The 259,362-nt window shown below is 37.4% G+C and overlaps 3 protein-coding genes and 1 long non-coding RNA gene across 9 annotated transcripts; 2 read left to right on the plus strand and 2 right to left on the minus strand.

Annotated features, from left to right (window-relative positions):
- Positions 1 to 923: 923 nt before the first annotated feature.
- On the minus strand, positions 924 to 15,931 carry LOC117394190 (transmembrane protein 200A-like). 2 transcript variants are annotated; one of them, XM_033992258.3, is made up of 3 exons: positions 15,633 to 15,931; positions 14,638 to 14,767; positions 924 to 4,549 (listed from the first exon to the last, which is right to left on the minus strand). In XM_033992258.3, the coding sequence occupies exon 3, from the start codon at positions 4,514 to 4,516 to the stop codon at positions 2,852 to 2,854; it is 1,665 nt and encodes a 554-aa protein (XP_033848149.3). In that variant the 5' UTR covers positions 4,517 to 4,549; positions 14,638 to 14,767; positions 15,633 to 15,931; the 3' UTR covers positions 924 to 2,851. The 2 variants fall into 2 exon arrangements, with proteins under 2 accessions (XP_033848149.3, XP_033848148.3); XM_033992257.3 differs by having other exon boundaries at positions 14,638 to 15,192.
- LOC131721997 (uncharacterized) lies at positions 4,827 to 16,621 on the plus strand. The gene is made up of 3 exons (XR_009319983.1): positions 4,827 to 4,881; positions 15,150 to 15,295; positions 16,295 to 16,621. It is a non-coding gene; the product is annotated as an uncharacterized LOC131721997 (long non-coding RNA).
- Positions 16,622 to 19,410: 2,789 nt separating this feature from the next.
- Positions 19,411 to 135,029, minus strand: LOC117435279 (lethal(3)malignant brain tumor-like protein 3). Of its 2 annotated transcripts, XM_034058321.3 has the most exons (20): positions 134,928 to 135,029; positions 116,063 to 116,181; positions 114,250 to 114,365; positions 112,233 to 112,287; positions 112,025 to 112,110; positions 110,633 to 110,737; positions 110,334 to 110,469; positions 109,993 to 110,084; positions 108,097 to 108,242; positions 107,168 to 107,244; positions 97,059 to 97,144; positions 96,543 to 96,653; positions 84,463 to 84,577; positions 82,961 to 83,063; positions 61,951 to 62,124; positions 59,321 to 59,509; positions 56,205 to 56,284; positions 32,602 to 32,771; positions 21,797 to 21,859; positions 19,411 to 21,169 (listed from the first exon to the last, which is right to left on the minus strand). In XM_034058321.3, exons 3-20 carry the CDS (start codon positions 114,352 to 114,354, stop codon positions 21,002 to 21,004), a joined length of 2,061 nt encoding a protein of 686 aa, XP_033914212.1. In that variant the 5' UTR covers positions 114,355 to 114,365; positions 116,063 to 116,181; positions 134,928 to 135,029; the 3' UTR covers positions 19,411 to 21,001. The 2 variants fall into 2 exon arrangements, with proteins under 2 accessions (XP_033914212.1, XP_033914213.1); XM_034058322.3 differs by lacking the exon at positions 114,250 to 114,365.
- Positions 135,030 to 189,237: 54,208 nt separating this feature from the next.
- Positions 189,238 to 257,988, plus strand: LOC117435534 (rho GTPase-activating protein 28-like). Of its 4 annotated transcripts, none has more exons than XM_059015533.1 (15): positions 189,238 to 189,564; positions 233,540 to 233,736; positions 234,569 to 234,786; positions 240,392 to 240,470; positions 241,615 to 241,763; positions 242,247 to 242,412; positions 242,505 to 242,596; positions 246,027 to 246,104; positions 247,322 to 247,481; positions 250,298 to 250,380; positions 251,647 to 251,844; positions 252,086 to 252,226; positions 252,675 to 252,802; positions 253,467 to 253,528; positions 254,812 to 257,988. In XM_059015533.1, the coding sequence occupies exons 1-15, from the start codon at positions 189,437 to 189,439 to the stop codon at positions 254,901 to 254,903; spliced, it is 1,971 nt and encodes a 656-aa protein (XP_058871516.1). In that variant the 5' UTR covers positions 189,238 to 189,436; the 3' UTR covers positions 254,904 to 257,988. The 4 variants fall into 4 exon arrangements, with proteins under 4 accessions (XP_058871516.1, XP_058871509.1, XP_058871502.1 ...); XM_059015526.1 differs by having other exon boundaries at positions 242,250 to 242,412; positions 253,464 to 253,528; XM_059015519.1 differs by having other exon boundaries at positions 189,239 to 189,564; positions 253,464 to 253,528.
- The last annotated feature ends 1,374 nt before the right edge of the window (positions 257,989 to 259,362 follow it).

The raw sequence follows: 259,362 nt of genomic DNA on the forward strand, positions 1-259,362 counted from the left end.
TCTAGTTTCCAGAGAGCTGTTTCTTCTGGGGTCAGAGAGCAACCAGATGGGGGTAATGTTGCATCCTATGTGCTGGTTATTCTAAGCAGTGTGTCCATTAAGGTCCCTCCTCCTCCAAGACGTTCAGGTCAGTGACTTGGTGTACGGGGTGGACTTCTCCATCGTGTCCCTCCAGTACCTGCTAGTACTTCCTGCGACGTCTCTCCACTGCCCACACCATCTCCCTTTCAGCTGCCAGTTGCACTGCCTCGCGGAGTGTGGCAGAATGGCTCAGATGGTCCTCAGCATGGAGTTCCCCTGGCAAGCTCGTCCTGCGAGGTGTAGGGCAGGTCTGCATATGCCCGATGGCTCAGCTTCTCTATGTCAACAGCCAGTTCTGTTAGCATCTGCCCTCACCGACATGCTTTATTTTTTACGATCCAGCACTAAAATGGCTAAACGTTTTGCATCACATAGAAAATTAGGATTGAGACATAATTGAAAAAACAAACAATTTGAACATAATTTAGATCTTTTATTTAACATCATGTACTCAAAGAAACTACAAAATTATATTGCAACAGTCTACCGGAAGCCATAACAGTAGTACAGTATTTAATGTTAGATTTCAAAATGTCACATTTTTCCACTTTTGTCAGTTTTTCGTCAAGTATATGGAATGTAATTCAATATGTTAACATAACATTATTCAGCAGGTTTCATTCAACTTAATGAAGCAAAATTAGTTCATTCTATAGGGTGATGCTAAACTTTTTGCCCTATCCGTGTACATATATCTATCTATCTATCTATCTATCTATATATATATACACACACACACACAGGGTGATTAGAAAGTAAGTTTACCACATCAGTGATATGGTGCGTTGATGTGGTAAACTTACTTTCTAATCACCCTGTATATGTATGTGTATATATATATATATATATATATATATATATATATATATATATATATATATATATATATATATAGCACGATACAGCAAGATATAGGCAAGTAGCTTCAAATGTATGTTGCCCCAGTGTACTGTAGAATAGTAATAACTTTTCTCTGTATCAGCATCCACCTGGTATTATTTGAGCCTTATTTGAATCCTAGTTTTTACAATACAATACAAATGTATTTTATATAGCGCCCTTCACGTCATTGCATCCCAGAGACCTGTACACAGTTAAACACAAAACAAGATAGCTCATATATGCAGTATATATACACAATACACTCCAGTTACAACAGATTACATAAAGTCACATTAAAAAAGGTATGTTTTCAATTTAGGCTTAAAAGAATCCAATGTTCAACCTGTCTTACGGTAACTGGAATAGAGTTCCACCACCACTGCAGTAATATGTTGAGAATGCCGAGTATGAGAAAGCAGTCAGCCTTCTAAGTTTAGTCACAGGTATATCAACAAACAAAGAATTGCAATAATCAAGACAAGAAATTTTAAATGCATGTATCAGCATCTCTGCATTCCTCATATCTGGCACAGACCTTTTGGCTCCTTTTGAGTACTTCCTGATTCCAAGAAAATCACAAAGGTTATCGAATGATGTGATTTAAAATAATATTTAAAGCTACTTCATAGATTTGTCACAAAGTATAATAACACAAGTTTCCAATATCACTATACTCAGTACTTTCTTTATTTTAAATTCAAGTTTAATTTAATGAATGATAGTATCTATTACTAACATCGACAAAAAGAAAAAAAAGAAAACATGTTTTTACAGCACCATATGGCAGGTCACAGGGTGGAGGTAAAGTTTGGCAACACGGGAACTGAGTTGGCAATTTCAAAAGAGTTTTGAAAATATCAGTAAAACTATTAGAATTTGAGAAATGGCCTCCTCTCGTTAGTACATTTTCTTATGTTCTTACATCTGCATCCACTGCCACCAGCAGCATGTAAAGATCAACTGTTCTGCTCAATCCTCTACAGTGGTGTTTTAGCACTTTCAGACTTGTTGCTCATTTTGAAATCTAATAAGTGTTATTTTTATTCATGACCAATTCTGGTCATGCAGATTGTGTGTTCTTGGGAGCTGAACCCTTCCATATTAAGTGCTGGCCTTTTCAAATTCAGCCTAATCTTATATGATACATATTCTGACCAGATATCTGGTTTTCTGTGACGTTTCACACAGGCTCCTAATTTATATAATATCAACAACGCTTTAGACATGTTTAGTGGTAGCCATGGAGATAGTCTTGTGCACCCCTACTGTAACAGTCAATTCTTTACAGTGATTCCACACACCGTAAACAGCTAAGAGGTAAATAAATAAATACATACATGAATAAATAAATATATCATTTGAAGCTACTTGCTCTTGAAAACTAAAAGGACATGGAAGTATACAGTTTAAAGAATCAAAAAACTCTTGTTATATTTTTAATAAGACAAAAATACAAACAACATATTTTTTTAGCTAGCAGTCGGATAATATTGCTGAGTTTGGTAGCAAACTTTAAACAATGATGCATCTGGCAGAATAAAATAAAACCCCATAGCTTACACTGAAATAAACTTAAAAACATGTTTTGTAAGGAATGCAGTCCCTAAATTGACTACCTTCTTAAAAAGACAAACTAAATCATTACATGGAACAACCATAGTTGTGTAATGAATTGTTACGCTTATATACACTGTTCATTTTGTAAGAAATGTACCATCACAACTAAACATTACAACATTAGTTTTTTTGTTTGCGTGGTGTCATCTATAATAAATGGTAAACATAAAAGCAACATTCTTTGATTCTTTGGATAATGACTTATCTGCTAGTTAATCGACTGTCAATTTCATTAAAAAATAACTAGAGATTGTTTTAGTTATTTAATACTTTAAATACCAGTGCTTTCAAGTTCTTCATCTTCAATCATTACAGTTGAATTAGATTTGGAAATCATAAGAAGTTTTTCCCTATTTGTATATTGCCTCTGAATCCCTATTTCTGTTTTGTCAGTGCTTTCCTGTGCATCTTGGACAATGCAGTCCTCCATATCCTCCACTGAAGTTTCTTTACAGTCTTCACGTCTTGCTACTGTCATCTCAGAAGACTCAAAGGATTCCACTCCTACAAGTTTTAAGTAGCCCTTGCTGTTTGAACATTCCAAGAGAGGGCAGCTGGGGTGTCTACTCGTATCCCCTTCTATATCAGCTGTTGATGGACAGTCACCAAGATCTATAGTTTTTGAGTAAGTGGAGAGGGCACCAAGGGAAATATTTGAACCCATTTCTCTCTTACTTGGACTTGGAGGAAGCAACTGGACCTGTGATCCTAGTGGAGATGACGGTGATGCTCCCTGCAAGCTGCTTGTGCTCTGATGAACTGGTGATATATCTTTGCAGGTGAACAGGCCTGTTTTTGAAGTCTCCTCTTTTGTTTCAATGTGGTCACTCTTGATTGGATCAGGGCTCGCCATTTCTAAGTCACATGGAACCGTTTTGCTTTTAGATGCTGGGGCCTCTTTGACACCACTCTCCGCTTGTTTAGCACTGTTTTCGTCAAGAACACAGTTATTTAGTTTGATTACTGGAAGAGTAAAAGCATTGATGGAAGAAGTGACAATAGATTTAGTCTCCCACTTTTTTGGTATGGGAACCCTTTCGGGAGCCTTGGACTGGTCTCTGTAAATGCTGTAGACTGTGTCTGTAAAACTTTGCCTTTCTTTAGAAAGACTCTGTTGTCTGGCTAAGGATTGATGCCTCATTGCTTCAATACTACCTCCCTGCTCTTGTGGTTTGACTGTCCCTCCAGCAGTTGAAGGCCATGAACTTGTGACTAACATGGCAGCGCTGTAAGACCCACTGGATTTCATATCCAAATTCCTTGACTGCACATAATTGACAAAACCATTGAGAGGTGTGCAGTCTTTGGACCTTAAACTGTGAATATCTATTACTGTTGAATAAATGTCTCTTAGATTGATAATCTTTGTCTTTTTGTCTCTGTTTTCATGAAGCACTGCATTGGCACAAATAAAGAGGAATATCCCAATGCCCATTATCAACGGTCCAAATACTTTTAATTTGTCTGAATGTAAGTAGCTAGCAAGAAATTCAGAGAAGAAACTTAGGGAGGGGGAGAATGAGGTCTGCATTTCGGTGCTATTACTGTGATTGTTTTTTGACCAATCTAGATCAATTTGGTAGACAACATGGCTGTTCCTTGTCCAATTGGTCGACGCAAACAATTTGTTATCATAGATCCTTCTGTTGTTTGGCAAACGTTTAGATTCTATAAAGTTGTCTTGGTAGATCGGATTGTTTTCAGGCCAGTATCCCATGACAGCCATGGTTATTCCCACAAGCAGCACTAATATTCCAAATGCAGCTATCAATCCAGAGATTGAGCACAGCTTCAATTTGCCTTTTACAACCACGACATCACTCTTTCTTTTCTTTTTGGCTTTCCTTTTGCGTTGCTTGTTTTGCGTTCGGCTTTTGGATCGCAGGGAATCTTGTCGTCTAGATGAAATCCGAAGCAGCCCTCCAGTTGCTATCATGATCAGTGTTTGATGGGAAACCAATTACTCATCCTGGTTGGAGGAAAAAGAAAAGTATTAATATATGTAATTATTAAAAAAAAAAATGAAACCACTATTTTCATTGTCAAGTCTATACCTTATCTAAATCTTGTACAGGCATTTTAATGATACAACAAAAAATTAGTAATAAAAATAAGCAATAGTGTGTACACACTTTTGAAACACAAGAAACGTAAGAAGCGCTATGAATGAGTAGTAACTGATTGATCTCAAAACTTTGTTAATTTATGTCTTAAAGGATCCCAGTGATTCAGCATAACAACATGATGGAACCCATTCCATGCCCTCTCACTTTCTTTGTGAAGACGTACCTCCTACCTTCTGTAAGTATATCTTCACTTAATTTCCAACAGTGCTATTGCCCATTACTCTAATACAAATTGTGCATGATTCTTTTTAACCATCTGACATCATAATAAGTGATTGCAATGCCATTTTGCCAAAAATAGCTTAAAATCATTAAAATATTGTCTCTATTGACTAAATATTACATTTGAACAATTGGTTATCTTTTTCAATGTCTTTACACAATGTGCACCATTTTAGTGAAACCTTTTGTAGTGATATAGGAAGGTGGCTATGTCTGTAGATCTATTTATGTCCACATTTTGTAAATCAGTCATTTTACTATACTTCTCATTTGCTTACTAACATCTCATTTGCATACTTAATGACATCTATGTCTTTAATACCACGTAATCATTTCTCATTAAACTATTAATTGCCATTTCTGAGTCTATACAATTCTGTACTATACATACTTGCTGCTGTACATCTAGGTCATCAACCTTTTCATCATATTGCTAGCTCTAATTTAGAATTTCCAGCTGTGGCGGGTGTTTGTAGTTACTGATATACTTGTCAGCAGCACTAGCAATAATATCACTGCATTTTTCTGTTCCTGTAATCTGTAGAATGGTTTCCAATTTACAGTGTAGACTGAGATGCAGTTCTTGAACCTGGCAAGCAGACAACCATTGTGTAAGGGATGGGAAAAAAAGTGGATTATCTTATCATATTGATCAGCATCGCTTTTCAACTAGAGCAGAAGTTTTCAACCGGGGATATGCACACACCTGGGGTACTTCTAAGGGTCATAGGGGTACACAGGATGACTCAGAAATACACAAATAAAAATGAAAGTAAAAAAAAAAAGATCTTGAATTGATTTTTAACGGTATTATACATTATCTGTAAACCGCTGTGCATAAATATTTCCTTTTTATTTAGCAGCTCAATGATAGGTATATCGGATGCGTGATATCGATTGAGCGGATTGTCACTCTGATTAGGGTGGGTGGAGCAGGCCGATGGAGAGCACGCTGTGCTGATCATTAACTTTCAAGTTTCCAACTAATCGTATAGTTGAATAATCAGTGAATCACAATATTTCAGCATTTTTTAGACGTATAAGTGCTCCGGTAATAATCACAACACTCATACTTTGACGGTTTTTGTTTTATTTATTAGGTGCGACTGCATTTTAGTAACATTAATAGCACTGGTTGAATTTGTTTTCGGTGTTTGGTAGATTACATCCAGATTATCCTGAGTATAATTTCTCGAGTCAAAAATTCATACATTTCTTGCTTACAAAGAGACAGAAAGATATACCGAGTCCCTTTGGGTCATTTTTATATTATATTATATTTTTAGATTTAATGGCTTTAATAAAAAAAAGTTTAGCATTGTTAGTAATTATAGTTTTATCTTGAGGTTAATGTTTTTGATATTGTAAACATAATTATGCTGAGGGGGGAAGTAAATGCTCATGTGACAAACATTTATAGTGCAGACTAGATTATTAAACTTTGCCGAATAGAAAGCAAATATCTTTGTTTCTGAAGAGGTTCCCAAATACGGTCTTTTGATTCTCCAAAGGCCTGTAATTAAACATTTTAAGAATTAAGCCTATGTTTGGTATTCTGGCCTAAACTATTGTAACAAATTATATATTAAATAAACAGGAAACAATTAATTTGTTAATCAGTTATTCTGCCTTTTATTGCAACTGTGGAACGAAAATTGTAAAGGGCTACTTGAGCTGAAACTCCCAGACAGAAGGGGTACAGTTTAAAAAAAGTTTGAAAACCATTGGACTACAGCATGAACATGTCTGCTGTAATGTTTTTTCTTTCTTGTAGATTCTAATAAAATTATTACAAAACAGGATCGATTTGTGAGAACACAAAGGATAAGGGTTATTCCATGAAAATAGTATGCTTGATTTACTAATAGGTCATCAATACCAGATGACCAATGAAAAGGCTTTGGGCTTGACAAGTAGTCTGATATTAAAGACTAATCCAATCTAACAAATGTTACATTTTCATAGCAAGGGCCACAAGCAGAACGTACAAACCTCAGGCCTAGATTGCTCCAGTAAAAACCCAACTGTATAAATGGGTAATTGTATGTAAAAATAACGTGGTATCTTGTAACAATTGTAAGTGGCCCTAGATAGGGGCATCGGCTAAGAAATAAATAAATAAATAATAATAATAATAATAATAATAATAATAATAATAATAATAATAATAATAATAATAATGCCTGTTCAGTTTGCAACTGCTAATAGTTCTGGGACCAAGACTCGAGATGTTTAATGCGTTTAAAAAAAAGAGACGATTGCTTGCATTTTATGTTTTTTTTTTTTTTCCTGCTGCTGCCAGTCAGACAATTACAAACTATTGCTATTAGTAAATAACTTTATTTTTTTTTTTAAACGGAATATTGATCCTGCAAATGTTGTGTATGTCTTAGAATTAACTTGATATTGTTCTTGGAATAAAGCCAATTTGGTGTGAACATAACTAGTTATTGTCTCTTTTATATACAGTAATATTTTATATTAGCGATTTGGATTTTAGCACTGTTAGAATAATTAGTAATAATGCAATTAATGCTCGCCCTCTAATCAAAACAGACCATTATCTTACCCCTGATGCTATTACCTTTTCATATTGCTTCACTGTTTTTATACATTTATTTATATATAGGGCTTATGATTTTCAGTGTCTTAACACGACTTTTAGACTCTCCTTTAAAAATTCAACTGATTAAGCCATTCATGTCTCAATCACAACTGATAAACGTGTTGATAGTAAAATTGATTTCATTTACTTTTTTTTCAGTGAAACAACTTAATGGGCTTTAAAGCCTTCATTTTTCATTTACAAGCAGAACGTACAAACAAGATCGCAACATGTTAATAAGTGACTAATCTTTATTAAAGCTATAATAAAAAATAAAGTATTGCAGCGTTGCATGGAAATGAAACAGGCTCACACAGGTTTTGCAGGTTTTAGAATACAGTGGCTTATTAAGCCATGACTCTACACTTGACAGCCAGTGGTACAGCTACAGCTGAGCAGCTTAGTGCTACTCAGACTGTGATAAAATAATAAAAGAAAAGAAAATCCAAACCACACTGTTTTGGCTATGTGCTACAGGCAACTAAATGCAGTCTCTGGTTTTCCTTGGTTGTTTCTCTCCAATCTTACTAAAGCAGCAGCCTGTTCATCTCAGCAGCCTGGTACTTATCCCCGTATCCAGGCCACACCCCCCGGTGCACCAGCCACAAATCCCAAGCATGCACATTTTCTCGCTCTTGATCCCGTGATTGTTGAAATATCTTGTCTCCTTATTTGTGACAACAATGTTGCAATCGGGTCCTGCTCACGTGGCAAGCCGAGGCCTCTGATTGGTGGCGATTCTCCCGTCTCTGATGTCCCTGAACTCCTGCTGCCACTGACCCTCTGACCCTGGATCACAGATTCCCACTGTGAAGTGCCCCCCTCGTGCCCTGGTGTCATGGTTTCTCTTCTGCCGGCAGCCCACAGCCTGTAACTGGTTCCTGGTGAAACAGTGGGCCAACTCCAGGCGGTCCTGCAGCAGCCTGGCATACTCCGGTCCGGGTGGTTCAGCAGAGGGGTCCGGCGGCTGGCCAAACAACATCTCAGCAGGGGTGCGAAGTTCCCAGCCCAACATCAAGAGCGCGGGGGTGCAGAAAGTGAAGTCCTGTACTGCGGAGCAGCAGGTAAGGAGGATGAGGGGCAGTTGGGCGTCACAGTTGCATTGGTGAGTGGCAGTGGGGATTGGCCAGCTGGACTGCGTGCGTGTGGTTAAACTGCTCGACCAAGCCATCATTCTGCAGGTGAAGGGGGGTCGTCCGTGTCTTGCAGATGCCTAGCCGTCGGCACATCTCTGCGAACACCCTTGATTCGAAGTGTCTCCCCTGGTTGCTGTGGAGCTCCTGGGAGACCCGAAATCGGCTGAAGAACCCCTCCAGCAGTGTTTCAGCCACTGTCTCCGCCTCTTGTTTGGGCAGCGCATAGGCTTCAGGCCACTTTGTAAAGTAGTCGAGGGCTATCAGGATGTATTGGTTCCCCTTGTCTGAGTGGGGAAACAGGCCCAAGATGTCAAAGAGGTCTCCAAGGGTCCGCCAACGGAAAACTGGAGGGGGGTGTGTGACCGATCCGTGGGTCTTTTGCGGGCAATGCAGCTGTCGCAGTGGTGGCAGTAGTCCTCGCCTGCACTGTCCCCAGTAGAACCCTTGTCGTTTTAATGACCCCGAAGTGCCCAGTGCCATAGTGGGGCTTCAGCACATCCTCCCACATTGCCTGGGGTACTACCACCTGTAACATTACCTCTCCTGTACTTGGCTCCTTCTATCCCCTCACCTCCGACCCGGTGGCCCAGCAAGGGGGCCTCCCTCCTAATGAAGCATCACTTGCCCAGGTGTAGCTTTAGTCCAGCCGCGGTGACTTGCTGAAACACTTCCCGCAGAGCATCGAGGGTGACCTTGAAAGATGCTCCGTGCACCAGCAGGTCGTCAAGGTAGACAAGGCATTCTTGGGAGGGGGACGCTGACCAGACCCTTCTCCATGAGGCGTTCGAACGGCATCACGCGGAACTGCCAGAGTCCCCTGCCCATCAAAAAGGCGGTCTTGGGTCTTACTGCTGGTGTAAGGGCTACGTGCTAGTAGACACTCTTGAGGACCAGCGACGAAAACCACGTAGACCCTGCTACCAGGTCCAGGGACTCATCGATGAGGGAGAGAGGGTAGAAGTCCTTTTTGGCCACTTTGTTTAGCTGTCTGTAGTTGACGCAGAAGTGTCACTCTCCGTCCTTCTTGGGAAACATCACAACTGGCAACATCCAGGGGCTGTCTGACAGCTCAGTCAGTACCTTCTTGGCAGCCTTTTTATACCGGACACACTTTATTACAATCGTTATGTGTAACTATTTACATTAATACAGATGAGTTGCTTCTGATTTTAAATGAAAAAGTAAGACTAAAGATTTTAAAGCAGCATTTAGTTGTTTCACAGTTGTGATTGAGATACCTGAATGGCTTAACAGGTATCAATTGCATTTTTAAAGCAGAGTAGAAAAGTCAGGGTAAGACACTGAAAATCAAAAGCCTTATTTATTGACATATATGAGGTCATTTATAAAAAGCCATTTGTTTAAAAATAAGTAATAGCACTTTCTCATAATGTTTGCCATTATATTTTTTAAACGTTTAAGCAGTAAAACGGGGAGGAGAGTTTGCTGCCAGATAACGTCACTCTAGACTACTTTCTCACTAAATATCTAAGTATCCCTGAATAGATAATCGTTTAAAAAATATGCTAAGGATTTTAAGTTTCGTGGTACGCTAAATGTGATCAATTTACTACTGCTATGCTGAATGACTAGATGGAGTATTTCTTCTCTATTTTATCCAAAAAAATGACTTTCCTGAGTTGTGTCACCAAGACTAGTATAATATGCAATGTAGTGTTGTCCTTTGCCAGATCTATTTTTGAGGGTAAAATGGAAAATTTCATAACCAGTCATTGGTAGTAAATGGATCATATTTGGCGTACCGCTGAACTTGTGAGACCGACTACTCATTACAAACTTCAGCAGATTTTTAAATAGATCTATTCAGGGATACCAATATATTTAGTGTGCAAGTAGTCAACAGTGAGGTTATCTGGCAACAAACACCCCATCTCCAATTGCACTGCTTTCCTAGAAAAAGGAGAACATTTTGGGGTACCATTAGACTTGTGAGATGAATTGCTCATTACAATCTTGTGAATATGGAAAGGATTATCTATTCAGAGACACCAAGGTATTACATTTAGTGATAACTGAGTGGGAAGGAATGAGCAATTCAATCCCCATCCCTAGATTGCTGTATCAATTTCTACATTTCTGTTAAGACTAGCCTGCATATTGTTCTGCATATATCTTCTAAGTTTCACATGGGTTGGTCCGTACTACTAAATTACTATATTACTAAATTACAATGTTAACTGTGCACATGTCTTCTTTAATGGCAAGTTTCAGACCCTGCTCTTGGACTACATAATGTTATTTTGGGTAAAGCACTCCAAGATTGGTGCTAATCTGGGTCTGTGAAACCAGGCATAATTGATCTGTGTTTCAGTGTAAAGGGCCTTAGGATAGCCAATTGCGGTTTCAGCACATGCTATGGCTTTTGATGGTAGTGTTGCATTCAGTAATTTATGGTGACATGTTTACCTTCTTTGAGGTAACGCATGTAGAAAAAATAACACCAAGTCAAATGCCCTTGAAAGGTTGGAAATTATTTCCTGAATGGGGTTATATTTTCCAAAGCAATATAAAAAAGCATGTTATGGGCAATGTTGAGGTATCTGTGCTTCAATCATAATGTTGAAGAAACTCTTTTCTGAAAGAATTAGCATTTTAAATTCTGTAGTCAGGATTTTCTTTCAAATATGTACTACTTTCAGTTTCCATACTTTATTTACAGTATGCTGTTAATAGTGGGAGAGTTTGGTACAATTAATCATATTGTATTTGAAGTTTGAAGGTCTAACTGGACCACATTGTTTTATTAATAAAATGCAGTCATAAATATTGACTTGTATTCCCATTGTATCCAAATGTGAAAAAAATAAAATAAAAAATGCTGTCTGTATTTACAGAGATGGACTAGTTCAGTGGAAATCTGCCTCTTGGATGATTAGTTACGGAATCATAGACAGTTACTGTATGCTATCCTCATACTGTAGAGCTGAAGCAGTATGTTTCAGACAGTGAACATTCTAGCCAAGTTTTTACTGGAAATGTAATATATTTTACAAATAAAAACTATTTGCATGATTATTAAAGTCATGAACCATAGTCATATAGTCATAAAACAACAGCAGAAGTAAAAAGCAATCATGTGTTTTCAATGCACGTTGATTTTGCATTTATTAGGAACAGTTACTCATCTGGAGTGTTACATTATCTGGAGTGGAATGGCTGCAGCTCCTTCCCTGTGCTCGAGGGCAGGGGTAATAAACCCTGGCAATTACATCCACACAGCACCTCTCCTGAGAAATAATATCAGAATTCATACCCATACACAATAAAAAAACACACACTCACATCCTTGCAAGGGATTAGTTAAGCATGTGATCGAGTCTTAAATTAACTGAATTTTAATTATAATTTCAGTACCGTGGAAACAATTATTATGATTCAAAAACTCGTTTTCAGAAATCCATTGACATGGTACACAATAAATGATCCATTTATAACATCAATTCCATTTCCAATATTTGCTTTTACATTTCGGGCAGTAGATATCAATTTCCCCAGGAACCAGTACCCCTTTATATACATGTTGATGCTCCAGGACGGAACTCTTAAAATCCCTCCTGGTTTTTAGCTTTTATGTCACTAATACAAACAAGAATGAATATTTATCAGTGCTGTTGTACACTGGGAATTCCAGAGATTCTTAGGATGCATACAGTCATGTCACTGCAATATTAATTTTTGAAATTATTCAGATTTAGTATGGTGTAAACCATGTCTTTATAAAAACATTTTAAACATAACAAATTAAAGAATATGAATCTCCAATGAGTTTATTGGGGGTAAAAAATAAAGTATAAATATACTTGTAAAAGAAAGAAAGAAAGAAAGAAAGAATGAATGTGTCTTCATATGGGACCATATACCAGAATTTGTTACTCAAGATTAGTCATTAGATTTCAGTACAAGTACCAAGAAAATCAACATTTAAAAATATGAATATGGTATGATGTCACGTACATGTACCAAATCCAGACTGATACTCATCTGATATCAGAATTTATATTCATATTTGATCCATGTACCCAATTCTGATATGTGTTTTTAACCCTAACCTACCTTTTAAATGTAATCCTCAACATAGCCCGAAACCTTAAGGAGCCAGTATCACATTTTAACCTCTGAAATACTACACAACCTTTTTTTTGTTTTAAATTACGGACACCTTTACTTGTTTGAACATACCAAAGTGAAGTCATCACAGGTTTTTCTCACTAGGTGGCACTTCTAGGGTTTTTTGTAGATGAAATATATTGATATTGATTGACAAGCTTTGGAATTGAAAGAGTATGCAACTTTTGGGACAGAACATCCCAAGTAAAAGCTGCTGCACCAGATTTGGGAAAATGTTTTATTTTTTGTGATCCGAAATGAGGTCTACCTCTTCAATTGAGCTTTATGTTTTCTCAGCTGTTGACTATCCCTGTAGTCACAGCAATAAAACTGGATCTGTGTCTTTGCTACTATAGCACAGTGTGTCCTGTCCTATCTGTACTATTGATGAAGAAATAAAAGTAATTAACTGAAGGTTAAAAGCTGCCCATAACAGCACCAAACACTACACTCACTCAATTGCCTTGTTCATGGGTTATTTTGTGCCAAGAAAAGCTTTAGTTGGACAAAAAACGTAATGTCTCATCCTTGTAGGGTGTCAGCGATTCAGACTGGGCAGGTGCAGTGCAGGAATGTACTGAGAAAAATGAGCCTCAGACAGGTTCCACTTATGCGTTAGTCTGGAGGAATTGCCTTTTGTGAATGTTATTTTTTACCTACTGCAATTAATAAATATAGCACCTATTAAACAGGTACCTAATCACAGCCAAACCCTCTTAAGATCACTCATGATTATGTCACCCTCTGCTTATTGTCACCACAGGGCAATGGAGACAAACTCTTTAAAATATCACATATTGGCCACACTCACAATCTCCTATAAATCATATTTACCAGTCTTACAATTGATTCCCATCTGGCTTAATAGCACTTCAAAATGAATGCAGACGGTTATAAGATTAACATGTAAGTTGCTGTACAGTGTTGAAATATTCCGAATATAATGTTTGGTAGCATAAAATTGTATACAGAACAACACAAAGTGTTCGTTTCCAGCGTTCTTAAGTTTTTAAGTATTACAATGTATTTCACATTTACTGTCAAATAGACTGCAGACTCCGACTCCAAGGTCAGACCCAAATGACATAAAGGGGTAAATACACTAAACACAATCCTACCCGCCTGATTCTATTTGGGAAATGGTTTTAAACATTGCAGTAATACAAATGAAAGCCTATTGTTCTTCATATGTGTGTGTGTGTGTGTGTGTGTGTGTGTGTGTGTGTGTGTACGATTTTGCAAGCAAATAAAGAACAAGAAATACTGTATTTGTGAGCACTGCAATATTTCAACGTGACTATTTAATAAATATTAAATATCAGCACAGTAGTAAGTATAGTTGTTTATATCCAATAACATAATACCATTGCAGTACTTAAACATTACTCAAAAAGAAGAGCAATGTGCCAGGTTTTGAACACCATACCGATTATCTCTTGGTCTGCCTCTATTTACTTGTGCATCTGCATCCCCTTCTGTTAAATAATTTATGATGCTAATTATTGTATTATGTAAAACATATATTGCTTAGTCTTTTGCCATCACAACAGTTGCCTAACATATAGCTTATTCTTGAATAAGACATGCTGAACTTTAGACACATCAGCATTGTTGCTATAAGATGGAAGTTTTTTTTTTTTTTACGGGAAACAATATATATATATATATATATATATATATATATATATATATATATATATATATATATATATATATAGATTGTTTAGTTTAAACCTGAAACCTACTGGTTTTCAGAAGGAGGAATGCTCTTACTGTTGTCAATCATAATTATCATTCAAAATGGCAGCACTCGTAAAACAATACAGCGCTTTAAACTTACCAAGAAAGACTCGAGAAACTCCACGTTGCGAGAAAACAAGGTATTCCATATTCGTTATTGGGAGAAAGTTTTTTTCTTCCAACGTGGGCATCTCAAGCTAACGAAAACTCTTTGGTCTGCTTGGCACCCCCTGTAATTCCAATGACAAAGGGTTTAGGCTTGGGCTAATAACACAACGGGTATCCAATATATGGCCAAGAACCTGCGCTACAAGTAGTTTTCCTTTAAAGACTTGCATTTCCCAGATTCTTGGTTCGTCCGTACAGAAGATGCCTTGGCTTTTTTTTTTTTTTTTTTTTGGCGTGCTCGCGCTGTTTCTCCCGGAGCTGCTGTCAAGAGGTCTGTGTGTTGAGTTTGTAATGGTTTGAATGGTGCTGGAAGGCAAGGGTGACGGTAATAACTGATATTGCTGATGTTACCCTGAATCGATGCTGTTGCTAGGATACCACAGCCGTGAAAAGCTGAAATTGCTGCAGGGTGTGAATAATTTCCTTCTTAACTCTCCTTTTTAGTAACGAACCCCCTTCTCTCCATATCTGGATGTGCATTGCAACCCTGTGTGAGAAAGCAGCGCTGTGTGAGACGGAGGGAGCAGGTGTGGGAATCAGAAAAAGACAACCCTACAATATGCAGTGCGAGCTGTATCTGAGAGAAGATGGTAAAAACAATAAAACTACGTATCATTTTTGAATCGATATCCCTGCATCATCTGAAGTAATTCTACTCCTGCAGGCTTGTTTACCCACACAGTCATATTGGAAATAAGATTACAGAAATCAATATGATCTTACTTTTTTTTTTATCCAAACGTAGTGAAACTAAAAAATAAACTTACAATATACAGAACTTGGATTTCGTTTCGTTAGATCTGACATGCGACGAAAGAAATGAAGTGGTGCCTATTTGCATGTTATGATTATACAGTATGCACAAAACCCAAATGAACCAAGTGTGAAGAATATAGATTTAAAAAAAAAAAAAATAGTGTTTCTTACCCGAAATTGCTTCATGATCAGTCTTCTTCCAAAACGCAATCAACACTACAATTACATCCACAAGATCTGAAGCAGGGGCTGAAAATAAACACGCCAGCTGCGTGGGATTTGACAGTATTCCACTGGGGGTGGGGAGTTCTACGCTTCCCTTTGAAGAGCAATTTTGCCTGTTTCGTCTGTTATTATGTAAAACATTCCATCATTTAAAAGCTGTTGCTAAACTACATTGCGCAGGATAGATATCATTCAATATAAGTGTGATACATAAAAGCAAAATGTTTTAATCATATTTTGGAACATGCATCTGTCAACATCTGGTACATGAGGATGTTCTTATGTGCGTGTGTGTACGATTTTGCAAGCAAATAATAAATAACAAGTATTACTTTATTTGTGAGCAATGCAATATTTCAACTTGACTGCATTTAAAAAAATATTAAGATCTATCAGCACAGTAATAAGTATAGTTGCACCTCTTATATGTTGCATATTAAATGCATTGGTAGGAAATCACAAAAAAATGGAGCAGTGGTACGCAACATGCAAACTGCATACATAAATAAAAAAGTGTTTTATACATATTGAACATAAGAACATAAAAACATAAGAACATAAGAACATAATCTCCATTTGTGACCCCTGGTCCTTGTTTCTTTTTTCAGGTCAAAGAAGTCCCCTGGGTTGACACTGTCTATACCTTTTAGGATTTTGAATGTTTGAATCAGATCGCCGCGTAGTCTTCTTTGTTCAAGACTGAATAGATTCAATTCTTTTAGCCTGTCTGCATATCCATATGACATTGTAACGTTGCTGAGTTCCAGCATGAATGGAGTCAGACAAGGTAGGCATTTTAAAGGCTTGAGCCTGTATTTATTTAAACAACAAAAATAAATATATGCAAGCTAAGGGTACTGGGAGCAAATACAAAATAAAGTGGTGTTTCGATGTCTCTTTCTTTTCGTTCTTCCTTTCCTTTTCCTCTTTACTCTCACTCTCTATCCCGTCACTTCTACCGTTCGCGCCATGAACGGGGGTCGACGGCAATGCGGCCACTATTTATGCCCTCGCTCGACCACTGTTCCCCTCCAATCACTCGCATCCCTTCCTCCCTACACCCCGCCCCCACTCCTAGCAACCGTTCAAGTCAGTCACCCCCAACCGCGTTTCCTCTACCACTCAACCGCTCACCCCCTCACACAAGTTAAACCCTGAGGGACCCCCACCCTCACACAAGTTAACCCCTCGAGGGACCCCCACCCTCACACAAGTTAACCCCTGAGGGACCCCCACCAGGGATCGTCACAGTATTCCCCAAGTCGTTATAGAGAGCATATATATAAATGGCAAATATTTTGTTGATTAAAAAATGTTATAAAGAATATAGTTTAGAGACTTCGATATGTGTGCATTTTCAGTCCTTGATTCTTTGTACAGGCAGATGTAGACTGATAACCCTGTATCTTCCAAATATAATTTAATTACTTCGGGCCCTGCCTCAAATAGCCCGCACACACCTCTTTTTATACATTTCTATATTCCTAATTTTTAAACTCTTTCAACTTTTATGTCAATACGTTATTAATTTCTTTCCCCTAAGTGTTCAATATTAAAACTCTCAGCTATTATCTTCACTGAAACCGTGATACATTTAGGAAGTATGGTGACCACCCGTCCCTAATTGAGCGGGACCGTCCCGAAATATAAAGATCAAGTCCCGGTCCCGGGCTTAATGCCTCCGGGACGGCGTTTCTCCCGAATTCGTAGACACAGTGCAATCTTGCAGTTTAGCGCCACAGTCAAACCATAGCATATCTGTTTATAGCGCATCATAGCACCGCCACTGCCGCATTGTTTTGCAATGCCTTTCACTCGCTCGCTCGCCAGTTTAAACAATAAAAAAATGTGTATATATCCAGGCGTGCCCCCAGAAACCTTTCACATAGTACACACAACTGAACCACACCGACATCTCATCTCATGTCGATAACGACTCTGCATTAACATGCTGTAAAGTGTTTCAGTCAGTGCTGCTTTCCTGAGTTTCCCTTTTTAAAAATGAATAAACACAGCGCGCTGCCATCGAGACAGAACAGCAACTACAGTGACAGCCAAATAGTCTACAACAATAAAAGCTACAAATAAACCTATTTGAAATACAGACTTAAGACAGACAGACTTAAAGGAAAAACTAGCTCACAAATATTTTATGCTGATTCCATTTCTAATCATTTTACTCTACAAATAATTATTAACCCCCGCGCTCTACGGGGAAACAGTAAAAAAAAAAGTTTAAAAAAAAAATGTAAATATACCCCAGCATAAGAAATGTCAGGTGTCCCGTTTTTACATTTTGAAAAGGTGGTCACCCTCTTAGGAAGTGTTATTCATCTGTTCAGCGGTATTTGCTGGTCGATTAAAAGAAGAGTGCCCATGCTTTACGTGTGTCGTGCTTTATTAAAATCCCACACTGTGTCGGTTTTTGAAATTATAGTATTTGATATTAAGTTATAGACTTCATTAATATAAATAAACGTCATCAAAGGGTATATTAAGCAAATAACAAAACATATATTGGATAGTTTATACTGTATCATGGTGCCAAAGCAAATTTAATAGGGAAGTGAAATGTCTGACATATTTTACCATACAGAACTGAAATTCCATCATATATAATTAACTGTATAGCCTATAAATAAAACAAAAATTACACGAATATACTGTATTACAGATATTGTTCAGACATTCCTTGTCCTTCCATTATCATTGTGTTAATTATGTTTGATCTCTTCTACATTTAGTGAAGTGAACAAATATTGTCTTACAGTAGGCCTACCTACCTCACACAACTCCTATGGGATGCAACATTTCAACAAAAAAAAGGAACAAAATCAAAACTTGGAGTAAGCCATTTATGGACTGTTACATACTGCAAACAGCTCAGAGAAGGCTCCATGAGTTAAGAGCCACTGCTAGAAAAAGTTATTCTTTACAGAGAAGAGGGCTGCTCTAGCATTGTACCTTCAGGGATGTTTGACTCGGGTAAAGACATTTTCTTTCAGCCCCAGCATTAAGATTTTCCTGTGTTACAGGTTACAGGTTACACAACCCTACCTGAGCGTTACACATTACATGCACATTCTACTAGGGTCTCAAAAGCCACGTATCATAAGCATAATTGTTAATATCGGTGGTGTCTCTGTTTCTTTCAGGTGTGAAATGTCTTCAGGGAATGCCAAAGAATTCAGATTATTTTAATGTGTGGTTTGGATAATCAATAGGACATGGCTGTCTGATTTAACATAATTATTATTATTATTATTTATTTCTTAGCAGACACCCTTATCCAGGGCGACTTACAATTGTTACAAGATATCACATTATTGTTACATAATATAGGACATTACCATTACCTATGATGCAAGACTTAAGCCAATTGGAAATATATATATATATATATATATAAATACAAGAATTCTGCATTTAATTAAAGGCACAATAGATGTCAAACCTCAGTAATTAACCCTTTAAAAGCAAACAATGTGAAGAGTAATGTACTTTAAGAATACAGTACAACTAAAATATAAATAGGCATAATTACATAGAGTGTGGCTATCTTTGTGATCACAGGGAATACCTAATAAATAGAATGTCTATGTTGTTTCTTAAATGCACTTGAACAGTAACCCAGGACTGAACACATTGAGACAAGCCCGTTGATAAGCTTTCCTTTTTTTAATACTGTACCCATTTCTTGAATAAGCACAGAAAAACCAACAAGTAATTTGAAGTTTTTTTTATTTTTTTTCCCCACTGATAATACAAAAAATAACAACACTCCTTCATCAATATGTATTTTCATTACTTCATCGTTACAATAAATAAAGACTAAATGATAATCCAACTGTGCCAACTACTGTATGCAAGTTATTTCAAGGGATATTAAAATAAAAGTGTAAACCATCATGTGAATGAACATTAGCTTTCTAAATAAATGTTGTTTTTTTGCTGTTTATTCTGGCTATTCCATACATTAAGTGTAATTAAATGTTAAGTAAAAGGTGCAGTTTACAAATATGTACAATATATTTTATCTACTGAATATGTTTAAAGAAATCTGTTCTAGTTTATAACATGCCCTGTATTGTTAACCTACATTGCACATTATTTAAACTGCATATGATTTAAAATTAAGTATCCTCATATTATTTCTATGTATTACTACATTTACTTGCTTTTAATACGCCCCCATTAAGGAATACAGTAACTCAAAATAACAGGTAGTGTGCTATACAGCTGTTCAAATATATTAAACAAAAGTTACCTTTTAGAATTTTGACAGTATTGTTTTACAGATTTCACCATCTGAGATGTAAACGTATTTGTATTGCAAAGTCTAAGAAATACAGATCTTTATTTGTTTTATCGTGTATAATAAATGCACAGTAATGAACCTTAGCTTAGTAGAAAACCAAAATCACTGTTAATGAAAATTGTATTTCAGCACAAGGAGCAATGATTGACAGTTCTTTCAGCTGCAAGAGATTTTGTAAAGATACTGGCAATTTCCTTTTTTTGTGTAAATTACAGTACTTCGTAATTATGTGTAATGACAATCAGGATTAAACTGAAGTTCATACAAATGCAAACCTTTGAAAAAGCAGGTAAAAAAGTCAATGTCACACCTTGGAACAACTGTAAAATTGTAAAAGTAGAGTGGCACTGGTCTGAACTGCTTTAATGAACTCATAGCAATATAAATGCAATTTCCCAGAGCAAAACTACATTTTGCACCTATTCAAAATAAATACTCTTCTAGCTGCTTGTATGTAATATTAAAGATACTATAAATTGCTTACAATAAATACAACAAATCCTTAACTATACTAAAATCATATGTGTATTTATTTCACAAAATAGCAAAAATGAACCTACAATGGATTTAAATGAACTTTTGAATGATTTTTGTTTAGCTGTTGTTGTTTCTTTATATGGTTAACACCTGTATGGTGCTACAATGCAATGCTTTAGGTTTGTTGATTGTCAGTTCTTGTAACTCTGTAAAAAAAAAAATCATGTAAGCAAATACAATCTATAAATAATGCATGTTCTGTGCAGTTTAGTAAGCCATTACATCCCAGTAGCATTAAAGGCAACCAACAACAGGAGGCTGTGTCCAGTGTCTTTAGTAGTGTGAATTACACTACACAAGAAATATAAATAGTAGAATCCATGATTATCCTTTGCCAATGACAGCTAATCCAGTCATTGCAAAAACATATGTATCCTTGGTCCCTTTAATAGTACTAATACATCAAAGCCGAATGCACAGAATACAGTTTGGCTGCTTGGTAGCTGAGTGATGATTTACTTCATGTATCCAGCTCAGTATTTCCTGATTCTGTGTCTTTGCTCATGTCTTCAGCATTCTTGAACATTAGAATGGAATTGTAGATCTTCAGAGCCGGGCCCAATTTGACGCTCATTATCTTTACGATGTCCACTTGACTGAGCAGTAAGAATGCTTTTCCGTCAATTTGCTGTAAAATAATATGGAAGGTCATTACTATTTTCTGAAGATTCATTTGTACAGCTGCAAAATGCCAGTGAAAAACAATACCAAGCTCAGCAATATTTGATGTTATAACATAATTGCTTTCTCCTTATTACAATACAGTTTGCTAAAGTTATTTTCATTAATCATGATTCAACACATTAACAGAATTGGGATTAAAGTATTTTTTTTTTTAAAAGCTAAAGGTTTCCTGTATTAAGAGGGCACTTTGAGAGTTTTAGCTGCATGTTGAGTTTTTTGACCAGAACTGTATGTTTTTGCAGATTTGCTAATCTACTACAAATATTTTGTACTACAACTCCATGTTCTCTCACTGTGGCTGTGTGCCATACATCAAAAGAAACACAATCTGGAAATCTTCCACAACATATTGACGCTTAATTGGTTTTTAAGCTTTTGTGGAGTGTACCGCATTCCCTAAAGTTGTAGTGTTTGACACTTACAAATTAATTCTCCAGTCTGTACTGAAAGCTATATGGCACCTGTTCCACTAAATTAACTACACATTTATAGAAGGGACATAAAACTCATGACTTCACTTTGTGGACCCTGCAACATTTGGGAGTCTCCTGGCAATGTTTACTCTGCTTACCTCTTCCTTAAATTGCTTAGCTTGCTCCTCACATCCAGGGAGAGAATGCACAAAGCTAGCCACCTAGATAAAATGATAGCATCTCATTATTATTTATATAAAAAGCAACAGTATAATTGTGCACATCCTTTACACTGTGTGGTCTCAATGCAAATATTAAAAAAAATAAAATAAATTAAAATCCACACAGTTACAATGACACACCTCAGGGACATAAAATATGTAAGCAATTAATATGGTAAACTACCGTCTACTATATAATTAACTCAATCAGCAACATTTTGATGCAGTGCTGTATCTGTAGCTAGAGGGGAATGAAAAACAAAAATACCCAATTGGGATACTGTTATACTGTATACGTCAAATATGCTTTACCAAGTGCCATGGTTGGTCTTTCTTTTTGGAAACAGCACCAGAGGACTAAAGAGGGGTTGCTGATCAAGTATGCATTCCCAACTCAAACCAGCAGTGGTGCTACAGAGCTTACCTATGATATTTCAGTGTGGAATGAGAAGTGAAGTGGACCAGCAAAAGAGCTTGCGGGTGTTTGAAAACAAAATAAGTTATTATTGCCAATTTACAAATACAAGTAGCCATGCAGTGAACCACCACTTTTATGATATTTTTATATTAAATGGTAACTGGTCTACTCATGATTAAGACTTTGTCGAAACGCGTTGAAATTTTGTGAGATTTTGTTTGTGCTTTTTTGTTTTCTAAAAATAAAAAATAAGAATAATGGAAATAATTTGTTCAAATAAATTATTTTTGTGAAGAATTGGTTGTTGGCAACCAATACAAGCGGCCTCTATCTTCTCAACTGGTAAATATCAACACTATATTTAAACAAATTGCTTTCTAATAGAAATCTATCAAACCAAACAAAAGCACCCTAATGAATTATACTTGGAATTTCATAAAATGTGCAATGAACTTTTATAGAAGGGACATAAAACTCTTGAAGCAAACAAAATATAATAATACATTTAAGTGCCATTAGTTCAGCAAAACCTTGTCTGTTCCGTGGTAGGAAACACTTTTTGTATTGGCTCAGGTGCCATAGCCAATACAAAAAAAAAGCTACATAAAAGAGTACACTAAGGGCTTCAAACATAAACAGATTGTCAAATAAACAGTTTTATTTATTTATTTTTTTAATAGTTTTTTTAGGCTGCGAAAGGCACCTGTTAGATTAAATTCACGTTACTTATGCAATTTCTGAATGTGCATGTGACAGAAATACAGTGATTCTTGGTGGTAAATCTCCCTCCCGACCTGTGAGGGCGGTAAGTAGTGAGAACAGAGTACCTTGGACAGGTTGGTCCGACTGTTCTTTCCCAGGGTTCAAGGGAAGTTGGCCAGCCAGAAAGGGGGTGGAACTCAGGTGCATTAACTCATCGACCTGGAAAGGAAACGATGTGGCAGTCGCGGATTGGAGGGGTGGCTGCACTCGTTTACCAAGGGGCATGTTTGATGGCATAAAAGGGGACGGAGAAACGCAATCTGTTCCTTCGCTTTGGTTTACAAATAGAACCCGGAAAGACCTGTGAGAGAACCTGCAATAACGTATTGTGAGTGTTTGTTTGTTTTTGTCACTAATTATTATTATTGTTATTAGTAGACGGCTAAACGCGTTCCGGAGCTGTCGCCAAGGGCCAGCACCAAAACCCGGAACAACACTGCACTATTGTCATGAATAAACTTGTATCACCCACCACGAGCACTACTGCACGCACCAGGACTGGTGACCGTGTAAGTACATTGTGGGGACGGATACGCTGTTTATTATTTGAGACTGGAACCCCGTTATTATTTAATCCGTGCACTTCATATTGTTGTGTATTGCCGGGGATTATTATTTGGTCACCAGACCTAGATTATAAAATAAACCATTTCCCAACTGGATTATAAACCTCTCTGTTGATTACGCACTGCATCACTCCTGCACCTGTACACAATAAACCTCTTTTCCCACAGTGCACCACAAACTTTCAAAACTGCAGTGGCTTTCTTACCAGCTTACAAGAAAATGGTGACTTGCAGGAGCTAAAAGCTGAAAGCTAAACCTCTACATCCTTCCCAATTACCCGAAAGGGTTCCCTGCTTTTAACAAGCCTCTTCTATACACCATTTACATGGGCCAGTTTTATGCTAGCTTTGAGATGGCTTAGCTCTAAGGACAGTTTTTTTTTTTTCGTAGCGTAAACCCAGCCATCCTAGTCATCAAAAGTAGTTACAAAAGAACTGTATCAAAGTGAATGACTTGAACATGAAGATATAGTTTTTATATATTACAAATACATGCAAGACAATCCATTTACATAACCGAATAATCGGTGAGGAACTGATGTTGGAAAATAGAGATTCTCCATACAAGTGGATTTTCTTTTAAATGTGTAAATAAAATTAGGAAGAATAAATCATCTAAATTGGTATCTGTGGCAGGCTGGAAGCACGCCATGTAGTGTGTCTGTGTGTGGCATTGTTTCAATATTGAATTTGTTTGGCAGGTATGAGATTAATTCCATCTCTGCCGGAATCCACGTGAGGAATATGACTGGGGAACTGATTGAATAATATGATGACCAATCAAACCCCAGCCATATGCTATATAAAGGGAGCCAAATCCTTTGTTGAGCTGGAGGAGTTTGAGGAGAGTTTAGGAGGTGTGCCCATGATAGCCTGGACAATAAGGATTTGTTTTGTTTAACCATTTTATTTTGGTTCCAATGTTTTTGCTTGTTTTTGTAAAATAAATGTGTGCATTTGTGCTTTAAATGCAGCTCTCCGTCTCCGAGTCTCATTCGTGCCAGTAACAGCTTGGGCCAAACTGCAAAGTGCAGGTCAAATGAACTAGGTAGAAAGCTTTAAGCCCAATGACATTCCAAAGAAACATTGATTGGTAAAATACATCACTGTTTTCTGACAGGTTTATTGACCCGGACAGAACAATTATGTGCACCATTTTCTAAATGTATTCTCTGGTGTGGTTTGCAGAGCACTTATTGTCATTGTACAGTACAATATATTGTGGTTTTGTAATACTCTGGGGCATCTAGTAGTAATTACTTTAGATTCCAAAACATTAAATCTGCTCCTGCAGATGCACAGTAAGCAATTACTTTGTTGGTGAATCTGGTGAGTCCAGACCTGACTTCCCATTTGATGCACTGCTCGATGAAACTGAGATACATAATTGGGCGCAGAGGACCCCGTTAGAAATAAACATTCTACTACCGAGCAATGTGAGGAGAAAAAAACAAGGGACGTTTTTTTTTTTTTTTTAAACATTCACCTTTTATACATATTTACTGATAATGCTGAACAAAAAAGGCGATTTTTTTTTTTTTTTAAACAAAACTGAGTAGAGCCAAGTTTTATATACTGACCCTTTTAAATACATGTCAACACCCACGCTGTTTTAGCCATACAAAGTCAAATGTGGAACACAGCTGTTCTGAAGGGTTCTTGTTTAAGAGTGTTTTGGTATAAGCGTTTACATTGCGCCTGGCTCGATCAGTATTTGGCTCATGGTCTTTCTATTATGTTAACTAGATAATTCTTGGATTGCCAAGGGTGATCTTTTCTGTAAATACATGTTTTATCGATTCCCTCTATACCCGTGTCTCCCTTGAGGTTAGCAACCTCTTTTGAATACTAGATGGTATTTTTCAGCTACAGTACCTGCTATCATTGTCCAACCAGGCAAAATGTATGTACGTTTTCCCTTTTAAAAGGGTATATAATATATCTGAAACCAAAACATATTGGAAATGTGAAAAAATGGCAAGTTAGCAAAAGTGCCCAGCCATTTAAAGTGGAGCTATCAAAAACATAAGCCAAGTTCCAAGAAACCATTGGGGCTTGTGTTTTTGATGCAAGTTCAATCCGCTTTCATTGTGCCTGAAAAAACAAGCCAAGTTAGTAGAAACAATTGGGGCAACCTTGACCCCTACCGCTTTTACAGTTCCTATTTGCTTTGTGCCCCAATGGTATATATTGTGACAAAGTGCATGGCACTGTCATCGAAGGAAGATATATGGGGCCGCGTATAAGACACAGCCTGTATCCTATGTAAAAAAAAATTGTGGAAGGAAAATGTAGTCCTGACGGTCTAAGCTGGCCAGCCGAACTTCGTTTCCCAGAATACCTGGACTAGAATGGGCCAGTCTGCAATTACCCAGGGTTGAGTAATTGGGTGCTACAGAGCCTTGCAGAAGTATTCACCCCCCTTGGACTTTTCCACATTTTGTAGTGTTACAACCTGGAATTAAAATGGATTTAATTAGGATTTTTTGTCACTGATCTACACAAAATAATAATGTCGAAGTGGGGAAAAAAATCTACATAGCCCAGACCTCAATCCGATTGAGTATCTGTGGCAAGACTTGAAAATTGCTGTTCACCAACGGTCCCCATCCAACTTGACAGAGCTTGAGTAATTTTGCCAAGAAGAATGGGCAAAAATTGCAGGATCCAGACGTGCAAATAATTTGTTTTGTTTTTGAAGAAGCCGGTAAGCAGCTTAGCTGCCCGGTTGTTAGATAGTGAACCATCACAGTTTAGTTAGTAACTCCAAGATGGAGCTAGGCTTTTGTTTTGTTTTGTTTGCTGTTTTTTTAAACTTTTTGTGAATAAAGATACATGCACCGACCTGTTTAAACGACTACTACGATTGACATCTTCTTTTACACTAGAGGACCGGGCTAAAAGTCCCGAATAAGACTGACACTATATATATATATATATATATATATATATATATATATAGAGCAGCTTGCTCTTTGAGCTAATTATATACATATATTGCAGTAGTGGCCGGTGAATTTTGGGGCGATAATCTAAAAACTAAAAATATATATTTTGAGAAGGACCGGTTTTGGCAGAGTATGTTTTCAATGTTATGCGCATACAGTGACTACTGACTGAGAAAAAAAAAGTCACGAAAAAAAGTTATCTTTCACACATTAGGTATCACAATTTACAGTACACAATCAGGGGCTTTAATAGAGCACCATTTGTAACTGACTGTATTTCTTAAGTCAAACTGTACTCGCCTACTTAGAGGAACTTTGCTCGGCGATCCTTGAGGGCAGCAAATTTCTCAATGGTTCACTTGTTGAATTCCAGTATCTCCTCGATCAGCAATTTCTCAATCAACAGCATGGACAACGCATTGTCGATCCTGCGACATTGTGTTCCTTAAGAAAGTTTTAATTCTCTTCAGCGGGGAAAAACATCTTTCGGATTCTGCAGTTGTCATTGGTGTTGTAATAAGTATACGCAGCAATGTCAAGTCTCAGAAAATGTGTCCTGTAGGTTGTTTTCAGTAAATAAACTGAAGAGTGCCACAGCCCCACTAGCCAAACAAAATTCTGGTTTCTCATAAATGACATCAAGTTCTGTTTGCAGCTTTCCTCTGTCCAGCATTGTTCTGTTTGCAGCTTTCCTCTGTCCAGCATTGGATATGCCTGTACTGGAGATCACAAGTTCGAATCCAGGCTATGTCACAGCCGACCGTGACCGGGAGTTCCTAGGGGGCGCCGCACAATTGGCTGAGCACTGCCCGGGTAGGGAGGGCTTAGGTCGGCAGGGGAATCCACGGCTCACCGCGCATCAGTGACCCCTGTGGCTGATAGGGCGCCTGTGGTTCTGCAGTGGAGCCGCCAGATCTGTGTTGTCCTCCGGCACTATAGGTCTGGTGGCATCGTTATGGATCTGCAGTGCAAAAAATGACGGCTTGGCAGGAGCACATTTCGGAGGATGCGTGTTCCAGCCTCCGTTTCCCAAGTCGGCGGGGGGGTTGCGAGCGGTGAGCCGAGGATACAGATAATAATAATTGGGCATGCTAAATTGGGGAGAAAAACCGGGGTAAAAAAATTGGCGACGACTAAATTTAAAAAAAAAAAAAAAAAAAAAAAAAAATCAGACTCTTGCATGACTCTTGCACTTTGCCAATGCTGCTGACAAACGTGGTGGTAACTTTTTCAACATACACTGTGTCAATATCTCGCTTCTGGAGCTGGCTGTACAACATGTCAATATGGGTCATGATTTCATGAAAAAGAAAAAGAAAGAAAAGAAACTCCCTGTCTTCCAGCATTCTTGTGAATCCTCAGGCTTTGCGAATAGCAATGGACTCAAAATCCCCAGAAGTCTCGATCGTTTTAAAACACTCAACTAGGTCTTCTCTGTGCTTGTATATTACATTCACAGTGCGAGTGTTAAAATTCCACCGTGTCGGTGCCCCTCTTGGGAGCCTCCTTCCCACTATGGCATCCAGAACTTTAGTACGTTTGGGGGAATGTGAGAAGAAAGCGGGTAAACCAGACAAATCAGAAAAGAAAATCCTCACCCGAAAGATTTGATACAGCTTGCTGCATAATTAGATCGAATTGATGCGCATAGCAGTGGACGTAGTGCGCATTTCTGTATCTGTCCTGCACTTTTCTTCAGACCCCCCCCAGTTTCACCCCGCATTACATTGGCGCCATCGTAGAGTTGAGCTATTACCTTTTCCTTGTCTGACTGTTCCGTTTCCTTGACTGACCATGTCCAGTTGTTCAACCACTGCACTGGCAATTGAGTCTGCACAGGAATCGTGTAGCTGACAAACTATAAAACCTTTCCACGACTTTGCCGCTTCCATCAATATACCGGTACACCAGCACTGACTGGCACTTTGTTGACAGATCAGTGGTATCGTCAGCTTGTATAGCAACAAATTCAGTGCTTCTTAACTGCTGCACAATGAACTCCCTGGTCACGTCAAGCATACAGTCCAACAGCTCGTTTTGCACTGTTTTAGATGTGCCTTTAAACACAGCTGCCATTTTTAAATGCTCCTCCATTGCATTATCTATATTCAACACAAAATCCACCAGACCACGAAACACTCCCGGGTTCAAAGATGATTCGGTTTCATCGTGTCCACGTAATGCCAGTTCAAAAGCACCACAAAACCCCACACAATCAATCAGCTTCGACAGGATGTATCTGTTTTTATCAACTTCTGCATTGTGCTTTTTTATTCCTAAACGGAATTGTCGTGTAACTGTGTAGCTATATTTACACTCCCTAACATGGCAAGTTTAAATCGCACTGTCCAAGTGAGATTTACATGATTCGTGCTTTTTACTTATTAATTATTTATTGACCTTACTTATTAATTATTTTTCACTTTTACTCATTATATACTGTGGGAAGAGGGACAGGATTTTTGTTTCTATCCTAGTATGTGCTGACCGTGATTTACACTTACAGTCGCTTCCAGATATGCTTCAAGTTCTTAGTTATCTGCTTGTGCCGGGTCCGGGGTTTCGTGCCTAGTAATTGTTGGTAGCTGCATGCAGATCTTTGCCTAGCCATGTTATACAAACTTCAATTTTGAACAATACCAGTTTTTTTTTTTTTAATTCAGTAAAAAACGTTTTATGTTGTATGAAGAGATAAGACAGTTAAAATAATAAATGTGAATTTATTGATAAGAAACGTAAAATTACATGTGGGAACCCTAGTTAGACAAGCTGTTAAGAAAGAGGGGATACTATATTATCGCTTATTTAATTTCAAACATCATAAAATACGTTCATTGTTGTTTTGGGGGAAATATCCACACAAATTTAAGCGTAAAGCTCCAGGACCAACAGCACTATGGAATACTTGTTTTCAGTACTATATTCAGTTTATAGTTTTTCCTTTTTTTTAACATTTAAAAAAAAATGTGAAAGCAATGAACTGATATGTATGTGCATACAAATATAAAACAGTGCTTCACTTGTTTGAATCAGTTTTACATTTAATGTACTTGTATATAATGCTTCAGTACCGCTGTCACATGTGCTTTGCAGAGTGACGTTATATACAGTGTAACACTCAGGTATGGGCCTATCAGAAAAATACTCATTTTTAAATAAACCTTTAGAGTGCAATATATGTACGTGTACTGCTGTTTTGTAAACATCTGAATGCTCATTAATACAATGTTCCCCATTGCAATGTTCCTCAGTTGTTCAGATGAACAGGCTTCTACTGTATGTTATTCTTAGTTAATTTTTAACTGTGTTGAAATGATATAGTGCGTTCAACTAGTAAAACAACATCAACTAGTATATCGAAAGGAACCGTGCTTCCTTGCGGCAATAGGGACTTGTGACAGAAATATAATGAGTTTTGGTTGTAAATCTCCCTCCTGACCTGTGAGGGCGCTAAGCAGCGAAAGTGAAAGGCTTTGGATGGGTTGGCCTGACAGTTCTTTCCCTGGTACGGGATGTCGGTCAGCCTGGAAGAAGACGAGACTCCGTTGCAGGAACATTTTGACCCGGAAGGGAAACGAGGTAGCAGCTGCAGACAGTAAAGGCAGCTACAATCGTTTACCAAGGGGTCATGCGGAATGGCATAAAGGGGCCGGAGAATCATAGATCTTTTCCTTCGCTTGGGTCAGAGAAGCACGGACTGGAAGGACCGGGAGAGTTCCCAAAAATAATTTAGAAATATTTTGTGAGTGTTTTGTTTGTTTGTAGCACTGTTAGTAATTGTCTTTTGTTTGTAAATTCACTAGACGGCTAACACATCTCCTGAGCTGTCGCCTTGAGCCAGCACTACCCAGAACAACAACACTGTAACTGTTACTGTGATTTGTTATCACCCACCTTGAGCACTACTGCACGCACCCGGACTGGTGATTCGTGTTAGTAGTATTGTGGGAGCGGATAACGCATTATTTGTTTTGTTTACAAATCATTATTATCGTTTTCCTGCTGAGCTTTACATCAGGGGTGTATTGCCGGAGGATTGTTGTGTTAACAATAAAAATAACATTTCCAAATTGGATTACAGTTTTCACTTGTGATTATTTCTGCACTGCATCACCTCTGCATCTGTTCATCTCAGCATCCACTTTGCCACAGGACCACAGTGTGCGTTACACTGACAGGAAACCAACATTTTTCAGAGATCAAGATCAGATGATGATGAAGATAAAGATGAATGATGACTCGAAAAATCTAATTGTGTAGCACTGACCTATAACACAACACGCTTGCAAACTGAAGGTTATAGTTTCAAATCCCACGCATGCCAGACCTTTTTTTACCTTACTTTGGTGACTTCTTTCTCGTACTGTATGACAGGTTGTGACAGAGACAGAATGATTCTTGGTGATAAATCTCCCTCCTGACCTGTGAGGGCACTGTGTAAAGCGAACAGGAGTGCCCTGGACTGGATGGACAGACAATTGATTCCCAGGGTTAGGCGGAAGTTGGCCATCTGGAAAGGGGGCAGAGCTACAGTACACTAAATCATCAACCCGGAAGGGAAATCACGTGGCAGCCGTGGATTGGAGGAGCGGCTGAAATCGTTAACCAAGGGGTCATGATTGACGGTACAAAAGAGGACGTAGCGAAGTGATCTGTTCCTTTATTATGGTTTGTTTGTTGTTATTAGATGGCTAACACGATCCGGAGCTGTCGCTAAAGGCCAGCACCAAACCCAGACAACATTGCACTTGTGTCACAATTAACTGTATTTGCACCAAGAGCACTATAGCACTCACTGTGGACTTGTGATCATGTTTGTGTTAAGTGTGGGTGTTTAAATTTCGGGACTATTATTTCGGGGCCAACCCGTGGATTACAACAGATCAATACGCTAACCATTGTGTATTGTCTGTTATCATTATTGCTTACTGTTTTGTCATCAGATTTTGGATTATAAAAATAAACCTCCATTTCACCGGTACTTTGTTGTCTGTCATTGTCTTGAGCACTGCATCACCCCTACACCTGCGCACTGCAAACCACTTTGCCACACAGGTATTTAATTATTTTTCTACATTTCACCTAAGAGTGTTGGGAGCTACACATTAAAAGTGAAATGGTGCTTTTGGCTGATTTACTCTTGCTTTGCCAATACCCTGAAACCACGTAAAGTATCCTTGCTGTATAGAGAGTCTGGCAGTTCTCGCGCTTTGCTGATAACTTGGCACGGGGAACTACCGTTCTTCTCAATACAGCTATTCAATTGAACCTTTAGCAGGATTGGTCCATGTAAAAGTATTGTAGAATAAATCAGACAGAAAATAAATAAATAGAGGATACACGATGGTTCTAAGTGGGTAAAGCAACAACAATCAAAGAGTGAATGAAGACATTAGCAGTGAGGGATGTCTTTATCCCAGGAACTGACTGTATTTTCTGTTTAGCAAAGTAATGAACCATTTCTGAAACTGTTGAACCTGGTTGTCGGTATCAAAGAAACATTTAGGAGGTGCACTTGGTCAGTGTTCTGTTTCCTATAACGGGTGAAAGGCAGCTTGGCTGGATAATTATTCTGAAATGCGTTTTCACACACAAGAGCTGGCCATTGAAATATGGCCAATAAACACCCATTTGCTTAAGATAAAAATAAAAATAAACCTTTGTTATTAAAAGTCCTTGGAGGGGTGGAATATAAGAGATTTTGCAGAGATGGTAAAATACCAAGGACAGAGGTGAATGCAGAGACGAGAGCGTGCTCATTGAGTTTAATGACACAGAAAGATGGCTCAGGGGATTATTTCACTAGAACATGAAGCCTTTCACATCACTGATTTGGCTGCAGCCCAGTTCAGAGATTAAATGACTGTTGAGAGTCCTTAGCGAGATGAGATTTTGTCGTTTCTGCTTTTTTCCTAAGGTACAGGTTTCTACATTCTGTATGAAACGGGGACACCCAGTACACAGCTTATATTTTATAAAAAATGTTAACATTTAAAATTATTATTAAGTCTGCCTGTCATACACAACACTGCAATTCAAAAGTCTTACCTCATCGGCAGTCCAGTGTGCAACGCGGCTGGCTTGTACCCCTGCCACTCCAGGCAGCAGTTTGCAGTGCTGCTCCCAGCAAAGCGGAAGGTCACGATTGGGTTGAGCAGACATGGCTGACAGGAAGACAGACTGGTGAAGAGCCTGCTGCATGTTGTCAACACTGTAGTCTGCAAGAGAAAATAATGGCTACTGGTTAACTGAATGAAATGACAACTGGTAATAGTTACCTATAATGTCAAGAGTACAAAAATCAGAAAATGCAGATGCTCCCAAACTCAGCTGCAACATGAATGTAAAAATGGCTGAAATTTAGACCATAAAAGGCAACAGATATATTTGAGGACCCTACAGAGTTACAGTAAAACCAGTATAATCCAGCCCACATACTGGCATTTTGTATAATTCAGCATGATTTTTGGGTCCCGAACAAATCCCTATTGAAATGAATGGTGTAACACCCTATACACAAAACACAAACAAAAGCAAGATGTTGCATGTCACATGTCCCACTGCATCATTCTGAATCGTGCAGTTCTTATCATAAAAACTTTTACCAAAATCAGCATAAAAAGAGCTGTGTGAAAAATTTAAAAGTACACCTACAAGTGTACAAATCTGCGGCCAGGAGTGTGTCATTTAAATAAATAAGTGAGTGACACAGGACTTGAGAGCACCTGACCCAGCCTGGTCCAAGAGGAATTAAAGAGCTTCTCTGAACTCTCAGCAGCACAGCCACCAAGGGAATTCTTTAGACCTTTTTATTGGCTAAATAAAAATGGTAAACCACCTCAATTAAGCAATGCAAATTCAAACATAAGCGAAAAATCATTCAAGGAAACCCTGTTAGCTATATGTGAAATAAAGATCTACTGTAGCTGCAGACAGCATGTTCTAGTATTAATTTCGAAGCAGCTGAAGATTACTGCGCCCCTTATTTTATATAACTGACTTCATTGACAAGCACACTCTTAATAATCAGCAGCACTTACAATCTAAATACGGAAGCTTAATGATCTACCCTCCTTTCAACACCTAATTTAAAATGCCAGAACAGTATACTTCCATGAACTGTACATATGAATGCACGATTGAAAAGAAAATAGTAAGTTACTGTTCAGGTTTATATTTTTCAATTTATTTTTTAACGGTCAACTTACTAGAGAATTGTAATCATATTTGCTTGGGTTGTGGTCTTGAAAAATGCTGCGTCTCTATTTCCCAAAGTGGCCGACATGCCCTCAATCAGGTTTTTATTGCTAAAATTATACAGTGGAACCCTCCTACTAGGGCCACCAGTGTTCACTATTCACTCACTGACCTATGACCCTGAATGACAAGTTAAGGTACAGCCATGTGCGACAGTCATCTTTTGATGGTAATACGCTAGGAATGTCAATGCGTCATTTGCTTAGCAACAGGCTTAATAACCACAAACCTGGTTCTAAACAAACCAGCAACAAGTGGTCGCCAGTTCGTTTTTATGGCTATATGGTTTTATTCAGTGAAGTACCGAAAAAGTCACTATAAATATAAAAATGCTGTGCAGTTATGCTTCTACTAATGCATATTAAAGTTTTTTTCTATTGTACAACGACTGCCTTAGTATTATTATTATGATTAACATTATTATTATCGTTACATACATATCAAACCTTAATTACAGAACTATGATGAAAGTTTAATTTTAGGAACAAATTTAAATAATTTGTGGTATGCTGAGTTTAATTACTACAGTACGCTATAGTCATACGGCAGTGAAAAGATCAGGTTTGTGTAGAACCACAGGCCTCGTTGCCTTGGGAACATGACGCCACATTTTCCTAGCACATTCCTTTAAGGGAATGGTAAAGGTGTAAATTAGAACATATTATTGCAAATCACTAACATAATGAGTGGTAAGTAGGATTTTAAAAATAGAAATATGGTTCTTTGTTAAGGATAGATCAGGTATGCATGACTCTCATGCCACATGTACGTACAGTATACCTACTGCTTGTAGCTACTTAATGCACTCACAAATCAAAAACCTACAGATAGTATGTATAGTACACCATTTCAGTACTATTTGTCAGCACTAGAATCATCACTTTTTTTGTAAATCAGCACCTTTTTTTGTAAACTGTAGAAATCTACAGGAGAACCTGTTTCACTGTCAATAATTAGAAGGAACAAGACGGTTAAACCACACTGACATTCACACATTTCTCAAGCAATTCTGGGCCAGTCAGATATCAATCGGCACCTTATCAATCTTTTCTTTCTCGTGCAGTGGAATTGGCCTTTACCTCATGGCACATCAGCAATTTTCAGTTAGTTAAAATAATAGGCCTATTTCTTCAGGGGAAAGAATAAAACATTCCTCTCGCTTGTAGTGAACTTGCATATTTTTTAAACCCCTAGCTTTGTCATTGATAAAATACGAAAATACGTATACAATAAAAGACACACATGGCACAATGTATTGTTATCTTTGTTTAAAAAAAAATCATCAGCCTTCCTGTAATTTATTTTCATTAGTTCTAAGATATTCACATTAAAATAAATGAAAATATAAAACTGTATTTTCTATGGCAGTCCTGGGAAACATTGCCTGTTGCTCTAGTACATCTCCGTAGAGGCCTATTACTTCAGGGGGAAGAAGAGTTTGAAAATATTCCTACAGTATATATTTATTTTCAGCATGGGTCAACTGAGACGAATGACTTCTAGGGAGGACAGACTTATATCCAATTTTACAGCTGGGAGGACTGCCAGTCGCAGCGCAAACATACTTAGCAAAGTAAACATTTTGTCATATGTACGAAGAGAAAATATGTTAATGAAGAGAGCTGCAATATACTAATTTAAATATCTGTTGCGTCTTCTTAGCGAGATCTCTAGCATAATCAAAATTCCTTTTTGTGAATTTATGCAGGAACACACATAATTACATATTCATCTAAGCTTGAACCACATAGAAAATAGCACTGCGTTTGTTTATTCCATTTCACCCAAGACTTCCAACTTGTTTGCAACTGATTTGCCACTATTGCGACAGCCGCAACACTTCTATACATCTAGTCCTTAAGCGTTAGAGAATAATCCCAGCCAAGACATTCTGAATTCAGCTACTGTACCTGAAATAAATACGCAGTTAAAAGTGTTGCTTTGGTAAAAAAAAATATTTTCTGTAGACTACTGATATATAACACTATTTCCAGTTGCAACATACTTGGCAATGGTAACACAAAAAAAAGGTTCAATTATATAAACTGCTGGATAGCCAAAAGCATTTATCCTTTGGGATAAAAAAGGGAATTATTTGTGTCCACCTAACCAAAGCAATAATATCAAATAATTTGTAGAGGAAAACATTTGGCTACAAACCCCACTTAATGTCACCTCCATTTATTCCTGATATTTTATACATGTGTTATGTATCCTAAAAATAAATAATTTCTATCCAAAAATCATTTATCCTCAACAGTTTTTTTTTTTTAATAATTTGTCATTGTAACACAAAGAATGTTGAACTTCAACTCGGGTTGTAAATGATAATGCAGGCATTATGCATAATACATATTGTGAGACAGCAGGGAGGGGGTTAAAACCTCCCTGCAGAAAAAACATGTGCGGAAGGCACACTTTTGTTTTGTTAATGGTTTAATTGCTTTTGTTTAATTGTTTTATTGTTTAATCAGTACCTGCACCTGGCTATTATTGAAAATTAGAGCCAGGTGCAGGGTTTAAAAGGAAAGCAGTCAGTCCGCTCAAGGCGGCTGCTGAAGAGGGCAGAAGCCCGACTGTGCTGGTGTGGGTACAGCTGTTTTTAAAAGAAAAAGGTAGTGTGAAGCCTTTTTTGTGTGTTTTGTTTTGTTTGTTTTGTTTTGTACAGGTAAACAGCTTAGCTGTCCTGTTTTAGTTTAGGTTCCTGTTTTGTTTTAGTTAGTGCTCAAAGAGAGCTAGGTGTTTGTTTTGTTTATTTTTGTTTCTGTGTTTATTAAAAAATTGCGCAACCGCGCTTTAAAAATCCATTTGTGTGTGTTGGGTCGGTGTTTTTAAAGGGGCAACGAACGGTGGTGAGTGTGATTAGCTCACATATGGTGGCAGCGAGTGTGGGCGCCCCTGGAGACCCAAAAATGGATTTTAAAGAATTAATAGAGAGATTTAATAAAAACACCGCTGCTCAGGAGGAGCAGACAAGGAAGATGGAGAGGCAGACACAAGAGCTGGGGTTGGCCCCGTGGATAATACCGGAGCGGGAGCCAACCGAACTGGAGCTGCTGCTACAAAAGTGGGAGCTATCGTCCCGAGAGCCAGAGGGGGTGGAGCTGCCGTCCCGAGAGCCAGAGGGGGTGGAGCTGCTGTCCCGAGAGCCAGAGGGGGTGGAGCTGCTGTCCCGAGAGCCAGAGGGGGTGGAGCTGCCGTTACCAGAGCCCAGAGGGGAGGAGCCGCCTCTCCCAGAACCATCATCCATGCAAGTGAGTCCGGCGTTGCCGAGAGAGGTCCCCAGTCCCGTCATCGTGGACACCTGGCCGGAATGCCCAGACCTCCCTGCGCTGGACCTTGCTCCCAGGTCGCAGCACTGCCAGGCACAGTCGCTTACCTGGTCCCTTACTCCACTCCCCCTGGAATCCCAGACGTCGCTGCGCAAGAGGCAGACGTCGCTACGCAAGGGGCAGAGGTCACTAGCGTTCCCCCTGCTGATTGCTCCGCTCCCCTTGCCTAGTGCTACACTCCACCTGGGATTCCATAGGTCGCTGCGCAGGTCCACAGGCGCACGCCTCTGCCTGTCAGTCCTGGCTCCCGGTCACCGGTCCGCGCTATGGTCGCCCTGGACAAGCCGTCTGGGTCCGTCCTCGCCGGTCCTGGGTCCCTCCCTGGAAACGCCGGAGGGACCAACCCACCCTCAAGCCCGCCCGTGGAAGAGGGCGAAAATTGACATTTGTGGACTTGAGGGTGGGTGGTCTTTTAAGGGTGGAGGGAGGTGGCCGTTGTATGGCCGGTGTCTTGAAAAGACATGGGGGAGGATGTGTGAGACAGCAGGGAGGGGGTTAAAACCTCCCTGCAGAAAAAACATGTGCGGAAGGCACACTTTTGTTTTGTTAATGGTTTAATTGCTTTTGTTTAATTGTTTTATTGTTTAATCAGTACCTGCACCTGGCTATTATTGAAAATTAGAGCCAGGTGCAGGGTTTAAAAGGAAAGCAGTCAGTCTGCTCAAGGCAGCTGCTGAAGAGGGCAGAAGCCCGACTGTGCTGGTGTGGGTACAGCTGTTTTTAAAAGAAAAAGATAGTGTGAAGCCTTTTTTGTGTGTTTTGTTTTGTTTGTTTTGTTTTGTACAGGTAAACAGCTTAGCTGTCCTGTTTTAGTTTAGGTTCCTGTTTTGTTTTAGTTAGTGCTCAAAGAGAGCTAGGTGTTTGTTTTGTTTATTTTTGTTTCTGTGTTTATTAAAAAATTGCGCAACCGCTCTTTAAAAATCCATTTGTGTGTGTTGGGTCGGTGTTTTTAAAGGGGCAACGAACGGTGGTGAGTGTGATTCTTTCACAATATCCAATCTGTCACCTGTGACAGTTTTATAAAGCAAGGTCACTTCCCTCAGGGCTTGCTTTGTATACTGATTTCAGTTACTTTTAGGGAAGGCTTTTTTCTTGTTGTACCCATTTTTGTTGCAAGGTGGCTCTCCCCAAAAATGGTGAGCTGTTACATGCAGAAAAAAAAAAAATCTGTTTTACAGACAGACAAATGCTACTTTGTACAAGTATAATCATTATTTTTACTTGGCTCATGATAAACAAATACTGCATTCAATTCCAATTTTGTGTGGAACACCTTCGTTTTCAGTGAATGCACGGTTGTCTAATAATGAACCATGCTTTCGGTGTAATACTGGCAATTCTCTTTAAAATAAAACAGTGGATTTTCATTATAATTAATTAATTTGTCATGTAAACTGTACGGGTTAATTCAGTTCTATTTTTTATTTTTTTTTAAAGATAATGAAATGAAAATCAAACCAATATTTGTAGTGAATCTTCACTAGATTTAATTCCTTTAAGAAAAATTTAAAATGTATTAATAGGCATTGTGGTTACAATCTGGGCCACTCCTAATAGGATTTTACAACAAATGTCGTGAGAAAGCAACATAAGATAAATAAATGAGCTAAGCCTTGATTGGTGGTTGTGAAAATCTCCCTGAAATATTATTTTGTAATCTTTATGCAATTAACCCCAATCAAACAAATTACTTCAAACCAGTTCATTGACCTTTTGCTCCAACTCCATGTGCAATCCTGGGCTGGGATCAAATAAAAATGTATGGTGCTGCACTCCCTGTATAATGGCTATGACACCACCCTAATTTTGATTTAAGCCAGGCCATAGTCATACCTTAAAGACATGATTCCATTTGGGTTATTCCACACCAAATGAACCAATGGTCCCAATCTGATCGTCTCAGATTCTTTTGATATAGAATATTCTTTTGATATAGAATAACACAGAATGCCCTATTGCCTATTGGTGACCATGGATGCAATGCAATGACGGCAATAAAAACACCATATAGTACTTGTGAGAACTTCTGAACCAGTGTAGTTACCACCTTCTCTATAGGCCCGGTGGTAGAGGGTGCGCTAAGGGGGATACAAAGTTGTTTTGGGGGGAGGCACATTATGGAAAAGGCCAAGTCAAATAACTTGTATTCACCACTATTATGTGTTACACTTCACTATGGCCACAGATAAATAATATTACCGCATGATGCTATGAAACACCCACATATCACTAATTACTCTAAGTGCCACACTATACTGAACGTATTAGCAACCCTTACTTCTGAGCTACAACTTGAAATGAATACAATGAACACAGTGTGCAGGCCCAAAAGGATTGCAATATACAAATATCGACACACACCCCAAACTACTGTAAAGTAACAAATATACACATAATCCTTACTTTTAACTGACAGGACAATCATATATAAATGTATAAGCTCTCGTAAATAAGTCAGATTCCCTTAGACACATTTTTTTTCTTTCTATTAGTTATCAAGTCAGCTGCAAATTACCAGCTGCATTTACTGCATAAATAAATAAATAAATGAATAAATAAATAAAGTGACCTGTAGGGGAAATGACACTAAGCAATTTGTGCTGCAATATGACTCTGCCCTTGAAATGCGCAGATTAGGAGACGTCACATACTGTGAGATAATGGGACCCTACAAAGGGGGTTACTCATGGCGGGTATTACTGGTACTAATTAAAAAAAATATGTAACCTTTTAATGTTCCATAAATAATGCATATTATAGTTTTGTCTACATTATTTGACACAGTTTGGCAAAATTGTATTTGTATCCATCTTTTGAATAGATTGGTCCTCTGGCAATACAGAAAGGTCTTTCTACGACTGAGATGGTGATTTGAGTTTTGAAAATATATATTTTAAATCATGTGCCAGCAATGCGAGCATCAAGTTCATGCTAAACATGCTGTGAACTGCTTAAAGAAAACTGCTTTTCCTTTAACAGTTATTTCAATTCAAGACCTGCAGACAGGCAAGACTGATTTCTGGTTGGATAACCTACAATATAATCAGTCTGATCAGTTAAGAGCAGATTTAACAGGAGTCTGATTACTCACATTGCTGGCAATATATATATATATATATATATATATATATATATATATATAAAATCTAAAATGAATTACTTAAACTGTTTAAGAAAGACCTTTCTATAATACCATAGGAACCTGTCTCCTCAAGAGATGGACACAAATACAATTCTGCCAAACTGCATACAACACTGTAGATACTGTGCATAGTTTAGCTGGTAATAATTTATTTAGAAGCCAGTTTGCTGTTCCATAAATTATTTGCTGTCTAGATGCAGGTAAACCTTGCTAAATTGATTAATTCTAACAAAATGCCATTAGTGAGTGTGCAAGATATGTGCCAATTAAGGATAAAACGCACCTATTTAAGCATAGGGATACATTTTACAATTCTAGCTGTTTAACCAGGCATATTAAAAGGAACATAAAATTAAATAATTATACAGAAATGAAGGTAGTAGCCAAAACATTTTCCTGCTTGACTGAAGTTTCTTACATGTTTTACTATTTCACCTTAGTTTTGAGGTAGGTTTGAGGTTATGGATGATTAACATAGTAGCCTGAGGAATTATTTGCATTTAAAAGATACGTTGATGACGTCATCATCACAAGTAATGGCAGAAATAGACAAAGAAAATATTAGAAACCTAAAAAACTACTTGAATACAGACCATCAAACTCCACAACAAATCTGATTTCCGATATCTTGAACCAGTTGACAGGCAGCAACTGGGTACTCAAACAGTCTGGTCATGTAGTTCTAGCTTGCAAATGCAAGCGATGCAAATGAAGTGCTAATCTGATTTTTATGTTGACAGTGAGGACAGCAATAAGGAGGCAGAAAAAACCACGGCATACAAACAGGAAATTCACAGGTTAAAAGGTATGAATCATATTCCCCATATGGGTTTGGCTCTTGTGTGGAGACTCAGAACACCTGCCAACTAAGGAATCAATTATATACATACCAATTAGAAAATGGAAAAATGTACCTGATGGCAATGGAAGGGAGACAAATCTGTGAAGCTTATTTTGTGGTAACAGCTCTGTTTATCTAGTGGAAAATGTATTGTCTCATGGTATAGCTATTAGCTACCACAAACTTTAAACAAACAATACACAATACACTTTCTTCTAGGTAAACAGAGCTGTAACCACAAAATAAGCTTTACAGATTTGTCAGATTTTACAGAGGGTACATTTTTTAATCTTCTAATGTAGCCCTGTAAGCTTGAAGTTTCTCCTATTGATATAAAACAATGGTCATTTTGTAGTCGATATATCTTAAATTACTGTTATCACAATGTTGGCCTTCTGTCTTTAAGACAGCCACAATAAACAGATTGCATTCCTGCAAATTATTTTGAACAAAAGTGTCCAGAGGGCAAGGCAGTTGGAGATATAATACAGTGACAACATGCCAGTTGCTAAGCTGACTCAGCCTGACAACAGGCCCCTCAGGAGGAAACCCTGTCATTCCTAATATTGAACATCTCTTGGGCAACGAGCTTGATGTAATGGAGGATTTCATCCACCTCGGAAAAGAAATGGTACCAATGCCAAGTGCTGTCAACAAGCTACAAATCAGCCAGGGCAACAGAGCTACATAGCACAAGGTTAGGCTACAACTAGCAGTCAAACTATATTAGCTGGAAGCCCAGCAGCTATAATAGAAGTCAACGCTTCAGACAGGACTTCAGTTTTTTTTTTTTCCCCCAACAAATGTCAACATTTACAGGGAGCTTATTAGTTCTGCCATGCTGCTCTTCAGATGGTGTAAGCTATATGTTCTTGGGAGTGATAATGCTATTTAGAGTTTGAGAGCAAAGTTAGCTGGCATTATACACAAAGAGGCTGCATTTTTACCTGAATTTTTATGAATAGGCCAGATTTTTCACAAACCAACTGACTTACAATTTAGTTACCCTGTTGTCCTTATAACCAACTAAGGACTCCAATTAAACTAAAGAACACTTAAGTCTAGCTAATGGCTAGTATAAACCTTTTCCTAAATAGAAGAAATAATTATGGCAATAGAAATCGAGGCGAGTTAAAGATAAAGCGTACAAATTAAGGCGTGCAAAAAAGATTACTTACAGTTGACCTGCAGGCTGTAAGCACTGACATTTTTTTTTTTCAATTGCATAGGACATATATTTACTAAAGTTGTTATCAGGGTAATACAACAAGTGTGGAGAGATCAAGCGTTGAATAACTCTCTCTCTATATATATTTTCTTTTTACTGAATCTCATTTTGGAATTGATCTTGCATTAGAAATAATGTTGCATTGTTTAATTTAGGTTTAAATGTGACTTGATCGTTTTTATTATATTTAAACATTTTAAGCATAAAAAAAAAAAGATTTTGATTTTTTTCAGTGTTTAATGAGGCCTACAATGGTAACCTATTTTCACAAACTTGTGCAATGCATTTACATTTTCACAGATATGTCAATTTAAAGCATTAGATGTTTAAGTGCCCAGTGACCTTTAAAACATGCAAATCAATCATGTTATTCTGTATACGTTTGCTAATAATCTGGGTTTATAGTTTATTTATCCTCAATTATATAGCCTAGACTGAATCTAAACTGACCTCTGTTGGCTGTAGGTCTAAATTATAGATTATCTGAAAAAATGCTGCGAAATTGTATAATTGAAAATATTTTATTAATATATAAATCAGATTTCATACCTTTAAAGACTTTTAAAATGTAATAAAAATGCAATGCTTTGGAGACTTGTTCACAAAACAGGAGGCTGTGTGGTCCAGTTGTTAAAGAAAAGGGCTTGTAACCAGGAGATCCCCGGTTCAAATCCCACCTCAGCCACTGACTCATTGTGTGACCCTGAGCAAGTCACTTAACCTCCTTGTGCTCCATCTTTCGGGTGAGAAGTAATTGTAAGTGACTCTGCAGCTGATGCACAGTTCACACACTGTAGTCTCTGTAAGTCGCCTTGGATAAATAGTTTGCTAAATAGTTTCTTCATAATAATTGGTGTTTTAAGTACAGTCTTGGCGTAGGTATTGAGGCATGCTAGAAGTCATTGGTACAAGCCCACATGATGTTAGTTTAACACAATCAGCCAGCTACATGCAGCTGTAAATCAAAACCCTTTATTATACTGTACCATCTAATCAAGCTTTCACTTCCCTTGCTAACTCCAAATTTGCACTCAAACTGAGATAATGATTTTAAAATGTACATTTATTAAGGGATAAAGAATTAAAATAGTTTTATTCCCCCTTATAACATTTCTACATTGATCAACAAATGGTTGTTTAACACAAAAAATTAAGATTTTGTAATTAACAGAATCTAATTTTAAAAACTTGCAACTAATCTTTTGGCAACTGCTGATTTTGTTTACTGTGGTTTCATAGACAAATCTAGATTTTAGTTGAATAGAATTTCATCTGAAAAAATTGACATAGCAACTGGCATTATCAACCATTTAAGTAATGATTTCCTAAATACAATAAGGTCTTTATAATGTTATAATTGCAATACTAAGCAAGATATTTCAGTTTTTTATTTTTCTTAAAAATATTTCCCAACATAAAACCAATGTCACCTTACAATAATTGATTTTGAGTTTCAGTGTTTTAAAATAAAATATCAAACAGAATTAAATTTCAATGTACCATTTGTAATTCAGTAATATGGGGTCTGAATACTTTTGCAAGGCACTGTATATATATATATATATATATATATATATATATATATATATATATATATATATATATATATTATATTGTGAACCGGAGCTTCCTCTCTGTGGTTTGTTGCTCCTTTAAAAGCAGACCCAGTTTTCAAAAGCGCTGACGCGCTAGTTTTAATAACAAATAAACAAAAACAAAAATAAATACCTAGCTCTTTTCAAGCACTAACTAAACATTAACAGGAACTCTAAAACTAATCACTAGACAACTAGGCTGTTTACAGGCTGAAAACAAAACACACAGGTTTACAAACAGTATTTACAAAAAGGCTATACGCTGTACCTTTTTTCCATACGCTTCAGCACACTATCAAGCAGGCTTCTTCACACAGCAGCCCCGAAGAGACTGGCTGCTTTCTTTAAATACCCTGCACCTGGCTCTAATTTACAATGATAGCCAGGTGCAGTGGATCATTAGTAATAAAACAATGAATATATGTTTTTATGCAGGGAGGAGAACCCCCTACCTGCTGTGTTACAATATATATTTATATTTAGTCAACTTTAACCATTTTCCAATGAAACAAAAAGCTAAATACACAGCTTCTAGTAATTTAACAAACAATCTTTATCAAAAAACAAACAAACACATTTCATTTAAAGTGTTTGTTCATGACAAAATTACTGGCACCCCTGGTTTAGAATTTCATGTGTCAAAAGAATTTCCTTTTGCTTTTATTACGACTTTCAGATATCATTCTTAACGAGTATGTTACATGTTGGTGAAATCTGGGCCCATTCTGTCTTACATATTTCCGTCAGCTCAGACAGACTGGATACATTTCAAATCAGTCCAAAGCATTCCTATTGGATTGAGATCTGGTGATTACAAAGGACATTCCAGAACTTTTATCTTTGTTTTCTTCAAGAATTCCAGAGATTACGTAACTGTATGCTTTGGGTCGTTGTTGTGTTGAAAGATAAACTATCTGCCAATCAACCTACAAGCAGATGGTATCAATGCACTTTGTATAATGTTTTGATACATGGCTGCATTCATTTGATCTTAAATAACACAAATGTTTCCAGTCTCTGAACTGCTAACCCCCCGTATCATGATCAAACCACCTCCAAGTTTTTATTCATTGAAGGCTTTTCCTTTTTGTTTCTCCAAACATACTGTGGTGAATTTTGGGGGAAAAGTTATATTTCAGTCTCAATTGACCAGATACTTTTGTTGAAAAATGCTTCAGATTCCTGTTAATATTTCTTGGCACTGTTTAGTTTTATGAATTTTCCTTAAAAGTGGTTTGCAGCAAAGGTCTACATGCATACAACTCTTCTGTGTTCAGGTGTCTTTGTACAGTTCTTCCGTGCACTATTACTGTATGCCTGATGCTTCTAAATTATTCTTTTAGTCCTTGGCTGTTAATCTTGGTTGATTCTCCACTTCTTCCAAGTTTTTCAGTTGAATTTGTGGTGTTTCTTGATTATTGCAGCGGTTGTGGATTTTGGTATTCCATATTTCTTTGATACTGTTCTGTAGCCATTTCCTTTGTTGTAGTTTGCTACGTCCTTTGTCGTGACCATCATCTGCTGTGTTGCCAAAACTTTCTTCTTCAACAGATGTTGGAAATAATTACCTATTTTCCTGGCTATTGACTTTATAATGCATCTTAATTACTGTTGTGGCAAGCTGGCTTGAGCGGTGACGTCAGACCCTGAACAAACACACAGCACTGTGAGTGAAATGAAAGGAATCCACAGCAGATTGGGGTAATGAATGCGCTGCTTGCATTTTTATTATTGTAAATAATAAATGAACAAATAAAAAGTGTGAACAAAACAGCACACCGCACTTTGGGCCAAAATAAACAGACAAACAAAACAAACAGACACTAACACTGCGCCCAGGGAGGTTGGCTACAGTTCCATGGACCTTAAACTTCTTAATAATATTTGCAACTGTTGTCACAGGAACATCAAGCTGCTTGGCGATGGTCTTGTAGCCTTTACCTTTACCATGCTTGTCTATTATTTTCTTTCTGATCTCCTCAGACAACTCTCTCCTTTGCTTTCTCTGGTCCATGTTCAGTGTGATGCACACAATGACACCAAACAGCACAGTGACTACTTTTCTCCATTTAAATAGGCTGAATGACTGATTACAAGATTGGAGACATGTGTGATACTAATTAAAGAAACTAATTAGTTTGAAATATCACTATAATCCAATTATTTATTATCTTTTCTAAGGGGTACCAACAAATGTGTCCAGGCCATTTTAGAATATCTTTGTAGAATCAGCAATAATTCATCTCTTTTCATAGCTTCTTTGCTTTATTCTATGACATACCAAAGGCATGCAAGTAGACATGATAAAATAGCTTTTAATTTCATCACTTTTCAGGAGGAATGAAGCATTATTTCAGTGAGCTGTAAGAGTACCAACAAATTTGAGCACGTCTGTATATATGTTGTGGTTAAAACCCCATCCCTGGAAAACATGGGCAGTATGTGGTCTGGCAGTATAAAACATTGAAACTGTTTAAAAAGTTGTCTGTAAATTATCAATGAAAATGATCGCTATGCCAATACATGAGACCATGAAACAGCAGTATGTGCACAAAACCAGCTGCCCTAATGTTTTTATGCATCTTTCTGTGTGGCTGTCAATCAGAAATTGTCTATGGGAATGTATTAGTAATGAATGACATGTCATCTTATAACATTTTATTATTTTATTCACACTAACTGTACAACTAGTTATACAATATGCTACTATATGATACTATAAAATATGCATATATCTACTTGCAAATCCTTTGCCATGAATTAAACAAAGCAGCACTCAAGATAAGATTTTGGGTCATTGAGTGATTTCCTCTCCAATTTAGACACTATGGGGTCTATTCATAAAGGTTTTTTAGGGGAAAACAGGAGTACATGTTCAGATTTCGACCATAGGTGCTTATTTAATGACCATTGCTACTCATAAGGGACAACTGACATGTGTTGTTAAGCCCCACGGACATTCGTTCCTAAAGGAATATTTTAAACAAATTGAGATAAGGGTTAACGAGTAACTCATTAGCATAACGTTTTCATCGATTCTGAACATCAGCCTACTAATCACAAACCTGAACGACAGCAAAATGCTGTCGACAACTAGGTTTTACTGAACGCTTGGTGCAGTCAACTAACACAGTCTCATTTAAAAATGTAAAGTGATCACCTTTGTAAAAACAAGTAATATGAACATTTAAAAAGATTCTCCCATCCCTTTTTTAAAAAATAAACTATACGAAAAAAAAATATTTTATTATACTGCTATGCACTGTTATACAATTTGCTGTCCACGAGATTAACACTACATAATTTGTCACACTGCATGTGTTTTATGCCAACTTGGAACAACTTGTTGTTGCCTGGATAGGTCAGGATGTGCACTTCAGTACAATTCTGACAAGGTGTGCTGCATCACGACTGCATGTTGTATCTTGCACAACATTGTAGTCAAAAGAAGGGGACCAAGATGTGCCTTACCCCACAGAACAGGACACTGCAGCAGCACCTGTTCCAGCAGATGCGAGCAGACAAGGTAACACAGAAAAACATGCACACAAGGTAGCACAGAAAGACATGCTTTACATAGTTTTAAAGAAAAATCAACCAAGTATATTTTTATATATATATCTGTTTATTTATTTAAATATCCTGGATAACCTAACAGCATTTCTTTCTTATTTTAATATTTTTTAGTGGTAACCTAAAAAAATTGTAATCATAAATGCCTTTAAAATCACACACATGCCCTCCTCTAAAACAAACAAACCAAAAAAAATCTAGACATGGCTTTTGGACCATATAGTTTATGTTAATTTTTCAAAACATTTTCTATCAGTCAGGAATTTTCATGTTTGCCTCTTTGGCGTGCTTGCATGTATCTCTGTTGGAAGATTCCTTTAGACTATGTTTTCAACATCTATTGAGCGCCCTCAGGGAACATTTATAGGGCTGGTGATATCATCAAAAAAGAGACGGATTTCATTCTTGAACGACTAAATGCAGAGTCATAGATTGCTTAGCGACAGTCGCCTGTCTGCACATATCATTTTATAATATCCATATGGATGACTTTCAGTAGTTTTAAACAAAATTTGATTAAATTAGCACAATCGGCAAGTACTTTTATGAATAAACCCCTATGTGCGTAAAATGTATTTTGGGTGAGTAAAATGCAACATTTCCTTAAAGTCATGAGTACTTTCAATAAATACTGTACATACTTTAATGCTAACACATGGGGCATGCATTAACCACAGCCTTATATTTTAATGGTAATGTTACTTTGAACTATTGTACAAATACAGTACCTGGTCTTGCAATTAAAACAAAAACATACATTATTGTTATTTGCTTTATTGACCACAAATGATGTGGCTGTGCAGCAAATAAATGCAGAAACAGGGCTTTTTTTTTAATTCCAACGCTGCAGATGGAATATACTTAACAAAAGGCCTGCATACACATACTGTATATTTCCAATAATTCTAAAAAACTGTAACGATACTGCACTAATGCAAGTAAAGAAATGATAATACTGTATTCCTTACTGATCGCCTTGCTATAGCAATATAAACATCCCGACTCTCTCCAAACAAAGAATATTGTATTTATTATATAAATTTACCTTCCAAACATTCGGTTGACAGAGAGGTAAATTAGTAGGTTAGGTTAAGGGAAACTACAATAGTGGCGAGAGATCCTAAGGACCAAGAATCCAGTCGCTTATTCACCGCTACAGCATGGTTGAATCCACTGCAAGTAAGTGGATTCAACCATGCTTTTTTTTTTTTTTTAATAAAAACCTGAACTTATTGTTCACGTGTTTCCACAATTAGCTGTCCTGGCATTTCAATCATCCATTCTCTCGCTACTGCATGCGTATATTCACAATGACCACTGAGATGCCAAGAACCAATGAAGTACAAGAAGCTTGAACTCAAGCTATGTAGCAAAATTGCTATGCATATTCTTCACGCATGAAATTTAAATATCATACATAATTCATATTTTTTAAATGCGTAAAACACCCAGTATGCAGCTTATCTGCAGCGCTAACGACAAGATTTATTTATTGTTACAAGATTAGATCTAATTATCTATAGTACAATCACCAAAATATTACATACATTATATCTACTGCAGATTTGGTGTCAGGAGAATTGGATCACTTCTGGTCTACTGCTGAGGTGACAGTGGCCCGAGCTCTGGTATCCATGGAGTTTCAATATGCTTGTAATTAAACTCTGGCTCCATCCATACCATCCCTTGAGTTTTTTCAAAATGGACCTCAACAGATGTTGGTATTTAACAGATTATGTTTTTATTACTTGTAAACTGTTGAGTAACTAATGCTGTCTTAAAAAAAAATCTGCACTTCAGTATTAGTCAAATGCAAGCTGGCCCCGATCTAGGTGGAGAATGAAGCCCCTGGGAGGGTTTATCCCAAGCAATATTATCATTTCCTCTGGTTTTCTTGTCAATTTGATTTATTGAAGGGCACATGTATTATTTTAATGTATACAGACCTTTATATATCTATTTACTGGTTATTTTATAAAATGACTGACTGCAATGACTGAAAACAATTGATTACATCTAATTTAGTTAGATTAATCAACTAATATTTGGTAGATTAAAAACCCCTGGTTTTAAAACTGTAATACACATTTTGGTGACAGGGCCTCAGTTGCTGTGCCTCTCATCTGTGGAACCATAGTCATAAACATGTGCTAGAGTGTATGTGTATGGTACTACACTACAAACCCAGCAGTCGCGTGGAATAAATATGGACACAATTGTATGTTATTATTTTAAAAGGAGAAACAATGTTACACCATAGTTCTGCAAAATTGCTGGGGTCAGTGTCTGGCAATTGCTTGTCATTAATTATTATTTAATCTTAATTTATCTGTCTAAAGTATAGACATTATTGTTTTCCTTTTGGGTAATGCAAACGCTAATGCGTCCATACACCTCTAATGTGCTGCCATGGCAACAGGTGAAATCATGCTGCTGCCACAGTACAGAAAGGACAGCATTATATGTTTTGCCCTAGTTACAGGCTGACTCATGTTGCTGCAGTACTGAAGACAAAGCTCTAATTTGCTACTATGGTAACAAGACAAAATCAAGACGGACAGAAGGGCTATGGTACTTAGACCCCCCAAAACCACTGTAATATTAGAACTAAATATTAATAAAATGTTGGTCCTAAGAAACAGTTAGGTTCAAATAATTCTAACTGTTTATGCATCATTGAGGATTTACATCATTACAGTACAATGGTGACCGTTATAACAAGTATGTTAATAACATACATCGCTCCCAATAGCTGTAAATTCAAAATATGATAATACTGATGACCATGATATAATGTATAACGACAGTATGTACAGAACAGTAGAGAATAAGAATTTGCAATAAAATGTTTATCACAATTTCATAAGCGATTCTCCAGATATGCATAAATGTAAGTGGTACCGACAGCCACCCCCATATATCTCCAGAATCTAATAGCCTCAATACTTTATACTAAATAATAGAAGTACCAAGTTTCCAGACAATCTGGTAAGAATATATACAGATATATGGATAAAGTGTGACATATAGTACATATTGCATGTTTGTCTGCCACCATTATATCCCCATCGCAGGGGAATAACTATGCTCATTTTAACAGATTTATCATTTAGACAGAATATACAGAAGATGATGTATTCTTTCTATGTATTTGAACCCTTCATGTAATAGATCAAGATATGGTTGACTCTGCACAGTGCAGCAGTTGCAATGTAATGTCCGTCTCCAGCTTTGTTTTGGTATTTATTTTAAAGATGTTGCTCCTACGTCGATTAACATACAGCTCTGGAAAAAATTAAGAGACCACTGCAAAATTATCAGTTTCTCTGGTTTTACTATTTATAGGCATGTGTTTGGGTAAAATGAACATTTTTGTTTTATTCTATAAACTACTGACAACATTTCTCCCAAATTCCAAATAAAAATATTGTCATTTAGAGCATTTATTTGCAGAAAATGACAACTGGTCAAAATAACAAAAAAGATGCAGTGTTGTCAGACCTCGAATAATGCAAAGAAAATAAGTTCATATTCATTTTTAAACAACACAATACTAACGTTTTAACTTAGGAAGAGTTCAGAAATAAATATTTGGTGGAATAACCCTGATCTTCAAGCACAGCTTTCATGTGTCTTGGCATGCTCTCCACCAGTCTTTCACATTGATGTTGGGTGACTTTATGCCACTCCTGGCGCAAAAATTCAAGCAGCTCGGCTTTGTTTGATGGCTTGTGACCATCCATCTTCCTCTTGATCACATTCCAGAGGTTTTCAATGGGGTTCAGGTCTGGAGATTGGGCTGGCCATGACAGGGTCTTGATCTGGTGGTCCTCCATCCACACCTTGATTGACCTGGCTGTGTGGCATGGAGCATTGTCCTGCTGGAAAAACCAATCCTCAGAGTTGGGGAACATTGTCAGAGCAGAAGGAAGCAAGTTTTCTTCCAGGACAACCTTGTACTTGGCTTGATTCATGCGTCCTTCACAAAGACAAATCTGCCCGATTCCAGCCTTGCTGAAGCACCCCCAGATGAGTCCAATTTTTAGCTTTGCCCAACACCTGGTCGTCTAATGGTTAGACGGAGACCTGGAGAGGTCTACCACAGTGTCTCGCACCCACTTTGAAATGTGGTGGAGGATCGGTGATGATCTGGGGATGCATCTTTGTAAATGCATCTATTTTATTTTTTTTTCTTCAAGTTGAGGATGGGAAATTTGGGCTGCGTCTTAAATTCAAGGGTGACGCCGCACCACGGCAGAAAAAATAAAACATGTATTTTTACATACAAGCCGTTCACAATGCCACTGAAGTGATGCGAAAAAAATAGAATTGATATCTATTTTTGCAATTTTCTCGCGCAGCAGCTACGGAACTGACCAATCAGAGAACTGCTTCAATGCACGTGATCCAGGGTGAAGTAGTATTGAAAATGATGGAGGAAAAAATACTTGCTGTGGAAAAATACCCAGAGTTTTATGACAAAGGTCATCACAATTATAAAGACACAGATTTGAAAGTCAATTTCGAAGGCCTGGTATGTATGTTTTATTGCCATATATGTTGAAATACAGTCAGAGAAGGTAGTCATAATTACAATCATGTTGACGAATATATACTAGTCTTGATCATAGTTCTGTCTATCAGAATTTTTGATAGTTTAATTTATCTGGCAGTTTTCCAATCGGTTGCATCGTCTCTGTGTCGCTTCAGGTGTGTATGGTCATGTTGCTGCGAAAGTATCTTGTCGCCCAATGAAAATTCTTTACTCTTCCACCCACCAGTCTCCCACCTCAGCTCTTTAAAAAATACAGCATGCTGTATCTATCATTAGCAACTTCAGATACTGTGCTGTACTATGAACTAAAAAGCACACAAGCCACTCACAGTAAACACATAACACACTTATGATATGGCCGCATGACTAGAAGAAAACTCTAAACGGCTTCCTTCATTATTTTATTTATGAGGAAATAAAGATAATGAAAAAAACATGTATATTCTCTCTATAATAATCAGAACAAACGCATGCTCTTCAACTGTAATGATACATTATCCTAACTGACGTCAATCATCCCTAGGGGATCAACCCTTTAACTTTATTGGAGTGCTTAGATTTGTAAATCATCAAAGATTGATTATGTATTATCTGTTCTTGCAGCACTAGTAGGAATGATTGGTGAAAGAAAGAACTACCTCATAGTTTTTTTATTTGTTTATTTATTTTTTTTAACAGTATGCAACTTTAAAAGATGCTTTCATGCAAAAAGAGGTGTAAAGTAACTTCCCAGTGTCAAATATTGAGTAAGCTTAGCAGGGATGATGTTTCATGATTCTTCAGACTCTAAGTCCTTTAAAAAAAAAAAAAAAAAACTCATAGCAGTATAAAAAATAAAAAACAGTAAGCATGAAAAGATGTCCTTTTGAATGTTTCAACATTTTGAGGGTCACATTGCGTGTCCAGCCCCTTCACTTATTAATTAAGGGAGCGGTGTTGCCAATGTATTGCAAAAAACAAAAATACGATCTCCATCATCCAGAAATACAATGCAATTATTAAAGTATATTAAAAAATGGTGTCTGAGATATGAGTTGATTAAATGACACTGGAGGTTAAAATAAAAGTGGCAGTGAAAAGACTGACCTCAATAGGTCAATTTCCAAGGCATGTTTAAAAATCTTATTTCCAATTATCTTGTAACAATTGTAAGTCACCCGGGATAAGGGTGTCTGCTAAGAAATAAATAATAATATTAATAATAATAATTGCTCACAACCTAAAAGTGCAAAAAGTGTATTTAACCACTTTACCACCAAAATTCTACTACATTTTAAATTGACCAAATTGATCCCCACAGCTTGAAGATAATTACAACTAGCTCAGATAATACTATAAACCTTTGGACCTGGAATAAGAAAAGCTGGGACAATGGGAAACAAATGTAAAGTGGAATGGCTTTGTGGGTTTGTGACAGGGTAGCATCACTGGCAAGGCTGTTTCTACCAGGAAGGGAGACTCAGAGACATGAAAGCTGCAGTGAAGCCCTATCACACTAGTTTAATAAACAAACAGTGGACCAAACAAAATACATTAACAAAACAAAAGGCTCAAAGGCCAAAACAAAAGGTCTATACAAAAACTCACGAACATAAGCACAGCAACACAACAACACAGCAACACGAACATCCACCACCGACATTAACAAATGTGATCACCCTTTTTATACACCTGTGGCTGTACAATTAATCATTAATCATATATTCAATTTACGGTTCCAGCCACTTTCCCACATGTTTAGACAGGGAGGAATTTAACCCTCTCCCTGCCAACCCAATATTCTGCACACACACCTGTGCTCTGGCAGGGCTTGCACCCTGCCACAGGGTTTATGAAACCACATATGTTATTAATGACTCCAGTCAGAAAGTCAGCATTGTGCTTTGTCAAACCACTTTACTCCAACATCATCAGCCATGATAGTTTGAGGCAAGGGCTAATATTTATTTTTCACACACATGGATGAATCAATACCAAAGTGTCACATTTGAAAAGTATTATACTGTTTTTATGTGTATGCTTAAAATATAATGTTACAGTTAAAGATACATTCTAATTAAAGAAATTACTCCAGGCCTGTGTTTACTGGAAGTACCACTGGCATGACTCTGAAGTAGTCAAAACAAATAGTTTAAAATGTTCCCTTTACAGAAACGAACATATCCAATTCACAAAAACAATTTGATGTCCACATATGCCAGCAAATATTCACAAATATTTCCATTTGAGAAAAATATATATTCAGAAATATCATTTGCGTCTAAATTGCCACGTTAAGACACACTGAAATCCCTGACAAATGACCATAATGATGGTTTGGCAGGGCTGAGGCCTGCCCCAGTAAATAATGTATTGTTGATGGTGTTTTGTAATGAAAATTATTTCGTTTGGCTTAAAAAATAAAAATCTTTAATTTCACAAACACGTGTGCTAGATATGACAGGGCTGGGAGGTTAGAGTACCTAATTGAACCTTAATCTGCAGCATGTAGCCAGTTGTTAATTGAATAATTGCTTATCAATTAACTTTGGCCACATGCCTTTAAAAAGCGGTTTCTTTGTTCTGTTCTTTGTGTACCAGCGTAGAGACTCATGGCTGAGTGGATAGCCATGAAAGTGAACCAAGACTGAAAACCCCCGCGTGTTTAACCCAGATCCTTAGGAGAGGGATTAATTTAGGGGATTTTAATCCCTCCTAAATTTATTTAGTTTGTGCAGGGAGAAGGTTCCTGAAGCGGGACCTCTCTTTCAGTGGGAGCAGTGCACAGCCTGAGTTTGGCCACCTTTGTTTCTTTGTTGTTTTTCCCCCACTGTGTTTTGTTTTGCATTTTTGTAATTATGTACAAAATTAATGTCGTTTCTCGTTTCTCAGCGGATACCCACACAGTAAGTAACAGAACACTCATGTCAGCGGGCCAAAAACAAGAGACAATACAGATGTACAGTAGATGTCAATTTACAAAAATTTTGCTATGTACCAACAATGCTATGCAGGGCAGTCTATTTATAAAATAGTACGGTACCTATATTGTTTTATTAACCAGTTACAGTAGAGACCATCAAATCACAACAGATTCAACTGCTTGTAAAACAGTAATGAATAGCAATTTTTAATTTTTTTTTTAACTTTTTACACCCACCAAGGTAAATTCCAACATTAATGTGGTATCAGTAGTTTAATCTAAAATTCTGTAAATCCATTTTCATTTTGCAGGTACCTGTATATACAAACCTCTACAGTTGTTAAGAAAAAAAACAAAAACACGTATTTTGTTGAAATGTAACACAAGTTTAAATTACACAGCAGGCTTGTTTATTCAGTTTGAAAGTTAAAATATAATAGAATTGTATTTTTTGTTTGAAATCCCAGAAAACTAGCAACACTTAGCTACCATTATTTAATATTAATGCATGGAATAAATTAGTGATAACAACTTACAGGAAAATTGTGAGCTCTGATGGGCTGAATAGTTTATTCCCGTTATAAAATGTCTTAAGATCTTGTAGCTTTATATTATTCTTTTTTGTTGTAGTACATTTACTTTTATTAGTTTTTTTTTTTTTTTGGTAACAGAAAAAGCTATGGAAATGGTGGTGTAACGCATTTTGAAAAGATTTTGCTTGGAGTATCACTGTCAAAGTAAACACATTTTAAAACATTCTTCTGTTTTTGTAATATATTGTATTGCATACATCTTCAGTAAACGCTAATTTGGTTTACATTACTATTTTCTGTATTTTATTCATGCATTCTAGTCACACGCAATGACACCTCATTTATCTGCGGATTTCACACATCCTATGGCCCCCCAAGCGCATGGATAACCGGAGTTCCACTGTATTCCCCTTTGGGGAATGTACTTTGTATTTGTTGTCAGTATGTTTCAATTAAGTGTCTGTGTGGTTGGTGATTAAAGCTCTGCACTTTACAACATGAAAACACAACCCTTTATGGTTGTGTTGTCATGTTTGTTGATGTGATCTTTATATTTAAATGCTGTGTCTCTAAGGGTTGAATGAGCTGTTTAGTACTCATTTCTTTATGATTTTTTATTTTTTTTTTAAATTCTAAAAATAATTCCTCTTGAAATTCAAAAAAATATATATTTATGAAGACATAAATAATTACCTCTAAATTGACTGTGCAAGTCATTATCATCTTCTTCGTCGTCTTCTTTGATTTTCAGATACGTCGCTGACTGAGCAAGCCTGGGCAGAGAAGAGAAAAAAGATCCAGCCTGATTATCCTGTGAGGTGGAACTAAATCACTAAAGCAGCAGTAATTTGACTGAACAGCATGGAATAAACAACACTCAAGCGGAAGGCAATTGGTGGCATTATTTAGTTGCTTGCACAACACACAATCTTAATCCCAATCTGTGCTACAAATTACAGTTCAGGATAGGTTATTGGATTTTTTTGATGTGAACAATTTATGGCTTTTTTGTTTTTTAAATTGTATACATTGCATTAAATATATATTTTAAGATGTCACTTTTCATTTCTTTGAGTTTTATACAAATGATTTTCAAGTTTTATCCTATTTATTTTTTTAATTGTGTGGTTCTGGTTAGCTAACTTTTCCTTTAGTATGTGTACATACTAATAAAAATGCAATAGCTATGTATATATTTTTTTAACATGTATTTTTACTGGGATTTTAACAGCTCTCCAATAAACCAGGTAAACAGATTAAATCTTACCAACCATTGTTTTATACACATTTGATACTTTATTGTGAGGTTTTAGGTGGAGGAAGCACATTGAGTGAAAATTGATCAGAAAGGCATCAGTCAACAGAATCATATTTAGGTTTGCAAAATCTGTATGTTGTGCATGTATTTGAAGAACGAATCAGAATCAATTCGTGGATACCAAGATTGAGTGGGATAAATGAGCAACAATTACAAAACGCATATCATTTATCTATTAACAGAAACCCAGATAGCATGGTGTCAGATAAAAGAGGAAAACAATGCACTTTGTATTCTTTATTTTTCTTGACAGGGTCCATGTCTAGTTTTTATTGCTGTGCATGTTAATTCTATTCCATTGTTTGTTTTATCAAATGATGCTTTTCCATTGATTCTACTCTGCACAGATCTGAAACAAGCCTGGGAAGTGTGCTACCAGGCATATTCAAATTGGCTCATACAAGGTGGAACGGTGCCCTGTGCAACTCAGAATGTGGCATTCTAAAATAACTGTCATCATGGCTCTGCGTCAACAACAACAAAAAAAAAGAGCTGCAATTGTTTTTAACCCTATGTAAACATGGTAGTTTTTAAGATAACAGTAGCTCCAAATACACTTCCCACTGCATTACTTTATTATTATTTTTTTTTTTATAAGCGATCCTTAAACCTATCTGGATCAGTAAGCGTTCATCAATTTTAAAACCAAATGAAAGAGGAATATCCTAGGGGCGTTTTAAAAGCTTGTGTTCAACATTTTCTTGTCTACAGTGCCTGCATGGTTAGAGATCAAAGTTGTAAACGTAGCCAGCAGAGAGAGAAACAGCTTCCTTGTGAGTGAAATAGGTCAATGGCTTGCCTCTTGAGGTTTTCAAAGGGAACAGTGGCAACTATATGCAAAACAGAAGTGGGTCAACAACCTTATTGAGGCACATAAAACGTGTCAATACGAGTACTAACATCACAAGAAACAAGAAAGTGGTCTGGTTTTTAATTCAATATTAGGTCCTCTGCTCTTCCTAATCTACATTAATGGCTTAGATTCTGGTATAGTAAGCAAACTTGTTAAATTTGCAGACAACACAAAAATAGGAGGAGTGGCAATGATCATTCAAAATGATCTAGACAGCATTCAGAACTGGGCAGATACATGGCAAATTACATTTAATATAGAAAAGTATAAGGTACTGCACGCAGGCAATAAAAATGTGTATTATAAATACCATATGGGAGATACTGAAATTGAAGAAGGAATCTATGAAAAATATCTAGGAGTTTATGTTGACTCAGAAATATCTTCATTTAGACAATGTGGAGAAGTTATAAAAAAGGCCAACAAAATGCTCGGAAATATAGTGAAAAGTAAGAACATAAGAACATAAGAAAGTTTACAAACGAGAGGAGGCCATTCAGCCCATCTTGCTCGTTTGGTTGTTAGAAGCTTATTGATCCCAGAATCTCATCAAGCAGCTTCTTGAAGGATACCAGGGTGTCAGCTTCAACAACATTACTGGGGAGTTGGTTCCAGACCCTCACAATTCTCCGAGTAAAAAAGTGCCTCCTATTTTCTGTTCTGAATGCCCCTTTATCTAATCTCCATTTGTGACCCCTGGTCCTTGTTTCTTTTCTCAGGTCAAAGAAGTCCCCTTGGTTGACATTGTCTATACCTTTAAGGATTTTGAATGTTTGAATCAGATTGAATTTAAATCAAGGGAAGTAATGTTAAAACTTTACAATGCATTAGTTAGACCTCAGCTAGAATATTGTGTTCAGTTCTGGTCAGCTCGCTACAAAAAGGATATTGCTGCTCTAGAAAGAGTGCAAAAAAGAGCGACCAGAATTATCCTGGGTTTAAAAGACATGTCATATGCAGACAGGCTTAAAGAATTTAATCTATTCAGTCCTGAACAATGAAGACTACACGATGATCTGATTCAAGTATTCAAAATTCTAAAAGGTATTGACAATTGTGACCCAGGGGACTTTTTCGACCTGAAAAAAGAAACAAGGACCAGGGGTAACAAATGGAGATTAGATAAAGGGGCTTTCAGAACAGAAAATAGGAGGCACTTTTTTACACAGAGAATTGTGGAAGACTGGAACTCCCCAGTAATGGTGTTGAAGCTGACACCCTGGGATTCTTCAAGAAGCTGCTTGATGAGATTCTGGGATCAATAAGCTACTAACAACCAAACAAGCAAGATGGGCCGAATGGCATCCTCTCGTTTGTAAACGTTCTTATGTTCTTATGTATTAGGATCTTGTTAAGAAGAATGACTCAAAAACAGACAGGCTATCACAAAAATAAGGCAAATAAGGACCGCATGAAAGCTGAGAGCCTACTCGCTATACTCTACAATGTTTTTCAGTAGCAAAATCCTGATGCATCTGGTGGCTCCTAGTGTTGACTAATTAGAAAACAATTTCTGCTGTGGGGCACTGGGCTAACTTCCTTTAGTATCCAAGGAACAACCCAGAGGACAGTCGCAGAGGGGGCTGAGTCAGAAGCCTTAACTTAACTGATAAAAAAAAAGTTTGGTCTGTTGCCTACCTGCTTTGTAACTTAGATTTTTTAACAGCAGGAGTGAATAGTTTATTTCCCTGAGCTTGATGATGACTGTTGTGTTCTGTCTTGACCTTGAGGTCTTGTTTCTCAGCCAGTGGATATCCAGACAGACGCTGGTGTGCCGTGTACCTTCCTCTGAGACGACCTGCTCCATTGTACCCTGACACTGGGCTCCTGTAATGAAAAGTATTTAAAATAAAATAGTTTTTAAATTCAATTTCAGAGATTATTTCTCATTCTTGCTTTCACTTCCTTATTGGATACAGTTTACTGTAGCAATGTATTTCTGGTAGAATATTTGCTAATTAATTTAGCCCAGAAAGTTCCAGTACTTTGCCTACAACTATATTACACTATGTAACACAATTTTTGTTCCTGTGTAGTAAGTGTTATTTCCTAATTGCTTATGCCTCAAAAGTATAGAAAATGGCTATTATTCCCCACAAACTTTGCTTTTGTGACCAGGACAGTGATATTTTGAAATTTACCTATTTCCAATGAGAAAACGGGCGAATTTGTGTCTTTTCGTTCACATAAAGTCAGAAAAAAACAACATATGAATCCAAATTAACATGTATTTATACTAAAGTAATACAAAAATGACTACAAAAGATTTAGAAGTGAGTAGCTTTTCGAGATTTACGATTATACTGTAAATCACTTTCACGAATCAGCCCCCAAATGTAGTCTCCTATCATGTTCTCGTTATACTGTCCTTGGTAGCGGCGTTCAAAGTCCAGTATATCCTGGTGGAAGCGCTCGCCTTGCTCCTCCGAGTACGCTCCCATGTTCTCCTTGAATTTATCAAGATGAGCATCAAGGATATGGACTTTGAGGGACATCCTACAGCCCATTGTGCCGTAGTTCTTCACCAGAGTCTCAACCAGCTCCACATAGTTTTCGGCCTTGTGATTGCCTAGGAAGCCCCGAACCACTACGACAAAGCTGTTCCAAGCCGCTTTCTCCTTACTAGTGAGCTTCTTGGGGAATTCATTGCACTCCAGGATCTTCTTTATCTGTGGTCCGACGAAGACACCGGCTTTGACCTTTGCCTCAGACAGCTTAGGGAAGAAGTCTTGAAGGTACTTGAAGGCTGTCGACTCCTTATCTAGAGCTCTGACAAATTGTTTCATAAGGCCCAATTTAATGTGCAGTGGTGGCATCAGCACCTTCCGGGGGTCCACCAGTGGCTCCCACTTGACGTTGTTCCTCCCCACAGAGAACTCGGTCCGCTGTGGCCAGTCCCGCCTGTGGTAGTGCGCCTTGGTGTCCCTGTTGTCCCAAAGGCAAAGATAGCAGGGAAACTTGGTAAAACCGCCTTGGAGACCCATCAGAAATGCCACCATTGCAGCCTCTTGATGCCATCTCAGAAAAATGCAGATATGTATCCACTTAGGCAGCTGGAACTAAACTGAACTGGTGGGCTTAAGGCCCCTGTATATATACTACTATTTATATCACTGGAAAGTTCTAGAAGTTACTCCAAGTTTACTCAGCACTGAATCTATCTGGAATGTTCTGGAAAATAGGTAAATTTCAAAATATCACTGTCCTGGTCACAAAAGCAAAGTTTGTGGGGAATAATAGCCATTTTCTATACTTTTGAGGCATAAGCAATTAGGAAATAACACTTACTACCCAGGAACCAAAAAAAAAAAAAAATTTGTTACACAGTGTTATTATTATTATTATTATTATTATTATTATTATTATTATTATTATTATTATTATTATTATGCAGATGCTTTTATACAAAGCTACTTACTGAAATTAAACTAAATATAAATATGCATACATACAACATTCATCAAATAGATTGTATTATGCATTTCTTCACCCAAACCAAATCATTCTCATTGATCTTCAATGATAATGCAACAACTGATATTCAGCTGTTAGAAAACCTCAAGTGGAGATCTCTCATCCCAAATACAATACAAGAACAAATATCATAATTACATTTGCATTTAAAACCGACAGTCTACTACTAAAAAAAAAAAATTACACAGCTGAATAAACGATCCACTAAAAAATGGGAAACCTGGTATTGTACTGTTTTAAGCACAGGTGGGTGGGGAAGAGGAAAAGGAGGAAACTTCCTAGGGGCAAAGTTATAAATGCTTTTCCCCACTACTAAAAAGTAAGAAGTCACTTTAAGAACATCAACTCAGGTAAAACCATGTATTTTAGCTGAATCCCCACATCCGGTTGCTAATTTTGTAATACATCAGTTGAAATAAGCAAGCCTTAAACCAGCTACAGTTTGCGACAATAAGGGGTGCAACTGTTCATCACTGTAACTGACAACTTTATGGCTTGCTGGGAAAACACCCTGCTTTATCTTGAGCCTTATGCACCACATCCCCAGAGCTGTGGTAAAACGACTTAAGCTCAATTTACATGTAATCTGTTTCTGGATCACAACAAGCTTTTCTGTTAGTTCTAGCAGGAACTGCATTCGAAACCAAGCCCCGAGAAACATAAGTAATCCAAAGAATACTTAACTCTATTTAGAAAACACTTTCCTCTTCTGACATGAAGGATATTGTACATTGTTTTTACCCATAATATGGTGTATGATATTTAGTAGAAGAAAAAGAGAAGAGCAAACTTACCTAGAATACATATTATATTCCTCAGGCTTTTCATCTGCATCAATACAATAAAGCTGCTTGGTTTTTGGTGCCAAATGTACAGGGATGAAGGTCATTTGTTTCTCTCCTCCGAGACGATCCTGAAGTATCACCTCCTTTTTCATGTTAATCTCTGAGTAAGGGCAGCCGAAGGCACTGTTTCATTAAAGAACAGAGATTATTACATAATCAGTCTCAGTTCTTAGAAAATAAAACCTGAAGGCGGTCTTAGCGTCGATAAAATCAAAGAACAGTACAGTCAGTGTAAAATTAGTACACCTTTAAATTAATTTATTGGCATTTGGGCTGCTTACTCAAGGTTCCTCCCTTCAATAAAATCTGATCTGGGGTTAACTGTGTGGTAAGAGCAGGTGACAACTTACAAAAACTCAGATGGGTGTTAATAAAGGTTTTACTGTATTTGTTACACTGAAACCATGGCTCATAATTCTGAGAGAACTGTGTCACCCAAGCATAAGGGAGAACTACTTTTGCATTGACAGGCAGATAATAGATGTCAAGGGAAAACAGTTGCAAATGGAATGGTATGATGAGCCTGTCTTGCATATACATTTTATCAGTCTGTGGGACATATTCCCTGAATATGATAATAACACATGAACGTGTATTGGAAATGTAACTGGATTCATTAATGAAACTGTGCCTTGAGAAACAGGGCAAACTGCTGTGTCTTGAGAAGAGGGCCTCTTGTTTGCAGACATACTGAACTTTGTGACCTAATGAACGAGGTGACCGGGGCTAGATGGCACCTGAACTGAATTAGGCTGAGCAGACAGTGAATTATGTACAGATAATTCACACTTGCAACAACAATCGTTTTGACGCAAGGAAGACATAAATTAGTGATGTCCCAGTGGAAAAGGACATTAAAACATCAAAGGACTGGGAGTTTAAAAAAAGGCAAGATACATAAATGATCTCATGAAAGTGGCTACTCAGCAGAGTGAAACGACCATAAATATCCAAGCAAAACTAAACATTTTGCGCTCCGCGTCGAATGCTAAACAAGGTGCTGTCACTAAGCAAAGCTACAACTCCGGGCCCAAGACTGGACTCTGCCTTAAAACGGACCCAAGAAGAGGATGCAAGCTGCAAGTGAGTCAATGACCACAAGCAACGAGACTGAGGCCCGGTTGGAGGACTGCCGTAAAACTTACAGCGACTGTTATCAGACAAACCAGTCTGGGTCTGTTGTACACCTAAAATCACAGTATCCAAAAGAAACTATGCCCTGCTATCTGCATAGCTAAAAGATTCAGCGAAGAGGACAGAGCAGATGGGCGCTGTTGTGGATCCTATACCGAGGACTGAAGACTTTTTTTGCAGCTGTTGTTGATTCTACCTAGAATTTAAAGCTTTGTTGCCAAGTTTGATCCAATGTAAGACTGAGGACTTTGCTGCTGAGAGGAGAGCCTATTGTACTGGACACTTCAACAAATTGAGTTTCCAAACCAGCGGACCAAAAGTCTAAGCTTAATTGTAACACACTCACATAGAATTTAACTGTTAATTATTTAGTTTGCACACTGTGTGTGAAATAACTTTTATTAAAACTTGATGAAGTAACTATAAGTAATTTACCTCATATTGTTGTATGAAGAATTTATTTAAAAGTAAACTTTCCATATCCTTAATCCATATACCATTTATAAGCTTAATGTGATATATTCTAAGATTGTCTGCATCATTTCAGTTGAGGTTGTGCTTGTATGTGGGTGTGTGTGTGTGTGTGTGTGAGCAATTTACTAGCTACGTCACAGCTTGCTTGAGCTGCTGCAGTAGCTGCGTTGTTTGTGAGGAGACAGGCGGTGTCATATTTCAATTGCTTACTAGCCAGCATGAGTGCAGTGAGAGTTTCTGACTTGTGTTTGGTGCTTAGAGACTAAGATTTACTTTCTGACTTATCTGATTTCTGTTTAATATTTGTGTACTTAATAAAATACTACTATTGATTAAACATTCCTTGTGTCTAGCGTGTATGTGTGTTCATAGTAAATCCTCGATCCTCAATTAAATATTATTAATAAGAGAACTAATCAACCCAGATAAACATTAAATTATCAATTATTGAATTGTTCCTACAGTTCCTCTTTGATGCAGTGCAGAATCTAAACCCAACACATGCTTGCTAATGTGAATACACAGCACTGCGACTAGGAACACCAAGGATATTATACATAGCAGATTACAAGTATTAAAAAAAAAACATCAAGTAAATTGTAAAGCTGTTGTTTGATTCATGCACATTGTTTATACTGCGTCTGTTTATCAATTACTAATCCTCTTTCCAGATTTGCCTCCTATTATTATATTCACACCTTAGTAAGCTGTATAATGGACAGTATAAAGGAAATCAATACATCAATATGCAGACTAAATCACCAAAACAACTGTAAAACATTAAAAAAAGACAACTAAAAAGATACATCACCCAACCTAGGAAACCTAGTAGCAGTATAGAAAATGTGCTATGAATCGGATGTTCAGTGACATGAAATAAGCTTTTATGTCTAAAGAACGTCTGATGCTTTGCAAAATATGTGTCTGCACTATTGTTATTCTGTATTTGTTGATGAGCCAAAATCAATACAAAATAGGTTGTACACATAGGTGGCAAGAAGACAGTTTAGCTGATAACTAAAAACATTTACCATAAATGACATGATAATTCTATATATTTAAAATAAAAAACTCTACACAGTTTTAAAGTATTTAAAAAGTGTACATTTAAAATATTTTTTCTATAATTGCAACATAAATGTATACTCAAAATAATGTAATCATTAACATTACATCCTGTAGTTTAACTTAAACTATTAAAATACAATTTTAAATTTTAAAACACACATCTCCAACATATTTTATCTGTCTGCTGTACTGTGCCAAGAGTATTCATTTCTCTTGGTTGCTGAAAGTGCCTGTCGATATCACAAAGCAAAACAGGGCTAAAAGACCTGAGCTATTCCTGCTGGAGAAAAAAAAAACACCTTTCTTTGTAGTCCTTACAATTAAATATGAGATGATAAAACATATGTTTACAACAATATGTTTTAGCTCATGGAGCTCTTCAAAAAACATAAAAAAATACTTCTGACACTTCGGCTCTTCCTACCTTTTGTATGCTGTATTACACCTTTCTAAATAGCTGAAGATTATTAAGAGAATAACATTTTCACTCTATGATGAAATACACCCTATGATTACCTAGTTTGAATGTAAAAAAAAGTTTTAAAATGTACTCAAATTCATTTTTCTTCAGAAATGTCTCCATAAGTGTAATTTAGTGATCTCCTACCTAAAGTTCTGACGTAGTTAGAGTCTTTTTAGTTTAATTATTTTTGTTTGTGTCATGCACAAAAATTAAATGGGCTCAGTTTTGTTTGGACTGAATTACATTTTCTTTATTTGATTTTCTGAAGCAAAAATTATTATTAATCACTAACTGATTGTGTTCATTCTTTAATAAAAGCAAAATCTTAAAAGTGATATTCTATTTGTGTGTGTATGCTTTGTGGGGCAGTGAGGGGGCAAGTAGATTTTTAAGAAGGACAAGTAGATTCTTCGAGCATTTTGTCCCTTGGACAAGAATTTTTTTTTTTTATTATTATTGCACACTCCTGATATATGAGACATAAAACCGAGGTCCTATTGAAGTGACTCTGCAGCAGCAGCTGTTGATGCATAGTTCATCCCCTAGTCTCTAAGTCGCTTTGGATAAAAGTGTCTGCTAAATGACTAAATAATAATAATTACATACACCAGATTCTGCCAAGTCAATGCCAAGGGGTAAAGGTGTGGGTCTGGGTGTGGGTAATTGACAGGCAGGGGTGAAATTACAGGCATTATTGCAGAGGGAGTATTTTTAACATTAGGGAGATAGAGTATGTTTACAATTAGGCATGCTTTAAATTCAAAGGTAGAGCACAACACACAGTCACGATAAAGAAGTGCTGTTAACATATCTTAATGACTGGTGAAATACAATTAAAGCTTCTGCAGTATGTCCACTGTTTTGTCATTTCATATCTTTTCACAAAACAAACATTAAACCTTAAAGCTACAGTCTCCAGTGCAAACCCACATCATGAAAAACCACATTTGAAGGTGAAAACCGCTAAAATAAAAAAGTAGCTACATTTAAAAAATATATAAACACATTAAATTTTCGGTACACTAAAATAAAGGGCTTTACACAAAATTAATAAATTAACATCCAAAGTAGCACTATAGCATTAAAATGTTCAATACAAAAAAATGGTGCCTGAGTTACAAGCTCTTGCTCCAAAATATGGATTGTAGTGTAACAACAGGAAAGCGTAATCTGCGGAGTCTGTATCATCTGATCCGAAACTGCAGAACTCCACATCTTCGTTATCCCTTCGATAACCCGAACCCTAACCCTGAATCATTAATGAATCATTAATAAATATCATAAAACTACTTCTAAGCAGTTTTTTCTAGTCACATGAGCTGCGATATTTACCCTCAGGCATTATTTGCGCATGGTTATTAAAAACCGGAAACCAATGGTGAAAATGTGACTTTCAGCTAAAAGTTGGTGTGGGGCGATATTCATGTACTGAAAACAACTAAAGTACAACCGATGTACATATGGGAGCCTGCACTACTGTATAGTGAGGTTTCTAATATGCATATGCATCAATGGATCATTCAAATTTCAAGAAATCTACTCTTCCCTTTAATGTAAAAATCAATAAAATACTGTTTAAAATACAGTACAAGAATTAAGAAGTATCATGTTTTACTCTCATAATCCTTTAAATCCCTTTTGTCTTTCAAAGGCAAAACAAATATATATATTTTTGCATAATCTATCAAATATGACCATCAAAGGGAGTGAAATGATCTGAATACAGAACTGGTGTAACAGAGGGAGATTTTCAGAATATTATACAATGATTTTATATTTGTATACATTTTTGTTTTTAATTCGAGGTTAAGAGATATGTAACTAGTCATATTGTTCTATACAGAATTTAATAACCACCTTGCTATGCAGAACTACAGATAAATCAGAAATGGGGAGATTTTCTGAACAGAAACAAAGAATTTCCACCAGACAGCAACATACAGGGAATGTTATATTGAATAGTTTGTAAACGAGTTTCCAAAGCAATGAAAATATAAAGCTACCATGTGTATTGTTTTGTAAGAATTAGCAATAGAAGTTGTGGCAGCAGAGGATTTTCAACAACAAAAAAGTATATCAGTAACATACATACAGCTTTAAAGTCTAATTTAAAGCCACCAGTATGATGATAAAGTTGATAAACATGAAATATATTAAGCGTATATACAGAATAGTTTAGAATAAGAAATGGCAATTCAATATTTAATCACAATTTGATAAACTGTTCCCCAGGTTTTGGTTCTACTCTCAATAAATTATGCTAAAGCATGTTAATCCCAAATTTCATGACACTTGGATAAGATGTTCTCCAGATTTATGTGACATTCAGACAGATATGACCATACAACCCCCCCCCCCCCCCCCCCATATCTCCAGCATCTGATAATGTCAATAATTTATGCTTAATAATATTAATATAAAGTTTCATGACAACTGGATAACCAACCATTTTAAATACGACCACCTCCTCTATATCACCTCCGCAAGGGGGTTTCATCCCCAGCTGGAGATAATTACACCAATAACAATGACGATAATTAGCAAAATTATATTAAAAAAAGACTGGTTGATTAACTATCTCTGGCCATAATTTGTTTTTCTTTTACACGGACCTTTTATGTAACCATACTGTATACTGACCCATAATAGAAATGTATTGGAGAAATAGCTTTTTCCAGTCTGGCAAATATTGATTCAATCTGCTTAACACCTCCCACTGGTCTCAGAACATAAACCTTTTCCTGCCCCTGCTAATCAGCAAACTCAAATCACTTCCTTTTCCTAAGAAAGCGTCTCTGATCTTGCACAATGGCATTTGGAAGTTTTTGAAATCGATGTTTAGTTCAATACACGTTTTGAAAACTGTTGTTTTCTTCCTCAGCAGATTAGAACACTTATTGTAATAAAAAGACTCTTACGTCAAATGTCGAACATAATAATGAGCTCAGATGTTGTTACCAAAGACACGTCATAGCCAAATACTGTATAACTGTTAATTTCTTTGGAGTCTCTAGGGATGAAAATAAGACTCCCATTGCACAGCACTTTGATCCATTCCTGGTTTTACTATGAGTTTAATAAGACACACCTGAGCTTGTTACCTGTAAACTGTGGCTAATCAAGCTCGTAGTGAAACACTGAATGGGTGACTATGCAATAGAAGTCTTATTTATCTCTGTAGACTCCCATCACAAAAAAAACATTAATCTTTTGAACTGAAAATAAGAATTCAACAAAACAAATCCCTGCATTCCTAAAAAAAAAAAAAAAAAAAAAAAAAAAATCCCTGTATTCCTATACAATTGCTTCTCATAACATTAAGTTGCATCTAGCCTGTAGCATCATGCCAGCACATTCTGTCACAGCAATACGTTTTTTTTTTTTTTTTAAAGAATTCAATGGGGTTGGTCAAGCTACAGAAATAGATCTTGAACTTAATGTGAAATATTAACTGTAAATGCATTATATAGCCATTGTAGAAGCATGTAAAAATTGCAAAATTACTGTGGTATACTTTTATAAGGGCAGTGGGACAGGTTTATAGATAACAATATATTTTGATTCTTGTGTGCTTAACAGTAGATATTGATGTTGTGTAGCCTTGTAATACAAACTGTAATTAAACAAATATTTTAAAACTGAATTTACAGTGTGTTCCAGAAAACTGACTTGAAGGTACAGCCTGTTTTCTAAATCATCTGTTTATTGACAGCTCTGCGCTTTAAACCTAGAGTGCTGGAGAAGTGCAGAAACTTCAAATGTCTGTTTGTGATTGTTCAGTGACGTTACATTTTCCAATTTAACTTAAAGAAAAAGCTTGCGTCAGTATGCATATTTACTTCTAATAAAGAGTATTTTGTGCAGTTTGATGACAGACATTTATTACGAATTCATATGCAGTCATGCATATACAAAAAAAGGATAAGAGAAAGTCCTTGTTTTAATTTATTAATTAAAATATACATTTTAAACGAAGCCTGCAAATGCCAAGCTTAATCATACAACTTTTACAGAACATGACACTTCACACACTGCCCCCCACCCCCCCCAACTGCGCATGACATTAAAAGGAAAAGTAGGAAACGTAGTGATTAAGCTTGACAGCCGCTGTGTGTGGGAGGGTGAATGCCAGGTAACAAAGCATAACAGAAAGGAAAAAATGTAAAATATCAATTTGATGTCTCTTTAAGCTTCTGAAAAATGTTCAAGTTCCATTAGTAGGGTAACTAACCTTGACAAATCTAACCTCTATCAGTCTTGAAGCTGTAACATTATCCACAAAAAAGGTTTCTTGTTTGCATGACGCAGGTTAAATAGTTGTTTTTGGTACTGGGATTTGAAAATCATGTTTTGATTGTTTATTTGAAATAGATTCAGTATATGAAACAAGTAGCCATCACATGGGGGAAAGTAACATAACAAATTACTATATTACTTAACTAAAGTGCAATATTAATGCTAAATCACTACATTATCACGTTCTTTACAAAAAAGAAACAAAAATTGTCTTTGAAAAAAGCAAACACTGAACCCACAGGATATTGGTGCTTTCACCTTACTCTGTATTTTCCATTTTAGGGTCCTCGTTCAAAAAATGGGGACCCTTATGCACAAGGTGACCATATGGCTCTGTGTTCACTGGGACAGTTCAGGTGTTTCAACTCACAACCCAATGCATTCTGGTACGTTTTACCTGTCTCATGTACCATTCTTTCCTTTAAGACTGAGCCATATGGTCACCTTACTTCTACAGGGTTAGAAAATCCCGCTTGCCTGAGGCGAATTAAATCTGAAGAGGACTAGTTAAATGTTTGCGTAGTCCTCTGAGCGAGTGCTTAAAACAAATGTACAGATATACTCTCACGTTCACAGTCTTGAGTTAAGAAATGCAGGAAAAGTCCATTGTAGCAGTGGAGAATAAGCAATCATAAAGCTTACAAAACAAATCACTCGGAACTGAAACCTCCCTTCATCTCCCCTGCAATGCCAACCCCACTTAATGACGTTACGTTTGTGTTCTCCGTCTGCGCGGGATGCAAAGTTTATTGGACGTTTGATTTTACTGAAACACGTTGCATCTTTGAATTAAATGTAAGGTAATTTTACAAAAAAATTGGAGATTTATAAACAGATAAAAAAAAAATAAAAAAAGACACGATAGAAAAATAGGCCACGTTTCTAAACATTTTAAATGCTGGCTGGTGAGCGGTTAAATAACTATGAATTGCTACCTACAATAATTAATGTACTCACACGGTCTAAGAGTCTGAATTTAAAGACAGTACGTTTCACTGTAGCCCTCAGGATTAAATTGTTAGCTAGGTGGCTAACTTTTTTTTTTTTTTTTTAAATTATCAGTGCGAGAAAAACAGTTTAGCAAGCACAGTAGAATCTGCCAGAACTGAAGGACGCTGAATCTACTAGTTTGGATACTAAACACCTTCCGGTTTGTCAGAGCCGCCAGTCAATGCTTTTTACTTTTTAAATGCTGCAATAATAGTTCTGATTGTGATAGTTCTAATTGTGTGCCCTTTGTAAATTAGGGCCTTTATCTCTGAACGCAACAGCGAGTGTGGCATAATGTAGATTTAATGGGAGATAGAAGAATAGCCCTTAAAATACATTTCTGCAAACCCCACAATTTAAATACCGGTATGTAAGATAAGCACGATAAAAACAATTGATGCCTAATATGTTAGGGACCCCAACTGTTGTTGTTGATTCCAACTTAGACACTTCACAATTCTCGATTTTATACAAATATTTTAAACCTCTTTCATGTTTCACATTCTTCCCTGCAGTCCAAAAGCATTACATCATGACTAAGTCCTATGTGTGTAATGTGGATGCACAAAACATTAATACGTACAGCTGTCTGAAGTTTCCAAAGTTACATATGGGTTCACAGCTACGGCCAAACGTTTTGCATCACCCTATGGAATTAATACATTTTGCTTCATAAAGTCGAATGAAAACCTGCTGAATAATGTTACCTTAACATATTTAATTATATACTGCTTTGTAGTTTGCTATTTGCTTAACAAAAAACTGAAAAATTGAAAAATGTGACATTTCAAAATCCAACATTATTATTTTTATTATTATTTATTTCTTAGCAGACGCCCTTATCCAGGGCGACTTACAATCGTAAGCAAAAACATTTCAAGCGTTACAATACAAGTAATACAATAAGAGCAAGAAATACAATAACTTTTGTTCAAGCAAAGTACAAGTTTGACAAACCACACATCCCACACACACACGTCCCACATGAAATACAGTATTTCATGTGGGTCCTCATTCAAAAAATGGGGACCCTTATGCACAAGGTGACCATATGGCTCTGTGTTCAGTGGGACAGTTCAGGCTTTTCAACTCACAACCCAATGCATTCTGGTACGTTTTACCTGTCTCATGTACCATTCTTTCCTTTAAGACACACACACACGTCCCACATGAAATACTGTACTACTATTATGGCTTCTGGTAGACTTTTGGGGTATCATGCAGTAGTTTTTGTGATTAAATAGCAATCTTTATTATTTAGCAGGGAATTAGCCAGATTGCTAATAGCATAAATCACCCTTGCTAGGTTGAAGTTGGCAAAAGACGAAACTCTGTAGCTTATATTATTAAAACAGTATAATTTCTGTTTTCTATTATTTGGTGTCTTCAGTATCATCGAAACAGCATAGTCTGCATTACCGCTAACTGACATTCTACAGAATGACAACGGAAAAAATAATGATGCGAGATTCTAAGTGAAACATACATACAGTGCAATCCTGTTTGACTGAAATCTGTGTATTGTCTGTGAGATTGCAGAATATGTCAATACATGGTATTGTTAAGTCTTTAACTGACATGTTTCCTTCAACATCTAATTTCTACTTTTTTATTTGCAACAATATGACTGATGTGACTGTTAATGAGACCTGAGTTATTTTTATTATACAAAACAGGGGAACACTTATGTGCTGACTGTGTCCGTGCCTGGCTATCTATCTGTCACACTGTACATGGTGAACAAGATAAAAGGCTTGATAAATAATATATTAGAACAACATAGCAGTTATAAACTGTCAGGTACTGTTTGACTACGACAACCTTCTTAAATGTGGCTTCACTGGTTATCTTGGATGTCCTACTTTTAGCTAATAAACTGTCCTGAGACATTTGCCTCTCGTGAAACTATTTCGTCATCACTGCCATTACTTTATTTCCAATCAAAAGCCTGTATTGATTAAAGCACTTCAAGTAATTCAATCCTGTTGCAAGGGCCAGAAATCCTCCACTAATCAGTTAGTATTGATTAACTGATTATACCTAGACGCTATGGGCTTTATTTCCTTTCAAATGCGATGCATAAATATGTCCTGCAAGGTATAATTCAGGTTTCAGTAAGTTACCATGAACTTGTATGACATCCACAGCACGTAGAATAGATTCTCATCATTTATTTTTTCGCATCACTCCTTCAAAACTTAGCATTATTGTTAATAACCCTGATGCTGTGTTCTGCAGCACAGTGGATAGATGCATTTATCTCCACTGGTTTTAGCAGCGTTGCAAAAGAGCCTCCAGAAACGTAGTCAAGCAGTTCCAAAGACATAGCCTTTAGCCTATTATAACAACCACTGAAAGAGAGATTCATACTTTGTCACCTTGACATACATTCTCAGGAATGTATGCCAAGGAATGTCCACATCATGTTTCACTGCAACTGGATGAGCGGCTCTCAAGACATATAAAAAAGAAATGTAAGTGTGATATATAGTACTGCATATACGAATGGACAAATGGACATATTTATCAATTTAATGAGCCTATATTATCTATATCCTACATGGTTTCCCATTCCTCTAGATAATTGCAAAAATGTAATCCAAAAGGAGTATCCATTGACTGCCCTATTTTGAAAAATTGCTTTCAGTTCAAACTAACCCTGTCAGGGAAGAGAAGACCATCCTTTTAGATGTCATCTCACTAAACTCCTTTTCCAGAACTTCACACACAGGTCTGTCACGATGTGGCATTGTGAGCAAGCTAGATATACAGTACAGTATGTTTGGAATGAAGATAAGGATAAATGCACTACAGATGAATTTATAGGTTTACTTTCCAGGGCAGACTTTCATTTTTCATCCAAACCATTGTCAATCCTGCTTGCAACCTTAAAGCATTTTAATCAAACTTTTTCCAGACATAACACAGCTACACCGATACAGCGCTACATAGGTAGATGAAGCTACAGTAAACACAATGTGAATTTGTAGGTGTGGTTCACGTGTGTATGCTTGATTACTGAGGACTGAATTGGAGAACAGAGATAAATACAGTGCCCCCCTTCTTTAAGTTGCAGTACAGGAGTTCCAAGAAAATCCTAGCACATATTATCTGATGGGGATTCAGGACAATTACAGTACACAATGATAATGCAACTGCTTCTACCTAAACACACAGTGTTTACTGCTAGTTGTATACCATTTAAATAGTTTTTTTCTCCTTTGCACTGGAACAAACCGAATAGAAATCAGGCCAAATGTCATTGTAAACACTTTGTTTGTGTGCCTTAGGGAATGTGTGTGTGTGTGTATGTAGGGGTATGTGTGGTAAAGGTGATGATGGGGGTTAACAGGATTAAGCATTTTACATACAACACTGATTTGTAGATTTGACCGTCAGAATTCTTACTCTTTCATGTTCAGATTTTTTTTTTTTTACCTGCTAATTAGACCAAATGCCCTGTCTATGTTTCCACCAGATGAACACCTTAAACTGATAGGATTAGATCATTTCCAGCTGAGCTGTATAGGTCAAATATTGGTTGCTATTCAACCACATGAAAAAAACACAAGCCGAGTTCTGCCAAGAAATACATTATTTGATAATGCAGGATTTATAACACAAATTAGCCGGCACGTCAGAAAAAAATATATAAATGGAATAATCAATTAATAGCATCTATTAATAATGGTTTGGTTTACATGCAGTTTAGAAAATCTAAATATCTCTCCATTGTAATAAGAATAAGAAGTAGGATGGACATACCTTACACATTCCTCACGCTATAGGAAATGCACTGCCAAAATATAATACTGTGGGTAAATCGCCTTCTCACGCCAATATAAGTCATGCAACTTGACTAAAAACAAGTTTGAAAGCTGTGCCTTATGTTCACAAGACTTCAGCAGTGAAGATCCCTGCACAACTTTGTACTGTAACTAGTGCTGCAATCCTGGCAGTTTTCCAGCCAAATCTGGCTTGTTTTGAAAGCATCCAGCGGGTAAATATTATCTTTGGTGGTTTGGCTATATGCAATTGCCTGGGGTTCTTTTTTGATTGTGAAATAAGGAGAAATAAAAAGTAATTTTGTATTTGTCACCAATCTAAGAACTGTAGCAGTACAATTAGAATTTCTTTTTGTTTTTAAATGTATTTTTAAAGGAGTGCACCTGCCGACAATTCTGGACAATTTAATTTTATACTACACTCTGAACAATATTTTTTTTTCCCGGAACTACTGCATTTGATCTCAAAAGACAAGTAACAGCGATGCTTGTACTGTAAACTGACAAAAAAAACATGCAAAGCAGATATTTATGTTTTAAATGTAAGTGTTGGTTGTTGGCTGTTTTTGGCAGGTTTAAAAAAAAACAAAAAAAAAACAGACAGCGCTGACTATAACTACAGGTCGTAACAAGCAATTCTTTATTAAAATCTGAGATCTGTTGAAAGTAGCCCTGGCAAGCTTACTTGACCAAATAAGACTAAATAAGGATGCGAAAGGAGCTTCATTTTTTTCTATTCATGCGATACCATTTATATAACAGTGATATAAATAATTGTCTGCCAGTGAGTATGGAGAGACCTTGAGGGCACCCTATGTTCCTCAAGAAATAGTGTTTTTTTACACATCCAGTTCGGTTTCAAATAAAAGAGAATGGTTGCGTGGACTACTACAATGAAGACAGACAGACTTCTTTTACATTGCAAAAACATGTAATAAAGATGTGTTTTAAAATCTTTCAGTCACATTGTCACAATCAATAAATAACAAGAAAAATAAAGGCTTCTTCTGCAAGTGAGTCAGGCCATGATTCAGTAATAATATAAGGTTTCTATTTCTGTGGTATGTCAGGCGATTATAGTCCTTGTTGTGGTCAGCATTTACTTTATTTATTTTCATGAGACATAGGTAGACTTAAAAAACTCAGATCAGGATAAAAACAGAAGAGGACTGCTTACAAATCTGCTGAAGAACAGAGTTTTGGAGAAAAGCCATCTTGTTAAGAATACCTTGCTGGTTAGGTTGCCAACTAAGTCATTGGAGAAAATGTATTTGTCTAATTAAACAAACAGCCCTAGTGAATGTAAATTGATCCTAAGCAAATGCATTAGGTTGTAACTTGCTTAAGTTTAGTATCCTGGAATTAGGTTGTCTTATTTCAATATATTCAGAACTCTGAAACATTAGTTAACTTAGTAAGATGTCTATAGCCTGGGACTATATAAAAGTATACCACATATGTGAAACAGTTGTATTTGTGCAAATGAGAAAACCCTGGTTGTTCAGCTTTATTATCAGGGGATGAGAAGAACATATTCTGTATTTTGATTGCCAATGTTTTTAAATCAGCCTCTCAGTCTGGCGCTAAATGAGTGTACCACTGCGCAGATACTTCAATAGCACACTGTATCACATCACAGATATGACATGAATGTTCATTAGGAAATCAGTGTGCCAGGTGGCTCTGATAGTAATCTGCTGTGGTTGTCCATCAATGCAATCTCTGTCTTGTGTCCTACACATTTAAAACAAAGCCATGATTAAAACTGAGGCAAACTCCTGCTTGAGGAATGGTTGTATATATAATTAATAAATGTGACCACATTTTTACTAGCCAAACAATCATGGTTTCATAGACCCTGACTACATTAGGTAGTCCAAGATTAGTGCTAATCTTGGTCAAGATCAAGTTTTCACTCTGTATAGTTTACATTAGTACTCAACCATGAGCACCAAGGCACTTTCAAAAGAACTCCGGGACAAAGTTGTTGAAAGGCACAGATCAGGGGATGGGTATAAAAAAATATCAAAGGCCTTGAATAGCCCTTGGAGCACGGTCAAGACGATTATTAAGAAGTGGAAGGTGTATGGTACCACCAAGACCCTGCCTAGATCAAGCCGTCCCTCCAAACTGGATGGCCGAGCAAGAAGGAGACTGATCAGAGAGGCTACCAAGAGGCCAATGGCAACTTTGCAAGAGCTACAGGCTTTCATGGCCAAGACTAGTCAAAGTGTGCATGTGACAACAATATCCCAAGCACTCCACTAATCTGGCCTGTATGGTAGGGTGGCAAGAAGGAAGCCATTACTCAAGAAAGCCCACCTTGAATCCCGTTTGAAGTATGCAGAAAAACACTGAGGAGATTCTGTAGCCATGTGGCAAAAAGTTTTGTGGTCTGACGAAAATAAAATTGAACTTTTTGGCCTAAATGCAAAGTGTTATGTTTGGATGCAAAGTGTTATGTTTGGGTGCAAACCCAACACAACGCATCACCCAAACAGCACCATCCCTACTGTGAAGCATGGTGGTGGCAGTATCATGTTATGGGGATGTTTCTCATCGGCAGGGACTGGGGCACTTGTCAGGATAGAAGGGAAGGTGAATGGAGCAAAGTACAAAGAAGTTATTGAGGAAAACCTGCTGCCCTCTGCAAAAAAGCTGAAACTGGGACAGAAGTTCACCCTTCAGCATGACAACGACCCAAAGCACACAGCCAAAGCTACACTGGAGTGGCTAAGGAACAAAAAGGTAAATGTCCTTGAGAGGCCCAGTCAGAGCCCCAACCTAAATCCAGAGCCCCAACCTAAATGGTGTGTAGATAAGTGGAAAAAAGTGATCTGGCTTTTCTGTGCCGTAATACATCACAGATGCCAGTAATGGGTACCAGGACTTATTTTATCTGCTTTTATAATATTTTAGTTTGGCAAAACTATCTGAATATGTGAACAAACATTACGCATTTAAATGCATGAAACTCTGAGGCACTGACACAACAAAATGTGAAGAAAGTTCAAAGGGGGTGTAGACTTTCTATAGGCACTGTATATTGGCTGTTAAAAGGTTGTCTGTTATTATCTCCAAACCTATGTAGTCGATCTCTGTCAAAGCATCTCTCAAGTGAACAACCAGGGTAATGTCTAGTCAAACCAATCTCATTTATACTTGAAGACAGCTTGCCAAAAACCTATTGTTCAAATAATTGTTTATGCACTGCTGCCAACCCAGACTCATGAATGAGGCATAGAATACTGGTATTGCGTAAATGAAACACACAAGACTAGTATGTATGTAAAATAATGCATTTTTGACCTTCTGTATGTTATCTTATGCACTGCTTATGGTGTCATGATTGTGCCCAACCAGCAAGAGATGTATGTATTCATTTTTTAACCAGGAATACACCCATTGAGACAGAGGCCTCATTTACAAGTGTGTCCTGGCAAGCTTATCAGAAACAGACAGCAGTCATTTCACATCAGATTACACGGGGTGTTTGTTTGTTTTCTCTTATAAAAGTTTACTATGATAATTTAGCAGTTTCCCCATGTTTTTTTCTATGGTTATACTATTCATTTATCATAGTTTGCCATACTTTTTTATATGCTTTACTATATTTCTGTAGGCTTTACAATGCTTACCTATGTTTTACCATGCTTTTACTATACTTTATTGCACACATTTTTAGAAAGGTAAACTTTTTTTTTTTCTTCTGGATGTTCTTAAATGTCAATGAAAATATATTAATTATTTTTTAAACAAAACTGCTGCCAAAAATATAGACGTTGCTGAAAAAAACACATTTTCAATTTAAATTCGAGAACATGTTAAAGGATCACAAACTAGTATAACAGTAAAAAGCAGAAACTAGAGTAATGATACAGTATATTCATCATATAGTATAACAGGTTGATAAACTAGTGTTTCACCAGAGAAGAATCACAAACAACATATTATTAGTATGATTTACTGTGAGTTTTTTTTTTTTTTTATTTAAACAGTTTTTGATATTTTCAAGAACTTGATTAAGATCAGCATAGTTACTTTGCTTTCTTGAGTGGTGTACTGAACGCATTCTAGTTTACAATAGGTGAGGATACTAAAAAGCTTCAAGATCTAACGGGAGCAAGAGATATATTTTAATCGAACACAGAATCTGTAGTTCTCGCCCAAAAGCATGAAACATTATTGTGTGGGGCTGCTTCTGCGCCAAGTTCAATTGAAACAGCTGAAAGTCTATTTTATAATTAGTCTAATCAGTGCTTTAATAATGGTTTATGTTGCTCGGTTATCTGTGACAGGTTTAGCTTCTGAAGTGTTCTTTAGCAATCTTACAATTAGACAAGGGCCATTAAAGTGTACAAGCATACGTGTTTCAATAAATTTATTTCTTAGCATATTAATAAAATGCATATTAATATCCAAAAAGCTGTTTAAAAAACTATGCTTTTCAAGCTACAGGAAGAAAACACTCGAGGTTAAAACTAAACACATGTAAACCTATGCAAATTGAATGGAAATTATGTGATAATTAAGTGAAGGATGTCATATTTCTAAGCGCACAAGAATCACTGCACTGCCATAATAACAGCTATCCTACATCTATTTTCCTCTTGCTTCCTTATGAATACCACTCAAATGATGAATATAACTGCATGAAAAAAGCCCCCCCCCCCAACAAATTAATTAAAAAAGAAAAAAAAACTGTTGGGGAATTAAAGTTAAGCAAGCAGAAAGTAATGAGAGCTAAAGTTTAAATCATGGAGCAGAGCAAGCTAAATTAATTTGTTTATGTTCTCCAGAGAAACTGTACTGCTGTCTGACATAATTGTTGATCATTATAAATCTTTTGGTTGAGGTACCTGAAAGTCTGTTATAATGACTAATGTTAAATACTAAATAGATCCAATATGCATTAAAAAGACTGATCCTTGCAGATGTATACCCCTATACCCTTAACAAAATGAAATGATTCTGTAATTATTCAGTGGCAATTCTAACATATTTTCATAATTTGATATACACTTCATCATAAAGGGCTACACCAAATATACATTGGTACTCAACTGCAGTACCATGTAAATGTATGCAAATTTAACGTACCTGTGCTAGCATATCAGGAAGGCTATGCACTATTTGTTCCAAGTAACCCAGTGGTACTCCTAATGCACTGGTATTGCAGTATAATGGTTTCCAATGGTATTTTAAAACACTTATTTAAAGGTGATAGGCAAACGATTCAGAAATGTTACTGACATTAGAACAGATGTTACAAATAAACAAACAAACAAACAAACAAACAAACAAACAAACAACAGAGATATTGTTTTTATTTCTGAGCTTTGTGGTAACCGTCAACAGAAATTTTAGACTTAGGAAGAGTTCTGAATTTTCCGGTGTGTGACGTCAACTTTGCCGTTCAGGGCAAGCAAGTATATTGTAAACATATGAAACATCGTTGTTGAGCTGAGATTTTACAAAGAAAAATGGTTTATTGCGAAGTAAGAAGTAAATTGTTTGTGAACATAGGCATTGTGAAATTCTCAAAATATGAAAAATAATTTCCTTGAGCAGACCCGGTATTTGTTTTCGTGGCAACAACGTTTCCCTGTACATTGCTATAAACACAGAGTACACAGACACACTTGTTTCAAATAAAGGGAATTTAATTTAACTACACTATTTATTTCTTCAACAGTTTTGTAATAGCTTTCCACTATGAATGTACAAATATGTATAGTTGTAAAAAAAATTTTTTTTTGATGATGATGATGCTGTGCCTGTGCGTCTCATGATTGCAGCACAGTTTGATGTGGGTGTAATTTGATGTTTGTGTTACAATCCTTATAAACTGTTTTGTATGCCCACTGCTGATTATTTGTAAGAAACGGGATATAAATAAATGACATACCAGTCCCAATTTTCTCGGGAAAGTCCCCTTTTTAGGGAGTACATCAAAAGTAAAATTTTACTTTTGTCCCGCTTTTGGGTAGTTGTCCCATCTGTTACATCCAGGAGGCCTACTCTGCCTCTTCCAGTAAGCACCAACAAAATCAACAACATTTCAGTTTTGTTTTAATTGCAAATGTTAATTTAATTATTTAATTCTTGTTGTTTTTTTTTTTTTAAATGGTTGCATTACAGAAGCTGTACGAGCCAACATCAACATCAGTTTCGTGACACTTCCGTCTCAGCGCGTATGTATCACACTGATTTTTAAAAATCAGTATAGTACGTGTTGTATTTGGGATCCAGGGACCAGCTTTGTTATAACCGAAGGTTCCTAATAATTGGGATTTATAGCGAGAGTGTACTGTATTTCATCGGACTACATTGTGCTAATCTGCTTTCTGAACCACAGCAGCAAAGATGATGTCACAGGCCTTGGCTCGTGGCCAAGGGGAAAATTGCAGTTTGTTTTCTGAACTTTGGGTGATTCCATTTCTCGGCTAAAAAACAGGTTGAAGGTAGTACATATACTTTTTTTTTTAAAGAAAGGAAACAATACCCGCAAGTATCATTATGTAAAACTGTGAAAATGACAGGATATGTTCAAATTCCTTTGCCTGTCACCTTTAAAGGTACAACATTTGTTATGGGGATTATTGAAAGAACAGGCATATAACTGGTAAATGTTTGTCTGGCTGTCGATTTCTCATCTTCAGTTTAACCCTCTCTCTGCTGGTGGAATCTTGCACTCGTCTGTGTTGTTCACCTGGGATTTATTTGCAGTCTTTAACATTTTTACCCCTTTACTTTTTTTAGATTTTTTTTTAAACCAATATTGCTCAGTTAGAAAAAGTGTTTTATTGCTTCCAATAATCTCCTAGGCCCAGTAGTTAGAGCAGGTAATTAATCATTTGCATCTGTCTTGATAGCACAGCACACAGTGCCAGTGGTGATAAAATATTGAAATCACAAGTCTGGTTCTACTCAATCTGGCTAACTTCTTTTTTTAAAAAAGTGGCTGTTAGCCACTACTTACAATGGGCTCTCAGATGTAAAGCTGTGACGTTCAGAGGCAGCAGCTTTATAATAATTTGAGTTAACCACGATTGAACCTAACCTAGAGAGTGGTAGAAAGCAGTTGTGCAGCAAATATCTCCAAGTATCACCCGGAAACCAAAATAATCACAGAATAGGGCATCCTTATTTGGCCATTGGACAAAGTGATGGGTACCACTTTTGTCCAGGAGTGTAACCATACACTTACGTCACCATCCGATTGTCACAAAGACGGCCGGAGTGGGTGGCGTCAGACCAGAAGCAGGAAGTAAACAGACAGACACTTGGAGTTTGGTGGAGCTGAGCGAATGGTTTCGCTCAGCATTTAATAAAACGGCACAGAAAATAAAAGGTTTGAAACACAAAAAACACTGGACACGGCACTACACGCCAAAATAAAGAGACAAACAAAACGGACTACACAGACAAAACACGGTGAGTGAAAACACTTAACTATTCTTCTTCTTCTTATTATTATTATTACCTCCGTCTCCAATCCCGTTCTCCACTCACTGAACACCTAACCCTGACTGAATGAAACGTGCATCTATATATACTGTTGTGCTGGGATTCAATTACTAATTAATTATTCACTTGAATCCCAGCACGTGAATTAATTCTGTGCAACCCCGTGCTCACATATTACATTTAACCAGCACGTGAAGTGATTTGTGCTCTCCTCGTGCCTAAATACAAATCTACACTTTTTAAATACACGTGAAACACAGACCCGTTTACATCCCGTGTACCAATGACTATACACCGACATTAACACACGCACGCAACATACAACACATAACACACTATTGCACACAGGGGCGGGGCACATTGCCACACCGATACACATTGCAATATGCAATATCATACATGTTATGGTCCTGAGGGGCTACTTGTCTGATGCATAATAAGATTAAATTATAATTTCAAAAGAGATACTATTTTGTTAAAAGTAACACATGAAATGAGATAGGAAGAGTATGCATGCTAACAACTATAACTTGCACTTATTCTTTATTCAAGAACCATATGGTGACTACAATGGGTTATGTTGTGCTTTTGGTCTTATATGCAAATGTATCATTTGAATGAATTGCCACGACTCATTGATATAACCCAAATAACAGGGAAGCATAACTAGAAAAAAAAGCAGACAAAACAGACCTAATAACTCAGCAGCACTGTAAGCTACACAGAAATCACTGCCTGACATGATCCAAACGTCTGCAAGTCATCTGCAAATTAACAATGTTTGCAATAAGGGGATTCAAAATACAGCTTAACAACATAATAACCCCTAAGGTTCAAAAATTCGGGTTACATTCTTAAAGAAAAACATGAAAAAGCAAAAGAGGAAAGAAACTCCCACAAAACAAACCAAACACGTTACCAATCTGTTTAAGTGAATGCATAAATAAAATGAAGTGGTCTGACTCATTCCACCAGACAGACTTTTAATAGAAGGCGGCAGTTGTTAAACCTGAGTATGGTAAACAATGTTCCTGTGTCAAAACCCTTGCCTGCATAAGCATCATAACACAAAATAACGTCTGACTAGCAGGACTGCTGTCAGAAGAGGCTGTACGTAGGGAAGGATGCATTCGTGGGTGTCAAATAAAAAAAACAAAAAGGATAGGCAAACGATTTGATAACAGGAATTTAAAATTTTAATACCTATCTGTTGACAGTAATTTAGTAATTGTGATGATTTAGTAAATGTGGTGATTATGGGGAATGGTTCAACACTCACCTATGGTGTCCTGTGTATCTTGCCCCTTTGATGTGGCCAACTCCTCTGCATCCAGGTGTCGGGCACACTCCCTGGCTTGTTGTGGTCTTAAGGTCAGCTGGTCCTAAAAAGTAGGCATAACGGCAACTGAAAAAATATCTAATTGCACCCTATTGCTGCTAATGAAGGGTTCTGTCACAGAGACTTAATTAACCCTTGATCACAAACATTGCTCAAATCCAGCAATTAATAACTACTTTCTCGAAAAAGTTGGAAAAAAAATAAAAATCCATACACCAGCCCATGCTGGTTGCATAGAATTTCATTGTATAATATAAGGGTTATTGTATGCCATATTACATGAGTAATATGGAGCTGTGACAAAGATCTACATTCATTGATATGTTCAGAGGTTAATTACAATGTGGCAGTGAAAAGGTTAATTTCTACTGGACACCACCTGTAATGGATTTTTTAAAGAGAATCATAGAATACAACTGTATGCCAACTGTATAGTCAAAGCATGTTGGCTGTATCACTGATATGGCCACAGGTTGAACTATGAAGCTTAAGTAAGAAAATAATGCAGCTGTGTATCAAACATTAAGACAGGAACTCAGTGTTCTATCTCTATGACCCCAAAATGGCAGCCATATTAGGTTAGAGGTCAATGTCAAGGTCATCAACACATTAAGCATGCAGGGTTTATATATCACTGTGGCAGAAAAGGTCACACTATGTCACAAAAGGGTTAATTCTTCTTGCATGACACCGACGATAAAACTTGACCAAAGGGATCACAGAATATATATCACAGAATATATAAGAGTATGATACTCATTTCTCAGAGTGTTCGGTCTTGAGCATCCAGAAACCAAAACGTCACATGTCCCAAATATGGTGGCCATCTTAGGTCACAGGTCAAAAAGAAGGGTGCTGTTAGATTTTGCCAGAGGAGCTATAATAACACTGACAATTTGAAGTAGGGTTTGCAAAATCATACACGCCTTCTACACTGATTGCTTTATCTCATGTGTTCAAGAATGCAAAAAGGTTTTTAGTGATTTTTTTTAACTTCTCTTGGGGTAGGGTAGGCTGATTCCAGTAGATGCTAAAATAGAGACATTCTACTATGAAGGGAAGTTATGCTTCAATTTAAAGAGCACCATAATTTGTACAAAACCTTAATGCACATACCCAAGAAACCAGGAGCAAAGTTAATAGTCAAAAGTGATCAACAGTCAGTCTCAGCCCAGAACAAAAATGTTTTGGCAGTTGTTTGGTTATTTGTCAGCGTATAAGAACACATGAATACTGTACAAGAACAGCTACTGTACAAGAATAAACCCATTATTAATTAACTTTATTTGTGCCTAGAGTAGCTTTCTTAAAAAGCATATAGCTATAAAATCAATATAGGTGAGAAAAAAACTCAGGTCAGGTTTTGTTCTATTTTTTCAGCAATATTGACTTGAGCTTTTAATAGAGAAGGTACACACAAGAACTAAAGAGTATTTACTTACTGAGGGGTAATTCTAGAGGGTGTCCTGTCCTTGCACACCATCCTACTGGGTGAATATCGGGTGTGTCTGAATCGATCCAGAAATCAAACTTGCGACTCCAGCCATCAAAATGGACCTGTTTGAGTGAGACAGACAGATGCTGCATACATGATTAAAACCAAATACTGCATAAGCAACCAGCATTCATATTTGTTGTGAAGGATATAAATGATATCTTCAAAATGGTCATCAATGCTTGGTATAAAAGAACAACCACCTATTTTTTTATGTACTTCTGATGGACTGAGCATGCAGGTTATTTCTTGGAAACTACTTGTCTTGATTTGATGAAACCAAACAGACATATGCGATGAGATGCTATTTGGATACTGCAGAAATATGTCATACTAAACAAGTTTTTCGTGATATTGATACCTTTAATTTGTCATTATATTCTAATTTGTGGGGCAATATATGTTACATATTACTAATAACCCTTTTATTATATAAAATCTTTAAACAGCTTAATTTCTTTAGCAGACGCCTTTATCCAAGGTGACTTACAGAGACTAGGGTGTGTGAACTATGCATCAGCTGCAGAGTCACTTACAATTACATCTCACCCGAAAGACGGAGCACAAGGAGGTTAAGTGACTTGCTCAGGGTCACACAATGAGTTAGTGGCTGAGGTGGGATTTGAACCGGGAACCAGGGACCTTCTGGTTACAAGCCCTTTTCTTTAACCACTGGACCACACAGCCTCCTTAATATTATACATAATTACAAGAAATAATTATCCTACACATTTTGTGCATAAAATGTATATACAAATGTGTGTTTATTATTGTGTGTACAAATTTGGGTATCAGTAATTCCATGAAGTACAGACATAACAAAATTCTGTTACAATCTTCTTGTTCATATTTTTTTATCTGGCTGTCAAATGCATAATTCAGTTTAGACACACGATAAAGAAAGTCAAGGCCCGGCACTCAATAATTATATGGTGTGTGGAGGGAGGGGAGGGAGCAGGTCACATCATTTTAATTTATAATTTAGATGCTTTGTAAACACATTTCCAGTGGGATGGTACTACGTCAAATAGCATGACCGCAGTGACTTTCATTTTCCAGCCGAGTGATCCATAGAGCTTTTATGGATTTACTAGCTGTTCACTGTTGTTAAATAGATTTGTATTATACCCCCCCCCCCCCCACTAATACTATATTAACAAATACTTCCCCATTCAATTTTCACACTGTATTTTTAAAATGAACTTGTTGATTGACATCGAGACTATTAAAGCAAAAAATATATATTAACATTTTCTTGGCGTCATCAATTAGCACAAGGTGACACGGTGAATAACTATAAATGCTACTTCATACCATTTATTAAATTTTGTATCTTTAAGAAGAATTTGTTAAATGTAGGCTTTACATTTTGTTTACTCCCTTGGCTTTCCTTAATGGAAAATCATGATTTATTTATTATATATATATATATATATATATATATATATATATATATATATATATATATATATATATATACACACACACACACACACATACACATACACATACACATACACTGAGTGTACAAAACATTAGGAACACCTTCCCAATATTGATTTGCACCCCCTTTTGCCCTCAGAACAGCCTCAATTCGTCGAGGCATGGACTCTACAAGGTGTCGAAAGCATTCCACAGGGATGCTGGCCCATGTTGACTCCAATGCTTCCCACAGTTGTGTCAAGTTGGCTGGTAGTGGATCTCTACTCCGAATAGCTTGTTCTATCTCATCCCACAGATGCTCAATTGGACTGAGATCTGGTGACTGGGCAGGCCACTGCAGTAAGCTGAATTCACTGTCATGTTTGTGGAACCATTCCTGGACAATCCTAGCCTTGTGGCATGGGGCATTATCCTGCTGAAAAAATCCATTAGCAGATGGATACATTGCTGCCATGAAGGGATGCACCTGATTGGCAATGATGTTCAGATATCCTGTGACATTCAAACGTTGCTCCACTTTTATCAAGGGGCCCAATGTGTGCCATGAAAACACACCCCACACCATCACACCACCAGCCTGCAATGTTGACACACGGCATGATGGATGCATGTACTCATGTGGTTTTCTCCATACCCTAGTCCCCCCATCAGCGTGAAACAGCAGGAACCAGGATTCATCAGACCAGGCAATGTTTTTCCAATCCTCCAGTGTCCAGTGTTTTCGTTCCTTAGCCCACTACAACTGCAGTTTCTTGTGTTTTGCTGAAAGAAGTGGAACTCTGTTAGGTCGTCGGCCGCCATATCCCATTCGTGTCAAGGTACAACGAGTTGTGCATTCTTTTATGGGTCTTTTGGCACCAATGTTGTACTGGACTGTCAGTTGACTAACTGTAGCCCGTCTGTTGCTCTGCACAATTCGTGTCAGCCTCCTTTGGCCTCTTTCATCAATGAGCCGTTTTCGACCACTGGCCTGCCGTTGGCTGGAAGTCCTTTGGGTGGTGGACCATCCTTGATACACACGGGAAACTGTTGAGCGTGAAAAACCCAGCAGCGTTGCTGTTCTTGACACACTCAAACCGGCGTGCCTGACACCTACTACCATACCCCGTTCAAAGGCACTTAAATCTTTTGTCTTGCCCATTTACCCTCTGAATGGCACACATACACAATCCATGTCTCAATTGTGTCAAGGCTTAAAAATCCTTCCTTAACCTGTCTCCCCTTCATCTACACTGATTGAAGTGGATTTAACAGGTTACATCAATAAGGGATCATTGCTTTCAACTGGATTCACCTCGTCAGTCTATTTCATGGAAAGAGCAGGTGTTCATAATGTTTTATACACTCAGTGTATATATACAGTTGTATGCAAAAGTTTGGGTACCCCTGGAAAAAATGTATGTTACAATGAATCTTTCAGTGAACAGAAGTTGACCTGACCCCTACATGGTACAAAGTTAAACATGACACCTTTCTGCAAATTTTAATACAGGATTACTATTTATTTGCATTTATTACAGATTCAAAATAATAAACAAAAGTGAAAATGGCGCATGCAAAAGTTTGGGCACCCTTTTGGACCATTCTTAATTACTTCTTAAAAAGATGATTACTAAGGTCCAGAAAGGTTAATTCACTCATTGGGCTTCAATTAGTCAGGTGAAGTCAATTCCAGTGTTGAACTATTACTCTGAAGTAACTTCATACCTTCTAATCTGTCAGACTGTGATGGTTGTTCTGCCTGGTTTCCAAAACCATGGGCTCCTCTAAGCAGATGTCTGAGGACTTGAAAATGAAGATAATTGACTTTCACAAAACAGGAGAAGGCTGTAAAAAAACTCTCTCAACGCTTCCAGCTAGCAATTTCAACTGTCAGAAACATTGTCAAGAAATGGAAGTTAAATGGAACGGTTAAATTCAAGGCAAGATCTGGAAGACCAAGAAAAATATCACATAGACTTGCCCGAAAACTGGTCAGATCTGCACAACAGAACCCACAGGTCACTGCAAAGGACCTTCAGAACAGTTTAGCTGACACTGGAGTAGTTGTTCACAGGTCCACAGTACAGCGTACCTTACACACAAGGATATGCATGGGAGAGTTGTCAGAAGGAAGCCTTTTCTACGACCTCATCACAAAAGTCAGCGTCTAAAGTATGCAAAAGAAAACCTTGACAAGCCTGAAGCTTTTTGGAACAATGTGCTTTGGACCAATGAAACGAAAAATGAACTGTTTGGCCACAACCAAAGGAGGTAGTTTTGGAGAAAAAAGGGTGAAGCATTTCAAGAAAAGAACACCTTGCCAACTGTTAAGCACGGGGGTGGCTCTATTATGCTTTGGGGTTGTGTGACAGCCAGTGGAACCGGAAATATTGTGTGGGTGGAAAGAAGAATGGATTCAACTAAATATCAACAAATCCTAGAAGCTAATGTTCTAAAGTCAGTCAGGACACTGAAGCTGAAAAGAGGTTGGATATTTCAGCAAGACAATGATCCAAAACATACCTCAAAATCAAACATTAAATATTTACAAGAAAGAAGGAGAAAGGTTTTGGAATGGCCATCACAGTCCCCAGACTTGAATATTATTGAAAATCTGTGGGGCGATCTCAAACATGCAGTGCATGCAAGGAGACCTAAGAATTTTTCTGAGCTGGAAGAGTTCTGCAAGGAAGAGTGGGGAAAAATTCCAAACGCAAGATTAGAAAGACTCTTAGCTGGCTACAGGAAACGTTTGGAAGCAGTTATATCTGCCAAAGGAGGTGTTACCAAGTACTAAGTGACAGGGTGCCCAAACTTTTGCACGCGCCATGTTCACTTTTGTTTATTATTTTGAATCTATAATAAATGCAAACAGTAATCCTGTATTAAAATTTGCAGAAAGGTGTCATGTTTAACTTTGTACCATGTAGAGGTCAGGTCAACTTCTGTTCACTGAAAGATTCACTGTAACATACATTTTTTCCAGGGGTGCCCAAACTTTTGCATACAACTGTATATTGTAAGTATTAATATTGGTCTTACACTGAGAAACTGTTTTCATAAAATGTTGTTGATGCAGAAAAATAGTTACCCCGGTAACTGAACAGTACCTCATAGTGCACTGCAGTAGCAGTTACCATGCCTACTGCATTACCGGGGTCCATCCCTACAAAATGTACTGGTATTCAATATCACAGTGCAGACTGAGTGTTTTTATTTATTTATTAATTTTAATTGTTTATATAGCTTGGACTTTCAAATGCCTTCCTGAAATACAACTACAGCCACCAGATGTTACTTTTGTCAGAGTTCATGATATGTTACTTCTGGTTGAGAAAAAGGATCTGTTAGCACATGTTTCATTCACACAGGGCAATGGGGTGTAAATCATTTCAAAAGGCAATGGAGAGTCAACAAGCTCCAGTTATTTTATTCAGTGTATATTAGGAATGTAAGTCGGTTCTGATCAGTTTGATTTTTCAGATGTTTATGACGTCCCATCGTTTTTGGTTTAAAATGGCATAATTTCTGCAGCAGTGTGTGCTCAAGGACAATGTTATTGACGCGATGAGGTTTCGTCTGTGGAGAAAAAGCACCAAAAAAAACAAACAAACAAACAAAAAAAAACATTTTAACATTTAACTGCTCTGTGTGAATTCTGACCTTTTTACTAGAATACTTTTTCTATTGATATGCATGGGATGCTTTGGCCTATTTTAATAAATGAGATACCCAACTTGCCAACTTGCCTATTCGGCATGGCAGAAAAAAAGAAAGCATAATGATGTTGTTTTTCCAGTAAATGATTAATGTAATTTATGCTCCAAGAATAGATGCTAGCTTTATGAAAAACAGATAAAGTTTATGCACCATTGACTAAACTGATGAAAACGTCAATAATATCAACCAGCATTCAGCATGAGCATGAACACATCTGATGCAGATCATAATACAAAAACACCAATTAAGAATCCAAAGGCCCCCCCCCCCCCAACACTTTCATGCATTGCACTGTACTAACACAGCACTTCACTGTATACCACAATGGTCCTAATAATAACAAATACCAAGAGAAACAGTAACCTAATAGGAGCTAAAAGGTAGTAATCAAGTTTTCTCTGATACACATTTTACAATTAAAATGAGAATAGCATAATATTTGCTATTTTAAATCAACCGGACACTGATCTCTGATCATTTTCTAGAGAAGACAGTCATTCTGTTATTACTCAACAACGGAACGGCAAATAGAGCAGGTCTGGGAGCTGACACTAATTAATGACACCTGTTATAAAACCACTGCTTACTGATTAAACACATAACACTGAAGCTAGGGCCCTGTTCTCAAAAAGTTAAGCCTTTCAGTGAACTGCAATGAAAATGTCAGATAAACACATGTAAATAAATAAATAATAAAGTATAAATAAATAAAGTTACAGTGTGACCATTGGTATTGCTGTGGCATGTAATAATGGAACTCAAAAAACTTGCAAGTTTTATTATTACCTCGTAATTCAGGAGTGCCATTATCCCTTAACCCTTTAAGGACAAAGCGTTTTTCAGTGGGATGCTCCCTCAGGACCAGGTTTTTTTTTGGCTGTATTTTACTCTCTCCCTATAAAAATTCACTAAAAATCTATTCAGTAGATAGCACCGTGTAAAAGTATGGGAAGTGGCCCACACCCAGGATGAATGGACCTCAAAAAGAAAGTCCGGGTGCACAGGGGGTGACACCTGAGAGGGAGCAGGATCATCCTCAAAAATGTAGTGCTTCCGCGTCTCATCTACAGGCCATGGAACCTGTAAGGCCTCAGCGGCATAAGCTCTGCTGACAACGAAAGATGCGCTACTGGTATTGCCCTATCTGAGTCTCCTTCATCAGAGGGGAACTCTTGTTCGCCCATTCCTCAGAGGCGGTAATAGACAGCAGATCTTCTTGCTGCCATTCTGCGTTTGTTACTCCCTGCTGCTCCAAAGGCACAGAGGGAGTAGGTGGAGCAGTGCGCTCACGCAGTAGCTTGGCTAACAAGGTGCCCTGCTGGCTCTTTCTCCTCCTCTTCTTTGGAGGAGGAGAGCTAGAGGAAGATGAGGAAGACCGCGAAGGCATTCTCTTACGTGAAGCTCTCCTGTTCTCCCTTGGCACAGAGCCATCAGGGGAGGATGCAGCCCTCTCTTTTTGAGATTACGATGTAGGGGGGTGATGTCCAGGTAGAATGGATGAAGATCACTCAACAGAGCTGCGAGACACTCGCTTCTCCAGCGTGCGCTTCGGAAAAGATGCACAGAACCCACAGGAGTTACGGTTAATGAGTGCCTCTTTCACATGCGCTGGACCCAAACAGGCAGCACATCTGCCGTGCTTGTCCTCCACCAGTCTTGGACACATCGCAAGAATGAAAACCCGGCATAGTGTAACAGCAGTGGTGTACAAAATGAACAGTATTCGTAACCAAAAATTAGCTGTGTCAGACAGCGCAAACAGCAATGCCACTTATGTGACAGGCAATAGCACCGTAATAAAGTTAAACCAGGCGAGTCACCCTGACTAAGTCCGCTGGTACTGGTACAGGGATGGTACTGTTTAACGTTGGTTACTTTTTTAAAACCCGAGGTATAGTAACCTAAGAGGGTGACCTGAACATGGGTGAACCGCTCGTCTTAAGTACCTGCACTAGTACAGTACTGCACAGTCTTGAACAAATAAGACTACACTCTGATCTGATTCAAGTATTCAAAATTCTAAAAGGTATTGACAATGGTGACTTTTTCGACCTGAAAAAAGAAACAAGGACCAGGGGTCACAAATGGAGATTAGATAAAGGGGCATTCAGAACAGAAAATAGGAGGCACTTTTTTTACACAGAGAATTGTGAGGGTCTGGAACCAACTCCCCAGTAATGTTGTTGAAGCTGACACCCTGGGATCCTTCAAGAAGCTGCTTGATAAGATTCTGGGATCAATAAGCTACTAACAACCAAACAAGCAAGATGGGCCAAATGGCGTCCTCTCGTTTGTAAACTTTCTTATGTTCTTAAGGTTGTTCAATCCTCAGGAAGGGGCGACGGAGCCGCCAGCTTCACATGGGGCACAAGGCCGCTGTGGTACTAACGAAAACCACGGCTGAGTGCACAATATGTGCAAGTAGTAATTACTATAAGCACATAATAATAAATCACATTAATTAGTGTAATTACACAAGCGAATAAGCAGATATAAGTAACTTGATACTTATCTGTTCGTAGTTTCTCCTACTTTCAGGTTGGATGAAAGGAAAAATGATGATGATGTCTGTGTCTGCAGTCCTTGTATGCCCTTGGGGATGGGCACGACTGTGTCACAGGCACCAACGTGCAGCTTTGATATATCTTATTCAGGTTATCAGGGTCTTTGGGTAATGATTACATTTTGTACTTGATAGGGAATCAACAGTTAAACAGTTATTATTTTTATTTTTGCTGAGTGTTTTAAAAAAATGAAGCAACTTCAGTATGGAGTGGATGTTTTTTTCAAATTTAAAAGGACAGTTCCAAATTTCTAGGCTTTTCCAGTCATCTAACATAGAATTATGACCGCTCTTCTGTGAACCTAATTGGCTGAGACATACCAGAAGGTTTATACTGTAACTGAGATCAATGTATTTTTGGCTCTGCGAGAGCGGGGGCGGAAGATGACTCAACGTTGGACAACACGGTTAACGACTTAGGAACGGAAACGGATATGAGTATGGAGAGTACTTCACAAAAGACTAGTTCAAGATCTGCAGTTAACAAAGACATGGAACTCCAGGTTTGTGTCTGCGGCTGGAGCAAGGCGACAACGGTCAGGGGTTTGAAGATTCATCAAGGGAGAATGAAATGCTTGAGGGAGAAGGGACAAGGGCCTCGCATTGATCAGTACTTCTTACGAAGTCAGTCAAGTCAGTCGAATGAAATCCAGCGACAGGAAGCAAACCACAGTTCGCAGGATATCAGCACCCCTGTCATAGATGTGAGGAGGACTTGCATGGACACAGTTAGTGATGAACCTAATGATCCTTGTGAACCCGGTCAGACAAACCAGCATAAGAGAGAAAAGAACCTCAACGGGCACAAGCCTGGAGTTAAATGGCCAAGAGCTTGTGAGAAAACTGCATGGGACACAGTAAACACAGATCTCTGCGTTGCATTGGAAAGATTAAGTGGAACAGTTGAAAAGAAGCTGGATAAATTTGGGGACATCATCTACGCATATGGAAGTGAGAGGTTTGGAGTTGAAAAAAGGAAGGAAAAAGTACAAACTATTCCTGGAAAGTCTAGACGGCAGCAGGAGATTGAACGCTTAGTTAGAGAAAGGAGACAGCTGAGGAACCAATGGAGAAGAGCAGAACAAAGTCAGAAGGAGGGACTCAATCTCTTACAAAGGGTCATAAAAGATAAGCTTGCAACATTGCGCAGAGCTGAGCGCCTACGGAAACGCTACAAAAAGAAGGAGCGTGCGAGAGCTAACTTTTATAAAGACCCATTCAAATTTGTAAAGAAGTTATTCACCAGTGAGAAGAATGGCACACTAAAAGCATCTAAGGGTGAGCTGGAGAGATATTTGGAGGAAACACATACAGATTCAAAAAGGCAGGAGCCTATGTCAATTCCGTCAGACATCCCACCTATCAATCCACCAGAATACCAAATGGAGGACTGTGCACCTAAGTGGAAAGAAATAGAGCAAGCTGTGAAAAAAGCAAGGGCTTCATCATCTCCAGGGCCTAATGGAGTTCCGTACAGAGTGTACAAGAGTGCTTCAGGAGTTCTACGAATTCTGTGGAAATTGATGAAAGTGGCATGGGAAAAACAGGTTGTACCAAGAGCATGGCGCCGAGCAGGTGGAGTCTTTATACCTAAAGAAAAAGATTCTACAAGCATCAGTCAGTTTCGTCCCATTTCCCTATTAAATGTAGAAGGCAAGATTTTCTTCAGCATTATTGCTCAGAGATTGTCAGCTTACCTATTAAAGAACTGCTTCATTGACACTTCAATACAAAAAGCGGGCATTCCAGGTTTCCCAGGTTGCTTAGAACACATCAATGTGATCTGGCAACAAATTCAATCAGCTAAAAAGGAGAGGAAGGAGCTCCATGTGACATTCCTGGATTTGGCTAATGCATATGGTTCAGTGCCACATGAACTACTTTGGGCAGCATTTGATTTTTTCAGTGTACCGATGACAATAACAAATTTAGTGAAAGCCTATTTTGGAGATTTGCAATTCAGTTTTTCAACTTCAGAATTCAGCACTACATGGCAATGCCTAGAGGTTGGAATAATGGCAGGATGCACCATTTCTCCACTGGCTTTTACCATGGCAATGGAAGTAATCATTAGGGCATCAAAATGGGTAGTAGGAGGAGAGCGCTTGGCTTCTGGAATGCGACTACCACCAATTCGAGCATACATGGATGACATGACAACCATGACTACAACAGTAGCCTGCACTAATCGATTATTGGGCAAATTAACCAATAACATTGAATGGGCACGAATGCAATTCAAGCCCACTAAATCAAGGAGCATCTCTATAATTAAAGGCAAAGTAGTAGATAAAACATTCTTCATTAATGGTGAGGCAATACCAACAGTGTCTGAGAAGCCAGTGAAGAGTCTTGGGAGATGGTACGACGGGGATCTAAAGGACACAGTTCGTGTGGGAGAAGTTAGACAACAAGCAGTGGAAGGGTTGAAGAGCATAGACAGCTGCGCTCTACCAGGTAAACTAAAACTCTGGTGCTTTCAGTTTGGTCTACTGCCGAGGTTGCTGTGGCCACTGACTGTGTACGAGGTTTCTTTGACAACAGTAGAGAAGCTGGAAGCTTTAATCAGTTCATACATCAGGAAATGGTTGGGAGTTCCACGCTGCCTCAGCAGAGTGGGACTTTATGGTAAAGGAATACTGCAGCTACCAGTCTCTGCTCTAACCGAGGAGTTTAAGTGCGCCAAGGTCAGACTGGAAATGACATTAGTAGAGTCACACGATAAATGCGTAAGGGAGGCAGCACCTGTGTTGAAAACTGGAAGAAAGTGGGCGGCAAAGAAAGCTGTGGAAGATGCAAAGGCTGCCCTTCGAATTGGTGATATCATGGGGCAAGTTCAGCATGGAAGAGGGGGTCTTGGTTTCAGTTCAACTCCTCCAACATGGCACAAGGCGGCCCCAGCTCAAAGAAGGAAGCTGGTAGTCAACGAGGTGCAAAAGCAGGAGGAGAGGATGAGGTGTATAAAGGCCATTTCCCAGGCCAAACAGGGAGAATGGATGAGATGGGAGAGTGTGGAACAACGCAAGATTGGCTGGCAAGACCTATGGTCAATGGAACAGAGCAGGATCAGTTTCCTCATCAGGTCAACATATGATGTTCTCCCATCACCACAGAACCTAAACCTCTGGGTAGGAGAGGATCCCTCATGTCCTTTGTGTTCATCACCTGCAACATTAAGGCACATTTTGACAGGATGTAAGGTGGCTCTTAGCCAAGGACGGTTTACTTGGCGCCATGACCAGGTGCTGCGATGTTTGGCCTTAGCATTGGAAGACAAGCGTAACATGACCAATAAGTTGCCACCTGTTCCATCAAAACATTACACACAAAAGACAACATTCCTCCGCCCAGGAGAGCAACCACCAAGAAAAGGTGTTAAAACCAATCCTCGCCCAGGACAACTGGAAGCTGCTAGAGACTGGAATATGCTGGCAGATGTTGGTCAACGGCTTATTTTTCCACCTGAGATTGCCACCACTAACCTTCGACCAGATATTGTCTTGTGGTCTGGATCAGCACGCCTTGTTCACCTGGTAGAGTTAACAGTGCCATGGGAGGACGCTGTAGATGAGGCGTATGAGAGGAAGAAACTGCGGTATGCTCAACTAGCCACTGAAGCGGAACAGCGAGGATGGAGAGTTCGGGTTTACCCAGTGGAAGTGGGTTGTCGAGGATTTGTGGCACACTCTACAACCCGGTTTCTCAGAGACGTCGGATTCAGTGGCCAAGAGTTGCGTCGCACAGTGAAGAACTTATCTGAAGCAGCAGAGAGGAGCAGCAACTGGCTGTGGTTGAGACGGAAAGATTCTGGCTGGGGACAGGTAAGTAAGCTGGGCTGAGTTGAGTGGGGGACGGAGGGGGGTGATGCTGGGACGCCAGAATCACCGTCGAGCCCTCTTGAGGTGTCGTGGGCTAGTCGACGAAACACTGAGGATGGAAGGTGCCCACTTGAAAACCCCAGAGATGTACCCTACTTAGCTCAATCCAGACGGTTGTCATGCTGATGCGCTGGGGAGGCCGCACTTTGGTTGATCCCCGGAGCCAGCATCGCAGCCGTTGTGTGTGCTGATGCGCCAGGGAGGCAAAATAAGCTGATCCCTGGAGCCAGCATTACACTTCAGCCATTAACACCAGACAGAAGGATATCTACATCATCATATGGAAGGAAACGTAAATGGATGGAGACGCATATGGATCACATTAGTTTACTGTAAAGCTACGTCTTAGTTGGTGCTTATCTTGGCGAGAGCCGAGTTCAAATCAGCATGAAGTTTTAATATCTACTCTCGTGTAATGGAAATCTAATAAAATATCCTTACCTTTATTCTGTAATCCTCAGCATCTACCACAGTGGCAACACGTAACAACATAGGGTTGCGTTTATCCACAGCCTCAAGCTTCATATTGACCAGGAAACCATGAGCTGGTCTCTGCAACAAAAATTGCTTGTGTTATTATGTCTTCATTGTTATATGTCTTGCCTTTTATTCAGCTGCACTATCCAATTTAAACAGTTTCTGAAAATAGCCACTGGATACAAAATGGTACACTAAATGTCTAACATGGGCAACTGGTTCTACGTTATAATTTATATAGATATGAAATATGAATGCAATAAGGTAAAAAAAAAAAAACAACTCTGCATTTATTGAGCTAATTTCTTAGGATTGCTCACTGAAATGGAATGATATTCTTTGATGCAACAAAACCAGAATCCAGGTAAAATTTATAAGAAACTGATGAACTTGCCTTTTCTTCTGAAAAAGATTCAACACCAAGTACACCTGCTGTAGGGTTGGTTTGTAAAAAGGTGGAGTCTAATCAAGAATGCTTACCACTTTAAAAGATGTAACTGTAACTGCTGAAGTGCCTGTTTCTTCTAAATATTTTTCCCAAGAGAAGTTTTCTGGATTGGGGTATCCTAAGGAAAAATAAAAAGAGGTTTCCTCAAATGAACTTCAAAACAGTCAGCATTTAGCACATTAATTTATTTGTACAGCATCTGCCATATAATAAAAATAATATGTACACCCTATCTTATAATACTTGAGAAACAGTACTGAAAATGTTTTTCCTAGGATAGTATTCTGAAGCATACCAAAAGATAACAGAAGAGCTTGTCTGAGTTTGTATCTGTATCAGGGAAGCCTTGGCTATCTGTATCAGGGGAGTCGTATCTTGTTTCTTAACTGTGTGTCCCTTTGTTATTAGCATTATTAATGAATCATTGAGATCTGGAATTGTTCCTTCACCCCTTAAACTTTCTGCTATTGCTTTATTTAAAAAAATAAAATAAACAAATTTGGACTCTGAGGTGCTGTGCAACAACAGGCCAGTTTCAAATTTACCTTTTCCGGCAAACATTTTAGAATGGGTGGTAGCATCACAACTTCAGTCACATCTAACGTCTAATGAGCGCTATGAACCTTTACACAGCACGGAAACAGCCTTAGTTAAAGTGGTATAATGACTAATTAATGGCTGCAGAGTCAGTCTCTCCATCTATTCTTGTTCTTTTGGACCTCAGTGCAGCCTTTGACACTGTTAATCATGATATTCTTTGACATCTAGAGAACTATATTGGTGTTTTGGTGTATGCTGGTGTCCCTCAGGGCTCTGTCCTGGGACCTTTTTATTCAGTATCTATATGCTCCCTCTAGGTCAAATAATTCTTGGTCATGGCATTAGTTTTCATTGCTATGCTGACGACATGCAAATCTACTTGCAGATACTGCTTTGGCGGTTTCTGTACTTAATATCTGCCTGACTTAAATTAAAACCTGGATGCAGCAGAATTTTCTGAAAAATCTTAGCAAGACAGAGGGCATGCTATTGGGTTCTCTGCACCAAATGCGTAAAGTTAGTAGCTTTAGTTTGGTCATTGGTTGGCTTGAGATTAGTCCTATGTCTGAAGTTAAAAATCTAGGTGTTAAATTCAACTGTACGTTGTCTTTTAAGGTCCAAGTTAGAAATATCGGTAGAGTATCTTTTTTTCATCTATGAAATATCGGTCGCCTTAGATCATCTTTGGCAATGTTTGATGCAGAGAAACTGATACATGCCTTCATTTCATCGAGAATTGACTACTGTTATGCCTTGTTTGCAGGTGTTTCCACTAATGTTCTTAATAGGTTGCAATACATTCAAAATTCTGCTGCTCGAGTTTTAACAAAAAAAACGAAAGCATGACCATATAATGTTGTTGAAGCTGACTATGTTGTTGAAGCTGACACCCTGGGATCCTTCAAGAAGCTGCTTGATGAGATTCTGGGATCAATAAGCTACTAACAAACCAAACGAGCAAGATGTACTGAATGGCCTCCTCTCGTTTGTAAACTTTCTTATGTTCTTAAGTTCTTAACACCAGTTTTATCATCTCTCCACTGGTTACCAGTTAGATATAGAATTGACTTGCTGCTGACTTTCTGACATACTTTTAAACAGCTTTATATTTTAGTTTTTGCATACAGTAAGATACAATATATACAGTGCCTATAGAAAGTCTACACTCCATTTCAAAATGTTCACCTTTTGCTGCCTTATAGCCTGGAATTAAAATGCATTAAAATAGTTTTTTTTTTCATTTATCTACACCTCCTACCCCACAACTTCCAAGTGAAAAAAATATTCTAGAAATGTGTAGAAAATTAGGATAAGTGTCCGCCCCCCTTGTAATAGCAATCCTAAATTAGCTCAGGTGTAACCAATCGCCTTCAAAATCACACACCAAGTTAAGTGGCCTCCATCTGTGTTAAATTGTAGTGATTCACATGATTTCAGGATAAATTCAGCAGTTCTTGTAGGTTCCCTCTGCTGGGTAGTGCATTTCAAAGCAAAGACTCAACCATGAGCACCAAGGCGCTTTCAAAAGAACTCCGGGACAAATTTGTTGAAAGGCACAGATCAGGGGATGGGTATAAAAAAATATCAAAGTCTTTGAATATCCCTTGGATCACGGTCAAGACGATTATTAAGAAGTGGAAGGTGTATGGTACCACCAAGACCCTGCCTAGATCAGGCTGACCTGTTGTCAGAGGAATAATAATAATCATTAAAAAAAGAAACTCAAGCAGAACACCTGATTTTTGTCCCAGATTATTATTAGGGCCTGGGAATTAAGATCCAGTAGAGAGCTGATAGGGGCTGCTATATTTTTAAATGAGAAACACTTTGATTTTATTCTAGAAATAAATGACAAAATATAGAAGTGCATGTCTATATTTTCTTTATTTTTCATATGATATACAAAAAAATTAGCACTGAGTCTGCCAAAATGTATTGTTGGACAACCACTAGTCTATAGCTATATTAAAAGCATATCTTACTAGATTGAACACATCTGAAAATAGCATTATAAAAACTGGAACTTTCAGTATAAATAATTTGCCGTATTTGCTGTGCTGACTAGCAAATCTGTTTTAAAAGAATTTCCTGAAAATACTTCTCAAAGCTGATTTCCAGAAAATGTGTGGGGGAAGAAAATCACGGTATGATGACAAATCAATTTAAGAAGTTGTACAGTATGTGTAACACTGACATAATTCAATCACATTTCCTCTTATTCAGCTTTGAGAAGCCTTTTCATAAACATATTCTTTTATTTTTTTCTGGAATAGTTAACGGTAATTCATCTAAACAGAACACAACAGAAAAGCACACAGAACATAGTATTGCAGATAAGTAATAACAGGGATATATGTTCTCATCCAAGGCTAACAATGTGTCATGGCCAGGTCCTGTTGAAGGGGAGTACCCAGTCTGGAAATATGGGGATGATTTCAGCGAATAATATGGACATTAAAATAGTCAAGTACATGATTTACATTAAAAAATAGAGGGGTATTTCAGCCCTATTGTGCATTATTTAACTTGTATAATTTGTTCATAGCAGTGTTGTTTTTCATACCCCTTTTTATGATATGGTGAAACAAAATATGCCTCGTTTGAGTTTTATTTTCATTAAATATTTATACTAATTTAGGGAAAAGTGTATTCTTTTTTTTAATGTTATTTTTAAATCTTAGTTAGCATTAGTAATGTAGCACGCACACACACACACACACGCACAGTCGAAAAAACAGTATCGGGGGGACTGAAAGTAAATATGACGTCAAATACAATGATAACATTATTTATAAGTTTGAAATGGAGCGGAGGAGTACAAACGGGAGGTATAAAGCATTTAACCAAATACCCACGATCCTGATAATAGTAAATATGGCCCTAAGTCTCTTAGCAGTGTTTTGTAAAGAAATTGATTAGAGCTAATAAAATTTTTAAAAAGTGAAAACACTGTAAATCCGATGTATTTTACTTATAATTATTCCATTATTGCTTATAAAGACCCTGAGAATAAACATTTATTATGACATTGCAATCACTCAGGTGAAACAATGTCTTGTAATTTGCCCAAACATCAATATTATTTCAACAAAACTTTCAGGAAGTATTGTAAAGTCCATGTATCTCTAAGCAGAACACATAATAATGTTCCCCAGAGTGTAAAGAAAAAAAACGACATCATGTTTTATGTTATCATGTTTATGTAAATACATCCCAAGCAGAGCAGAGCATGATAATTAAAGTGCAAAGTGAAAAGTGCATTTGTTTTTGAGGGACAATGTGGATACTATGCCATGAGCACTAATGCTTTTAATCAGTTGACTAGTGATAAATAAATCAGAAGAAAAAAATTCAGCCAATTTCAAGGTTTATAACGCAGAAGGTGGTCAACTGTAGTTTAGATTATATAAATGGGTATTTTAAATTGGTTCAGTGATATTTTACACTGTATTATTAGACTGAGTGTTGTGTGCTTATATATCTCTGCTTCACAAATACAGCACTTTGATTGGCTTGTGGTGACAGCATGATTTATGTTGCACATCCAAGAAACTGCATTTCCAATAAAAAAAAAAATTCTGTTGTACTAAAGCAATACATTTTCTTGCTGACAGCAAACTTTATATTATCAGCTTTGGTGCAGTGGTGCCGGTGGATTTTTTTTTTAATGTATACTGTTGCATAAGAGATAAAGCAGCAACAGAGTATTTAATTACCAGAAACAAGCGCTACAGTATCTGGAATCTTCTGAATAGCATTCTCTGAGGCCACATACCTCAAGACCCTATGATCCTAATGCAAGTGCTAATGTACAGGTGTTCATCTTCAGGGAGCTTAATGCAATGCTTATTCTCAATCACCTGGAATAATGAGATTTTGTTTTCCAAGCGCACTTTAATGTCTTTTGTCTTTCATATCAGAAGCATTAAAAGTTATTTGCACATAAACTATTGAAAGACTGTTTTATCTCTTTACTGTTCAATAATTAGGCCATATAGAACAAGTATATCATAAACAAATATACTGAGCCTTTGGGCCACATTTACGAAAGGGCATTTCATTTTATGGTGCATGATAATTGCAATTACTGTTTACGTTAATGATTTCCGTATTTACTATTGCCATTTTATTCATTATCGTGTGAAATAGTGGGTATATTATGGTGCACACTCATTTTATTGTACCATACTATGGTAATCGGAATGAATATGTGACTTGTATGGTAAAGCATGAGAATGTATTTAAATGAGGCACCCCGCTTTGAATAATGAGATGAGCTTCAGTCACACCGTATTTACTAAAGGTCAATAATTGTATTGTGCATATTAAAGTGAGCAATAATTAGTTTGTTTGGACACCAGGCTTTAACCATTGATAGGCATGCTATTGAAATCTATTTTTCTGGACTGAAAACTAATGATGTGCAGTTCGATTCTTTTTACTGACTAAAATTAATTTGATTCATTCAGGTTTAGTGAATCAATTCAACAGATTTGTTCGTTTGATTCACTGATTCACTAATGGGAAATAAATACATCTTGCTGAATTACTTGGTTATAAAAATTTGTTTGAATGGAAAAATCTGGCAGCAAGGGCCATTTAAGTGTTCACTTAGTGTGCCGCACCGTAAAAAATATATACATATATATACATACATACATTGTAATGTACGTGACAATATCTATATAAATTGTATGTAGGCCAATACACTCAAGTATACTACTTTACACAAAACACATTAACTTGAAGCAGCTTTCCTAGATCACTCACAAAAAACGAAATATCACAAATGTAATATAATGAAGTAAATATAATATTTTACTTTCAATGGAAATCTCAAACAGTAAAAAAAAAAAAAAAAGGTCAGAATATATAATTCAAAGTCTCAATATTTAACTTATATTCCAAAATATGTTTTTAATAGCACTGAAAAAAAAGTACTGACAAGCTGTGAAAATACAAAATAGCAAACAGTACCACTTTGAAATGTATGTTTTTATGACTTTCTCGCACACTTGATAACAATGCTCATTACATGTTCTAATTCTGCAACTTTTCCACATAATGCCTGTTGATGCAGAATCCAGTGTAAGAAAATGGGTACTTCTGCATTTCTTTCTTTAATTTTTCCCAGCACTCTGCTAGCCAATCCACTCTTTTGCTCAGTCATATATGGTGCACCCTCTGTTGTAATCCCAGTTAGTTTCTTCTGCACTTCCCATGGCTTCTTGAAATTAAAAAAGTCCTTTCCTTTCGTTGAGACTCCATAGCTTCTTTAATTTCCAGTAAACTCAAAATACGTTGCTTTGTGCAGCATACCATAGTGACGTTGTATGGTATAATCTTTCATAAATGCAACCATTGCACTGCAAATCAGACATGTTGCCTTGTCGTCAAAATTATTCAGTGAAAAAATAATCTGGCTAACGATTTTGGAATCTTCTGTGTTCTGCCTCCACCCTTCACTTCCGTGATATCTCCAACTACTTTTTTGCTACTGATTTTAAATGTTACACAAAGTAAAATAAATAGTTTAAACAAGCCTTCGCTTCACTATCCTAATCGAAATTATGTGCATGAGGACATTGATCCTGTGTGCTATTTGATTGGCTATTTTTTCTTACTCTACACTTAAATGTGCCCCCCCCCCATCCTTGGCTGGGAGATAGTTTGCTCAAAACAGGTTGGCTTGTGAGCGTGTGACAGACATCACACACTATGTACCGTCATCGTGTATGAATTATGCTCGTGCTCACTCAGTGCTTAAAAATTACGCTTGATTGATTCAAAACATGTACATCGGAGCTGAGAAGCAGGAACCTTATCTTAAAGTATTTTGTAAGTGATGTGCACTCCGTGCACGAAAAAGAAAAAAGCTCAGCAACAGACCTTTCCCAAAAGGATGCGACTGACTTGTTTTACACAAATGACCCAGTTATGTGGCCAGAGAGAATAACTGATTTTGACGAGAGGCAAAATATTGTTAGGTTTTGTCAAACAAGCCATTTTTGACCTTAGAGAATTAGCTAAATCTATATACCATTAGATTCGGATGGTCGGTCATTCCTTGAGTATCTTCTGTATTCAAAATCACCAAATGGCCAGAAGGTAATGAGAAATTGATTAACGTGGAGCAAGAGTAAAGGAGCCTTATTTTGCACCCCTTGTTTTCTAATGAGCTGGAGAAAAAACCTTATAGCGCACTGTGCAAAAAAGAAGGGTTCAATACGGCAACTGGCACAAATTATATGACAAACTTCCCGTGCATGAGAGGAGTAGTCAGCATCAGCATTGTTACTGGCAATGGAGAAACCTGCAGCAGGCTTTACAAGGTAGAGGGATCGATAGTCAGCTTCAGAAGCAAATACAATCAGAAGCAGAAAAGAACAAAGCTTTATTAGAGAGACTTTTGGATGAAACGTTATTTCTAGCATCTAGAAATTTGGCACTTCGAGGAAGCAGTGCCACAATTAACGATGTTCACAATGGCAATTTCTTGGGTGTACTTGAACTAATATCGCACTATGACCCCATTCTGCGTGATCAGTTACAAAAGGTAAGACAAAGTCAAGAAAAGGGAGAAACAAATGCAAGCTCATTATCTATCCTGGGAAAATCAGAACAAATTTATTGAATTATGTGGTCAGCATGTTTTGAACACGATTCTGTGATGTGTGATGCTACTCCAGACATTTCCCATAGAGATCAAAATGTACTTATTCTGTGGTATGTTCATAATGAGGCCAGAGAATGGAAAATGAATGAATGTTTTATTGAGTTCACTGATTTTTGCAAAAAAGAGTGGGCAGGAAATTGCAGAAATGCTGCAACAAGGATTCCAAAAACATGGCATTGACATTGCAGATTGCAGAGGACAAGTTTTTGACAACAGAGCCAATACGTCTGGAAAAGGCATACAAGCTCATATCCGTGAAAAAAAAACAAACACTTGCCATATATTCTTGCGCTTCTCATTCTCTGAATCTAGTTGGAGTGCATGCTGTAGAATCATGCCCCAAAATAGCCACTTTGTTTGGCTGTGTAAATCGGCTATATGTTATTTTCAGTGGCAGCCCCGGAAGATGGGCTATTTTGAAAGAAAAAACAAGTTGCTCTCTACATCGCTTGATTGAAACGAGGTGGAGCGCTCGAATCGAAACAATTCGCCCTGTTGCAAAACACCTTCCCAGCATTACTGCAGCTCTAGATAGTATCGTCAAATCGAGTAAACTGTCTAATGAAGCCAAGTCCGAAGCAAAAGGTCTGAAAATCTACTTCAAGTATTTTACTGCAGTTGTGCTTGCCATGTTCTGGGTAAAAGTTCTAGTGAGTTTTGAAGAGAGAAATTTGCTTATTCAGTCTGCACGTATTTCGTTAGACACAGAAGCAGCCAACATAAACGATCTACAAGAGGAGATGCTGTTTTTGAGAAACTAGTGGAATGCCATTATTTCTGAGGCAAATGCAACGGAAGTAACTCCAGTGTTCAATTACAAATTGAACCGGCAAAGAAAACGCAAGCGATTTCACAACGAAACTGCAAATGATGTTACAAGTGAAAGTGCAGAGACTACGTTTCGCAATACAGTGTATTATGTGGCAAAGGACAACGTCATCAGTCAATTAAGCTGTCGATTTCAGTCCGTTAGAACTATCTGTGATGACTTTGTGGCAGTTCTGAAGTTTAGGAACATGAGTGCTAATGAAATCAATACATCGTGTGAAAAGCTAGTCAGTAAGTATTCGCAAGATCTGACAAAAGGTTTGGGAAGTGAAGATCACCATCTGAAGAAAATTCTACAGTGCCACTTTTCAAAACAATTTAAGGCCTTTGGACCTATTGAATACAATCTACAACATGAAACTGCAAACTATTTTTGGGGAAATTTGCATAGCCATTAGGATCTTTTGCACACTGCCTGTGACTGTTGCTGAGGGAGAAAGAGTTTTCAGAAAACATAAGATGATCAAAAATGTTCTCCGATCCACTATGTGTCAGGACCGATTGAACAACTTTGCCATTCTGTCAATCGAATGTGAACTTGCTCGCAAAACTGACTTCAGAGACATCATTCACGACTATACATCTTAGGAAGCCACCAAAGGACGAGGGCAGGAGAAAGGGCAAATATACAGGTAGGAAGTTTTATTTTTATTATTATTCAGACATAAGACTAATTATTTTGTTGTTATTTTTGTGGTATTGTAACATTTATAGGTTATATGTAATAAGAAGAAGAAGAAGAAGAAGAAGAAGAAGAAGAAGAAGAAGAAGAAGAATTAAATGATTAGGGTAGAAGTTAAAAATGTTAAAAAAACATTATATGCATGTAGAATAAGGAGATATTGGCTATAAAGCAGTTAAGCTACTGTCTGTAACTCTGCTTGTATAGTGCATAAGAAAAACATGACCTGTTGCTTCTTTGACATTGGCTATTAATTGCTATAGGGGAATAAGTACAGACAAAAACATGAATGTGTATATATAAATAGTTTAGAAATTAATTATTCAAATAGGTTTACTGTATTTGAATCAAGATGAATATATGTCTTAGTTCATGGGTGATAAGTGAAGTTTTGTTAAAATACAAAAGAAAATAAATTATAATTATAGTCCATGTGTCAATGTGCGCTAGCTGAATTGAGAGGGGGGCCCTATTCATAGGAATTGTCCCGGGCCCCAAAATTCCTGGCTGTGGCAAAACAGAAAAACACATACAGTATGTGCTATATCTATACACACACATTGTACAGATGCTTTTTCCTGTTTTGCTTAATTTAACAAAGTTTGATATTAATAAAACTGAACTAGGTTGTTATTAACCGGCTTATTTAACACAAGAAGAGTTTCCTGATTTTTTATAAATTCATTCAAACAGACTTTGTGACTTGGCTTACATGTGTAAAAGGAACGATGTTGGCCAAGAAGATGCACAATGGTGAAAAGAACAAAATAAAAAAGTGAAATAAATAAAGCTGCTTGGTCCTCTAATAATAAATACAATACACTTACTCCCTTAGAGGTTGCAAAGAAGATTTGCTGAGATGGCAGAAGCAAAACCAATAAATAAATCATACAGCTTAACTCAATTCCCATTCTTTCTGCTGGTAGTATGAAAGCACACATGGCATTTTTTAAAATGTTACGTTTCTAAACTGTTTTATTTTTCCGCAAAGGTAAGGGTGGGTTCATGTAAACCACAAAGATCAAAAATGTTTTAAAAAAATCAGCACCCCTTCTGTACTGCAATACCAACAGAAACCTTAGCAAATCATGAAGACTTGTTAAATTAAACAACTGCAGTTTTGCTCCATACTACAGATGTTCATGAACATATTTGAATGGATCATATTTTAAAATACTGTTTACGTTTTTGAATAGCATTTAGTGCAGCAGCTCAGTTTTCTTTATTTTTGACCTTTTAAGGTACCACACAGTGCCACCAGTTGGCTAAGTGGTACAAATGCAACATGAAATCTATTTACACATGATTCTGATTGTATGTGTGTTGCTTCAATGCAAAAATAGTTTTACTATTAAACGGTGTTAGAATAAAAGGTAAACTAGCACGTTTAAATGTCATGACTTGGTTTAACTTACCCTGAGGTGCAGTAAGTGGTCGTCCATTGTCCTGACACCATCCTACTGGATGGATATGCGGACTACTGGCATTGCACCTACAAAACAGGAACACAACACAACAATCCATCAGGGAGAACTCTTTTATGGACATATTTAAACTTTCAGTAGAAATACTTTACCCCCTAGACAGACAGACAGACAAACAGACAGACAGACAGACACACACACACAGCGTTGTTCTGAAAGGAATAAAACTAACACAAGACAATCCAACACAGTCATGTAATTGATCATACAGGACCTGCCACTGCAGTGTTTATTGTTTATTGCTGGCTATGCTGTTTCTTTACCATTTGCTATTGTGTGTCTTTACCATGAACACTATCATGGGAAAAACTATTCCCTCCTTCCACTCCCCTTTGTCAAACCACTAAGTTTATTTTTAATTCCCTGCAGGGATTTTTCAAACTCTACATTGATACTGATCAGGGAACAGATGCTGCAGGATCACATGTCACTCTGGTCCTGCCAAATCCATTCCGGTAGAGAGGTCCCAATAAAAAGTGGCCATGCAGTAGGCTGTGTGGTCCAGTGGTTAAAGAAAAGGGCTTGTAACCAGGAGGTCCCCGGTTCAAATCCCACCTCAGCCAGTGACTCATTGTGTGACCCTGAGCAAGTCACTTAACCTCCTTGTTCTCCGTCTTTCGGGCGAAACATTGTTGTAAGTGACTCTGCAGCTGCTGCATAGTTCACACACTCTAATCTCTGTAAGTCGCCTTGGATAAAGGCGTCTGCTAAATAAACAAATAAAATAATAATACAGTCAAACAGTGTTTAAGATACTTGCATGGGGACAGTTTGCTTTGTCACATCCAGCCTCTGCCAGTGACATATGCATGTCTGTCTGTGTATGTTTCAGGATCAGGAGGAAGAGGACTATTTCTCACCAGTAATCGTATGTATCATCCCAGTTATCGAAGTGCACCAGGAAGCGATTACCCACAACATCTGCAATGGACGCAACACAGACCAGAGAAGGGTTCTTTCTGTCAACTGCTTCTAGTTTCATACCAACTTGAAATCCTGATGGTGTCTAGTAAACAAACATAAAGTTAGAAACTCTATTACACACCATGGTATTTAAGAAACAAACATGTTCTACTTTATTGAAAACATACTGTACAGAGCCCTATTTTGAAGCAAAGGAAAGGGCAAATGCAACTTATGTTTGTTTTCATATCATTCAAAATATGGACTATGTATCCTTCTACTAAATATGGCACACTTTGTCCATAAAAACGGCAGACTTTTTGTACATTTAAGTTATCGATAACAAACACTTCATAAAAACAGGGTAAGAACATCTTCATGTAAGTAGAATATTTTTAATTAAATACAGTACTGTATTAAATTGTTATTTACGCCATAACTGGAAGTAGCCTACAGGGTCCACTGCTTGGATTAAACCAAAGAACCTGAACAGACCATGGATATTTTTGGAAAACCATGGAAACTCATGGAATACTGAGGTAAACGCTTAGCAACAAAAACTAGTTCTTCATAAAATCTGGATAAAACTATTCAAATTTTTTTCTTGTGTTTAACGTATCCATATTCTAATAGCATTTGAGCCCTCAGGAGCGTTCTCGCCTTCGGCTCGGGCATGTAACTGCACGAATCGGGCATTACCACACGATTAAGCCCGCTCCTTTGGCCTCAAATGCTTAATTTAAATCTCAAATCAGGAATTTAAATTTTAGTCACAACCTTTATCCATAAATAAAACACAATTCATGAAACAATTCTAGGATCAAATGTTAAAAATGTGGGGGGATCCCGAGTAAAAGCACTCGCTAGAGTGCAGGATGCGCTCTATAGCCTGGACGTCGTGAGTTCGAGTCCAGGCTATTCCACAGCCGACCGTGGACGGGAGCTTTTTCAATTGGCCGAGCGTCGCCCTGGGGGAGGGAGGGTTAGGTCGGCCAGGGTGTCCTCGGCTCACCGCGCACCAGCGACCCCTGTAGTCTGGCCGGGCGCCTGCGGGCTTGCCTGTAAGCTGCCCAGAGCTGCGTTGTCCTCCGACGCTGTAGCTCTGAGGCGGCTGCACGGTGAGTTCGCAGTGTGTAAAGAAGCGGGCAGCTGACGGCACACGCTTCGGAGGACAGCGTGTGTTCATCTTCGCCCCTCCCGAGTCAGCGCAGGGGTGGTAGCGGTGAGCTGAGCCTAAAAAATAATTGGGCATTTCAAATTGGGGAGAAAATAATAAAAACTAATTGGCAACGACTAAATTAAAAAAAAAAAAAAAAAAAAATACAGTGAAGGTGATTAATACAGTGGTTCAGGACTTCTCGCAAGTACAATATGGCATTTGTATTTCCATCATTGCAAGTTTTTCTACATTTACCTCTACTGCATTAACATCTATGGTCACCAATGGGTAATATGATGACATTATTCAACCATAAGATCAGTTCTGTGTGTGCAGTGAGTAGTAAGAAGATACCTTGAATACTATTAAAGATCTGACCTCACAACCATGGCCCATTTCTAGTGCTTGTTTACTTTACTTATGTTTGCTATACTCTTACCTGGTACACTTTTATAAGAGTAAGGTCTATATTATCAAACTATTCACAAATATTTAACTAGTACTTCATTTAAAAACTGTTGAGGTATTCATTAATTCTTGCTCAACTGTTCTAAAAAATGTCACAACATACTCTTTACAAACATTTAAAATATTTAAATACACAGCTGAATTTTATTTATAAGGTCCATTACAATTACATGTTCTAGGCTAAGAAATTGTACATTCTACATTCTGAACAAAAAAAAAAACTTACTGTATTTTGGTTTTTAAACAGATTCTTTGGTGCAGCTTGAACATTACAAGCTGTTAGGTAACTTTCCCAGTCAAATCCATCTTCCTTATAAGCTGAAACAAAAATACATAAATTTCATAAATGACTTATCTGTACTGCACATACATACAAAAATTCATATCAGGAGTCATTTTTATTTTTAAGCATTACCAAGAAATAAAACATTTTAATTTATGTTTGTCATTTTTAGCATAACATATCTGTAATCACAATTATTTTTTTGTTATTTGGTACATCCCATCCAGCACCAACATTTAGGAAGCTTTAATGCAACAAATAAATAATGCAATCTAACTGTTTACCTTTCGGTGGTTGAAGTTTGTGCCCTGTCATTTTACACCATCCCACAGGATGAATATCAGGTGAATCAGCATTAACCCAAAAATCATAGCAATGTGAAAAGCCATCAAAGTGAAGCCTAATGCGGTACCCCAAAACCTGCAAAAAAAAAAAAAAAGAACATGCTAAATATTTTCTGGAAACCAGCCACTAATTGTCTCTTACAGTTTAAACATTGTATTTGTGTTTATTTGGTTAAACAATGGTTCAACATCACACATTGCATGAAAGCCAAATAAATAAGAATAGTTTGTGAACTTACCTCTGCAACAGACAGCACACAAAGCATAGATGGGTGAAGTGGATCAATGCCTTCTAATCTCATGCCTACTTTAAAGCCATTGTTGTTTGATGGAAATGTCTGGTGCTGTTATAGGGGAATAAACAAACTGTTATGGAGAGTTTACAACTGCACATTACTGCTGCAAAAAGATGTACATGCTTTTGGTTTCTAAAGTCCTGTCTTCACTGCATGCTCAGAATGTAGTCCTGCACTACAGGGTCTCTGCTAGGTTGCTATAGAAACTGCATTTTTATTTGTAAAAGAGCATCTGTCATGTTAAATCTTGTAATCCAATAACTTGTAATTCGTCAAACACAGTAAGAGAGTAAATGATTAACTAAAGATGTTTTCTGTGCAAAACATATGATGACAAAACATGTTTGCAGTTTGCCTGTATCGATAGTCTCCTATATTAATAATAAGGAGCAACTCATTTGTACCTCTTAAATTCTTAAGTTCTTAAATAAGTATATGGCACTAGAAATTGTTTTGATAGCTGGAAATCAGGAATTACATGCCATCATAACTGGAGGAAACTGTAGAGTAAGTCAATCCGCGAAACGGAAATATGCATCGTGTGCATTTTTTTGAGGGACAGGGATAGGGCGACCACCCATTGGACGGGGCAGTCCCTAAATGTAACGATCAAATCCCAGTCCTGTACTAAATGCCTCCGGGATGGAATTTGTCCCAGCTTTCTTGACACAGTGTAATCTTACAGTTTAGCGCCACAGTCAAACCATAGCATATCTGTTTGGAGCAAAGCCCTGCCCTAGCTGCATCATTTTGCAATGCCCTACACAGCCCCAGAATGATTGACACATTGGATAGCCAACCTAAGACATAAAACTGTATAATCCCACTATCATGTGACTTTTTACACTCACATCACATATTCCCCAGCAGTCTGACACTGATCTGCTTTGGCGACAGCAAACAAAATACAATTTGTAGAATATTTTAATTCAGCGTTTTCTTTGTTTATATGAAATGGCTGACTCTAAAAGTTGAAGTGACACAGATAGTGATACGTCGGTAAAGGAAGGAGTACCCTATAAGGCTAAAAAAAGTAAGCACCTGTGCAAATTCAGACAAATGAGTTATAATGGTCATACACGTGAATTAGGAAAAGTGCAAATCAGCCTTTAAATGATTTAAAGCTCTGATAATTGAACCCAGTGTTACTTCCCATATAAATAAACAGCAAATATGGCCCTTGTAAATGTTTGTAAATGTTACCTTGGTGAAGATCTGGCCATGCACCCAGTTTTATCAGATTGGAGAATGATTGGGACAGACACATTCTTTTGACCCCTTATGTCTCATCATCTCTGGATTCTGTTATTCTTGTTGTCATGGACAGGAGCCTACCTCTGTAAACAGTTTGACAGGTGCTGCTATTGCCTTCTGTTCCTCCAGATACCGGTCCCAGCACCAAGTTTTCTTTTTTCCATTGACTGTGAAGACAATGGTTGGTAGGAAAAAAAAACAGCACAAATTACAAAACCACATAAAATCACTCCAAAATCTCATTTTTAGACAGCAAATTACAAAAAAACAAACAGTTTAAAAACATTACCATGAGGACTGGACATTTTATTCTTCACCTTTGTTTCTTCTTCCTTCTGGTGCTCCTGCAAAGCGACAGTGTTTGTTATTTAGGATTGCATAAGCCTGGGCCACACCATATAATTAAATGTCTAGTCGTGTTGTAGCAAACCGCATCTCTTAAGCCAGTCATTGGTAACCTGATAAATAGTGTTACAGAAACTCAGCACTTCTGTTTGTTAGCAAATACCTGTCACAAACTTTACAGTATCTCATATGACGGGTTACTGACTATAGTTTCAGTACAGACCCACAGTGACAATAAATTATATTTAAATTAACACAGACCTTAATTGGTTTGTCTGTATTTTACTGAACAAAATACCCTGTATTCTGCCACTCGCATTAAACCACTGCAACAATTTAATCCCATTAAAAAATATTGCAGAAATCCGTAACACTCAAATTTTTTTGGGGGGGGGTCACTTCCACAGAGATCAAAATTGTCTGAAATCCATAGAATGAATTACTTTACTTGTGGCATGTCTCTGTTCAAAGTTGTTTGCATGTTCTGCTGGTAAAGTTTTGCAGGAGAGACATCAGCCAGGAAACAGTTATGACAAAAGCATTTCAGCACCGTACTCTAGGAATGACATTTTATTTTAAAGGTTTTGCCAAACTGAATTTAACATAGGCCTGTAATTATCAGCCATATGTTTCTTTTATTATAGTATTTTACGTACTGAGTGAACCACAGATAATGTTTTTGTAACTTGTATGATTATTTCAAATAAAAACAAATAAAAAATTACCATACTGAATTTCAAAATTATAGCAACAGTATTTTATTGGTATGGTGCTAGAAGCTTAAAGGAAAGGAAACTTATTTTCTGACCAATAAAATTAATTAATTTATTTATATTTATATAGCGCCTTTAACCAAGGCGCTTTACAATTATTAAGCTAAACGGTACGATCAAGAGAAATGGTGGAAAGGATGAAGGTACATTTATAGAGCAAGGGTGAGGAAGTAGAGAGTGGTGCTACTGTGAGAACAGAGGCTAGGGCAGGGTTGGGCAAGCAAGCAGGGTCCTGATCGGGGGTTAGGGGCTAGGGCACGCAGTGGGATAGGCTAGGGTGAAAAGATGTTTTAAGGGAGGAGCGAAAACTGCGTAGTGTAGGTGACTGTTTTATATGGAGTGGGAGTTTATTCCAATGAAGGGGAGCCAGGAGGGAAAAGGAACGGAAACGGGATTGGGCACAGGGCGAGGGTGGGACCGAGAGGGACAACAGAGTTTGAGACGTAAGAGGCTGTGTGGTCCAGTGGTTAAAGAAAAGGGCTTGTAACCACGAGGTCCCCGGTTCAAATCCCACCTCAGCCAGTGACTCATTGTGTGACCCTGAGCAAATCACTTAACCTCCTTGTGCTCCGTCTTTCGGGTGAGACGTAATTATAAGTGACTCTGCAGCTGATGCATAATTCACACACCCTAGTCTCTGTAAGTCGCCTTGGATAAAGGCGTCTGCTAAATAAACAAATAATAATAATAAAAGAGACGGGAGGGAGCATATGAAATGCTTTTGTCATTAACTGTTAACGTTACAGTATTTATATTAAAACACACAGGTATGATAAACAAACTAACAGCTAAAACAAAACAATGCAACACATATCATATTAGTATTATACATTTTGCCAGCTTTGTTCTTATGTGCGCTTTATATTAAATAATGTTATGTTTTTGCCCAAAGACATTGGCTTTTGTGATGCTTTGGCCACCTCTTGGAAAATCTGTTGAACCTTCAGTGTCATTTATCCGTCACTTGTACAGACTAATTTATAAACATCAACGATTTTCCAAGTATATATTTAAAATGTGGAATAAGACACTCAATTTCAGATGCATCTATCAGATCAAATGCAAAGTAAACAGGCAATGTGATGTGTTGTACATATGTATTTCAATTGGATCCACATTGTTTTATTATATTATTGTTTGCAAATTTAATACAATTAAAATGTTTAAGTTTAACAGTACAGTACATACCATAAAACCATATTTTTCTGGTTGGCCTTTTGAACTGACACTTAATTTATTGTTCTTCTTTTTCACAGGTGACAATTTTAATTCTTCACTCGGCATCTTTATCATCAGTATTTTTCCTACAAAACAATACTCCAATATATCTGTCATCACTTCAAAGCAATGTTATTTTTTCTAAACAGGAGCTTCAGTGCTCATTCATCACAACAGTGTTGGTGAAGTGTTAATGGGGTGCCTATGGGAAAACCTACAGCTTGTGCAGCCAGAATGAAAGTAATTTTATCACTGTCATTATAAATTAAATTCCACCAACATCCACAAAGCACCTAATGGCACATCACAATTATTTTCTCACTCTACATACTTCATCCAGATGTTACCTTTCTGCAACCAAGACGCCCACAATTGATGTCAGTAAATGTGTCTGTGTACTGAGACCACCCTAACTGGTATCATCTGCTTATGGTAGTGTACTTATAGCTAAAGCTACAACGGATGATTTAAGTTTTCTACACACATATAAAGTGGCTATGACACAGATTTGTACATTTACCAAAATGACTAGTTTCAGTATCTATGAGGCCTACATAAACCATAACTTGCTCGAACTTATCTATTTTAAGTTTTAATTTGTTGTAATTATAAAGAGAAATCGCCTCGAGTGTCTTAATTTCCTGAAAACTTCCTGAAAATTCAGCCGTGGGGCGTGACATCATCGGAGGAAGCAGATTGTATTCTCTGATTGTTTTCAATCGAGCACAACTGAAACTCGTCGGACGAAAGTGAAAGAAGTCTGGTTTTATCTATGTGTGAGAGCTCGTATCAGTGTGATGTTCCCAACCTTTATGTTTTTAACCTATTTATGTCACGTATATTCTAAGTCTTGGTTTGTTGTATAGATGTTAATTAACTGCAAAAAAATGTCCCAAGACGATTCACAGACATGACAGACCTACGTACTACCAACTTCAAATAATTGCCGGGTCTCAAATAATCGCCTGTCTCCAATACGCGCCGGGTCTGTTGGCAAATACTGTAAATAAATGCCGGGTCTCTATTAAACAGCGGGTCTCTGTCATTGCCATTGAAGCTGAGGAGGAGCTTGAGCGTAATGAATAAGTGAATGCGATGAAAGTGACTCTCAGGATTAATAAATAATAATAGAAAACGATGACATCATATCCGCCTTTACCTGAGCTAAGTGTAGCCCACTCAAGCATGGATTGAAACACTGTTTTATTTACAAATTATGTGAAGAATACTGAGTGCAGAGATGTGTATACCTGCGGTGATTTACTGGCGTTTTGTCTGAGGTGTCTTAGCCACTTTAACTTTCTTTCTCCATTTACATTGTTACAATGTAGAACTGCAATTGGTTTTGTATTTGTAAATCTACAGTAATCTATCACAGATATTTTCAACCAAAAATGTAATTACATTTTATTTATTTTTTTCTTAAATTTAAGATTTGTTCAGTGGAAATGAGTAGTTGCATTGTCACATTAGAAATGTCTGCATTTTACTGATTTGAATGTGCAAAACTATTAGAAACATAATGGCAGGAGCAGCAAGCAATGATATATTTGTACTCTATTAGCAACCACAATACATAGTTTTTACCTCTCTTCAGTAGAATGTAGTAACATTATAAAAACATGCTCATTAAACCATGTATTTTCCTTTTAAGGGTTGTCACCTATTTTTAATTTATTTTTTTTCAACTCCTTTTATTAGTGAGTTCATTAAACACAAACAATTAAAGGAAAAAAAAAACTTCAAGTGAAATGTTTTGTTAAATCGTATTTCAATGTCTTACCTTTGGTTTCTATGGCTCCACGGCAACCTATGTGTTACAAAAAGGCTTCATTAGCCCGATTTCTACTGCATTCTCATTTTTCTCTTTCAGTGTAAGCAGTCTGTCTAAGCAGTCATTCACTAGAAAAGGAAAAGAAAAATTATAGTAAATATATTGTGCAAAATCTGTGAACTGATTTTAAATAAATGAATGGTGAAACTACCAATACCTTTTATTAAGTTTTAAGTGATTTCAAACAAAATACTATGTTCCTAATATTTCTGCTGCTGTAAAGCTTTTACATCCTACTCATGAAATAATGCTAGCTAGGTGTTTAATATAATATGAAATCCTCTTACTTTTACTTGATTTGTGGGTATTCTATGTGTTAACACTATAAAGTTGTACAGCCATACCGTAACCCACAATTGCACCCTTATATTGTTTTAATTTACCTTCAGTTTCCTAATTTCAGTGCATCTGTTTGCTTGATCAACATTGATACAGTTAGTGACTATTTTTTTATGTTTGATTTGATGCGAATGGTGTTTTGTTGACACTTCCTTTTTGAATTGACTGGTGGCTCCATTGAAGGGAAATGTTACAGTAAACGCGTGTGACGCCTAACCAATCAAAGTTGTAGCAGAGATGGAAGGGTGGTGAAGAATTTCAACAGGAAAGATAAGCTATTTTTTAAAAAGGAAATCATCTTTAATTTGTTATAGGCATATTCCAACCGGCACGTTTAGTTCTTTACGACTCACCTGAGTCATGGGGTTATTCCAGAACACAACACACATCCCAAGGTGTTGTACCGCCAGGGATGTCACACTGTTGTGTTCTGCATATCTACTCTTCTAAGGTTTTTTTTCTTTAGCACACATTTTAGAATAATGTGGGGGGATGAATATCGAGGCTCTTTGTGTGACTGTTCGATTGTCTTAAGTTGCATGTATCAAGCTTTGCAGGCTATTACAGGCTGCCAGTACACTTCCAGTTGTGTTTAAGGGATCTTATGAAGCTGGGACTATCTAAAAAAAACTATCAGGTTTCACATCAATCACATTTAACTGTTACAAAAAAACACACACACATACACATACACAATACACACATATAAATACAAGGTTCCCTTAGTCACATCATGACTTGTGTGTCATGCTGCCTAGATGAAATATATTTTCTATCTTAAGGTTAAGTTAACAGATTTAGGGCAAGTCTTACATTTATGATAGGAAGTCATGTAACAGCAATGATAGGGTACAGCTAATCTGTCAAGTATTAAATGCAATAGATATGATTGTGTTTGAAGTGTTCAGAGACAGCCTTGTACAGAATGTATTACCATTTTAACAGTCCCTAAAATTCATGTGAACTCTGTTGTAGCCTGGGCATTTAGTTATAATTAGTGCTGAAACAAATATCAGAATATTCAAATGAATATTTTTTGACATGTATTCGGATACAAAAATCGGATGTTCGTATTTGCTAGAAATGACACACATACCTTGCACTTATTTAACACCTCACCAGAAGTTGCGATTTCAAATAACAGCAATTACAAAAAACGTGAATACAGATACCTTTAAGTACAAGATACAGAAAATAGTTATAATTAAGAGAGGTAGTAGAATACGGCAAAATATGGAGCACTTCAGTGCAAGTGCAAGATGATGCAAGTACCGGTACAATTGGGTGACATATAGTCCATTATAGTCGAGAGTTGTGAGGTTTATAGATGCTGTCTGAACAGGTGTGTCTTTAGGAGGCGCCGTAAGGTGGTCAGGGACTGAGAAGTCCTGATATCCGTGGGTAGGTTGTTCCACTATGAGGAGCAAGGGTGGAGAAGGAGCAGGATCTGGAAGCTGGGGAGCGAAAGGGGGTTACAGCTAATCTTCCAGTGGTGGAGGAGCGGAGGGGGTGAGAAGGGGTGTAGGGAGAAATAATAGTTTGAAGATAAGAGGGAGCAGAAAGGTCGATGCAGCGATAGGCGAGTACAAGAGTTTTGAATTGGTTGCAAGCAGCGATAGGGAGCCAGTGGAGGGAGCGGAACAGCAGTATAGCGTGGGAGGAACGAGGACGGGAAAGACAAGGCACGCAGCAGAGCTTTGGATGAGCTGGAGCGGACGGATAGCAGAGGCAGGGAGGCTGGCCAGGAGGGAGTTGCAGTAGTCAAGGCGGCACAGTACCAGGGTCTGAACTAGGAGCTGCGTGGAGTAGTTGGTGAGGAAGGGGCGAATTCTGTATATGTTGCTGAGGAAGAAGTGACAGGAGCGTGCCAGAGTAGAGATGTGCTGAGAGTAGGAGGGGGAGGGGTCGAGCAGTTTCAGTGGAGTGTGCCAGCAAAAACCTGATTGGAAGGGGTCGAGCAGAGAATGTTTTGACAGGAAAGCAGAGAGCTGGCGTTGTACCGCTGGCTCAAAGGTTTTATATAGGAAAGGGAGAAGGGAGACGGGACAGTAGTTCTGGAGGGATGATGGATCAAGGGAGGGTTTGTTTAAGGGGGGAGATGCAGGCCTGTTTGAAGGCAGAGGGGAAACCCGCCAGAGAGCACAGAGGTCTTCAGAAGAGAGGACTTGAAAGGGAGTAGAGCAGGGGCAGCAGCCTAGAAAAGGTGAGTGGGAAGGGGGTCCTGAGCACACGTGGTGGGTTTATGGCTCTGGAGGGAGGAGAAGGAGGGTAGATTAGTAGGGGTTGCAGAGGGGTTCCATGTTTGTTTTATTTGAAGTATTTAAAGTTAAATTTCAGTTTTAATTTGCTTGTTCAGCTACAAAAAAAGACACAAGTAAACCTCATGTTTTTACTTTATGAAAACACGTCTATAGCAACTGTTTATTGTGAAGACACAGCAATGGCAAGGAATGAAAAAAAAAAGTACAAAATAAATAAAATGCGGTGTCAACTTTATGTACTATTTATTTTGGGAATAAACAAAACAACATTTAACTTGAACTGCTATTTGGCATCCTTTGTTTTGTAGTTAATTCACTGGGGTAAAGTAAGTCCTACACAACTTATTCTTTACTCCTTGGATATTTTTCTATTTTAACATGTTACATATTGTAAGATCTTGCTGTAAAATAAAGGCACACACAGGGGCCACGGCCACGCCCCCTCCCCTGCTGCTATGCTGTCCCTGTATTCTGAGCAATATAATGGCTTTTATTACTTTTTGATAACAAACGAATATCCAAACGAATATTTAAATTATGAGCGAATATCTGAACATGAAAATATAAAAAATAAAAAAGATAATTAGCCAACAAAAAAGCTATAAATAAAACATGCATCCATGTTCTACATTCACTGGCACTAATGGTTTAAAAGCTTAATGTTTATTTTTTTTTGTTCGGTTCTCAAGCCCACTGTGTCACCACCTTCCAACAGTCTAGCTCAAAACTGTTGGACATTTTTTTAGATTTTTTTTAAATCCAAAACATTTTCCCTCAGCAGTTGACCCACATATAAGCTAATAGACGGTCACGTCTGTGCATGAAAGGTATTTATATTATTGTATCCTATCTGTGGTTATATTCAGTGTGTCCCCCCCCCCCACCCCCATAATGAAGGTGTTCACACCATAAAATAAAATAAAAAATATTGTCCAAACATCAATTTCTCCTGTTTCAATGATCAAATCAAAATATTACTTGCGTGCCGTGTTTTTGGCATAACTTCTGCAATTCAATACTAGTCTCAAATTGACAAGTAGAGTAAATTATTTTCTAATAGAATAAACAGAAAATTATTTCCACACTTGAAAGTAAATTTGACATAAAGTTATCTATAATGTCCATTAGGTCATGTAAAGGGACTTAATGATAGAAATGTTCTAAATGTAGCATTTTTTATTCTTTCACGAGTTCATGTTTCTCATGTTGTAAAAACACGAGACTAGGGTCACTCTCCAATACTTTGTACCAGAAGTGGCAACACAAGGTCAAAATGTATTGCAGTAATGTATTTAGTTATCAGATTTGTAAGGTATGAGTTTATATAACAAGTAAGGTCTTAAGTTAATTTTTTTTCAGTTGACAGTGTTATTCAGTGACCATCTTACTATTTGTATGTAATACTGACACCAAAAAGTAGTGCTTTTTAGTATGGCACTTATAAAACACTGTACATGTTATGTCCTTTTGAAGACTTTTATGAATTGCTAACTTACATTTATCAAAATATGATGTAAATGATTTTAATGCACGGAATTGTCCTAATTCAACATTGTGTTATTATGCAGAAATACAACTGGAACATACTTATTTTTGGTTCTAAGACATCACAAGAGATTATTCTACTTTTTTTTTAAATGTCATTTTATTCTCCTAATATGTACCTGTCTTGAAAGTGGTACTTTTATATTAAATACAAGTCTTTTTTAACAACAAACATGCATTTAAGAAACCCTTTGTGGCGTGGAGTTTGTGCATGTTAAACTGAAAGGATTCTCGCTAATGAAATAATTCCCTAAATCATACATATCACAGGGATGGAAAAGAGACTCCTATTGCATTATAATCAAAATTTTGATTTATTTAAATTTAAATGGGTTCAATGTCAATAAAACAAATGCTAGTACACTACAGTATAATAAATACATTTTCATATGGTTTATAGACCCAAGCTGATTAACAGTTCCAGTTATGTAAACTGGTATTTACTTTGCATGCAGGCATTTGTCAACTGTAAAAAAAAGTACACTGACAAAAAAATAGGCCAGATGAACTGCAGTGTAAAATTACTTTGCATTGAAAAATATGATTTAAACATAAAAAAAAAAAAAAATAAGTGTGCATGTATGTGCGTGTATATATATATATATATATAAAGCTGGGCCCACAGACCAGACTATGAAGCATATCTCTGCAAAACACAATACTTTCTCACTAGCTACTGGCAAAACACTGATCGCTTAGAATTCTGTATTGATATAAAAACAGCATTTGCAATATTATGTTTTAAATAAATGTATCAACCCTGCAGAAGCAGCTTTATGAACTGGGAAGCAATCAATACTTTCCTTCAAATGTAATAAGCTTTTACAAAAAAACTTTTTTTCAGAGGGAGCAGTATAAGAAATGTAACCACTAGCCATCTACTAACTATTACAGGTGGGCTATCATTATCATAGACCATATAATAGTTGGATATAAAATAAATGCCTCCCAGGTTCAAGGATTCCAATTGGCAAACATGACAAATTCAATACAATCTGGATACATTTAAAAGTAAGCAAAAACCAGACCTCGGGTAAATTATAATTATAATTTCAATTGCAGTGGCATTACAGTTAAAAATACACTGCAGTAATTACAGTTATACAATTATACATTCTAAATAACCAAGCAATAATCACAGGTACAGATACAGAAGCACATGATCTCACATTTTATTTTTGTCAAACAAACAGGGTCACTAAAAGTGGCTGAAAATACGAGAATAACGATCGCTCAATATAAAACACAACATGGAACTGTGAATGATTAAGCTTGGAAAGGTGTCCCCTGACATACAGCTATGGCCAAAAGTTTTGCATCCCTATAGAATTAACTCATTTTGCTCCAAAAAGTTGAATGAAACCTGCTGAATAATGTTACGTTAACATATTGAATTACATACTGCTTTGTAAATCTAACATGAAATACTGTTACTATTATGACTTCCAGTAGACATCGATATCATTTTATAGTTGTTTTTGATTACAAGATGTTAAATAAAATATCTAAATTATGTCCATATAGTTTTATTCTTTTTAATTATACCTCAATCCTACAGGTCTACGTGACACAAAACTTTTGGCCAGAATTAGCAGTTCACACATATTTGAATTCAAGTGTAATTAATGTGGACTGTTGGTCAGTGATCAAGTAGGATACATTTAATACAACTCATAGTTATTCCTTTGTTGTTTGCTAAATGCAATGATTCACTTTAGATGCTTCTGGTGTCAAGCTAACACTGCTGTAATTGTCATTGTCATTGAGCAAAATACACAATTAAGCAGGTGTGCCAAGGTTCAATTACAATTACATTGTAATTGCAATTAATTATGAATTACACAATTACACTTGTAACTGAGCCCAGGTTTGACAAGAACAAAGTTTGTTTATGCATTACACAAAGGATGCTTGTATTATTTGAATCAACCCCACTTGACATACAGTTCATTTAAAGAAAAGAACGATGCAAGCTCTTTACACAATATGCGCACCAGGCTGTGCACATTCATTCCAATCCATTCCTAATATAAGTCTGTGCCATTTAATGTATCATATGTCCATGTTCAAAATAATGTAAAAAAATCAATTACAGCATTCAAATTTGTTACTGTTATACTGAACAAAAACCCTGCTGATCACTATCACCATGACAACGGCATTTAAATAAACCTAAAATACCATTAATGCTGCAGTTCCGAGAAAATGACAATGTAATCCTTTGAGAGACAATTTGCACTACAGATCTGGTCTTGTCCTGTTGTAGTACATCTGGCTTTCACTAAGATAGCACAGCATTTAAAACATATTATTAGTTTAATTAGGCAAATTTAGTACAAGTCATTATGCTTTACTTTGATCTAAATTGTCAACAAAAAAGGGATGTTAGATTAGACATACAGTATTTTCTCGCACTGTGTTCTACTTTTTTATCCTATTGTATTGAGATAAAGGCTGGATTTGTTATCGAAGCTGTTCATTATAAATCATAAATTTACTTTTTTTTTTACCTCAGTAAAACAAAAATGATATGTTTAAGGTGCAAATAAAACTTTATTATATACAGTAATATTAGCCTGAATATAGTATGGTTTTCTTTCTACAGATTTTATATTTCAGTTTAAAAAAATAATTCAGTAATTGACATACTGGCCTAACCTTCTAGCACTGTATTTTTCACTGAGTATTTTGATTTGTTAGGCATATTCAAGGCATAGTTAAATGTAAAAATCTTTGCAGGAACAGAAACATTGCAGTCAGTAGGATTCATTTGCTAAAAGGGAACCCTGCGAGTTCCACATCTTTCCATCAATAACGTAATTTGCCTCGAGACTGAAGAAAACAAATACTAATTTGTTTGGGCATCCTGGTATCACCCTTCCTTGACGCCTGTCCAAAGCACTGAAGTCGACCAATTTATGATGTGGCTGTAAGTGTCATTCCTGATCTTATGCAGCATCCTTCTGATGCATTAGATGTGACAAAACTATAACCAAGGTTATAACAAATACTGTTTAATTTAAAGTCAGAACAAAGCTTGTTTTGGCCCCTGATGTTTCGAATTATAGCTTCTTTTCACAAGCAGGTCATTGATTTATTGATCATAGTTCTGGTTTTGTTCTGGTTTAGGGGCCCAATGCTGCCCTAGTGCTGTTCTATTTTTGTAACAAATACAATCTCCTAATCTCTGAGAGCCCAAAAAAGGCATGATGCACCTGTAGCCATAGTACAAAGTCACGATACTCCCTCAAGCCAGTATTACAGTATATACATCATTATTCAAAGTATCTAGCTATTCTCCATACAGAAAACCAAATGCGATACAAGATACAGCCTTATCCCTGTTCACAGTACCACAACCCTGTTATTAAGTTTTTCATTTGGGTTGATACAGCTCTGTAACCATATTGGAAGATGCTGATAATCCTTGCAGCTGTATGTCATACTTAGATAACAGCTTCCACACGAATGGTCTGTTAAAACTCATTTGAAATCTACAAATGCAGCTCCCCAGAGTCCCTATAACACAATCTCAACTCTAAGCCAACATATCCCTTTCATGCCTTACTAGACAAGATGTTTACATTTAAGATACGCTAGGGTTACCAGTGACTTTTTTTATAACAGATTTATTTAAAAATTAGGGCTGCAAGTTTGGTCTGATGAAGAACACCCTCGAATTTCTGGTGTTCCAGTCTCAAGTCTTTTTTTAACTTAGCCCCTGTGCTCAGACTTTTGGTTCACATTCACCATTTGTTTTCTTAGCGATGCTGTTATAAAACAATTATTTTTGTAATGATGCACAGTACTACTGTAGGCAGCCTGCTACAATATAATAACACAATAACATATTGTGGTGGCTGTGGCTGTGACACTCAAGCATTACTGCCCCAAAACCAACCTGAAACATATATTATTGTGTGACAATATATTGTGACCCAAACATTATTGTATTTAAATATGCAGAATGAATAGTGGTAGGGTCGAACTACTTTGCATTTATGATTACTGTGGCAAACTTTCTCTGGTTCTTAGTTCATAGTTCATAAAGCCCTATTAAAAATTATGAAATGACCAATTTGAAAATGGCAACTGAAGAGATACCGACAAATAGATGTGCTAATCTTGGAAACGTTTTAAAACGTTATCTCAAAAGAAAACATAACAAACAGACATATCACAAATTCAGTCAGTTTCACTAAAAAGCCAGTAGTCTGTTTTTAAGAAAGCCCACTGTGTAATTTGCTGCTATATTAAAGAATTAGGTTAAAAAGAGCACAAAGACAATGAAAATCTACATGCATGTATAAACATCTGATGTAACTGACTGAATAAGCTCACATGTCCGTACAGCAAGAATTATTTTACTGCATGGCTAAGGGTTAATCACCTATGATGACCAAAGCATGTTTGTGTCAACAGCATAAAAAAAATAAAAAGGACATCAGGTTAAGAACATCAGGCCGCTTAATATTCAGAAGAAAAAAAATATATATTCAAAACAGTAACAGAACCTAAACAGAATCTTAACAACAAAGGAACCGTGTATGAGCACATTTTTTTGATTAATAATAATAATCTAGGTTCATGTTTTCAAGAATATGGTATAAAAAGTTAAATATGTTATGGTAATTGCAGACATCAGTATGCATTATATTTAGGTCTGTAAAGCGATTACATTTTTTATTTCATTGATACAATTACTGCATCCATCTCATTCTAGTTTGTTTTATAATGCTATTATTATTATTATTATTATTATTATTATTATTATTATTATTATTATTATTACTTTAAAGTTCTTCTTCTTATTACCTATAAGGTCTTGGACCTTCTTATCTTCAAGATCTGCTGACCCTATATGTCCCTAGTCGTTCCCTGAGATCGGAAAATGCATATCTTCTGACAGTCCCTAAATTCATTTGAACTCTGCTGGAGCCAGGGCATTTAGTTATAATTAGTCCTGAGACAAATATCCGAATATTCGATATGACATGTATTCCGATACAAAAATCAGATGTTCATATTCGCTAGAAATGACAAAAATACCTTGCGCTTATTTACCACCTCATCAGAAGATGCTGACAGTTTCAAAAATGGCAAATGAAAAATGAGCTCTGTGTGATATGTGAGATTAATATATTTAAAAAAGAGACACAGAATCAACACAGCAGCTCTTGAGCCTCTACTTAAAAGTTTTAGACAGCAAAAAGTAAACAAACCAGATTATGCGAGCGCACGAAGAGTGATCTCTATGGAATGTCATCTGCTTTATAGCGAATCAGAATCTCATGGGACAGAAAAAAGGCAAGCACGGCATTCTGAAATGCCTAACTTAACAACTTGCTGGAAATGTTGTGTAGTGATTTTTATATATTTTCTGTTGTGACTTTCTGTTATGTGGAATGTATAAACGAGAACCAAAATGGTGAGTTTTTTTCCCCCCTTCATTTTACAACGCCATTTCCACATTTGTTTATTTGAAGTGTTTAAAGTTGAATTTCAGTTTTTGTTTGCTTGTTCAGCTACAAAAATGGCACAAGTAAACCTCATGTTATTATTTTATGAAAACATGTTTACGGCCACTGTTTACTGCAAAGAAATGACAATGGCAAGGAATGAAAGAAAAAGGAAAAAAATAAATAAAATGCGGTGTCAACTTTATGTATTAATTAGTTTGAGAATTAAAAAAACAACATTTAACTTGAACTGTTATTTGGCATCCTTTGTTTTGTAGTTAATTCACTGGGGTAAAGTAAGGCCTACACATATTCTTTACTCCTGTGATAATTTTCTACTTTAACGTTACATATCGTAACATCTTGCTGTAAAATAAAGGCACACACACAGGGGCCATGCTACTGCCTTGCTACCCCATCCGAGCCCGATGGGACCCAGCAATAAGTGTCGGGATCGGGTTGGGTCGGGTGTAGTTTGTATATAATAGTTTGGGCTCGGGTCGGGTTAGTGTGTTATCAGTGAGTGGATTACGGCGCTTTTAATTTTTAAGTGAGTATTTTTTTCTTCCTCTGTGTGCAAGCTTCCTAAAACTCACTTCCTGCTTCAAGATTTTTGAAAAACCACTCGCCATGCACCATAGGTTCTTTGAGAAATGACTTCTCTAATATTGTCTTACAAACCCGCTTATTGTCACGTTTTGTGCAGCCTATCAAATGCTGCGTGGCCGGCTTTACTAAGTAACCACAGGATATAATTAATTTCCAACACAACTAACAACCAGTAATCATCTCGGCTGATAAATTGACATTTTGTGCAGCCTGTCAAATGCTGCGTGGGCGGTCTAAACAGAATATAGTTCAGTTACAAAACACCAACGTCACCAAACTTTAACATAGTCTTATACAAATGCACACAAAAAAAAACACCAAGTATTGACAGCTCTCATCAGTTGAAAATTCATGCCTTTTAGATAATGGCACAAACTGTTTCGTTCCAGTTAATAATACAAAACGTATTTGTCCTGTCCTAAACTATATGCATTTGTTTAAATGTAAAGAATGACTAAATGTACAGTATTAAAACACGGCTCTTTAATTCACCGCTAGTTTTCTTTCTTATCTTCTCGCACTCGTAATGTGCTGTCATAGGCAAACGTGAAACCTGGTTTATATCATGACCCGCTTTATATCACAAATTATGCCTGCACAGCAATCATGACATAAAGCAGGTTCATCTGTATATAGGCTGATGGAGTGAAAAAAAAAAAAAACTATCATCAGGAGAATGTGTAGCAGTGGAACGTTCCGCTGCTGGAAAGGGTACGTCTAAATCCACTGTTTGGAAACATTACAACATTGTTGTATTCAGCGATAATAAAAGTCCATGCGACTTTGTGCAATGCAAATCTTGCAAAATATTACTGAAATATAACAGCAAAAACACTGGAAATTCATCTCTGCAGTGGCACACTGAAAAGTGATGTATTCGTTTTAAAAGCCATAGTTGTAGAGTAATATTTGTTGAACGTTAATTTAGCAGTTTAATATGATATAGGCTTGTCCAAAATGAGTATGTGAATTTGCAAGAGCATCTTGTGTGTGGCTATTTATGGTAGAAGAAGCCTGTTGTTGTCTTCTTTTATATCATGCAGTGTTGGATTATTAGGAAAATAAGATGATTAATTGAGAGTTATTTTTTTCTTTCTTTATTTACATTTTATCTGGAAACCAGGAATACTCTACACTGAAGGTACTTAGTTTCAATAGCGTATGTTTGGAATATATTTGTGGATGTAGTCGGGTTGGTTCTGCAAATATTTCAGGTTCGGATTTGTTTGTCGGGTTCAGATCGTGTTTTAAATTTAGGCCCGAGCAGATCTCTAGGCCACGCCCCCCTGCTGCTATGCTGTCTCTGCCTGCATTTTGAGCAATATAATGGCTTGTATTTCTTTATGGAAACTAACAAATATCCAAATGAATATTTAAATTATGATAGATTTGGAGGTTGAACAGTAAATACCAAGCAGTCATATAAATACTGCCAGTTATAGCTTGAAACCTAAGTTTGACCTTGGTAGAATGTCACCTCTGGTTACGACGCTGGCTGAATTATATATTAGACACAGGCTTTTTTATATTTCTTTTGTAAAGCGCCCTGGAATGCTTGCATGAAGAGCACTATAAGTGAAATTTGTATTGCATTGCTGTTGTATTATTATTAATTATTATTATTATTATTATTATTATTATTAAAATGTGATTAATTGACATCTCTAATTATAATGCAAACAGCAGTTTTGTTCAAGTTGACTGATAGAAGTGACAATTCTGCATGACTGCTTCATTGGCTGTCTGGGAGGCTGTGGAAGTTAAACTAGTGTTGAGGAGAGATGCAGGTAACATGTTTGGATGAATACAAGTTAAAGGTGGGGACCGCGATTATTGTACTAGGGAAACACTCATTTCAAATGTCAACTTTATTTACCAAAGTGTAAAAAGCAGTATTATCATTTTTGGTAGTTTTCCTCTATAGGAAAATGAACATTGAAACTGCACTTTAAGAAAATAACCTAAAATAACGAATGTACTCCGCAGCAAATGTCAGCTTTTAAAGACAATGTATAGGAACTATTTTGCCCTGGCAGAAGGATACAGTCAATAAAACCTACTTTTTTTAATAATTTAGTCGTTGCCAATTATTTTTTATTATTTACTCCCCAATTTGAAATGGCCAATTATTTTTAGGCTCAGCTCACCGCTACCACCCCTGCGCTGACTCGGGAGGGCGAAGACGAACACACGCTGTCCTCCGAAGTGTGTGCCGTCAGCCGACCGCTTTTTTTCACACTGCGGATTCACCATGCAGCCACCCAAGAGCTACAGCGTCGGAGGACAACACAGCTCTCAGGCAGCTTACAGGCAAGCCCGCAGGCACCCGGCCAGACTACAGGGGTCACTGGTGCGTGGTGAGCCGAGGACACCCTGGCCGACCTAACCCTCCTTCCCCCCGGGCGGCGCTCGGCCAAAATAAAACCTACTTTAAATGTATTGTTTTTAGTTTTCTTCTTTTTAAAATAAACATAAGAGCTGTTTTACAAGCACAATAACCCACACCAGGGTGACATATCTTACTGGGTAGTTTACACTGGGTAGGAGTCAATCATGAGGTTTCCATGCGGGGCAATTTACACGTGAAATGGTGATGCGCGTGCACGTTTGGGAGAATTACTCGTGTAAATCAGGTTTGTGGCCGAAAAAAACGGCCAAAGAGAGGGAGAGGGTAAATCTCATTTACTCGTGTAAATGATGAAAAACACAGAAAAATCCACACCCAGTTTTGCATGGAAACCCGCATTTCATGTGTAAATGTTAGTGAGTGTATTTAACCTTAAGTGACATCACTATAAATATTCAGTTACATCTGGCATAGCTATGTACGTGTTGCAGTGCCTCTGAACAAGGGAGATGACAAACTTGTAAATACAGCAATGAACTGTGGTTTTATGCACCCCAAACACATAGCCAACTACCCTGTACTCAGCTGAGGATGCCAGCCTATGCAGAGCAATCGCCACTCTTTTTTCCACTGGCACAGGAGGCTGTACGTAATTCCTTTTTGGCTGCATATCTTTCTTTACCAGTTCCACTATAATGCTGAATGTTGCCCTGGTGACGCGAAATAACTATCCACTGCAGATCTGTGAAAGAGTGATGCAGCACAACCTCTTCCCACCAGCAAGGCAGACGAGTATGTGTCCAAATCATCCTTTCGCTAGCCATTGGCATTAGATAACAAGGCATAAGGATTTGCTGGTAGAGGATGTTTGAAGGTTCAAGCTCCTGAAACAAAGGTAAAAAATCCACTGTTCCCAAGAAAACCTTGGGAGCATACGTGAAAGATGTGTGGCACTGAGCTTTAAAATCCGCCCGGTTTTCAGCCATGGTGATCTGCAATGCCTGTGTTGGCCAGTTTCATTTTATACCTCCCAGTTAATTTTTAATGAATGAGTCGTTAAGATAAATTAATTGAAACCGGATTCAATACTAATGACATGCCACCCCGCCAATGACATTTAAAAAAACAATTTGGGCAAGAGCAGTAAAACACATTATTAACCAACTAGGCACTAGGTATTTTGCTTTATTATAGCAGCTTAGATTCACTCGTGTACCAGTTCTCTGCGCATGCAAACCACAGTCACAAAATTTCACTAGTAATCTTTAAAAACAGCACAAGTACTTTATGCAGAGCTAATCTACATATCAACCCCCACCTTTCCCCTTCATTTGCATGATGGCGGGTGAAAAGCCTGGTTTACTCGTGTAAAATAAACTGAGCGAATGGAAACCCCAAAAAGCATTTTACACAAGACATTTTTCTCAAGCAAAAAAAAAAAAAAACATGCATGAAAACTCCACCAATGTCACTTTATGTTACCCAATCAGGACAAAGAAAACATTGCAGATTTAACATAAAGACTCATTTCTAGGCCAACTAATTTTCTGTATGTTACTGACAGAATACTCTTCAAACTGATAAACGTATACCATTCTATACATTGTTAAATGCTCAAATCCCCACAAGATTTTCAATAGAATTATAATAGTCAGCAGAATATACTGAAATCTAGAATAAGCTGACACTTTTTTATGTTAAATATGATCCACTTAGAAACTTCAGATAGCATACGACTGTATTTCAAGAAGGTTTTGGACCTAGGTTGTATCTGAATTTTTACCAAGTTTAATTTTTTTTTGTTTTGCTTTGTTTTTGTTTTGGTTTTTTGTCGTAAAGGAAGGCAGACAAACAACAGAGTAATGACTTTATGAAACTGTTCAAGACTGTTGATGATTTCAGAATGAACTTTCTTTGAATAACTAGGTAATGCTTTGTGAATAGGGCCTTGTAACTATAATTTATCTAGTTGCAACTTATTAAAATAGATCACCTATGTTCTTTCTATTGTCAACAAACAGCTATGAAACACTTACAAATAAATGTACATTTTCTCACATACACTTTCACCTCAAGTACATCTGCAGCATTTTAACATTGTAATAAAAATGGTTGTTACTGTAGTTGTGGATAACTACCGGTACTAATGATGTATAATACAAATCCCTAAAATCTCATAACGTGAAAAAAATAAATGCACCTTTTATGAGCAGGAACGGGTATAGTAACATAGGGCCATAATAGATGTGAGTGTGGTTGGAGAACAAAGAATCTTCTACAGACCCACCTTTTGTCCCCATTCCCAGTTGTTATATAGCAGATTAACAGACCTGTGGTATGCAAAAACAATTGTATTACTGGAGTTCAGATTTGCGTGTTTATTTTACATCACTGGGGAAAAAAAAAACACAAACAAAGAACACTACCCTTTCAAGCACATGGCTTTCACCATGTGTAATAATGCCATCTCAGAAAGGAATCCAGAAAACAATAGAAAGCCTTGCACAATCTGCAAAAAAAATTGCATAGGTCAATTGCACATTGTCTGGGGTTAGAACTATAGTAAAAAGTGACAGGGTGTGCTTCCAGTGGCACAGCTTGGAGCTGAGGGGTTATGAACTTGCGCTTAAGATTTCTTTGTTACAGTGACACATTTGAAAGTACCCGAAAACCCCCAGGTGAATTTTTCTAGCAAAATCTGAGACGGTCGGGCAAGAAAATGCCCCTTTTCTGGTTGAGTTTACGTGGAATGATCCAAAAGTCTACCGGAAGCCATAATAGTAGTACAGTGTTTCATGTTAGATTTCGAAATGTCACATTTTTCAATTTGTCATTTTTTTGTTAAGTATATGGAAAACTACAAAGTTGTATGTAATGTAATATATTAACGTAACATTATTTAGCAGGTTTCATTCAACTTATGAAGCAAAATGTGTTAATTCTATAGAGTGATGCAAAACTTTTGGCTTTCGCTATAGGTTAGTCCCCATTATCGGTCTAACTTGTTCCACTTTTTCCAATCAGTGAAACCAATTACCGGGATCATCTGCTTGGTACGCTACAATCAGGATTAAGATACAGATTTGCTGGATTTTGTAGTCTGCATTTTAGTCCACTTGATATTGAACTGAATTTTAGCATTGCCTTTTTTGTTGCCAATTTAAGCCCTGTAACTGCAGTAATCAGTTACACATGTGCCTCCCCTGTCAAAAAGGGTCATAGGCCTACCTTGGACTTAAAGGCAGAAAATGATCCCTGTAAATCACTTTGATAAAGGAAGTAACTCATTAAGAGTCCACTTGCAGATGACTCCGAGAGACAAGTGTCAATGTTTGAATAGCATAGAAAAGGTGTTTCAAACAGCAAGTAAAAAAGGACCATGCAATCGTAGACATTCATCCAGTAACAGATTGAGTTGAAGAAATCAGATGAAACTGGCAGCAAAAGTAATTTGACATTGGAAAACAACCTACTAAAGATCTACTTTTACAGGCCCGTATCATGGTGCAGATGAACTGGAAAACATAAAATGAGTTGCATGCCAGAGCCTGTAAATGTACATGCTGGTCTGCTTTAAACTTGTTTTTAAAAAAAAGAAAGAAAAAAACATCTGCACTTAAGAAACAGTGAATTTTTTCTCATTGTATTCAAATGTGAACAGGTTATTTCATGGTACCATATCCAGGTGCAGGACAGCCCTGCTGATGCAGTGAAAGAAAAGTTTTCCCTATTTGCACTATAGGCGACCTGGGCATGGTAGATTTCCGTTCTCTAGCACTGTCATCCTGTGCCTTAATAATCACTAACAAAGTTATCACTGCCACTCCAGCCCAACAAATTACCTTAACGTGAAATTGGACCCATACAACAAAAATACACATTTGACTGTAGAAAATGTTTACAAACCACAAGCCAACATTATCAGTCAAATAGCCTATGAATTGCTGCTTGAATTGATCCACTATAGACCAAAAACACCTACAGAAAACAGGTCTAGAAGTATTAAAAAAATAGCTTTCAGATTTGTATAGCAATTCAAATACTTCAAGGTATAAAGGCTGTAACAAGGCTCAGGGGAAACTTGGATTAATAGATGCACAAATCTATTTTTGGACAGCAACATGCATCGCTTAGTGTTACAGAACAGCCTGCAGTGTTTACAAGAAATACATTATGTTATCTTTGCTGCGTCCCATGTTGTCCGTAATGCAGCCTTATATTTTTAAACACTACTTTTTAATCATACATAATGGGTCATAAATCAACCTGGGAATACCCTTCTCATGGTTTTGAGAAAAATACATTTTCTAAACATCGCATTCAGTTCATGCTCAGCACAATAACATTAGACAGTGTAATTATGATCAAGTATTGTGAAAAAATGTCAAGACAAAAATCTTTTAATGCATAAAAAGTAGGTATTTCCATATTCCAATACTGTATGATATTTTCTTATACAATGGCCATTTTACCTCAAACCACTATGATCATGTTTTATGATTTTTCTGGTAAAACACACTTTAAACAAATACATAAAGAACATTATGGTACTTTGTTTGAAATCTATACATTTTTGTTCCTGCAACTTCTTTCTGGTGTTCAGCTTTGAAACACAGAACTTGTTATTTTCACTATTTATTTTTAGTTTTGTCTCAATGTAAAAATAGATTTAAAAAAATAACTTTATTGTGAACAAGAAATAAGTTATGCACTTACAGATGGCACACATCTTTTGATTAACACATCATGGCTACATTCCATTCAAAGTTTACACAAAATATCTAAAAACTTTCAAGTTCTCTTAAAGTTTCATTACAATTTCAGTGAACTGTACAGTACAGAAGTGCTGGTAAAACCTGCTGTTTCAATTTTAGGAATATTTTCTTGCTACACCCAAAATACACCTCTCTTCTGTGGGCTTAAACGTCTTTATTTTTCAAAAACATATTGAAAACACATTATTTTCAATTAAAAAAAAAAAAAAGTTAGGGCCTAACTGTTGATTTCAGGTTCTTAAGCTTTTTTTTTTTTTTTTTTTTAAATGTACAGTATTTATTTTGTTGAAGTATTGCTACTTTTCCTAAGTTTCCATCCTCAATAACATTGGTAATTATGTACAATAAGAAATGATTATAAAACGATGTAATTCTGCCAGGATAACCACCAATTCATTTAAGGAAAGATGGTTACTAAGAAATAATATTTATACCTCACAATCATTTTGTTACTGTAGATTCAGTTATTGCCACTGTATACTTTTAAGGTAAGCGTAAATAAATAAATAAATTAATTAAAAAAATAATAATCCACCAAATGCCAATCGCTTTATCAAATGACAATGTTCCAGTATTTCTCCCACCCCAGTAAGTCTTACGTTAATTAAATTGAGATTTAAAAAAATAAAAACTTTGATATTTGCATAAAGCAATGTAAACAATAAACAAAACAATAGTATTTCTTGAAGCCTGTTTTGTATTTTTGTGATAGCAAAATCTTTTTTTTTTTTTTTTCAGAAGGCAAAAAACAGCTGCTGTGTGTAAAGGTGCTTTAACGTTTTTTTAAACATCTCCTGTCAGAAGTTTTTTTTGTTTGTTTTGTTTTTTTTAAGGAAAGAAAAACATGTATACAGTCAAGATGGCGGATGTATTTATAGCCAAAGTACAAGAAACAAATTATAATAAACCTGCAAGAGGAAACTGACACAACGAGACTACCGAAACAACATAAATAAAATCCCCCGCACTATAGTCACATTCATAATATTTCCTTGTACAACAGTACGTTTTGGTAATATGCCGCCAGAAGACTACAAAAATGCCATTTTAAAGAGTTTCAGGAAGAGTTGTACTGTACCAAAAATGTTGCAGAATGACAAAATAGAAAGGAGACATTTCCGAGAAAAATAATAGTTTCACTTTAGCTTCCACTGTCCATTTAAACATTAAAGAGCTTCAAAACATACACTTTTAAATAGTTTTTAATATAATCTGTTTTCCATAAAAAAAATGTTTTATAATGAGTACAAGGGGCGTAAACAAATCTTTACATTATTTTAGGCAAACAAGAAAACAAGAGATTATCATCTCAAAACGGATTTGAACGCAGTTGGAAAGAGCTATGAAACCTCACGTAACTATGCCTGTTTACCAGCCCCCGGTAATTGCCGATTTTCTCAAGTGTTTTTATTAACTTTCTCCCCGTTATTAATAAACACAACCATTCCCACTGTATATGTTATGTTATTAATTTCTTACCCACAACAGTCAGATAGCCCCTCAATCTTCTGACAGCAGGACCGAACAGGGATATCATGCATGCGCATGCTCTGACGCAGCCCTCTACTGGAAGCAGAGGTGAACACAACTTCTAACTGAACAGGTGTGAGAAAAAACAGCAGCAAATAATAATATTGAAAGTGGCATCGTGGTATACGCAGAAGTCCTAAAGCAAAAAGCCGTGTGTGGTTACTTGAAATCTCTCTTTTGAACCAAGGTTTTTGTTATCTAAAGTCACACAAATCCATTTTAATCAAGTGGACCCCAGGGTATTTTAAAATCTCAATATTGATGGCTTCCAATGAATACCTTCATGAATATCCTGTCCATTGATACAGCCTATTTGAGTAAGTGAGTGATGCTTCCTGGGGCACCCCTGCTGAGATCTGATTAGTGCAACAAAATTATAACATTTTGTTTGGGAAAGTACTGGTGTAGATATGATTAACATACAGGAATCTCCCATTTGCTCTTTTTGCCACACTTTCTGATTAAATCTTTGTGGGGATGCCCATTGGACTCTCTCCACTGGCATAGGTCAAGTCAGGTTAGTTAACCCTTTACTGCATGACTTTTTCTAAATATCAAAATATTTAGATATCCCTTTGTAAACTTATGAACATAATTTATTTGCAAAATAAGTGGAGGGAGTTGCCTTGGAAACAGATAAGCTCATTTTTGGAGGGGTGTTGGTATACCATTATCAAAACAGAAACACAATACTGTATTAAGTGTAAAACAATGACAGTAGGTGACTAAAATGAAGCGTCCTTTTTTTAGTGCTCTGTGCAATAAAGGATTAAAAAGTCAAATCTTTCATTCCTTTACTCAATGTCTAACACAATGCTTTTCTTTGCTTTTCATTGTTTCACATATGCTGCTTGCTGTGGATTTTTAGTTTTAGAGTTGGCAGTGTTGTACATTGATGTGTTCCAGCCAGCTTCTTCCTGTAATTGCTATTTTAACTTTTGAGTTTGTGCAGCCCTACACAAGATCATTATTTGTCTGTGCCTGTAGTGGGTTATGTAATACTTTTTGCCAGTATCGTTCACAGTTCTCAACAGCAAAGATTTATCAAAGACTTTGTCAATAGATCACCTGCAACTTTATTTATAACCGCATCTTTCCATCACCGATAGTGGCAGTGCAATCAATCAGTTTGTTTCCAGTTGGACTTTAAAAAAAAATGAATACAATATGAAACCAATAACAACCTGGCAATGTGCCATAAACACTGAAAAATTCACCTTACGAAGAACTATATTTACTACTGACAAATGTTTTTATATATATATATATATATATATATATATATGGTCCAGTGGTTAAAGAAAAGGGCTTGTAATCAGGAAGTCCCCGGTTCAAATCCCACTGCAGCCACTGACTTATTGTGTGATCCTGAGCAAGTCACTAACCTCCTTGTGCTCCGTCTTTCGGGTGAGACGTAGTTGTAAGTGACTCTGCAGCTGATGCATAGTTCACACACCCTAGTCTCTGTAAGTCGCCTTGGATAAAGGCGTCTGCTAAATAACCAAATAATAAAAACATAGTGTGGAGTAGTTGTTAGGGCTCTGGACTCTTGACCAGAGGGTTGTGGGTTCAATCCCAGGTGGGGGACACTGCTGCTGTACCCTTGAGCAAGGTACTTTACCTTGATTGCTCCAGTAAAAAAAAACAAAAAACAACTGTATAAATGGGTAATTGTATGTATAAAAATAATGTGATATCTGTATAATGTGATATCTTGTAACAATTGTAAGTTGCCCTGGATAAGGGCATCTGCTACGAAATAAATAATAATAATATATATATAGTGTTTTTTTAAATCAGAATATCCTTCATAGGGTTTCATAAGAATGAACACAGATTGTACAACTATATTGGGCCTATCCAATTGATTTAAAATACCTATACTGTTTAAATATTAAATTAAGCCTAAACCTGTCATTTTACTTATGGTACTTTTAAATACATGAATACACTTAACAGGCAGTCATACAACATGTTAGAAAGCTTGTTTTTCTCTAAATCAAAGCTATAACACTTTAAATAATGGCAGAACCTCCACCGTTTAGAACAATTGAATAGACCCCTATATCTGTACTGATGTCTACAGGACAAGAGGCATTCGGTCACTAATTTTAGAAGGTGAATGAGCATGGAATGAAAGAAGGTCTGTTTCTGTATTACAAACCCAGACTTTTCCACCTATCCTGGAAAAAAAAATCTTTGTGGTATCCTGCTGGGAGCACATTAAGAAACCTGCTTTTACACTTTTGTAGCCTTACAAGTTTGTGCAATGGCTCAATTTCTATCACGTGTAAAGTTATTTTGAACCAGTTGTAGATATCTTTATGGTTTCTGTCCTGTTACTAAAGCACTGTAGCAGGCATGAATTTATTAAATGTATTGCAGTAAAAAATGTCTAACAACAAGAATAAAAATGAGCTTTTTTTAATATAAATGTAACATTTGATGTATATGTGAAAATGTAAAAAATATACATAGAGGTGGAGCAATGCTGCTAGTAATTTAATTTACTAGAATTCATTCTTTCCTTACAATGCATACAAATTCATTGCCTTCAGAAAAGTAGCTTGAACTGTCAAATCAACGCTAATTAAACAAAGCCAAGCCATGTTTGCTGAAACCAGTTGAACTTGTATTCAGTCTAACTTGGAAGCATTCAGTCTTATTTCCTTCTTGCAGCAGTGCTAACCAATCTCCCTCTTAATTATGCCAAATTTCTGTAGCCCAATGTAAACAAATCCGCCTCCCCACTCCGAACGCATCTTGACTTGTCTTTCCAATTTAATAGCACATTCTCTTATAAAATGCCACAGCTACTATCTTTCTGATTTATTATCAATAACAATCTTAGTGAAATTACAGTATTCTGCTGAGTGTATTTGTTATATCCATTTCATTGTTTGTTCTGTATTGCTTAGTTTCTAAAGGAGCTATGAAAATCTTTATATTATATTGTAACAGAGTGGCTGCAGCGCTGTCAGAGACAGCAGCTGCAGCAGCGGGGAGTAGCCCCTTGACTGTGGACTGAGAGTGTTAGTTCCCACCGCTGACCAAGCGGCTGCTGTCTCCGGGGGAGCCTGCTGATTTCCGCAGGTGGCTGTGGAGGGGGAGAGGCAGCCCCTGCCGAAAGGGAAGATGCCAGAGAGAGCCAGAAAGCGGCAAGAGCCAAGCCCCCAGGGCAAAGTCGCACTGGCAGTGAAGGCCGTAAAGCTCTCGAGCTGTGACGGCTCCAGCAGCTGGGAAACCTTCCAGGTGCAGCTAGAAACAATCAGGAAACTAAATGGCAGGGGTGCTGTTAAGGAAGCAAGCCACCTGGCAGCGGATCAGGTCATCCAGGCCACAGTTAGTGCCCCCTTGCTGTGGCGGTGGGCACTTCAGCTGACGGAGAACCGGGCTAGTCTCAGAACTCGAATAGGAGGCCTGTAAGGCTTACAAGGCTGCAGTTTATTGAATCATTGGGGCTGAAGAAATACCTGTGACTACAGCTACACTAGACCCAGCAGGATGTTTTTCAGTCAGCCCAGGAATAGGAGGAGGTGACCAGAAAAGAAATGCCACCGTGGGGCCGTGTGGCAGTCCGCTCAGCTAGCTGCACGACGGGGAACTGGAAAGCAGCGTCTCGGGGCTACCTGCTTCAGGAGATAGCAGCGCTGTGCAAAGTAACGGCAATGAGCAACCTCCAACAAGCCAGCCGCTGACCCCGCATCTGCTGGCTTATGCCTGTCAGCAACACCCCCACTGCAGCCCCAGAGCCTTAGGCCTGTGTAGAAGGGAGATTGCAGGCCCAAAACAATGCCTCCATGCCCAGAGATGACACCTGAGCTGCCTCATGCAACAGAAGGTGGTCGTACCATGGGAAGGCTGTGGACTTCTGGACTGAGTGTGTTAGTTCCCATTGGTTGTGCTATGTCTGTATCTGCTGTATCAGTGTGTTTTCTGTGCTTAATTTCCATAAATGTATTACTTATTATTTTATTTCTTCTTGTCCCCAACCAGATCCACCTGAGCTGTATATAGGTAGAGCGGTGGCCTGGTTGTGAATAAAAATGCCTTTTCATTTTACACGTTGAATACTCATTCTTTCCTCCACGCCGTAAACCGCTACAATATTGATAATTTAAAAGCTAAAAATACTGTGGCATTATGAAACGGTGGGCTTGACTGGTTCCCTCCCCCATCTTTGTTCTCAGCCAGCAGCCCTAAATTCACAGACAAAGACACAGGGATCCGTCATAACTCTCGTTTTATTTCATGTTGCTTCCGGTGGAGGTTATCGGCTGACATTGTGGGCAAGATTCTCAGAAATCCATGTTATTTTTTCAAATTAGATTATGTTGTTATTGTAGCATACTGATATTTATAGAGCGATTATCAAAACTTTTTGAGGTAAATAACGGTTCCTGTTAAGATTCATGAGATTCGCTTGGATGATTCGTTGCAATATGTTAGCTTAATAATAATTAGCTATTTGCATACTTAAATTGAGGGGAGTGTCCAGTAATTATCTTTAATGCTGGAAGTGTTTGTTTTTATTGAAAGCTGCAAGCGAAGACTGATATTACACTGTGGCGGGGTGTCCCACCCCTGTGCGTATTTTTGTGTTATATGTTTTATGTGGTGTGTATGTATTGGTGCATGGAGTGTGGGTTACCACGGGTGATTTAAAATATATTGTTGTATTTAGGCACAGGGATTGCACAAAAATTCACGTGCAGATAAAGTGTGTACAGTATTAGTATGTGAGCACAGGGATTGCACAAATTAGTTGGGATTCAAGTGAATGATTAATTAGTAATTGAATCCCGGCACAGCTGTATATATAAATGCACAAATCACTCACTCGGGGTTGGGTGTTCAGAGCGACAGAACGGGTTAGAGGAGAGTAAGAAATTAAAACTAAGAGCAAGTGGTACTCGTGCTGATTTAAATCAACAGAATACTTGTGTGTTTAGTGTTCGCCGTGTTTTGTCTATTTGTTTGGCCAATGTGTTGTTTTTGTTTCTTCTGTGTTTTGTTCAAGCTTTTTATTTGTTAATTTACAATAAACTGGCACATCAGTGAAATTATTCATATCCCTGCACTGTTGTCTGTGCCACTGTCTTCAGGGTCTGACGTCACCACCAGCCATCCGTGTCACGTACACGTACAGGTGCAAAGCCAATTTTGCTTATCAATAAGCAAAATTGTTCTAAGTTTTAGCAGTGCCACTGCATACTTCTGTTAATCATTAAATGTATTCAAATAATGTAAGTGCTATAAATATCACTTTTTAATATATACATTTCTTTTGTAAAAACATTGTTTTTACAAAATACATAATATAAAATGATAACAAAAAAATCTTATAAAACATATTACAGCAATTATTGTAATTATGAAAAATAATATTACAGGGGTGCAAATTTGGTGCTATGGTGCCAGATTCTAGCGCCAGGGTACCTCACATAGCGGCAGCAACATAAGCCCCTTTCATACTGGCATGCTCTACCCGGGTTGGACCCTACCCGGGTCCTGACCCGGTGTCATGTGAGTCGGCTACGTGATTTCACACTGCTTTTTGAAGAAGCAGGGTGACATTTTATATTATATATTTTGTAAACACAATGTTTTTACGAAAGAAATGTCTTTTTTTTTTTATCCCTGCTGCATTCTGGCTCATGGTGTGTCTCAATAAATACGTGTAGGTGACACAGATGGCTGGTGGTGACGTCAGACCCGGAAGTCCGCCACCCGTCCGCTCCAGCTAATCCAGAACTCGCCTGGTGTTCTCTCTGCCTCGCTTCTCCCACGCAAGTCCACTGCTCCGCTCACTCCACTGGCTCCCGATCACCGCTCACCTCCAAGACTCTTGTACTCGCCTACAGATGCCTTGACCAGACTGCACCCAGCTACCTCCAGACCCTCATCTCTCCCTACACCCCCACTTGACCTCCGCTCCTCCTGCACTAGAAGACTGGCTGTACCTCCTCTACGCTCCCCTGCCTCCAGAGCCGGCTCCTTCTCCACCCTCGCCCGGCAGTGGTGGAATGTCTAATCAGAATAAACAGAAATGTTCCTTGCAGGAGTGAAACCTTCACGCAGGTGTGGCTGTTTGTTACTTCGTCGGCTTATGAGCAGCCATCATGCATTTTGTCTCGCTCGACCCGGGTCAAAGTGTGTCAGCCCACATCCTGAGGTGGGTCGCTGCCGACCCGGGTTAACCCAGGTACGTGGTTTCACACTACGCAGAACTGTGACCTGGGTACATAAGAACATAATAACATAAGAAAGTTTACAAACGAGAGGAGGCCATTTGGCCCATCTTGCTCGTTTGTTTGTTAGTAGCTTATTGATCCCAGAATCTCATCAAGCAATTTCTTGAAGGATCCCAGGGTGTCAGCTTCAACAACATTACTGGGGAGTTGGTTCCAGACCCTCACAATTCTCTGTGTAAAAAAGTGCCTCCTATTTTTTGTTCTGAATGCCCCTTTATCTAATCTCCATTTGTAACCCCTGGTCCTTGTTTCTTTTTTCAGGTTGAAAAAGTCCCTTGGGTAGACATTGTCAATCAATACCTTTTAGAATTTGTAATGCTTGAATCAGATGGCCGCGTAGTCTTCTCTGTTCAAGACTGAATAGATTCAATTTTTTTAGCCTGTCTGCATATGACATGCCTTTTAAACCCGGAATAATTCTGGTAGCTCTTCTTTGCACTCTTTCTAGAGCAGCAATATCCTTTTTGTAGTGAGGTGACCAGAACTGAACACAGTATTCTAGGGTAGCCAAGCGGGTGGTTGATAATTTAACACCAGTTTAGCACCAATTTTCAAAACGATTTGCACCCCTGATATTAGTTCCTTATTCATACAGATTAGCCACTATACCAAAGCATTAGTAGCTTATGCCCCTAAGGGGTCAACGGGTTGTAACACAGTCGTGTTTACAGTGAATTCACTTTCTAAATACACATAGCCTCTTTGTTTGAGATAAATTTTCCTTGTGTTTTTGTTTTATTTTTTAATTATCGCATCAGATTTCCGAGAATGATTGAATAATTATGCTAATAAGCAGTTAATTATATGCATTTGGTGTATTTGTTAGGTAGTTCAAATTTTCAAGAAAATACCTCCATTTCGTTAGTGCTAAATGTCTTTACCTTATAAATACCAAGAACTACTTTTAGCACAGAAAACCGCCTGAGAGTTTTGCCCAGTACAGTATGTCAACACTATCCAGTTTGACTGTTTTATGGATACAACCTGTGAGGGCTCTGTGTAAAGGGAACAGAGTGCCCCGGACTGGATGGTCTGACAATTTATTGCAGGGAGCAGCACAAAGGAATATCCACTAGAAAGTGTCCTGAGGGCATCAGATGATTTTTAATGGTTAGGGTTAGGTTTTGATGCTGGGGTTGCTTAAGGTTAGGGTTGGGGCTGGTTTAGGGTCAGGGTGGGTTGATTTTTTAGAGTTGCCAAGCTCGGGAAGTGAAAGGTGGGAGTGCTTGGCAAATACCCTAGAATCATCTGATGCACTCAGGACACTTTCTAGCGGATATTCCTTTATGCTGCTTCCAGGGAAAGGTGGAAGTCGGCCATCTAGAAAGGGGGTGGAGCTACGGTACACCAAGTCATCGTCCCAGAAGGGAAGTGATGTGGCAACTGCGGATTAGAGGAGAAACGGTTGCACTCGCTAACCAAGGGGCACAAAAGGGGAGGCGGCTAAGCGATCTGTTCCTTTTTTATGGTTGCGAGCGAACCGCTAAAGAAAAACTATAATTGTACCATGAGTGTTTTGTGTTTGTTTTGTTTTTTCGTGTCTAATTATACTTGTATGTTTATTAGACAGCTCACACGTACCGGGAGCTGTCACTTAAGGCCAGTACCAACCTGGACAACACTTCACGACTGTACACAAATAAATTGTATTTCACCACTTGCACATTAGCACTGACTCTGGATTTGTGATCGTGTGTGAGTCTTTGTGTGTGTTTATACTGTTATTATTATTACTGGACTGTAACCCCGTTGTTTTGGAACAGTACAATACACAGCAATGTGTATTGCAAAGGGATTATTCTTTGCGATCACCAGACCAGGATTACAAAAATAAACATCTGTTTGGATTATGAACTTTGTTGTCTGTCTTCTGTTTCGTAATCACATCATCTCTACACCTGCGCACTGCAAACCACTTTGCCAGAGTCCTGCAAGAACCTGACCTAAGCCTTGCATACATGAATATTACTTCAAGCTAACTGATGTTATTCAGTTTGCAGGTCAATGGCTAGTTTATTTTATTGTCCCCACTCTCCAGGAGTAACAGGTCTGACACTTGTCTCATGTTGTGTATGCCAGCTCACTAGCAGTTCAACTCTAATAGCAATTCAATTGCCTTTTGCCTTCAACTATCCAACTTCATGAATATTTTAGTTTCAATTCAAACCATAATTATGAGCTAAATAGTTTCCCCTTTTGTTACAAATGTTAAGAGAGTAATGTCAATCACCTCTGGGAGCCAAGTAAGAATCTAGCTCTAATTAAATGAAATACCCACTCAATTTTCAAGTGACCGTTTTCCTCACCAAAAAGTAACAGCTTCATCAAAGCCCCACATGTACAAGAAAACAGATAACAAAAGTTCCACTTATTTAGATAAAGAAGGTTAAAGGATGGTATACACATGCCATTTCTAACCATACAGTAGCAACCTGTGGTGTCACTTTAGGAGGGTGTAAAATGTTCAGTTGATTGCTTTATCTTTACTGGATACTCTTCAAATACAGCGACATTACCTACACAGAAGCTACATTATTTTGTTACAATATTTGATTGTACTTACATTAAAATAATTGAATCTGGAAAATAACCTACAGTAAATACATTTTGTTAGTGTACGAATGTGATGGGGTGCCAGTGCGCTCCTATAATTTGTGTTTATTATTGTTATTTGTACTGTTTTCTTAGAATTCTTGTTTGTTTTGGATTGGCAGGGAGGGGGTTAAATTCCTCCCTGTAAAATACATGTGAGAATGTGGCTGGAGCCTTAAGTGTTTAATTGTTAATTATTAGTTAATTGGGCTCCAGCGACAGACTATAAAAGGCAGGTGAAACCCTTTGTGTAAAGGGTTTTTGGGGTGGGTTTGTTTGTTGGTGTGCTGTGCTGTTTAGTTTTTGAGAAAGAAACTGTAGTGAAGGCGAATGCCCAGCCTACATTTCTGTATTTTGTTTAAACCTTTTGTTTGGGCCCTTGTGCCTATTTATTTGATTATTTTTTGTTTAATAAAGATCATTATTTTGCCCCTTCCACTGTCTCTGAGCCTCAAACCTCTGTCATCCTGCCACAACGAAGTTCTAACCTCAGAAGTATACTGTATTATTTTGTTGTAAGTGCATGTAGTGCTTATATCTGTGAATGGTAACTACACATAGTTAATGTACATGCATTCTGAAGGAGTAAGTAGTGTGTCGGTGGTCTCAAGACAATGGCTCTTCCAGTAGAAGTATGTCCCCCACCATGGCTGTAAATCCAAAATGATGATGAAAAAGTTCAGTACAAAAAGAATATTATAGAATAAGAAATGGCAATGAAAAAAGTGTAATCACAGTTTGATAAGCAGTTCTTCAGATATATGCAAAAATGACAGATGTACGGACAGAAAGACACCTTCATTATAGTGAAGAATCTGATACAATAACTTACAGTAAATAATTTTATTACCATTGTTTTATGATAGTTTGCTAAGCACTTCTCTAGATATATGGAAAGATGTGGTGTATTTTTTTAAGGTGTTTGACGTTACAATTATTTTAATCAATGAAACCATAGTTAAGTTGCTTCAGCTATACATACAGCAATAGTTTGTATTGTGGTGTATCTTTCCAAAGTTTGTGTTTCTGCTAAATCTTATGGCTTTTACAGTTGGTTTCACAGATCTTGAATAGCACTAATCTTGGACTAAGTAATGTTATCTTACTGTCTCGTTTCGGGGACACCAATTTGCATGACTCTTGCACTACCGAATGTTACCTTAGCCTGGTATGGTAGTCCAAGATGCTAAAGGGCTTGTGAAACCAACCATTTTGAGCGGTTAGAGTTGTATTTAGATGAGGCCTGGATATACTATCTCATTCCATACATTAGTTATTTCCTATTTGCTAATCCATAGCGGCTTTATACAGCTTGGTATCAGGGTTAAAAAATAGACAGATGTTAGATATCTGCTACACTTGAAACCAACAAGAAACTGAGAAAATTACTAAGTGTTAAAAAAAAAGTACTGTATCTCAAATAATATAGCTAAACCAAAATAATTCTAATAATGTTGTACTGGAAAAACACAATATAATAGTATAAAGGAGAATTGGGTAGTATTTTTAAAGTTTTAACTGTAGTATTTATCGACTTTTGAAGAGAAAGGAGAAAAACACCTGTTAATTTTACAAGAATGAAAAGAACATTATATAATTCAAGGTATCTTAAGCACTCTCAAATTACTTACTAAGATTCTTATTTTGGCATCATTAACAAAGAATTGTATCCTTTCAAAACCTGGAGTTGAGTAGCTAATACATACTATCCATTGAAATACTGTAGAATGAAGACCCCTTCTGTTAAAGCAGGAATGTTTAAAAATGATTTACCAGAATTTTATTTTGGTATTTTTTTATTGCATTTAGTCAGTATGGTAATGCATAAATATAGAACAGTAGAGTGGGCTTATTGGAATTTAATTTACACACAGTATGTGGTTTATAACACCTCCACTACAACAACACACTGTGTACTATTGGAAACGTGTTTAGACATGGCCAACATACAACTTACTGCAATCACAACTGTGTTTCTTTACAAATTCCTTCTTTTATCCCTTTTGTTTATTAACTGTTTTAAGTATTTTAAAGTGCATTATTATTATTATTATTATTATTATTATTATTATTATTATTATTATTATTATTATTACCCCTCTGTGAGAATCAACTTTGAAATAAGTGGCCCAAAGTGATTTAACCCCTGAAATACCCCAGTTACTTATTCAATTTGTGTTACATTTGCGGGATGTGAATAAGCTGGAATTAGAATAAGAAGCTGGCCAAATAAGAAGCTGGTGAATAAGAAGTGACTTCAGCATCGTCACTTTTGCTGGCTTTTACAAATTACACAAAAAAAGGTCCCGAATTCACACAACTTGAACATGTGACCTAATTTTAAGCTATGCCTTTTACTTTTTCTTTTTTTTTTCTGGTTGGTTTGTTTGTTTGTTTTTATGATAAATAACGTTTTGTTCATTACATTGTTCTGTGGCACAAATTTGTGACAAGAAGAAGGTCTTTACATACCCATAAAGTAAAGTTTTATGGAGATTCACCAAACAAACAAAAAATATTATCGAGGTCCTACTATTCTATACATTGTAAAACAAAGCCAGCAATGTATGTGACACATCCCAACATTACCAAGCTCATACATAGTTCTGAAGATTATGAGCCATATTTATAAAGCATTTTCTGTCAAGTTCAGGAAAAAATAAATAAATAAAGTAAATAATAATACGAGGTAAGTGGTGACCTGCGCATAATAACACAGATAATAATAATAATAATAATAATAATAATAATAATAATAATAATAATAATAATAATAATAATGCACTTTAAAATGCTTAAAACAGTTAATAAACAAAAGGGATCAAAGAAGGAATTTGTAAAGAAACATAACTGAGATTGCAGTAAGTTGTATATATAAATGTATAACAATAAAATATTTTTGTTCAAAATATCAGTTCAACTATACTACTGTTGTCCAGCTGCAGATGTACCTGGCTTCAAATCAGACTACTACTGCTACTACTGGTACCACGAAAAAATAATACTTATTATTACTACTAATAATAATGATGACAACAATAAAACTGTTGGATATATAGGGATGTTCAATAACTCTGATCTATAGATTTTACAAGTCCAACCTTTATTTTACAACGTTGTCGGAGGTCAGGGTGGTAACCTTTTATCAAAACGAGACCTATTTTGTAATGGGACAGCCCATCTCTAGTATGTCCAATAGGAATGCATGGGCGGGGTCATGTATTTATTTCCAGTCTTTTGGATCGTTTCCAAGTCGTGTCTGGTGTGGATTGACATTAGGCGACTTTGCTTGCATCGCTCGTGTCGCTCTGTCCAGTGTGGATGCAGCTTAAAGCTGAGTGAACACTTTATGGCTTGGAACTTGGTTTCAGGAGACTAGGTTTCAGGCCACTGCATGGCACATCAGGGGAGAGTTGTGGTTTGATACACCAAAGTTGCCTCAGACAAATCCCAGTCTGCTGGAATCAGGTTTCAAGCCACTGTTCCTGAAATAGTGGCTTTGTGTTCCCTCAGCTTACACTCCCTGCTGACACACCCACCTATAGGGGCTTACCCCAGATTTCACAATAACAGTAAAAGTAAAAGCACCTAAATATGCTGCAGTGTAATTGCCATCCACTATTCACCCCCTACTTATATTTTTCTCCTATTATGAACAAAGATCAAATAACAACTAGACACTACCACAGGAAATTAACTATGGCTTACTGGTTTGCTAATTGACAAACTACATGATTTAAATATAAATTGGTTAATACCTCGGTTCATACCAGTGCTTTATATCAAAATATGGAAATGCTACCAATGGGAGGCTTACCATTCTTCCAATAGAACGAAGGATGCGATTATTTCATGGTGGTCATGATTTTTACGGAACCCATTCATTTTGCCGTTTGTTTCCTCTCAGCATGAAAACAGGAAGTGAGCCGTACATGTCTTTTGAATTGGCAGCAGTGTAAAGTTAAATAAAGTTGAATACTTACAAAGAACTACTAAATTGTAGTAAATTGTAAGTAACTAGCAGAGTGATATCCCAAAGGAGAAACACACTTTTCATAATAACCAAAGCCTTTTAAGGACACAAATGTGCCTCTCCATGCATACCGCACCTCCCTCTACATCAGCCCCACGTGCCAATGCAGTGGCTGGCTGTTCTGTGAATCCTCTCTCAGACGCTTGGATGTCTGTCAAAATGCAACTTCATCTCCAAAAATGTTACAATAAATAGCAATTTTCAATTTGGCAAATTAAAAAGTTAATATATATATATATATATATATATATATATATATATATATATATATATATATATATATATATATATAGTGGTGTAGTAAGAGAGAGAAAATATGTCAGACTAAGATTGTCAAAAACATTGTTCACATTTGGAAGTGGAAGAACTCCAGCAGCAGTTTTGAAACGAAACGGTCCTCAGGGACTACTTTTTCTAAGTGGATGGATACATAATACATTCTTATTTAAAGGTAAACATTAAATATTTTCTTTAAATAGTGACATGGTCAAAAGGGGTGGCTTGCTCAAGATGCCTTTGGGAGGTCCTTCCCAGTATAAGACTGATTTACTGGGAGCTGATAAAGGGTAGAATGCCTTTCCCTTTTTCTTGTGTCAAACAAATTCATTTTTTAACCATACAAATCATTTGCCCAGGTTTAAATCATATTTATTTTCCAGAGGGGGGAAAAAAACTGTTTCGTAGCATTTGGCTGTCACTTTCTGTAAGGTAGGACAAGTTTATTTACTGTAATCATATTTCTTCTAAAGTGACATTGCACAAGGTCAGCACTTTTCATGGATTCTAATGTATTTAATCTTTGTTGGGATATAGAAACATACATAGGTGTACGTTGCATGTTCGTGTTTTCTTTAATACATTTTAAACACATGCATCATTTTTTGTAAATTCTTTCTATGTCTTTCTGTGTTCAAATGTAAGCATACTTGAAGCTGTCAGTATGTTCTTTTGTAAGACATGAAGGACGTGTAGGGAAGTATGGAAAAACATGAGTGATTCAATCTGTTTATACACCATATTGTACAGTATAATTTATCATTGAGCATTGACAAACTATTGATCCATTACATTCATTTTAGTGGCAATATAAAAATAAAAATAAATCGGTTTGTATTAATTCCAACCAAATCTGTATTTGCAAAGTGACACAATCACTTTTCTTGTTATGGGTTCCCAAGCTATTGTTAATCATGATGTAAAGTTGAGGTATAAGTCAATTCATTTTACCTTGCAGTTAATGAAAAATACTGTCTTAATAGTGTCTAAATACTGATCCTTTTCACTCATTCCATTAACATTTGTCCAAGACTTCAGCAATGCTCTGGTTGTCTGCTGTAAAACACTTTGGATTCTCCATAACCCAATGCTGGAGTTTCACACTGGAAACAATCACTGGGTGTCAGGTCTGGAGAATATTGGAGATGCACCTTTTATAGAGTATCTTCATAGTGGCCTGTTGTCACAAGACACAAGCCTGGTGAAAAACTGATTAGCGACAATTTTCAATCTATCCTGAAACATATCAGATATGAGTTACGTTCATTTTAAAAACCTTTGAAAACAGCTTTAATAAAAGCATTAGACGATAATAATCTGCAATGGTTTAAATCCATAATTGCTTTTTGAGAACTGGTCAGATTAAGGCTAGCTCAAAACCTGAGCTGTAACTCGGGATACATGTACTGTATAACAGCAATTAAACTGGCGATTGATTTTGTCACCTAGGTGTAGCCCTGAGCTGAAGTTGTTTTTTCAGATTAGTTTAAATTGATTAGATATGGAGATGTACAATCCATTTACAGTGAGTCACCATAAGAAATGTACACAGGAATATTAAAGATACACTTTGCTATGCTTGTACCATGGTTTGCCACAGTAAACTTTAATGAGGGAACCTTTTAAGTTTGAGTTGATCATCTGACAATACAAATTGAATCTTTCACTTACAGTATTGCTTCCCATATAAGAACATGTGTCCTGAAGCAGTGTCTCCTTGCCTCTGTCCCAAGTCTATCTCCATGTAATTTCCAACTACATCTGTTGGCCCTGGTTTCTGTGCTGTGCTTAAAGTATTGGTTAAGTTTAACTTTGGCAACTCATTTTAAGATTATAAAGACTTCAATCAGTTCAGTTGTGTCAGCCTATCTTCATAGCTCATTCTTTTAAGCCATGTGATTAGTCTGGTTGCTCTTCCTGGATTAGACCCTCTCCTGGGTCTTTTGGTACTGTGGTAACTACAATTTGACACAGTATTCACTGTGCATAATACAATAACCTTGTCATAACCTCCTGTGATTTGTACTCTACACTTTTGGCTATGTACCCAAAAAGTATGCCTTTGTGATTGCTTCCCCACACTGCCTGGTTGCTGATACTGATGAATGTTTGGGTTATACAAATGCCATGTCTGGAAAGGTAGCACATATAAAACTGGTTAAACAAACAACATTAAAGTCATACAGTATTTGTCATGCTCTTTACACTTTAAATGGTCATCTTTAACTGCAATTTATAACAAAAAGATTGTCCTTAGTGTCAATTGTGATGGACACCTGGATGGATGGAGAACTCTGTAGCAAAATGTCTGCCAAAGTCACTCAACCGTAACAACAAACCAAAAGTGTAAAACAAAATGTAGAAATACAGCTGTATTTACAAGGGTATTGCATTGGTCCTATGTTAAAAAAAAACTAGTGGTTACACCTGTGGTTATTTTTAATAGGTCATTATTAATGATTTGTTTAGGCCAGTTTAAAAACAGTTAACTCTACTGCCGTTAAAACAAACAAACAAACAAACAAACAAAGTGGTGGTACTCTCAATCAAAGCTCTCAATATTGATTTTATTCTACTTCCATTGTTCTTTGAAATCACTGATAGTGGAAATATGGCACCTGGGGTCAGTTTTTATCTGGATAACAGTGATCTGGATTTTGTAATCCTATATTTTGTGCTCAAGATTACTTTTATCTGGATCGTTTTAATCTATTTTTTTTTTCAGAAAATGTCACTGCTCGATTACATTTATCCAGATTACAAATAATTAAGATTACAAAATCTGTTTAATTATTTTAAAGTAATTTTGATCACAAAATATAGAACTACTAAATCTGCATCACTGTTCTCCAGATTAAAAGTTTTGAAAAAACGGCCCCTGGGGATACAGAGTCCATTAGACTGCGTGGGATTACTAAAGAGCTGCTCTAGCTCTCTGAAAAGCACTTTCAGCATACTGTGGATCAGAGAAATTCAGTCCCTTTGAAATTCAAAGCAGTTTATTATACCAGTATACTGTGTAGATTTTTAAATTTGTGTTATCTCGCTGATACCCTTGTCATGTCTTTAAAAAAAAAAAAAAAACACTTATCATAATGCACTTTAGCCCAATGCATTGGCATTTATTGGACATTGTCATAAAAGGTACAAATCTTGTAGGAGCTCAGCAGCTATAAAGATTGCAACAATTTGTCCACAAAACACTTCCTGTCAACCAATGTTTTTGCCCAAGGCACATATCCTGTTGTAAAAAAAAAATAAAAATAATAAAGATACATTTTTTGTCAAGAAAGGTGGTTCATTTCATTCAATATTAAGTTCCATATGACTGGTACAGTATAAAAACACCGTATTATTTATTCTACACTACTCTATGTTATCATCTTAAATATATGGGCACATATGGTTAGGTTCTCCAAGCACAATTTTTTTCACAAAGGAAACACACCAAATAACGTTACCAAGCTAAAACTAAACAACTTGTTTCTTATTTCTTTAAGGGTTTGAATTGCTGTTTTTTTCTTCCAGTTCAGCACACACTGGGTGTATTATACCAGCAGTCATTGTTGAGAATTAAAGTGGGAAATCAGAGACACGAACGATGCTGGGTTTCTTGGGGCTTGTTCGTCTCAACTTGTAATTATTGAAAGAGTAAAAAGGTAGTGCTATCAGTGCACCTGTGTCTGCATCTGCTCATTCTCTTACTGTAGGCAAACAATTCATACTTTTTAATTCACTGTAGATCATGTTTTTTTTTTTCAATTCTCTTCTAGAATCCTGTAGGCCTCCTTGATTTTTCATTTCATGTCTGGAAGTTGGGCAACCCACTGCAGAAATATAATGCTATTTGTTTCCAGCCTATTTCTGCTGTTGTCTTTGTAAATATGAGTCTGTTTTTCTAGTATTGTTTAGGTTCTCTAGATTGTTCCGGACTACTCCCTCTCTACAATAAGTTTTGCAGGCAAGCAGACCAGACTTTAAAACTTATTTAAAATGTTTAATAAATTAATTAATAAATCAAACAATTACCGGTATTTTAAAATCTGTCTTATAGTAGAAATGTCGTATCGTTTTTTAATTTTATTTTTAAGTCCAGTAGATGGCGCTGATGAAGTTAGAATTGCCAATAGATTCTGAAAAATGTGTAATGGCAAGTGAATTTTACAGCATTACTGAACATCTGTTTATGATTTATCAGTGAAACTAGTGGAAGCATAGTTAGTCAGTGCGCTGTTCCTTTGGATATAAAAGGGCTTTAGGTACAATATTAGAATGACAATATAAAAATTTGCATTCAGTGCATTACCACAAGACCAGTTAACCCTCCCATTAGCTAGTACTACTATTGAGTACTAATGAACTATATTATTATCGCTCTGTTCCTACAACCTTAGGATTTATCTACCTACCTGGATGTAAGTTTCACTTTCGGTGTTATATAAGTTAAGAAAAGGTACAGTTGTTATTATAATTTGTATATATTAAAATAAATAAATAAATAAAAATTCTAGATTATGCAAAATATTTCCATTAAAAGTAATCTCATGAATTATCATCATTACATAATTGTCATATGTGGTATTTGATTCGTTAAAGTAACTCAAACTCTGGAAACGTTTAAACAGGAAGTTTCACATACGAACAGCTAGTTGAATCTACGGCAGTGCGAGGCATGCGTAAAATAACAGGCACAAACGAAAGCCGTAAATCAGGAAAAAATTATAATACGTCAATGGCAAAACTTCGAAAATATAATGAGAAAGTCAAGATACGAAAGAAAAAGCAATGGTACATAGAACCCAATGTCTTCAATGAGTTCAAGGTGTAAAATGATTTTGTTATTTTAAATTATTTTGTGTTTTTAAATCAATGGAGAGGGGCCCTTTCTCCTGGGAGACAAAATTGGTTTAATAGTTCAGGAATGCGTACATAATGCCTCAAAAATCAAATAGCTGAAAATGGAGACATTGATACGCCACATTTAATGATTTCCTTATGTTTTAAATGTTTGGATTTTTTGCCACATATTATCCTATTAAGGGTAACATTTACCAACTGGAATACTGCAAACAGAAAATCAAGAATATTTTTAAAATAATTTAACTGGAACATTTAATTCCCAAGTAGCTTATTTGAAGGCTTCAGCAAAAGATAGATCTTACTGGAATGTATGACAAAGAATCACCATAGAGGATACATTTTCCCCTATCTTCAGCTCAAGGCATTTCCTTGGGGTTAAAATTGTATACTGTTCTAAACCTGTCCATGTAAAAAGATAGGGACAACACCATTACTTTTCAGGGTTTTTTGGGTTTTTGCCATTTTGGAATGTGGAAGCCAAGTACACCTTATAATGTGATCTCTGAATCCATTAAGAACATAAGAACATAAGAAAGTTTACAAACAAGAGGAGGCCATTCATCCCATCTTGCTCGTTTGGTTGTTAGTAGCTTATTGATCCTAGAATCTCATCAAGCAGATTCTTGAAGGATCCCAGAGTGTCAGCTAACAACATTAGATCTAGAGAAGTAATTGTCAAATGCGTACCAGCTCTCCTGCTCAAGTGAGAATTATGATATGAATTATGTATCTTCTTGTTCTAGGGACCTCTTCACTGGAGTTTCAAGCACAAAGAAGCTTTTCACAAAATAAGGATGTTTGCCAGCTTTGGAGATTTCTCTGCCTGGTCATTTGCATAGTATCAAGTGTCTGAAAAGTATTAATTATTTAAATATCTTCAAAATGCTGGTGAATTCTCATGCAAGGTGAAGGACAATGGCACAGGATTCCTGCAGGACAGTGACGACAAACCCCATGATACCTCCTGTCTAAACTCAGCGAGCACACATACATCTTAAAATCCCCTGTTATTCAGTCATAGGATTCTCTCAAACAGAAACTGTCAGTTGTGTTGAGTTGTGTGATGGCTTTACGATGTGGACTAATTAATTACTAATTAATTTATTCACAGTCTTCTCATACCTTTCACCTCTGGAGGCCTGAATCTTTGAATTTCTCTCTACTTAAATCCACAAGATTCATTTAGTCAAAGAATCCTGCTGTTTTTACAGAATCGATAGAAATGTATGTAATATAAAGGTTTAGCATTTAGCTTACATTTATGAATGCAGGTTAATAACTGAAAGGGTAGATCTAATGTACAGGTCATTGATAAATTGTACTGTAGAGTATAATTTCTATTAAAATAAATTATATATTTATAAGTTAGTCATAATATTATCTTTGGTTATTAATGTCTAATTTACAGGTACATACTTGTTTATATCTCTATCTGGTAACACAATAAGCAAAATTGCAAAGCACTGCATTATTTGAAAGATCAGTCTCAACTTTGTTTATGTAGTTTTTGAAACATTATTTTATTTCCTATTCTGTTGTTAGTGAACTTCTGCATTAAGTATGTGACGTCTGTCTTTGTTCTCCTAAGAGAACCTGTTACTCTATTGCCCTGCCAAAACCAGCTTTTTATTTCCATTAACTCTTGCAGGCTGACTGGAAAAAAAATAACCTAGGATGACTTCTCTCATTTCACTTTTGTTCATATCAACGAGCAACATCAATACTATCGTACTGTATACTGAGCAAAGATAAAACGCATGGTTAAAATGTAAATCTATAGTTTATATTTTGTGATGTTTTACCGTAACTTTACCATTATTTAGTTAAGTTTGATTGTAGTAATTTGCTTAATTTAAATATTTAGAGAATACACCATGAGCATTCATGGAGTACTGTATTTTTTCCACGAATGAGGGTGACATAATAATAATAATAATAATAACATCATTTTGAATACTGCTGTTTTACGTACCGTTTTTTGGATGTCAATGAATGCATGAGAGAATCTAAAATGAGATCTGGTAAAGGCACATTTGTGCCGAAACCGGTAGATCGCTATGTCTTTTAAAAAATGCAATAAAGAAACTATTTAATATTAATGCTTTATGTGCGCCATAAATCTGTTCTTTGCACATGTGTATTCCGCTTGGCAGCACCTAATTGAAGATAATGATATGAACTTTCTGAAGAATGCTTTTGTTGGAGAACACCTGTAGCGCAATATATATATATATATATATATATATATATATATATATATATATATATATATATATATATATATATATTCACTAAGCAGCATCAAATATGAAAAAGTTATTTGTTGCTCGAGTTACTTGATCCTCTCAACACTTGCATTATATATTCCAAGAAAGGAAAGCACATGGTGAGATCTGAAAACTTAAATATATGAAAAAAAAATATGAAAAGAGAAAGAAAAAAGCCATTTAAAGGCATGTGTTGCTTTCTGTGAAGATGGGATTTACAACCTCATAGTGCTTTACAAAGAGAACTGGACAAGAACGTTTCAAGAGAGGAAAACCTTGTATCCCAACAGCTAAAGTGGACAGGGGGATACATTGTGGATGAAACAGATGTCAAGGAATTGTACAGTGATCATGAAAAGCACCAGATACAGTAATTCAATCATGTCTTGCAGCAAGCAAGTGAAAATAGATAGAACCAATTTTTATGTAAATATTTTAATATATTGAAAAATATTTATCTGAAAAAAAAAACAACAACTCATCCCAAGCTTGGTATGTAAATAATGTGGAAAAGCAGGCCAGTGCATTACTCTTCTCTGCAATATGAAAGCCAGTGTTTTCATGAGCAGCACTATCTTCTTGTTGGGATTTCATTTTGCATTGCCAGAAATGACAAATCTGTGGTTAAAAGGACTGATTATTTACTGTCTGCCTAGTTAGTGATCCTATGTGTGCTGGTTTAGATGGAGAATTAATGTGATTCCAGGTAATAAGATTTTTGTAGTACAGTTGAAAGAATCATATACATCATCTTACCCTGTGTGCTGATGTCACCCTGCGTATAGAACACATGGCATAATTTTAGTTTGTCTTTTTTTTTTTTAATATAAAATGCATGATTTTGCACAGTTTTGCTTTGCAGTTCTCTACCCAAACTGCCTGAGATGACATCTTTTGTTCAATAAAAGTCACCATACAAAGAAACCTAATAACATTAAACAACTGATAATCTTGCAAAATATATATTTTTTGTATTGGCATTTGAATGCATGTGTATAAAATACTGAACTAAAACAAACTACAATGTTTATTTTACTTTAAAAAAAACAGTTGTGCTAACATTATGGATAATGCTCATTCAAATTAGATATATGTGTGTTTGTGGCTGGCAGCCATCTTGGCTCATTATTATTTGTTTATTTAGCAGACGCCTTTATCCAAGGCAACTTACTGAGACTTGGGTGTGTGAACTATGCATCAGCTGCAGAGTCACTTACAACTACGTCTCACCTGAAAGACAGAGCACAAGGAGATTAAGTGACTTGCTCAGGGTCACACAATGAGTCAGTGGCTGAGGTGGGATTTGAACCAGGGACCTCCTGGTTACAAGCCCTTTTCTTTAACCACTGGACCACACAGCCTCAGGAAAAGCCTGGCGTCAAGATGACCACCTTTACCTTCACCTTTGATCGTTAATAAACCCCTAGCCACATCCTATAAAAGACAAAAATGTTTGTTGGGGCAGCAGCGGAAAAGAGAGGGTTCTGTGAAGGCGCTTGCCTAGCCTAGCTTGAACAGTGAACAGAGAAAGAGTGTGGAGAGAAGGAATGCATCATGATAGCCTAAGCTTGGGTGTTGTAGTTTGAAGTGTTTGTTGTGTTTTGTTTAAACCTTTTGTTTGTTTGAGAATAATAAAAGTGTACCAAGGTGCTGAACTGCAGTATTCTGAGTCTGGATTTAGTATTTCAAGGACGGACGCAGACCAGCCTTGATCTGGGGGCACCTTACCGCCTGGCCTAGCTGATCAAAAAAGCTCTTGCCAGGGTCAATGATTGGAATCTCTCGTTTTTTAGCACTAAATGCAAATAAGAATGTGTGAAGTTTATGTCGGCAAGTGTTTTTTTTTTTCTTGTATTTTGATTTTCTTTATTTAAATTATTGTGTTATGGATATGAACTGTGCTCTTTTGGAGTGCCCATCATTCCTTGGTTGAATTTACATCTCTTTATATGGAGTGCATTTTTTATAGTGCTATTCTTGCACCAGTGGAAAAATTAAGTAACAATCCCAGTGAGTATAAAAGCATTATAGTAAGTGCTATTGATTCACTACTGAACAGGGATTTCCTCAGTGTGCCAGTGGGGCATTTGTGTGACACACAAGTTTTTCTCTTTGGTTGTGAACTGTGTGCATCAGCTTTTCCAGCTGCAATGTGTACAGCTGTGTTTGGAAATGTTCTCTGAGTTGAATAACTCACACACTGTATATAGAACAGAAGGAAAATGACTAAATAAAAACAAGCAAAGTATGTCCTTGTTATGTTCCCCCTTTTGTGTTAAAATAACTACTCTGTTTGAAAAATGTCTGTGAGGAAAGGCAAATACTAAGTCCTTGTAAGTCATAATTTTGAATCACCATTTTAAGTTGTTGAAGAAGCTCAATTAGACTCCTGTTTTTGGTCTTACTCATTTGTACCAGTAGGTGGTTGTTTAACACAAAAGGAGAACATTGTATGGTGTTGTCTTATTATACAGTACTGTACACAGTACTGTGCCACATGGGTAACCATAGTGCAAGTGCTCCTCGGTGTGGCTTCTGTTCTCACCTGTCTGCTTGGGGTGGAAGTGCCTGTGTCCTTTTTACATTATGCGAAGACTCTGCATTACAGTTATCAATCTGGAGCATACTACTCACAAGCATTACTGCTGCCAAAAAGTCTGTTCTCTTGCTTTGCTCCAGATTTCCTATCGATCTTAATTTGTGAACTCTTTAAGAGATATATCTATTCTGGAGTCAACCATGGCGAAGACCTGTAGATCCCGTCCTGTGACTCAGCTTTGATGTCTCATACGGCTGCAGCAGCAAACTGGTATTCTGTAACACAATCTAATTTATATTTTGTGGTGCCATCCGAACCACGTTAATAAATGTGCATCACAAATGGGATCACAATTTATTGTATACCCTTGATTTCTTCAGTCTGTGGTTTTACGCTGTAGAGGAAGTTAATTGTTTTGTATGGTCAAAATACTGTAGCTTCCCAGGCAAACTTTTTAAACATGTTAACATCAAGCTTCATAAATTCATCCGCGCTACACATTACAATGTACAGCATTTGAACAGGTTACTTTGTAGACTTTTCTAATGTTGCCTGGTAAACTACAACACATATATTTTTGCCAATTCCTTTCCTCGTTAGCATCCATCATTTAACTACTGATTTTAAATGGTTTTGAGATTTAGTAAATCATATCTCCAATTTGGCCCCAAGCTCTGGTCTGTTTCCAATATAGCATATTCAAAACACCAAATGAATGCTGTCATAGACATAATAATCCACAACTGTAATTTGATTTGTAAAATATGACATACTCTTTATGTTTCATTAAATATTTGAATGAAGTATTAAAACCGTATATATATTTAGGTATTATAGTTGGCTACATAATTGACCACAGCGACTTTTGAACCAAGGACGAAGGATCTAAAGAGAGATGGGAAGTGAAAGGATTAGACCTAACTATGTCTAGGTTCCAAACTTGGCATAAAAAATATAATCATGCTTGAGAATTTCCTTTGCTTTATTTATGCTTATTGTGATACAATTTAACTTGCAACATAATACTGAAAGGTCATTTCTATGTGCAGATTCTCTCAAATCTTTAAATGATAGGAACTACTTCCATAAGCAAAACAAAGTATACAAACATTGTATATTTTTGCTTCCTTGTCAAAGCATCAAAGTATATTCTTTGTACGGCTTAATTTGGTAATGATATGTTGGTAAATAAAATGTAACGCAACTATACTGTAAAAAGTGTTACCTTATAATTCGGTAAAAAAGGTAACACACTTCATTAAATGGGAAATCGTATGAATAATAGTGGAATTTGTCTTGCATTGTTGCTATAGGCAGTAATATTTTACTTCATATGTAATTACATTTAAACTCATTGTATACATCAGGCTTAATTATAGTTACAGGTAGTCATTTAGTTTGTTTTTTAAGGATTTATTTCTGCTTGTCTGCAGTCCACATGTGAACTCGTCCTCATACAGTACATTTATCTAGATGTATCCCATGTTAAGTGAATCTCTAATGGATGACCAGTGATAGAACTTGTTTAAAAGGTCAAACATTGTCTCCTAATTGCCAGTATAGAGAGTTGCATAAATAGAAGTTTATTTCAATGTATTAGAAAGGCTTGACTATGACAGATTTCCTTGCCTCAGGAAAATGATCCTTCAGAGCCAGAGGAAGGATCCCTTACTGTGCCCTCTATAAAAGTGGAAGTCATTTAGCTCCAAGGCCTTGGTGTTACTAATAGTGATAATTGTAACTCGCCTCTGTAGAATATCTGTAAGTCATTTATTTATTTACTTACTTTAACCCTGCAATACCGATATGCTAACGGAGGCTTGGTGGTCCAGGGGTTAAAGATGGAGGGAGTGTGAAGCACCTGGTTTTTTTTATTATTTTAATTGATTGTTGACAGTTCTATTCTCAAAGGCAGCCTTCTGAAATATGTTATTTTATATGTGTTTCTGTTGTCACTGGGTCTTTAAAGCTCATAGAAAATTCATAGCTCTTAAATATTGACGTGGACTACATATTTTTGATTGTCGGAATATTGCGCTTAAAGCTCTGTGCCAAAGTATAATATTTCTTTCCACCAGTCTCACCATTTGAACAGTATGGTCTATATAAGAGTTGTCCGTGTGTAGAGATAAGAAGCAATGGGGCAGCCTGTCCCATATCCTGACTGGAGAGGAGAGGAAATCTGCTGTGTAACCCTGAGAGGGAGCGCGACTGGCTGATGTTATGACTGTCGGGGACTGAAATAGAGAAATCAGGATGTTGTTGCCCGAAGCACAAGTATGAATGCATTCAGGCCTACCTCACCAGGAGACCTTCTGACACACAGAGGAAGCATCTGATTCATAACTGCATTCCTCCCTATTCACAATCACACATTTCATGGACGCTCAGAAGGTCAACTTATTTAAGATGAAATGAAAACTAAATGTTTTCAGAGTTGGTATTCCTCATATAAAATCATGTCATCTGCTTTATACTACTGTATTCTATATAGCAAGTGCAGGCCCAAAATATATATTTTTTCCTTAAATGTGTGAACGTTATTTTAGTTAGTTCAAACTCTGTGGTATAACAACAAGGTGAACATTGACCCTTTTTGTTAGTATGTTAGTTACACTATTTACAACATGTAATTGCAACAAAATGATCTGAGCAAGAAAATAACTGTTAAATGCATGTTGTTAATGTATGCATTGTGTGATAAGTGTAGGTAATATTAGTACATGGTAACTAATATAACAACATGGAGTTAATGTATGGATTTTGAAATGTATTGCCCTTTACACTAACATTCTTTTTTTCTGCAATTTCTCTATGTATTTATTTTGGATGTCTGGTCATTTTTCAATGATTTAACCTCACCTATAATTTAAGATTTTAGCACAAGCACTTGATAAGTCCCTCCTTTGGAAACAGAGAAAAACAGCTGAAGGGTCTGGTTTCCTTCTGTGGGCAAACTGTCCATATCATACATTTACTGTGTAGTGGTCAATTTGCCTGCAATCTACACCACAGTGGAAAATATAGACTGAGAACCCTTAATTACACAACGACAGAATTTCAAACACACATTTTCTTAGCTGTTTTAAAAACACTTCAGTTCTTTTTAAACAGAAAACAAAGGGTAACAAATATTGCAGCTGAAACAGCTGTGAAGGAAATGAAAACATAATTTAGGCTTTTAAAGTCTTTCGACAGTGTGAACTCCTTCCTGAGCTTTGAAATGCTCACACTCTGATCCTGTTTGAATGCATCAGAGGTTGTGTGAGTTCTTGTGGATCAGGCAGAGTATGCATTGAACTATGTTATGTATGTAATATTTTTAAATATAGTGTCAACCTGATCAAAGTAGTTGTGTTTTGATACTAGTGACTACATCAGTGTCAGTCTGTAATAGATAGTTACATTATATGTTGTGTTTTGACATTTAGACAGATAGCTAATCAATCCTTTATAATCACATGGATCCTTTAAAACCCAACATGACAAAGTTCTGAGATCAATCAGCTACTACAAATCAAGCATAGATGGGCCTAACAGCCTCCTCTCATTTGTAACATGTTCTTATGTTTATATTCTTAAAATGAGTGGACTTCGTTAACCCTAAGCAGTAGTTTAAGAACAGAACAGAAACCAGGACCAATTAAGTGGAGCTACCAGACCTGTGTCTCCTGCAATGCCCACAGTATGCATATTTATATTTATATATATATATATATATATATATATATATATATATATATATATATATATATATATATATATTCTGACTGAACAGCCTGAAGGTCATTCTTATGGCTGAATGAGTATGACAGATTGACAACTGGCCCGCATTCAAGAGGTATCAGATGCAAATCCCATCATTTAGATCAGATCATTCAGACCTGTATGGAAATGACCTTGCTCAGCAGGACAATATGCTTAAGGGTTGTTCTGCATTTCAGGTAAAAAGAGGATCACGCAAATCAATGTCCTACTCTTTCTAGGAACTAGTACCAGCATTGTAACTTCCTCCAAACGAATAATATGACGTAATGTATTACACAAGGCCAGGTCTTGACTATGCTTAGCTGTATCTCATGTATACAATATTCTGGTGCTATAGTCTTATAGCAAATACATTTTCCAATGCCCACACAGAGCTAGGACAACAAGATTGTGAATAAACCATGCATTATTGATTTAACAATAGGCAACAACACATTTATGGATTCATGATAAAGGAAATAGTAAAGAAATAATGTGATAGAGGCTGAACTCTGCTTGCATCTACACTACCTCACACACTTGGGGCTCAGTCTCAACAACAGCAAGGGAGAGCATGGACTCCTAGAATGAAGGAAGGAGTATTGAGATCAAACACTATATATATATATATATATATATATATATATATATATATATATATATATATATATATATATATTATACCCTGAACAAACATTTTGCCCTGTTTAAATCCCTGCCTGTAAAAAAATGTGTTGGTGGTTGGCAGGGATGGGGTTAATTCCTGTCCCTGACAGATAAATGTGTGTGTGACTGTGTTTGCACAGCCACAGGTATAAATATTTCTGTGATATAATAAAACAGCACGAAGGTGCTTAAAAAAATAAAACAATTTCTGTGTCTGGGTCTGTATAAAAGGGGCAAATGAACCTAAAACAACCCTTCACTATATCTATATTCAGGGTGCAATTTGATGGGGGGGGATTTCCCTGGCTCTGCACATTTCATCCTGGGGGGGTAAATTTATGATTGTTAGTATTCTGCGATGTTGCTTTTGTACAAAGCATCCTTTCTGTTTATCATAGATACACATAACTGCGCTTCTCTAATAGTTATATTATTATTGTGCATCATAACTGCAGTCCAACTACATTCCACAGTTATATTTTGGGGACTTAAGTTAACCAACTTTTTGTCTAAATTGTTTTTTAAATGGAATACTACAGTAAATATGACAAGCACACTGGGCCTCAGGGGGTACGTATGGTTTTTATTGGACCAGTTAAATCCCTCTGATGTTTCTTGGTGTGATGGCAATATCCTAAAGCACTACAAAAATCATGAAACATGTGCCTTTTTTATGAACAATCATCAAAACACTGATAGCCCTCCCAGGTTTGTTCATTACGTTATACCATTACCATGCTCTGATTACTGATCACTGGGGAGAAATGAAAACCAAAGCCAGAGAGGTTTTATCTCTCCCTTGTCAACCTAAAATAACATTCCAGGCGCTGCTGTAGAGACCAAGAGATATGGCCATGGACCCCTAACCCCAAATAATTTTTTTTTTTTTTTCATTTCAAGTAAAAAAAAGGTTAATTTGTGGTGCATGAAAGCAATAACACATGACAGGGTGTTCAAATGTGGTCCAATATTTGCAAGCCTATGGGGTGTTGTTTGTCACAAGGCAAAGCCAAGTATTTGAACACTCTGGAGTGTGTTATTGTGCACCCCTACAAAAGTGAATTGGTTGTCAACTGAATCAGTTCTGAGCAACTGGAACACTATAAGATAATGAAATGGCTCCCTCAAATATTGCCAATTGATAATACACACACACTTTAATAAAACTGGAACAAAACAAAAAAAAGTTGCATCAATGTGCTGCCAAGTTTGTACTCTCGACTTCAGGTGCCTTAAAAGTATGGCCTACAAATTCCTAGTCTTGATTTATGAGGTCCTACCTGACCTCTCTACCTTGCTTACCTGGGTCAACATTTCATGCAAGTGGTTCCTGCTTATTATACCCTGTTTAATCTTTGAGGTGTCTGAGGTCTGTTTTTGTAGCCTTGGTCCAGCTGTCCTAAAAGGAGGGCTCTGTGATGGCTTTGGTCTGTTTTTCGCTCTACTGTGAATGCATTGGTCTCTGAGATGGCTCATGTTTGCAACGTACACTTGTGGGCAGCCCCCCCCCCCCCCCCAATTATACAATTTGAAAAATAAAGCAGCTTGTTTTTGGAAGTTTAATCAATTAAAATGCTTTTTTTCAAAGTGTATCATCATAAGTGCCGTGATGTGAATATATGTATAAGCACTAGCTTCAAGTCCAAAAGCACTTTACTTTTAAATAAAGGACTGGATTTCCCCCCTAGAAGGAAATCTTTTGATTTATGAAAGGCTTTATTTTTTTAATTGTATCATCGATAGTACCGTAATGATTTGTTAGTATGTGGTAAATAAACTTGAGTTCTGGGGGAGAACATAACCCAATTGAAAGTTGCAGATTCTTGTTAGCTATGAAGCTTTTGTTGAATAGCAAAAGTAAGTCTTTTTCATGGGAAAGAAAATAATCGGGAGTTATTGTTTACATTTACATATTAGTCAGACTGATGTGTAAATGTATACAATAACACCTTTTTCTTTAAATGTCTACATACCCCTGAAGAAGAGACTTTGGAAGTGGAAATTTAAAGAAACAGGTGTTACTTACATATCAGAGGTCTGACAAGTAAATGGTACCAATATGCAAGTTTTCAGTGCTTCACTTCCTTTCTGATGGCAAAATTAAATCTTAATTAGCACGGAATTACCACCTTCAAGTAGAAACACACAAGGGACACAAATGCCAGGCTTGTTGTTGATTTAAACACTTCTGACTCTGTGTTTTGGGGAGGGGAAATGTCTTCACGCAAGGGGTGATCGATAAAACGTCATGGGGCACACACTGCAGTTCAGGGGCTATGCGTGTGCATGCGGGGCCAAAGCCAACTTAGGTCTGTGCACAAGTGTAAACGGGTGGCTCAAATGATACAAATCTTTGAATCTGATTGACCCCAAGCCAGCTCAGGTCCATGTTGTAAGGGTAAATGCACCACTAGTTTCCAAGACAAAACTACTATGAATCTGTTGTCATCTTTGAAATAGCCTTAAAATGGTAAGAAAAGACTGGGAGCTTGTTTCTGTTTTAGGACACTGATTTATACAACCAGTATTGACAGTCCTAACGTTGAATAACTCATGCCCAATGCTACAAGGTGAATGTTTTTTAATGTATATCTCACAAAGGAATCTACCTTATATTCATTCAAATACAACGACAGAATGACCAGAGGAATTGCTCTTATGCTGTTTATTTCCATTACATTCTGGGACTCTGGTTACTACTTAGTCATCCTAATTTATGGAAAAACATGTATTAGCATTCTCTGAGTATCCTCTGTCTACAGTATGTCTTTAATCAGATTTAGTTTAATACTATCCAGTTTGACAGGTGACATATTCATCTTATTTGACACCCCTGTTCAGTAGTCTTCTGTCATACTGCACCTCCACTAGTGCACTGGTTATGATCATTAAACCTACAGGTAAAAGAATCATGCAGGTTTAAACACTAGGTTGCTCGGTTCATTCTACGACCATGGAGATATTGAGGGACTAAATCTGAAACAATGTCAGGATTCTGTGGGTTGTGTGTATAGCTAAAAATAGCAGTGTTATCCCTGAAAAACTGTGCCAAATGAAAATGGCTGAACAAAGAAGGTGCTGTAGGTGCAAGTGAGTGACAGCACAAGGTCAAATAACAATTAACAACACAAAAGCTGCATGCAAGGTCAGAGGGAAGGGCATCCTTTTAATCCTATGTCTTAAAGCGACGTGGATTTCAGATGAGCAATATTGTTCTTTTCTGTCTTTTTTCGTAGATTAGGAAGACATTGATATTATTGCTGTCAGTGAAATTTAGTTAGTAGGTTTGAAAAACATCTTGTGAAATAATTTCATTTTCTCAGAGAATGTTCACTGACTTCATAACTTTCACCCAGCATGAATGTATAGTTTTCCCACAGGTTAGAAAGCACTTTTTGCAATAGTTAGCCCAAATGCCAAAATGCACTGGAAATGCATGTGATTGTCTGGTATTTTTTAATAAACCTGTATGTGTGCCCAGAAAAAATAAATATTGGATATTTTCTAATCTCTTTCAGACCATCATTTGTCTAAAATAGAAATGTGCCGTACAGTGATATGTGTATGTATGAGACGATCACTCAAATTGATTATCCCATTACATAATTACTTTCTACCACTACTGAAAATAAATATTACGGAAGTGTACGGATTGCATTTTATGGGAACAACCCACACATACTTATTATTATTATTTTTTAAAACAAATTTAGATAATGTGATTTGCTCTTTTCTTGCAAGGATCCCTATAGTATAGAAGATACAGAATGGTTTCAGTATGTTATAATAATACCAAAGTGAGGATCTGTACTGTTTCTTCAAGAGTGCTAATTGTGACACAACTAGCCTAAATGTTTTTATTTATTTAAATCCAATGTCTTTAAATCTAGATTTGATTTATCACACATGTGTTTTATACAATACACAAGACCCTGACTGACACATTTCTATCTATATTGGGCGTAATGACTGATATATGTCTGTGATTGTGCTCATTAACAACAATTGCTGTTTTCCTTTCATAATGCTCATAGTGTTAATGCTCCTTAGGTCTAGTACTGCATCCATGCTATATCTATTTTAATGGCTGCTTTATAGTTTACCAGTCCTGGTACAATACACCTCTTGTCCTCGACATCTTTCAGTCTCCTCTACATGCTCACTTTGTAAGACCTCCTCTATGGGACACACCAGAGTGAGGTCTGCTCTGTGTCATCCATAGAATTCTCGTTGTTATAAGTGCTTGACTCGAGGAAACCTCAGCTCCCCGCTGCTGCTTTTGTGAGACAGTCAGTTCTTTGTTTAGCATAATCAATAAGGGTCAGACACGGAGAACAGACATATTTGTTTGAAAAGTCATGTAATATAACCCATACTGTGAGAGTTTTTTAATGGTTCTGTTAGCATTTTAAGTACAGGATTAGCTTAGGTTTTGGCAACACCTCAGACAAAGTTATATATCGATATTGATATGAAGAAACAAAAGAAGTTACCATTGCAGTCAGAAACCTATGTACAAATACCTCCTCTGTTTGTGTTAGCACAGGTATGTAACAACAAATCAGGTAGCAAATTGGAAACCCCTAAAAGAACCCCTATTTATATACAGTTTTGTGCAGATACTAAAAAAATATGATCAAAACCTCCAAGGGTAGAAATGGGCTTTAATTTTATGGCTCACAAAATGTTGCAGTAATTCAGCACACTATTAGAGTTACTGTACATGTTATGCCTTTTGTGCCATTTTATAGGCTAAAATTCATTAACAAAGTGATTCACATGTTAATCTTTCATTTTCAGTAGAATAGCCTACTTTCTAATCTCCTTGGACAAGCTGCTAATTTATGACTGGTCATTCACCAGGTGAAAGAAAGCCAGTATGGAACCCAGGGGATGTCTCTCTGGCTGTTTTCATGACCCTGTGCTTTCACCAGCATTCTATTGACCATTTTTTTTCCAGCTGACATAATCTCAAGCTTCTGCATGCACCTGCTTTAAAACGCTCAGACATGCAATATCTCATTTAAACGGCTGCTCCTACAACAACAACTGGCCATTACAAAAAAGCATAATTTATAAATCTAATAATAACCACTATCTTAATCCATTATACTCCATCGTAATGATTTCAGGGATTTGTGCCAGGCAGTTATTATCAGCACAAAAAAGAAGAGTGGGGGGAGAGAGAGAGAGAGAGAAAGAGAGAGAGAGAGAGAGAGAGAGAGAGAGAGAGAGAGAGAGAGAGAGAGAGAGATGTTTCATAACGGATTGGAATAATACATTATGACTGTCTCTTACTGTAAGTGACAAGAGTGGATACGGTTGTAACCTTGAACATCACAACCCGCCACCCCCCCCACCACTGCCATGAATACATTAAGAAGTGTGACCTCTTTGGATACTGATGTGTGAGTCAAGTGTTGCCCTTTTAGTGCTCTTGGTATTGGAGTGATTGATTAAACACCATGGAATGACACAATGTAGATTGCTGTAACATTGTAAAAAGGCACTGTTTTAAACAGCTGCTAAGATTTAATTATGTAAAGCAATGATAAACTCACTGTACTTTGTAAATAATAGTCTACATATACAAGGTATATACCAGATCCACTCTTGGCTATGCTTCTGAGCTTTTTCAGCAAGATTGTGTAGGTGGCTCTTATATAAATGATAACTATTACTAATGCGAGGCAGCAAGTACTCCTGCTGATACTTTGTATTAAATTTCATGAGAGGGCTACATTACAGCCAAGGTGCAAGCTCCAATACGAACAAATTAAGTTTCTTTGTTTATTCCATATTCAATAATGGAATATGATATGAAGTGATGTTTCATCTGTGCAGCCTTCTTTAGAACATCATAGAATCAGATTTGAGCATATATTAGAACCCTTTCCATTTTTCTTTGCTTTGTTCCAGTCTTTATTACAATATATCTGTACCGAGCACCATGTGTACCGTGCGTTCCTGCACTAGCGCTGTAGCAGTGGGCACCAAGCACCATGTACATCGTGTGCACTGTGCGTACTGAGCACCGCGCCCACCAAGTACCGAGAGCACTGGGCACTGTGTGCCGTATGCAATAAGCACCTTGCACACCGAGATACCGAAGTACCAAGGGCTATGCGTGCGTCGCGGTACCGAAGCAATGGGGAGGCAGCTACGCAATTGTGCCTACCCTAACCGTACCCAACAGTGGGGATACGGCAAGGCCTAGCCCCATGGAGGAACTGTGTACTCTCAAGAAAGAAATAGACAACCACTCGCAAGTGACTGCACAGGCAGTCGCTCACACACGACAGACAGATAACAAAGAGTGGCCTACCACACAAGCGAGGAGGCCGCTGAAAGACAGAAAGGCAAAAGGCTTGGTCTTTTCAAAGTCATTGATTCAGGGAAAGCGGCGAGCCAGCTTTCAGCACGAATGCAAGGGAATTAGAATCGACTCGATTTGACTCGAGAAGCTCTTTTCTATCAACACGATCAGCTCAACACAGAGGTATTACCGTACCGTCTTGAGAAGGAAAAAGAGAAATGGCTTCCTCAGGATGACGGTTTTGCAGATGGCAGCTCTGGTATAGAGAGCTCAGCGATACATACCCAATGGGCAGGCATATCACATACATGTTCGTTGGTGGTCGTCTTCAAATTGAAAGGGAACTCTTGAGTTGAACTAAGATGAATAGGCCTATATATATATATATATATATATATATATATATATATATATATATATATATATATATATATATATATATATATATATATATCATAACAGGGAACTATTTTGAAATATTTGAAGTAAAAAAAAGGTTTTTTTATTGATTAAAATAGCTTGTAACTGATACTGATAAGCTTAACTTGCTTAGAATTTGAAAGTGTAAAAAAATGTATTTTCACTGTAATACTTCAATGCCGGTTATTGTGATTATTATTGTTAATGTTATTCTACTGGCGATAGCAGTAGTTTATTATGTACCGTGCATGTTGTTGACCAAAGTGTATTTGATATGTGACGGTGTATTGCTGTAGGCCTATTTAGATTAGGGCGTTTCCCTTACTGAAGTTGCTGTAGCTACATGTGGAACAATGGTTTTGTTATAGGCATATGTTCCGTAATTTTCAAAGAGAAGTGGTAATGATGATATTCAGTTTTTACTTGTAATGGTAAGGACTAGTGAATTAAAATATTGACAATGATAATAATAACGAGTAAACAATATAATAGTTTAACGATCGTGTTTGTAAACAAATACGGTATTCATGCAGGTTAAACAAATACGTATAACTGAGAATAAAACACCATATAATCAACGCTATATTTTTTTTTAAAAAAGGGTAACATTCCCACTCACAGATCATTTTAATTAGCAATTTTTAAACTATAAATAGCCTGGCTAAACGGCGGTCGGGAGTTCAGTTCGAAGCGACAGACAAGCAAACCAAGCGCGAGAAGGAGAGCGGTTCGGGAGAGGGTAAGAGGGAATGGTCTCGCCCCAGGTTTGGCTGCTAGAATGCGGGGCTGAAGCGTCTCGTCTCCCGGAGAAAGCCGCAGCTCCTCCCTCTCGCAGCAAAAAAAGTAAATACATTAGGAAAGATAACCACGTAATAGGCCTAATATTTATTTAGTTATAAAACACATGTTGAATAAGATGTCTGTTATTAAGTGCCAGCGCAGCTTTTCTTCAGTTCAGATACTGTATCAAAAGGGAGAGACAGTTAGCCTGATAAGTTGTTTACAGTTTGAACAATACCGGTACTGATTTACTGTAGAAATATTGCATGAATCATTAGGGAATCGACTCGTTCATTATGCCTGATGTCTCTCAGCTCGGCTCACCTTTCTCTAATGTAAACGCAACTCAAGCTACCCCAGCAGTACCAGACTGGCTCGACTCGGCACCGGCTGGACTCGGGGAATGCAGGTGGAAAAGGGGTATCTCAAAAAACCTATGGTGCATGGCGAGTGGTTTTTCAAAAATCATGACGCAGGAAGTTTTAGGAAGCACTTCCACACAGAGGAAGAACAAAATACTTAAAATACTTAAAATTAAAAATGCCATAATCCACTCACTGATAACACAATCCAACCAGCCCCCAAACCCAACCCGACATGTCAGGCTCAGGTCGGGTAGCAAGGCTTTAAGTCCTTGTATGTACAACCTGATAGTCATTTGCAATCTGAGTGAAGTATCCATTACGAAAATAAATATTTATACCTGTGAACACTAGCAAGTTGCTGTTTCCTGCATTCTAAATACCTCAGTGTTCTTGAGAAAATAATGTGATTGTGGGTGGTGTTAAACTAGTACCGTCACCCCGTTACACACCATAACAGTAAATCAGAATAGTCAATAATATGTTTTTTCTTTAAAAAAATTCGTCACATTTTAGGCCTGTTTTTCAGTCACGTATGTGAACGCGCAAAGGCGCCTTAAACCGCAAATGTGAACGGGGTTGCATACCTAAATATGCAGCGGCCCTGAGGCCACCCCTGAGGTGGCCCTGGTAGTGTGAATGGGGTCATAGTGTAACAGGATTGTTTTTCTGGGGTGTTTTTCTTTTTCTTTAAAGAGAAAAGTATATATATATACTGTATATATACACACACAGTAGATTAGTCAGTTATTAGCAACCCTGATAAAGACAACTTTTGGTTACTAACAACATTTTCCCAGGAACCAATCCCATCCCATAGACTTTAATGTTAATGGAATTCTGATAGTTAACTGCACGCCACTTACTGACAACATTACTACTAGTTGCCAGTGCTACAGAGCGCACTTGCATGATTTATGCACATACTTCATGCAGCTTTTATAACACACTGACTTCGCATTGTAAGGACAATTGTAGTACATCGTTGTGTACTATTTAAGCCTACTCACTTTTTTTATTTTACACACACATGAAGTAAACAGTTCTATGTTCGGGTATTTCATGTTTCTCATGTTAATTTTTTAACACTGTAACATTTAAAACATGTATTTCAGTGCCATATTTGTACAACTGCAGTGTATATTGTTCCATATAAATACATAAATACTTGAAAACGGGGGCTTTTTGCTTATTAACAACTTTCGGTTAATGAGAACTTTTTGCTGGGAAGGGGTTGTTAACAAGCGACATATATATATATACACACACACACAAAATATATTATTTTGAAAAGAAAAACAAAACATTTTAGCGTAAAATGTTCTGACATTTTCTCCTTGTTATCATTCTACTTTACCACTGTGTTTCAGGAATGGGTAACAGGTAACAGATCTTTTGATTGAAGTTCAACTTTCTTGATTTACAATCTAAACACTAATCAATGGTCTGCTTTGCACCATTTAAATGATGGAAAACAGTAAAATTGCAGCAATTACAAACACACTGTTAAAACAATGCTGGCAAGATGGGCACAAGTTCAGAAACTGCAACATAAATGACCTTCACCAAAAGCATGTCTTACTTGCATACTGTATAGATCATCCCTTTAAGGTGAAGTATTAGTTTATAACACATTAAACAAAGTTAAACTTTAATGTATTATGGATTAACATTTCTTGTTACAGTAGATATCTTCCCTTAGGTTCAGTTACTTTTAATTTACACGATACATTTAGATTAACTTTTACATGTTTTTGTCATGTTTTACAAAGAAAAGTGTACTTTTGCCATAGAAGTTGGGTGTGTGTTGTTTTAATGTAATGTCAGCAATTGTTAACTTCCACTCTGCTGACTTCATGGAATTTGATTAAGACCAATAATCAGAAGAGTCTTCTCTTCTGCAACCCAAAGTCAATCAAAAGAAAATCAATTTAGAGCCGGGAAAAATAAATCAATTACTTTTGTAAATTGGAGATATCCATTCCAGCCAACTTAACAATTTTCATGTAATTTTCCAGTTACTAATCCAATTACTAGGCAAGCCACACTAAGCATTTACTGTAGCAGTCTTTCTCCAACGAAGGAACCACTTCTATGCACTGTATATGATTGATGCCACCCAGGGACCCAAGGTGGTATTTGTTCATGGTAGAAGTAGTGGCAAGGTCTTTATAGTGTTCTGTTCTTGGCATTGTTTATTTTCTATATAGTGCATATGTGCAGTTGAACTGAGCGGCCAGCCAGCAAACTTCAGAATGGATTCTCTTTATTTTTAGCACTAATTTGAAGAAGCTACCACCTGTCTTAAGCAGGTGCCAAGTCCCTTGGTGACCAGTTAAACAAGTATGTCCATAACATCCACCCCCCGCACAACTGCTGTAAATTCAAAATTAGAGATATCAGTACAATGAGTTGATGACAATATGCAATATGCAAAAGTGTGATACAGATGGACAGATGATGCACTGTACATACAATTGCCTCCACTATACACCTCTCACGGGATTGCAATTTGCTGTATATAAATTTAAACTTTCTGTAGGCTGTATGCGAAGGATTTGTGTGAACTTATCTTCGTAGTATTGGCTGGTTTGGCAGTGTAAATAAACTGGAACTTTAAAAGAGTAAACTGCAGTTACTAGTAATAGTGGATGAACAATTCAGGACTGAATCTAAACATCTCCACACATCAACTCCTGTTAAACAAACCCGTACCACTGAATCCTACAATAATTAATTTTACATTCTATTTAATAAACTTTTTATTGATTTAAATTCATCTCTTGAATCTGCCAGTTATATTAAATCACTTGATTGAACCGATATGGAATTGCAATATGAAACGGAATAAAGCAGCCCGATCGCTCCCTGCTTCAATGGGCAATCCTTTTTTAAAAAGAGCTTTCACAAGTTTGTCGATGGGCCAATCCTTGTAAAAAAAGGTTTGATGCGTTTAGAGTGGTGAAGAAGAATGGCAGCGGGCACAGCTGGATAAGCGGAGGTTGAAGCAGCAGGATTGGCGGAGGCTTGATGGAAATCTTCAGCAGCGTTGTGAGATGGAGGAGAAGCAGGACAGGCAGATTTCTTTTGAGTTTTTTCAAGTGGATTATTTGTTGAAGGAAGACAGCCAGAAGGAGAGAAGAAATCTTCATCTGAGTCAGATGAAAACAAACTGCCTCAGGTGAGTAGTCATTTTAAACAGATTGAAAACACCGTTTTTTGTTTTAAGATTGGGTCTGCAAGTCTGTGTGGTAACCGCAAACTGAAAATCAAGACAAGAATTAGGAAGCTGGTTACAGTTTAAATAGGGTGACTGACAGGTAATTAAAGGGTGACAGGTATTTAAGCGGAATAACAAGGGAGGAGCCCCAGCTCCAGCCCCCCAAAATACACAAATCTGACACAACAGTGATGGTTTACCTGACATTAGATACAGTAGGTATTTATTTATGTCATATTATCCATCTTTATTAATAGCTTTTGAGACGTACGTCTTTCTGTTATACATATTTTGTAATTTTTTTTCTGAATTCTGGCTATATTTAATTTCATTGATGTGCTATGCAGTTTACAAAAATCAAAAGAGTACTTTGTATCCCTGCCAACTTGCTCTTTACGTTTGGAACAAGAGATGCTCTTCATTCGGAAATACGCTCGTTTATCCTTCAGAATTGGACATTGGACATTTTTTAGATCAATAGAAAAGTGCTTGTTAATACTGATCTGAACCTTCTCCACCCTAAAGACCGGGTCTGTTATAGTAACCCCTGACATACTGCAGATTAAGCCATAGTTTACCATTGTACTAGCTTTACAAAAGCAGTGTACTCAGATAGCAACCAAAAGCCTATGACACAATATGTCAAACAGCAATAAAAGGAAAGCTGGTATTTTTAGCAGGGACAAGGAGTCATGAAAGCTTATCCATTCATTAAGCAAAGAAGCTGTTGCAAAATACTACTTAAAAAAATATCCAAAAGAACAGATTTTTTTTTTTTAACTCAAACTGTGAGACAAGAATTTGAATTTATTTTCTCATTGCTTATCCTGAACACCCCCTTCACATTTTTTGACAGCAAATGTTGATTTACTGGAGTTTTCGGTGACTGGTGCTTTGTGGATGAAACAATATGACGTAGAATAGTGAAAACAGTGTACTTGGCCCAGACATGTATTGGATAGGGACATGAAGACATGAAGAGTTGCACTAATTGCTCCAACATCTTTAGCAGCAAAAGGCTTTGGACCTGACCTGTAAGAATGGCAACTTGTCTGTGAAATGAGGCAGGAGAAGCTCAGGCAGGTAAGCTGAGCTCCGTATGACGCCCCCCTATTAGAAATGACAGTTTACGGTTATGCCAAAGAAAATAGTCCGGGGAAGTCATGATGTCTGGCTGATCGGTAAAGGTGCAAAGAGGTTGAAGTCTGAATTTTGCTACCGGGAGCCAAAACATTCAGGATAGGGCAGTTCCATTGTAATGGTAACAACAGCCTCGGAAAATTTAAAAACAAACAAACAATTTACTTGTTATTTTTTATTGTTTTACACAAACAAATACAGTTATCAAATACTTTGTGTACCATGAAACCAGGCTACTCTGGCGTGATGGTAATGAGATGCCCGTTAAAATAATACCTTGAATATCTAGAATACTAAGTACTCTGAAGCTGAAAAATACAGTGTATATGGAGACTCATTTCTATGCTCTCTGAAGATAATCATCATAACAGACCATCAAACAGATTCAGCTACAGTATTAATGAGCTCTCGCAGCAACTGTTTCCTATTGACAATCATGCGCATATGAAGCACCTCAACAGCGTGCAAAGAAGCACTGAATAAAAGCAGAGTACCGTGCAATGATATCAATCCTAATATTAAACCTGATATGTTAAAAATAAGTCTTTAATCTCAACTAATCAAAGGCAAACCACAGCCTGAACCACTTACAGGTAATTGTGCATGCAGCACTGAATGAGACTAAATAATAATCATGGCTACAGTACATGAAGTGTGCAGAATGATGGCAGCAGATACAACTATGTCAGCAGAAGCCACACTTTTTACTGGGGTGGCTGAACACAGGGCTGCTGGCTTTAACTGTAAAGTTATAGCATCACATGACTCATCACATGACTCACCACTACTATCTGTTAGGCTTGCTACTTAAATTTATGACCAGGCATCTAACAAGAACACCCTATAAAACCTTCTACACAGGCAATGATGTAATATATGTAACATATGGAAATGCTGATGTGTAAGTCAATTTCCATTGAGTTTATGCTATATCTTTATACAAGGTTTTGTATTAATGTGGCAGCACTAGAAAACAGTGTATTGTTTCATATTGGTATTTAATGCTCAACACTGTCCGTTGTTTTCATGTAAACTCTTTTTAAACCCTACTTTTACTCTTCAATTATCATTTGTCCAGCCCTAAAGTCTGTTGAAAAAATAAACCAAAAAAAAAAAAATAGTATTGCAGAATGCAGAATTCATTGTTAAAATGACCTAATGATACAGTCAATATTTTATATAACATATGAAACCCATTTTCCTGACAAGTAGTGAAACGTGCATGTGCAACAAGCTAGGGTTGATTGTAACCCTTCTAACAAAAGAATATCTGCAATTTTAACCAAACACTTTATCAGTTAGTGTACAGAGTAACCATTTTGTATACATTTGTCCAACACGTGCTTGACGCATTGCCAAGAAATGTCAGTTACAGGCTCTGAACCATGAACAATGTGAAAACAAGGAAAAAAAGTTTGTTTTGATTATGTGTTTACTGCCATTTGCAAATTGTAAAACCTGCCAAAATATGATTTTGGTTATCCAGTATCCATCTTAGAGCACATCATGAAACCACATTGCATAGCCAAACTGCTACAGACAAGAATTGCATGGTCAATTAGAACAATAATTAGGGTGACCAGACATCCTGGTTTTCCATCAAAGGTCCCTGTGTCCCGACATTTTGCTCAAAATCTTTAAAAAGTCCCGATTTTCAGCCATTTAAATGTAGCGCGACACACTCTAAATACCTTTTGTCAAAATAACGTAAATGACCTCTTTTAGTTTATGGCACCTGCAGTGAAAACAAAATACAATAAAAAACAAGGTACTAGAGTAATCAAGAACATTATTTTTATAAAGTGATTAAGAACATAAGAACATAAGAACATAAGAAAGTTTACAAACGAGAGGAGGCCATTCGGCCCATCTTGCTCGTTTGGTTGTTAGTAGCTTATTGATCCCAGAATCTCATCAAGCAGCTTCTTGAAGGATCCCAGGGTGTCAGCTTCAACAACATTACTGGGGAGTTGGTTCCAGACCCTCACAATTCTCTGTGTAAAAAAGTGCCTCCTATTTACACAGACATACAAGCTTATTCCTCAGTGCAGCATGTGTTTTCATTTAGTTTATATTCAATATGAATCTACAATTGTGTGTAATACAGTAATATTGTAGCTGTTCAGTTATGGATTTTTTGTTTGTTACAGAGGGTCCCAGGAGTTTGATATTTGCCATGGAAACCATGAACCAAACAGGGTTTTTGTGATGAATCAACTCTAAGGCCATCTGACAACATTTCTTCAGAAATTTAAGGCCAGTTAATGTTCAAGTTCTAACTGTACGGGGGAAAAAAAGTCTTTCTCATATCCAACAGTGGAAATTCAGTGCCTTTAAGCTGTCGATTACATAAATAATTTGCAAAAAGTCTGCATATTTTAGCTTAATATGAGTATCCTATCTGAATGTGTAATGAAATCAAGATGCTTCACCTCAATACAGTATTTTTAATATCTTGGAAATACCACATTTTGGCATCAATTTTAAAATTAAAAATGTTAAATGCACATATATCACTAGCTTGAGGCTGCCCAAATGTTCAAAATTATTCTGACAGTACACTGGACAAAGTTCTTGGCTATAGGTGACAGTTTGATGTTTTAGGTTACTTTATTGCTTCTTGTGTCTCTTTTTGATTTATTTGCTACTATTCAGTCAATAAACTAACCTTATTTTCTGTTATGTTTTCTGTTAGTAATGTGTATGTTTTTGTATGGCTCTCTTAAGAACTTTTAACCAAAAAGGTTTGAGAGCTCTGCTTTAGATTCTTGTACTTTTTAAAGTGAAGAGAGCGAATTGGATATTTTGTCTGCCCTTTTGCCATGTATTTCTAACCAGTTGCTAAGTCACAGAGCAAACTGGGAAGGAATAACATTGCATTCAAAGACATTCCATGATTACATTGATTTAGATGACCAGTTAATATGGAAGAATCTTGGTTCTGTCCTTTATTGAAAATAGAAACATTTACAGTTTTCATCTGGATTCTTTTAAAGTGCAATCTGTATTTATTCTTAGTAGTTTATTAGTCTTTTATTTGTAGCTTTTCAAAAAGAGATACATTATACTGTTACCTATGTATTATAATAAAACACACCCATTTTCATCTGAATACGCTCCATGCAAGAGATGTTTTCATCCAGTGTTAAATCAGCAAGTAAAACCCATTTAAAATGAAAGCAATACATATGTAATCTCTGGTTCAAAGATCATGATAATTCAATTCCAACAAAGCTTGTTTATCAGGTAGCATGGTTTGCATGTTGGTGCCTTAAAATGCAAATTGGAGAGAATAGCACAGAAGCACTTAGAAGCTTCCGGTCTAAAAACAGTAAGTGCAATATCTTCATATAGTAATGGCTTTGGGTGACGGCTGCATTGCCAATAATATAAAAACATTAGGCATAGAACATGGCTGAAGCAGCACTGAGCTTCTCTGATTCGATTTTTATGTTTTATATTCCTTTCCGTTATGGGTGATTTAGTTGCTGGAATACATTTCCTTCGCAGTATAATCTGTATACCTTAAAAAACAGACAGAGTCCTGTTTTTGAATGGACCACCAGCTAGACTCTAAGAAATGCTGTATTCTCTAAAGTCCTCACTATTCTCCACTGTTCTTTATTGTCCTGTCTTTTTGAGCATAAAGGAGCAACATTAGAATATAATACTCTGCCAAGAATTGGGAACATGTGTTATAGCTGTAAAAAAGAGCAAGAAACATAGAATACACTTGTTTTACTGTAAAACACCTGAATTTAAATTTCCACATAAAAAACTCCACTCCCAAAAAGAATTAAAAAAAAGTAAGCCAGTACTTTTAGTATGTGCTACAGTGAAGCTATTGGAGCTAAGCATTTTTGCGTTATTGCATATGTTGTGCTAAATAAGGTCCATAGAAAATTGCATCACCATTGGACAAGTCAGGTAATGTATTATCATACATTACATAACTTGTGCTGAAGAAAGTTGTCAGGTTTTATTAGGTGTTATAATCTTGTGGCATATATAGGCTGCCTGTCTGTCTGTTCATCTGTAAGTCTGTATTATAACATGCATTATATCTAGAGAACTGCTTGTCCATTTATGATGGCAGTTGCATAAACTACAATACAGACTTTAGAAAAATGTGAAGGTAACTTGACACTGCTGAATCATAGTGCCCTGTCCTTGATGCCTGCTCTTTGGGTCTACAGTGTACACCTTGATATGTAATGCTTCCGGTTTTTTTTTTTTTGTTTGTTTTTTTTGCTGAAAGATGACTTGGAACATGTTCTTTTCCCAGAAGAATTAAAAAAAAGAAATTATTGATATGAACCAACTTCATATGTCAGTGGCATGCTTTTACTGAGGTCTAAACCTGAAAACAATATGCTTAATTACAGGGCTAAGGTGAGCAAAGTCAAGCCAAGTCAAGGAGTGGTGTTTGAGTTGTATTTCTCCTTGTAAATGAGTACCAGAGATGTGTTCCAGACCTCTACAATTTATGCGCTGCATGAGGTTTGAAGTCTTAGCACTGTGCTGGAATTATTTGTTCTACAGGTTTACAGATATGTGTTTTGTAGCTCAAAAGTCATCTTTCAACGCTTGTGTAGCAAGGCAATTGCCCTGCACGTGTGTATTTAGTGTTGGTATAATTTGTATGGGGAAATGGGTTTATTGTGTGTCGTTTTGGAGTTGATTTGTTTAATTGAATTATTGTTTTACAGACGGGCGCTCGATTGAGACTTGCTGCCTGCTAGGCTTGATTGAGGGGAAGGGCAGCAAGTGATTGGCTGTGCTGGACCTCAATCAGCAGGTGGGCGGGTCTTGATCGAGTGTCCGTCAGTTCAAAAGCATTTGCGGGAGATGGTTCGAGGCGACTGTAACGCCATGCCAGAGGGGAGCGGCGTATACTCGGGAGGAGAGGGTCCGCGCTTCAGGAACGACAGCTACGCAACTCTGAGACTGCAAGCGGTGCTTGTGAAGGCAATGCCCAGCCAAGGCCGTATGAAGCAGCAGGAGTCGTTGTATGAATACCGGCTCATGAGTAGGTTAGTTAGGGGATTGTGATCCCATGTGATGTATAGCGAGGGTTACGTAGTGTAGCCGGTTCCTGGAGCGGGACGCCTCGTTTTAAGGCTAGCGCTCGCCCTCTGGGGCACCTTTTATTTGTAGTTTTTGTACTGTGTTTTATTTTGCCTTTTGTACAGCTTGCTGTATGTGTCCATGGCTGGTAACGTCACATGACCACCTTTACTTTCATTTCTGTTTGTATTAATAAATCCTGCGCGCCTGTGCCGGCGTGTCAAATCCACCCCCCAGTTGTCTCTCTGTGTTGTAAACCGCGGCTATCCACGCACATGACGTAAGGCCCTGTCACAGCTTGTTTCTCTGTCAAGAGGAGATACCATGACTGATTAAAATTTGCCAGCATGTCAGAAAGCATTTTTTTTGCTGTACAGACAAGGAAATGATTGATTATTGGTACATATTAAAATAAGGTTTTGTTTTTCTTTCTAACTGTTTTTTCTTAAAGAAGTTGTTGTGCTATGGCCAAGTCTGTGATGTATCAGGATACACATGTATGATTGTCCGTGATGCTTGATTTCCATTACATGAGCGTAGATGTTAAAACTTCATGCTGATTTGAACTCGGCTCTCGCCAAGATAAGCACCAACTAAGACATAGCTTTACAGTAAACTAATGTGATCCATCTGTGTCTCCATCCATTTGCGTTTCCTTCCATCTGATGATGTAGATATCCTTGTGCCTGGTGTTGATGGCTGAAGTGTAATGCTGGCTCCAGGGATCAGCTTATTTTGCCTCCCCAGCGCATCAGCACACACAGCGGCTGCAATGCTGGCTCCGAGGATCAACCAGCGTGCGGTCTCCCCAGCACATCAAAATGACAACTGTCTGGATTGAGCTAAGTAGGGTACATCTCTGGGGTCTTCAAGTGGGCACCTTCCATCCTCGGTGTTTCATCGACTAGCCCAGGACACCTCAAGAGGACTCGATGGTGATTCTGGCGTCCCAGCATCACCCCCCTCCGTCCCCCACTCAACTCAACCCAGCTTTACTTACCCGTACATCAGCGTTTCTTTCTTTCTATTGTGCTTGAGATCCCCAACCAGAATCTTTCCGTCTCAACCACAGCCAGTTGCTGCTGCTCTCTGCTGCTTCAGATAAGTTCTTCACCGTGCGATGCAACTCTTGGCCACTGAATCCGACGTCTCTGAGAAACCGGTTGTAGAGTGTGCCACAAATCCTCGACAACCCACCTCCACTGGGTAAACCCAGACTCTCCATCCTCGCTGTTCCGCTTCAGCAGCTAGTGAACATACCGCATTTGCTTCCTCTCATACGCCTCATCTACAGCATCCTCCTATGTCACTGTTAACTCTACCAGGTGAACAAGGTGTGCTGATCCAGACCACAAGACAATATCTGGTCAAAGATTGACCAACATCTGCCAGAATTTTCCAGTCTCTAGCAGCTTCCAGTTGTCCTGGGCAAGGCTTGGTTTTAACACCTTTTCTTTGCGGTTGCTCTCCTGGGCAGAGGAATGTTGTCTTTTGTGTGTAATGTTTTGATGGAACTGGTGGCAACTTATTGGTCATGTTACGCTTGTCTTCCAATGCTAAGGCCAAACATCACAGCACCTGGTCATGGCGCCAAGTAAACCGTCCTTAGCTAAGACCCACCTTACATCCTGTCAACATGTGCCTTAATGTTGTAGGTGATGAACACAAAGGACATGAGGGATCCTCTCCTACCCAGAGGTTTAGGTTCTGTGGTGATGGAAGAACATCATATGTTGACCTGATGTGGAAACTGATCCTGCTCTGTTCCATTGTCCATAGGTTTTGCCAGCCGATCTTGCATTGTTCTACACTCTCCCATCTCATCCATTCTCCCTGCTTGGCCTGGGAAACGGCCTTTACACACCTCACCCTCTGCTTTTGCAACTCTTTGACTACCAGCTTCCTCCGTTGAGCTGGAGCTGCCTTGTGCCATGTAGGAGGAGCTGAACTGAGACCAAGACCTCCCTTTCATGCTGAACTTGCCCCAAGATACCACCGATTCGAAGGGCAGCCTTTGCATCTTCCACAGCTTTCTTTGCTGCCCACTTTCTTCCAGTTTTCAACACAGGTCCTGCCTCCCTTACGCATTTGTCGCATGACTCCACTAATGTCATTTCCAGTCTGACCTTGGCGCACTTAAACTCCTTGGTTAGAGCGGAGACTGGTAGCTGCAGTATTCCTTTACCATAAAGTCCCACTCTGCTGAGGCAGCGTGGAACTCCCAACCATTTCCTGACTCATGAACTGATTAAATCTTCCAGCTTCTCTACTGTTGTCAAAGAAACCTCATACACAGTCAGTGGCGACAGCAGCTTCGGCAGTAAATCAAACTGACAGCACCAGAGTTTTAGTAAAGCGCCCGGTAAAGCGCTGCTGTCTATGCTCTTCAACCCTTCCACTGCTTGTTGTCTAACTTCTCCCACACGATCTATGTCCTTTAGATACCAGTCGTACCATCTCCCAAGACTCTTCACTGGCTTCTCAGACACTGTTGGCACTGCCTCACCATTAATATAGAACCTTTTATTTACTACTTTACCTTTAATTATATAGATGCTCCTTGATTTAGTGGTTAATTTGCCCAATAACCGATTAGTGCAGGCTACTGTAGTCCTGGTTGTCATGTCACCCATGTATGCTCGAATTGGTGGTAGTCGCATTCCAGAAGCCAAGCGCTCTCCTCCCACTACCCATTTTGATACCCTAATAATTACTTTCATTGCCATTGTAAAAGCCAGTGGAGAAATGGTGCATCCTGCCATTATTCCAACTTCTAGACATTGCCATGTAGTGCTGAATTCTGAAGTTGAAAAACTAAATTGCAAATCTCCAAAATAGGCTTTCACTAAATTTGTTATTGTTATCGGTACACTGAAAAAATCAAATGCTGCCCAAAGAAGTTCATGTGGCAGTGAACCATATGCATTAGCCAAATCCACTCCTTTTTAGTTGATTGAATTCGTTGCCAGATCACACTGGTGTGTTCTAAGCATCCTGGGAAACCTGGAATGCTTGCTTTTTGTACTGAAGTGTCAATGAAGCAGTTCTTTAATAGGTAAGCTGACAATTTCTGAGCAATAATGTTGAAGAAAATCTTGCCTTCTACATTTAATAAGGAAATAGGGCGAAACTGACTGATGCTTGTAGAATCTTTTTCTTTTGGTATAAAAACATCTGCTTGGCGCCATGCTCTTGGTACAACCTGTTTTTCCCATGACACTTTTATTAATTTCCACATGATTCGTAGAACTCCTGAAGCACTCTTGTACACTCTCTATGGAATTCCATTAGGCCCTGGAGATGATGATGCCCTTGCTTTTTTCACAACTCGCTTTACTTCTTTCCATTTAGGTGCACAGTCCCCCATTTGGTATTCTGGTGCATTGATAGGTGGGATGTCTGAAGGAATTGACATAGGCTCCTGCCTTTTTGAATCTGTATGTGTTTCCTCCAAATATCTCTCCAGCTGTTTTTAGTGTGCCATTTTTCTCACTGGTAAATAAATTCTTTACAAATTTGAATGGGTCTTTATAAAAGTTAGTTCTCGCACGCTCCTTCTTTTTGTAGCGTTTCCATAGGCGCTCATCTCTGCACAATTTTGCAATCTTATCTTTTATGACCCTTTGTAACAGATTGAGTCCCTCCTTCTGACTTTGTTCTGCTCTACTCCATTGCTGCTCAGCTGCCTCCATTCTCTAACTAAGCATTCAATCTCCTGCTACCGTCTAGACTTTCCAGGAATAGTTTGTACTTTTTCCTTCCTTTTTTCAACTCCAAACCTGTCACTTCCATATGCGTGATGATGTCCCCAAATTTATCCAGCTGCTTTTCAACTGTTGCACTTAACCTTTACAACGCAAAACAGAGATCCGTGTTTACTGTGTCCCACGCAGTTTTCTCACAAGCTCTTGGCCATTTGACTCCAGGCTTGTGCCTGTTGAGGTTTTTTTCTCTCTTGTTGCCAGCTGCACTATTCTCAGCAGTCACTGGACATATCCAGATCTTCATGATTTCCATTACATGAGCGTAGATGTTAAAACTTCTTGCTGATTTGAACTGCATACAGATTTTGAATTCCTAGCTTTTCATTTGTGTATGAAGTAGTTGTAAGTGCTAATAAAAAGATAAATAATTACAGAATGAAACCACTTTGATCAGTTCAATCACGGAAAGCTCAATTCTAGAAAAAGAATAATAAAGAATGCAACAGCAGTGAGAAGAAATCCTTTTTTTAATTTGTTAAAGGTATACTTTGTTCTTTCCCAAGCACAATACCTAAGGAGTTTGTTATATTCTTATCTACAGTGGGAAGATTGCAGCCTTGAATCAGGGAGCAAAGGTCTGAGATGATTAACAATTATTTTTTCTTTGATAATATACACATCAGCTTTATAAAACAAATTAACATTTCGTAATGCAAAACGTTATGATTTTGTATACGATCACAGCATATTGGTTAGTGGTCAGTATCATTAAAATGTGGTATCTTAGATATGAACTACGGCCAACTAAGCTAATTAATAATAATACAAAACATAATTAAATGAATTTTAATTATTCTTGTTGAAACATTTGTCTTACAGGTCAGTGTTTTTACCACAGACTATCAGGGGAGATGAAGGCCACCATACAGCCAAGGTGTAATGCTTGCCTTCTGTTCGGAACCTCCCATCCCTGTATTGCTTTGGAGAGAGATGTGAATTCTCTTTCTCCTTCCTGTTCTAACATGAAACAAATAAAAAAATAAAAAAACGAGGGCTTGAGGCCAAGACTACTGCAACTCTCATTTGTGACATCAGCTAGGGTGGATGATTACACCATCTGTAAGGCAATTGTTTGTCTTCACCATGGTTACGCTGCCCATAGAGATGATACAGTACTAGGGCATGGGTCACTGATAAGATCACATCTGATTGCTTTAATAGTTGTGGCATCTGCTGTGGTTGCTGAATCACTTATTTTTTAATAAAATGTGCTGGCGTCTATCTACGCCCTGCTGGGGCTTAGTAGAATTCATCGAAGTCTAGTGTGAATAGCCTTTCGCAAAGTTGGAAACTGGAAGACCTACTAACTATACACAACAACAACTGTACACACAAGGTTAATTAGATTGTGATGAACATAAACACAGGAAAGATACAGTCGAGACAGAATCTGAAATGATATAGTAGCGTTGTGTTGAAATGAGTGAGGCTCACACAGGATTTGCAGGTTCTCAAACTCACGGTTTATTAAGCCAGGACTCTACACTGGACAGGTAAACGTGCTGCTTTACCAGCCAGTAGTACAAATACAGCTGAGCAGTGTAGTGCTACAGCTACTAAGTGCAGTGTCTGGTCCTTAAGTCCCGCTTTGCTTTTTCCTGTGGTTTCTTCTGTCTCTTTCTGTCACTCTCCAGCTTGTGTCTCTCCCTTATTCTCCAGCTTAGCTCTCTCTCATTCTCCAGCTTCTCTCTCTCGTTCTCCAGCAGTCTGTTTCAGCAGCACTCTGTCACAGCAGCACTCTCTGCCTCAGCAGCACTCTGTCTCAACACCAGCCTGTGCGTCTCCCTATTCTCCGTAGCAGCACAGCAGCTTGGGGCAGTGGCCCTGCTTCCGTTGGGGGCCGTACTCCCAGACCAGCTCTCCAGCTGAAGTGCCTCCCACGTGCCCTGGTATCGTAGTTCCTCTTATGCCGGCAGCCCACAGCTTGTAACTGGTTCTTGGTGAAACAGTGGGCCAACTCCAGACAGTCCTGCAGCAGCCTGGCATACTCCAGTCCGGGTGGTTCAACGATGGGGTCTGGCTGCCGGCCGAACATCAAGAGTGCGGGAGAGCAGGAGGTGGAGTCCTGTACGGTGGAGTGGCAGGCCAGGAGGACGAGGGGCAGTTGGGCATCCCAATCACATTGGTGAGTGGTGGTGGTGATGGCCAGCTGGACCGCGAGTGTACAGCCTGTTCCTTCTGAGCTGGTGGTGAAGCTGTCACAGTACTCCAGAAGCAGCTCCCGCAGCTGGGCCTGCTGCTCCGGACTTAGCCCTTACAGCTGAGGTACAAGACGGCGATCACTGCGGCTAGAGTAGGGTGGCGGCGGCTGGGCTGAGGTGGCTGGTCGGAGTCTACTCGGCCTGTGCTGGGCTGTCGAAACCCTTGTGGGTGTGTTGGTTCCACAAGCCAGTCCCCTGCAGGAGCTGGGCTCGGTTGCAGTCGCCGGGCAAGGGGGCCCCGGCCACCGTCAGGCTGCCTTGGGGGGGGGGGGGTGGCTGGTTTCCCCATATTACAATGTCGAGGCAAGTGTCTCGCTAAATTCACACTCGAATTTTATTATTTATTTGTAAAGTATATATAAACGATTTTAAATGTATTTTTAAACAAGAATATTACTAGTTGATAATATTAACTAGTTGATAATATTTGACATTGATTTATTATTCTGTTGTGCATTTTAACATTTGTGCTTCGTTGTTCTCTGTAGTATACAGTAATATAATAATAACAACGAACATGATAAAATGACATGTCTTTACACAAATTGTGGTGTTTATTTTTTATTAGGAGCGTATTATTCTGTCAGTTTCCTACAAACCGGCATGTCTTGCCATTTAGGGACCAGCAATACATAAAACTGACTAACGAAACTGCAGTTTTCTCTTTCTCAGAACGTTTCTGAATGGTGGCTGCAGTCTGCAGCACAACACTAGACCATGCTGTTTACTCTTTTTTGATTTATATTAAAAATGACCTCTTACAATTTAATTTACAGAGGTTTTAAAACGCACTAATGCCTTTTGCCATTGACTCACCTGCTTGTTTAGAACCACCTAGCAGCGGATGTGACGTCACACTAAAGAAGCGCATTACAGTCAGCACTCACGTATCTGACCCTATAAAATGTTGACTTCAGTGACGGTTAAACGAGTGTGACACATATCTGATTATTTCTTTTGATTTGACGTGCATGTAGGTGAGCACGTGGTAACCGGCCCCCTAACACCCAAACAACCCCATGCCCTGCACGCACACACACATATTCCGTTCATACGGAAAGAAAAAAATGACTTGGTTTTGAGAAACTGTACAAGGAGACGTATATTGTAGCGCATATTTTTCTTTTCTTTGGCACTGTTGCCGTTTTATTTCTTTCATTGATTCTTTCATTGAAATTTGTTGGCGCACGAGTTGGGGAAATAACAGCAGTAAAAGACAAACACTTAGATACAATGTCAGAAAATACATAGCTGAAAGGACTATGTTATAAGTAGGCTTCCATTTAGATGTACTGTAGTTGGTTTTGTTGGTACAGTACTATATTTTCAACAGAAGTTGTACCTTAATTCAGAACGATATGATTCTGAAAATATCACTTGCCCAACGCTACATGGACTGTAGGACAGCACATACTTTTAAATGCAGTACTTATTGTACCGGCATTATGTAAAATATCCCATTAATGACCCAACAGAAAAATGAAATCAAAATGTTACCCATGCACTGAACTGCATAAAACGTAGAACTCAATGCAATTTACCAAAAGATTAAAAACACCAGTTTCCAGAATTAAAACAGTATCCAAACTTAATATTCAAAATATAGTGCTCGGTAAGGCCCTAATGTCACCTTTCACTTGCAAATGAAAATGTACAAACACAACTAAAAATCACAGATTAATAATAATAATAATAATAATAATAATAATAATAATAATAATAATAATGTATCTAAAAGTGTTTAATGATTAACTTTTACATCACCGTGCCTTGTCTCGTTCTCTTTGTTTTTGGAGGAAGCGCTGTGTAACTGCACAATAATAAAGACTGATTTGCCATGGCAGAAAAACTGTGAAGGTTAAACAAGTACATTGTAACACTGAAGAGACGGGCTTTGTATCAGAAACCTGGTGACGGAGTCGGAAATCGTGTGTGACTGTGTAAGAGCATTAATTTGTTACATATAGGAATTGATTTTATTCTTAATACAAGGGAGCTAAAACGCGACTGACGTGTATCTGGGTAACGGATATCCGAGTGCTGACTTTCTATTTCGTTACAAGATCGAAATCTTTTTTTGTTTGTTTGTTTTTTTGTTTTAACAAACCCAATGTCTTAATTACTATTGGTTTTTTTTTTTTATTTACTTTTTTTGAACTTTAGGAAATAATGTACAGAAATGTATTTATGCAAGGCTGAATCGCATGAGAATATTTTAAACCAAATTCACATGTATAATTAAATTTTCCTAAACACCACATAAAAATAACAAAGCTGCCTTAGAGGATAAACAGAACTTAAATTAGTCCTCATTATTCAATTCACACACAAAACAAATGCATTTGTTTATAGCAATGGTTCTCAACCCTGGTCCTGCTTTTTTGTGTTCCAACTGAGCTCTCAATTACTTAATTAAACCCCTAATTGAACTAATAATTAGCTTAATTTGACTTTAAAATGTGTAGCTTATAAAATGTTGGAGAATTCAAGTTCTTTATACAATTATAGTTCACTTGAAATCTCCAACTGTTTAAAATAATGAAAAAGCTCTGATTAGGCAAATGATTAGTTCAATCAGGGGTACAATTAAGTAATTGAGAGCTCAGCTGGAGCAAAGAACAGCAGGGCAGGGGCTCCAGGACCAGGGTTGAGAACCACTGGGACCAAAGGTGTATTGTAGACTGTGTAAATCGAATCAGAAATGCTAATTACATATTTCACGTATAGCCTATAGAAGCTTAATTTCTCAGTACATCCATACGAAGGCAATCAGGCCAGTAGTCGTGTGCAAAATTATACAATGGAGCAAAAACCTTATTTTATAGTGTATAAAATATTTTATTGAAACTGTGGAGGATGGCCGAAAGATTCCACAGCAGCAATAATTGCGCGGAATAATACACTTGTAAGCAGATTTAATGCTGCCTTCCCTTTTGGAAGAGGCTGAAAGTGTAATTATTTATTATGTTTTTTTTAAAAAAAAATATTAAATAGTCCTACGTTAAGTTGAATAAGTTAAATAAGGATGAAACTGGTGTTTTGACACTTATTTTTAAATGTCTTTTCCCCACAATAATTAAATTAATTAAATGTAATTTTTGGTTATGAAAAGTTCAGTTTCATAAACGTTGTTAATACATTTTGGGATTTTTCATATTTGTTCCAGTTAGTACGATACCACACGTCTTTAGTCTACGGAAATTGCTGGACTATCTTATAGTATTGTGTTTCAGAGTCTAGAGGGGTTCGTTGCAATTCTGACCAATTTTAAAACACAGCTATCTTGAGCTACTTGGTTCGTTGCAATTAGTAACTTGCGTACTAGTACCGTCCATCTTAGTAACAATGGGATCATCCCAGTACGCTCCTTTCAGTTCGTTGCAATTGAACCATGGCTATCCATTAAAAGTCTGTTTATTTATTTTGCTTGCGTGGAGATCAATGCTATCCACTTCCTGCATTTTTCATGCGGACTCCGCAGTGTTCTTATTTTCCTTGGTCGGGTCATCGCCGGGTATCAATTTACATCACTACAGTAGTAAACTATGCGAACCAAGGAAGTCAGGCGTGACTGTTACACATTTTTGAGCAAAAGTGGTTTTAAAAATGAAAGCATCGATTTTTAAAGAGACGTCACTAAACCTCACTGAATTGAATACTGAAACGCCTCTGGTGCCCAAGAAACACATACAGGATTACCAATGGTGTTCTGTTTGTGGGAGGTTTTTATATATGCTATACAGACTCCTGATAGGCTATTCAGTTGCTCTATCTGGCTCCCCGTGGTTTGTGTTGCCACTGAAGAGTGAGAGGCTGGCTCACAAAGAAAGCGAAAGGCTATGCCCTTTTTTGTGTTGCGGGAGCTCCACATTGCATGTCAGTAATGTGACTGAAAGAAAGTCCCTTGTCCACTTTTGTCAGTAGGGAACAGAGAGGCAATGTGATGTGCCTATAATGGAGATTAAGGACTCGGGCAGGGTAATTCTGACAGCTTACCATTCTTACACGCCCTCAAGGATACCGATGGAGCAAAGCTTTGTACCACAGCTTTCTCCGACTCCGGGACATTCTCCTCTCAACAGGTAACATTTACCGCTTGCATGCGCTCATAATAAATACTACTTTGGAAAATTCTGTTCTGCAAATTTAATACCACATTGCCTTTGGCTACAAACTACTGTTCTCTATTGTTGAATAAATAAAACGTTTTTTTGTTGTTGATTCAAAGTATAGATTACTAGTGGCTACAGGTCACAGTAGGTCCCCATAATAAAGGAGCTACACATTACAATACGCAACTGTTTTGCCTGCCGTTGTCGTTATCGAGTGCTTTTAAAATGTATGCTGGGTTTAAAAAAAAAAAAAAAACCTTTAAAGTTTTCCAGTTTTAATGTTGGCTTGCAAAGTTGTATGTTTTGTTAGTTTGGGCTTTAAGGTTTATTTTGTGATATTCATTTTTTTTTCTTAATTGTACAGAACAAAAGTACTTTTGCTTTTTAGGTTTGTTACCAATTGATTTTGCTCAGAATTAATGTTATGTTGTTAACATTTACTTAGTGGAAACGTTCGTGCAGTGCATGAAATATTGTGTTGACATCTCAAAGTTTTTAATTATATCACAGATACATGCATGAGATACATGCAAGCAGTTTAAATTGCTTTAAAGGTGGATGTGCATTACACATTCTTGAGTTACTTTCATGGATGACTTGCACTATTGACACACTTTACTAATACTGATAAACACATACACAATCATAACCAGGTATTTACACAACAATAGTAAGGAACAAACACTACTTGAACAGCTGCCTCCTTAAACTCCAGTTTCAAGTCTAGCATGGATAGTATGTTTTATGTGTATTGACTCTGCAGCAGGGGTTGCTGGTAATAAAGTTGGAAATGTTTTCCATACTGGTCAAAATCGAATGTTATGGCTTGAGGGATGCATAGTTTAAGCCTTATCATTTTACTGGAAAATGTGAAATGTCTGACCTTACTTATTCCCTCCCACCTCTCAGACAGTTGGTATTTGATGGTGGCTGCTGTAGGATTCTGCCATGTGGTCTCTGGTTGTGACTTTTTTACACAGGTCTCTTAAGGGTACAGTAACATGCTGGAAAACATAAAGGCCATATATATGTTACCATGTAAAATGGTATTGTGAATAATATATTGTATATTTTATTTGAATTGGCTAGAACAACAGTGTGGACAGAATGACAGTACTTGTACACTTAAGAGCTTTTAAACAACCCAACTGAATTTGCATAGAGTTGTAAGTTGTTTGTATGTGCATTTTCTCTTTTAATGCCCTCCATGAAGGAATGTACCGTTTCTTCAAACACACATTTCAAATTCTTTCTTAAATCATAAGTGATACATCGTAAATAGACATTCTAGTTTTCGATATTAATTGGTAAACCTCGTTAAACATCAAATTCCTCAAAAATGAGTTCAACTGAAATACATATATATAGGGTAAATGTCAGTAAAAACACTTGCTATATTTTTTATTTTCTTGCCAAAAATAGTCATTTAGAAATCATCTCTAGTTTGTGTAGTTTTTATACTTACTGCCTGTCCTGTCTCTATTCCGCTCTGAATGGCTAGGGGTCACTGTCAGTCATCTCAGTGGTCTGTTAGTACTGTAGTGCCACTGTCACTTTCACCCTGTTCTGACATCACTGACTGAAGCGGCCCTAGAATGCTCGCATTCGCTTAAATGACTGTCAATCATCAAGACCTGCACCGACTGTGCATTTTCATTTGCCAGCTACAGCACCTGTCACTTTGAAATTAGCGGGTTAAGGTGTAGGTAATCTTTTGCTATAGGTATACGGTGACAGTTACTAGTTTTGATTTGAAAATGGTGCGGAAGAGGAAAACTCTTAATGAATATTGTGCACAATACCCTGACTGACAGCTGAAGTCTCCGCGGCAGGACGAAGCGGGCCCGTCTGCCTTGCCTTCCAGTGACTCTGACTCTGAATAATAAGTGCAAGTTATTATTCGTTCAACTATCTAATGTTTTGTTCTGTGCATGTTTTTACTTGTAAATTTATGCTATAAAAGTCTGTGCTGCGTTTTCTATGGTTTATTTGAGAACATTTATTTTTAATTTGTGTAGGATCTTTCTCTATACAATGTACAACCGCTGTAACCAAATGTTATTTCAATTAGAATGTTGGAAACCATGGTTTTGTTGCATGTTGAATATGATAAAGGGGCTTCGCTAAATGAGACATTTCTCAATGGCATAAAATGTCTGTTTTTTTTAAAGCATAAAGATTGATTTCACCCATTCTCTGCTTGAATTGAAAAATAAAGATCGCAAAAAAATGTTAAATTCCTTCTAAAATAAATATTAATCGTCGATTTGGCAAAAAAATAAAAATGGAATAGTAGCAAGCCTAATGATAAAAAGTTTAATTCAAATATATTTTGTGCAATGCCTGAAACATTTTTATGTTATAAGCTTTGAAGAAGGCATACTTTTTTAGTGTTTTGATGAGCTGGTGCTACTCATAGCAATTCAAATACAACCTTTAAGTCTTATCACTGAGTTGTACCTTCTGAACTTATCAGGTTTGGACAAGGAAGCTGTGCCTGTAGATTGTAAGGGAAACTATCATCACACACCAGTTCTCCCACAAACATTGCTTCACAATATAATCCACAGCTGAACCCAGTGTAAACATTAGTTTATTTTATTTTTACCACATTTTTACTTCATGATGAAGGTCTGACATTGCATTGTGAGTTGTAAATTACTGAGTGCCCATGCTGAGTCCCCTGGTATTGCTACTTGCGTTGCAGATTGAAAACATCTGGCGCCAAGCCCTTTTGATCTTTTTTTTTTTTTGCCTGGATGTTTGGCCAGTTGCCCTGTCCATCACCAGTCATTCATCACAAGTCGGAGTTGCTTGCAAAAATGTCAGGGTCAGACAGAGTGAGGGGTGGGAGCTGCGAAGTGTCTGAAGGCAAGGTGTCTGAGTCATGCTGGGATGCAGTAAATTGATGACTTTTGGAAATATTTAGATTTTGTAGGAGACTAGTTAGGCTATTGGCATTTTAATGAAAAGTATAGTCATTCTACATTTTAGTTCTCTGATTAAAGAAATAAAATGGAAGACTATTTTGAATTAGTCAGAATAGTGCTTACATATACACTGTAGTTGATTGCATTGAAGGAGTCATTTAGGTTTCCAGTGAAACATGAAACCGTGTACATCCCATAAGGAAGGACTGGCTGTTGATAGCAACCAGTCTGAATAATAATCCAACACAATCTTAACTCGAAACAGGGGTCTGCTTTTAATATAACCTCTCTATGAATCCCTTCCCTTTTATTCCATGTCGGATCACCTGTATGAAGACCATATGTCTATGTGTACTTTTAAATGGTCCCTTCATAAGATTTCACTTAATCAACTCGAGGGAAAATAAGGGTCATGCAGTACACGGAAGTCACGTAAGAGGCCTCTCCATTGAAAGTACTGTATTTGTTTACAGGTTAATAACAAGCTATTAGGACTGTCTCTGAGGGCTATTATCATTAAGAGCTGTAATTACAGGCTGATTAGTCAATTGTTAAAAACTGGCAATTTGATGGATATAATTGAGATAGTAACTTTTCTAAAGGTCCGTTTTTAAAATCCTTCACAAAATAATTACACAAAACTTAAACCAAAACTTGATGTACAGCATAAGTGATATTAAACAGACTTTTTGAATAAACAGAAATCATACAATTGGTGCATTCAATTATGTAAAAAGAAACATGGTATGTTTGCTAGATTTAAAAGTTACATTTAATAGGACCGGTTCAAATAATAAAAACAGTTACTGAGCGATTCATAAATTAAACTTGCGCTAATTAACTACTGTCATATGACCGATAAATAACTTCTATGAAATCCACCACATATTTGCCGCTACGCGTCTTTTTTCGAGTGTCAATTTGTTTCATGAAAGGGATGGTACATCGCGGCTATCATGACACGGCCAGTGAAGAAAATGACTCTTCAGAGACAGAACGTATTATATGACACTTGCAGATGAAGAAATAAAAAAGAGGTTACGCTTGAGCTGTGGAAAAATATTGGAATTATACAGGGATCTTGAGCCAGATATTCACTGTAAAACAAGGAGTCGTCAATTCATTGCTCCGATGAATAGATTGTTAGCTGCATTAATGTCTTATAGTTCAGGATCATTCCAAAGAAACAAACAGTGATGCATTTGGATTCAGTCAGTCCACAGTGAGTAGGATTGTAAAACAAGTTACCAATGCATTAGTATCTAGCATATCTACTTATATATCCTTCCCACTTAATGCACGGGAACACAATTCTATAAAACAGGGATTCTACGATATTGCAGGCATGCCTAATGTTTTAGGAGCAATCGATTGCTTGCATATCGCCATAACGGCACCTTCTAATAATGGTAACATGTTCATTAATAGAAAGGGTTGGCATTCTATTAACACGCAGATAGTGTGTCGACACGACTATATAATTACTAACGTGTTCGCCAACTTTCCGGGATCTACACATGATGTCTGTGTTTGGGATCGAAGTGCATTGTGTGCCTATTTTGAAGGTGATAATTGTCCTGATGGCTTCTTACTGGGTAATTGTAATGTATTATTATTTATTGTCTAATTCTGTACATTGTAATGTTCACTGTTGTGTGGGACTGGCATTGCTATCGTCTGCTAAATGGAAGTAATAATAATAACAAACAGGAATTTAAATATGAATGTAATTATTTTATAGGAGACAGTGGTTATCCCTTGAGATTCTATTTGATCACTCCAGTGAGCCGTCCAAATGGAGCAGCAGAGGAGAGATTTAATGCAGCACATTCAACATCAAGAACAGTCATTGAGCAAATGATTGGATTACTGAAGGTGCGCTTTTGCTGTCTCTTCAGTGTGATCCACAAATGTGCTGCACAAGCAGCCTGTTGCATTTTACATAACATCGCACCGAAAGAATCTGTTGACTCAGATAGTGACTGGCCACAGAAAACGTCATCTACAGTAACGACTGAAATAGAAGGGGAACCATCTTCTGGGACATTAACACTTCTCTACATGATAGGACTCTGACGTATACAAATATGGGTAATATTGGTATCCATATTCTAAAATAAGTGTGTTTGAGGGATTGAATATGAGGCTATATTATTGTATGATTATGTATAGGCTACATTATGTTTGAATATGGAGGATAAACATATGGACAATAAAGTGGACAGCAATGGATAGGCCTACAGTTTTGATTAAGTGAAAAAGTGGAAACCACTCAGTTGTATTAATTAATTATTTATATTTTAATTAATTGCATGCTGATTATACAGACAAATACAAAAAGATGAACAAATGTCATAACACTGATTCAACTCTTTGTACATTCTTTTTTTTCTTTTAAATAAAGGCCTATCAAAAGGATTCTTCCTATCCTATTTCGGGAGACATTACTGTAACATTTGTCTTTTGGAATGTATTTGCCCTCTGTGTTCTCCGTTTTAATTTAATATTTTTTTTTGATTAGCCACTGATTTAGCGGATATTAAGGATACTTCCCACTCGGTTTGTGTTCCCTGTGAAGTTGTATACACAGAGTCGTTGGATATGCATTGGTCTTCACTGCTAGCTGAGGAACTACGCTTGACAACAGAATTTAGGGAAGCAGACATTAATGTTAGTTTGTTGACCATATCCCCAAACAGATTACCGTGCGTAGCCATGTGCCACTCAATTTTAGAAAGCAAGACATTTCTGATTCTGCATTCGGATTTCTTTCCTTAGAATGCACATGTCACCACTATCACTATTTAAATTGGTAGGATCAGCAACATCCTGATTACTGAGGAAGATGACAGTTGTGTTCAACGCTTCTTCTTCAGATGTGGAGTGGATTTCTCATGGTTTCCTGAAGCAAAATCAATTCATACATTTAGCTGTTGACTACATCTGCAATATGCTACTGTTCGCCTAGATCACTTATTAATATGCATTACCTTTGCGTGTAAGGTCAGGTCTTGTATTGACATTGCTGGTGACACAGTCACGGAGGTCTGAAATAAAAAAAATGACATTTATCTACTAATGATAATATTAGCCCACTACTAATAACATGATAATAATAATACCTAGTTATATATAAACCTTGTTATTATTAAAAAAAAAAAAAAAACTATAATGAATAAATTGTACTTACCAGAACATGCCATTACAGGTGATTCTACTCCGGAGATACCGTCAATACTCTGAGGGTCCAGGGTATTAACGGTTTTTTCCTCCATTGGGTTTAAAAGCGATCTAGGAGGTTTCCCTCCTCCAGTTGAGGAAGCTGCTTTTTTCAGTTGCACAGCTTTTTTTTTTTACGGTGCCTCTCAAGTCTTGCCAGCACTTTTGTACATCGGCGACACTGTGATGGTACACAGCAAGGGCGCATATTTAGTTTGTCATGGAATTCCAGATTGTTTTTCTTCCTACAGGCGGTAGAGATTTTGGTCCAAATAAAACTGAACGGTGTTTCACTACCTCCTCTATCAAAACATAATTTTCATTTGACCTGAATTTCAGTTTTCTAGATATAGTTTTAGTCACAAACAGGTTATTTTAAGAGTATGCTTCAGTTAATTAAGGCGTGTGGGCTCTTTAAATAGATCTGCTGCCATGTTAATTCACCATGGATTGGGCGTTCCCACGTGGTGAAAGATGATTCACGAAACACCGTTCGCATAGCCGTTAATTTACTATTTCAATTAATGAATCGTGAGTAAAGAGAATTGTGAAGTAAAGGCTGGCAATTGCAGGCCCTGGGCCACATTGAAACGGTGGCCTAAATAGACTGGCCCTGGGCTGCCTTTTCTTTTTTTTTGGAGCGTTCACATATGAGAAAAGGTGTCCCTGAGGCAGCCCTGGGCTGCCTTAAATCGCAAATGTGAATGGGGTCTGTGTTCCCTCATTATTTTGTGTTAAGGTGATGGGAAGATAGTAGAAAGAAAAACATATTCCAGGTAGATATTTTGAATTGAAGACATGTTATGAGTAACACAGCGATTAAAACATGAGAGGTAAACCCATATGTGGCAATATGTGAAAATAGGGGCATTCAGACCAGGGAATAGGAGGCACTTTTTTACACAGAGAATTGTGGGAGTCTGGAACCAACTCCCTAGTAATTTTGAAGCTGACAACCTGGGATCCCTCAAGAAGCTGCTTGATGAGATTCTGGCATCAATAAGCTACTAACAACCAAACGAGCAAGATGGGCCGAATGGCCTCCTCTCGTTTGTAAACTTTCTTATGTTGTGTTTTTTTGTTTTGTTTTTAAATAGAGAAACAAGTACATTGGAGTATCGTATGTGACAGTGAAGGATATTCTATCTCCATTGAGAGCCATGCAATTTGCAAGGCTAATGGGGTTCCTAATTATAATAAGGTTAATTGGAAACATGTTTAAAAGAGGTGAGGTGAAATGACACCTCTACAGCACAGGTAGTGTGAATGGCTGTCTGTAAAGGTATAACATGTGTTAACAGAAGCCTATTCTGCAATTGGACATGGTACTGTAGCATCTCAACAGCCAACTGAACTGTCAAATAACAAGCACTATAGTTGTGAAATGGGCATAAAGTCTCAATTGTTTCCTAAATGAAAGAAAACCATTTTACTGTGACAAAACTCCCTTGAAAAACCAAGCAAAACTAAAAGCAATAGTTTAACTGCCACAGATATGTTGCATCTCTCTAGTTTCTGTTTAAGTTAAAAGGGGCTTTTTTGTTGTGGACAGACAGTATATCAAAATGACAGAGGATTATTCCTGGCTGTATAGAAGTGAACAAACAAAAAACAAGTTAACAATTACAGAAACTGTGTGATCTGGAGGAGTCGTATTGGTATAACGTGGATTTTAAAAAGTTACTTCTTGCAATACAGTAATAAGGCTGGAACTTTGTGGAAGCTGCAGCTGTGCCATTTCTCAGTCAGCCCTTCAGCAGGAACGTATAGCACTGGAGTTATGCACAGGTAACCAGAATAAGCTGTTCTATAGTATTTCTGGTGCAGACACAATACGTAGGCAGTATATCTAAAGCGAGTTATATTTACATGGGTTGATTGTACAATGCAATTTGTACTTCTCTAAGTAAAAAATACATGTCATTATTTTTAATTAGAGCAATTCAAACATGTTTTGTAATTAAAGGAGCATTGTTTACATACATTCTGAACCGTTTTAAATGCTGACGTTAGCTGTTGTGTCAAGGCTTGTTGCTCTTCTTGTAGATTATTGTTTAATGTGGACTGTATGTGTTGAGTTTTGGCCCTACAGTGAAATAGTTTTTGCTGAGTCTGGTTAAAGCTTACCTTTTGGAACTGCTAGTGACACCCTGGTTATATGAATAAACAAATGAATAACATGTATTAGTAAATGTTGGCTTTATTTAGTTAACTCTTGTATACATTACAACACGCATTGTCCCTGTACTTGTTGGTAGACCGTGTATATGGTTAAAGTGTATGTGGTATAGTTGCTAGGCATTTAAAATCCATTGCTGCCCTTGATGATCCATATCTAGAATGGTATACCTGCAGCAACATCCTCCTGTGTATATTTAGCTCACTTACCAAACGTGGGACCATCTCCAGATCGTCCTTGGTCTACAGCTTATCTTATCTTCTGATGCTGACAAGCTCTTTCTTTGCACTGGCCTTGCTTTGTTCTGTGTTCTGGTGTGGCGCTTTTTATTTTTCCTCACAAATGGCTTGCTGCCCTAACACTATTTATTAGTACTATGAATATTGTATAATCCCCCGGACAATGCTAACAAATTCCTTTGCAACTAGATACAAATCATGGGATTGAATGGAACACAGCTGCTGAAGTGTCATCAGGATCTCCTAGTTAATTCATTTGGTGTTACAAGCTGGCCAAGAGATGGAAACGTACTTTTGTACTTTACTTACCGTTAGTTTGCTTATATATTATAATAATATGCTCTGTGTTTTGCGAGTGAAAAAAAGAACACAATGCACAACAGATCATGAGTCTTACATCTCCTTCCAGGAGGTTGCTTTGCAAGAGAAATTGCAGAAATGAAAGCTTAGGTTAACTCCTGAATTTGAATGGGAAATTAGGACATCCGTCCCAAGAGAAAGTCAAACAAACAGGGCATCATACCGCTTGAACAGTTACAGCACAGTGGATCATGTTAGGAAATGTCATTAGGATTTATTTACATCCCTTCATGAAACAGACTAAATTTGAGCTACATAAGCACTACATAATCACCATCTTCATTATTATTATTATTATTATTATTATTATTATTATTATTATTATTATTATTATTATTATTATTATTATTATTATTAAAATCTGTGTTATTATGCACAGGTCACCACTTACCTTGTATTATTATTTAGTTTTATTTAGTTTTTTCTTTTAAAACAGTCTGGTGAACTTGACAGAAAATGCTTTATAAATATGGCTCCTAATCGTCAGAACTATGTATGAGCTTGGTCATGTTGGGATGCGTCACATAGAATATAAACGTATTGCTGGCTTTGTTTTACAACGTATAGAATAATAGGATTTGGTGAATCTCCATAAAACTTCGCTTTATGGGTATGTAAAGACCTTCTTCTTGTCACAGATTTGTGGCACAGAACAATTTAGTGAACAAAACGTTATTTATCATAAAAACAAACAAAACAAAAAAACCCCCCAAAAAACCCCATAGCTTAAATTTAGGTCACATGTTCAAGTTGTGTGAATGCGGGACCTTTTTTGTGTCATTTTTAAAAGCCAGCAAAAGTGCACATTTTTCATTTAAATGCTGGATATGTAGACTGCATGTATTGTCTGGTTTATTTTTGCTTATTAATAAACCTATTTTTATACAACTAGCATAATCGGAAAGAAAATGTCTCTGTGCTGCTAAATGCACCACCCGCAAGCCACCCAGGCATTGACTTTCTTCTGGATGTCTTTGTAGTCTTTCAATTTGCAATCACATAATAATGGATACTACTGCACCTCATAAATTAACATTTTCGTCGTCCATGATTAACTTGTTTTGATGCTTGTGTTTGACATGTGTCAATGCTGTTGACCTTGCTTCTTATTGGTCAGTTTCATTCTAGGCGAGCGATGAAAAAAAAAATAGAAACAGGTTCTATTTTAGCGACGCACAATTTTCTCAAAGCATCGTCACTCGCTGCTAGTGTGGATACTCCTATTTGACTGCAGTGACTTCGGAATTATTCGCTCGTGTCCAGTGTGGATGCAGTTTAGGAGGGGCAAAATCTGTGAACATGAAAGAGACGATATAATATGTAACCTCCCACAAATACAAGTACAGTGACATAGTGACACACAAGTGTTAAGGTGTACAAGGTTCCATTGTGGGACAGTTCAGCTTTCTCCTGGAATGCCCAGTTTGAACACCGCAGATGCAACCCAGTTACCGATTTAAGAGGGCTATATGTCAACTGGCGACCTCTGTTTCTGCTCTCAATACAATTGGCTATTTTCACCTGTTCACCAGGAGGAGAGGTGGAGCCTAGTTATTTTCTCCTGGAAAGATGGGGTGCCTGACAGATAGGGTTTGATATGCCACAGTCAGAGTTGGGGAGTAACACTTTGCATGTATTGGCTCCTTTCTCAGAAACTACAGCTAACACTTAACAAGGAAATCAGAAAGAGCTTTAACAGTGCAAGTCAAACATTACATGTTACATGAACCTGCTTTTTATATCATCGTGCTAGAAAATGGCATCAGAGGAGGGAACGAGTGGATTCGATAGCTAGATCTTTTAAGCATATTTCCAGCTGCAGCCTGACCAAAATTTTTTAAAGTAATTTCCACAAATGTTCCCACGATAACCTAATGTTTGGCAGTGCAAATTTCCCAGACTTGGTAAGGTATATTGTTGTTGTTTGTTATTATTAATTTAATTATTTAGCAGACACTTTTATCCAAAGCGAAATACATAAATTAAACAAAATATAACAATATATAAATTGGTCTTAAATTGAAAAATAGAAAAAGAAAAAGAAAGAAATGGAAAGACATAGCAGACATATAACACAAAATGATAAATATTTAAAATACACAACTAACTAACTAATAAAATAACATAACACAAAAACAGCCAGTGTCCTTTCCCAATGTTCTTACATGATTGCCACACACACTGTCGCTCACACCAGCAGAGAAGAGGAATCCATAGCAGTCCTTAACTGGAGGCAGTAGAAACAGGTGTGTGATGGATGCAGGTGAAAACAAGAAATTCAAATAATAGACAGGTATTTAAATGACACATTTAAGGGTACTGGTCAAATTTGGATCCCTGTTCTGTGTGTGCCGGCTTCCGTTGGATCATGTTTTTGATTGGTCATTTAACAAGGGGGGGGGGGGGTGAATGTATTTGCAAATGCTGACATGTATTTGCAAATGCTGACACAGAGAATTGTGAGGGTCTGGAACCAACTCCCCTGTAATGTTGTTGAAGCTGACACCCTGGGATCCTTCAAGAAGCTGCTTGATGAGATTCTGGGATCAATAAGCTACTAACAACCAAACGAGCAAGATGGGCCGAATGGCCTCCTCTCGTTTGTAAACTTTCTTATGTTCTTATGTTCTTATTAAACTGGAAACACAAGTTGCACTAACCAAGTCAGCATTTTACTCACAAAGACAGAAACCTGCTTTCTTCCGCTAGTTCTTCAAAAAAAAGGAACCTAGTTATAAATCATTTATTTTGGTATATGACAAAATTGCAAAAAAGTCCCTTTCTGATTTAAAATGGTGGTGTCTTCTTTGCCATGAGACATGTTGGATTTAACTCTTGTGCAAGCGACATAAACTTTGCTGATTTTAATATTCTAATCTTCTGATGCTTTTCTGGGATGAGACTGCATTAAAACAATGCTGTAAGTAACAGTATAGATTGTAAATACTCTGCATATGTATTATTAACACCTAAAGACATTTTAATGTGTCCTGGAGTTTGTTTTTAATTGTGAATATAAACCAAAATAATAGTAGTTATGTTTATTATGTAGAAGACTCCCTAAAAAATAGACCAAAAATACTCCGTAATTAAGTTGTGCCACTCTTGGTGCCCCCTGTGGGGGCATCACTGGTTGGTTGTTTGCATGGGGTGCAGATTTGATTATCAGAATTTATTGTGTTAAACTTTTGTGTAAATTTAAGTGGCACATTTCTGGCTACTTTTGGGATGTTTTTTAATCAGCTTTTTGGCTATGTTGGGCTGTTTTTGATTGAGCTTTTGGCTACAGACGTCATACAGATCTGGCAACCCTGCAGGTGTTATTTATAGGTCTGTGATTAATTGAATGGGGTTTTGTCCTGTCATCTGCCGCCTTCTGCTTTCATAAAACTATAATCTATAAACACAGCTAAAACTAAAGCCTGTCAATAATGACAAACACTGTACTGCAATCCTTTAAAATGAGACGTTGAAACGTGTGTTAAAACTGAAAAAATACTATCATGTCATTGCTGATTTATAAGTAAAAGAAAATAAAAAAAAGAACTACTGTGAATTATCAACATCCCTGTCTGATTCATATACTGTGTGCTAATGTGTTGTTTATGTAGGTTAACGTAGACTGTATTCCATACATCATAGTGTTCTGTTCACTTGACTTTTTTTTTACATAAATAATATATAAATAATATATAAATACATCCTGGTTCAAATGAATTCTGATGTTAAACCAATTTTGATGTTAAACCAACTTTCCATTTCTGGCACAGAGAGGATCATATACCTGTACAATCATATACCTGAGTCAGTAACCGTACAGCAGAGTTATGAAATTGTGTTTAAAAAAAATAAAAACCTACGTTTTCTATGTAAGATCGTCTTTTTCACTGTGTACGAAAATACAGTGAGTGTATAGCATTGTAAAATAGCATATACAATTGATTCAGGAAACAATATTCACATTGCACAATTAATTAATGACTTGATTATTTTATTTGTATATGCTTTGTTTTGCTGATTCAATATTTATTAAACAAAAAATATCACTGTATGAGCTACCTTATGTAGTAGTCAGATCATTTGCTGCATAATCGGTTGCTGTAAAACTGTGGCCTAGTAATTTAATTTGTTTACACACAAAATGTATATACAGATAAAAAGTACACACACAAAAACCACAAACATGCACGTACAAATACACTTAAACACATACTGTGATTATCTATATATGTTTAAATATGAACAGTACTAAAGGTGATTAAAGACAAAACTTATGTACAGTACACAATATTGTTTAATAAACTGCCTAATAAAATAATCTCTTCTTCCTCCTCCTCATCTGTTGATGTCACACTTTCCATGTCTTCCCAAAACACAGCCATGTTTTCTTTGTATAAGGTAAGACCAACAGTGGGGGGGAGGGAAGGTATTTTCACACAAAATGGAATGCTATAGAGTACTGCAAGGCATATTGGGAGATGGAAGATATTTCTGTATTGTTTTTACTAGCATGTTTTAGATTCCTGCATTTGTGCTGTGGAAGAAAGCCCTGGGGGAGCACTTTGCTAATTTAATTAACATATTTCTTGAATACCTACGGACCAGTAGAATAGAGTAGTTACGCACTTTTCTCCTACTGTCGGCATTAAACAAAGTAATTTGAAAAAATACTGAATGTATTTTACCATTTCTGTGAGTTTTGTCCAGTACGTCTTGGATTTTGGTGTCTGATCTGTCTATCAGTTTCTTGCACTGTCTGTGTAGTTTAGGATTTCCAGAGTTAAAAACTGGGATGTTTTATTTTTTTCTTCAATTCACTGACAGTAACTACTTAGTAACTCCTAAAGCCGTTAAAATAACACAATAACAGTTTAAAAAATTAAACATCGGGTGTATTTATTGCAGAACAACAATGCATTATGTTCTTGCTATTGTCATCTAATCAAAACATGTTTAAATGTACAAAAAGTCAGATTAGAAAAAAAAATAGATCAGCTACTGTTTAAACATAATCAGAATGATTTAAACACATAATCCATAAAATTGTTTATTTTATTTTTGAATGCCGCTAACACAAGCTGATAAGTGATTCTGCTATTACTTTACTTGTTTCCTCAGAATATGAACTAAACTACGTGCAAAGTGTTTACTTCCGAGTCAGGTTACCTTGTATAGTTTGTTTCCTATGTGCAAAAATACAGCACTTGCTCACATTTGAGGTTTAGCAAGTGCGTTTGCCGAAAGGACCGACACCACCTTTTTTTGTGGACTCGGTACGGTTCATTTACCAAGCGAACTTTGTTGTTCACACTTCACAACAAACGTACAGAACCGTACCAAGTGCAGACCAAATCCTCTAAATGGACCCAGTGTGAACACACCCTTAGGCTGTGCTCACACTGGGTGTGTTTAGAGGATTTGGTCGTTTGGTACGATTCTGTATGTGTTTTAAACGGTAGTGGTCCCCTGTGCTGTTGGTAGGTATCTGTTTTTATTCTCACTGTGGGTTTACAACTGTATGACAACAGTAGTGGGTAACAGTGTGTTTTTGCTGCTGGGTTTGCCAGGTTGTTGTTATTTGCCTGCTACTGTACCAGTGGTTTGGGTATTTTCTCTCTCTTCCTCTGTATAATGGCTATCTTATTGTGGTTTTTGGGTTTCCACTCTGTGATTTAGTTCTTTCCACTTTGTATTGTCAGGTTTACAGTTCTGTCCATTAGCACTTTCACCAAGAGACTAAAAATAGAACTGTTAGTGTTTCGAAACTGTATCTAAAACTGCTTACAATGCTGTCATTTCTCAGAATCTGTGTTGGGTGGCAGATATCTATGTTATAGTTGTCTTGTCTATTGTTAAGCACTGACTGAATGTTAGTAGCATATTCTTTGTGGATGATGTATGAGATCAGAAATGTTTCAATTGTCTTCATAGTGCTTTGAAATGGCGTATGGAAGTGTGAAAAAACCATTAATGCACTATGTGTGATTATCATGGTGACTGTTATCATAATTTTTGTTCCTTAAGTTTGGGATATCCAAGATCAGTGTTTCATGCCTGGTAGTTATATAACCATGAAACAGTTTTCCCAAGTAGAACATAGAATATACAGTTTGGCCCAGGGGTGTCAAACTCCAGTCCTCGTGGGCTGCAGGGTCTTCCAACTTAAGCTCTCAGTTAATATAATTGATCTAATTATTTCATATTTAATATTTTTCAAGGTCTTTTACAGTTGATGGTTTTAAAAATGCACTTGATTCAAGGTACACTACCTATGAAACATTTTGAGGCCTGAAGAGGAGTGTTAAATGTGTCCAGTTAATCAAATAATTAGACCAATTAAGTAATTGAGAGCTCGGGTGGAACGAAAACCAGAAGACACTGCGACCCTCCAGGAACTGAGTTTGACACCCCTGGTTTAGCACATCCTATGAACTACTGCAGACTACTGTTGAGCTTTTAGCCGATCAGAACTCCAGTTTTTTGTGCTATATGCCACAACACAAACTCTATTCATGACATCCACCATACTACGCTCAAACTAAACAAGTTGAATTAATGAGCAAAGCTTTAGTTTTAATCTTTAATTATTATTTTAAAATTCAAACAAATTAAAATATTCCTTTATTTTAAATGTTAAAGTGTGTAATTAGTACTTGTGGCAGGGCAGATCCCTGCCTGAAAAAAAATGTGTTGGGGGCAGGGATAGGGTTAATTCCTGTCCCAGCCAGATAAATGTAGGGGTGTGGCTGTGTTTGCACAACCACAGGTGTAATTATTTAGTTTAATTTATCTGTTTAATTGTTTATAGTATAATTGGTGTCACCTGTCTGCAATAAGCAGGTAGGTATTTAAACAGGGAAAAAAAGTTTGTTCTAGGCAGGCTGCAGTTTGTGCAGGAAAGAGGGTGTCAGTGTGGAGTGACCTGTGTGGTTAATAGAAAAGGTAGTGTGTAAACCTTTTTGTTTGTGTTGCAGTGTGTAAAAAGTGTTTTGTGACTGGTGAACCGTTTAACTGTCCAGTTTATTAGTTTAAGGACTGTGCAAAGTTTAGTTAGTCCTGAAGGGATTCGGTTTTGTTTTGATTATTTTTCTTTTATTTCTGTCAAAATAATAAAATGCAATGGAATTGCTTTAAAAACTTCAATTTCTAAGTCTAGTCTGTATGAAAGGGGCAAAAGAACCTCAAAACAAGTTAATTCCTTCACATACCATATAACAAGAAACCTCTGAAGAGTATGATAAACCCATAACCCCTTCAAATGACCTTCTCAACAAAGAAGAGATTCTCTGTCTGTATGGCAGACTTACATTTATGCATGTTTCTGGAGAACCTCTTATTCAATTGTCATTAAAACTTAATAATTGGTTTTCTGTACATAATGTTGATGTATGTCTCGGTCATCCACTTTTTCATCATACTGCTAGGTTTCATTTTGAATGTGTAGGTCTGGCAAGGGTATGAATTGGGTAAGCTTGTCATGTTGTTGAAGCTGAATCACAGGAACCCTTTAAGATCCAACTTGACAAAGATTTGAGATCAGTCAGCTATGAGGAAACGGACAAGCTTACATGGGTGTGAATGGCCTCCTGTCGTAAATTGTCTTGTGTTCTTACGTTCCTGACATACTTGTTTATGTAGTGATTTCCTTTGCATGACATATTTTTGACATAGTAATTTGTAAATTATGTTATTGGAATACCAGCATGTACATTTCTGCCCAAAGATTCTTTCAAGCAGTGTTATCAGAATATTCGAATATCTTTCCCAGCATTCTCGTTACTGATAGCAATATACTCAATTTACTAAACTTAACAGTATATTTACGTGATTTCAAAAATGTTGCTTTTCCATGTGTCTCTTATTTTTTTATTAAACCTGAACTAATTGGGCTCTATACATAATACATCAAATCAGTGTTTGTGTGACTCGTATCTTCTATTTGACACATTTAAAACCCAGTCCTTGAGCAAAAATGGACATGAACAACTATTTTCTAGGCATACTGCTTTGTTAGTATTCCCAGCATTTGCAAGTGGTTTCTTCCATTTCCAGTTTACCTTGTTTTATCTGCTGTACATAAGATGTCACACACTGTGTGCTGCGTGCTTTTATTACCATAACAATGTCCTGGAAGTGTCGACTCAGAATAAAGAAATTTCAGCTCTTCAAGATGACTTTGCTTTTCACAGACTTTCAGTCCAATTACAAATCTCAGTAGTCAGCAAAATGTGCCATTTTTACCTTATCAAAAGACCCAAATCATGGTGTAGCTCATGACACATATTGTCATTCTCATGACAAATGTGGCTTTGTCATTAAAATGTGTGCTAATACACAAAGAGTTGTCATTATCAGCAGATATTATTTTATCACACAATTTCCCCGACATTTGTCTGTATAAATCATGAATTTACTCTTGGGTATGGTGTTTACTGTGAAACTATGGTGGCTGTATGGCTTACACCTATTTGTTAATTCAAGACCAATCATTTCACAGGAGAGGCATAGTAAAAAAGTAGAGAATGAGAGGTAGAAGAGAGTTTGGTCTTCACAATTTGCACTAATCTTGTGTACCATAGTTCATAAGAATGGGGTTATAATGAACATATTTGTTTTAAATAATAGGACCGCAGCCAGGAACATTGCAAAAGGAGTGAACCTGTGGTATATATTACATTGTCTAGGGGCAGAAGAAGTCAGAAAATGTAATACAAAACGGTGATGGGATTAGATTAAATAATGGACTTGATTGGACTGTGATGAGGATTATTTATTTATTTTCTTAGCAGATGCCCTTAACCAGGGCGACTTACACTTGATATGCATTTTATACAAAATAAAATGAAGAATTACAGTACAATTACAAGCAAGATACAAAGTACAATGACTTCAGTCCTAATAAGAGCAAATACAAAACACAGTACGATTTGATATTGGGGCAAATAACAGTGTTGATAGTTACGTCAGGGTTAGATACGAGTGCAAGTGAAATACAAAATACTACAGATTGGATTAAGTGTAGGATTAAATACAGTAAAATAGGGAGCAGATAAGTGCAAGTTAAAGTGCATTAAAGGCAGAGTACTATATTGTCCAGAAGGGAAGAGTTGTTTTACAAAATCAAATGTTCTACTGTTAAGCTAACAATTTTAGTTACTGTGGAACTACTTTTCTCTCGGTGCAAGGTTACACAAATAACAATTAAAAAAAAATTGTTTAAGGTCTTCTTTATTTACTAACAACAACACACTCATAGACCCATTTAATAACAGCAATAATACACTCCAGGCTAGGGCGTCATTTCAGAAAAAAATCTCTGTCCCAAATAGCATGATTGAGAAAAAAACAGGCAGTAATTGGGCCAGTTACAAAGAGATAGCGTGCTGCGCTTTGTCAACATCGTTCTTATTCTTGAAATAAATTATACAAAATGTGCAATTCAAGTATTTTTAAAGCACAGTACTGGTTTATAACAAACCTGTCGTTCCACCAAGTTTCATTTTATAGTAATAAAGTGTGTAACTTTTACGGTTGTCGTTTTCACTGAAATATTAGTGGTTTTTATCAACCCCCCCTCCTTAGCAAATGACGCCCCTGACACCAGAGTCTATGTGTTGTCATGAGATAGCACCCCCTCTTGGGTGGTTGAAGGCTCCAAGGCGTGGTGATATCTCATGATAAACACACCCTGTTGTGTATTATTGCTTAATTATACAATGACAAGAAAAATTCCTGGAAAACGGTTGTATTTCTGGAAGGAGAATCCGCCCACTAATCAACACGTCATATCCAAGCACCATAAAAACTCTGTGTGGCTTTCATTCTTGTCGATCTTTTGTTTGGCCTTTGTCACGCACGGCGAGGCCAAACAGGGAGACGGCCGTCTTTAGAGCCTGGAGGAAGAGCCACTCTCAGCCATGGATTCCCTAAGGTTTCCTCCTACCAGCGAGTAGGGTTTTTTTCCTTACCCGAGTGCCGAGAGGTTCGTATTTAGTTTCTGCAGGGTTTGTGGCAGGCTAGAGAGGTCGGGTTCTCCCTCAGTGCATTTCATGCTCTTGGGGGGCGGGCCCGTGTCTCAGCTGCTTACGTTTCATTCATCCTTTTCCTATTTTTGGGGGTAGGTGGCATTGCGCCATTGCAGTTGTTGCATTAACCATTCATCATCTTCATTTTATCCAGTCATGGTTTAGCGGCTTTGTCTTTTGGGGGGAGGTTGCCCTACGAGCCACTTCCTATCTGTGGCACTAGACTACATGGTGTCATCAGGTATTCGCTAGTCGACTAACATTGCGAATAGCTGTCAGCACCCATGGACAAGGTCTCAGGCCAAGTTCATCATCCGTCATTAATTTGTCTATTCAATTACAAATGAAATTATCCACATTGTGGATTCTCCGTCCTGAATAAGCTCTGATTGGTCAGCCTTGCACTAGACCCGTGATGTTATCTCAGCATAACATCACAGATATGGTATCGGCAACCTCATCACTGAAAACTTAGACAGACATATCAATCCTCCACAACTGTCAATAACACATTGTACACAATTCCTGAAGTGAATTTTACTTTAAGCAACATGACAACTGTGGAAACCTCGTTTGGCAAAGAGCCTTCAAACACAGAGCAGCCAAGAGACCAGATAGCACCTCTCAATGAGAGAAAAAAAAAACATTTAAAAAAGACACCTGGAGATCGAGGGACTAGACAAGATAGAATCTGACAGAAATGAAGCATCCACGAAATGAAACCGGGCAGTCAAAGTTTTTTATGACTAGGTGAGAGTTAGACAAATATAGACTTGAAAACGATAGAACACCTTAATACAGTTCTACGACAATTGTATGCCTCTGTCAGAAATAGCTCCAGAGAGCCGTATACCATAAGCAGTTACGTGGGGCTCAGAGCGGGCTTAAACAGACTCTTAAATGAACCGCCCCTGAGCCATAACATTAATATACTGTCAAATGTAGATTTCAACTCTGTCAATAATGTGTTCACGGCATACATAAAAAACTTGAGAAGTGCTATTGTTATTAATTCACTTTAAAACAGAAATAACACTGAAGTGTATCTATTAGAATGTCATAGTTATACTTTACTACAGCTGTAAATGGAAAACAGGAACTATTTTATGAAGTGGATTGTTATTTCCACATCTGTCTAATTTAAAATCACTTTTAAACATGAAATGAGTCTTATTTGCTATTTTTTACAGTGTGAGCCATTGTATAATAGGAATAATGCACTCCAGGTTGTGTGTTGGGATAACATCACTTCTCGTGTGTTGTCCTAGCACAACACATGCCCTGTTGTGCATTATTCCTTTAATGAACCATTCTGCTATATTGGTTTCATTCATTTAGTGCTGCAGCAGTGACAAACTCACCAGACTGAATCAGAAGCTACTCAGGCTGATTAAAGCAGAACTATTGTTTTACAATAAAGAGAGAAGAAACTTAAAAGCACATCACATGTATCAGTCCCATAAAGAGGAGCGTTTCAAATATCTGCTCTGTGTTGTGTGCTTGTTCCCATGAATCGGAAGCTCAGTATTCCTTTGTGCAGTGAGGAGAGAAATAGCCAAAGGCAGAATATAGGACTTATCCTATCCCAAGTTCAGTTGGATTTATGAAGATGGATTTAGGATTTTCTTTGAACTGTATAAAGAGCTGACATCTTGGTCATGCAGGATAACGATTGCGGGGAAAGGTTTAATTGGCCCTACATAAAACCCTTTTTGAGTTGAGCTGGAAAGCAACATTTCACTCAGCTGAGGTAAGTTTACTTCTTACAGAATTGTTTGTTTGTTTGTTTAAGTTTGGCAACCAGGTTAGATTTGTTGAAATCAACAACTTAAAGTTTCTAAAATCTTCAGTTGCCCTGTGGAGTCTTATCTATTAGACTGCCTTTAATAAAAACTGGAAGCTGTAGATGTGATGCAGTAGTCTGCTGGCACAATTTAGCTATAGCAAAATGTATTGATTATTATAATGCTGTTCAATTGAGGTCTTGGTAATGATAGCAGGCAGGATATGACCGACCTACATGCATAGCATACATATTAAAATACAGTACATGCGCAAATACATACAAATTACGATAAATGCATGATCTAAATGCTATCATCACAAATAGAACAAGCTTCCCTTTTTTCTTTTTTTGCTGAATTAAAAGGGAATGCCCAGTTACAAAAAAAACAATCTTACGCTGTAACACAGTGATTGCATTGGGGTGTGAGAGACTCAATTCCTACGCCTACTGTGTCTTCAGTTTATTATTCTTTTGGATAAGTCATTTTGTTTTCTTATGTGTTCTACTTCAGGGCTTAACATCCGGTGAGTGAAAAAAAGATTTGTTATGTTTGAAGGCTGACAATACGTTTGCTGTGGGGTGGCTCACTTTAGACCAGTTTAAACAGTTTTTTTTTTTACTTTTAAATAGTAATAAAAAATAATATTCATTTTTTTTACTAAATATTTGTAAAAAGTGTCTTTGAGCCAATGGTGTCTTTGAAACAAGGGTGTCTGTCTTTTTTCAGAGGGGTCTTAATGAAGCTTGTTTCATTTTTTGTGTTGGTGGTTAAACCGAGGATGGATTCAGAGGATTCCTGCTAAATGCAGAAGCAAAAATAAAGCTACAACATAATAAATAGTGGATGGCGAGTGTCCCCAGGCATAGTAAGGTTCTTTCATGTCGGTAATTGAGCCCCAAGTTTAGTTTTCCAGCATGTGCTGAGGGCAGCCTCGGGGTCATGTTAACTATAAATAGGTTGGCCCTGGCTGGCACAGTCTCCATGATGAGACGAAGCGAGATTTAGTGTCCATTAATATCTCAAATCAACACGCCATTGTTTACTTTGAGCTATTTGCCTGCTGTGGGGATCTTTTGGCTGATCTAAAAATAGAAACGCTGTACAAGGAACAAATCAGGTATTCCCTCCGGCAGACTGGAGAGGTGGCTGAACAAGTTACTTGAACATTGTTGCTTATTGCCCCTGAACTCTGTGCATCAAAGATCAACTATTTTTGGTTCCATTTTTTTTATGGTAATTGTTACGTTTTAGACTTGGCTGCAGAGCCTTAGCCAGTGTAATTACTATAACCTCTTACTGTAGTTAATTTTTCGGATTGCAGTTTTAAGGGGGGGTATGAACATTAACAATGCCTAGTCAATAATGTCTGTTGGATTTTCATGAACAATGCTCGCCGCCTAAATAATTACTAAATAATAAAAGCATTCGCGTTGAGGGGAAATTGCGCATATGAAAGATAATGCAGTATCGGCATTCGTTTTCAGGGTCATAAGGAAAATATTATTGATGTTCAAATAAATAATAAATCCAAAAGATGGAAATGCACGCCATATCCATTATAAGAGCACCAGTGTAAAGGAGACACAAGCCCTGAAAGATGCACCTAAACTGACAGTGCCTATGTGAATAGCAAAAGAAGTGAACAAAAGAAGGTAGTACAGAAATAAAGTTCAAACTCACCATTTTAATCCCTTTTAAAAGAAGTTCTGCAATACATTTATTCTAAGTTGTTGGTTTGAAACACCCACAGAAACATGCCTGTAGTATTTTACTCATTTTACGTTATTCACTTTACCTGTGTGTGCGGTAACACTTGATTATGAGCAGCTTTGAATACGTGGGTCTTACGTGAAAGGTCAAAGGTGCATTGGGGAGCTACTTCAATCAATAAAAGATCTTCTGACCCTGTATGTCCCTAATCGCTCTCTTAGATCACAGGATGAAGTTTTACTTACTTGGTATTCCATGGACACAGAGAAAGAAGGCAGGTGGCAGAGCATTCAGCTTTAGACCGTGGTGTAGTGATATATTTAGAAGTGAAATGTCACTACCCCCCCCCCCTCTCGTTTCCCCATACACTCAACAGAACCGCAATTTATCACTGCAATAGTTACTGTATTTGAAAGGGCTAACAAGTGTAACAATTCATTACAAATTCAGACAATCAGGTATTGAGGTATTATTGTAAAACAATAGTATATGCAAGACACTAGACTGACAGCTATTTATATTAAAGATAAATAAAAAATATACTTATTTTTCATACACTAATACACACATGATTAAAACCCTGTCATTATTATTAATAATCCTATGCATAACACTCTTTTTCATTATTTATCTCAGGGGTTTCTTACAGTTATTGTATTATTTGCTTATTTGGATGGGTTATACACATGTATATCTATCTTCATATCTTATTAGGAGCAAAATGGTTAAATATTCTACATGTGAAGTAAGGAAGCGGAATGCTTCGTGCCCAAGAAGTGAGGGGTCACTGCTCCCTGCCAACCCTGCAGCACTACACCCCTGGATACAACTCTCTCTTGCTCTCAGGCCAGCAGCTTCTCTAGCACCCTATCTCTCACTGGTATTGCTGGTATTGCTGGAAAGCTGAGATTCTAAGCTCTCCAACGATACTGCCCCTTTCCCTATAGCTGCTACAATGAACTCTGTCACATGATGAGAGGCCTACCTTCAGGCGATCGTAGCTTCGGCTAGGAGTACCACTTCCACACACGGAATACATCACTGCAAAGCAACAGGTCTGTACTTTTAAACAAGCCATGATAGGTGGCTTTTACAGTGCCCGAGTAATGTTTGCATAACCTTCGCTGCGCCGGCCCACCGAAATGAATGGGGCTGAGTTTGTATAGAGTTAGTGTAAATGAGACTGAGGTGGTTTTGAAACGAAGAACAACCGTTTGTTTCAAACTTTAATTATCTCTCAAACAGGGTTTATTTCTTAACTTTGCTTATTTGTATGTGTTATACACATGTAGTCCTATATCTATCTCCATATATTAACATCAGGAGCAAAACAGTTCAATATTCTACATGTGAAGTAAGGAAGCGACGCTCTCCCTGCCCAAAAAAAAGGGGGGGGGGGGGGGGTTGGGGGGCGCCCCCTTTGCTTTTAAATTAAGACTAAAGGCACATTTTTATAATTTTGTATTTTTAAATAACTTTCAGCTTATTTTTTACTATTTTTATATTACTACTTTTTATCACTGCTTTTTAAAGTAACACTTAAGATGACTTGTTTCTCTACTGTGTGTAATTTAAGGGGGTATTTATATTTTGTCATCTTTTACTTGTTTTGTATGTTATTCATTTATTGTATTTATCTGTAAAGCGCTTTTCAGGCAATTTATCGCGAAAGGCACAATGGAAGTAATACAGATTGATCGATTTGAATAAAGTATCATGAGCATCATGAACCCCGTTTTTTTTTCAAATTAGATTTTTTGTAACAAAGGCGTATTGATAGAGCGATTTTATCAAAACCTTTTAGGTAAACAACAGAAATGATCATACTTATATGCCTTGCTTGATATTACAGATACGTGGAAGCAGATTCTGTTTATTAATAGCATAAACACATAGGCTTATGGATTCAAGGCTTCTTTTTTTGTTTTTGTAAAATGTAGTTTTTCATTGCAAAACCTACATGTTCGTGATATACAGTACTTCTTTTCATAAGAACATACTGAGGATACCAAATCGGAAGTAAACAAACCAAGCAATATAGCCAGTGCCTTGCCTGCCTTTTGATATAATATTATAGTGTTTATAAATTCCTCAAAGTAACCCGTTGGAGAAATAACCAGCTACAAACGAATCCCTCCTATCGAGAGTCATGTGATGGCCAATTATGAAGGTGAACAAAACGAGAAAGAAGAATGCAGTAATGAGATATGTACCCCCAAAGAAGGTACTTGTTGGTTAAGCTCATGGAAGCTTTGTAGTTTATTGTAGTAGGTAGTTTGATACATCATATTGATTACTCTGAACATGTTGAGCCATATCCCTTTATTAAAAGCATTCAATAAACAAGCCAGAATCCTGGGAGACTTTATACAGCACTTAGTAAGAGATTGAGAGAATACAGGGGGAGTTCACTAGCAAAGGAAATCCTGAGTATACAGTATCAATAACTCTTCAGTATCTTTTCTGGCACTCCACCTGATTGCTTCAAGTTACTTTGCTACCAAAGGAACCATGTCCAGGTCTCTTTGTGGTTAAAAAGTTCCTGCCTTGTCAGAGGAGGACTGCAAAGGTAAGAATATATGTTACTACTACATCTAATACAGTTGTACTGTATATATTATGTACATACTATACATAAAACACTTTTCAAATTCTACAAACTGTATGAACAAAAAATATGTTAAATACAAATACATTTTTTGACAAAATATGGGATATATCCATAGAAAGCAAAACACAAGTAACTACATTCCTGACTATTGCTTTTTTTTCTTTTCTTGTTAAAATCATAAGGATTAAAGTTAAATCTGCAGAGGGCATAAATACAGCACACATGTAAAGGACACATCTTACACATTTTTGAGTGAAGCCAGTTACACTTAAAATACTGCCTAGATTTGCAAGCCTGCTTTGGTTGCTAGGCACTCGGTTCATGTTTCAGTTCATGCTGTGCAAGGTTTGTGACCCCCCCCCCCCAACAGCTCTGAAGAACGGAGCAATATTAATATTATTCTGGTGGCACCATGCTGTGGGTCTAATGTTTTCTAAGTCTGTTAGTCATTCAGTTTTTCAGTTTGACATATATAACTAGTCTGAAGCAGCTCTCAGGTTTAATTGGAATGCTGACCATTGCCACCTGCATATTCACCTTGAATGATTCAAATGAGTGAATCATTCAAATCAAGCGTTCTAATTTAGGAAGCACATGGTAGTACAATAACACACCGTTGGGTGTTTTTTGACAGAATATGTGATGTGTGATTTACTCAGATCCTTGGTAACTTTCTTTTTTCTTGGCTTATTTCTTATCAATCTTTCCAATCTAAGTAGAAACTAGATCTTAATAGCAAAACAAAACCACAGCCCGTTCTAGCTAAGCACTAGGGGTGAGTATTGGGACTGAGGATCTGTATTGCAATATATTGCAATACTGAAGACAATATTGTGATATATTGCAATACATATTGGAATTCAACGCCAATGATGCTGATGTTGATTTTTTGTTACCAAAATAAATCTACATATATAAACTGTATTTAAAGTATTAGAATGTAATAATGACAAATTAAACTCTCATCTGAAATGTCCAGTAACTCGTTTGTGTTGGATCCAATTTGAAAAATAGAAAAACAGTCCTGGTTTGAAAGCTATTTAAAATGAGCTAGAAACATTGATTTTAAATGCAATTTAAAATGTATTATTACTAATAATATATTTATTTTCATTTTATGTTAAACATGCTTTTCAAAAGTGCATCCTATGACTGTAGCCATAAACACAGGTTTAAAGCTGCTTTATATATCGGTCAATGCAGAGACCCGGGGTTTGGAATAAACGAATGACCTGACTTTTAAGATTTAATATATATTACAAAAGCATAAATAACTGCTACACATTTATTTAAAATAAAAATAAATGCTGGCAAGTAATGTTATAAACTATTTATTTATGTATCTGCGTTGCTAGGTCCAGAACTATCAGCAGATAGTCTTTAAACAATTAAAATTGCACTGATACAGTTCTTAAATTGGTGACTAATAAAAAAATAACTGAGCCCTTCTGTAATTCCTAATTTTATTGGATGCAGAGCTCTAGAAAAAAGACTGTTGGAGGGGGGAGGGGGAGGGGGAGGGGGAGGGGGAGGGGGCATGATGTACTATACAGAGCATCGTGGTGATTGAAGTTCTGCACTAGTACTGGTACTTTTAAGATGTAGGACAACGCTGCTGTGACGTTGCTTTGCAGAATTCAAGCAGCTCAAAATCTCCATGTGCTTCTGCCATATTTTCTTTTGTGTTAGCACAGCTCGCATTAAGAGTTCTGGCGGGAAGTGATTATCTCGCGAGATAATAGCCGATGTTTTCCAGTAGACGTTTCCCTGAATCAGTTTAACCAGAAATACCGGTATTGTTATTCAAATAGTGGTTATTGTATTGCCTGATGAATATCGCAATATACTGGTTTATTTGTATTATCGCACACCCCTACTGAGCACAATCCAACATTTTTTGAGCAACAGGAAGAAAGAAATAAGATTGGGGGTGACGGATGTTAACAGTGAAAGCCTAATTGTGATTGGACTGATTTAGGAACGATGAGCTCGAGAGGCAGCATTCTCTCTGACACTTGCAGAACTTGTTTGTGTTACTATTGTATACAGGGCAGTTCTGGAACTTCCCCTTGTGTGCAAATGCTGCTTTGCATGCTGTTCATAGACTGTTTTGGACAAACATGCCTAAACGGTTACAGAACATATTCAGGTTTACAAGAAATATGCTAATTTACTTTTGTTGTATTCTGTGTAGTGTGCGTGCGTGTGTGTGTAATATATATATATATATATATATAAAGGCCATTTAGAAGTACATTGTTTAATAATAACACTATGTAACACAATTTTTGTTCCTGGGTAGTAAGTGTTATTTCCTAATTGCTTATGCCTCAAAAGTATAGAAAATGGCTATTATTCCCCACAAACTTTGCTTTTGTGACCAGGACAGTGATATTTTGAAATTTACCTATTTCCAATGAGAAAACGGGCAAATTTGTGTCTTTTCGTTCACATAAAGTCAGAAAAAAACAACATATGAATCCAAATTAACATGTATTTATACTAAAGTAATACAAAAATGACTACAAAAGATTTAGAAAGGAGTAGTTTTTCGAGATTTACGATTATACTCACGTAAATCACTTTCACGAATCAGCCCCCAAATGTAGTCTCCCATCATGTTCTTGTTATACTGTCCTTGGTAGCGGCGTTCAAAGTCCAGTATATCCTGGTGGAAGCGCTCGCCTTGCTCCTCCGAGTACACTTCCATGTTCTCCTTGAATTTATCAAGATGAGCATCAAGGATATGGACTTTGAGGGACATCCTACAGCCCATTGTGCCGTAGTTCTTCACCAGAGTCTCAACCAGCTCCACATAGTTTTCGGCCTTTTGATTGCCCAGGAAGCCCCGAACCACTGCGACAAAGCTGTTCCAAGCCGCTTTCTCCTTACTAGTGAGCTTCTTGGGGAATTCATTGCACTCCAGGATCTTCTTTATCTGTGGTCCGACGAAGACACCGGCTTTGACCTTTGCCTCAGACAGCTTAGGGAAGAAGTCTTGAAGGTACTTGAAGGCTGCCGACTCCTTATCTAGAGCTCTGACAAATTGTTTCATAAGGCCCAATTTGATGTGCAGTGGTGGCATCAGCACCTTCCGGGGGTCCACCAGTGGCTCCTACTTGACGTTGTTCCTCCCCACAGAGAACTCGGTCCGCTGTGGCCAGTCCCGCCTGTGGTAGTGCGCCTTGGTGTCCCTGCTGTCCCAAAGGCAAGGATAGCAGGGAAACTTGGTAAAACCGCCTTGGAGACCCATCAGGAATGCCACCATTTTGAAGTCTCCTATGACCTCCCAGCCGTACTCATCATACTTCAAGGCGTCCAGCAAGGTCTTGATGCTGTTGTAATCCTCTTTGAGGTGCACTGAGTGAGCCAGGGGAAGAGACGGATACTTGTTACCATTATGGAGCAGCACGGCTTTGAGGCTCCTGGATGAGCTGTCAATGAAGAGGCGCCACTCATTCTGGTTACAGGCGATTCCGATTGCCTCGAACAGACTGGTCACATTGTTGCAGAAGCAGAGCCCATCTTGACGGGTGAAGAAGCTGGAAAAAGGTTGGTGACGCTTCCTCTGATCTGCGGCTTGCACACTTTCATCCAACAAGTTCCACTGCTTGAGCCTAGACGTCAAAAGCTCGGCATTCGACTTGGTGAGACCAAAATCTCTAATCAAGTCGTTGAGGTATTTTTGGTTGGGGTAGTATGGGTTTCTCTCCTCAACTCCACCTCTGAAATTGTCATCTGGATCTACAACGTCTTCCTTGCTCTCTGACTTGCTGCTCTCTTCTAAAGACTGCTGCTTTCTCTCCGGAGGAGTGGGTACGGGGAGATCATGGCAGTGTGGCACCGGGGCGATGGATGAAGGAAGGTCCGAATACGTGATAGCAGGTGCATTCTTGCCAGTCCGACGTTTGGAAGGGTCCACCATGCAGAAGTAGCAGTTGCTTGAGTGGTCAGTGGGTTCCCGCCAAATTCTTGGGATAGCGAACTTCATGGCTCTCTTTTCCCCTCTGTACCATCCTACAAAAATACATTTATTTCACCCATGACTAATGTGTAAGAGATTCTCGCAACATTTTTCATATATGATATATTTTTTCAATAACATTGAAAATTGTAAAACATTTTAAAATTAAAAACTTTTACAATTTTAAAAATTAACAAATTTTATAACATAAAATTCCGAGCAACAATTGTCCATCTTACCTTCCAGAGTTTTTTTGCAGTGCTCGCAGGTGAAATGAGGTGCCCAGGGTTTGTCTTGATCCCCGACAGGCATCCTGAAATATGCCTTGTAGGCCTCACACATCTAAGCAGATGCTTCCACAGAGTACTTTTTCACTCTTGTCTTGATAATTTGGCCGCAGACATAGCAAAATGCGTCTGCCGGATGCTTGCAGCCTCTTGATGCCATCTCAGAAAAATGCAGATATGTATCCACTTAGGCAGCTGGAACTAAACTGAACTGGTGGGCTTAAGGCCCCTGTATTTATACTACTATTTATATTACTGGAAAGTCCTAGAAAGTTCTAGAAGTTACTCCAAGTTTACTCAGCACTGAATCTATCTGGAATGTTCTGGAAAATAGGTAAATTTCAAAATATCACTGTCCTGGTCACCAAAGCAAAGTTTGTGGGGAATAATAGCCATTTTCTATACTTTTGAGGCATACGCAATTAGGAAATAACACTTACTACCCAGGAACAAAAAAAATAAATAATTAGTTACACAGTGTAATAATAATAATAATAATGATAATAATGCAATGGCCCGGCAGTCTCCGCTAACTAAGGACTTGTTTTGCTGTTTGGACGTGGAGAATGTTGAGCAGCACTGGGCAGGCGAACACTCCAGTCTTGTTAAATATTCAGAGAAGAGAGCTTTTTTTAAAAAGCATCAGAATAATATTCTACTCACAGTTCATTGTTGGATTTAATGGCACATCAAGTCTGTTCTGCTGTTCACAACTCGGCTATCCTATTGTTGTCTAAAGACATTCAATAAAAAAAAAAATCCACACATATTTACTGCAGGTTGATCGCACGTTACACAGCATTGGGAAAATGACTGTCTCAGTGTTCTTACGTCATTCGTATAGTAAGCACGCCTGACCAAACATTACATTTTGTGCAGGAAGAAATTCACGCATAAATATCGCTGTACATTATCGGCTAAAATAACAAAAACTGCTGATCGCCAATTGGGGTTTTTTTGTTTTTTTTTCCTTATATCGGTACCATGCCAATAGGTTACCGATTATCTTGCACCCCTAGTTTTAGGTACATGTAGTTAATATACCTGTATTTTGAAGTATATTCGAAAATTGTATTGAATTTGAACTGCAGTACATATGCTGCACCTTCACTTTCCTCTAAATGATAGTGATGCTTCAAACTAATAACCCAGGAACAATGTAATTAACAATTGCAATCCTATATCATCCTGTCCCCATCTCTCTAATTTAATTAGGCGCTCATCACTTTAAGTGCTGCTTAAGTGATTGGGAGTGGCTGTAAGAGCCAGCTCAGGTGGTGTTGATTGGAACTGGCAAATGCTAATGTTTGACGTTTTAACAAAAGTGTTTTCATAGTTTACTTTACTACCATGGGATTGAAGGAAGTTGTTCCTTCCTATTCTCTGAACCAGGCCTAATACGTTCCTTCAGGTTTTCTCTATTCCCCTTTTCTCATTACAGTCAACTGAAGCCTAGGACCAGTCAATAGAGCTCAAGCATGACAAGCTGCCAAGATAAGCAGTAAATGTAAGATTAATTGTCAAGTATTATTACAGAGTGTGCAACATGTTCATTACATGTGTCTCTCCATCTGTTTCATTTTGAAATAGGCTCATCATTTCCCATTACGATCTAAGTACTGTGTCAAAAGAAATTTGCATGGTTTCCTATTAATACTGTATATTATATCCTAGGCTTACATTTTTAATATGCCACAAATTGCTTGCAGGCGTGTGATTATTATAACAAAAGCTAGCGGGTACATTGAGATCTATTCCTGTGTACAAGCAAGGGGGACAGCTGTCTCTGAGTTTTCTTGATGCTTTATTATCCTCTATTATGCAACAAAGTGTTTTGGGGATACATTGTGCCTAAAGTTTTATCTTGTTAGACTCAAGCAGGGGCCGCAGGTGAATTCAAAATGGACGTTGGGGAATAGCTGTGATTCTGTTTTGTTTGTAGGCAGATGCGATAAAACAACATTAACGTATTGTTTTCTATATATAAATCACACATATCTAAAACAGATCTTTATGTAATTGTTTAAGTTTGTATATTATCTAATTTCACATGGGCTGCGAAATTAGACCCATTGTGATGTTGTTTTATCAAAGCTGTAGTCCCAAGATGGTTTGGAATCCCAATGAAAGTAAATAGCTAAGAGATTACACTTTTGATCTAATTTTATTGTGGTAAGTCATCTCATTGGCAAATGTTGACTCAATGCATAAGCTGTATCTCTGTCACAAATCACAGACCATGAACTCTAAAACACAAAACTGTTATTATAGAATACAGGAGAACAGCACTGGGGACACAGTGAATATTACTGTACCTTGAATAACAAGGCCTGTGTCTGAAAACAAGCAGCTTCGCTGAGCACCACATTACAGAAGAACTGAACTGCCAAAGAATACATTTGATTCGAACATAAAAAATAAAAAAAAATACAATTTGTGCAGTCCATATGTTTGTTTGGTTCACATACTGTATTTCTGATTCCAGGGCATTTTGTTTAATTAATTTATTTGTTAAATTGTTTTGTATTACCGTAAGGCTCTGCAATCCATCTGACATTAACAGAGTTTGTAAGCTGACCTGTATCTATTTTTAACCACAATAATGGACCCATTGTTGTAATAGGATAACTACGAGTAATTACAAACTTTTAAACGGTTTAATCTCATTTTCAGTAAGATAAATGCAATTTTGACTGGTGCAGTTTGGACTAACGATTCTCTATAAAACTGCATGTGTCAGATAAGAAAAATTTCATGATGTTAGATAATAATTGGTGGCGTCTTAAGCTAAAACGCACTGTCCTTAAAGTTATTATGAAGACAAGCCTTTATTCACATTTAGGGCTACTGATTTTCAATTCTGGGGAATAGCAAATTCCATTTTTCAAAATTGACCAATATTACCACAATTTCTTTCTTTTATTTCTTTTTTTATTTTTTATTAAAGCCAATATTTTCAATCATACTAGTAAAGCACCTGAAAATACTTGCATGTCATAATGTTTATAGACATCACTTGGCTCATTGCTGGCATTAAAATAAGCAGGAAAACCTAAGAATTATATTACAACAGTTCAGAAAACCAAATGTCCAGCACAGTTGTGAGAATCATATTTACAGTCTTCCACTAACGCAATAGTTCAGTCTACAAATGAAGGTGTTTTGAAAAGACCTGTTTAGCTTATTTCTGGCATTGCAATAACAATACAAAATATTAAACGGTTTAGTAACAGTCCAGCAATGTCACGTGACAGTAAGCCTATTTGCAGTACTCCACAAATTATGTTTAGCGTTTTACAATAACCAGGATAAAATATGAAACACTTAGATAAAAAAGGCTTTTGATGCAAGACCACTGCTTAACATTATCAACTTTCCGAAGCCTAAATCCGAGACGTCATAATTTGCTAAAACTGTAACTTAGTAAGAGTTTCCGCGCTCAACCAGTCATCAGTAACGAGGTGTGAACTCAACATGTCATATAGTAAGAAAGAAATGATCAAAATAACCTGAAGTGTACTTGTATGTAATATATAAGTAGTGTTCCATGTTTTCGGTTTTTATCTTTAAAAACATTTTCCGGGAATTTTTCGGAGTTTATTTTCCATATATTAAAATAGGGATGAAATCGGTAAACAAATTGTTTTTAATTGAAACATTGGTAAAAATCGGGGGGAGGGGGGAGGGATCCCTGTATACACACTTTACACGTGGAATGTGTGTTAATAATGTCCCTGGCATATATGATGAATCAGAATCTGTGCAAGTCGAGGCCACATTTTCCAAAGTTAGCTGGTACTTGACGAATGTTTGTGCAATCACTGTGCTGACGGAAATAGTATCTATAGAAAGTATGAACATGACATCAGCACAAAACAAGCCAGGTTTATCACCTTGAAATCATAAAAAGAAAAGAAAATTGACAGAACTGGGCAGTGCAAGCCATCGGAAGACACGTCAAAAATCACACTGGACATTTCCATCAATGCGTTCCAAGTAAAGAATCACCATTTTCTGTCAAATATTTACGATTAAGATTGTTGGCGTTGCACAAAATCATCGATGCATACCTATCTGCAATAAACAGTGGCTATCCAGCAAAAGCACAGCGCTCTATTAAAACTGTGTAAAAGCCGCATAAATGGATTGCTTGCCTCTCAGTTCACTTGTTTTAGTTTAATGTGTCGCTTTTTTTCAGTATGTTCTTTTATTGTCAGCGCGAACATGTACCTCAATGCAGCAGTATTTGCAGCGCTATGCATCCTCTGCCTCATCTGACCCACACTTGCTATTTTGGCTTTTTGTGTACTGCAAAACATGGGTTTTCTTTTGAAGAGTCATAAACTGATTTACGTTTTCTCCCCATTCCTCATCCACTAAAATTATTATATTTTCGTGTAAGTATTTCAATTTAGTTTTTCATCAAGCTAGTAGTTACTACGCCCAGCAATTCCCACAGTAATCAGACTTTGATTGGCCAACATAATCAGGTGATAATGTGTTTGCGAAGTGGCAGAGAACAACATTTGCTGTGTCCTAGGATACAATGTAGGGCTGCTAATTACAATGTCAGAGACAAAATAAATCAGCATTTTAAATCAAAATATTGTGTATTTCCTAGAAAACAGTACCGGGAAAATATTGAATAATAGACACAAATCAGGTATAAATCAGTAAAAACCGACATCCAGTTAAAAAAAAAAAAAAAAAAATCCTGTTATTTTTCTGTAAAATTCGGTATAAACCGGAAACGCGGAACACTATATATAAGGCATTCTAAAAACAATGATGTTTCAACCACAAGTTCTTCTTCAGATTAAGTTGAAGTCAAAGAGTTTTGAGTTCTCTTTCAATGAAAACCTTTCCTCACCTTGGTTTAATAATATTAATAATTATGCATGGAAAGTGTCAAAAGAGCCACTGCGAGCTGACTGCCAGGAAACAGATATATATTTTTTTTAAGTTGCAATAAGTGCAGTTGTTCTGCGCTGTGTGCTGAAGTCAACTAATATACTATTGTATCTTCATGCTGCCTCACGTTAATTTAGCAACAATATCAATTTAGCAACGGTTTAACACTTAAATTACAGATTAATTTATTTCAGTTTAGGGTCAATTTTACAAACTTGTCCTCCCAAAGAGTCTCAGGGATTATGGGGCCAGTTAGCTTTAGATTTACCTCCATCCATCAGGGTGCTGCATAATTACAGTTGAGCCTGTGGCCAAACACAGACGTTCATGAAAAATGGGACAACTAGCCAAAAGCTGGACAAAACTAAGATTTTACTAAACTTGTGAAGACACCGGGACATGCCACCTAAAAAGAGATCTGTCTTGGGGAAAATGGGGACAGTTGGTAGCATTACTACTACTACTAATACTAAGTTTTTAAATATTTTTCATGTTGTATTTTCTATTGTAATCCTTGTAAGTCGCCTTGGATAAAGGCGTCGGCTAAATGAATAAATAATAATAATAAACACAAATGTTTCTTGTTACTGTAGAAGTCTAGTGAATTTGAAGATCTACAGAATTTGGGGCTCAGTGCATTTTGCTGTCTATTACCCGTGGGCAGGTGCGTGTGTGAGGTGGGGGAGAACCCAAGACCAATGTATTCTCTATAAAACAGAAGAAAGGTGTTCTTTTTATACAAACAGCCTTACTCCTAAGACATGCAAATATACAGTTAGTTATTTTATTATTATGTTATTATGGCAAATCTGTGGTGTGTACATCCTACTAGACTGGAATAGGACTTGAATATTTGATTTCTAAAACCCATTGCATAATTAATGTGCTTGTTTCTAGCAAAATAAGTCCATAAATCTTACCTGATGTACACTTCTATTTGCTATATAAGTATCGAATATGCTGTTTTGAAAGAAACACATTAAACCAAACATATACAGTATTGCCATTTCAAAACAAAGTCTCTGGTACAGCACAAGGTTAAAGAAAGTTATTTGTTTGCTTGCCCTTCATGCAGGAAGTCTGTTAGTGTTTCACTTACTAGGTTATGTCACCGCAGCAGTGAGATCACGATAAAAGCATATTATTGGCTGCAAAGCATGTCAGTCAGTAATGACAGAAATGAAGGCTTTAAAGGGGTAGGGAAATGTTCACTGTTCAGGCGAAAATACCTAAGAAATGTAAGACCGAGACTGCAAAACTGTGAAAATCGTACATGTTCCATTATTCCTTTTATAAACATTTGGGACCTGATTTTGAAGTGGGCTAAAAGTAATGCTGGGACAAACACGGGATTTTCATGTTTGGATCATAATTTAAATATTCGTTCGGATATTCGTTCATTTTTCAAAAAGTAATACAAGCGATTATATTGCTCTGAACGCAGGCAGAGACAGCATAGCAGCAGGGGCGGCGTGGCCGTGGCCCCTGTGTGTGCCTTTATTTTACAGCAAGACCTTACAATATGTAACATGTTAAAATAGAAAAAATATGCAGTACTGGAAATGCTTCCATTGCATTCTGATTGCTTGGTGTGTTCAGTATCATACTAGAAATAACCTGAAATAATTGACAAAGAACATATCTTTCAAGAACTCATATAGGCAGTGGGGAGGTAATATGAATGCCCTGTGCCAGCAAGTCGTATCAGACGAGGAAGGCCATTTCAGTTTCCCATTCACAAGTGGTAAAGTGCCAAAGATCTGAACCTGTGTGTGCTGGATTAATTTCCATTACCTTGTGTCTTAATTAGATTAGACTGCAGCAGGCAGTCCTGTTGGTGCTACAAGACCTCCTTTCCAACCTCCTGTGAATAAAGGTTAATGCATGGCATGACACCCCATAATAAATCAGTGGTGAGTGCATGAAGAACATAATGATGTCATTGGACCTCCACATGCATGTCTGGCTTTAATGGAAAACAGAACATCTAAAGTGTAATAATTCTAAAAAGTGTTATCGATTTAATACAGAATGCACATTCATGTGGGTGACATTTATGTCGGCTCAAACGGATTCCATTTTTCCCATGATTCCAAGGCTTGAACAATTCAAGTTCCTAAAAATGGGCCATGTTTGTTAAAAAACCCCAGATTGTTCAACTGAAATGACTGATACATATTACAATGACCCAAGTGTCTATTATGGTAATCTATTTTAATCTATGTAATCTAATCTATTTAGCCTATTTTAGCTGAAGTACCACTTTTGTCAAAGCTCCTGTTATTGTCATAGGATCCCAACTCTCAAAGTAATTTCAAACATATTATCACTTTAGCAGTAGCCTTCAATTTATAGCCTCAGGGCTTTTGAGTAGATTGGAGTCATTTAACTAGTTATTACTTGGAAATTGCTGTGGTGAATTTCATTTGCAAAACAGACATTTAAATGATTGGTAAATTTTTGATGCTTAAAAATAATTGCCTCTAAAAATTTGATTAGGGTTAGGATTGAGGTTATATACTGTTTGGACTACAATGTAATGGTTTATTGTCTTACAGTTGCAGTCCTGTGCACAGATCTTTTCGACTTCTCCGAATAACCCTGAAGGGAATTTTATAAATTCATATCTGCAGCTGTCTTTGCTTACCAACCGGTGCTGCCCGTTAGAAAATGATAAATGTTCTGTTTGAGCATGAATGACATTTTTGAAGGCAGTGTCTGAATGCAATGTGCTTCGCTCGAGTGAAATTGTATCCTCAGCTGTTGCCAATGGGAAAGCACACATTTTTAACCCCAGTTGATATAAATTTCTATTGATTTTATTTACTTTAAAAAGTAGTACATTATATAGCTTTCAATCCCTAAATGTTTTAAGAGGCTCAGATTTAGAGCAGCATGGGGGCCCGTTTTCATAAAAGTCCTGCGTTTTGCAATGTGGTTGCGAGGACGCAGATGTCGTCTCTGCATGCATTTCATAAAGCACTTTGTAAGTGCCGTCGCTTGCAATCGCTCGTCGATCTGCGGTCAGAGAAAACAGTAACTGTGTTGAAGGGTGGTGACACACAGAAGACAGAACTGTAGTTGAAGCACCACTCCGGCGCACTGATTTATTTTCGCCTGCAGAGGGCGATATTGTCCGTGGCCTGAATACCAACAATGGTAATCGGGACCACAGAGTTACCAACACAAGTATACAGTCAGATTGATGCTGGCGCACGTGCAGGTGCTCAAAATAATAATGAAAACAAAAGGTGAAATGAAAAGGGAAAATAAAACACAGTAATAAAACTACAAAATAAAGGTGCTGCTTACGCAGTGCCCTCACTGCCGCTAGCCGGTCAGCTCGGGTCTCAGTCCTATGCTTGGTTATGCCCTATACTCTGGGGTGGCCAAGGTTCCACTTCTAGTCACACACGTTCCCTCGGGTACATAACAAGTTATTTTATTTATTATTTTCTTTCTCTGAACTGGCTGTCTTCCTAAGCCATGCTTGCCTGTTTTGTTCTCTGGCTTCAACCACTGGCGTTCCTGCCTAGTGTTTGTTTACACTGGCCTTCTCAGCCAGCGTCTCTGGGTATTCCTAATCACAGCCACCCAAATGCATAACCAAGCACAGTACTTATGGCCGAGCAATCCCCCAAGGCCCGCCTCTCAGCCACTCAGCCATATATATACAGTATAAATATATAAATATATATATATATATGATTGATTTCCATTACACGAGAGTAGATGTTAAAACTTCATGCTGATTTGAACTCGGCTCTCGCCAAGATAAGCACCAACTAAGATGTAGCTTTACAGTAAACTAATGTGATCCATATGCGTCTCCATCCATTTACGTTTCCTTCCATATGATGATGTAGATATCCTTCTGTCTGGTGTTAATGGCTGAAGTGTAATGCTGGCTCCAGGGATCAGCTTATTTTGCTTCCCTGGCGCATCAGCACACACAACGGCTGCGATGCTGGCTCCGGGGATCAACCAAAGTGCGGCCTCCCCAGCGCATCAGCATGACAACCGTCTGGATTGAGCTAAGTAGGGTACATCTCTGGGGTTTTCAAGTGGGCACCTTCCATCCTCAGTGTTTTGTCGACTAGCCCACGACACCTCAAGAGGGCTCGACGGTGATTCTGGCGTCCCAGAATCACCCCCCTCCGTCCCCCACTCAACTCAGCCCAGCTTACTTACCTGTCCCCAGCCAGAATCTTTCCGTCTCAACCACAGCCAGTTGCTGCTCCTCTCTGCTGCTTCAGATAAGTTCTTCACTGTGCGACGCAACTCTTGGCCACTGAATCCGACGTCTCTGAGAAACCGGGTTGTAGAGTGTGCCACAAATCCTCGACAACCCACTTCCACTGGGTAAACCCGAACTCTCCATCCTCGCTGTTCCGCTTCAGTGGCTAGTTGAGCATACCGCAGTTTCTTCCTCTCATACGCCTCATCTACAGCGTCCTCCCATGGCACTGTTAACTCTACTAGGTGAACAAGGCGTGCTGATCTAGACCACAAGACAATATCTGGTCGAAGGTTAGTGGTGGCAATCTCAGGTGGAAAAATAAGCCGTTGACCAACATCTGCCAGCATATTCCAGTCTCTAGCAGCTTCCAGTTGTCCTGGGCGAGGATTGGTTTTAACACCTTTTCTTGGTGGTTGCTCTCCTGGGCGGAGGAATGTTGTCTTTTGTGTGTAATGTTTTGATGGAACAGGTGGCAACTTATTGGTCATGTTACGCTTGTCTTCCAATGCTAAGGCCAAACATCGCAGCACCTGGTCATGGCGCCAAGTAAACCGTCCTTGGCTAAGAGCCACCTTACATCCTGTCAAAATGTGCCTTAATGTTGCAGGTGATGAACACAAAGGACATGAGGGATCCTCTCCAACCCAGAGGTTTAGGTTCTGTGGTGATGGGAGAACATCATATGTTGACCTGATGAGGAAACTGATCCTGCTCTGTTCCATTGACCATAGGTCTTGCCAGCCAATCTTGCGTTGTTCCACACTCTCCCATCTCATCCATTCTCCCTGTTTGGCCTGGGAAATGGCCTTTATACACCTCATCCTCTCCTCCTGCTTTTGCACCTCGTTGACTACCAGCTTCCTTCTTTGAGCTGGGGCCGCCTTGTGCCATGTAGGAGGAGTTGAACTGAAACCAAGACCCCCTCTTCCATGCTGAACTTGCCCCATGATATCACCAATTCGAAGGGCAGCCTTTGCATCTTCCACAGCTTTCTTTGCCGCCCACTTTCTTCCAGTTTTCAACACAGGTGCTGCCTCCCTTACGCATTTATCGCGTGACTCTACTAATGTCATTTCCAGTCTGACCTTGGCGCACTTAAACTCCTCGGTTAGAGCAGAGACTGGTAGCTGCAGTATTCCTTTACCATAAAGTCCCACTCTGCTGAGGCAGCGTGGAACTCCCAACCATTTCCTGATGTATGAACTGATTAAAGCTTCCAGCTTCTCTACTGTTGTCAAAGAAACCTCGTACACAGTCAGTGGCCACAGCAACCTCGGCAGTAGACCAAACTGAAAGCACCAGAGTTTTAGTTTACCTGGTAGAGCGCAGCTGTCTATGCTCTTCAACCCTTCCACTGCTTGTTGTCTAACTTCTCCCACACGAACTGTGTCCTTTAGATCCCCGTCGTACCATCTCCCAAGACTCTTCACTGGCTTCTCAGACACTGTTGGTATTGCCTCACCATTAATGAAGAATGTTTTATCTACTACTTTGCCTTTAATTATAGAGATGCTCCTTGATTTAGTGGGCTTGAATTGCATTCGTGCCCATTCAATGTTATTGGTTAATTTGCCCAATAATCGATTAGTGCAGGCTACTGTTGTAGTCATGGTTGTCATGTCATCCATGTATGCTCGAATTGGTGGTAGTCGCATTCCAGAAGCCAAGCGCTCTCCTCCTACTACCCATTTTGATGCCCTAATGATTACTTCCATTGCCATGGTAAAAGCCAGTGGAGAAATGGTGCATCCTGCCATTATTCCAACCTCTAGGCATTGCCATGTAGTGCTGAATTCTGAAGTTGAAAAACTGAATTGCAAATCTCCAAAATAGGCTTTCACTAAATTTGTTATTGTCATCGGTACACTGAAAAAATCAAATGCTGCCCAAAGTAGTTCATGTGGCACTGAACCATATGCATTAGCCAAATCCAGGAATGTCACATGGAGCTCCTTCCTCTCCTTTTTAGCTGATTGAATTTGTTGCCAGATCACATTGATGTGTTCTAAGCAACCTGGGAAACCTGGAATGCCCGCTTTTTGTATTGAAGTGTCAATGAAGCAGTTCTTTAATAGGTAAGCTGACAATCTCTGAGCAATAATGCTGAAGAAAATCTTGCCTTCTACGTTTAACAGGGAAATGGGACGAAACTGACTGATGCTTGTAGAATCTTTTTCTTTAGGTATAAAGACTCCACCTGCTCGGCGCCATGCTCTTGGTACAACCTGTTTTTCCCATGCCACTTTCATCAATTTCCACAGAATTCGTAGAACTCCTGAAGCACTCTTGTACACTCTGTACGGAACTCCATTAGGCCCTGGAGATGATGAAGCCCTTGCTTTTTTCACAGCTTGCTCTATTTCTTTCCACTTAGGTGCACAGTCCTCCATTTGGTATTCTGGTGGATTGATAGGTGGGATGTCTGACGGAATTGACATAGGCTCCTGCCTTTTTGAATCTGTATGTGTTTCCTCCAAATATCTCTCCAGCTCAACCTTAGATGCTTTTAGTGTGCCATTCTTCTCACTGGTGAATAACTTCTTTACAAATTTGAATGGGTCTTTATAAAAGTTAGCTCTCGCACGCTCCTTCTTTCTGTAGCGTTTCCGTAGGCGCTCAGCTCTGCGCAATGTTGCAAGCTTATCTTTTATGACCCTTTGTAAGAGATTGAGTCCCTCCTTCTGACTTTGTTCTGCTCTTCTCCATTGGTTCCTCAGCTGTCTCCTTTCTCTAACTAAGCGTTCAATCTCCTGCTGCCGTCTAGACTTTCCAGGAATAGTTTGTACTTTTTCCTTCCTTTTTTCAACTCCAAACCTCTCACTTCCATATGCGTAGATGATGTCCCCAAATTTATCCAGCTTCTTTTCAACTGTTCCACTTAATCTTTCCAATGCAACGCAGAGATCTGTGTTTACTGTGTCCCATGCAGTTTTCTCACAAGCTCTTGGCCATTTAACTCCAGGCTTGTGCCCGTTGAGGTTCTTTTCTCTCTTATGCTGGTTTGTCTGACCGGGTTCACAAGGATCATTAGGTTCATCACTAACTGTGTCCATGCAAGTCCTCCTCACATCTATGACAGGGGTGCTGATATCCTGCGAACTGTGGTTTGCTTCCTGTCGCTGGATTTCATTCGACTGACTTGACTGACTTCGTAAGAAGTACTGATCAATGCGAGGCCCTTGTCCCTTCTCCCTCAAGCATTTCATTCTCCCTTGATGAATCTTCAAACCCCTGACCGTTGTCGCCTTGCTCCAGCCGCAGACACAAACCTGGAGTTCCATGTCTTTGTTAACTGCAGATCTTGAACTAGTCTTTTGTGAAGTACTCTCCATACTCATATCCGTTTCCGTTCCTAAGTCGTTAACCGTGTTGTCCAACGTTGAGTCATCTTCCGCCCCCGCTCTCGCAGACTCTAGGGGTATTTTTCTCTATATATATATACAAGCCTGTTGTTATCTCTACTGGACCTGGCAGCCATCAATTCCTTCGTTTTGTACAAGAAGTGCACCGGGGAAAATATCAGTAGGAGAGATTTCATCTTGAAGCTAGCCACAGCGCTTCAGCAGAAACATTTCGATCAGAAAACTACAAAGCTGCAGGCTGCAGCAGCTCGACCTGGATTCTGTGCTGCGAGTGACACACGCAAGAGAAATCATATGTTGCTTTTGTTTTAGATTAAAAACTACCTTTTTGTTTTTACAGTTGTGTATGTACATAAACCTGTTTTCCACACTAGTTCCTTTTTAAAATGTTTATTTTATTATAGTTTTTCATTTTTTGAAGTAGTGCTTTATATGTGGTAAAAAAAAAAAAAAAAATTTAGCAGACGCCTTTATCCAAGGCGACGTACAGAGACTAGGGTGTGTGAACTATGCATCAGCTGCAGAGTCACTTACAACTACGTCTCACCCGAAAGACGGAGCACAAGGAGGTTAAGTGACTTGCTCAGGGTCACACAATGAGTCAGTGGCTGACGTGGGATTTGAACAGGGGACCTCCTGGTTACACGCCCGTTTCTTTAACCACTGGACCACACAGCCTTCAAATCAACCCTTTTATGTTTAATTGTTCATTTAAATATAGCGTTTCAGCTGTGCAGATTGATATGATATGCTTGAATAAAACTTTTGGGTTGATCCGATAGTTTGTCTTTCATTTTAATATTAATGATGTTTAAAATGTACCGTGATAATGACTGCCAGCGGCGGTTGTAGGTATGAGTATAACCGCGGTGGTTCTAGTGTTAAATTTAGTCCATAAATGTACATTGTGTGTGTGTGTGTGTGTGTTTTGTACGGCCTTTCTGTTGGAGATTACATGATATTAAGTCAGAAGAACGGGATCTTGACTGCTGAAATCTTGTGAGCCACAAGCACGATTCCTGCTCCGGTTTACATGGGTTTTTACAGCTATTTTTATTGTGAGAAAGCGATTGACCTGCCCTTAAAGTCGCACTGCCAAAATGACGTCCTTTTGCTGTTTCGTGATGTATTCGCGTGACAACATCACACAGTCATGACTGTAGAGTCGATTTTCATGTGCATGTAAACCCAGACAATGTTCAGTGTGCACAGTGAATCCAAGGTGGACTTCCTGGTTAATGAGCTGATTTTTGGACATTTAAAATACTTTTTTTTTTAATAAATATCTTTAGACTCGTTTCTGTTTAAATATAAAATACGTTTGACCACCCTAAGATTAGTTATCTCCCTTCTTGGCAATCGGTAGTTTGATATTAATTCTGAATCTGTATTTGCATCAAGGATTTGACTAGTGGTTTTGGCTAGTAGTATGAGCGCCATTGTATGTTGCAATAGGATCTGCAATGAAAGTTGCTTCTTGCGGCTGCTGTCTGGCTGTCGCAGGTTTCTGGTGAAAATCGGCGATGTTGCAGCCCTTCGAAAGTTTTATGAAATCCTTTTTTTTTTTTTTTAATTTGCGCAGTGCTTATAATTACGAATCGTCGCAAACCGCTTTTATCAAACGTGCCCCAGTATTTTACAAGATTAAGAATTGCTATAATTTAGAATGGTACTTTTCTTACAATGTCACCCGTGATAAATAGTTATTGGTTTAAATCATGATCAGTCTTGTGTACCATTAAAGTAGCTTTGTATATTGTACTTCAAAAACAAAAAAAAAGCTGCCTATGCACACAACCTACCCAAATTGTATACTTTTGTTATTTCTCTATGTGTTGTAGTTGGAATGCTTCTAATAAACAGAAAAAATCACTTTAGTATATAAGTGTCATGGATTTAGAATGAATGTAATTAAGTTTAGGGTTGGTGATGGGGTGATTTGAACCAGGGTCCATGTAATCCCCAGCACAGACATCTTGTCAGTCAAGCTAGATAACAGTGCTTTTTGAGTTGCGCTAGCAGAGATACTGACATATCTGCACTTAACACACCACAACCAACTATCAGTAGACGCTCTTTGGCACAGTGATAGACACCTAATTGCGACCTTCTTTCTCACAGTAAAGCACGCTACCAAAGGATGGACAGGATGATCTCTCAAGACTTGCTGCACCCCCCCTCCTTTAGTCGCTCCGTGTCGCAGGAGTCCCTGGACAGCACTTCTATGGCGGATTACTGGAGCGAGGTGAAGAGCATTGAGGAGAGCGCTGAGAACGGGCAAGAGGAACACGCAGTGCTTGAGGTCAAGTCAGCTGATGGTAAGTGAGTCATGGAGTTTCAAGAGCAACTTTTGAAAGGGTAAGACATTTCAGAAGCATCTTAATCAAGGCAATGTCTCATTTTCTGTTTCTACCTGCAACACTCTTCTAGTTTATGTAAGAAATACCTCATTTGTTTTATCTGGTGTTTCTTACTGACATATTATTAGAAGTGTTGCAGAGGGACACTTCTGACAGCTCTGTTGAGGCCTCAGAGGTGCTTTAAACTTGACTGACACACAAAATGATACCAGGTGAATCTAAAAAGAACACGTTAGATAAAGCTGATATTTAATGCCCATAACAAGTTGCTCTGTAAGAAAGTGCCTATGTTTAATTTAATTGCAACCAAATCTGACAATTGTAATTGCCACCTGCAGCTATACCCTGCGCACACATATTATTCTTGAAATTTCTCAGTTTGTATTCTATTTATCTATTTTAAAATGCTTTTACTTTTTACCTGTGAAAAATGATAAACAAAACAAACAGGCAGCTAAACACTTAACAAAAGGATGTTAAATTCAGTATCGGTGTTGGCAAATTACAGAGAAGCCTTGATAGGAGTCAAGATTTAGTGGTGTAGGGAAGGCTTTGAAACTGCAATTCTCCATATTGATTCCTTCTGTGCAATGGTCCAATAGCCTTATCGTTACTACCCTGGGCTGGAATAAGGTTTATATCCCAATACATTAAGGTTTTTTTTTTAATAAGGGGAAAAATAGGAAGGAAATTTTATAAAACAGTAGCCACTGTTTGCCAGTGCAAAGAGGTTTATTGCCTGCAGATGGAGGAAGCTGGTGACTCTGGGTCTGGTTTCATGGTTTTGCAGAGGGGGAGATGGAGGAGGCTTGGATTCAGGAAGCGGGGCTGTCCACACTGGTGTCTGGATCGCTGGGGGAAGAGCCTGCTGAGGCCCTTTTCTCAACACTGACCCGCACACAGGCCGCCGTTGTCAAGAAGCGCATTGACAACTACACCCAGACGCAGCGCAAGAAGAAGCATTCTGTCAGGGATGTCCGAGACATCTTTGCTGTTGGAGACTCCCCGGTGAGTAGTTAGAACGAGAATTGTTATTAATCTGCATATTTGGGGTCTTCTTGTTTCACAGATTGACTAGTTTTAATCATACTTCAAAACAGGCACTGGACTGGTACCAATTATTATTATTATTATTTTACAAAGTTACAACTACAGCTTTAAATACTGTTGGGTCTATTTTAGTCTAAACTGTTGCAGTTCTAAATGTTGCTCTTTAACCCTATATTAATATACCTGTGGTTTCCGCCAGGGGTGGTTTATTGGTCCACATATTTACATTACTACAGCAAATACTATACAATAAAAATACAGTGAAATGAGTTTTGCGAAAAATTAGCTTGAGTATTGTACTAACAAGTGCCTTAAATGTAGAGACTCATTTTTATTTAAATGAAAAGTAAATGGATACTAGGGATGTTAGTACTGTTTAAACGTTATCCAAATGTAAAAAGTTTAGAATTTAGTCTAAACGCTTTAATGTTATCAGAAATACGCATGCAAAATGTAAATGTTGGCTGTAGTGTTTATACAGTAATTTATACAGTGCAAAAAATAAATTTAATCTGTTTTTATTAATAGTCTATTTTATGTACACATTTAGTTTTGTGTGCATTTAGGGGTAGATGTACTAAGATAGACCAATCTCAGCGCAAACATACCGCAGTTTGCATTTTTGTTACAACAATTCGCAAAGTGCACATTTTGTCATATGTACTAAGAAAAAATATGTTAATGAAGAGAGCCACAATATACTAATTTAAATATTATTTGCGTCATTTTAGCGAGATTTCTAGTGAGAGTTGTGCAACATTTTTTCAAATAAAATAGCGGCAGTTGAGTTGTGGTTTGCTGCAGTAGAGGGTGCCCGAAGCATAACGTCTATACATGCAAGGGTGCAAGAATCACAATAACATTGTTTTTGTTAATATATATATATAAAAATGAAAGGCAGTTTAATCCCATCAGATTCTATAGTGAGGCCACAACCTTCACCCCCAAAAAGCTTTTCATAATTATCACCACCCTGTTTTTGCAAATTTCTACAGGAACGCCCAGAATTACATATTCATTTAAGGCTAAATCGGAAATAAGAACAGTGGCTGCAAAGCATTTGTTAAAATGATGCTAACAGCGTCGCGTTTGTTTAGTACATTTCACTCTACACTTCCGACTGGTTTGTATGTGGTTTGCAATGATTGTGACAGACACAATACTTTAGTACATCTACCCCTTAGTCTTATATACTATTGTAGCCTTTTAGTATAAAATCTACTGGAGTGCTTATTGCTATGGGTTATCTGAGTGAGTTATCATGTTGTAAAATATCTGCACATATTTGGTCCACTGTTTGGAATTGGTTTAGAGTAAGTCATTTTTATTGATTTTAAGTCTGTACTTACTATGCAATACAAACATATTCCATGCTGTTGTTTGCTGAAAGAATACAACATAATATACTACCCCATATCATACAGACTGACTTTTAAAACCAACACTTTCCTTCAGGCAGATCAACACAGCATTAAACCAGGAAGTGCCATGCAGTTTAAAGTTTACATGCATAGTACGTTAGATTTCAAATATTCAAATATGAGGTTAACAAGAAACAAAGGTCTGCATTATGCGCAATATGAATGTATGTATTGTTTTTTTATGAGTTAATATTTAGTCAAATAGTGGCTAAAAGAGGTGTTGCATCACTGTGAAAGTGAATCCACCCTTCAGACAGAAAGTACAATGGCAGGTAGATCTTTCTCTTATTTTTACGTTCACTCTTCCTCCTTTATTTGCTGTTTTGTGTCCTTTTCCCCAGTCATTTTTATATTAAATGGGAAGTTGTTGTCTACATCTCCCTAATTTTTATATACAAAACTTTAAATAATCCATATCGTTCTTTTCTCATAACATGCAAGCAGAAAGGTCTTCAGCACCACGATAAGGGGACCATAATGTTCCTATAATATACACATACTGCACATGGTCTGTCAAGGCCCTATATACAAAATTACATATGAGTATTATAAAAAATTAGAAAACAATTGAGTGCGAACAGCCAATCAGCTTCCAGATCTAGCAGGCTTCCATTTTGCATAGATGCCCGCTGGAATGTTGAAGTGCTTAACTGTGAATTCAATTTTAAATCAGTCCATACATAAATAACGGCTTTTTCCCTTAACATCCTAATCCAGGGGTTTTCAACCTTTTTTTTTAAACTGGACCCCTTCTGTCGGGAGGTTTTAGCTAAAATATCCTTACAATTTTTACTCACTGAATGGTACCAAAGTGCCTTTTTGCCAGGAAAATGTATCCATAGCAGGGATGCTGAGATACAAGAAAATTAGTTTGAAAGACATGGTTACCCCTTCTTCAAGACCCATGATAAGCTATGGTAAATGCATGGCAGAGCTTCAATTACAATGTAAATTTACAGCTGTAAAATTTTAAAGAGTGCAGGTAGTGAATAAAAAAAGCTTTGTCATAAGAGGTTTTGTGTGTCATTAACTAGGTCATGACACAATTCCAACAACAAAGTCACATAACTACGGCCTCGATAGGAACACCTGAGATGCTACATCAGTATTGCTAAAGAACTTAAATTCAAATTTAATGAGGACGCAACTGGAAGTAATGAAGGCATAAATGTTCTACTCTGAAGTGGTTTCTTGAAATAATTCAAGGCTAAATCAATGAGAACCAGACTGAGACAGGCAAAGATGTACAGTGTATTTCTATGTATCAGAGTATTTGGTGTTTGTAGTGTTTGAGGAGAGACTCAAAAACAGTATTTTCCTTTAAGTGAAAAAGTTAACTGTCAAAATCAGTCTATGGGTAACACTGCATTTGTCATGTAAGGAGTTCTCAGTTTTACAGTTTCTTATAATACACAGTATTACTCATTGTGTCATGATTTGTAAGCAGATATATTAAAAGTATGTGTTTTGAAAGTGTATGCATGTAAGCACATTCTTTTCCAATGAATTGCCTTGCGATGACTCACTTTTGTGTTCATGGCTTCTGTTATAGCTACATCTTTGCTAGAGAAAGACATTACATCTGTTCTTTAGATTTATAGACCAGAATTATTTTCCTTCCCACAAACTGCATCTTTAGGAAATGTATTTCGGCAGAACTAAGTTTGACATGAGTGGGGGGATTTTTTCTTAAAAAGGTACACTTTTCTCAATAAAACTGCCCTCTCAGAACTGACATGATTTACCTTAACCTTCAAACATCTTACACAAACAGTGAGAACAAATAGTGAGAAAACCAGGGTTACTGGTCTCAACTGTAAAAACATTGTTAAGAATGAAGGTAGAAGGGGCTCCCGAGTGGCGCATCTGGTAAAATCGCTCCGCGTGGAGTGCAGGATGTGCCCTATAGCCTGGAGGTCACCGGTTCGAGTCCAGGCTATTCCACTGCCGACCATGGACGGGAGTTCCCAGGGGGCGGTGCACAATTGGCCGAGTGCCGCCCGGGGGGGGGGGGGACTTATGTCGGCCAGGGTGTCTCGGCTCGCTGCTCACCAGAGACCATTGTCCTCCGACGCTGTAGCTCTGAGTTGGCTGCATGGCGGGCCTGCAGAGTGAAAAGAAATGGTCGGCTGATGGCATACATTTCAGAGGACAGCGTGTGTTCGTCTTCACTGCTCCCGAGTCAGCACGGGGGTGGTAGCAGTTAGCTGAGCCTAAATACATTTGGCCATTGCAGATTGGTAAAATCAATTGGCGACTACTAAATAAAAAAAAAGAATGAAGGTAGAGCAGATGAGTGGTGTAAAAAGTATAACTTTTGCAGTTGGCGTTCAGTACATTATGTGACTGGGTTAGACAATCACAGGTGAAATCCTCATGGCTTTGTGGCTTGTGCACACTAAGGAAAAAGTCTATGATTGGGAATAATTTGTATTTGTGGAATCATTGGTTAAAGGAAAATATTTACAGTGAGTATCAGTCTTTATATTTTCAAATACCATGGTTTAGTTTACTGACTACAACAGAGCTATAAATCTACTTTTATTATTATTATTTGTTTTATGTATTTATGTATTTATTTGTGTACAGGGTTCCAGCCAAGCTCTCATTTATTTAACTAGACCCTTAATTTAACTGATAATTTGTTTAATTAGACCTTTGTACTTGTTTTCAGCTCTTGAACAGTTGCATATTTCAAGTTAGCTATAACATTTTATAAGTAATTTGAACTGCAACCTTTTTACTGTTTGAAAACAAGTAAAAAGGTCTAATTAAGCAAATTATTAGTTCAATTAAGGGCATAGTTAAATAAATGAGAGCTTGGCTGGAATGAAAACCAGCAGCCACAGGGTGAGTAGTTTGAGAAGCCCTGGTCCCTTATAGCAGATTTCATTTTCAGTGGGAATAAATCCTTTTATTTTTTTTATTTTTTTTAAATCTTGCCTTATCATGTTTTCCATGTTAGCATGACATCAGTGCAAGCATGTTACTAGGGAAACCTGACAGGCCCTGGTTGATGGCCACCATACCTGCAGCACTCCAAACTGATACCTACATTAGGGTCATTTTTTCCTATGTCAGCAGCTCATTCCAGTGTTATCTGCCTGCATACATTTTTCACTTTTAGCTCTTTGAATATACAGTATGTATTTTTTTTTTATTGAACACAGAGTTAGACTTCAACTTTTTATAGTGTAAGTCAGTCCATTCAATTAACAGAACACATTTGTTAACTGAATACAATTACAGTTAATGTGTGAAAATACAGATACTGAACTCCACATTTTACTCAGAGTTCAAAAGGTCAGGAAATGGGGGTGGGGGATCACTGAACAGCAATTGTATGAATACATTTTTTTTTTAAATGGCATCATTACTTTTATATTTGGCATGTTTATATGTGTGTATTTATGCTGAAACATACAGTAAGCCTATTGCATGGGAATATGTCTTCCATCAGATTGTATCTGTATGTATAGTGTGTGTGTGTGTGTGTATGTGTGTGGTTATAGACTGTTAATGCTGAGGAGCTTTCAGACCATGAGCGGTCCAGGTCTGCCTTCTGTATTCCATGGCACAACAAACAAAACCTCATTGATGAAATCAACTGTATCATATTGAGTTTCTACTGTGCTTCAGTCTGAATATAGACATCATGCCACCTGCTTAAAAAAATCATATGCCAGGCCAGATCTCAGAATTCCAATATACTGCAAAGCCATTTCAAACTGAATTGTCTTTGCAATAAGCTACATATCCCAGCCAATGAAGCATCAACCATTTCCGTCTTTTCAGTAAAATTCCCAATGAATAGATCATTTATGGTTGGCTTTTGTAACTTATATTAACAATAAAGTTGTATATAATAGTTATAGAAACAATTGTTTGTGTGTGTGTGTTAATCAACACTTGTAGCTTGTAACAAGCCCTGGGTCAGTTCACTTCTTCTCTTATTCCAATATTCCCTCATTACAGATGTTTGCTGTCCTACAACCCTTTTTATCCACTGTTGTTATATTGCTGGTTTGTCTCTGTCTACGTTCAAGGTCACACCATTACTATTTATTGGTTAATGTACATGTTGATGTACTGATATAGTAGATTGGGTGTTGGAAGCTCACTCTTGTTTGTTTTTGCCACAGCCTGTATTCTGCCCGGGAGCTGGTTCACCTAACAGCATTCAGCTGTCATCCAAGCTATCTTTCCGGGCTCCAGGAAGATGTAAGTGTGTTAGTCAGCTTCTTTTTGTTAAACATGCAGTAAATATCACAATTCATGGAAGTAGCCAGAGATTTGAGAGATTATTGGGGTGCTATATTTTATTTTAGTAATGTACTGTAATAGGAGCGAAACATACATATGATTTTTGCAATAGGGCTAACATAGAAGTTGACTCAGTTGGTGGTCACCTGTTCAAAGGATGTGGTATTCGTTGGAACAAGTATATAACAAGCCTGCTTTTACTAAACTTCTCATCCCCACTCAATTGTGTGTGGGGGGGCGGAGTTGTATAAACAAAAAAACAGCAACAACATCAGTCACATATAAAGAAATCCAAGAAGCCAGAAGGTATTTATGTTCACTGTAGTTAGGAGGAGTAGAATTTGTTTAAGCAGTACCTTTTCAAAAGCAATTTTTAAACCCATATTTGTAGAGCATCATGCCGATTTTGTATTGTGCTATTTCTGTTTCAAATGGATGTTGCTTTGTTTTGTTAAATTTTTTTAATGAAACTTTCGTAGTATTGTTTAGTGCTTTGAGCATTGGTGCCAGAATAGATATATATACAGTCCAGGAAGTGTTTAACTAATGTCTGCAATTTAGTATACTTCCACAGTAGACTGTGATTTTATGCACACTTTTAGACTTCTTTCAAATGTAAAATTAGAATGGAGGGGTGTCCTGGATAAACTTGACAACCCACAATTCATTTTTACTTAGATAACATTTCCTTGCTTCCTATTACCAACCGAAAACATATTTCTGAAACATGTGGGTGTTATCACTGTCTTCCCTTCCCAGGAGTTCAGCTCCATTAGTAAGTAATCATGGCTAGGTTGCAGACACAATATGTTTGTGCATTTGATCAAATTGCATTTAGTCAACAACAGTTCCACTGCTTAAAGCTTGGGCATGGAGCTTGGATGAAGGCTTTAAAACTGTACCGTGTCCTTAGGACTATTACATTAATCTACAGTCATTTTCTAATTTCAATTTGCTTGCTCAGGACATTCATGCTTGGCCTTTGCCAAGTGTGTATTATAGTAAGTGTTGTGTAATAAAAAAAAGAAAAAACAGCTTACTGAGATTCTGTATTTATGTTTATGCAGTATTTTAATTGGCTTTTTAAAATATGTATTTAAAGTGGAAAGCTGTGCATCAGATTGCAAGCTGAGCAAAGACAGCCCGTCATTGCTAGAAGAGTTGAACTTTGAAGTGCCTTACTCGGAGTGTGCTCTTAGGAAAGACTGCCGGAGCATCCAGAGAATAAAGAAGGATGATGCAACTTTGCCTGTAAGTAAACACCCTGGATGTGATTAATCAACCTGACCATCTCTTGAATGCTGAGTATAATGATTTTTTGTGATTTGGTTAACTTTGTCTTCATTTTTTTCTTTCACAAACGTGTTTTTTAAGATGTTCTCAAGGAACAGCACAATATATGGAATTAAGAAACATAATTCATGATATGTCTGGCATATCAGATAAACTGTATGGTGAATTATGATTTTACATCCCCAATAGGTTTACCATAGTAAAAGCATAGGGAAGTGTAATAAAGCATGGTAAAGCAGAGGTAAGCATTGTAAAGAATAACAAGGTGTGGTAAAGTATATTACCGGTAATAGACATGGCAAATCAGGGTACACTATGGTAAGTCCATAGTGTAACAATGGGAAAAGCATGGTAAAACTGTAAAGATATGGTGCACAAATACTGTAGTAAACTTTGTAAGAGATTGTTCAACTAAAAAAACACAATATTGTTGTTCTTCAGAAGTTTCTGATTCGTAAAGCGAAACTTGGGCTCACAATCGTAGGAGACCTGTCTAAGGAGGATATGAAGAAAATTGGTTACATCTCGCTGATCGAGTTAACTGCCTACTTTGATGCTCTGGGAATCGAACTGAAACGAAACAGAACAGTGAAGAGTAAAGTACGAGGTGGGTGGCCTAGTAAAAAAGGCTTTCACGTTGCACTCATATCACGTTGCTCTTGCATGTTGGAAATCATTCACAACCATTTTGTATTTCAGAATGTGGCCTCTTTGGGGTTCCCCTCACAACACTACTAGAGAATGACCAAAAGAAGTTTCCTGGTTCAAAAGTACCCTTAATTTTCAAAAAGGTACCTAAGAAATTTATCTCAGGGTTTTTTTTTTTATCATGCTGTTCTGTATTTCACATCTGGGACCAGCTAATACACATGCTGTCATATATTGTCATATAATGAACATATATTGTGCTGTATGTAATTCCTAGGTTTCTCGGTACACCAAGAGGTGGGGGACAATAAAGAAAATGTTCTGAAAGAGAGAGAATTGTTTATCATATGTTTAGACATTAGTTGGTTGGTTTCTGTCAAAACCAGTTTCATTGTTTTAGTCCTTCAGAATTAGTCAGAACAGCTGACACATCCTTATCAACATTTACATATTAATTTCCAGCTGAAGAATGAGCCTTTGTATTTAGCTGAGTGAAATGTTATTTTTTATGTTGTTGGAAGGAGAACTCCATAGCGCACCTGTTAAATTGACCTGGGATGCCACTTCTTAGTTTTGTGATCTTATTTGTCATACCTGCCCTTACCCTGCACGGTCTAGGGAAATTTCCTCATAGCAGTCTCCCCCAGAACAGGCCAAAAGTTTAAATGTTGATTAGGCTTGTGGTGCATTAAATGGAAATTATTTGAATGACCACATACTTAGTATTAGAAATACAGTAGAACCTCATTTATCCGCACCCTGTTCATCCGCGACTCCCTGACGAGTTTTATCTCTGAAATACAGTACATTATTGCCAATGTAGACTTAATGCACACACACACACACACACACACACACACACACACACACACACACACACACACACACACACACAAAGATGAATATGAATACGTCCGTCTAACCCGTGGAGTCGACACCAAGACACCAGCGAGGATTCATGTCTTGGTATGAACAGCAGAAGGATCCTTTAAAATGAGTTCTGAGGCAGTTCCTTAGTAAACATATTTTGCCTCAGTGAAACAAAAGACTGATGGACTTTGTCAAGGTTCAAAAGAATGACTTGCAGATATGAATTGTTTAAAAAAGCTGTTACGAAACAGAAAAAAAACACTTCAGTTGGTTTTGTTGAAATGTAAGATGAATTTAAATTACACAGCAGGCTTGTTTATTTAGTTTTCAAGTAAAAAAAAAAAAAAAAAAAAAAAAAAAGTAGAATTGTATTTTTTGTTTCAGATCCCAGAATCTAGCAACACTTGGCTACCTTTATTTAATATCAAAGCATGGAATAAATTAATGATAATACCTTGTGATATTTATAGCTGCTAGCCACACGACTTCGTTTTTAGGAAAATTGTGAGCTCTGAATGACTGAATAGCTTATTCTCGTCATAAAATGTCTTATGATCTTGTAGCTTTGTAGCTTTTTTTTTTTTTTTTTTTAGTATATTTATTAGTATTTTTTTTTTATAACAGAAGCAGGGTTGGAGGTGTATCACATTTTGAACAGATTTTGCTAGGAGTATCTGTCAAAGTAAACTAATTTTAAACATTTTTCTGTCTTTGTAATATATATTGTATTGCATACATCTCCAGTAAATGCTCATTTGGTTTACATTACTAGTTTCTGTATTTAATCATGCATATTCTAGTCACACGCAATGTCATTTATCCCCGGATTTCACACATCCATGGACCTATATCTCCCCAAGCACGTGGATAAACGGAGTTCCACTGTATTAAAATATCCACTGTATTTGCCAGTGAATAGGACATGTATCCGCTTGTATTGTCATTAAACCTGAGCAGAAGGGTTAACACTTTTATATATTGGACAGTAGAAAGAACCTTGGCTTAACATTCCATATGAAGGATAGATCCCCAAACAGTGCCTCCTTAATGAATCACCTATACCAGGTCACATATACAACCTTGTTAAGCATTTCAGATCTAATCAGATCAGGCTACAAGGTTGTGTGGCTGCAGGACGATGAATTCAATTTGAGGATGTTTGTCTGAGGTCAGTGAGTGTAATAACCTTTGTACTGTACTCCAGTTTAATTCTCTAATGGACTTTCACTTCCCACCCCAGAAGGGGAACAAGACCCATTTTAACTCAAACAATGAATCTTATTCATGTACTCAAGTGTAGGAGTTCATAGTCTAGGTACTACTAGAAGCAACTAAATCAACCACAAACCTTTTCCAGTTCCTTTGACAATAGCTTTCTACTGCATATACAATTTACATGTGTTATTTAACAATTTCATTCATTCGGTTCAGTGACACAGACTGTATACATTCATTAATCCCCTTCATGAATCACACAGGGCAAACATTCAGTTGGACACATTCTGAAGTGCTGTGGTAGTGGGGGGTAATTAATACCACGTCTGCCTTTCTTTCTGTTATTAGTTGCTTGTGTTTATTTGTTTATTTGTTTGTTTTTATGGATACAATTAGCCTCCCATGAGCATGCAAATCATGCTTTTCCATTAGAGGCCGACAATATAATGCCTGATTATTACCAGATTGTTTGTGAAAAAACAGGGTTTTGTGTTACTATTGTTCCAAAGTAAGGATTGCTTAGTGTAACCAATTTTAATATGTTGAGTATTGTCTGTTTCTAGTCTTATTATTGATCAAAAGTTAGGATTGGGAATGAGTTGGTTCTGTGTTTCACTATGTTTTGATATACCGGCATGGATGTAGATCGTACCGGATCCCAGATTTCAAATGATGAAACATACGACAAAAATGTAATAAATAAAACCACTCGATATACATTACATGTACAATAAAAAACACTTTCCTGTTCCATAAATTGAATGACAAAAGTGTACTGTAACAATGTATTTTAGGATGTGACTAGGAGTAAGAAAATTACCTTTTTTGTTTTGCATCCCAGATGGCAAACCACCAAAAAACGTTCTTAAGAACAACAATGGGTGGGCTCCCGAGTGGCGCATCCAGTAAAAGCACTCGCTAGAGTGCAGGATGCGCTCTCTGACCTGGACTTCGCCGGTTCGAGTCCAGGCTATTCCACAGCCGACCGTGGACGGGAGCTCCCAGGGGGCGGCGCTCAATTGGCCGAGTGTTGTCCGGGGGGAGGGAGGGTTAGGTCAGCCAGGGTGTCCTCGGCTCACCGCGCACCAGCGACCCCTGTAGTCTGGCCGGGTGCCTGCGGGCTTGCCTGTAAGCTGCCCAGAGCTGCGTTGTCCTCCGATGCTGTAGCTCTGAGGCGGCTGCACGGTGAGTCTGCAGAGTGTCAAGAAGCGTGCGGCTGACGGCACACGCTTCGGAGGACAGCGTGTGTTCATCTTCGCCCCTCCCGAGTCAGCGCAGGGGTGGTAGAGGTGAGCTGAGCCTAAAAATAAAAATAATTGGGCATTTCAGATTGGGGAGAAAATAATAAAAACTAATTGGCAACGACTAAATTTAAAAAAAAAAAAAACAACAACAATGGGAGGGGGGGGGGGGAGTAAAAAGGTGCTTGTTATCCTTATCTTTTATTGTTATAATGAAAATGCCACATTGTACGTCCACACCTTTCAGCTGCTGTCCAAGCTGGAACAAACAGGTTTACAGACTGAAGGAATCCTGAGAGTGCCAGGGTCCGCCTCAAGGGTGAAGGTAAGAGTGACCTCAGACTGGAACCAAATACAGCACATTCAATCAAAACCAGCATTCCTCAGTATAGACTTTCAGGGTTCATACATGACATTTTTTCTGTGTGTCAGAGAACTCCTGTTTTATTGGGTCCTTAGATTCTATGAGCTAAAAGAGTTTGAGGCGTCTCTGTACAACTATTCTGTATTGGTACAAGAAACTATTTCATAGCTGGTTGTTGTAGTGAAACGTTTTGAATCTGTAAAAGCTAGATCAACGACATCAATGTGATTAACATCCACTTAAACCAAGTGATTTATGGGAAAATTCTCTTTTGCAGCCACAATGTGGTAATTACCATTGTTATCAACAAAAAAGCATTCTTTCCGTTTTTACACATTTTATATTATTTTAATCTCCAGGTTTCCTCTTTTATATTTATTATTATAGCCTTACCGACCCTACAGTGTTCACTGCTAATGTTTTGCCCCAAATTATATTGTTTATAAACTGAAGGATGTTGATTTTATCTTCAGACCTTTGCTCTAGGTACCATCCATCTTGATCTGATTAAACCTGTCTCTTAGCCAGAAAATGATGTCATTGTGTGATTGTCCCTTTGATATGCTGGGTGGTAACATAAACATCTCCTAGATTGCAGCAGTGCTGTTTGAATGCTTCAGGCGTGGTAGTCTGCAGAGCCAAAACTCCCTGGAACATCACAACCAAGTGACAGGGAGCTGCAGCTAAATAGATTCAGCTTTAATCTTCTCACATCTCTTACACTGTATTATTGTGAGGCACAGTACTCGACTCCCCCCCACCATCACTACCAACATTACTACCACCACCCAAGTCCAGATGAATATGCTCCCTTAAAATATTACATTTATCTTGGTTATAACAGCTTCCATATACACATGGCTGTGATTTAGTTTCTGGTATCACTTTACCTGCATACCTGGATCTAGAAATGAAGGGTCCCCACAATGGGGATTGATTCAAGGCAAAGTAGACCCGACATTCAGAGTTGTGCACCCATTTGTAGGAAGTAGTAAGGTTTTTAAACCATTTGCTGTTAACCATAGTCATTATCTCTGGTAATGTATGTTTTAATTATTACAAATGCTACCATAGAGAGGAATATGGTTTATTGTTCTTTAAATACATCATGCTCCTGTTTCAAAGCAATATAGATGCAGCATTGAGCGTGTTCTGAATGCATGCCTTTATGACCACAGAATCTCCGTCAAGAGCTGGAAGCAAAGTTCTATGAAGACACTTTTGACTGGGAGCAAGTGAGGCACAATGACGCAGCTGGGCTGCTGAAGATGTTTATCAGGGAGCTGCCATATCCCTTGCTAACTGTGGAGTATCTCCCAGCCTTTAATGCAGTGGAAAGTGAGTAAGCTGAAATTAACGTGTCTGGGATACTTAGTCGCAGACAAAAGTATTGGCACCCTATGCTTATTATACCATAATTCAAAATAACAGATTTAAGGACAAGCATTTAGTAAACTTTAACTACTTTTTATTAAAACAGCACTGTGGAGTAGTGGTTAGGGCTCTGGACTCCTGACCGGAGGGTCGTGGGTTCAATCCCTGGTGGGGGGACACTGCTGCTGTACCCTTGAGCAAGGTACTTTACCTAGATTGCTCCAGTAAAAACCCAACTGTATAAATGGGTAATTGTATGTAAAAATAATGTGTAAAAAATAATGTAATTATATGTAAAAATAACGTGGTATCTTGTAACAACTGTAAGTCGCCCTGGATAAGGGCATCTGCTAAGAAATAAATAATAATAATAATAAAACAAAAAGCAAAATACACAATTTCTAGTAATTTAACAAATAATCTTTATTAAATAAAACAAGCTTAATTAATTTAAAGTATTGTTTGTGACAAAAGTATCGACACGTCTGCTTTAGTATTTTGTCCTCCTTTTACTTCTATTATGGCTTTCAAAACTTTATGATCATTCTTAACCAGTATGTTACATCTTGTTGGTGAAACCTAGGCCCATTCTGTCTTGCATATTTCCTGCAGCTCTGACAGATTGGATACACAATGCTTGGCTGCAGTTTTTTTCAGATCAGTCCAAAGCATTTCTATTGGATTGAGATCTGTTGATTTACAAAAGCTATTTCAGAACTTTTATCTTTTGTTTTCTTCAAGAACTCCAGAGTTGACTGAGCCCTAATGCTTTGGGTTGTTTTCATGTTGGAAGATAAACTGTCTGACAATCAGCCTATGAGCAGATGGTACCATTGTACAGAATTAATGTGATCTTCAATCACATGAATGTCTCCAGTCCCTGAACTGCTAAAACACTCATATATCATGATCGAACCACCTCTATGTTTAACTGTAGGTATGAGGTTTTCTTCATTGAAAGCTTTTCTTTTTTTTTCTCCAAACATACTGTGCTCCATTTTTGGGGAAAAGTTATATTTTAGTCTCATTGGACCAGAGAATTTTGTTGAAGAATGCTTCAGATTCCTGTTCATATTTGTTGGCAAATTTGTTTTATGATTTTTTTTGTACAGCTCTTTCATGCACCATTATGCCAGATACTTCTAAATCTTTCTTTAAGTCCTTTGCTGTTAATCTTGGATTTTTTGTAGTCCCCAAAGAAAAATCCAAGGTTAATAGCAAAGGCCTTGCTACCTGCTGTACCTGTAATTTTCTTTGGACGTCCACTTCTTTTCAAGCGTTTTAGTTTAATTTGTATTCCAGATTTCTTCGATACTGTTCTGTAGCCATTTCCTTTGTTGTAGTTTGCTACAATGTGATTTTCTCAAATGTGAATCCAACTTTTCTCGTGACCATTATCTGCTGTGTTGCCAAAACGGTCTTCTTTAACAGATGTTGGAAAAATTAACACTTCTTCTGGCTACTGACTTTATAATGCTGCTTAGTTACTGTGTAATGGTATTCAATCCATGAATATATTTTTTAAATTATCTCTTACATTTTTATAGACTTTTTTAATGAACAAATATTTTAAATTGCTTAAGTGCATTTTAAAAAATAAAATAAAAATATATACTTTTGTCTGCAACTGTAGCTACATCTTTTCCGCATATCTTGGTCCTTCTAGTAGGGGTAGCAGCTGTAAACCCAATTGATCCCAGAAGTAATGTAATTAAACTTCCAGGATGCATACTGATCATTTATCACTTTAAACATTAAAGAAGGTATTAGCCAAAGTGAATTACACTGATATATTACAAACCTTTAAAGCTTGAACCTGTATATTGTTAAATAATTTATATATATATATATATATATTCGGAGGACCGCGTGTGTTCCTCTTTGCCGTCCCGAGTCAGCGCAGGGGTGGTTAGCGGTGAGCTGAGCCTAAAAAATAATTGGCCATTCCAAATTGGGAGAAAATAATGAAAATAATTGGCAACTTATTAAAAAAAACAAAAAAAAACACTGCTTCCCTCAGATTCCTAGAAATTGATTCTTTGCCCCACATAAGGAGATTAAAATATACCTATATTGAAGCACAAGAAGAGAAATGTAAAAAGTGAAACATAAAATACAAGCTCTATGGATTTGTATGCAGGTTTTCAGAAATGCTGGCAGCATGTTACTGAGCAGTACAGGAGTCTAGCAACCTAGGATATTGCCTGTGTACCAGGCATTGCTTCATTCTCTCACTACACTGCAGTGGTTCAGTACGCAGGTAGCTGCCGGTAGAATGCATCTACCTTGGAAGATGAAGTGGGTCGATTTGAGAGCACATGACTGACCATGCATTATGTTAGTCTAGGCCCTTGTACTCCTTGGACATGTATTCACTTACACAGGATGTGAGGAATTACAAAAGACAATGCAACCATAAACAAAGTGTTTCAGTACTTAAGTGTGCTCTGAATTTAGATCTAATATGTAACTTGATCTTCCAAAAAAAAAAAAAAAAATCCTCTTTAATTTAATTTCACTTTTGTAAGGCTCTGGAAACCAAATCGCAAAAAAAAACATACCAACATCCATGAGAAGTGAGTCATGTCAGATATTACCTTTTCAAGCAGCTGATTCTCCTTTTGATTTGTTGGCCTGTCTGTATTTAGATTTTTTTTTTCAATGTAATTTGTTTTGCTTTGCAACATTAACACTGATAAGCTGGCAGTGAGCCTGGATGATGCATTTAAGTTATCTTTTTGCACTGCTAAATCCCTTTCTAATGTTGCTGTTATTTTCAGATATCTCTCCATCCAAGCTGCAGCTACAAGCCTTGCATCTCCTTATCATGTTGCTGCCTGAACCCAACAGGGACACGCTTAAGGTACACTTACACATTGGACAGAATTATATCTTCAGTACATGAATTAAACTACAAGGCAATAGCTAATTATCCTGCTTAAAATCTGTCCGTGCCGATGTTTTGCAGTCTTCACATTATTGCGTTTGTATTCCCAACAAACACCTTTGTCTTATCTGTATGTGTACATGTGTACAGATTCTGACTATCAATGAGATGAGATTAAAAGCTCTATAACCACAAATACAAGAGGAGCTTGGCTCTTTTGCATTGTGGTTAAGGAGCTTGCTTGTGGTGTGAAAGTTTGCTAGTTCGCTCCCAGCATCCGTGCTGTACCATGGTTCAGTACCATGGTTCAGTACCATGCTAAAATCATAGGAAAGTAAATATAGAAAACATACATATTAAAGCAGACCAAAGACATAGTGATAGCACAGGTGTCAGTATGGTAAAGCATCGTAAAAGCTGTGCTTTCACCTAGGACATATAATATGGAATTGTTTTTACATTTTTAATTCAATTAAATTCCTTGAATTTTTTTTATCTAGTTTTAGAACATTTAAAGTACATTTTTTGATCAGAAAAATCACCATTCGAATACAATTCAAATCTAAACCGCTATCCTCCTCCTTCGTGTGAGTTGTACATTTTTTCTAACAATTCGTAGTCCGCATTTGCACTCATGATCTATGTTATGAAGTCCACATTTTTAAATCTTGGGTCGCCTGCAGACCACTTTAGATTGAATCCCTGGCTATGTAACATTTAAACTTTACAGCCTAATGCCCAACTTTTTGGCAAATTTTCAAGCGACTGGGTGTAAAGGACATTTGCAAGACCATATTTTCAAAGTGTTGCCTCCATTTTAATGAACTCCAATTTTTTTTAAAGGAGAAAAATACATCTTAATGTTAAAAAATTGAGTTGTTTTGATTCTAGTTTTGAAAAATATTAACAGACCTCTTTCAAAAAACAGGAGTAGACACTTTGGAAATATGGCCTCTGGTGTCATACATTGCATGGGCTTTCATGTCAAAGGGTTGTGTGCTGTATGAGTGGCTAACCCCACTAGAGATTAGTTGATCTATTGGTAATATTACATTTTAGCACTACTGAGATAGTTGCACATTATAGGATATAGCTGTAGTATTTATTTTTAATGCTGATATTACTTATTCTCAATACCAACTCGCAATCGATGCTGAAGTTCTGATGTTTCTTGCTAAGAAAAAAATTCAGTGGAAAAGTGAGCTGATAAATGCTAAAGTTGAGTTTCTTCTCCTTTTTCAGGCTTTCTTAGAGTTCCTCAGTAAAGTGGTGGCTAATGAGGAGAAGAACAGAATGAGTTTATGGAATGTGTCCATGATCGCTGCCCCGAACCTCTTCATGTGCAAAGGCAAAACTGCCAACCCGCAGGAAATGCAGGGTGCAGCTGGTGCAGCACATGTTGTGCGATTGCTTGTGAAGTACCAGGACATTCTTTGGACAGTGAGTACTGAAAAACACATACTTATTGGACCTGCACATTTATTGTGAAATATGATGTCTATTGAATTAGACAGTCCTTAAATAACTACAACTTCAATCTAAAAATCAAGTTAGTCATTTTAGTTCATTTTCAACTAGTTTGTAGTGAACTTATATTGTGTGGATTTGGGGTGTTCTTGCCAAATATTCTATTTTCAGAGCTCTCCCTCTAGTTTCTTGTGATTTTTTTTTTTTTTTCCAGGTCCCATACTTTATGATCTCTCATGTTAGAAAAATGAACGAAGCTGCTATGAACAAGAAACACCAAGCTTCTGACAAAAGTAAAAAAAAACTGTTGAGAACCTTCTGGAACCCAGAAAGAGAAAAAACTGAGAGGAGCGAGGTATGCTGTCTTATCGTTTCCATACTTCACATGCAAACAATCTAAGAATTTGAACTGAAGAGAAGAAAACTGTCCACAGACTGCTACTGGATTCATTTTTATTATTTGTTTTTGTTGACTACCTAAATATGAGGAGTCATTCACAAAGATGACATTATATAAATAATATCACTGCACTTATTATCACTGTATTTCCATGTGCTCGTTCTAAAGCATTTTATTCCCTAGAGGAAACATAAACTGTTTTGTTTTTTTTTAACATGATTTCGCTAACCTCTATCCCGTGATTATTTCATTCTGCAAAAACCTAATCAAATGCTGACATCTGCATATTACTTTTTAGCATAAATAGTTCTAGACTTTGTAGCATTATTTGAGTAATGTGTTGTATAATCAAAGAAAGTAACAGTTTTCTAAGAAATTATAGTTCTCTTCAATGTGCCAACAGCTCTGTGACGTACCTCGGGGAGTGATACGGGTTCACGCTCCCCAACATGCCAAGGTTTCCATGGCGATCCAACTTGATAACGAGACAAAAGCCATGGACGTTATTGCTCGATTTGACTGTGAAAACAGGTGGGTGCATGGGAGTATTGATTATTGATTATTGATTTTTTTTTTGTTTTTGAAATCGCAGTAGGTGGTTGTGGTTGAGCCTTGTCTTAATGCTATTAGTCCTTGGTTGTTGTTGGACCATGTTGTTTAAAAAGATGTACATAATATTTAAACTAAATAAATAAAGTGTGTGCTAAGGCAGCTGTATTTTGGAGGTAACATGAAAAAAGGTTTTTGGCTTAATGATCATAGAAGGCTCAGGTTCCTAATCTTTTAAAAAAATAATACTACAGCTATGGCCAAAAGTTTTTCATTACCCTATAGAATTAACTAATTTTGCTTCATAAAGTTGAGTGAAACCTGCAAAATAAATAATGTTATGTTAACATATTGAATTACATACTGCTTTGTGTAGTTTTCCATACACAGTACTGACAAATTAAAAAAATGTAACATTTTATAATCTAACATGAAATACTGTGGCTTCCGGAAGACTTTTGCAATATCATTTTGTAATTTCTTTGATTACATGATGTTAAATAAAATATCTAAATTGTGTTCATATAGGTTTCTTTTTTTAAATTATTTATCAATCCTAAGATTCTAGGTGATTAATAAAAATTCTGACCATAGCGGCACATTTACTTTAATTTAACAGTGTGCGTTTTTTGTTGCTTTTCAGCAGTGGGTCCCTGGGCTCAGTTAGAAGACAGAAACAGTATCTCTATGAAGTTGGTGGAAATATAGGTAAGTTCACATTCATTTTAAGTTATTTTTAACTCAAGAATTTGTGTTAACCACTTGCTGTTGGACTGCGTTCGGTATTTGAGTTTCAATACTGGCTAACCTTTTTCTTTGACTATTTACTTTATAAAAACTGAATTTAAATAGTTTTATAAATTGTGTTGTCTGTTCATTTTCTGAGAACATGTGATAACTTGACAAAACAGAACATTATCTTAAGTTTTAAGTTCAAAAATGTATTTTTTGAAAATAGTTCTATTGTTTTAGTCAATACATTTTCACAAACCTCTTATGTTAATTTTGCTGCTTTGTTTTCGTTTTGTTTTCAAGTATAACTTGCTATACCTTAGCAGGATTTGAAATGTAATCCTTGACTTGACATATAAGAGACTATATCAGGTAGAAAGAACATTTTGGCTAATTAGTCCATCTAGAAAAACAAGATTGTGCGAACACGGAAAAACACGCAAAATCAACCTTTAATTTTCAAGTGTGAAGCAACCTGTTGTATGTCATACATCCTCAAATAAGTACTATTATAAAATGGCTTCAATAAATTAAACACTTTGATTGGCTGAACAAGATCACATGACTGTGCAGTAAGAATTATCTTATGCATGGCTAGTGGTGAATCCCTTCTGAAGATCAGTCAATTTCCTTGGATTTATTTTCATTAGAATCTAAAAATCTGTAAAGTACCAAATTCCGCTGAACTGCAGGATCAAAATTTTCGGTGGAGATCGGTTTTGTTGGATCTTCATGTTGAGAAGAGACTGCAAAAAATAAATAAATAAGAAATGTACTCAGTAAAAGCATCTAAAGACAAAGTATTTGAACTATTTTACGCTGGCGGAAGGATACATTGCACAAAACTTAATTTACACTTTAAAATGCTATTGTTTTTTGTTTTCTTTTCATAAAATAATCCTAGAACCATTTTATAAGCGCAATAACCCACCCAGGCCTTCTGTCTCACAATGCACTCAGGTATGTGTCAGATAGGCCTGCATCTAACTGTGGTGGGTTATTCCTTACTTAACCTGTGACTTACTTTTTGTTATTTATTAATACTCTAACACTATTTTTCATTGAAAGTAATTGCCGCAGAATTTAACAAGTTCTTTGCAGGAACATTTTTTTTCTCTTTGCAGATTTAAAAACAAAATACTGCAGTTTTCCACTGGGACTCATTAAAAATGCAAAACTGGATTTAATCAGTGCCATCAGTAATCTTGCCTCCACTGAATTTGGGCAGGTTTAACACTGAAAACCTTATGTAATTGCAGGTGAGCGATGCCTGGATCCAGAAACGTATCTCCTAGATTTATACCATGTGAATCCGCAATGTCAATGGATTTTAAAGCCCAGAACAACATGAAGCTTTATGGAAAAGCAGATACTCCCCTCTCATTAAGAAAGCGCTGGTTACTGCGCCCTACAGGAATGTCTGGATCTCATGCTGGTGGATTTGAGATGAAGGCAACTGAACAGATGCTGGTTTGGACACACCACCTGTTTCTAAAGGATATTTTTGCCACAGACAGATGGTCAGTATCTCCTGCAGACACTTGACCATTTGGAAAACCAGAGTCCACCTATATATATGACTGTGCTTGTGCGTCAGCCTGTGGAATATATACAGATTTGAACTACTGCTTGCATGACGTTGTATATTCTACTTGGAGTAGTTTTCAAAATATAGCCAAAAGAAAACTTAGATAAAGCAATGAAATCCAGTCAATGCCATATCAGCTTGCCGGTTATAGCTATTACCTCTGCTGTTTTTACTTCCTAATTGCAGGGGATACCTGTATGAAAAAATGCCTGAAAGCCTTTTCACTGACAATGCAAAATAAACACGGATGTAAAAAGATGTACATGCAATATTTATACCACTTATTTATCCAATGTTTTTTTTGTATTTTCTGATGGAGACTTTTTTTTCACAAGCAACTTCATTATAAATAACATATAAACTTAAGAGCTTGAGAACATGAAACTAAGATATTTATTCCCAACACTAAAGAAAAAAAAGAATTGTACACCACTGCCCTTGCACAGCTTTTTTAAATGTACACATGCAGAACAACTAAAGTGTTTTACTGTCCTGTCTGTCATATATAGTCCTTTTAACAGGTAGCTCCAACTACCTGTAAAAGCTCTGAATTATATGTATTACTGTACTGTAGTGTTGCATTTCTTCTGTTGCTTTCAAACAACGTCCAACACCATTGCCAAGTGTGAAATGCAGGTCATTTTGACTTTGTAATGGACTGCTGTAGGACAATGGACTTTTAAACAGAAAAACCCAGTTCAAGTCAGCCCAGGTTGCTCAATCTCTGCTCATCACAGTGTGCTACATCATATATACTGTTTTAAACTATTTGCGACTGTGCTGGAAATATTGATACTTGGTCTGCATTGCAGGATCAGCAATTACTGTCACAGGAAGCCTTGTTATTGTACAAGTTTTTACAACACTAAATTTGGCAGGTGTGTTTACTAGTTTGTTAGGACGGTACCATGTAAGTCTTAAGCCCTCTACAATAGGATCTGTGAGGCTGCATGATTTATCTCCCCGCAGCCATTTTTTGACAGATAGTCAGTTTAGCACCAAAGGCCGGATCCAGATTACATTTAGGACCTTTAAGATCAAAAAGTTGCATACGCTAAATGCTACATTACAGTAGTCCTTAGCGACAATTAACTGTTTTTATTGTAACAGTGGACATAAAAGAGCTGTTGAGTTTTTTTTTTTATTTTATTTCTATTTGAGTTTTTAGAGGACCAGGATTGGGGATGGGAACCACTGCATGTCACTGAAAGAGCTAAACTAGTCAGTCACTTAAACAGGAGGCGTGTGATGAAAACAGTTTGAAACTGGTCATTTAACATTCATTAGTAATGGGACCTCTGAGTTCAAACCTGCTTGTTTGGAAGGAAATTGGGGCATTGCTGTTGGCAAATTCATTTATTTCAATCCGAGCACCTTTTTTAAGCCAATTTATGATTATACATAATGTTTGAAGAAAAAATATATATTTTTATAATTGATTATAAATATGATTAATAATCTGGAGGCTGTGTGGTCCAGTGGTTAAAGAAAAGGGCTTGTAACCAGGAGGTCCCTGGTTCAAATACCACCTCAGCCACTGACTTATTGTGTGACCCTGAGCAAGTCACTTAACCTCCTTGTGCTCCGTCTTTCGGGTGAGACGTAGTTGTAAGTGACTCTGCAGCTGATGCATAGTTCACACACCCTAGTCTCTGTAAGTCGCTTTGGATAAAGGCATCTGCTAAATAAACAAATAATTAAATAAATACCTCCCCCCACCATGTTCATGAATTGACCTGGTTCATATTTGACTGTTTGCATTAAGTGCTTACTCTTGATGCTCTTACTGTTTTACAGATTATGACTAAATATCTGACTCTAGTGACCTCCCTACAGAAGTAGGGAGGAAGTACTGTTTTGTCATCCTTTGTGGAACATTTGGGTGATTATCTATAACAGATGTAATGCTTTATGAGGAAACTACTGTGAATTTAGGACATACCACTGTGAATCGCCCAGTCAGAGGTTTAGGCCTGCCTAAGGTAAACAGAGGCCACTGTAGTCACATCACATCATCAAGAGCCTTACTCAGAATGCTTTGCCTCTGATTAAAATCAGAACAATTGCACTTTCTGCCAAATCCCGTGGTGGTTCTGTTTTGCATTGCACTTAATATGTCCGGAAACATTTGTTCATCATTCCAATACCACAGAGACACAGTTCACATTAAGCCACCTCTAATGATCTGGTCTAATGACAGGCCATAATGTTTTATGTCATTTTAAAAGGTTTTTTTGACAAATGGAACATTAAAAAATAAAAACATCAATAATAATTACATTTAATATTTTATGAAGAATGCATTTTTTATTGCCTGGGAGTGGCCCAATTGAAATGCTGTTTGTATTGCCCCTCCAACAATTACAGTATGGTGTCTATAGGACTCTTACTGCTGTATCCTTATGTAAACTAGATTGGCTTTATTTACATTTTATTTATATAATAATGCATTCAGTCTGTGGTGTTGAGGATTTTAGTTATACTTGTTTTTCTGACTCATTTAAGTGAATATAACTATTTTTTACTATGTTTCAATCAACTGCATTTATTTTTTCAAAGGCCTGAGTCAAATGCATTTTAACCAAAATGAAGGAAATCTAAATTCAGACAAGTTCATGTGTTATCATACTAGTGATAAAAACTTGTGGTGTTACTGTATAAAGTGTATTTGTCAGTTGTGCCACTAGGTTCAGGTAAAAAGAAAAGGTATGATTTGTATACAATGAAAAAAAATGTTTTGCATTGCAGTCAATAAACACTACACACAATTCATTTGTAAAAAATGTATATTGTACTTACCATTGTTTTAAAATATATACAGTATTAAAAAACCTGTTTTGTATTACCATGCACTTGTTTTGATCCCTATTTGTAATGTGTGTAAAGGCTGACCAACAGTCCAGTGTGAGCACATATTCAAAAAGTCTCCAGAGGTCTCAAGTTGTATCATTCATCTTCTACAGTGCTGTACGTTACATTGTCACTTTGTCCAAATCTTCTCTATTACGGTCTCAACTGGAATCATCCATGAACTGTGCTGGCCAAGGTTACATGGCAGTGATACCCAGGATCAGTATCTTGGTAGATTCAGTTTCAAAGCATCATTTTGTTCCTGATGGGTATCTACCAATAATAGAGTGCCCTGATGGTTCCTTGAAAACTTCACACACCTCCAGTTCTGATGCATACTTTATCCCTGGATCTGAACCCAGTTAAGTGTGTATTAGACATGCATTCCTGGGGTATGCGGAAGCACTAAAAAAGAAACTTAAGATCTCCCAAACACTTTACTTGGCATTTTCTTATTCTGTGCTCACGCTTCCCTCTCGCACATTGGAAGCAGAAACATACAGCACCACAGAAGGAAATTCATGACCGGTATTCCTCACTTTGAACCATGTACTGTAGCAACTACAGTTGCAGACAAAAGTATTGGCACATTACGCTTATTATACCATAATTCAAAGAACTGATTAAAGCATTGAGTGAACTTTAAACACTTTTTTTTAATAAAACAAAAAGCAAAATATACAATTTTTAGTAATTTAACAAATAATCTATCATGACAAATTTATTGGCACCCCTGCTTTAGTATTTTGCATATCCTCCTTTTGCTTTTATTACAGCTTTCAGACATTTATTATAATTATTAACCAGTATGTTGCATTTTGTTGGTGAAATCTGGGCTCATTCTGTCTTGCATATTTCCTTCAGCTCAGACAGAAGTGTGTTTTCAGGTCTGTCCAAAGCATATCTATTAGATTTAGATCTGGTGATTGCAAAGGCCTGTCCAGAACTTTGTTTTCTTGAAGAATTCCAGAGTTGACTTAACCGTATGCTTTGGGTCATTGTCGTGTTGGAAGGTAAACTTTCTGCCAATTGGCCTACGAGCAGATGGTATCATTGTACTTTGCAGAATGTTTTGCTGCATTCATTCAATCTTCAAATCACATGACTGTCTCCAGTCCCTGAACTGCTAAAACACCCCCATATCATGATCAAACCACTGCCGTGTTTGCTTCAGATTCCTGTTCATATTTCTCAGCCAGATACTGCAGGTACTTGCTGAGCTTCTCGTAGTCAGGGTTGAGGTCTGGTGTGTGCCTTGGTCAAAAAATGATTTCAAACGTCGAAAATATCCTTGCAAAACATTAAGTTTCCATTGGAAAGTTTTTACTTGTTATTATTATTATTATTATTTATTTCTTAGCAGACGCCCTTA

Source organism: Acipenser ruthenus, chromosome 3 (genome assembly GCF_902713425.1).
Source record: "Acipenser ruthenus chromosome 3, fAciRut3.2 maternal haplotype, whole genome shotgun sequence".
Taxonomy (NCBI): Eukaryota; Metazoa; Chordata; class Actinopteri; order Acipenseriformes; family Acipenseridae; genus Acipenser; species Acipenser ruthenus.

What these genes read in the sequence shown, in the direction of transcription:
- LOC117394190 (XM_033992258.3), bottom strand. Translation starts at nt 4,516, where the DNA reads ATGATAGCAACTGGAGGGCTGCTTCGGATTTCATCTAGACGACAAGAT.
- LOC117435279 (XM_034058321.3), bottom strand. Translation starts at nt 114,354, where the DNA reads ATGATAAAGATGCCGAGTGAAGAATTAAAATTGTCACCTGTGAAAAAG. An exon ending in TAAAATGTCCAGTCCTCATG is followed by an intron (nt 112,111 to 112,232) that starts GTAATGTTTTTA and finishes TTGTCTTCACAG; the next exon opens with TCAATGGAAAAAAGAAAACT. An exon ending in GTGTGCTGTCTGTTGCAGAG is followed by an intron (nt 110,470 to 110,632) that starts GTAAGTTCACAA and finishes TTTTTTTTGCAG; the next exon opens with GTTTTGGGGTACCGCATTAG.
- LOC117435534 (XM_059015519.1), top strand. Translation starts at nt 189,437, where the DNA reads ATGGAGATTAAGGACTCGGGCAGGGTAATTCTGACAGCTTACCATTCT. An exon ending in TGAGGTCAAGTCAGCTGATG is followed by an intron (nt 233,737 to 234,568) that starts GTAAGTGAGTCA and finishes ATGGTTTTGCAG; the next exon opens with AGGGGGAGATGGAGGAGGCT. An exon ending in TTTCCGGGCTCCAGGAAGAT is followed by an intron (nt 240,471 to 241,614) that starts GTAAGTGTGTTA and finishes ATGTATTTAAAG; the next exon opens with TGGAAAGCTGTGCATCAGAT.